General features: G+C 40.9%; 5 protein-coding genes, 3 long non-coding RNA genes and 1 other non-coding gene across 17 annotated transcripts; 4 read left to right on the top strand and 5 right to left on the bottom strand.

The window, feature by feature from the left end:
- Window positions 1–482: 482 nt before the first annotated feature.
- CATSPER3 (cation channel sperm associated 3) lies at window positions 483–32,675 on the bottom strand. 2 transcript variants are annotated; one of them, XM_023255379.2, is made up of 8 exons: window positions 32,400–32,675; window positions 30,239–30,392; window positions 10,144–10,383; window positions 4,311–4,493; window positions 3,499–3,639; window positions 3,016–3,135; window positions 1,569–1,790; window positions 483–665 (listed from the first exon to the last, which is right to left on the bottom strand). In XM_023255379.2, the coding sequence occupies exons 1-8, from the start codon at window positions 32,519–32,521 to the stop codon at window positions 645–647; spliced, it is 1,203 nt and encodes a 400-aa protein (XP_023111147.1). In that variant the 5' UTR covers window positions 32,522–32,675; the 3' UTR covers window positions 483–644. The 2 variants fall into 2 exon arrangements, with proteins under 2 accessions (XP_023111147.1, XP_003980826.3); XM_003980777.6 differs by having other exon boundaries at window positions 1,633–1,790.
- On the bottom strand, window positions 10,255–88,654 carry PCBD2 (pterin-4 alpha-carbinolamine dehydratase 2). 5 transcript variants are annotated; one of them, XM_023255388.2, is made up of 5 exons: window positions 88,526–88,654; window positions 85,429–85,560; window positions 39,842–39,937; window positions 38,486–38,628; window positions 10,255–10,383 (listed from the first exon to the last, which is right to left on the bottom strand). In XM_023255388.2, exons 1-4 carry the CDS (start codon window positions 88,607–88,609, stop codon window positions 38,533–38,535), a joined length of 408 nt encoding a protein of 135 aa, XP_023111156.2. In that variant the 5' UTR covers window positions 88,610–88,654; the 3' UTR covers window positions 10,255–10,383; window positions 38,486–38,532. The 5 variants fall into 5 exon arrangements, with proteins under 5 accessions (XP_023111156.2, XP_023111154.2, XP_044915048.1 ...); XM_023255386.2 differs by lacking the exon at window positions 10,255–10,383 and adding an exon at window positions 37,685–37,779; XM_045059113.1 differs by lacking the exon at window positions 10,255–10,383 and having other exon boundaries at window positions 38,380–38,628.
- On the top strand, window positions 32,669–35,427 carry LOC109500629. Its single transcript, XR_002158302.2, has 2 exons — window positions 32,669–32,798; window positions 34,245–35,427. It is a non-coding gene; the product is annotated as an uncharacterized LOC109500629 (long non-coding RNA).
- LOC123385882 lies at window positions 50,193–85,904 on the top strand. Its single transcript, XR_006599079.1, has 3 exons — window positions 50,193–51,177; window positions 63,018–63,235; window positions 85,822–85,904. It is a non-coding gene; the product is annotated as an uncharacterized LOC123385882 (long non-coding RNA).
- Window positions 88,655–88,955: 301 nt separating the features above from the next.
- On the top strand, window positions 88,956–92,767 carry LOC105260556. Its single transcript, XR_890311.4, has 4 exons — window positions 88,956–89,095; window positions 89,223–89,329; window positions 89,893–90,005; window positions 92,558–92,767. It is a non-coding gene; the product is annotated as an uncharacterized LOC105260556 (long non-coding RNA).
- TXNDC15 (thioredoxin domain containing 15) lies at window positions 92,610–106,934 on the bottom strand. The gene is made up of 5 exons (XM_003980886.6): window positions 106,709–106,934; window positions 100,684–101,177; window positions 98,504–98,667; window positions 95,496–95,626; window positions 92,610–93,157 (listed from the first exon to the last, which is right to left on the bottom strand). Exons 1-5 carry the CDS (start codon window positions 106,917–106,919, stop codon window positions 92,961–92,963), a joined length of 1,197 nt encoding a protein of 398 aa, XP_003980935.5. The 5' UTR covers window positions 106,920–106,934; the 3' UTR covers window positions 92,610–92,960.
- Window positions 106,935–119,621: 12,687 nt separating this feature from the next.
- On the bottom strand, window positions 119,622–130,538 carry CA1H5orf24 (chromosome A1 C5orf24 homolog). 3 transcript variants are annotated; one of them, XR_006599032.1, is made up of 3 exons: window positions 130,252–130,538; window positions 121,501–124,932; window positions 119,622–119,734 (listed from the first exon to the last, which is right to left on the bottom strand). XR_006599032.1 is itself a non-coding variant. In XM_011282156.4 (3 exons), exons 2-3 carry the CDS (start codon window positions 124,927–124,929, stop codon window positions 122,699–122,701), a joined length of 468 nt encoding a protein of 155 aa, XP_011280458.1. In that variant the 5' UTR covers window positions 124,930–124,932; window positions 130,252–130,538; the 3' UTR covers window positions 120,377–122,698. The 3 variants fall into 3 exon arrangements, 2 of the variants coding, with proteins under 2 accessions (XP_011280458.1, XP_003980825.1); XM_011282156.4 differs by lacking the exon at window positions 119,622–119,734 and having other exon boundaries at window positions 120,377–122,739; window positions 124,503–124,932; XM_003980776.5 differs by lacking the exon at window positions 119,622–119,734 and having other exon boundaries at window positions 120,377–124,932.
- Window positions 130,539–137,429: 6,891 nt separating this feature from the next.
- DDX46 (DEAD-box helicase 46) lies at window positions 137,430–208,320 on the bottom strand. 2 transcript variants are annotated; one of them, XM_006927606.5, is made up of 23 exons: window positions 208,155–208,320; window positions 203,854–204,039; window positions 200,895–201,038; window positions 195,223–195,319; window positions 193,990–194,155; window positions 192,209–192,360; window positions 191,305–191,418; window positions 190,582–190,747; window positions 189,100–189,220; window positions 188,342–188,517; window positions 187,277–187,398; window positions 184,665–184,743; window positions 182,801–182,883; window positions 174,027–174,191; window positions 173,354–173,516; window positions 158,518–158,711; window positions 155,942–156,079; window positions 155,470–155,619; window positions 150,560–150,736; window positions 148,724–148,942; window positions 148,261–148,405; window positions 140,452–140,525; window positions 137,430–139,287 (listed from the first exon to the last, which is right to left on the bottom strand). In XM_006927606.5, exons 1-23 carry the CDS (start codon window positions 208,169–208,171, stop codon window positions 139,240–139,242), a joined length of 3,096 nt encoding a protein of 1,031 aa, XP_006927668.1. In that variant the 5' UTR covers window positions 208,172–208,320; the 3' UTR covers window positions 137,430–139,239. The 2 variants fall into 2 exon arrangements, with proteins under 2 accessions (XP_006927668.1, XP_003980824.1); XM_003980775.5 differs by having other exon boundaries at window positions 150,563–150,736.
- Window positions 178,252–178,359, top strand: LOC111556980. Its single transcript, XR_002736694.1, has one exon. It is a non-coding gene; the product is annotated as a U6 spliceosomal RNA (small nuclear RNA).
- Window positions 208,321–210,507: the final 2,187 nt, after the last annotated feature.

Here is a 210,507-nt window from a genome sequence, read left to right as displayed (position 1 = left end):
GCTCTGTGCTGACAGCTCAGAGCCTGGAGCCTGCTTTGGATTCTGTGTCTCCCTCTCTCTCTACCCCTCCCCCACTCCTGCTCTGGCTCTCAAAAATAAATAAACATTAAAAAAATTTTTCTTAATATAAATAAAAAAAAAAAAAAGAGGTTCCAAGATTAGTGGTGTTACACCAGCTCAAAGGGGCCATACACACTTATGGGGCTGCCAGAGGCCCTCCCTGGTCTAGGGGTCCTGAGGTGGCTTTCCCAGGAACCCAATAAGTCCTCGCTGCTGAGGTCAAGGGAGGGGATAGCCACTGTGGCCCCTGGATGTGGCCTCTGGCCAAGGTCAAGTCTTGAGCGTCTCTCTCCCCACTCCCCAGGCCTGGCTATATCATGTTGAGGGAGGGAGTAGCCCAGGCAATCAGAATTCGTGGTCACCCACGTAGACCCAACCCCAGCAGCGGGGAAACACCAGAACCCAAAGTTGCTGCAGAGACGTCAGTTCAGAAAGCTTGTGTTTAATGGGGGGCCTGTCACGCCCTGCAGGTCACACTGGCACCTGGTGCCCACGCCCCCTACTGCTCAGTGGCCTTTTCAGAGGACTGGGACTGTTTCTTCAGCGGCAAGTCTTCAAGCATCAGGCTCAACACGTGTGCGATCTCACAGTACAGCTCCTGAAGCCTGAAAGTGGAGGCAGGGGAGAGGGGGCCTGAGCTCAGCGGGGGAGGTTCTCCATGCCACCCCAGCTCCGCCCACCACATGCCTGCACCTATGGATTCACCACCCCTGGCAGGTATGGGTTCAAGGGAGACAAGGGCTGTAGGCCGGATCAGGGCAGCTGGAATCCGGGTCTGCCGCTGTGCCTGTGGCCCCCAGAGTAAGTTATTTTAACACATGTGTCAGGCTGAGGACAACAAATCCCGGCTGTAAGTGAGGTGACCGTGTGGAGGTGACCAGACACTGCCTGGCCCACTCTTGGGCCAAAAGTGGATGTTGCCTGACCCCCTCCTTTGAGTTTCTCTAGTCCATGAATTCCTCCAGGATGCTTTTGTCGAGAAACCAACCTATTGTGTCCTTCCTTGCTCAAGAGCCCACTGTGGCTCCTCAGTGCCATGCCAGGCTCTTTCCAGCTCAGTAACAGACAGGTATAACTCCAGCTAATGCACAGAGCACAGCCCTGGGCCGGGCCAACTCAAAGCTTCGCACACTGTTGTTATAGAATCAGCCCAGTAGCCTCTGGTATGACAGGTGGGGGAAGGGGCAGAGACCTCCCCAGAGTCATAAAGAAAGGTAGCTGTCGGAACCAGGCCACAAGCCCCAGCTCCTGCCTTGCCAACCAGCACTCTTTCTTCTGACTTCTGTAAAGGGGGTCGTGAGGAGGGGCCCGAAGAGTCTAAAGGGCCAGTCAGAGCAGGCTGGGGAGGGACAGGGGAGCAGAGGCCTCTGAGCCACAGGCCCATCCACAGCCACACAAGCCCTGCGCATACATGGAGTCGTGCATTTCCCAAGAAGGGCCTCCCTGCACTCACCCTGCACATCAGCCACCGCCCCCCTGCTCTCCCAGGGCACCTGCCAGGGCCCCACCCTCGAGGAAGCCTGTGGACTAGGAAAGGCTTGGTCTCCTTGGGCCAGCGGGGCTGGGACTGACTTGCAGATCGTAGTGTCCTGGTTGTCCAGGGTGGACAAGTAGATGTCGATGAAGGGCAGACTAGTGCCAAAATCATCCAAGACCATGGGGTCAGTGTGCCGCAGGGTCTTCTTGAAGTTCTCTACCAGCTCACTGAAACTTTTGTAGTCACCTTTTTTCTACAGAGGGAAGCATAAAGAGGGCAGGGAAGAGGAAGAAGCAATACACCAAGATGCAGAGACCTGGGGATCCTGATGCTAGCCCCAGGATAAGTCTTGATCTTCTTAATCACAGGCTCACCCCCACTCCTTCCAAGCCTCAACCCGCCCTGACCAAGGTAGCCTCATGAGCCACCATCACTGATGTGAGGACAGGTGACATAGACAGGAACCAGTGAGAGCCCAAGTGCGACTCAGCGTGGTCTCACCTTGCCCTGGACAAACCTGGTCACAGTCAAGACAGGCGGATGTCTCCAGCTCAGAGGAAGGGTTGAGGAGGGATGCACTGACTGCATGGGGGAGGGAGGGCAGGGGTTCAGACCCAGCAGAGCATCCAGGACTCGGCATGATTTGTTTGGAGAGCCCAGGCTGAGAAAAGACGGCTCTCCCCCAGGCTTTCCCCATTGTATCATGCTTGACAGAAGATCTCCAGCCCATTGCGCTCATCCCGGTTCCAGTTGAGAAAAAACAGAGTTGAACAGGGCATCTGGGTGGCTCAGTCAATTAAGCATCTGACTTCAGTTCAAGTCATGATCTTGCGGTTTTTGAGTTTGAGCCCCACATCAGGCTCTGCACTGAGAGTACAGAACCTGCCTGGGATTCTCTCTCTCCCTCTCTCTCTCTCTCTCTCTGCCCGTCCCCTGCTCACACACACACTCTCTCTCAAAATAAATAAACTAAAAAAAACTAAATTAAAAAAGGAAGGAAGGAAGGAAGGAAGGAAGGAAGGAAGGAAGGAAGGAAGGAAGGAAGGAAGGAAGGAAGGAAGGAAAGGGCAGGAAGAGGGAAGGAAGGAAGGGAGGGATGGAGGGAAGGAGGGAAACTGGAGTTGAGCAGCACCTGTCAGGACCTCCACGGCCTCATCCACTGGGTACACAGGTGCCTGCCTGGCATTCAGGGGGCCTCAATAACAAAAGCACTCCGGGCAGAGGGCCTGGAAGTAGAGTTGTGCCCAGGAAGAAGGGAGGAACTATAATTACAGTACTCAACTCTCTAAGAGATCCAGAGAAATACAAAAATAGAGAGAATAAAGCCTGACTCTGGAAAATACAGGGTATAGACACCTGCCTTACCTAAGACCAGAGATGTCTGATGTGAGCTGGCCCCAGGGCACTTTGTGACCATTGCTTCAGCCCTGACTGTCCATAGACTGTTCTTTATCCACCTGCCTGGGGAGATCACCTACCTGTGTCTGCATCAGCCTGCTGACCTCTTCCTGCTGCCTCTTCACAATCACCTGCTTCTCCTCCATGAGCGTCACATGTCTCTCCGCCATCAGCTCCCGCTCAAACTTTTTAATGGAGTCCTGGAGAGGGGGAAGATGGAGGTAAGATACAGGCTGTCACTGCATACCCCCCCCCCACCCTGTCTTTCTTCTTCCCTAGTCTTACATTGCCACTAAAGTCCCTCAGCAGGAGGATACTCCATGCAGGGCCAGCCCACCGCTCAAGCGGCCATCCATGGCTGCAGTGACTCTCTGAGCCCCGGTCCTGCTGACTGCCATCCCAAGGCAGGGAAATGCAGTGGCTCAGGGGGAAGAGAGGGCCCAACTGGCCGCCTCCTCCCCGGCCCTGGAGACTTGGCCTGCAGCTCCGCCTGCCACAGCTGAGCCCTCGATCATTACAGGTGCAGCTGAGCCAACCCCCAGTCCTTACAGGTGCAGCCTCACCTCAGTGTGGATGATCATCACACCCACGAACATGCTGAGGAAGACGAAGGAGGCAAGCAAGATGAAGATGATGGTGAATGCCCGGCTGAGAGCCAAGTTCCGATTATCCAACTGTTCCTGTAGGTCTGTCCAGCCATCGACCTGCTCAGGCAAGGCAGGGCATGCCAAGTGCCAAGGCCCAATGGGACAGGCCTCCTTCTCACCCACCCTAGGGGAGCCCCAGCCCCACTGAGAATGCAGCTGGCTCTGCCTTCACATCAGCCTCTCCCCGCCAGCCCCCATCCACTCCAGCCCACATATGGTGGCCAGGGACTCAAGTGCAAGGCACCACTAGGCATAGACAGTACTGGCCAAGGGGCCACAAGGCACCCCATCCTTCCGAAACAGCCACTGGCTCTCTGCAAGGCCCTCCTCTGGAAAGACCCCAGAGTCTACACTTCTAGACTTGGGCTTTGCGGCCAATTCTGACTGGATTTGTGACAACCTAGTCCCAGAAAGCCTATGTGACGTGGGCATCATTTCTAAAGTAAACTTAATCCAAATGAGTTCTCTTTTGAGAACTCTTTGAAAGTTTTATAACGCTGTGGGACAAATGGGAATGCTTTAGGGAGTCACATGATTAGAGAGAGCAGTGGACCCCTGGCCAGGGCCCTGGCCTCTGCTTAGTCCCGGGAGGCCAGCCTTCAGCTTACCCAGCCCAGCTAAGTACCTGATCATGAGGAGGACCCCATGGAAGGCCCAGCCTGTCCACACACCCACACCCACTCCCTTCTCAAGGCCCCCACCCCCACCGCTGTTCCCAAACACAGTACCGTGGCCAAGCTGAAGAGGGTAAAGAAAGCCACAGCCAGGTTCCCCCAGTTATTCGGGTCACCCCTGTCTGGAACTCCAAACAGGCAGAAGCCCAAGATGGCGAAGATGAACATGAGGACGAAGAGTAGGATGATCACGGAGGCCACGGTGTAGGCTGTCTGCCCCACGGCGGTGATGAGTGTCTGCAAGGCAGAGGCACTGGGGCTAGGCCAGGCTGCCAGGCTGGGAGCGGCTCAGAGGACAGGCCCAGGGTGCCCGACCACAGCTGTCCCCGGCATCCAGTGCCAGGCCTGGCACATAGGAGATGCTCCATAAAGGGTTGGGGGAATGAATGAGTGAATGAACGAGCGAATGAACGAACAGGAACTGTGCCCAGACTGAGAGCTGGACCAATCCAATAGTGGTTCAACAATGCCTGGCCTCCACCCTCAGTCACCCAGGGGCAGACTGTGTGCGCTGCCTCGGGCCTGGGTGTCTGCAACGGCACCACCAACCACTTCCCTTGAACCCCGCCTGCTTCTGTGGTCATCCCAATGGGTCCCGCCCCTGCTTCTCAGTTGAGGGCTGGCCTGAATGCTCTTCCAAGCCCAGAAGGAGTTGGGGAGCTACCCTAGGGGAGGGAATGATGAAGGCTAAGAGGAACGTGGCTTCCCATTCGCCCCGAGTACTGTTCCCCAGGCAGGTCTCTGGCTTGTGACCTCAGTCTTGCCCTAGGAAGTGGGCATTTGTCTGACCTCCTACTATGTTGACCTCTCCGGGGAGCACAGTGTATGGCTCCTTACCGTTTATTCTCCACACCCTGGAGTCTTGTAGTAGTAGGAGGAATAGGAGTAGGAGTAGGAGTTCAAGGCGTGTTCACCTACCTACATGCTGCAACAGACACTGTTTTAATGCAGGTGGATGTTATCATTCATCACATTTTAAGATGAGGAAGCGCGGTCTCAAAAAAGCAAAAAGCCTTGGCTGGCATCACGCTCCAATACAGCAGCAGACCTAGGACCAACTCCCAAGCCCTGTGCCTTGTGCCACCAACTTCAACCACGAAAGCCCCCTTTCCCAAGTCAAGAAGCCGCTTACTGGCTCAACACTAGGAATGGAGGTGCCGGATAGAGCTGGGCCACAGGACAGGGAAGCGTTGGCACTTCGGGATAACTGGGGAAGCAGAAAGGCAAGGTGAGTGCCCCGGCACTGCCCTGCACGTGGACTGCTTTGACAGCTGGCTGCAGAGGGGAATGCTGCCTCTCCTTGCGGGAAGAAAGTCAGTGTTTGGGGATTAATTCCCAAAGAGGTGAGATGCAAAGAACTGGCTCCCTCCCTGCGATACAGAGACAGAACTTCCTTCCCGAGAACTACCATGAGCAAAGGGGTCAAGCCCTCATGACAAATGCTGCAACAGGACGACGCAGTGTGCAGAAGAGGCCTCCCAGGTGGCCAGGGAAGGGGCATCCGGCAGTGGGAGAATGGAAACACCACGGAAGGGGTGGAGGATGGGCTCCAGGGGGGTGTCCACTCCCAGGGCAGCCCGAGGCCCAGTGCTACCTGAGGCCAAAGCCGAACAGCCTCGAGAACGGCAGTGGAGAAGAAGCCATGCTCTCCAGAAGCCCTGACATGTGGGAATCCTGACAGCTGGCCTTGACGATGTTCTTCAAGCACAACCCAGGCGGTCCCACTTGGCCTGCAGTCCAGGGGTACAGAAATCCAATCCCAGCAGATGCTGCCCAGAAAGAACCCCACAGGCTAGAAGCTCGTTCCCAAGAAAGACCTGAGCTTCCAAAGCTACAACCTGACCCCCACAGGTGCTTGGTTTTGAATTCTCAAATTCTTTGGAGAAGCAATTCCTGGTCCCTAGTTCAGCTCTCCCGGGCCCTAGGTCGAACCACAGCCATCCTCCTGGCCCTGGGGCGTTCAGGGTACAGAGAAGAACTTGAGGCATGGCAGGGACCCAGGACCAGCCACTCTTGAGAGAGCACTTCTGTGCAGCTGCTCTGATGTGTGGAAAGTGATGAGCTTCAAGAAGCCCCAGCATCTCCCAGGTTGTTCCAATGTGGCCCTCCGGTGCCCAGCTAACAGAACCTCTCTGTGTGCAAAACAACAAGGAACTATTTCCCCATGGTACAGGTTTACTGCCATGCGGTGGATGACAGAGTGTCATTTTATTTTATTTTTTTTCAACGTTTATTTATTTTTGGGACAGAGAGAGACAGAGCATGAACGGGGGAGGGGCAGAGAGAGAGAGGGAGACACAGAATCGGAAACAGGCTCCAGGCTCTGAGCCATCAGCCCAGAGCCTGACACGGGGCTCGAACTCACGGACCGCGAGATCGTGACCTGGCTGAAGTCGGACGCTTAACCGACTGCACCACCCAGGCGCCCCCAGAGTGTCATTTTAATTAATCAGGGGATAGGAGCCAAGATGGGCCTGAGTGCTAGCTTTGGGCTCTGAGGCTAGGGCTCTGTTAGAGCCTCGTTTGGACTTCAATGAATATAAATTATCACAGAGGTGCAGGTCCCTCCCTTTGGCACCTCCAGCTCCACCTGGCCCGTGTACAGAGGCTGTGTAATCTAGAGTCACTTCTGTGCCCCTAGGGATCTGGGGTCCAACGATATCCCATAGGCCTTGGCAAGCCACAGCCAAGTGGCTTGGTGGTCCCCAGGGAACAACTTTGGGACACAAAGTTTGGCTTAATGACAGAAACCCCTGAGGTCAAATATGAGCCACATGTCCCTGCGAATATTCCATCTACATGTCCATGTGTCTCTGTTCACGTCTACAAGAACTAAAGGCTGAGCAAAGGTCTGTAGTCACCAAGCAATCCAGGGTGGGTCCTGGGACAGACCTTGGTCAGCTGGGAGGGCTCTCCTCTCTTCACTGGATCCCTGCCCTGGGAATATGGGCTGTCCCTGCCAGTCCCTAAACCTCAGGCATCTTCAGGCCTTAGCCTCTGACCAGGCTACCGTGACATTCAGCAAATAGCTCATTCCCTCAGCTTCACAAGGTGCCAGTCTGGGTCACTGTCCCTCCCCCAGACCCTTGTTGTATCTGCTTCCCTCCTCCCCATGCAGCCTTAGGCTTCCTTTCCCTCCGCCCACAGCCATCACCTCCTTCCTCACATGCCTCCCACAGATTTCTGCCACCTCCAGTCCATGGTGACCTCTCTTGTGACCTCACCTGAAAATCCTCTCCTCCACAGGACATTACTCCTCAGCAACCCTCTTGAGGAAGGCTGACTATTCCTCGCCAGCCTGATTCAGGAGACCATCCCCCGTCTTGCCCTGAGAGACCCTGTCATCATGGGCAAAGCCCCTGCTTCTAGAAAAGTCCAGCCTTCTAGCTAACTACTCACCCTCATGTCTTGGAATCTCTGCCTCCAGGCTCCACACCATCCTGCTGTCATCCTCAGAGACTTCAGGATCCCTATGGAATATCAACCATCTCCCAGACCTCTTTGTCCCTCGACTCCCTCAGTCCCAGGGACCTTGGCACCATGATTAGGCCCTTGCTCCCTTGGTACCCAACACCTACACAAACTAGACTATACTTCCAACTGTCTTTCTGATGGTTCCATCACTCTGAGGTGCCCATCAACCAGCATCCACCTCCCAAGGACCTCCAGTCTTCTTTCCTGTCCACCTGCCTTACTACCGTCCCTATCTGACACGGACTCCAATACCCAGCACCTCTGACACTCCCCTCTCCCGCTTCTAGGACACATTATAGGCTTTATCTCTAGCCTACAAACAAGGGGAGCCACTCTCCAGTTTGAAAGGAAGGTCACTGTGATTTGATGTACCCTTTAAAGATTCTCCCCAGCTGCAGGGGCATCTCCTCTCTTGGTAGTGTGGGAAGCCAGGGCAGGAGTCCTGATGAAGATGGGTGGTGATGGAGAAAAGATGATGGCTGTAGGAGTGAAAAGATGTGGACAGGTCACTAACTACGTAGGAGGCCATGTAAGAGAACTTTGAGACAGAGACGTTAATGCTGACACTCAAACTTACGACCTGGCAGTTGAATGGGGGTGGGGCGCGCCCTTCACAAAAAGACGCAATGCAGGAGGAGGAGCCAGGCTTTGGGGATGAGGGTGGGGCAGAGTGATGATTTCCAGTTTAGACAAGTTTGAGTCTGAGGAGCACGTGAGATGTCCGGGGGGGCCGTGGGTCTGAAGGTCAGAGAGAGGCGTGGGAGGGTGCAGACCCCTGAAATGTGGAAAAGATCACCAAAGAGGGTATGCAGAGTGGGAGCTGAAGAGCACTCAGGACACAGTCCCGAGAAAACAGCACCTGCGGGCGGGGTGAAGAAAGCACACATCCGAGCACTCAAGTCATGCTCAAGAGGCTGGAGGAAAACCAAGAGAAGGCGGTGACAGGGAGGCCAGTGGAACTGGTCAGTAGACTTGGTGACAAGGAAGTTGTTGGCAACCTCAGAGAGGCTAGTTCCTTTGGAGGAAAGAAGCCAGAGCACAAATGACAGGTAAGGCAGTGGGGACTAGAAATACAGATACCTCTTTCCAGGAGCCTCCCATGAAGGGAAGGAGAGGAGGACTGGCCTACGCTGTCTGGGAGGGGCACACAGGCACATGACTGCATGAGAACATGGAATGAATGGGGGGGGGGGAATCTGTGGCAGGGCTATCTTTTCAACATTCTCCTCATTTTCTCCCCCAGGCCTGGGGCTGCTGAGTGTAGAGCCCAGGTCCTAGACAGACACGCAGGCTGGGGCTGGGGGCAATGTCTCAGCAGAATAGGCCGACACACACCCTAGCTGGTCAAATGGGTCCAAAGCAGCCCCCTCCTGGAGAAGCATGGATACGGGGCACAGAGCCAGGGCGAACTTAAGGGCAGTTTGGTTCGGCTTTCTGGAGCCTTCTGAGCCAAAGAGCTGCACATGGTGCACCTAGAGCTTCCAGAACAAAGTTGTAAGATTATTCTCTTCAAGAGGCAGCAGATTTGGGGCGCCTGGGTGGCTCAGTTGGTTAAGCGTCTGACTTCGGCTCAGGTCATGATCTCTCGGTCTGTGAGTTCGAGCCCCACCTCGGGCTCTGTGCTGACAGCTCTGAGCCTGTTTCCGATTCTGTGTCTCCCTCTCTCTCTGACCCTCCCCCGTTCGTTCTCTCTCTCTCTCTCTCTCTCTCTCTCTCTCTCTCTCTCTCTCTCTCCCTCTCTCTCTCTGTCTCAAAAATAAATAAACATTAAAAAAAAAAAAAAAGAGGCAGCAGATTTTTCATTGTATGGGGAAAGCAGTGAGTGGCCAGAGCCACCAAAAAGCTGGGGACTCCTGGGAATGTAGTTCAAAGGGTTTGTGCCATAAGAAGTCAGTCCTGGGGGATCAGGTCATGACCTCACAGTTCCTGAGTTCAAGCCCTGTGTTGGGCTCTGTGCCGACGGCTCAGAGCCTGGAGCCTGCTTCTGATTCTGTGCCTCCACCTCTCTCTGCCCCTCTCCCAGTCGTTCTCTGTCTCTGTCTCTCAAAAATAAACATTAAAAAAAAAAAAAACAACTTAAAAAAAAAAAAGTCGTCAGTCCCTTTGTAGCATGGGAGAGAGGATAAGTTCAGGTGGCCACTGGAGTCAGACACACCTTTCAAATCTCATCTGTGACATCTAACTGCAGAGTGACTGTTGGCCTCAATTTCTTCATCTGCAAAATGGAACTAATAATACTTTTCCTCAATTGTTCTAAGATTAAATGAGATAATATTGGTAAAGATCTACCTGCCACACGGTAGGATTCAGTAACTGGATAATGGTAGTAGAATTATTATTTTGTCTGGGGCTGGTGGGCCGATAGGCCCTGCTGTCTACACTCCCAGGCCGAGGTGCCCCCCAGGTCACTCACCCGGATGCCACGGCTATAGGTGATAAGCTTGAGGATGCGCAGGGACTGAATGCCGTCAGCAATGTTGAGGTAGGGGTAGTGCTTGCCCTTGAATTTGCGGAGACTGTAAGGAATGAAGATAATGATGATAATGACTATATCCAGCAGGTTGTAGCCATCCTTCCAGTAGTTGATGGGGTCCACGTAGAGCTTCATGCAGAACTCAGAGCTATAGATGGACACGAAGATGAGCTCCGAGACCTGCAGGGATGCCAAGGGTTGGAGAGTCAGGCCGAGCCACAGAGCCCCGGAGTTCCACCCTCTCCCTGCCTGAGGTACTCAATTAAGTGTGTGCGTTGTCGGAGGGAGGGTACTCCTAAGTCACCCATGTGACAGAGAAACCCAAGCAGAGGCCCAGGCGCACAGTGCACACACAGTGTGCCTGATTCTCCTCTTTCTGAGTCTTCCCTCCCTGCCTAAGCCTGGGGCTAGTTTGGACCCAGGGCGCTTAAGAATGACGGACTGACTGGCAGACAGAATGACCATCTAGGCCCTGGTATTAGCAACTCGACATGTCAGGTGACCTGAACGTAAGCTTTCCCAAAGAGAAGATCCCAAGTTTTCTAGCCAACCTGAATATCCAAATTTTTAGGAACAGAGATGAAATACTCAAATATCTACTAATAGGTATCAATTAATCACACATCCCAAAATCAGTTAAGTGAACTATTTCTGAAGAACACTAAGCTTTTTTCCTCACTTATATACTTTATGAAATAATCTTATTCAAAGTCTTCTCATGCATCTATAACGCCAGGGGCTTTGATTTTACCAGGGGGGGGAAAAAAAAAACTTGAGTCAAATAACTTTTTCCTTATCATCGGTGCACTGATTCACTGAAGCAGCTTTGTTGACTAAGCATCTCCCATGAGCCAAGCAAGCACTGTTTTGGCATGGGAAAATGCAACAATGCACAAAGCAGAAAATGTCCAGGCCCCATGAAGCTTATGATCTGGTAGGGGAGATAGAAATGAACGCTCAAACAAATACATAGACAGTATAACATCAGAAAGGAGCAAACAGGAGAAAAGGAAACAGCCAAAGGGGATAGAGGGACTGGTCATGTCAGGGAGGGAGAGTCATGGCAGCCGTGTTAGAAAAGGCGGTGGTGACTGGAGGCCTTGAAATGGAGCCATCATAAAAACTGGGACAAAGTTCCCAGATGTCAAGTACAGGGGTCTTATGCCGAGAAAGGGTTTGTTCAAAGAACAGCAGAGTCAGCATGGCTAGAACAGAAAGGGGAGGCAGGCCATGTAGGGAGGGCCTTGTAGGCCTGGTAAGGGCCTTGATTTTAACCTGCACCTTGGAGGATTTTGAGCAAGGGAGTGATATGAACTGATTTACATTTTTATGAGATCTAGGTGGAAAAGAGACCAGTGGGGAGCTGGCAAGAATAAGGACCGGAAGGCGACTTCGGGAGGAGGTGACAGATAGCAGGAGAATTACTTCCCACAGTCAGCCAGCAAGAGGTGAGGTTAGACTGGACTGGATCAGGGGATGGTGTGGCATCGAAGAGAAGAGGCACAAGGAGGAAGTATTATGTACGCTGCCATCTCAGGACTCACTGCTGGAGCCCGGGGTGCACAGGAAGGCAGAAGGCAGAGAAGACTCTAGTGTTGCAGACAGAGCAACTGGGTCAGCGGGGATGCCTTTCCTGAGATGAGTTTGGGGTGAATTGAAGTGGACTAGAGAGAGTTTCTGGAGGGAAATAGAAAGGTTTTTGAGGGGCGCCTGGATGGCTCAGTCGGTTGAGCATCTGACTTTGGCTCAGGTCATGATCTCACAGTTCGTGGGTTCCAGCCCCACGCCGGGCTCTGTGCTGACAGCTCAGAGCCTGGAGCCTGCTTCGGATTCTGTGTGTGTCTCTCTCTCTGCCTCTTTCTCTCTCTTCTCTCTCTCTCAAAATTAAATAAACGTTAAAAAAAAAAAGGAAGGTTTCTGAGATTTATCACCTTTTAAATATATGTCAGATGCTGCCACTGGAAAGGGTAATTCAAGCCACAACTATCCATTTGGGTAACAATAAGGCAGCTGGTGTTTTATTTGTCCTGTATACTTATGTTTGTGGCTCCTACTTGGCAACCATTTACATACATTTTTATTTCTTAACTACTATGTAATATTTAAGATACACAAGATGATGTAAAAAAAATAACAGAATGAACAACCATGTATTACCACCCAGCTTAAGAAATAAAACATTATTACCATGCAGGCAGTCTCCTGTCCAGCCCTCAATGACCAAGTCCACTTCCCTCCCACGAAGGTAATCCGACCATAAATCCGGAACTCCTGTATTTTATACTCTTACCACATATATATCCCTAAAAGTACATGGCATCCTTCTGCATTTTTTCATATATTACACAAATAGCATAGTCACTGAAGTATTCTTTGGCAATTTGTTTTTCTCTTTTTTTTTTTTTCATTTAAAATCTATGAGATTTGTCTCTGTTGCGTTCATAAACCTAGTTTAGAGTTTTACTACTATGTAGCAATACCACTTAGGAAAATACTGTAATTTATTTATCCAATAACCCACTGGGTGATATTTGGCTTGGTGGTAATTTTTACTATTGCAAACAGCATACTGGTACAAAAAGGTAGAGTAATACTTGTACGTTTTATCATACCCATGTGTAAAGCTTCTCCCAGTCATTTATCTACGAGTAGAATTAGTCAGTGCCGGACGTCAGCATCTTCCACTTTGCTGAATAGAGAAGTGTTTTCTGAAGCTAGTGTACTGATATACCTTAATATCAGCAATGTTCCTATCGCTTCACGTGTTCACCAACACTTTGTACTGTTGAACTTCTTCATTTCTGTCAGTCTGATGAATATGCAATGGTATCTGATTTTTTTATTCTGCTTGTCATTTCTCTAATCATTAGTGAAGTCGGACATCTTTTTATATGTTTAAATTGTAAGCTGCCTATTTCTTATCTTGTGCCAAATTCTCTGCTGGATTGTTCTTTTTCTTACTGGCTTGCAAGACAATCAATTTTTCAAGTATTCTGAATCTGTACTATGTGTCACAAATATCTTCTATGCTGACGTATGTTTTCACCTTTTCAATGATCCTTTGATGAACACAAGTTTAAAATCTTAATGGAATTAGGGGTGCCTGGGTGGCGCAGTCGGTTAAGCGTCCGACTTCAGCCAGGTCACGATCTCACAGTCCGGGAGTTCGAGCCCCGCGTCAGGCTCTGGGCTGATGGCTCAGAGCCTGGAGCCTGTTTCCGATTCTGTGTCTCCCTCTCTCTCTGCCCCTCCCCCGTTCATGCTCTGTCTCTCTCTGTCCCAAAAATAAATAAAAACATTGAAAAAAAATTTTAAAAAAAATAAAATAAAATCTTAATGGAATCAAATTAATCAAAGCTGTTTTTTCATGATTTATATATTTTGCATTTTGTGAAAACTTTCCCTCCCGAGACCCTGTAAGTATACTCTCTTCTAAACATTTTATTTTATTTTTTAATTTTTTTTTTTTTAGCGTTTATTTATTTTTGAGACAGAGAGAGACAGAGCATGAATGGGGGAGGGGCAGAGAGAGAGGGAGACACAGAATCGGAAACAGGCTCCAGGCTCTGAGCTGTCAGCACAGAGCCCGACGCGGGGCTCGAACTCAGGGACCGCGAGATCGTGACCTGAGCTGAAGTCGGACGCTCAACTGACTGAGCCACCCAGGCGCCCCTCTTCTAAACATTTTAAAGTATCACTTTTCCCGGGTCTTTTTTTATTATTAAAAAATTTTTTTTGACATTTATTCATTTTTGAGAGAGACACAAAGTATGAGTGGGGGAGGGGCAGAGTGAGAGGGAGAAGTAGAACCTGAAGCAGGCTCCAGGGTCTGAGCTGAGATGGTGACCTGAGCCAAAGTCGGACACTTAACCAACTGAGCCACCCAGGCACCCCTTGTGTTGGGTCTTTAAGCCAGTTGTGTGTGCTGTGAGGTAGAGATCCAGTTATATGCTTTCTCCACATGTACAACCAATGGTCCTAGGACTGTTTCCTGCAGAATCTTCCCTGGTGCCACAGGTACCACGTCTTCACACAGGCCAGGGTCTGGTTCCAAGTGCTCTACCCTGCTGTGCTGGTCTCTACTCCTGCTTCATTACCCTGCTTTCATTACTAAAGCTCTCCAGAAAGTCCTGTTACCTGGTAAGTCAGGCCTTCTCTCTCCTTTTAACTGTCAAAACCATCTTGTTCATTTGCTTTTTGTCTTGCATTCTTTTCTTTAAATTTTAGCATCAGCTTTTGGCAACCCATAAAAAAACCCTGCCTTCTGGATTTCTCTGGAGAGAATGCATCTCTAAGAAACTGAGCCTTTCTATCCATGGTCTAATAGATCCTTCCATTTCTTTGTCTTCTTTTTTTTTTTTTAATGTTTTTTTAATTAGTTTTCTTTATTTTTGAGAGGCAGAGAGACAGAACATGAGTGGGGGAGGGGCAGAGAGAGAGGGAGACACAGAATCCAAAGCAGGCTCCAGGCTCTGAGCTGTCAGCACAGAGCCCGATGTGGCCCGAACTCATGAACTGTGAGATCATGACCTGAGCTGAAATCAGACGCTCAACCAACTGAGCCACCCAGGCGCCCCCCTTTGTCTTTTTTAACTACCTTTATATATTTAAATTGTTTTCTCCTTAAAGATCACAAAAGTCTTTTATTAGATTTGCCTCTAGTATTTTTCACATTTTCTTATTAGAAGTGCTATTTTATAGCTGATACATTCAATGTAATTGATTGTATTTATTGGTCATATATTCAACAAACTTGTTAGACTTTATAATTAACTTTGGGGCACCTGGGTGGCTTAGTCAGTTGAGTGTCCTGACTCTTGATTTTGGCTTAGGTAGTGATCCCAGGGTCGTGGGATCAAGCCCCACATCAGGGTCTGCGCTGAGCCTGGACCCTACTTAAGATTCTCTGACTCTGCACCTTGCCTGCTCAAAGTGGGCACATGCACTCTATCTCTCAAATAAACAAAATTATTAACTTTATTAAGTAGTATTAACTTTATCAACAATTTTTTCACAAAACAATTTTTTTCAGATTCTTTTGGGGTTTCTATGCAGAAATGACACATTTTTAACACCTTGAAAGAGAATACCACTAAAGTTTCATCACTGAGTGTGCATTTTGATGTAAGTTTTACATAATCGGTTTAAAAATAAGTCCTTTCACGGGACACCTGGGTGGCTCAGTCAGTTGAGTGTCTGACTTTGACTCAGGTCATGATTTCATGGTTTGTGGGTTCAAGCCCCACACCAGGCTCTGTGCTGACAGCTCAGAGCCTGGATCCTGCTTTGGATTCTGTGTCTCCCTCTGTCTCTGCACCACCACCACCCCACCACCCCACTCACACTCTGTCTCTCTCTCTCTCTAAAAAATAAATAAATGTAAAAAAATATTTAATAATTCCTTTCTATCCCTAGTTTGCTAAATTTTTATCCTAAAGGATATTCATTATGAAATTTTTTTTCTGCATCTCTCAAAATGATCTCATGGTGTGTTTTTTTTCTCCTTTAATATTTTAAGCTGGTTAATAAAATGTGTAGATTCTTCTAATACTTGCCTTCCTGAAAAAAAACAACTTGGCAATGATATATAATTTTTTTCATACATTTTGATTCAGTTTCCCAATGTTCTGTTTGGGATTTTTGTGTCCATGTTCATGTAATCGGATGTTATTTGTCTTTCTCATACTGTCCTTGTCTAGTTTGGGCACTAAGTATCCTGCAGAAATGAAATTCACAAAAGGAATTGTCTGTGGGCAGGGTAGATGTACTCATTTATCTAATCAAAACAAGCATTTTCTATGTTTGGAATTGTCTCCTCCATGAATATAAAACCATCTAGTCCAGGTGAGTTTGTAAGTTTTGGGGACAGGAAGTTTTAACTATGAATTCAATGCTTTATAGCCAGTAAAAGACATATAAGGACATATAAAGACTATTTCAGGTTTTTCCTTTTTTACTGAAAGTCAGTTTTATAATTTTTTTCTAGAAAAAAATTTCAGCTAGGTTTTTAATTTTTTGGCACAAAATTATTAGATTTCTGATATCTATGTCACCTATAATTTTCCTTTTAAAACTCTAACATAATTCAGGGCTTCTATTTACCTTGATTGTCTCCTGAATAAAGTTATTTTGTAATTGTTTTCTGAGATCTAACTTTTGGCTTTGTTGATACCTTCTATTGAATCTTCGTTTTCCATTTCCTTAATTTTTGCTCTTTACTATTTCTTTTCTACTTTCCTTCCTTTTTCTTCTCCTTTTTCCTTCTTTTTGATTTTATTTTGTTGCTTTTTTCCAACAAGTCAGCTCATTAATTTTTAAAATGGAGAAATATTTCATGTACCATAAAATTCATTATTTTACAGTATAAAATTCAGTGGGGGTGTGAGTTGTATTTATAACCTTTGTTTTTGATTATAGTAAAATATGTATAAAACATGAAAATTATAATATTTAACCACTTTTAGGTGTACAATCAATTCATTGGAATTAAGTACATTCACAGTATTGTGCAACCAGCAACACTACCATTTCCAGAACTATCTCATTCTCCCAAGCAGAAGCTCTGTAACCATTAAGCAGTAACTTTACATCCCCTCTCCCCTATGCCCTAGAAAACTCCATTCTACTTTGTCTGTCTGTATTTGCTTATTCTAGGTACAAACCATATAATAATTTGCTCTTTTATATATGGTTTATTTCACTTAGCATAATGTGTTCAAGGTTTATCCATATTGTAGCATGTATCACAATTTCATTCCTTTTTAAGGCTGCATAATATTCCATTTTACATATACACCGCACTTTCTTTATCCATTCATTGGCCAATGGACACATGACTTGATTCCACCTTTTGGCTACTGTGAACAATGCTGCTATGAGCACTGGCGTACAAGTATCTGCTTGAGTCCCTGTTTTCAATTATTTTGAGTACACACCTGGTGGTATTGCTGGATCATATGGCAATTCTATGTTTAACTTTTTGAGAAACTGTTTTCTAAAGTGGCTACATGATTTTACATTCCCACCAGCAATGCACAAGTGTTCTAACTTCTTCACATCCACATCACCAACACTTGTTATTTCCAATTTTGGAGTTTTTGTTTTTACAATAGCTATCCAGTGGGCGTGAAGTTGTTTTGATTTGCATTTTCCATTCTAATGACTATTGTCTTCGAACATCTTTTAATGTGCTTATTTGCATATCTTCTTTGGAGAAATGTCTATTCAAGTCCTTTGTGCATTTTTTTAATGTTTATTCATTTTTAAGAGAGAGAGACAGAGCACGAGCAGGGGAGGGGCAGAGAGTGAGAGAGGAAGACACAGAATCCAAAGCAGGCTCCAGGCTCTGAGCAGTCAGCACAGAGCCCAAAGCAGGGCTCAAACCCACCAACTGTGAGACAATGATCTGAGCTCAAGTCAGATGCTCAACTGACTGAGCCACCCAGGTGCCCCCCTTTGTGCATTTTTAAATTGGGTTATTTTGTTGTTATTGCTGTTGAGTTGCGGGAGTTCTTTATATAGTCTACACGTTAATCTTTTAACAGCTATATGATGTGCAATTATTTTTCCCTTTCTGTGGGCTGTCTTTTCACTTTTTCACTTTCTTGATAGTGCCCTTAGACTCACAAATGTTTTTAATTTTGGTGAAGTCTAATTTATCTACTTTTCCCTTTTATTGCCCATGTTTTTGGTGTCATACCTAAGAATCCACTGCCAAATTCAAGGTCATGACCATTTTCCCCTGTGTTTTCTTCTAAGAATTCTAGCTTTTAGATTTATGACGTTGATCCATTTTGAGTTAATTTTTGAATGTGGTGTGAGGTAGGGGTCCAACTTCACTCATTGCATGTGGATATAAAGTTGTCCCAGAATCATTTGATGAAGAAATTATTTTTGCCCTAAATGAATGGTCTTGGTACTCTTGTTGAAAATCAATTAGCCACATTATTTGGTTTTATCTCTAGGATCTCAATTGTATTCCATAGGTCTACATGTATCCTTATGCCTGTATCACACTGTTTTGACTACGATATCTCTGTAGTAAGTTTTAAAATCAAAAGTGTAAGTCCTCCAACTCTGTTCTTCATTTCCAATACCGTTTTTGCCTACTCAGGGCACTTTGCACATCCATATGAATTTGAGAATCTACTTTTCTTTTTTTTTTTAAGGCAATTAAAATTTTGATAGGGATTGCATTGAATTTGTAGATCATTCTGGAAAGTCTTTGTAACAAGTCTTAACAAGTCTTCTAATCCATGAATATGGGATGTCTTTCCATTTATGTAGGTCTTATTTCTTTCAACAATGTTCTATAATTTTCAGGACACACATCTCTCATCTCCTTGGTGAAATCTAATCCTAGGTATTTTATTATTTTGGATGTTTTTAAATTATTATTTTAGAGAGAGAAAGAAGATGTAAGCAGGGGAGGGAGAGAGAGAGAGAGAAAGAATCCTAAGCAGACTCCACACTCAGCATGGAGCCCAAGGCAGGGCTCAATCCCATGACCATGGGATCATAACCTAAGCTGAAATCAAGAGTCAGATGCTCAACGGACTGAACCACCCAAGGTGCCCCTTCACCCCTTGGATGCTTTTGTAAATGGAATTTTCTTAATTTCCTTTACAGATTGTTCACTGTTAGTATAAAAAATACATCTAATGTTCGTTGTTTATCTTGTGCCCTGCAACTGTGCTGAATTTAATAGTCCTAATAGTTGTGTGTGTGTGTGTGTGTGTGTGTGTGTGTGTGTGTATTCTTTAGGATTCTCTATACATAAGATCAAGTCACATGCAAAAAAAGATAATCTCAATTTTTCCTTTCCAATTCAAGTAATTTTTTTTGCTTAATTCCTCTGGCTAGAACTTCCAGCATAATTTTTTTAATGGTGAAAGCAGGCTCCTGATCCTGATCTTAGAAAGATTTCCAGTCTTTCACCACCGACTATGATGTTAACTGTGGATTTTTTCATAAATACCCATTATCAAGTTGAGGAATTTCCCTTCTATTTCTAGTTTGGTGTGTGTGTGTGTGTGTGTGTGTGTGTGTGTGTGTGTGTGTTTTATCATGAAAGGGTATTGGATTTTGCAAATGATTTTTCAGCAAGAATTGATGCAAACATGAATTTTTTCCTTCATTCTACTGGTGTATGACATTGATTGACTTTCATATGTTGAAGGGATTCCTAGGATAAATCTAGGAATGAATCATAGTGTATAACCCTTTTCAGTATGCTGCTTAGGGGCACCTGAGTGGCTCAGTCAGTTGGGCACCCAACTTTGGCTGAGGCCATGATCTCACCATCCATGAGATGAAGCCCCGCATAGGGCTCTGGGCAAACAGTTTGGAGCCTGGAATCTGCTTCAGCTTCTGTGTCTCCCTGTCTCTCTCTCTGCCCCTTCCCTGCTACTGTTCTCTCTCAAAAATAAAATAAAAACATAAAAAAATTTTAAGTATGATGCACAATTCAGTTTGTTAGTATCTCCATGAGGATTTTTGTATCTGCATTCATAAGGAATATTTGTCTGTAGTCTTTTCTTGTGATACTTTGGTATCAAGGTAATCCTGGCCTGATGTAATGAATTCAAAAGTGTTCCATCCTCTTCTAATTTTTGGAAGAGTTTGAGAAGGATTGGTGTTCATTTCCCTTTATTTTTATTTATTTATTTATTTATTTATTTATTTATTTATTTATTTAGAGAGAGAGAGAGAGAGAGAGAGAGAGAGAGAGAGAAAGGAGAGGGGCAGTGGAAGAGAGAATCCCAAGCAGGCTCCCTAACATGGGCCTCAATCCCATGATTCTGAGATCATGACCCAAGCCAAAATCAAGATTGGACACTCAATTGACTGAGCCACCTAGATGCCCCCATTCTTCTTTAAATGCAGCAGAAAATTAACTAGTGAAGTCATCTGGCCCTGGGCATTTCTTTGTTGGGAGATTTTGATTAGTGATTCAACCTCTTTATATATAAAACTAAAAAAATAGTTTCCTATTTGAGTTTTGTCGTATGTTTCTAGGAATTTGTTAGTTTCATCTAGGTTGTCTAATTTGTTGGTGTACAATTGTTTATAGTATTCTCCTATAACCCTTTTTATCTCTATGAGGTCGGTAGTAATGTCCCAACTTTCATTTCTATTACTAGTAATTAGAGTCTTATTTTCCTTAGTCAATCTAGCTAAAGTCAACATTTTTGTTGATCTTTTCAAAAAATGAAATTTTGGTTTTGTTGACTTTCTTTATTCTCGATTTTATCTCGTTCTAATCTTTTTAATTTCCTTCCTTCTGCTACCTTTAAGTTTGGTTTGCTCTTTTTCTAGTTCCTTAACGTCTAAAGCTAGATTATTAATACAAGATCTTTTTTCTTTCCTAATGCAGGCATCCACAGGAATGTATTTCCCTCTGAGCACGGCTTTTGCTGCATCCTGTAAGTTTTATCATGCTTTTTAAAATTGAAGTATAATTGACATACAATATTAGTTCCAGGTGTACAACAGTGATTTGACATGTATATACATTGTGAAATGCTCACCAGGGTAAGTGTAGTTACTATATGTCACCACACAAAGTTATTACAATATTATTGATTATATTTCTTACGTGTTATGTTGTGTGTTCATTTTCATTCACCTTAAAGTACTTTCTAATCTCCCTTGTGATTTCTTCTTTGACCTACTGGTCATTTAAGAGTGTTCCATATGTTTGAATTTTTTCCAGTTTTCTTGCTGTTATTGATTTCCAGTTTCATTGCATTGTTGTCAGAAAAGATACTTTGTACAATTTCAGTATTGTTAAATTTATTGCAGCTTGTTTTGTGGTCTAACATATGGTCTATCCTGGAGAATGCTCTGTATGCAGTTAAGCAAAATTATTGTATTTTCTTGATGAATTGACCCTTTTTGTCAAATATGTTGTTTCTTGTAACAGTTTTGCCTTAATGTCTACTTTATCTGATATCAGTACAGCCAACTCAGATCTCTTTTCATTTATACCTGCATGGATTATCTTTCTTCATTCTTCTACTTTCAACTTATTTGGGTTGTCTTTTTTTTTTTTTTTAACATTTATTTTTCAGAGAGATAAAGCATGAGCAGGGGAGGGGGCAGAGAGAGAGAGGGAGACACAGAATCTGAAGCAGGCTCCAGGCTCTGAGCTGTCAGCACAGAGTCCAATGTGGGGCTCAACCTCATGAGCCACAAGAAGTCCGGTGCTTAACCAACTGAGCCACTCAGACGCCCCTACTTTCAACCTATTTGTATCTTTGAATCTCAAGTTAATCTTTTGGAGATAGCATATATTTGGATTTCAAAAACCCATTCTGTCCTAATTGGAAAGCTCAACTCCTCTGCATTTAAAGTAATTACTGACAAAGAAGAAATACCTCGGCCATTCTATTTGTTTTCTATATGTCATACCTTTTTTGTTCCTTAATTCCTCCAGTACTGCTTTCTTTTGTGCTTGATTTTTTTTTTATAGTGTACCATTTTGATTCCTCTCTTATTTCTTCTTGTGTACATTTATTAAGTTATTTTCTGGTGGTCACTCTCATGATTAAATTAAGCTCTTAAACTTGTAACAATCTATTTTTAGTTAATACAACCTTAGCTTCAATAGTACATAACAATTCTGTTTCCTTACAGCCCCATCCCTCCCCCATGTTTTTGTTGTCACAAGATACATTTTTAAGTTGTTTAAATGTTTATTATTTTTGAGAGAGAGAGACAGAGTGTGAGTGGGGGAGGAGCAGAGAGGGAGGGAGGGAGACACAGAATATGAAGAGGCTCCAGGCTCTGAGCTGTCATCACAGAACCCGATGCAGGGCTCGAACTCACGAGCCATGAGATCATGACCATGAGCTGAAGTTGGATGCTTAAATGACTGAGCCACCCAGGCACCCCACAAAATACATTTTTATACATTGTGCACCCATTAACTATAACTGTTTTATGCATTTGTATTTCAAATTTTTTTTTTAACGTTTATTTATTTTTGGGACAGAGAGAGACAGAGCATGAACGGGGGAAGGGCAGAGAGAGAGGGAGACACAGAATCGGAAACAGGCTCCAGGCTCTGAGCCATCAGCCCAGAGCCCGACGCGGGGCTCGAACTCACAGACCGCGAGATCGTGACCTGGCTGAAGTCGGACGCTTAACCGACTGCGCCACCCAGGCGCCCCATGCATTTGTATTTCAAAGCATACACACACACACATACATAAGTACATTTAGTTACAAACCAAAAATACAATAATATTGGCCTTTATATTTACCTATGTAGTTACTTCTATCAGTGGATTCAAGTTACTGTCTAGTTTCATTTCCACCTAAAGAACTATCTTTAGCACTTCTTTTTTAATACCTTTTTTTAAATGTTTATTTTTGAGAGAAAGAGTGTGAGTGGGAGAGGGGCAGAGGGGACAGAAGATCTGAAGCAGGCTCCGCGCTGACAACAGTGAGCCCAATGTAGGGCTCAAACTCATGAACCATGAGATCATGACCCTAGCTGAAATCACATGCTCAACTAACTCAGTCACCCAGGCACCCCAGGGCAAACTTTAGCATTTCTTGTAGAAGAAATTCCACAAGCTTTTGTGTATCTAGAAATGTCTTAATTTCTCCTTCATTTTTTGAAAGACAGGTTTGCTGCATATTGAATTCTGGGTCAACAGTATTTTTCTCTCAGTACTTTAAATCTGTCTTGGCACTTCCTTCTGTCCTCCACAGTTTCTGGGGAGAAATCAGGTGCTAATATTATTGAGAATTCCTTGTACGTGAAAAGTTGCTTCTCTCTTGGTGCTTTCAAGATTCTTTTTGTGCTTGGCTTTTGAGACTCAATTATGTGTCTCAGTGTGGAACTCTTTGTGTTTGTCCTTGGAGTTTATAGATTCTTGGATGTATATATCCTTTATCAAATGTGGGAAGTTTTTAGCTATTATTTTTTCAAATATTCTCTTTCTCTTTCTTCTTCTGGAACTCTTAATTTATGTATGTTGATATGTTTGTGTCCCACACGTCTATTAGACTCTGTTCATTTATCTTCATTCTTTATTCTTTCTGCTCCTCAGACTAAGTTAAATAGATTTGTCTTCAAATTCAGTGATTTTTCTTCTGCCTGTTCAAATCTGCTCTGGCACCCTCCAGTGAATTTTTCAATTAATGTACTTTTCAACTCCAGAATTTGTTTGGTTCCTTCTTATAATTTCTATCTCTTTATTAATATTCTCTCTTTCTTGAAACATTGTTCCCCTGGTTACGTTTAGCTCTTTTCCCATGGTTTCTTTTAGCTCCCTGGGCATATTTTACACAGTGAACTTATTAAACTTTTTGTCTAGTAATTCCAGTGTCTGTGCTTTCTCAGGGACAGTTTCTATTCATTTCTCCTGTGTAAAAGTCATACCTGCTTAACATGGATGGAACTGGAGGGTATTATGCCAAGTGAAGTAAATCAGTCAGAAAAAATATCATATGTTTTCACTCATATGTGGAATTTGAGAAACTTAACAAAAGACCATAGGGGAAGGGAAAGAAAAATAAGTTACAGACAGGGAGGCAAACCATGAGACACTCTTAAATACAGAAAACAAACTGAGGATTGATGGGGGTGGGGGCAGGGAAAATGGGTGATGGGCATTGAGGAGGGCACTTGTTGGGATGAACACTAGATGTTGTATATAAATGATGAATCACAGGAATCTCTCCCAAAGCCAAGACTACAATGTATACACTGTATGTTAACTAACTCGACAATAAATTATTTAAAAATAAGTAAATAAATAAAGCCATACCTGCTTGTTTATTAGCATGCTTAATTTTTTTTGAAACTAGACTTTTAAAAAATTTTTTTAATGTTTATTCATTTTTTGAGAGGGAGAGAGAGAGGCAGAGCATGAGACGGGGAGGGGCAGAGAGAGAGGGAGACACAGAATCTAAAGCAGGCTCCAGACTCCCAGCTGTCAGCACAGAGTCCCACGTGGGGCTCAAACTCACGAACCAAGAGATTATGATCTGGCCAAAGTTGGATGCTTAACCAAGTGAGCCACTCGCCCCTGAAACTGTACATTTTAAATATTACAGTGTAGTAGCTCTAAAAATCAGATTCTTCCCTCTCCTCGGAATTTGTTACTTTCTGTGGATAGCAGTCATTTGTTTAGTGGCCTTTCTAAAAAGTTTTTGTAAAACTGTATTCTCTGTGGGGTGCCTGGCTGGCTCAATTGATAGGGCATGCAACTCTTGATCTCAGGGTTGTGTGTTCAAGCCCCATGTTGGGTGAAGAGATTACTTAAAAATAAAATCTTAAAAAAACACTGTATTCTTTGTCACATGTAGGTCTTTGAAGTCTCTTCCTTTAGCTAGTGTTTATTTATTTTTTTCAACGTTTATTTATTTTTGGGACAGAGAGAGACAGAGCATGAACGGGGGAGGGGCAGAGAGAGAGGGAGACACAGAATCGGAAACAGGCTCCAGGCTCTGAGCCATCAGCCCAGAGCCTGACGCGGGTCTTGAACTCACGGACCGCGAGATCGTGACCTGGCTGAAGTCAGACGCTTAACCGACTGCGCCACCCAGGCGCCCCCTTTAGCTAGTGTTTAAAGAGATATTTTCTTAAATGCCTCGAACAGAAGAAATAGAGTGAGGAAAGAGAAAAAGAGAGGAAAGGAAAGGAAAGGAGAGGAGAGGAGAGGAGAGGAGAGGAGAGGAGAGGAGAGGAGAGGAGAGGGGAGGGGAGGGGAGGGGAGGGGAGGGGAGGGGAGGGGAGGGGAGGGGAGGGGAGGGGAGGGGAGGGGAGGAAAGGGAAGAGGAAGGAGGGAGGGGGGAGGGAAGGAAGAAAGAGAAAGGCAGAGAGAGAAGGAAAGAGAGAGAGAAAGAGAGAGAGAGGAAGGAAAGAAGGAAGAAAGGAAGGAACGAGGTGACTGGTGGATCAGTTAAGTGTCCAACTTTAGCTCAGGTCATCATCCCATGGTTTGTGGGTTTGAGACCCATGTTGGGCTCTGTGCTGACAGCTTGGAGCCTGGAGCCTGCTTCAGATTCTGTGTCTCCCTCGCTCTCTCCTCCTCCCCCTTTCATATTCATTTGTTCTCTCTCTCTCAAAAATAAATAAACATTAAAATTTTTTTTAAAAGGAAGGAAGGAAAGAGAGAGAGAGGGAGGGAGAAAAAGAGAGGAAAGGAAGGAAAGAGAAGAAAGAAAAGAGAGGGGGGAGGGAAAAGAAAAAGAAACTCTCCTAGTCTTTGCAGACTAACTTTGTGTTGGAAGACCCCATCAATGCTTAGCCATTTTTCAACTCTACCTTAGCCTTCATTTCCTACTTGTGCTGATCATAGAGATCAGCCAGAGGTGAAAGCTTGGGATCTTCTCAAGTCTTTTCTAAGTATGTGTCCTGCCCTGGGCATTTATGGCTCTCTAAATCCTTCCATACACATGGGAACTTGTCAATGCCTTCATTTCCCAAAGTCTCTCTTTTCCTGGGTTTCACCATGTCCTTTGTTTACATCACCACTATCCTGATTTTCATAGTAATCACTTTCTTACATTTCTCTATAGATAGGAACCCATGTATACATCCCTGGAACTAATTCTTCAAGTTTAATTGTAAGTTTTTAAAAATTTTGATAGGTCTTTTAAGTCTTCCATTCCTTTTTCTCTTTCCTTACACTTTATTTGTTGATGAACCCAGGCAGTCTGACTGGTAGAATTTACCAGTCTGGATTTTGCTGACTGCACACTCATGGTGTACCTCAGCATTCTCCTCTGTCCTCTATTTCCCGGAAACAGGCAGCTGGATCCAAAGGCTAGATCAGATTCAGGTTTCATCTCTTTGGCAAGATTGTAGGTTCTGTTCTTTCACAGCAGGCATATAATGTCTGGCTGTCTCTCCTTTTATGACGGCAGCAGCCACTGATGCTCATGGCCTAGATCCATTACTTCACTGGGGGATGAAAATAGTGATATCCTAATTCTATCATTTCTTTTTTCATTTATTAACTGGGATACTTCTTTTTTATTGTAAACATTTTTTATTTTAATATTTTAATGTTTATTTATTTTTGAGAGAGAGACAAAACACAAGCAGGGGAGGGGCAAAGAGAGAGGGAGACACAGAATCCGAAGCAGGCTCCAGGCTCTGAGCTGTCAGCACAGAGCCTGATGTGGGGCTCAAACCCACGAACATGAGATCACAACCTGAGCTGAAGTTGGACGCTTAACCGACTGAGCCACCCAGGTGCCCCTGGGATTTTTCTGTAAAGAGAGTTTCCCCTTACTATGTAATATTACTCAGTAATATGATTTATATAAGGTTATTAATGTATGATTCTTTCTCTTAATTTAACAGTTTTTGAGATAAAGGATTAGTTCCTTATTACCCTCCAAAGTGACATTAGTGTTTTGGTATCATTGCAAACTTATAGATTGTTTGATGAGTTTCAATCCATTTTAATTATTATCCTTATTGAAGCTCAAAGTGTCCCATCTTTGTCCAGTAGGAGCCTCTTCTTCAAGTTGTTTCATGAGTCCTTTTGACATGACCCCAGTAATCTTTGATAGCTTCCTTGCTATGTGCATGACAAGATACTCCTGATCCAACTATTTCTTGCCCTAGACCTGCAGTCAATCATTTCTCTAAGAATCTCTAATCTGTTTTGTTTGTTTGTTTGTTTTAGTAAGAAATGGTCTTTCAAAATCAAATTGTGGGCACTAAGGATGCATAACAGTTTAGCGGTCAATGTTCTAGATCTTTCATGAGTAAGGACGAAATACATTAGTAATTTATACTGATGTTTCAAATTTAAATGTGAAACTACATGGTTTTTACTTAGTTTTGTCTATATGTTTCTCCTTTCTTCCATGATTATTACTGGTTCTCAAGAACACAAAGGAGGGGCGCCTGGATGGCTCAGTCAGTTAAGCATCCGACTTGGGCTCACATCATGATCTCATGGTTCGTGAGTTTGAGCCCTGTTTCAGGTTCTCTGCTGTCAGCATAGAACCTGCTTCAGATCCTCTGTCTGTCTGTCTTTCTCTCTCTCTCTCTCTGCCCCACCCCCACTCATGCTTTCTCTCTCTCAAAATAAAAAAAAAACATTAAAAAAAATGACACAGAGGACAACACAACTAAACTGTCCAATAATTACCCATCTGTTTTATCCTGTATTACACACACAACAGTCTCAAAATGACACGACTACTAGTATCTCCACTAAGCTGACTTCTAACAATGGTTTTAAATTTTTTTGCATTAACTCTCCCCAGTCCCCCCCCATTTAGTCATACTGTATCTTCCCTGCCAGAGGACAGATTCATTATATGCTGGAATCTCTCGTTAACCCACAATTATGATTATTTCTACAAACAATTATGTTTAATGCTCATCCACATCCTAATGTTGATGCATCTCTAGTCATTCTGGTTGGCTGCAACTTATTCTTCACCAGATTCCAAAGGAAGAGCTCAAGGGAACAGTATCATCCAATTGTTTTAATGATCGGTGACAGTTTCTCCATGTGCATGATACTTGGAAGTCAGTTATACAGCATCTAGAATTCTTGGTTCACATTTTCTTCCCTCAAGTATCTTAAATATATTACTCCATTTCCTTTAGCAGAAAGCATTACCAGAAAAAAAGTCTGTCAAATATTTTCTTTTCCTTATCCAATTGGGATGCTCACAATGTCCTCTACCTCTTTCCTTTAGAGTCCAATAATTTTACTAGAAAGTCCTGGGGTTTATTGTTCTCAATCCATATTCTCAAAGTGTGCTCTTTCAATATATAATTTTAATTATTTTATTTCAGGTAACTTTTCTTAATTACAGGTTTGTGTTTGGTCTGTCCCTTTGTTTTTGTTTCAAATTCAGGGACTCCTATTATATTTATGTTGGATCTTTTCTTCCCACATCTTCAGTATTCATCATTTTCTCTTGAATCCTTTTTATCTCTTCATTTCTTATAGATTTTTAAAAATCTCTTCCATTAATCTAATATTTCACTTAAGCTATTACCTATTGTGCCTAATTGCTCTTAGTTGCATCTTCAACTTTTTTTCCTTTGAAAGAGAGAAAACACACAAGCAAGCGAGAGCAGAGGAGAGGAGAGGAGAGGAGAGGAGAGGAGAATCCCAAGCAGACTCCATGCTCAGTATGGAGCCCGATGCAGGGCTTGATCTTAAACCTGTGAGATCATGACCTGAGCCAAAATCAAGAGGTTGACGCTTGCGTTTCATGGGTTTGAGCCCCGCATTGGGCTTTGTGCTGACAGCGCAGAGCCTGGAGCCTGCTTCAGATTCTGTGTCTCCCTCTCTCGCTGCCCCTCCCTGACTCGTGCTTCCTCTTTTTCTCTCAAGAATAAACATTAAAAAAAATATTAAAAAAAAAAAAAGAGTCTGACACTTAACCAACTGAGCCACCCAGGCACCCCACATCTTCATTTTTGAAATGACTTTTATTTCTAATTATTTAAAAAAAATTTTTTTTTAATGTTTACTTTTGAGAGACAGAGTGTGAACAGGGGAGGGGCAGAGAGAGAGGGAGACACAGAATCTGAAGCAGGCTCCAGGCTCTGAGCTGTCAGCACAGAGCCTGATGCAGGGCTAGAACCCACGAACCATGAGATCATATCTGAGCTGAAGTCGGACACTTAACTGACGGAGCCACCCAGATGCCCCTATTTCTAATTCTTTCCTGAGTTTTGTCACTTGGCCTCTGTTCTTTCCTATCTCATATCATTTTCTTAAACATTTACCTAGTTCTGAAATAACATGCTACAGTTCTCTGTTTTGTGGACATGTCTTTGTGGTAGGCTTCCATTATCTACAGGGGTATTATTCTCCACTTTATTCCCTTTTTTCCTTTCATAATAATTCTCTGTGGGATTTTACCTCAATCTCTTTCTAGTATACTCTTTTATACTCTTTCCTGAACTTTTTTTTTTTAATGTTTATTTTTGAGAGAGAGAGAGAGAGAGAGAGAGAAAGCACATGTGCGAGGCAGAGGAGGGGCAAAAAAAGGGAGACAGAGGATCTAAAGCAGATTCTGCACTGACAGCAGAGAGCCTGATGTGGGCCTCAAACCCACCAACCACAAGATCATGACCTGATCTGAAGTCAGATGTTTAACCAACTGAGCCACCCAGCTGCCCCTTCCTGTACTTTTAGAAGGTGTGGTTCTAACTACATGTAGCTCCCTGTTTTGTGCTGTGTTTCAAGGTGGGGTAGCTTCAGGTCATGATCTCACAATTGCATGGGTTCAAGCCCCACATTGAACTCTGTGCTGACAGTGCAGAGCCTGCTTGGGATTCTCCATTTCCCTCTCTCTCTGCTCCTCCCCCACTCACACTTTTTCTTAAAATAAATAAAAAATAAACTTAAAAAAATTTTTTAAAGATGTGGCCTTATTTAAGATTTCTTTGTTCTGTTTCCCTCCTCCAATTTTATCTGGACCTTTTCCTCCTTCATCTCTGGGCCCCTACCCTGCTCAATTTTTATTCCACTCCCAATATTTCTGCTAGGTGGGCAGGGGGTGGGAGAGTGCCGGCCCTGAAGGGAGCCCTGGATGGTCAGTCTTCAAAGTTTACAAGATCCAGACTGTTCTAGGCACTCTGAAAACTATCAAGAACTTCTTGCACTAAGCCAGTACTGGAATGAGCAATGCCCTTCCCACCATCAAGGGCTATTCTCACATCAGCCCACCATACCTTTCAGCGGATATTTATTGAATGCCCTCTGCTTTGTCTCCTTCAGAGGCTAACACTGTGCAGTTATGGCTCTTAGTAAAGATATCTTTTTAACTAGTTTGGGTTTCAATGCTTCCCGTCGGTTTTTAGCTCTGCTCTCAAATTGCTCTGCTTTCAAGAGGAAACTCAGGGAGATTAAAAAACACTGTCACCACTGCTACTGTTGCCACCTTCTTCCCCGATTTTACCGTAGATTTTTAAAGCCCTTAGAATTTTTCTATGGAAAATTTTCTTGAACAAAATGCCTCAAACATAACATTTTCAAAAATAAAACAGGTGAAACAGAAGAAAATGGATCCATTTTTGTCTGCTTACCTCACAAAGTGTGAATAAGTTGTATCTTGTATTATAATCAGTCGACAAGACCACAAAAAAGGCATTCACGGAGACGATACTAATCATAATTATCTTAAAGAGATGACTCATTATGACTCTCTTCACAAATTCCTGACATTGAGCATCTTTTCTTCTGTCAAAAAGTTGAAGCAGAGGTATGATTATCTTACAACAGAACTAGATCCCAAACATCACACATTTTTGTAGGGATGAGGGTCTGCTCTATCCTCTCTGTGAATGTAAATTTAAATATACTGGGGCACCTGGGTGGCTCAGTCGGTTAAGCGTCCGACTTCAGCTCAGGTCATGATCTCATGGTTTGTGAGTTTGAGCCCCATGTCGGGCTCTGTGCTGACAGCTCAGAACCTGGAGCCTGCTTCAGATTCTGTGTCTCCCTCTCTCTCTGCCTCTCCCCTACTTGTGCGCTCTCTCAAAAATAAATAAAATGTAAAAAATATATATATTTTTAATGTAAATACACTTTCACATTGCAACACAATGTGAGACTCCTGGCTGGCTCAGTTGGAAGAGCACTGACTCTTGATCAGGGTCATGAGTTCGAGCCCCATGTTGGGTGTCGAGATTACTTAGATAAATATTATTTAAAAATTGCAACACAACACTAACTGAATAACCACTGAAATATGTATAATGATCCCTAAATTGTTCTGTCCCCACTCAGTTATTTAGTACCTTCACTTTAGACCTCGGTGGGGGAGGGGGGGGGAGGAGGGGGGAGTTACCACTACTTCTCAAGCAAAACAAAGCATCATCTTCATTTACTCATTCAACAAATTCTTATCGAATGAGTACTACATGCCAGGCAATATAGCAGACACTGTGCATATAAGGTGAGCAAACCTCAATCCTCTCAGTCTAGTAGGAAAAACTGGTAATCCAATAATCACCCAGACAAGTACACACAAATTAATGATAAAAAAAAAAAAACTGGACACTCTAGGAAAAAACAGGCAAACACACAATCAATTTATGAAATAAATATAAATGGTAATGAACATTCAGTAGCATTACCAACCAACGGAATGCAAATTAGGTGAAACCACCATTTTCGCTTATAAAGTTGGCAAAGACTTAAACGTAACAGCATTTAATGCTGACAATAGTGTAGTGTGATGAGGCATTCTCATAAAATGCCAGGAGGAATGTAAATTGGCCAGCTCCTCTGAAAAGCCTTAGCACTGAGTGTATCCTCTGATATAAGGAACCTCCCTACCCTAAGAGAATACAATCTGGAATGAGGTGACTATGGCCAAACACGTGCATCCCAGCATTATTTATAGTAGTGAGAACTTGAAAACAATTTAAAAAGTCTAGCAAAAAAGACTAGTTAAGTACACTATGGCATATCCATCTCATGGAATATTATATAGATACTAAAATATATCTGTGCATTTTTGATGATTTGAAAAAATGATGATCCACTGTATAGCAAAAGACAAAAACAAGATACACAACTCTGTATACTCAGAATTATCTCAAATGTACAAAAATAGGTAGAAAAAACTGAGTAGGAAACATGCCAAAATGTCACTAGTATCTGCCTATGGAAAGTGAGCTTACAGGTAATTCTTTTTCTTGGTTATTTATATTTATCTGTGCTTTGCAATTTTTCTCAAAGAGTATGTATCACTTTTTCCCATTATATGTATCAAATGAATACACTCTCGTAAGAGTAAATAAATACAGAATATATATACTATTATAGTCTATAAAAACAAGATGTATGATTTCACTGTCTAATGTGAGATCAGGTCTATTATTCCCCAAAAAAATCTTCAAATTTTCTAACACAGTAGCTAATAAAAGCAAAGTAAAAATGACAAAAAGGTAAAAAGTAAAAAAGGGCAACAGAGAGTCAAATTCAGTGTACGGGTCAAATAAGAGCACAACTGAATGTTGACTTAAATAGCCAGTCATAATTTAAGGCCAAGGAAGCAAAGGGTTTGGCTAAGCCTCCACCAACCTTACCAGCCACAGAAGGCAGATTCTCAAGGGCATGCACCTTGTTTTGGGCAGCGGAGGAGCGTGTACGGGAAGAGGCTAAGAGAACATTGACACCCTGCCCCCAAACTGCCATTTGCACATTTCTTAACAAGCCAGAGAAATAAAGAATATTTACTGAAAGCTCCCGAATCTCGAATAGAATAGCTTTGAGGCATTATCCAACAGGGAGCTTGAAATGACTCTTGTGTCCTTCTGGTAATGAAACTGTTGAGGCATTTTCCCCAAAAAATTTTCCATTTTTATTCTTTGCTTTAATCATCCAACAGAAAATCTATGCTTAGAGATCTCCTTGGCATCTAGATCCCGAGAGGCCACAGAGCAGGGCCCACAAAAGGAACCCTTGCTTTATGAGGTCACTCTTGGGCATTCCAGTATAGTGGTAGTCTGCAGTTCCCTGGAGTAAAATCTTCCCCATCTGACCCACGCAGACAGCTTGTCTTCCCTGGGAGACTAAGCACCTCAGGTCAGCCAAAGGGTTATGAGTACACAGGAACTATAAAGCTCCAGGCTAAAGGTGAGAGACAGATGCTAGAGCTAAAGCAGACAAAAGCCCTTCCTTCTTCAGAAGTATCCCCATCGGATAGACAAAGTCCCTTAATGTGTTAGAAAGAGATAAGGGTCATATAAGAGGGAAAAACAAAGTTCTCTGAGTTCTAGAAGCCAATAGCATAACTCTAGGGCACAAGACTGGACTGGAGACACCAGGAATGACAGAAAAGATTTTGATGGGTTTGGGGCTAGAACACAAGAAAACGTAGAAACAGAGAAGGTTAGCCATGCCCAGCACTAGCTAATTGGGGGGATGTAATTGTGTGCATACGATCCTCCTAAACAGAGTTTAGGGGATAAGCCTGTGGGGTAGAGATACTTTATGTGCATGAGCAATAGGGTTTTTGCTCGGTTCAATTCTTGGGATTAATATATTCACCATACTTTCATACTCCTACCTAACCCCTTTGGTTTCCAAGGCAAATCTAGACAGAGTGATCTGAGGAGCCCTGTGCTGCACTAAATCCTTAGTGGCTAAATTGATCAAATTTGTGCAAATGTAAGTTCTTGATCGCTAAGAAAAGGAAGTAACTACCGCAATGCCTTTGTTGTCACAGGCATTCTAAAACAAGTGTATATGACTGTTCCTGTTAGGAAAATACTCTTAGAGGCAACCAATACACTGAACTGGGAAATAACATCTGATTTATTCAGTTTCTCCATTTAAAATCATCAACAGTGAAGCATGAAGAACCACTCTGATTAATGTCCCCAAGATTCATACTTCAGCTTCTTTCTCTACATTCTCTCCCTCAGGGATCAGCTCTTCCTATACCCCCTACGGCCTTCTTTGGTCATATGCCCCCTAAATTCTTCTGGGCTTGTGGCTGACATTCCCACAGTGGTCTCCTGGAGCAGCTGCTGGGAGACAGTCTGAAACAGTTCTCCACCTGAATCTGTTTCCACCTTCCCCCAATACATCAATGCGCCCACTCCACCTGGGGCACACAGAAGGCCCTTTGCAGGTGTGTGCTGTATGAGTATACAGATGGATGGCATCAGGGATCCTCATGCTCACTCAAGTAGCTGAGCATGGTGCAAGTCCATCCCCGGGAACCCCAAAGGTATACATACCTCCATGTCTTCCCTCTTTAAGCATCAAAGCACACTTTGGGGGAGAAATAGAGAGGAGATTAAGAATGTAGGGGCGCCTGGGTGGCGCAGTCGGTTAAGCGTCCGACTTCAGCCAGGTCACGATCTCACGGTCCGTGGGTTCGAGCCCCGCGTCGGGCTCTGGGCTGATGGCTCAGAGCCTGGAGCCTGTTTCCGATTCTGTGTCTCCCTCTCTCTCTGCCCCTCCCCCGTTCATGCTCTGTCTCTCTCTGTCCCAAAAACAAAATAAAATAAAAAAAACGTTGAAAAAAAAGAAAAAAAAAAAAGAATGTAAAGAAATCTTTCACAATGCTTGCAGGGGTGAAGAAAGTTGGCCAGCTGGAAGCAGCAGAGAAAAGGCCAGTTGTTCTTAGTATACCATATCAGCACAGCTAAGCCCATCTGAATGTGGTTTCTGAAGTCACTGATGAAGACATCTAGTCCGGGAATGGAACTCCCGGTGAAGAGAATCAGAGGCGACAAGCTCATCCAGGGTCCACTGAAATCATCCATATTTTCTCATGGACAGGTGGACAGGACGGGAACCCTGGAACAAGAAGCCAAAGGGCCACCTCTTCTACCCTTTTGGAAGCAATCCACACTTGGCCCCACTTGGGGACACAACAAGCTGAGCATGGCAGCTTGGGGACTCAAGTCTTCTGGCCAAGAGTCATTCCTTTAATCGTCCCAAGTAACTGGCACTGAAACAAAAAGTTCACATATTCTAGCTACACCCTTTTACAGCCCTTGCTGTTTTGTAGGAAATTCACAAAACTGTAAGTTACAGAGTTCAACCAGCTTATTTTTGAACATTGGATGAGAAAGCAGATAGACTTGTCCCGTACCTCTATGAGTCCTGCAATCCTTCAACACTCTAACGGGAGTCAGGTTTGTGTCCAAATACAATATACCTGCTGCTGCTTTCTGTCTAGAGCAAAAACATGAAGAATCATGCTTATTCTGTTGAGCCAAAGGTCTCCTAACTCCTACCAACACCAGAAAGTAACCATTATTTTCACGACTTTCATTAACTTCAGTTTATGAAAGGAACTGTCAAACATGCTGGCACCTGGTTTGTTATCTATGGAAGTCATACAAGGGGTCGTAGTTCATGTCTCTAACTCCTCTGGGCTCCAGAGATCACTTAGAAAGAAAATGGAGGGAAACCAAAGTTTACCGTATCAGAGAAACCACTGCCATCACACAAAGGTTTGGAACAAAAGGGAATTTGGGGGCCTCCAACTCGGACAGTGTCTTTTTAGGCTGACATGTCAGTTACTTGAAGAATGTCTGGGGATTCATTCTGTTGGAATTTACCACAATGAGTATTTCTACAGCCTTCTCATATGAGATCTCTAATTCTCTACAGTAAAGTTTGTGAGTTCCAGCGGACGCAACAACCCTTAACAAGGACCTTATGTCAAACCCTCATGTAGCTGCTAATTAGTAGATGCATTCTCGGGTCTTCACCACTGCAATTACAAGCCATATCCTGCTCCCTCCACTGTGTTAATATGTGGTGTATGTTAACAGCCAACAAGTTGAGCCCCTCAGGCTTGCATTCAAAATAAGGGGATAAGTTTCCATTCAGGGTACAGTGAAACAAGTTAAATGACACCAAAAGGAACAAATTCAGAAGGTGGGATCCTCTACAGGACACCTGACCCCACTTACACAATAAGTCAATGACATGGGGCTAACAGGGAAAGAAGGGGAGCTTGCTGGCTCTAGATTGAAAGAATAAATAGAGCAGATATGATGGGTAGACTCACATGGATCCTAATTAGAACAAAATTACTGTCCAAAGGCATTCCTGACCTTCCAGGAAATTTGATTTTGCCTGGGTACTGGCTGATATCAAGAAATTGTGGTTTAAGGGCGCCTGGGTGGCGCAGTCGGTTAAGCGTCCGACTTCAGCCAGGTCACGATCTTGCGGTCCGTGAGTTCGAGCCCCGCGTCAGGCTCTGGGCTGATGGCTCAGAGCCCGGAGCCTGTTTCCGATTCTGTGTCTCCCTCTCTCTCTGCCCCTCCCCCGTTCATGCTCTGTCTCTCTCTGTCCCAAAAATAAATAAACGTTGAAAAAAAAATTTTTTTTAAAGAAATTGTGGTTTATATTGTTCGGTATAATAGTAGCATTATGGTTTATACAAGAAAATGACCATATTTTCTAGAGATATTTATGAAGGATGTGAGGGTAAAATGACATGCTGAGACTAAGTTTCTAAGCATTTTTTCTTAATTTTTTTAATGTTTATTTTTGAGAGAGAGAGAGAGAGAGAGACAGAGTGTGAACAGAGAAAGGGCAGAGAGAGAAGAAGACAGAATCCGAAGCAGGCTCCAGGGTCCAAGCTGTCAGCACAGGGCCTGACGCGGGGCTCAAACTCATGAACCAAGAGATCATGACCTGAACTGAAGTCGGATGTTCAACTGACTGAGCCACCCAGGCATCCCTAGTTTTTAAGCTATTTTAAAGCTTTTTAGCAAAGAAGAGAGAAATGGAGAATTATATGAAGTAACTGATGTAAATTCTTGGTAACTGTTAAATCTGAGTACATAAGGGTTCAATGTACGATTCACTTTATTTTTAAATATGCTTAAATTTTTTCATGTTTAAAAATTCATGTGAAAAAACTGAAGCACTGAGCTAAAAATCTTTGATAATAAAATGTATAAAAGTTCCTCAATCTACAATATAGGAAAGACTTTACAAAAAACATAGCTTTAGGGCACCCTGCTGACTCAGTCGGTAGAGCACGTGACTCTTAATCTGAGGTTGTGAGTTTGAGCCCAATGTTGGGTGTAAAGATAACTTAAAAAATAAAATCTAAAAAAACCAACAGCTTTGCCTTTTCCTCTAAAAAACATTCTAAGAAGCAGAATCTCTCAGCAGCCACAGAACCTGGGTGGCCCTTATTTCTCTTCCTTCCCCGCACACTCCATATCCACAGGGCGAACTGACAATACCTGTCTCACCCAGGCCAAGAGACCTAGCCAAAAACTGGCTTTCCAGAGCTCAGCCTCCTTGTCCTGTTCTCATGTGGTTTCTCTGACTGGGGCCAGGGTTGGGTGAGGAGGGGAAGGTTTGCTTATCGTAGCATACTGATTTTTCTGGTCTCTGAAATGAGGTGGATTACAAAGATTATCCCTGTTAAATCCTACTACCATAATGCTTCAAGGGATGAACACATGTTCCTTGGACAGATATATATATATTCAAATGACAAATATTTATAGGCATATATATAGATATATACGTTCTTTTTTATATATAAAAAATTATATATATTATAATATACAATTATATATTAAATTATATATGTATAATAAATTATATATATATATGTATTATATATATATACTTTTTAAGCTTATTTATTTATTTTGGGGGGTGGGGAGAGAATCCCCAGTGCAGGGCTCAAACTCACAAACCGTGATCATGAGCTGAGCCAAAAACCAACAGTTGGATGATTAGGCGCCCCTATATATAAATTATTTTAATCTACATTCTAATCTGATTAATAGGTACATTCCTGAGTTCCTTCACAGAACACTATTATTGCAATTTTTAAATAATAGGTTACTTTATATTCCATTTTACTCCTGTCAGTGACACACAAAACAAACAGAGCTTATCATTAGATAAAAGCTCAGTAACTTCTAACTCAGTGGCTACAGACCCTCAGTTCAGGAGTCACAAATGGCAAATGATTTTTAAAAATGACCTTGGTTCCTCCTTCACTCAATAAGTCAAATAATGACCTGGCAAGTTGGTCACTGTGACAGTGAGTCCTTATACCGCCCCATGTTGCCAGAAGCCATGGATAAGACACTTGTCCTCTTCTTCAACTCCCTGTCTGAAAATGATAAAACACAAGAAAGCTTACCCAATTTTCGTGACTTCTGTAACCTAATTAATTACATAGGTATAATAGCAGCTAAAATCCAAATCAACTTTGGCATCATAAGAATTATTGTATGCAGTTAAAATCCTTTACCTACAGGGTTCACTGTTTTTCTACCGTACAACTACCCTCCAACACAGTGCATTGGCAAAGTCACCATAATCAGTTGGATTTCTGGGTTATAAAATGTGTGAATACCCCCCATCCCAATTTCTGGTCTTCAAGAATGCTATTTCTCCAGTGCCTGGGTGGCTCAGTAGGTTAAGCATCCCACTTCATGTCACATCATGATGTCACAGTTCATGAGTTCTAGCCCCATATGGGGCTTTGCAGTGACAGCACGGAGCCTGGAGCCTGCTTCAAATTCCATGTCTCCCTCTCTCCCTCCTCCACTTGCTCATGCGTGCGCTCTCTCTCTCTCTCTTTCTCAAAAATAAAAACAAAACAAAACAGAGAATGAATGCTATTTTTCTCTTTGACTATTATGAATATAATTACCTTGGTTGGTTTGCCTCATGTTTACAATTAGAAATAATGAAAAATACCTCAGGCTCAAGTTTAAATCATTTTGTAATTAAGCACTGATTGTACAAGACTGTGCAAAAGGTGAGCTTAAATTTACAACTTAATTTGTTCACGTAAACTGCCTTCAACATACATGACAACTAAGATGTGTACAGGGTTTGACATGCATTTTGGAAGAAATCACACAGAAGCGGCTGCTTTTTCAATAAACTTGGCCAGTTTCACATCTCTCTTGGTCAGTCCACCATAGTCATGCGAGGTTAGGGTTATCTGCACCTAAGAGACACAAAGGTAGTTTTTAAAACCTGTAGCTTGCAATTCATGGTACTCATCTTTGGTGGTTCAGAAATCAATCTATTATTCACATTCACATTTGAGAATTAGGGAGGTTAAATGATTTACAAAATATTACATTACAAATCATCACAGCATTTCCAAAACCCAGTAAACTCCAGGGACAGAGTCTGCTTCAGGCTGGGCCCAGCAGCCGCCCAGGGATAAAAAGGTCCTCTCATATGAAGGGCAATTCAGCTGCCAGCATCTCAAATCTTGTCTCTCAAAAAAAAAAAAAAAAGAGAGAGAGAGAGAGACTAAGGTTCCATTTTAACTCCCATTACTTTAATTACATGACTATTTTCAGGCCACTGAGAAAAACCAAGCTATCAAATGTAATATCTTAGCAACCACGTTCAGAAAAGCCCATTTCCAAATTAGAGAAGTGGGGTGGGGGTGGGGTGGAGGAACAGACTGTCACTTCTTGAAAAATAAATTAAAAAGCAAAAGCAAAATTATGGACAAAGAGAGGAAACTAGGAAAGAAAAGTTTATCGTGGTACCTGCATGTTCTGAATTATTCTAATAAATCCCAAGTACATCAGGAAATTTTCTCTTTTTTCAAAGAGGACTTTTAAAGAGAAAACAGAACTGCATAGAAATCTAGATGGTAAGATATTCCAAATGTCATGGCCATAAAGGCAAGGACATTTTTCGGGGGGTACCATGATTGTCCCTACTGTGGCCCCTAAAAAACTACATAAAATCTTTTTCACCTGCTCTTTGTCTTTAGAAACCCAGTTCCCACTTAGAATACAGAATTTAATAAACAGTTATTATTTAAAGCACAGTTCTTGAGCATATTTATTTCAATAAGACAAACGAGGCCCTATCTTTCTTATTTGCTACCATTTCTTTCACAAATTTATCTGCCTGGCTGATTTTCAAGTGTAATCCAGAAGCCCAACTTGGCCCAGCTCACTCCTATTAGTTTCAATAGAAGACAAGCATGAAAATAGAGCTTTGTCATTGCTCTCTTGAGCAGATATGAAAATTTGTTACTAATTTGCAATAATACCCAGGGATTCTCAGCAAAAGAATGAGAAAGAACACTTTCATAAAGCACAATGACACTTGGCTGCAGAGGATGACAAGGAAGAATGAAGTTTCCTGAACCCCATAGCTAAGGTGATCCCCAAATAAGGCAATTTAGTTACCTTGTTATACACATTGAACCATTCCGGGTGGTGATTCATCTTCTCGGCTTGCAGGGCAACTCGGGACATAAAGCCAAATGCCTGCATGAGATGGAGCTGAAACTGATTAGTGGCACTGCCCTCTACCCCGGACCTGAGACAGAGAGAGACCAGAGCAATCCAGCCAGATGAAGACAAAGCTAGGATCCTTAGGGAAGCCTGGAGAAATCAAATATGAAAGGGACTGCTTTCCAGAGAGCTGGGGAATGGTGTAGCAGGACCGTGAACTGCTGCTCAACAGTGAAAAACAATCAGGCTCAAATAAACAAACCAGGAAATTGGTCTCACCCAGTGACCTGTCTGGACTGTTTAATTGTCCTCAGGACAAGACCCTCCAAAATAGCACGGGAATAATTTCCCTTCAACCTAGTGCCCTGGATCTCACTACCTGGATCCCAATCTTATGGGTTACTTTTCCAGTGTCACCACTCCTTTTGTTTGGTGACTGGGTTGCAAACTAAGGCATCGACCCCAAGACTATGGAAAAATAACTTCCAAGTGTGTCTTAAGCAAAAGCACTGGCAGAAATGAAAAACTTCCCCATCCCATTTCCCAGAGAAGACAGAAAAGGATAAAAGACTGTTTTTTGACATCTAGAGTGAAACAGGAAAGACTGTCTTGCCTGCTGTGGGTCTTCTCGCTGTTGCCCAGCACGGCCATGAGGAACAGAAAGCGGACCTCCTCGGGGCACAGGGAGGCAGATTTGGCCACAGGCCTAAGTGCAGACCTGCAGGGCTCTGTCTTCATACCACAGGGAAAGTGCACACCTAATTGTGCTAAGTGGAAGGCAAACCTGTTCTGAGAGGACGATAAACTTTTTTTCCTTTTGCTTGTTTTCCAATTTTTATGAAGGCAATCGCTAACAATACGAGGGTCTGTCTCTCATGTGTCCAGAAAGCAGAAATACTCGGTAAGACTCTAAGGTAATGGCACATTAACTACAAATTTATAGAATTCATAGGGCAGTACCCATTGTAGCCACATAAACAAATATTCAATTTTATTACCCATATCCAGAAAATCCAATCTGATATTAGCTGAGCCATGTTTTTCAGATCACCCAACTGACAGAAGAGTGGATTTCCAAGTTAGTGATAAATACAGAAGATGCCATTTTTTTAAATATGAAACTTATGGGGCGCCTGGGTGGCGCAGTCGGTTAAGCGTCCGACTTCAGCCAGGTCACGATCTCGCGGTCCGTGAGTTCGAGCCCCGCGTCAGGCTCTGGGCTGATGGCTCAGAGCCTGGAGCCTGTTTCCGATTCTGTGTCTCCCTCTCTCTCTGCCCCTCCCCCATTCATGCTCTGTCTCTCTCTGTCCCAAAAATAAATAAACGTTGAAAAAAAAAATTAAAAAAAATAAATATGAAACTTATTGTCAAATTGGTTTCCATACAACACCCAGTGCTCATCCCAACAGGTGCCCTCCTCAGTTCCCATCACCCACCCTCCCCTCCCTCCCACCCCCCAATAACCCTCAGTTTGTTCTCAGTTTTTAAGAGTCTCTTATGTTTTGGCTCCCTCCCTCTCTAACCGTTTTCTTTTTCCTTCCCCTCCCCCATGGTCTTCTGTTAAGTTTCTCAGGATCCACATAAGAGTGAAAACATATGGTATCTGTCTTTCTCTGTATGGCTTATTTCACTTAGCGTAACACTCTCCTGTTCCATCCACGTTGCTACAAAAGGCCATATTTCATTCTTTCTCATTGCCACATAGTATTCCATTGTGTATATAAACCACAATTTCTTTATCCATTCATCAGTTGGTGGACATTTAGACTCTTTCCATAATTTGGCTATTGTTGAAAGTGCTGCTATAAACACTGGGGTACAAGTGCCCCTAGAAGATGCCATTTTTTAATCCATTCTGTGTCACTCATTATGATTCCTATCACAGAATGATTTTATTCAGGATAAAGACTCCCATTTTGATATTAAAGGCCTGAAGGTTTTACCTGTCAGGAAAAGGAAGAACATTCAAGCAAAATCCAATTAACCATGTATGGAATTATTAGTGGAAAACAATATTCACTCCCCTACCTCTTCTCATTTCATAATCTGATTCTCTAGGTTATGTGAGGGGAAGAACAAGTCAAAAGTGAAAGTCTGTTTTACTTATTCAAATACAGGGCACCTGCGTGGCTCAGTCGGTTAAGCCCTGGACTCTTGATTTCGGCTCAGGTCACAATCTCATGTTCTATGAGATCGAGCCCTGTGTCGGGCTCCGTGCTAACAGCACGGAGCCTGCTCTGGATTCTCTCTCTCCCTCTCTCTCCCTCTCTCTCTCTCTGCCCCTTCCCTGCTCACACTCTCTGTCAAAATAAATAAATAAACTGAAAAAAAATCTTATTCAAATACAGAATTAACCTGCATTAAATGATGTATAATGAGAATTTTTAGTCTGTTTGCCTATAATGCTGTACTCTTGTTTAGCTTTAAAGGGCTTCCAAAGTTAAGCACTCCCCCTGAGAGATAGTAATACAGTCATTAAAGGCAGGGGCTTTTGAACCAGAAAGTGCTGAATTTAAATTCCAACTCTACAACCTGTCACGTGAGCCTCGGTTCTCTGGTCAGTAAACTGGGGATCATAATAAAAAGCAGTATGTAGTCACCCTAATAAAAATAAGATGGGTGACATACAAGCACTCAGCACAGCTCCTGGCCCCAAGTAAGAGATCAGCAATGGCACACACTGCTACCATGCACTGCTCTGGCCAAACTGCACATGATAAACCCTACAGAATGCAACGATAAGTGAGAATCACGGTCTTGTAAATCGAAGATTCCAGTTGGTGTCTCCAGAAGAATGGCATTTTCCTTTTCCCACATGCCATAAATCCCAGACAAATAGAGAATATACTATGGAGTAATACCCTGATGCACACTGACTGAGGAAAACAGCTTAATGATAAGAAATTAGGTGGGCAAAGTCAGTTACCCAAGCTCTTAAGCCCTGTGGCCACCATTTCTTTGAACTATGTTACCCTAAAGGTCCAAAGTGACATTTAGCATCCCTTACTATTTCCAAAGAACCAAGTGGATCAAGGGGATGATTTCAACATAGTCAGCAGCGCTCCTCAAATTTTTAATTACCAGCATGCTCTCAGCATGGTAGCAAAATCTACCCTATAACAGATAGGACTTAAAGAGAATACTCATACCCTAAGAGGTGCACTAACCAAAGAAAAACCTACCATACCTACATAGGGCGTAAAAGGGGTGGAAAATAAAGGGCACTTCCAAAGATCCTCCAAATCTGTGTATTCCTCTGCTTTACATATTTCAACTGTCACCTAATATTTGCATTTAATTAAATATCACAAAGCCCAATAAACCATTTACACAGGATCTACTACTAATTCTTCCCTAGGGAGAGAACGCTTGCTTCTGCTCTGGGAGCAAGGAGACAATTTCATAATCCTTCTTCCATATAACAGAACCAAATAATCCCCCAAATATTTTTAAATCCACAAATTAAAAACATGCATAACAATACTCATTCAAATTAAAGTAAAAAGGATTTCTGCAAGGAAGTGAAATGAGTGGAGAGGAAAAAAGCAAAACCTCAAAAGGGAATTCTGATTATCTGGCATTAATAAAGAAGGAACAGGAATAAACAGCAAAATTGGCAGATGGTGAAAAGCATCTGTCCCTTCTTTCTAAGATTTCTTTTTACAGCCCTAGCTATTTGTTACCAGAATGCCAGTTGGAACCTAAAAGCCTTGAGCTAGCTAAAAGTACAGGCTTTCTAAAACCATTCCATCAAAGAAAACTGCCAGGAGCCCAAGGCAGAATAGACACCACTAACAATCCAGTGAGAAGCTTAGAGGATAGGTCTGAGAAGATGGACAAAATGAACTAGAAATTGATAAGAGTTGATAAGAATTAAAAATAAGTACAGAAGACAAAGTAGATCTAACATAAAGGTAACTTTTTTGAGTAAGACAACAACAAACACAGAAAGAAATTAGAGATATAACTCAAAAATTTTTCCAGAAATAAAAGATTTAAATCTATCGATTGTAAAAATTCAACCATTTCTACACATCCCAGTGAAGTTAGTGAATTTGAAGACTTAAAAAATCCTTTTGGCATCTAGTCAAAAGGATCAATTCATTTATACAAAGAAAAATAACCTGGCCAACTTCAAACTTCCACGTGCCAACATTTAACACAGAAATCAGAGGAGCAATGCCTATAAAGACTTAAGGAAACCAAAGTGCAAAGAATTTTATACCCAACTAAACTGTTGTTCAAATGTAATGCATCCTCTTCATCCTTTCTATGGAAATTTTTATTAAAGGATGAAATATAAGTAACTACAGATGGATGGAAAAATGGTACCAAAGGTACAGACAGTAAGCAACAAACTGACTCAGCTCTAGGAATATATTTAAAACAACTGCAGGGACTGTAGTCATGAAATGCAATGCAATGTTATTAACTATTAGAAGAGATGGAAGAAAAGGGGAAGAAATGGAAAAGGTAAATGAAAGTTTAAAAAGTCTGAAAGTTGAAAGATCCAAAGTAAGTTTAAAGCACTCAAACTAAAAATAAAATGAAACAAAACTGCATGGTGAAGGGAAAGTAGAAGAAAGTAGAAATTCAATTTTAATATTGCTCAGTGGGAATATCACTATCTAAAGAAATGCTATCTAAAGGGCTGCCTGGGTGACTCAGTCAGCTGAGCGTCCAACTTTGGCTCAGGTCATGATCTCACAGTTCATGAGTTTGAGCCCTGCATTGGGCTCCCTGCTGTCAGTGTGGAACCCAGTTCAGATCTTCTATCCCCCCTCTGCCCTTCTTCCGCTGGTTCTCTCTCTCTCAAAATAAATAAACTTAAAAATAAAATAAAATAAAATAAAATAAAATAAAATAAAATAAAATAAAATAAAATAAAATAAAATAAATGTAATCTAAAGAAATAGAGGATTAAGTATGCTGTGTAAAATTATAGGTATAATAGCGTCCACAAGAAAAACAAAAATAATAATAAAAGCATTCACAATTAGGTCAAAGAAAACACAATTCAAATGAAGCAAAGAAAACACAAATCCATCATGATTTAAATGAAGGGAGAAAAAATTATATCGGCTCTGTCATGGTTAACAAGACCAAACATCTTTCCAATCAATAAACATAAAGAGCCATAATCCAACTGAAAAGAAGAGAACATTGGGGCACCTAGCTGGCTCAGGTGGTGGAACATGCAACTCCTGATCTCAGGGTCATGAATTCGAGCTCCACATTGGGTGCAGAGACTACTGCATAATAAGTAAAAACTTAAAAAATAAAAATAAATAAAACTTAAAAAGAAAAAAGGGTTTGAATGAGTGTCCAACTCTTGATTTCGGTTCAGGTCATGATCTCACAGTCGTGGGAAAGAAGCCCTCGTTGGGCTCTGGGTTGGGCATGGAGACTGCTTAAGAATCTCTCTCTGCCCCTATCCCCTATCCAAAAAAAAAATGAAGAAGAAGAGAAAACTACATGAATCACAAAGCAAACCTCAAATGCTGGAAATAAAGACACAGGCAAACGTAAAAAAAATTTTTTTTAATGTATAAAGTGTATCTTCAATGAGGATTGAATAATTATGAATAGCTATACTACAAATAACATAGCAACAAAATCAATGAGGCAGAGGGGTGCCTGGGTGGCTCAGTCAGTTAAGTGGTCAACTTCGGCTCAGGTCATGATCTCACAGCTCAAAGGCTCATGAGTTCAAGCCCCGTGTCAGGCTCTGTGCTGACAGCTCAGAGCCTGGACCCTGCTTCGGATTCTGTGCCTCCCTCTCTCTCTGCCCCAACCCACTCGCATTCTGTCTCTCTCTCAAAAATAAATAAACATTAAAAAAAAATTTTAAATAAAATAAAATATTTACTGAATGCTCACAGAAATTGAACATATATTGGCCCACAAAGAAAATCTCAATAAATTCCAAAAAGTAGAAACAGTGCTGACGACATCCTCTGATTAAATTAAAAACAAAAGTAGCAAAAAGTACTACCTGGAAATTTTTTTAAATCCTCCTTTTAAATTCTTGATTAAAAGAAGAAATCACAACTGAAACTGAATAGAAATTAATAATGTATGCACTACATACAGGATATGTGTAAAGCAATGATCAGAATAAACATCTTTACATGCTTAAGAAAATGAAAGAGTAAAAACAAATAAATTCATAAACAAATAAATAAAAATTAATGAAGGCAGGAGAACAAGAATGACTATAAAGAGAACAGCAGATGTAAATGAACATGAAAGAAAAATGGCAGAACTAATAAATCCAAAAGCTGTAAAAATTATGTAACAGCAAATAAGATACTTCGGGGCACCTGGATGGCTCAGTCAGTTAAGCATCCAACTTCAGCTCAGGTCATGATCTCACAGTTTATGAGTTCAAGCCCCACATCAACCTCACTGCTATCAGCACAGAGCCTGCTTTGGATCTTCTGTCTCTCTCTCTCTCTGTCCCTACCCCACCCCTGCTTACTCTCAAAATAAATAAACATTTAAAATTTTTTTCAAAACATACAAAAAAGTAATTTTAAACAGATAGAAATATTTATACAAATAAATTTCGAAACATAGGTAAAATAGTTCCTTCATAAAAATTATCAAAACTGATCCCAGAAGACAAAAACATACAAACGAGAGTGACACCGAAAGTAACAGTTCCCAGTCATTTCAAAGAAAAATTCTATAAAACCTTGAAAGCAGAGTTAACCCTAATACTAACTAAATTGTTCCAGAGCATAGAAAAAGTGGAACATGTCCAAATTATTTTTATAAACTACCATAACACTGTCTCCAAATTCCCACAAAGATAGCATATAATAATAAAACTATAGATTGATCTCACATTAAGTAAAATCTTAACAAAGAAAACCTAGCAAAACACCATGAACAAATGGGATTTATTCTAAGGAATGCTCAATATAAGAAATATAATGATATATTTCACCATATTAACCAATCAAGAGAAAAATCATGACTTCTACAAATTCTGAAAAGATATTTGATAAATTCAGTATTTCTTATGTATTAAAACTCTTAATGAAATAAGAATATATGGCCTCTCTTTTTGTTGTTATCAATTGTTTTCTCTTTATAGCAAGTAATGAGTACAAAAATTGCTTTCTATTTGGAGGGTAATACAGGAACATGTAACCACAGCATCAAAATGTACATACCAAAATTGGCTACATGGGTAATCATCACTGTTTGTTCATCATAACAACAATTAGTAAGAACCCAAATTGGACCCCTCTTTAAATAAAGGAACACAGTCTCAGTCCAAAAGGTAATATTATTCTTAAAAGGGAAATAGTAGAATATTCCCATTAAAGTCAAGACGATTCCCAAGTAAAGTCAAGCCAAAAAAAAAAAAAAAAAAAAGCCTTTTTATACTAACAACAACTAATTAGAAAATATATTAGAAGAAAAGATCCCATCTAAAATGGCACCAAAAATTATCTAGGAATAAACTTAACAAGAAATGTATGAATTCTATAGGCAGAAAACTTTACACCACTACTAAAAAACAGGTAAATATTACTACATTAAATTTTTTTTCTGTATGGCAATAAAAACCAACAAACAAAATTAAAAGACAAACAGTAAGCTGTACTTGCAGTACATATTTCCTCAACATGAATAATTCCTACAAATTAATATGAAAAAGATCAACCACCCAATTTTTTTAAATGAGCCAAGGACATAACAGATAACACAAGAAATCAAATGGTTCTTAAACATAAAAACTGCTCAAAGTCATACATGATAAAAGAAGTACAAATTAATACTAAGTTTTAAGTCAAGTGTATCTCAGGAAAGTTGGTGGGGGTGGGAAACTAAGTTAAATCTATCAGTTTGGTAAAGATCAAAAAGTCTGATAATATTCTGTTGATGAAGACAGGGGAGAAAAGGCACTCATGTCTCTGGTGAACATAAACTGATATCATCACTCTGGAAGAAAATTTGACAACATTCATCAAAATTAAAAAGGCCCATGCCTTTCAGCTAGACAACTACACATCTAGAAATTAGTCCTGTAGACACACTTATACATAAATTATAAGAATGGTCACTGCTGCACAGCTTGTAAGAGTCATAGATTTGAAAAAGCCAAAGGTCCATCAGTAAAAAACTGATTAAATAGATGAGGGTACATTTACACACTGGAGTACTATGCAGCCACTGAAAAGAATCAAGTAACTATCTTCTGACATGGAAAAACCTCCAAGACATATTACTAAATGAGAAACAAATGCATAACAATAGTCTGAATTGTACAAAAAGAGAAGAAACTACATGCATTAATATCTCGGCAACCACACATGAGAAACTGGTAACAGCGAATGACAGCAGGTGAAGGGAAACTGGATGGTTGAGAATCAGGGACAGGAAAAGAGTTACTAGACCCTTGGTTGCCTTCTGAATTTGTACCACACATACACCTATTCTATTTTTAAAAGTTAGTTTGGAAAAAAAAACAAAGATGCCATGCAAATGAAGATGTCACTCTAAAGGGAGCTGAGATACTACAGGGTATGTAACATGGTTCATATTAAAATATTTTGGCTCATGTTAACTTCTTAACATAGGCCTACCTGTTTAGGTGGGTTTTTAGTGCCAATTTACAGCATAGTTTGTCTATGAGCCATGTTCTGTTGAGCCACGGACATTTCAAACAAACATATGGCCAACAAATAACATATAATGGCTGATAATAGTTTCAGTCTTTCCTCTATTGCAAATTACAAACATTTTATGAACAAGTCAATGAATGCATGATGAAGTATGACTTTTTAAGTCACTCTGCCATGTTAAGGAATGTAAGCATTACAATCACCGTAAATTAGACCAATGAAGTTTGTCATTTGGAAATCTCCAAACCATCAGCAATTAAAAGATTTTTCCGTGAACCCCAAATCAAGTATTCTTTGGGAACTTTAATTTTTCTTAAAGTTCCTTTTGTTTCATTTTATTCCATGAAAATATGAAAGACTATCAGATGCACAAAACCAAAACAAAAATCCTGTATCAATCTGTGAAATGTTTAAAAGCACCCTGAATTTAAAAAGCAGCTTCAGTCCAAATAACATGTATCATTTATTAAGTTCTAAGACTTAACTTCTAGCACACACTTACAATACAAATCTTTCATTACTCAGAGCAATTCTCTTTGATATATGTTCTTTAAATCTGCTGCCTTTTATATTCTGATTATAGACTATTTTAATTATGCACTAAAAAAGAACATATCTCCCACTAAGAAAATGAGCACCAGCGACTCCAAAGTAATTTCCCCAGTACAATCTCCATTAAGCCTCTAAATACTTCCTTTACCCATTCAATGAATTAGAACTCTATTGTTTATGAATCACCTTTACGTTTGTAGGCCTAGAACTCTTCTTTTATAAAACACAATTGCTATGGAAGGAAACGATATTTACGTCTGATTAGAAATGAAAACACTATTACATAAATCAGTTTGGGCATTTCTTCACGTCTTGAAACATGATCGGCAATTTAGTCTAATTGGTGATCAAGGAAACTATCTTGTGATCAATTAAAGTAATTACCAGATTCCGGCAATACAACCTACCTTAATTTCAGCTAGAGTCTGCACTTCTTCAACTTTAATTAAAAATAATGAAAATTATTAAGCAAAATGCATAGCAAGATCATTGCCAAGCACGCACATGTCACAGGACGGGACCTTCCCTTGGTATTGGTGACTGATCCATCACATAAACATCGCTCGGTGCACCAAGGAAAGGCGTCCTTTGCCCCAGAACATTATGTGACTCACCGTGACTTTCTCATGAAAAAGACTGTTAACTGTTCTAGCCACTGCAGGCAACAGAAGAATACCCTTGACTAGCGACATGAGAATTGTGAGGAACAGACACAACCAAAGGGGTAGTTGATCCATGCTTTTTTTCCTCCCAAGTGTCACTCTTATTTTGAGCACACTGCACAACTGGTCAAATGCAAAAACGTTAGGGTCAGAGACCTAGACTGAAATCCTAGTGCTGCTATTTACTAGCTATCTGATCTCTGAGAAAGCACTTAACATTTGAAATGAGCCTCAGTTTCTTCTTACGTAAAAATGTAATTTCTTTAACATACTTTGCAGTTTACTGGGCATTCTATCCGGCACTCAGTTAATGCTAGTGATTATTATCATCAGCAACATTTTAATATTATAGTGTCTAGAGCCCGGAGAGGAAGAATTCCTTTCTGAACCTAGTATAAGAACCACTGGAAGACCAAAGAAAGTCACCCTTGCAAGGATGAGAAAAATCAGAAACATACGGAAAACTTTCTCTGAGTGGGTAGATTTCCAGTGGAAATCTTCCAGTGGGTAGATCTTCTTCATAGAAAGATTTCCAGTGGAACCGGCACTCTGTCAGTAAGCATCTTAGCCAAGCACGTGACGCATGTCTCCCTGAAGAGCCAGACTAAAGATCTTACCTGAGGACCACCCCCTAGGCAGTCCGTATATGTGTCTGGGGATAGATACAACCCTCACCAGTCCCAGGCCGCTAATCTACCTGCCTTCTACTTGATCCACCACAGAGTGCAACATCTCCAATAACTCAAGCCAAGAATATCCCACTCTGAACTTAAAACTGGCTTCCCCGGACACTTGAGACAATGCCCACAAGCTACTGAAAGAGCAGCCTGCTCTACAACGCTGTAGGCTAAGTTAGTGCCCCTTCAGCTGGTGGTAATAAGTATACTACCCGAGAGATAGCAGGCTCACTTCCTACACATTACCTTCAAAACCTGTGCTCACAGAACCGTAACACTGCAGAGCCTTAATAAAAAAAAGAAAAGTTCTTAAGTCACCATTTTTGGCAATTACCCTAATATCCTAAACAGCCATTCAGAAAAATAAGACAGCTTTTAGCTAATTACATGGTACTACCTTCAACATATACTGTTAAATGAAGCAAGCTGCAAAATAATTTTCTTTTGCAGAACTAGGATTTATAATTACATTAGTAAATTACGACTAAATTCCCAGGGTAGGAAAACAACTCTTTGACAGAGGTCTACGGAAGAGTATCTATTCTTCTCCAGGCAGCAGAGTTTAACCAACATAAACACCTTCACCCACAATTTTACCTAAGAGCTCATTATTTCTGTTCCACTTTTAGGGAAAGTCCTCTAACTAGATAGATACCACATATCTGATGTGTGCCTAAAAAGCCTTCTGGACAAGATGATTACAAGCTGAGAAGATCTCTTCCGTAAAAGACATTACTCATTTCTAAAGTTCTCTGCACGTAAGTTTAAATTACACCTCCCCATGGGATATCCATAATAACTTCAATAAACCCATCTTGTCATGCTCATAAATAAATAAATATATATAAATAAATAAAGTTAAATAAGTAAATAAATAACATCTCCCCACATCATCATCAGCTACTAATCAGCTACTATGCGGCATACCAACAGCTCCACCTGATTAGCTGCTTCTAAAATTTCTCACAATCCTTCAGTTTTGCTCTCTTGGAATCAGCACGTTTGACCATTTGCTGTTCATCCTTTCCCCCTAAAGCAGAGGGAAACCAGGGTTTCAAAATCACCCCAAGGGGAATCCATGAGAGAAGCCGTTTACCCGGAGTTTCCCAATGTCAAATAACTTCTGATGCCTCACTGTTCACGGTGGCTGTTCATTACTGCCAGCCAGTTGCTTTGGAAAAGCCCCCTTGGAGGCTCTCTTTCCTAACCAGCTGATAATCCCTATTTGTTCACTTTCAGGAGTCTCATGAGGTAAGAGGTATTACAAAGACTACCCAAGTGTTTTGTTTTGTTTTGTTTTAGCAAATTAGAATTTATGAATTAGATTCTTAAAGAATTAGAATTGATGCCCCTTAGCATTGTCATCATTATAAAACTTACAAAAATTCAAATCTATATAGAAAAATGTCCCTAGGCTTTAACTTTATGCATCCAAACCACTAAGATATAGAGAAGATCTGGCCAAATACATTTTTAAAAATCAAATAATAGGCAAAATGGTAGCCTACTCCTTACCTTTTCTTCTTTATAATCAAATGGCTCATTTTAAGAGGTGCAACTATGTAATTCTAGTGTATATCTGACATGAAATTGTCAGATAAATTTCAAAAGAGAGAGAGAAGGCAAAAAGCTCCCACTACAACTGGAGTATATAAAATTAAACTCAAAGTCGAGATCCTTCAACAATAACCAAAAGGGTTGAAGGAAGAGACCAGGGGCTTAGAGCAGAAAGAACACCTACTCCCCCAAACGGCATGACAAGGGGTCAGGGAGGCCTCAAAAATTATTTTAAAGAAACAAAGCAGCGCCTCGTTTAGCTTAATTGTACAGAAAATACATCTTCTACAAACAGTACACATTTTGTAAAACAGGGTCTCATCTCACTGGACATCACAAAATATCTGATGGTATAAAAAGGTCTGTCACAACATCAAGTTCATACTTAGGCTTCCCTTTGCTTTGTTCTAAATGCAATCAATTCTTCTTTTAAGAGTTTTGAAGTACAGTTTTGGCAACATTTGCTAATGTTTCCTGTAAGAAAAATACATCACTCAAATACAAATATTCAAGCCTAGTCAGGGATCCTGATAATACAGCAGAGGACTTCCAGTGATAGACAGCTGCAAGGGATCACTGCAAGCAAATAGCCTGCCAGACCCACTTCGGAGAAAACAGTGTCAATCCAGAAGAAGCCTGGTGAGGAAAGAGACCATCTCTTAAGGCATCTGTATTTATTTGTTTCAAAGTGCACACATAGGTTGTGAACTTGGAAAGGTCCCTGAACCTGTCAGAGTCTTCAGGCACTGAGCTAAAGCAAACCATGAATATATTCAGAATTCATCCTCAACCTGTTATGATGAGGTTTAAGGAGTGATCTTACTATGGTGAACAGATTGAAACTAGGGACTTTCTTGTTTCTGTGTTTTAAATAGTATTACTAACGAATTAAGAATATTCTCAGGGCTTGAGACACACAGAGAGTAAAACAGACTTAGCACTTACCCTGTTTTTGGTATCAAAAGACTCAGAAGGTCTGGTGGATGGTGTCAGTTCATCCTGCAAAATTCTAATCCCAGCTTTGTCTCATTCTCTGGCCTTGAGCGAATCCTAAACCTCCCTCACCTCTCCTAGTCCCTGTGAATCAGAGGCTCTGCTACTTAACTTCACTGTGTGAGGAGGTCTCATAAAAACATGCAGAGCGCTTTGCACAGAACACATGCTACTGTGGTGCACTGAAAAGGTTCCAATCCGTTTCAATATCACACAAAGGAATTCTGAGCTGTTCTTTTTTTTTTTAATCTAGAAAATTTGCTCCGTGTGGCCAAATAAATTCAGTTGTATTCTGAATACAAATGAAAAAAATTTAAGTCTCTGTGTTAAAAATTCACAAATAAGGCTCACAATGCAGGAAACAGTACTGAACAGAAGAAACAAAAGAATAAGTGCTTACTTAGGTCAATTCTTTTTGCAATACTCCTATATAAATTACCTTGGCTTCAGCTGTTGATCAGGTTGGACTTGGGGAGTTTGGGGTTTTGCTTTTTTTTTTTTTTTTTTTTTTTTAGTAATTCCTAATAACCTGAAAGAAAGAAAAAAAATGGTTTGTTTTCCTGCATGTCCTGCATGGGAAAGTCTGTTTTCCCTCTTCAGGGCAGGCTCCCATTCTGTTCCACCAAAGAGCGGCTGCCTTCTCTGTGCACATGAGGGCTGATGGGCAGGCAGCACACAGTGAAGCTCCAAGTCTGCACCAAGACCTGCACAGCTCATTTGCAATCCCACTAGAGGAAGAGCACACAACTGGCTCTAAGACGCTGGGACAAAGAAAACATATAGATATGGATGGAATGGGAGTGCTCTGCCATTTGATGCAGCTGCTAGAGAAATCCTTCCCTTTTGTTTTTAAAAGTTTATTATTTCATACCTTATGCAAATCATACTTTATATATTAGGCAATAATATTTTAGAAATACTCAAGTCAAATTAAAGGCTTCAATAGCCTTGCCAAAAGCACTGTGATTTTCCTATAAAAAAATTATTCCAATTTGTTGATCTTACATAGGATGAAACATACTGTAACAATCTTCATAATTTATGTCCTGTTGGGACACAATGATTTAAAGTAACATAATACAGAGCCGCATCATGGCTAATCTAAACCACCTGACCAGATAAACACCAGCTTCCCTTCTCTCTTCAGCAAGGGCATTTCTGTTTATTGTCATATCATTTCCTCATTCTAGGAACATGCAGAATAAATGCAGCCAACCTCCATTTCAGTGGGAGGCTGAGCCGGCCTTTCCCATGTCAGGAGGTCTGTGCGCACACAGGTACCAGTACAATGTCAAGGGCTTACAAGACAGAAAGCAATCCAAGAATTCCACCCTCAAAATCATTTACAGTGAAGCAAATATGGATTCATCCAGTACAATCTGGACCAGGTGTGGTGTTATAAACCACAATCTTTGTGTTGTTTTTTTTTTAATGTCACCGAAGAGGTAATTCTTTCAAACAAATTATGGGACTTACTATGAGCCAAATTTTTATAAACGCTTCAATCCTGCTTCTTGCTATGTTCACAGGCACTCATGATGTGATTAACTAAACTGAAACACCCCAATTAACCAATGTCTTTTTGGGGTGAGGAATCTTGGTAGGAGAGAAAGACAAAGAGCCCCTATGGCACTAACCATGGCCATTCCTGGTGAACTCAGGCAGATTTCAAATCGTGAGGTTTCTCCAGGGTCCAGATCCCTTCAACCCTTCTCACATATGCAAACCGTACTGGGCAAAGGAAGGTTTTTAGAGGGACTTAAGGGAAGGGTTTAAAGTTTCAATCGTGAAAGAAAAAGTGCAGGAACACATGTGCATTCAGCAGATAACAAGACACTGAAAATATTTTAAAACAAAACAAAACAAAACGCCTGTCTGACCAAATTTTTATAAACTTGGTTAGGGAAGAGGAAAACAACTGTTTAGGGATGGTTTCAAATATTGCCCTCTGCTATTACTGAGAAATTTCAAAGCTTTTCATGCTCCATTGGAAACAGCTCTGCTTCACAAGCTGTTCTTGTCGGTCCTGCCAAAGAAATGGTCTGATACGCTTTATTGAAAGCTTATCGATTTGCTTACCCAGACAAATATATATATATAACTCTGTCTGCCTATAAAGACCAGTGGACAAGAGGATTCATCCAGTGAAAGCAATGAGATTATTAAAATACAGCTGGATGAGACGGGAGAGCAGAGAAGAGGCATGCACATCCCAACCCCAGCACCACTGAAGTGGACACTGCAACATCTGAACTCAGTTCCGCCAGTCCCAGCATGCGCAGAACCTGAGCCAACTTGACCAGCACCAGTTTTCACGGGCATCTGTACAGGAACGGAGACAGCAAATAGGTACATTTCTGTCACAACCTGGAGCCTTTTGACTTGTGAAATTAAACGGAAAATGCAATCTGTGAAATTAAACAGAAAGTATCCTTTTTCAGACAACAGACATTCATTAACTTGGGTTTGAATTTAACACTATGCATAGTTGTAAATTTTTAAGGTGACATGTTATAAGCCTGCAACATTACTGGCGACATTACAAGTTAGTGCTATCAAGAGTGAGTTCTGGTAAAAAATGGGTCTTTTTGCCCTCAAGTACTCATACCTTGGACTGACAGCCCACTTGCTAATTCCCGTTTTCATTACGTCTACACTGTATGTACACCTTCCCACACTTCCAGAACCACTTGAAAATCAGCTCGCATCAGTCTGAAAATCATGAGGACTCTGCTCACTATAGGTTACTCTAGGCTCATGCATGGATAGGGTTCTCTGATGAAAAAAGTCTTGGCAATGAGCTACAATGTGACTGTCCCCAAGCTCTGACTTCTCACAACCCTGAACCTTCATTTATTAATCTGTATATCAGGTTAGTAAGTGAATCTGCATACCAGAGACTTGCCCCAGCAATTATATTTTTTTGAGTTTTATTTATTTTGAGAGAGAGAGCAAGGAAGGGGCAGAGAGACAGAGAGAGAGAATCCCAAGCAGTCTCAACACAATCAGCACAGAGCCTGACGAGGGGCTCAATCTCAGGAACCATGAGATCATGACCTGAGCTGAAATCAAGAGTCAGACGCTTAACCGACTGAGCCACCCAGGTGCCCCCAACCAATTACATTTTTAGATCTATAACCTAAGGAAACTCTCACATATGTACACAAGGAGACACAAAGATGCTTGTTAAAAAACTGACAGTAATAATAAACAGTGCCAAGAACCTAAATGTCCATCAACAGGGGAATGGATAAACTTGGTTAATTTATTTAAATTTTTACTTGATTTTCAGAGGAATAGAACACCGAAAAACAACCCACTACGTGAGAAGCAGTGCAATGGATTGAAAGAGTATTAGTTGAGGAATCCAAAACCTGGGCTCTGTACCCAAACCCCAAACAAGCTACATGAACTGGCTAGGTAAAGATCCATTTGGACACAAGGAGGTGATGTGTACCAATTACAAAGCACAGCACCTTCACACACAATGTTCAATAAAAAAGAGTATCAGCTAGGGGCGCCTGAGTGGCTCAGTCGGTTAAGCATCTGACTTTGGCTCAGGTCATGATCTCATGGTTCATGAGTTCAAGCCCTGCACCAGGCTCTGGGCTGACAGCTCAGAGCCTACATCCTGTTTCAGATTCTGTGTCTTCCCCTCTCTCTCTGTCCCTTCTCCCACACTGTCTCTCCCTCTCAAAAATAAACATTTAAAAAAATCTTCTTGAAGAGTATCAGCTACTAATAATAGTACATCACCATGTAGCAGGTTCATCATTCCTACTTTACAGAGGAGAGAGAACTGAGACTCCAAAGGATCCAAGTGTGTGTTTAGGACAAATCCCTGATGTCAGGTTATACTTTTTCCATTTCTTTCCTTTACCTAAAAGCTAATTATACAAAAATAAGTTTCCTGTACTTTTTTATTTTAAAAGTTTCACTACAAGAGAAAAATTAAGCATAACAGAAAATTTAGGAAAAGAAAAAATGGGGGCACCTGGCTGGCTCAGTAGGAAGAGCATGTGACTCCTGATCTCAGGGTTGTGAGTTCAAGCCCCCACAGTGGGTATAGAGATCACTTAAAATAAATAAAATCTTTTAGAGGTACCTGGGGGGCTCAGTTGGTTAAGTGACTTCAGCTCAGATCACGATCTCATGGTCTGTGGGTTCGAGCCCCATGTCAGGCTCTGTGCTGACAGCTCAGAGCCCGAAGCCTGCTTCAGATTCTGTGTATCCCTCTCTCTGCCCCTCCCCCGCTCATGCCTCTGTCTCTCTCTCTCTCTCTCTTTCTCTCAAAAGTAAATACACATTAGAAAAAATTTTTTAATACATTTTTAAAAAAGAAAAAGGAAAAACTATTATAATTTTTTTTCCTGTGCCTTTCCCCCACATCTGATGTGATAATATTCATTTATTGTGTACCCTGAACTTTCTTAAAACATTAAAACATCCTACCCATTTTCCAGTTAGCTCCACGGTCTTCTTTACTTCTTTTTGGAAGCCACACAATCTCAGACAGAATGGGGGATCTTCTCTTTGAGAAACTATTTCATGTAAATGGTTCAAGCATGTTTGGGAGAGACATGTATACCACGTATGTCTTTTCAAGCCAGGCCTTCTGAGCGTTGAAGACTCTTTGAATTCTCTACCAATACACATTGTGGAGTTGCAGGGGCAGAACTAGAAGAGCAACTGTATAATTGGGGGACTATGGAATAAATAAGGTTTTGTTTAACTCCTTTTTTTCAATACCCAGTGAAAACATCAGATGATAAACTCCTCTTTAAGTGAGGACCCATTAAAGCAACCAATTAGCTTAATGTCTTGTGCCAAAACCATGACAACTGAACCTGTAAGAACAAACACTCCACCCACCAGACTTGAAATGACAGGGACAATGTCATCAAATCCTCCAACACGCAGGCAGTGTGCCCTGTGGAAAGATCCCCAGAGTAGGAGTCTTCTCTGGGACCCAAGTTCTTATCCTCAAATATTTCTTCCAGGCACATATGTGACTGGGGCATTCTTCCAGGCACATATGTGACTGGGGCGTGTCACCCAACCTTCACACTCAGCTCCCCTCTTTGTCCAGAAGACCATTCACTGAGGGGCTGTGAAAAGGCTCAGGATCCAAAACTGCTGTATGTACTTCTATCTTCTGTGCTTAGAGAAATGAGTACAGATCTCAAATGATCTGCATCTTAGGCTTTCAAAATTATGATACTGGTAGGCTATCATAATGAGGTAAAAATCTTCATTACCCTCTTAGTGTGCCTTATCTTCTTCAAGCACCAAGTACAAACCTGGGGGCCATGCCCACCCTGCTGTTCTGAAATGTCTTCTTCATTGAAACCTTGAGAATTATGAGCAGTTGTAAATCCGGGGTTATAATAAAACAAAAAATATGCTGAGCTGTGAATACAGAGAGTGGGCCTGGGGTCAGAAATAAATTCGGGGGTGGTTCTGAAAGACACGTACGATCCAGGGAGCCATGTTTCATGAGACCAAGAGGGCTGGAGCTGGCAGGGACCGCAGCAGTTACCTGGCCCAAATCCCTGAGGCTCAGAAAAAGCATGCATTGTAATTTTTAGTTTGAATTAATTTTCTTTACAAAAGAGATGTTCTGCTTTGACTTTAAATCCTTCTGAGCCCATGCAGAATGCTACGGAAAAGTGCCTGAATAGTCCTGAGATACAGAAAGTCCGGAGACTGAGAAGGGGAACATGTTCTTGGAGTTGAGGCCTAGCACTCCCACCGCGGGTACTTACTCCTCCCTCCCAGTCTTGACTTCCCAACCACGGAAGGAAGGGGGTAGACCAATGATGGTAGCGTTCCTCCCACTGGGTGATGTGATGACCAGAATACAGAGATAAGTGCTGTGTTCCTTGATGATTTTAAAAAAAGATTCTTCTCACAGCATGGACTTGGGGTCTCTCTAAGCCAGCAGTCATACTATTTAGGAAGTGAGGGTTTATCTTTTCATGGTAGTTAGGAAAGAATCTGGAGTTCTTTGTCTGGCATAAATGACCTATTTGGGACCTCAGAAGTGTTTCTAAAAGATCTAGTAAAACTTTAAGGTAGTTAAGCATCCAATTTATCTTTCAGTTTTATATATTGTGAGAGCAGACCCCAAGTCACAATTATCTGTCTCGGCCTCTCCCAGAAGAGCACTTTAAAACCTTCTTATGTGTTTCATCCATTGTCTTCCTTACATATACTGAAGGTTTGGGGCTTAGAGATCATGTCTACACATTGTAGATGCTGTACAGGATTTCAGTAGTCTCTGCTTTTTGGCACTGATTGAGGTAAGGCACTCTGCATTACTCTTTCTCCTGACTGCCTCAGATTTCAATGAAAACCCCCTTCAAAGATGATGAAGGTTCCTATGACTCAGCAGATGACCCACACACATCACATGGGCATACCTGGTCATAGATATAAAGTTCTAAAAATTCCAGAATCTCAGGGAAAAAAATGAGTATAAGAAAATCAATGACTAGGGGCACCTGGATGGCTCAGTCAGTTAAGCATCCAACTTTGGTTCAGGTCACGATCTCAGAATTCGTGGGTTCGAGCCCTGCATCCGGCTCTGCGCTAACAGCTCACAGCCTGGAGCCTGCTTCAGATTCTGTGTCTCCCTCTCTCTCTGCCCCTCCCCGGCTAACACGCTGTCTGTCTGTCTGTCTCTCTCTCTCTCTCTCTCTCTCTCAAAAATAAATAAACATTTAAAAAAAATTTTTTTTAAGAAAATCAATGACTATATTAACATAAGCTTGTAATAAAGTTAGAAACCCTGTCTGGCCACCATCTGTATATACTTTCTAAGAAAGCAGGGCAGAACTGACCAATGACAGCTAAAAGAGAAGTTTCTAGGTTGGTGTTTTTTCTCGAATTTCAATACTATTCAGTATTTTCTTTAAAAATACTTCCTGGGGCGCCTGGGTGGCGCAGTCGGTTAAGCGTCCGACTTCAGCCAGGTCACGATCTCGCGGTCTGTGGGTTCGAGCCCCGTGTCAGGCTCTGGGCTGATGGCTCAGAGCCTGGAGCCTGTTTCCGATTCTGTGTCTCCCTCTCTCTCTGCCCCTCCCCCGTTCATGCTCTGTCTCTCTCTGTCCCAAAAATAAATAAACGTTGAAAAAAAAATAATAAATAAAAAAATAAAAAAATAAATAAATAAATAAATAAATAAAAATAAAAAAATACTTCCTTTAAACAGTAAATATGGGCAGGCATATTTCAAATACAGTATTTTTTAAAGACGAAAAACACCATGGTAATGGGATGTAACTTAAGAAAAATCTGCTCACAACTGACAACAGAGAAAATGAAGGTTAAATTACTATAGCTAGTATTTACATTTCATTTAAGTAAAGACTTTGGCCTTTACAAGTTTAGGTAGGTTCTACTTCATTGAAAAGCTTAAAAAACTAAAGGTAAACAGATTTTTTTTGATGCAACACATTTCTTTTGCCACTTGTAATTTTATGAGTTAGTAAAAAGTTAAGTTTCATTACATCAAAACAAATGGGAAATGGTTTGGGTTTTAACACAATAATTTAAAACCTGGTAATAAATTCCTTTAATAGCATTCTAAATATATATATTAAAAGTAATTAAAATTTTTAGGGGCACCTGGGTGGCTCAGTCAGTTGAGTGTTCTACTCTTGATTTCAGCTCAGGTCATGAGGGCCCCGTGTAGGGCCCCACACTGAGCATGGAGTCTGCTTAAGATTCTCTCTCTCCCTCTCTCTGCCTCTCTCCCCCTCTTGCGTGCTCTCTCTTCCTCTCTCTTAAAAAAAAAAAAAAAAAAAAAAAAAACACTTAAAAAAAGGTAATTAAAATTTCTAAACCTAATGCTTGAATTTCAGACAGCATTCAAGCATTCCTAAATTCACACCCTACTAACTCTATCACCTCCCACTGCCCAGCACTACCTCAGCACCAGATTCCCATCTGCTTCTCACACAAAAATTAAGTCAGAGGTTCATTTCATTAAGTCAGAGGTACAAACTCCAATCCAAACTCCAGCCCTGCGCTCCCAAACTGCCCCACCCAACACACAAAACCACCACATCACCGTCTCTGCTCCAAAGGGGGGTACTTCTCGAAAGGGTGACAACACTCAACACTGAAAATCAGCTGTAAAACTCAAAGTGCCACTAATATCCACACCATGTTACAGAGGCAAAACGGTTACTCAACAAAAAAACTATTTCAGGGTATCTCAGTGCTGCCATTTCTCAGTGAGAAAATCACTTTTAAAAACTAGCCAAAGCACCATGAGAGGTGAGGCTGACAGAGCGAGAGCGAGTTTCGCCTCTGGTACCCAAGGTCAGAGGCAATAGTGATGGATTCTGAGATGTGCATTATGATAAATACTGAAAGGCTGCAACACAGTAGGCACAGAGACTACAGAACTGCAGACCAAGAAGCAAAACCTCGAACCCCCACACTCACGAAGCTAAAACGTTTCCTCGTGTGAGAAACAGAACCACCACTAACAATTTTCGGAAATAATGTTTGAGTCTTGGCTCAATTGGATAATTTTGTTCTGCACCAAAGACAATTCCATTCAAATTCCCAAAGTCTACGAGTAGATTCATTCTAATTTCAAGACCTAGTTTCCTCCCAAGCCCAATGAAATGAAAGGCAGAAACCAGCAAAAGAAAAAAAAAAAAATAACCTATATAACGTGGTTTGCCATTTTATGAAAAACAAATGAAGAATTACAGTCACATCACACTGATAAACTGAGAGGCTGCCAGTGGTTTTCAGGGCAGATGTAACATTTTAACAAATGTGATTGTTTGTGAACGAAATAATTCTGATCAAAAACTTAATTGCAGCCAAAGTGAGCCCTGGGCTGTGTCACCATAATCCATTCTGACAGGAAGCAGTGAGTGGAGATTCCTACTGTGAACGGAGCACATGTGAAAGGTCAGCTCTGGCCTGGAACTTCAAAACCGTTAACGTGTAAAACAGTGTGCATTAGAGCCCGGAACGGCTAACCACTGGATTAGCGGATGTCCGCTGTGTGGGTCTGATGTGCTTTTGGCAGGTAATGGTTAATTTGTAAATAGGCAATGTATTGTAACTTTCTTCTGTGCCTCTTCCCAACACCGTCCAGCAGAGCCCATTTTTAATTACAGACCCAGAGTATTACAATATTAGATGTACAACATGGGCTAATTACAACAAAAGTTTCTTATTTTAAAGGGCAACTTCTCTTTTAATAGTTTAGTGAAGGAAGAGTTGCATGTGTTTTAAAAAATGTTTGTTGATACAATAAATGAAAAATGGTTCATGTGAAATCTATTTGTTCATCCAATAGCAACTATATTAAAACAGCCAAAATTTGCCAAGTGAGGATTTCAACATCAGAAATATATACTTTATATATTCTCATCTGAAAAAACAATTATACAATGCTGTTTTGCACGGTTTAAAACAAAATTCTAAATAAAAATGCAGTGAGTACCAGTTTTCATGTCTCAACATGAGATGTTACTTATGAAAGAACCAAACTACATAGTGCCTTATAAGCCAATGCATGCAAAAGTGCTTTGTGCATATGTAGTGCTATAAAGTTGGCCCATTTGGCTTCCGATCAGCCATTTCCCCCGATCTAAACGACTTAAAGTAACATGGCATTAATGAGTGATAAAAGCTGGCACTGTGCACTTCAAGGATTATTTTAAGATTTAAGTCATCTCTGAGTTGAGAGGAAGTAATACCTCTCTTTGAAAATAAGGTCTTCTAAAATAAGGTTTATTTCTATTCTCAAAATCAGCCTTCTAAGGTTGTGTCTGTGGCCACTGGACATACGTAGCTCCCGGGCCCTCTGGAGGCTAAATCTAGGGAGGGATCATGCAAGTGGCTACATGGTAAGGTAGCCTCATCACCAGCCACCTCATGATGCCTATCCCCTTCAGAACATCAAGTGACACAGTTAAGAACAAAATCATACATGTGCTTCTAACTGTAATGCAAGATGGAGGAGAAAAAAGAACTGTAGGCAGCAAAATTACTTATGTTTCTGCTTTCCGTACAGGACCTGAAACCTTTAATGCATCTGGAAGATTCGGCATCTCCTGAACAGTCTGCCCCTGAAGGTATAGGCTATTCATATATGCCAATCTGCTGCTCTACACCAAGCACCATTCTGGACTCTGGGCCCTGGGACATAGTCCCTGCCCTTCCCCCACCCCACCCCCGGAACTTGGGTGTGGTAGGAGAGGACAGAAAAGCCAACCAGGAAGACCTAGTAAGGTAAGGAGGGAGAGGACGAAGCAACGGAGAAAGGCCATGTGAGAGTACGGTGCTGGGCACACCCACGTTATATTTTCACCCCTCTTTTCCAACCGACATCTGAGCAGAAACTATGATGGCAATCCAGATTCCCAAGTAGGGCACCCAGGTTACCCTAGGAGCTGAATTTATCCTAGGTATACAAATAGGAAAGAGATGCCATAATCCACCAAAAAAATACCTTACAAGGCTCCAAACTGGTCATTAGAGTATTTTTTTATACTGTCAAGTGATTAATTACACCAGGTAACACACTCAATGCGTATAATTTTAGCCTCACTCCTAATCATTTCTTCCACTCCACACAACCTTTTCAGCGTAATTATTCTTGACTATTGCTCCACTTCCTTGGTGAGGCTCGGGCTCAAAGCTTACAAAGATCCCTCCAGAAAGATGACCAGCAAAGCACAATGCTCCCCACAGAGCTCCGACCTAACATGGCATGCCAACTCAGGGTCAAGGCCCCCATACTGAGGGACTGTGTGCTGCCCTACCCGGCGTGTCAACACTTAGAACTCTCTCTCAGGAGGAAGAGGACTGCTCAGGCGATTACAATTACGTTGCTTCGTTCTTAACTGGCATTTGTTTATATGTCAAAAAACTAAGTATCCAGAAAACTGAACTTTAATTCAGTTCTGGACTGTGAGTTAAGTTTTCACAAATACAAAGAAATATGTTAGCAGTTTCTTTTTAAGGACCCACGTTCAAATGGGAGGACACTGAAGAAATTAATCATTCAATTCTTATTTGTAGGAGCAGATCCTCTGTAACTTGTAAATTATTTTGATTTACAGTGAATCATTATTATATCCATAAATGCTGGAAAGTTGGTGAACAACATGATATAATGACACCCCAAAATAATTTCAGAAGTGCAGGTGCACAAATCATAACATGTGGGAGATGACTCAAAGGATAATGGGGAATAAAATAGTTTAGGAAGGGTCACATAAAGGAGGGAAAGGGGTGAGGGCACGTACCCCAATTTTCCAAGATGTCTTTAAAACCAAACTACTCATTTATAGGCAGACTCAGTGGAGCAGTGAGGTATGGGCAGCAGAGTCAACATCTACGTTTGAATAAGCAAAGGCAAAATGCTCCATAATTTATAACAACCCAATCACATTGCTCATTCTTTTGAGGTTAAATGCTACTGACATAAGCTACACCTGAATCCAATCAGCGCAGAGACGTTGAGAAGATTCACACGAAAGGACTAAATTTGTCACAAATGGGTTGGTTTCCGATCTTAATGTAGCCAAGTTGCTTTACTCTGACCTCCATTGAACAAATCAACTTAATGGGCACTAGGAGTGCTATAAAACTTAACAATGGAGTGATTTTTAACTTTTAAAATATAGTTATGAAGCAAAATGTTGGATAGCTTCTACAATACTGGAAATCAAATTAAATCTAGATGTTTTTTAACAGTCTTGACAGATATAATCCTAGTTACCATGTAAATTTATGGTAAGCTGCTGTGATATTAGCCACAGGTGCTACTTTTAATATATGAGCCGCATCTGGCTGGGAATAGAATTTCTCAGAGGACTGAAAATGACCTCACTATCAGACAATGGAAGGGAAAAAAACAAGACCACTGTGGCATATAAAAAGCTGAAGATGTGGTCCACAACTAAATATTTCACATAAAATTCATTTTAACTCTGCAGCTATAGGTTAAAGGATATAATGCTTTCAATATTTAAGAGGCGTAGATATATTTCAACCAAATAGCCAAAAGATTAAGAATTAAGACAGTTATGAATGCCCTAGCTACATATATAATACTGGTTTTCCAACCTTTGATCAATGTCAGAAAAACGATGCACTAAGACTTGAAAAGAAAATTCTTTCATGGTTCCCAAGAACACAACATGATTAGACACCACCAAGCATACCAAACCAAGATGTAACAATTACTGATCTCTACGCAGCAGCAGCTCTCCAGCGCCTGGCGAACATCACTGGCTGTGTTTTTAAAGTCCTTTGGAGTCATTCATCATGCCCAAGAAAACATTCTCATCAGGTGAAGTTTTTAAAAACTCACTACAAGTAATTACCGTTCTGAGTTTAAAAGCCACCAATATCACCCACAGACAAATACAAGGAGAAAATGGAAGCTTCTCTCACCTCTCCAATTCAAAAATAAAAAGATGAATATGTAGAAAACATGGAATTGTTTCCTTTTAAGAAACCCTTTCTGAACCATTTGAAAGCCATCATTTGCCAGAGAACTGGCAAGTGTGGAAATGTGATAGAGGATTTACAAAGATTTAATTTCCTATGAAATAACTCTTCCTGAATTAAACAAGCCTTCTTTATCTGAAAAAAAATCTCTAAAAGAGAAACATTTCTACGAAAATATTCCCTACATCACTGCACTAAGCTGTGAGAATGGTAGCTACAAAGCCCTGAAACATAACATTTTCCTTCTGACCTTCTCAAGTAACTTGAAAGGGCTTGATTTTTTTAGCTTCAGTAGATCAACTCAATCTAGGCGATGATTTCTATTTACTTTTTTTTTAACAAGTAACTGGATCTATGCCTGATCTCCAAGGACATCAAGACCCTGAGTCTCTTTAACAAGAAGAAGCTGGTATGAATCCCTGCTACTTTTGTGACCGACTGGCAGAAGGTACATGGATCATTTAGAAAAGGTAGGCTCACTAAGCCTCATCTGTGAACAGGTTAGTTACTATAGAAAGGTATTGGTTAAATTAAATATGGCCTTTCTGTCCAGTGGAATACTACATATATCCAACCATTAAAAGTCATGAAGTGAAATATTTTACTGACAGAGAAACTGTACATGAAGAAAAAAAAGCAACTGAGCAAAATACATTTACAATATGACCGCAAATATATATACACACATACATACGTACATACTGACAAAATACACATTCACACACACTGCTTTATAAGTAGGGAGCCGGATTAGAGATATATTTTTCTTCTTTGTACTTTTTCTGCTGCTCAAATTATAAAACATAATATGCAATCAGGGAAAAAAATGTATTTATTAACAAGCTAAACACACCACACAAATATAACAGGGTGCCATCATTCCCAGAAGAGTGAGAGAGGCCTGGCTGATGTCTGTGGGGTATACAAGTAATATATAAATGCTAAATCCTTCTATTGAAAGCTTGCAAGTTTTTTTTAATGTTTATTTATTTTTGAGAGAGAGAGAGGGAGAGAGAGACAGAGAGAGTGTGAGACTGTCCCAAGCAGGCTCCACGCTGTCAGCACAGAGCCTAATATGGGGCTGAAACCCACGCACCATGAGATCATGACCTGAGCTGAAATCAGGTGTGGGAAGCTTAACCGACTGACCCACCCAGGTGCCCCTGAAAGCTTGCTGTTTAAAACAAATAAGACAATGGAAGAGACTTGCTCTCAAGCTTGCATAGCAGAATCACATTCGAAGACATTCAGAATTACAATTGCCCTTCTCTTCTACACATATGTATCCACAGCTGTATGGTAACTCAGAAAGCTGGAGTCTCTCAGTGGAGGACAAGTTTATCTTTTCTACACAGAGAAGTAAAGTTGGCAAGTAAAGTTTTTAGCTGCTCTCTGCAGACCTATCTGGAAGTGACTTCCCTCTCCAGATAGAGGTTGACTTCCAATCTGTAGTCGACTTAGGGCAAATAACTGAATGATCAAGTATTATAAATCAATGCTATCAGGGCAAGGCATAGGAAACCATATAGCAATTTACAGGTCAAAATCCAAACAGTAGTTGGCGCACCTGTGTGGCTCAGTCAGTTGAGCATCCGACTTTGGCTCAGGTCATGATCTCAGTTTGTGAGTTCGAACCCTGCGTCAGGCCCTGTGCTGACAGCTCAGAGCCTGGACCTGCTTCGGATTCTGTGTCTCCTTCTCTCTCTGCCCCTCCCCCGCTCATACTCTGTCTCTCTCACTCTCAAAAATGAGTAAATGTTTAAAAAAAAATTTTTTGGGGGGGGGGGGCGCCTGGGTGGCGCAGTCGGTTAAGCGTCCGACTTCAGCCAGGTCACGATCTCGCGGTCCGTGAGTTCGAGCCCCGCATCGGGCTCTGGGCTGATGGCTCGGAGCCTGGAGCCTGTTTCCGATTCTGTGTCTCCCTCTCTCTCTGCCCCTCCCCCGTTCATGCTCTGTCTCTCTCTGTCCCAAAAAATAAAAAAAATAAAAAATAAAAAAAAAATTTTTTAATCCAAACGGTAGCTGGTTTCCCTTTTCTCCAAAATATGCAAAGAACATGTAGCCTCATTTAGGCCCTCCAAAATAGACATTTTTTTTTCCTAAACAAAGAAAGAGACTCAATTTTGAACTTAACAGCAGAGATGGTCATTCAAAGGTCTAAAACATTCCGAAACAGAAAGTCAATCCACAGCTTGAATTATTCCGCAAACCTTCGAAATAACAGATTCAAGTGAGGTAAGAACTTTGGCCTTAGGGCAGGAGCCTGGCCCTGGAAGGATGGCCTCCTTCCTCTGTTAAGTCTGCGCAGGTTCCTTCACTTCCCTGCTTTGACCATGACCAAACTGTGTTACAACACCTAACTCTGCAAGGCTGCTGAAAAGCTTCAATGTAACAATCTACATTATCTCACAGGTCTCTAACAGAAAGCATCTACCACCTACTAGAAGCACAAATACTACTTAGTTCATAAAATTTTTTGTGACTCTCCAAACTCACAAGGACAACTGATGTTGCTACATTTCAGGCAAATCATGCAACATTAAGAGCTACCTATTCAGGGGCACCTGGGTGGCTCAGCTGGTTAAGCGTCAGACTTTGGCTCAGGTCATGATCTCGCGGTTTGGGAGTTCAAACCCGGAATTGGGCTCTGTGCTGACAGCTCAGAGCTGGGCACCTGCTTTGGAATCTGTGACTCCCTCTCTCTCTGCCCCTCTCCCACTCACGCTATCACTTTAGATGTCTCTCAAAGGATAAATAAATGTTAAAAAAAAAAAAAGTTACCTATACAAACTGAACTTAAAGCAACATTTTTCGTCTCATCAAAATTTGTGAAAATAATTCCTGGAAAATGTATCCAGTAAATTTTTAAACTTTCCTACCTATAACACCAGCAAGTTATTCTTTTTTTAAGTCATCCAAAAGTGCTAGACCGGTAATCACAGAAAAGGGAAAAACAAAACAAAAAACATATCTGGGATTAAAAGAATTGTCTTGAGGGACACCTGGGGGGCTCAGTTGGTTGAGCGTCCGACTCTTGATTTTGGCTCAGGTCATGATCCCAGCATCATGAGATCGAGCCCCACATCAGACTCTGTGCTGAGCATGGAGCTTGCTTGAGATTTTCTCTCTTTCTCCCCTTCTGCCCCTCTTCCCGATGGCACACTCTCTTAAAAAAAAAAAAAGACTGTCTTGAAACAGAAATGAGTGCCTAATCTATAGCAGGTGAACAGGCCTGTGGCAGTCTCCCAGTGTGATACTTTGTGAAAGCCTGGAAGAATTTACCAAGGGCCCTCAGGACACCAAGATTCACAGAAGACAAAGTTATGGGTAGCTGAATCTGTGGAGCCAAAATTCTAAATGCTAACCTCAGTCTCTCATTATTGGAGGCAATTTACTACAGATGCCATAAGTAGCCCATTTTTTTCTCTGATACTTCAAAAGTGCAACCTGAACACCAACACAATCTTTGCTGTTTTTCTGGGAAGTGCACCATGGCATCAGAGTTCATCCCAGCATACACAAATATTTAGTGGCCAAAAACACCAGTCACTGTTACGAACCAACTGTGTCCAAGACTAAGGAAATGAGGGAGGGGGAAAGTCCCTGGTGAGAAAGGATTTTAGGTAATAACCTGTAGGAGACAAAGAGATGAAAAATACAACTCTCTGGGGCTAAGGGCACTGCTAGGATCACCTATGGTGAACCCAATGAACGGATCTCATGTATTCCAAATACACCTAGATCTATCTAAGTTAAAAAACAAAACCAAAAACAAAACAAAACAAAAAAAAAATTAGGTAACACTGGCCTGGGTACTGTGGGAAATGTACACAAGCACAACCAGAGTCTCTGCCCTCAAGGTGCTCCTACCTTAGATGGGGAGAGACAAAGGTGAGTAGCTACATTTCTCTGCTGCATGATCTAATGTGAACTTAGTCACATGCTAATTCTGCCACTGGTTCCTTGTTAAGGTGAGCAAAACCATTTCAGTCCCAAGCCCTGGTTGCCTCATCTGTTCTAGCTCTACCGTTCATGGATTCGACAACCAAACAAGGCTGAAAGAACACCACAAACAAGATAACCCAGGGGCTGAAATCAAAGTGGAAGAACAAACAAGAGACTAACGCCTATGGCTACAAAGATCTGTATAAGGCACATGAGCTCGCCTTCCTGTCCAGGCTGGCCTGCAACCCAATATTATCCAAGCCATCCTTACTATGGTCATGGATGACATCCATGCCACTTAATACAGTGGTCATCCTTTGTATTACTTGGGAATCTCAGCAGAACTGATCCCTCTCTCCCTTTTAAACCATCATCTTCTTTAGGATTCTGTGATACAACACTGATCTGATTTTCTTCCTATTTCACTAATAATAATAAGTCTTTCTCAGTTTTCTGCCAGCTCCTCCCCTTCCCTCCAACTCCTAAAATGGACTGAGTCCTGAGCCCTCTTCTCACCTCACACCACAGTTTCTGCCTAAGTGGTCTCATCTATTACCCTGGCTTTTTTCCACACATACCTGAGACGCTCCAGTTACCCACAACCCAGACCTTTACTCTAAGTTCCTAACTCAGACATAAAACTATCTTCTTCAAGTCTCCCAGCAATTCACAATTAACAATGTTCAAACCAGAAATCTTGATCCCAGCACCCCCATCTCGTTCCCCTTCCACACTTCCCCAGCTTAATTAAGGCCACTTGTGACCACCCAGTTCCTCAGGTCCTAAATCTGGAAATCATTTTTAACACTCCCTACTCTTCTTCCTCACCACCCAACACCACCCCTCCAGAGTCACAGGATCCTGGGTTTTCTCTTTAGAAGAGCTGTGTGTGGCAGCCCTGGTTCCTGCTCATATAAGCTCCTAAATACAGCTCCAACCTCTATAGCACTCTGCTGGCCCTCTGTCACTGCCCCAGTCCACAGTCTCCTGCTGGGTCCACCTTAACAGTGAGATCTCACCTGGATGAATACACAGCCTCCTTACTATTCTCCTCCTGTCTTGTTTGCTTCCCACCCCTTTCCACTCCATCCTCTAAGTTCTCTCACTGGCCCTTTTAAGAAAAGGTCTCAATCCTTCGCCCACCTACCTACTTCCACTTCCAAAAGGAAGTCTTGCAATAGCCCTCACGCTTCCCATAATACCTCACACTCGCCCCTCTAGTCCTCTCCCCTCCATCTTTGCATACTACTATCATGGCGCATGTGCGTGTTGTTGCAGATGCTTTCAAGTGCCAGTGCCAAAAAGAGAGGCAAATGCTACCTTCTGATAAGACTGTGGTCCAAATTCATCACTCGGTTTCTCAGTGTGATGATGAAGGATAGTTATGCTGGTGATTTGAAATCAGTGATGACTACATCAATGGGAAAAGTGTGAACCTCACCAGCAGGTCAAATTTGTGAGGAGTGATCAGGCCTACAATTGATGTACAACACAAAGATCTACAAAAATGGCTGAATAACCTGCTCCCATCTCTTTGATTTCATTATACTGACAACCTCAGCCAGCATTATAGGTCATTAAGAATGAAGGGGGGGGGGGGCGCCTGGGTGGCGCAGTTGGTTAAGCGTCCGACTTCAGCCAGGTCACGATCTCGCGGTCTGTGAGTTCGAGCCCCGCGTCGGGCTCTGTGCTGACAGCTCAGAGCCTGGAGCCTGTTTCCGATTCTGTGTCTCCCTCTCTCTCTGCCCCTCCCCCGTTCATGCTCTGTCTCTCTCTGTCCCAAAATAAATAAACATTGAAAAAAAAAAATTTAAAAGAATGAAGGGGGGGGGGCGGCGCCTGGGTGACTCAGTCGGTTTAAGCGGCCGACTTCGGCTCAGGTCATGATCTCGAGGTCCGTGAGTTCCAGCCCCGAGTCAGGCTCTGTGCTGACAGCTCAGAGCCTGGAGCCTGTTTCGGATTCTGTGTCTCCCTCTCTCTGACCCTCCCCTGTTCATGCTCTGTCTCTCCCTGTCTCAAAAATAAATAAAACGTTAAAAAAAAAAAAAAAAAAAAAAAAAAAAAGAATGAAGAGGGGCGCCTGGGTGGCTCAGTGAGTTGAGCGTCCGACTTCGGCTCAGGTCATGATCTCGCAGTCTGTGAGTTCAAGCCCCACGTCGGGCTCTGTGCTGACAGCTCAGAGCCTGGGGCCTGCTTCAGATTCTGTGTCTCCCTCTCTCTCTGCCCCTCCCCCCACTCATGCTCTGTCTCTCTCTCTGTCAAAAATAAATAAACATTAAAAAAAAAAAAAGAATCAAGAAGAAAACACAGGAGGGAAAATCCTGGGATCCTTTTCCTAGGAATATAATACAAGTGTGCAAATAAAATGCCTCAATGAACAAAGGGGAAAAAAAAGAAAGAAAATGTATCAGCTTCCTTAAAGAGACCTTCCATGATGGCTGTCCTCAAACTTAATTAGGTCTTAACCTTTATTCTTCCTCATTCACATCTTTTCTCTTGGAGAGGCAGCATCCATGCTAGCAAATGTTTTGAGACTGCCTGAGGTCAAATCGTAAATTCTAGGGCTTACTACCTGTGGAGTTTAGGGAAAGTCCCTCAATCTAAACCTCAGTTTCCTCATCTGTAAAATGAGGAACACAGTCTCTACTTCACAGGGTTTTGTAAAGATTAAGTGGATACATGTAGTGTCCTTATAACATAGTGCCTGGCCCAAGGTTTAAGCATTAAGCATTAGCTACTAGGATTTTCCTCCATGACACTTACCATACTTTGCAATTATATATTCATTGCTTTGTTTATGCTCTCCCCCCACTACTATATCTAGTATGCTCCATGAAAATGGGGACAACATCTGCTCTGCTCAGCAATGCACCCCCAGTGTCTAGCATAGTGCCTAGCCTACAGTAAGTGCATAGTAATTGCTTAGGAGTGCTATGTGCACAAGTGTCAGGAAAAACTTTCTAGAAGTCGGTGAGATGTGCACAAACTGGGGTAGGATACGTGGGATGAAACAAAGGAGGGGAAGAACAGTTTAAATAAAGGTAGAAGAGAACTGAACCAAGATGCTGGGTGTCTTGGCTCCAGTTGGAGCATGGCCACTGTTTCGTGTTCCCTCCATCTGAACCTCGGTTTCCCCACTTCTTCAATGACGGGGATGACTAGGTGACCTCTCAGGTATCTTACAGTTCTAATCTCTAACAGAGGAAAGAGGCCTTCGGCAGAGAAGTAATGAGAGGTAAGTTTAGGGCCAGACTGTCAGCAGCTTTGAAAACCTGTGAGAAGATGATGTCTTGTAAGATATAACAGGAAGGAAACAGGATTTTCTGAGCAGAGACCAATTTAGTCACAACAAAGCAGCATGGAGAGCAATCAAAGCAGGAAGCACCTAGAAGTAAAAGGCTATTAGAAATCTCCTAAAGGGGACACCTGGGTGACTCAGTCAGTTGAGCATCCAACTCTTGATTTCAGCTCAGTTCATGATCTCACAGTTTGGTTTGTGAGTCGAGCTCCGTGCTGACAATGTGGACCCTACTTGGGATTCTCTCTCTCTCTCTCTCTCTCTCTCTCTCTCTCTCTCTCTCTCTCTCTCTCTCCCCCTCTCCGTCTCTCTCTCTGCCGCTATCCCACTCGTGCAGTCACTCTCTCTCTCAAAATAAACGAACTTGAAAGAAAGAAAGAAAGAAAGAGAAAAAGGAAAGAGGAAAAGAAAAGAAAAGAAAAGAAAAGAAAAGAAAAGAAAAGAAAAGAAAAGAAAAGAAAAGAAAGAAAAGAAAAGAAAAGAAAAGAAAAGAAAAGAAAATCTCCTACAGGAACTCAAGGGGGAGACCAGGTGAACCCAGAGCAGAGCACAGTCTTGGTGAATGTCAATGAGTTCTTATTAAGTAATCACTAAGATAAACTCTTCAGTTACAGGTCTAGGTGCTTGAGACAAAGGTGGTACAAGCAAGTTGGAGGAAAGAAGGTTGAGTCTGCCTCACATACTCCAAACCTGAAACAACACTGAACCCAGGGGAGACAGCACAAGGACCCACCTTTCCAATCTTCAGTCCAGCTCACTGAACCAAACTTAGGGCCCTCATTTCCCATCGCGCATTACAAATAAGATGTACCCTCTTTTCCCTGTCCTTGACCTATGCCACCAGCTAACCCTCCCTTAGCTCCTTCCCTCAAAAAACCTATCAGACCTTTGTTTGTTTGTTTTGTTACCTGTTGACCACCTTCCTCCAATTCTCTCTTCCCCTGCTCTGATAACAGGTCTGATCTCTTTTTCTGTAAGTCCTTCTGTTTTTCAGATTCCACATATAAATGAGATCATACAGTATTTGTCTTTTTCTTATTTCACTTAGTATAATGCCCTCAGGTGGTAAAATTTCCTCATTTTTTATGACTGAATAATATTCTGCTGTAATATATACTTTTTTTTTTATTTAGCTTAATTGGTTTGTCTACTTGGTTTGTCTTTTTTTTCCTTTGTTCATTTTGTTCCTTAAATTCCATGTATGAGTGAAATCATATGGTATCTCCTCTGACTTACTTCACTTAGCATTATACTCCCTAGTACCATCCATGTTGTTGTAAATGCCAAGATTATGGCTGAATAATATTCCACTGTGTGTGGGTATGGGTGTGTGTGTGTGTGTATATATACACATATATACACACACATATATACGTATGTGTATATATACATGTGTGTATATGTGTGTATATGTGTATTATGTGTATATATATGTGTGTGTATATATACACACACAACACACATATACAGACGTGTATATACCACATCTTTTTCATCCATTCATTTATGAGTGGATGCCTGGACTCCTTCTATAATTTGGCTATTTTAAATAATGCTTCAATAAACATAGGAGAGCAAAGATCCTTTCAAATTAGTGTTTCTGCATTCTTTGGGCAAATACCCAGTAATGCTATTACTGGATCATAGGGCAGTTCTATTTTTAATTTTTTGAGGAAAATCCATACTGTTTTCCACAGTGACTGCAACAGTCTGGTTCCCACCAGCAATGCAAGAAAGTTTCCCCTTCTCCATATCCTTGCCAACATGTGTTGTTTCTTGTGTTGTTGATTTTAACCATTATGATAGGTATGAGATGATATCTCATCATGGTTCTGAATTGTATTTTCCTGATGACGAGTGATGTTGAGCATCTTTTCATATGTCTGTTGGCCATCTGGATGTCTTCTTGGGAGAAATGTATGTTCATGTCTCCAGCCCATTTTTTAATTGGATTATTTGTTTTGGGGTGTTGAGATTTATAAGGTCTTTATGTATTTTGGATACTAACCCTTTTTTGGGTATATCATTTGCAAATATCTTCTCCCATTTAGTAGGTTGTCTTTTGGTTTTGGTGACTGTTTCCTCCACTGTGAAGCAGCTTTTTATTTTGATGAAATCCCAATAGTTTATCTTTGCGTTTATATGCCTTGCCTCAAGAGACATACCTAGAAAAATGTTGGGGTGCCTGGGTGGCTCAGTCGGTTAAGTGTCTGACTTCACTTCAGGCCAGGATCTTGTGGTTCATGAGTTCAAGCCCCACATCAGGCTCAGAGCCTGGAGCTTGCTTCAGATTCTGTATCTCCCTCTTTCTCTCTGTCCTTCCCCCATTCGCTCTCTGTCTCTCTCTCTCAAAAATAAACATTAAAAAAAAAAAAAAAACTGTAGAAAAATGTTGCTTCACAGCACTCTCAACAATAGCCAAATTATGGAAAGAGCCTAAATGTCCATCAACTGACGAATGGATAAAGAAACTGTGGTTTATATACACAATGGAGTACTATATGGCAATGAGAAAGAATGAAATCTGGCCCTTTGTAGCAACGTGGATGGAACTGGAGAGTGTGATGCTCAGTGAAATAAGCCATACAGAGAAAGACAGATACCATATGTTTTCACTCTTATGTGGATCCTGAGAAACTTAACAGAAACCCATTGGGCAGGGGAAGGAAAAAAAAAAAAAAGAGGTTAGAGTGGGAGAGAGCCAAAGCATAAGAGACTTATAGGCTGATAGGCTACATCAACCTATCAGACTTTTAAGGACCAACTCAAAACTCCCCTTCTCCAGGCAGCCATGCTGGAGTATGCCTCCTTCAGTTCATTAGTACTTCACATTCTAGTGCCTGATCAACATTAAGAATTTGCAACTACGTGGATGGAACTAGAAGGGATTATGCTAAGTGAAATTAGTCAGTCAGAGAAAGCAAAATATCATATGACTTCACTCATATGAGGACTTTAAGAGAACAGATGAACACAAGGGAAGGGAAGCAAAAATAATATAAAAACAGGGCGGGGGACAAAACAGAAGAGACTCTTAAATATGGAGAACAGAGGTTTGCTGGAGGGGTTGTGGGAGGGGAGATGAGCTAAATGGGTAAGGGGCATTAAGGAATCTACCCCTAATTGTTGCACTATATGCTAACTAACTTGGATGTAAATTTTTTTTTTAAATAAAATAAAATAAATAAATAATAAAAATAAAAATAAATAAGATTTAAAAAAAAAGAATTTAAGATCAGCTGTCTCACACAATTCAAATGTGCCACCTCCCCAACAACACTGGAAGGTCCTGGGCGGCTGGCTGGCTCAGTTATTAGAGCATGCAACTCTTGATCTAAGGGTTGTGAGTTTGAGCCCTACAATGGGTGGAGAGACTGCTTAAAAATAAAATCTTTAGGGGCGCCTGGGTGGCTCAGTCATTTGGGCATCTGACTTCAGCTCAGGTCATGATCTCACGGTCCATGAGTTCAAGCCCCACATCAGGCTCTGTGCTGTCAGTTCAGAGCCTGGAGCCTGCTTCGGATTCTGTGTCTCCCTCTCTCTCTGCCCCTCCCCTGCTCATGCTCTGTCTCTCTCTCTCTCAAAAATAAACAAACATAAAAAAAAATTTAAAAATACAAAATATTGGGGCGCCTGGGTGGCTCAGTTGGTTAAGCATCCAACTTCAGCTCAGGTCATGATCTCATGGTTCGTGAGTTCAAGCCCCATGTCAGGCTCTGTGCTGACAGCTCAGAGCCTGGAGCCTGCTTCTGATTCTGTGTCTCCCTCTCTCTCTGCTCCTCCCCCACTCATGCTCTGTCTCCCTCCTTCAAAAATAAATTTTAAAACATTTTTAAAAATACAAAATATAAAATAAAATCTTTAGGGGGGCAGCTAGTGGCTCAGTTGACTAAGCGTCTGACTCTTGGTTTTGGCTCAGGTGGTGTTCTCAGGGTTTCATGAGTCTGAGTCCTGCATCGGGCTCTGCTCTGACAGTGCAGAGCCTGCTTGGGATTCTCTCTCTCTCTCTCTCTCTCTCTCTCTCTCTCTCTCTCTGCCCTTCCCCTACACAACACTGTCTCTGTATCTCTCAAAATAAATAAACTTTAAAAAATTAAAAATAAAATAAAATCTTAAAAAAACACACACACAAAAAAATTGGAAGGACTTCTGGGCAGAAACGGAATCATGTACTTCTTTTACACTGTCCTTCCACGCTCAGAGTGGAGCTAGTCCCTCAGTGGTTGCCAGCTCAAGACCTGGCTACATTCACTGATCCCACCACAGGTAGGCTCTGTGGCTCTTGGTGGGAAGACCATGTGGCTCCCTACCTGACCCTGACTGGGTCTGCTCCAAGTGCCCAGTATGTGTCCACAGCCAGGGCCGCAACGGCTGAGGACAGGGCATTTCAAATCAAACTGATGAATGATATGCTAGAAGGCCACAATCCTGTCTTGCTGGTTGAGAGCATAGGAGCAAACAGATTCATTAGTGGCGTTTGCTGTTTTGATAGGATTGACTTTAACGATACAATAAATGACCTCTGATTGCTCAACAGTGATTCCTGGGTTACTCTTAAACAAGTACAGCTTTGTTTGTTTTAGCTGGTGAATAGTGCCTTTCTCAGGGAAGTGTTGTCAAACCCATTTAAAGTAGAAAGTAATCCAACAGGTAGTCCTTGGAAAAAAGATATCTCCTAGGAAAAAATAAAAGTAAAAACAAAAACAACTTTCTGTATCACAGTAGGATCTAGAAATGTTGCTGTAGGAATCAGAGATGTGAGCTGACACCCACTGTGACATGACCCAGTATGACCAAAAGCAATCCCGCCATCTCAGTCAGCTCCAGGGTCCTTCTGTGAAATTCAATGGATTAGTTAAAATGGCCCATTCCAACCTGGATCAGAAGGGCAAGGCAATATGACGGTTAATTATCTGCAAAACATGGGAGACCATGTACTGGTCTGTTTTGTTTACGAGGGTATAGGAAAAAGAGCAGAACACAAAGAGCTTCAAGCCACGGAAGAGGCCCCTCACCCACCTGTCCACACTGGTGGGCTGAATCCCTCCTGAGGGCAGAGGGCAAGTGGTCACAGCACACCCCCAGCCACAGAAACAGGAGTGTGCCATTGTATTTGCTGCTACGGAGAGCTGACTAGCTGTTAAGGCCACTCCTTCACGCACCCCCAGATCCATTTTTGAAAAAGCTGAATTTAAGTTTCTATGTCACAGCCCTAATGCACCAAAACTCTGACAGAACTCTTGCTTTGCAAACCTGAACACTGTTTTCAATGGGCTGCTATGCTCAAGAAAAACAGAAACAGAACAGAGCAAGACCAAAATACATTGAAGTTATTATTTAAGGCCTCCTTTAAATTATTTTCTGTAATTATTGAGCCAGCAGTCCATTGTTATTAATTCATATTCAACTTGTTTAAGCGGTCCCAGTAACACAGGCGGAAAACAAATGCCTCGGTAATTTCCTAACTTTTGAGTGTTATTTTCTTGTCAGTTAAATTTAAAGCAACCCATTTCTGACCACATTATACCAAGTTAATCTCATCTAAAGTGCTTCACAAACCCTAACAGCTACGCTAAGGTTTTATACTAATGAAAGCAATTTACATGAATGAAATTTATGTCAATGTATTTCATGAAAAATTTTTTATTTTATAATAATTATAGTAGTTATATGATAACATCTGTTGATATTCACAGTCTAAAGCTGGCAAAGATTTAAACCCACAACCTTTTCCATGCATCATGTACATTATCTGTGAAAAGCAATAAAAAAAAGCAATGAATGCATTAATCATACCAATATCATCTGCAAAGCATAAATCTGAAATACCTTTCACGTCAGCTCTAACTGCTTTTTATTTTTTACACACCTGATTTTACGCCATCTGTAAAAGGGCAAGACAAAGACTGCTGAGGAAATTATATTTCTTGGCTGTTTGACTTTCACAAAATACTCAGGCTAAGTTCTGTAAACAGAAGATTTACTATACGACGAAGAAAAACGATGCAGTTAAAAGTCCATTTTTATTAAAAGGCGGTATAGTGGGCACGGCATTTTCACACTGCACTGTGGTGTCACATTTGCATTTTTGACACCTGTTTTACATTTCCCCTTGTCTATTACATATGTTTTTACAAATACACATCAGGTCTAAACTTAGTTTATGAGATAAACAGCAGAAGCAAGACTCCAAATGATACCATCTTAGGCTCGAATCTCCCTACCCTGAAGACCGACCCTAGTGTCCCAGCCACCGCCTGACAACATCAGCATCATCCTGCCCCTGGCTCCCTGGAAACCCAGGAAAAACTCCAAAGCGAGCACTAACATGGAAATATCACACCGATATTTTAATTAGCTCCTCAAATGTTAGGTAAAGTTTGCTGAAATGTGTCTCTCCTCTCCATTCCAGTGGTAATGAAGGACACTTCCTCAGGTTTCTAGTCAGCTGTGGCTACAAAGCCTCTCAGTGGGCACAAGTTAAGCACAAGCTACTATGTGGGGTAAGCAGGTAGGTTTTCACTCTACCTGGCTCCCAGACACAAACATATTACCCTCTGTGTTAAAAGCAAAGGACACTCTCTAACCTACATGATGCCTCAATCTCAGGAACATCCTCCTGGGAGTGTTTCCCTACTCTCAACAGGCAGAACAAGTATCCACCTTCAAGAGTCATCAGATGTGCCATTTATATTATTGCAGTGCTGACTCAGAACTTTGATGTGCACCAGGTTCTGGCTTATGATAATGAGCAACGCAACCTGAATTAATTTGTTCACAATGAGAACTGGTAAGAGTCCTGTCCCACTGAGAACTGTTAAGATTTTCATTAAGAGTTGTCTTTGTTCTGGTATCATCAAGCTTCTGACTTCACTAAGTGTTTCAAAATGTTAACCATGAGCCTATTATCAAATTCCTCAATAAAACATTTTTATAAAGTAAGTTCAGCAACAGTAATTTTCAAGTGCTCTATGGCAAGAGCAAGCAGGCAGGAGCTCGGGGGCACAGGAAGGGGAACATTTTACAAACCCCAAACTCACATATGGTGCTTAGTGCCGCTGGATGCACGAAATGGGGTTCCCTGGCACCACCACTCTCACGGCCCAGGCCATTCAGAGGGGAGTGGCCCTCCCCACTCCCCACTCTCTTGATGGCAGCAGTCACAGAAACCAAATGTGATAAACGAGATGTCAAAGACGTGAGGCTTGGATCCTGCCTGCAAGCCGTACCTGTGACACGCCATTAGACTGAAAAGGGCCATTTTCCGTAGGTCAAACTGGCTGAGTGTCCGCCAGTTCATATGATTCGTTCTAACAAAATCAAATGCTTCGAGTGCGGGTCCGCTGGAGGAAGAAGAGACAAGGTACAGGAGCTCCTCCAGGAACGCAGGGAATCACAGTTCTTTCTCACAAAGCTCAGTTCCTTTCCCCAGTCAACTGGAAACCACTTGGATCCTCCACCTGGAATTCTCCGTTCGCTCAAAAGATACCAAACCAGGCGTCCCACTGCCACTGCTTACCTATTCCTGATACTAAGCTTCTTTCCATACTGAACAAGGGTGGGAGAACGGGGACAGCCCTCCCAGGGGGTTGTGCTGCCCAGCCAGTCCTGGAGGGCTCCACCTGCTGGCTTCTGGAGAAGCTGTTTCCTGGGTTCCAAAGGCTCACCTCCTGCACCTACTTCCACAGCTTCAAACTGTGCCTCATTTGTAAGCTACCGACTTGTCCACACACACGACAACGCCTAACAAAATTTACCTTTACGGGATACTCACACCCGCATTTCTAACTGACATTCTCTTCTTTCAACACAGTCGCCCCTGCAGTTGCCAAACACCTAAGAGTCAGTTTGTCTATCACTTAGAGGCCTCTCCCTCCTTAAGTCTACATGAACAGAAAAAAGGCAAAACGCCCTTACAAATGCTCACCCCACCCTGTGTGAGTCCAAGCACTCCAAGTATGGAAACTTCCGGCCTCACGTCCTGGCACTGCTATGCTCTGACCCCTCAAGGAGTCTCACCATGCCTGTCACGCTGACCACCAACTCTCAACACGCGGCGGCTCGGGGCGACCCACCCCAAGGAAGCACAGCAGCTATCAGCAACAGAAACCTATGGCCACGTCATCCACCGACGCAGCTAGAATCCCTTGGGTATTCTGCATTTATAGTCTCTAAATATTTGCACCTGCCTCAGCTATTAACATGAATGTGGACTACTTGGAACTGATCATATCCTAGAATAAAACTACTAAGAAAAAAAAAAAAGTTCTAATATATTTTGCTTTCTACTTATTACTATGGTAAAATCTACAATAACCCAAGCTTTGAGCAATAGGTTTTTCACCCAGGGTCACTAAAAATCTTTCTGAAACGTATGATTCATTTTCTATGGTAATAAAAGAAAAGAATTCTAAAGCAAACTGGTAACACCATTTTACACACTCTGCATAAGCAAACCATTTAAAAACTGTAACACCTAACCTAATGTAACCTTACTCCTGAAGATTTATTTAAGTAAAAAGACTATACAGAGACCTGAAAAATGTTCGTAACCTACTAAGAGGATTAAAAAGAATGTAATTTTACCTGTATGTTCAGCCAAGAGTTTTTTTTAAATATATGCTAACACTCAGTGTGGGCTGAACTGTGTTAAGGGAGAGAGGGGACCAGTTCTGAGAGCAGCTCTACCTTGCACCAAAACCGAGGGACCATGCTTGCCTGACCCCTTCCCCCAGAGCCAATCTAACACTATCATCCTCAGCTCACTCCGTTTACAGAGTTGAGGACATACGGCGAAGCCATGGGGAGGTACTGCCACTGGCAGGAGGGCACAGACCACAGCAGGCCTCCCGAACTCTCACTAAGGGCGGGGCTGCTTGAGCAAGGGAGACATCATCTCATCAAGGTGTGCCTGGGGCACATGGAAATGCCCACTCGCAACAGAATATTCTAGGCCAACATCCTCATATATCCATTTGCATCCATGGAGCACAGTATCTAGAAGATAAATTTCTAGATTAGACAATGGGTATGTGCATCTTAAAACCTTCTTAGAACATAACCAAACCTTGGCACTTCTCTGCTTGAAATCCCAGTAGCCTTCCCACACAGACTAAAATCTAAACTCCTCACCATACAGACAAGGCTCCAGTGCTCTGGCCGCTCCCTCTCCTCAGCCTCATCTCCTACCAGTCTCTCCTTTCTGCTCACTCCAGAACACTGGCTTTCTGGCACTTCCTCAGTCAGGCCAAGATCATGCCTGCTTCAGGAATTTTGTACTCACTTTTCTCTCCTTCAGGAATGCTGTTGCTTTGGCTGAGCTCCTTCACATGATTCAGGCCTCAGATGTCCCCTCCCTAAAGAGGGCCCTCCAGACCAGACCACTCCATCTTAAACAGTGCGTACACTCCTCCATCAGCCTGCATTCCAGTATCCTACTTTACGCTTCTTCATGGCACTTAGCTCTACCTGAAATGATATTATCTACTTGTGTAGATATCTTCTCCACTAGAATGGGAGCTACATGAGCTAAGAATTGTGCCTGGCACAAAGAAGATGTTTAATAAATATTTGTTGAGTTAACAAATATTACCTTTATAATAAAAATTAAGCTGATTGTTAAAATTTAACTGCATGAACAATTTCTACAATGTGAGTCAACTCTTGGCAGAGAAAGACTAGAAAAGAAGAAAACCTAGATGAGAGGAGTTACAATGGGATTTTTTTTTTAATTTACAACATCCTATTTTAGTGTTTTATGTTAATAAAAACCAGTATCTTTTCTTCCCTAAATAAAAGGTAAATGAGGATCTATCAGTGCAAGAGGGTCACCACTCTAAACATCACTTGTGAAAAAGAGAAAGGCGACTCCTGATGTCCGGGAGCCAGCCTGGCACTCACACCAAGGCGCTGGGGTTAAACGTGAACATCAACGCCAGACAAGGCCACTCTGCTACTGTGATGGGTTCAAACAAAAACAAGACCACCCTGCAAGGTTATGTGAACACAGACAAAACGTGAACACTGTCCACACCACAAAATACCAAACACCCTCCTCTCCCAGCTAATGAATGATTTCTTTCCCAGTCTCAGCTTTGGCCCCACTTTAGCCTAACTCTCCCTACTGGTAAGATGTATTCAAATACTGAAGCACAGAACTGCCCATTTCTGACAGCATCTAATCAGACTAAACCATCTTTCCAACACCATCTCCCTGAGATGCTCCACAGCTCCCTGTGGTGTGCAATCTCCCTCACTGCAACAAGAAAATAAGCCCGGCATGCTCAACGGAGCCCAAGGTGTGTCCCTGGTGATTCTGGGCTGGTGGGCACCGACAAGTGTCATGACAACAGTTGCAATTACAGGCCATTGTACATGCAGAAGTCATAAGAGACCTAGCTGGAAAACTGACCCCAGGATATAATCTCTTGTTCTCTGAATACATTCTGACATGGGCTGATTTTCCTGTCATGTGCCTCTTTCTCCCAAAAACTGAGTGAATTGGGGGGGGGGGGGGCAGTTAAATAAAATGTCCCGATGAATAATGTTACAATTAATCAAGGACACCCTGCACAGCTTCCCTTCCCTCCCATATCTGAAAGTCACCCCAAGCACAGGGTTAGAGTGTGCCGGACCACTGACTCCTGGGCAGAGCCTGAGGCAACACTACTCAAGTACTTTAAGCCACATGTTCAAGCCCAATAAATTAGCCCAGGCTTAAAGAAGTCAGGCTGTACACATGTAAGAATTTTAATAAGCCTGGAAAATGCTACCTAGAGCTTATGCACGAGCTTACTGTACCAAGGGGATTCCCTGCCACCAGCCACGGAGTGCTAAGCCCCTGACAAGAGCTGTCAAGCACATGGGGCAGCAGGGACAGGGAGTCGGCGTGGTCCAGGTTTCCTCAGGAGTTGGAGACTCAGAGCAGAAGGCTGGCAGCCAGATGGATGGAGAGCAGAAAAGGGCATGGAGCTCAGCGGAGCCAACAGCATTTACTAGGAAAACATGTCGGAGGCTTCGTTCGTGGAAATCTGGTCCTCACACACCCTTCCAGAAACCAGCAAACACTGTAATCAATGTCTGCATTTATCAAATGCCTGTTTGTACCCAGTACTGTGTCAGGTACAATAGAGAGTTATTTAAGCAAACATGGTCTCTGCCTTCTAGATGCTGACACCTAATATAAACAAAAACAATAAATCTGTCCAGAGGATTACCAAACTAACTGAACAAACATGAAATAGTCAAAAGTACTGACCTTGTATAAACGCAGTGGAGTGAAAGCTGCAGGGTAAGTCATGGGAGATGACTCTCTAAAGAGGGTGGGGCCCTAATGGAACAGTTACCTTGTTAAGGCTGAGTCTCCAAGGGGGGAAGTCAGCTTTTAAGAAAAGCTGCAAGGGCTGGCTCTTGGGCTGGGGGAAAATGAGCCATTCAGAGAAGAGGGTGCAGCTTGGGGGTTGATTTAGAGACTGAAATACACGTACAGAGAGAAAGAAAACTTGACAAGCGTCCAAGAAAAGTAGGGGAAATCAGTCAAACAGGTGTATGTTTCTCAATCGCTTTTACTCTGGCCCTCTTCTGATAAACATAAAAAACTCACACTATCTTTTTTTTTTTTTTAGCTTATTTATTTATTTAGAGAGAGGGAGCACAGAGCCAGATGCAGGGCTCAAACTCACAAACCGTGAAATCATGACCTGAGCCGAAATCAAGAGACGCTTAACCGACTGAGCCACCCAAGTGCCACCCATACTACCTTTTAATATTATTTAGAATTTGAAAGGATGGGAATGCAACCTGGTGCAGCCACTCTGGAAAACAGTATGGAGGTTCCTCAAAAAACTAAAAATAAAACTACCCTATGACCCAGCAACTGCACTACTAGGCATTTATCGACGGGATACAGGTGTGCTGTTTCGAAGGGACACATGCACCCCCGTGTTTATAGCAGCACTATCCACAACAGCCAAAGGATGGAAAGAGCCCAAATGTGCATCGATGGCTGAATGGATAAGGAAGATGTGGTATATCTATACAATGGAGTATTACTCAGCAATCAAAAAGAATGAAATCTTGCCATTTGCAACTATGTGGATGGAACTGGAAAGTATTATGCTAAGTGAAATTAGTCAAAGAAAGACAAAAATCATATGACTTCACTCACATGAGGTCTTTAAGAGACAAAACAGATGAACATAAGGGAAAGAAAACAAAAATAATATAAAAACAGGGAAGGGAACAAAACAGAAGAGACTCATAAACATGGAGAACAAAGAGAGGGTTACTGGAGGGGTTTTGGGAGAGGGGATGGGCTAAATGGGTAAGGGGCACTAAGGAATCTACTCCTGAAATCATTGTTGCACTATATGCTAACTAATTTGGGTGTAAATTTTAAAAACTTTTAAAAAATTTTTTTAAATAAAAAGAATATGAAAGGAAACTATATATCCTAATCAACACCAACACAATGGTTTCAGAATCTGATTTTCCAAATGACAAAAACAATTCCCTTCCCATACATCTGAGAATCACCTGGTTAGATGATAGCACCTGTCAACAAGGACAGAGCAACTGCCATTGAATTCTTGAGGAAGAGAGGATTTGGACCCTGGATCCACATGGGACCCCAAAACCAGTAGGATTATAAAAAAAAAAAAAAAGTCACAGCCTAAGGTGACACAAACAGACGACGGCACTAGCAAGAATATGTAATTATTACCTGATTAAAATTTTTGAAGGAGAACTCTTTGTAGATGGCATCTCTCTCATTTAATTCTGACCATCCTGCTGCTTTAAGGTCATGTATAACTTGGTTCCTCTCCTCTGCAGTCAAACAATGAACATCTGCAGCCTATGAAAAGAACACATTTAATATCTGAAATGTAGAGGTTCAGTTTAACTACAATAAACTCAAAGCTCTTTACCTTATGGAGAGATATAGGAAAGCAAATCGTAAAGGCAACAATTTGTAACCACCTTTGGCTCCTCTGTTCTAAAAAATAGACAAAAACAGGGCTAACTATATATAAAATCAGCTGTCTCCATAGAATGTTGTCTCACCACACCTTTTTGTTGCCTCAAACCTCACAATTGTGTCTCTGGTTTATTACAGATACAACCATTAACCATTAACCACTGGTCGTCTTACCAATGACCATTACGGATGGCCAGCATTCGAGGATGTGGGAAACTCGGTAAGCACATCCATGCAAGAAAACCCTGCAAGTCCATTGTCAGGTCCAGAATTAGAACTCAGGGCTCTAAACTCCAGGTCTACTGCTTTTTGGATGGTCCCATGTCACATTAGTAGCAGCCTTCACTGCTTACTCACATGGGTCTTAGCTCTCTGGGGTCACTATCCCCTTTCAGATCTGATGAAAAACTAACCTCCAGAGGGGAAAAAAATAAATGCACACTTAACACAGGATTTTGGATAATAACTTCTGGGAGTCCATAGATCCTCTGGATTATAGGTAAAAAGCCCTAGCCTAAGCAGAGTGAGTTTTTTCAGGGCACCAATAAAAAATCCCTCCAGTCTGGCCAGAGCAGTGTCCAGTTTGGTCCTACTCACCCTGGTGATGAAATTCACAGAACCAGAGTTCTGTTGGTTAACAGGCTCACACTTCCCATGCTATCTGTTTTTTCATTGAAAGAACTCTAAACATCATGGCCAGAGAAAGAAGAGAAGGACACTCTAGTGGCAAGTCAGAGGACCTTACTTCTCATTCCACCATAAATGCCTACCAATACCTCCTACCTTACCTATCTGCAGGGCTACTGATGGCTCAGGTGAGAGAGGCAATGTCACCCAGAAAGACAAAACTAATACAAGGACTCCTCATCAAATGGCAATTGGGGGCTGAGTTGAGCCCACTTTCAGAAATCCTGAAATTTTTTATCACTGACATTGATGTGATTAAGATGGCAAAGTAAACAAACTTACTTTAAGGTAACTTATTCTAGGGGCGCCTGATGGCTCAGTCGGTTAATCACCTGACTTTGGCTCAGGTCACGATCTCACAGATCATGAGTTCAAGCTTTGTGTCAGGCTCTGTGCTGACAGCTCAGAGACGGGAGCCTGCTTCAGATTCTGTCTCCCTCTCTTTCTACCCCTCCCCAACTCATACTTCGTCTCTCTCTCTCTCTCTCAAATAAATAAACATTTAAAAAATGTTTTTAAAGGTAACTTATTCTAAGAAGAGAAAAAACGGTTGCTAATGAACTAATTTTCTTGTTTCTCTTCCTTGCTAGGTCAGCTATCCTTCCCCCAACTAACAAAAGAGAAAAAAATTTTAAGCTCTTAATTAAATACAAACATTTAAAGACTTATTATGAAATCCATTTACTATTAAGAACCAAAACATCTATTTATTAGTTTTACAGTGACCCACTATAGGAGATCATGTAAAAGTCTTATTAGTCACCTAAATATGTTGTCAAGTCAGATCATAATGGAAAAAAATTAAATTTTCTGTGTCCACACTGAGTAGCTGCAAAGAAAACTATTAACCATGCTGGAGGTAATGCAGCAGTCACCTGAAGTCAGTGGAACATGCTGAGCTGTTTTTGTCCACATTCTCTGCCATGCACATCTCCAGTGAAGTCGGTGGTTTGCACTCTGCGCTCACCACAGGTGTCTGCGCAAGAAGAGGGACATGTCCAGGACTGTGAAATGGAACCACTTCATCTATAACACAGATGGTCCCCCTGGAGACACACCTTCTAGAGAACCCTTTGTGGTGGACTTAATCTTTTTTTCTGCAGGAGATGGGGAGAAGGACAGGGAAAAGCATAGGATTTGGAGAGAACACACTTGGGAGAGAACACACATAGGATTCGAGGCCTAGCTTTGTTCAGCTGGGAGATACTGAACAAATCACTTAGCTTTTCTGAATACTAGTATCCTCCTGTCTATGATGAGGGTATTACAACATCTACGTGTCGACATTTTTTAAAGACTTAAGTGGAAGAAATCTTGATTGTGAAGGCACCCAGCATAGAGCCTAGCACGCGGCAGCCACTCAAATCATGTCTGTTTATTCATTCCTCTGAACCCCACAATTTTAATCATCAGCACTTTGGGAACAGGTAAGCCTCAGCCCACACTTAGGTGTCAGCACTCAACTTGTTTTCTCACCTTAATGGTCAGGAAACAGAGTGCTTATCTTCCTCTATCATCGAGCTATTTTAAATTTCTCTGTTTAAACACCTTCAAACTGCCAAAGGGTTCTAACAAGCAAGCGAAGATGAAATGGCAAATTTAATGCAACATTCTCCCACTAGGTGGTGCTGCGTGTTAAAACTTGCCATCAAGTTAATTTACCCTAATACATTAATTTCTAACTCAAAAAAACTGACGGAACGCCGCGCGGAAGACGAAAGAGCAATAGACTTGTCACGACAAAAAAAAAAGATAATTTATTAATAATTCCTCCAAAAACATCACACCCAAACAAATGAGTTAACTCAGCGAGTTTCCGGCGAGCGCGCCCTGCCGGAGCCAGTTCCTGCTCTCAGCGAGCGCACAATCTAGCGGCACAGCGTCTTTCGTCATTTCAAGTGACTCTAAGCATCACATAGTTTTACAACTACTTTTCGTACTTTAACAAAACTCGCCCTCGGTTTTTGTTTTGTTTGTTTTGTTTGTTTTGTTTTTGTTTTCCGGACAGCAGTTTTCGTAGCCAACAACGGGATCTGTAAGCCAGGAGGAGACGATGGTGCCCCGCACCCGAACGCCTCCCCATCAAGGTCCGAGGCCTTAGGGGGTGGCCCGGGCCCGTCCCTCCGCCTCCCGCACCGCGGGCCCCGGCACTCACCTTGGCCGAGAAGCCTACCGCCCGGCCCCGCAGCATCGCGAACAGGAGTCGCAGCGGCCCCCGCGCCCCCCGCGCCGCCGCCATAGCCACGGGTCGAGGGCTGCCCGGCGCGCTGCCTGCGCGCCGTCCGCTGGCGTCCGCGGGGCCCGGCTGGGAGCCGAGGACAGTGCGGAGGGCCCTCAGCCTCCGGTCAGGCCGTCCCGCGGGGCCCCGCGCGGCCAGCCCCGGAAGGCCCCCGGGAGCTCCGAGGCCGCAGATGGCGCTGGCAGCCGACCGGCCGGTGCGGCAGGCCCCCGCAGGCCCTCGCGCTCTCAGGTCCCGCTCCGCGCCCGTCGCTTGGTGCTTGCACGGGATTCGTTTCGCTCCCGTGCGGCAGAGTGGGCCGGCTAGCTTGCGCGCCGCGTTGCATTGGGCGCTCAGGTGTGACCTCCGGATCGGCTCTTCGGCGTCCGCCCCGCTGGCCGCACACTCACGGACAGCCTGTGCCGAGCTCCCTCCTGGGCGGTGAGGCGAAGAGCCAGCGCCGGCGGCAGGACGTCGCGGGCGGGGACAGGAGGCGATGAGCTGCGGGTGGGTGCTCGGGCAACGCTCCACTTGCTGCTCGCGGAGGGCCAGGAACCATAGTGGTTCCGAACGGGGCTTGTAAGGTAGGGAGCCGAGGCTGCGAACGTAAACCCTGCTGTGTCTTTTTCCCTAGCTGCTGAGGCCTTGGCACGCTGGCTCCTCTCTGCTGGCCCACATACGACAATCTGGAAACCTGGCTCTTAGTGCTCTCTAAAAAATCGCTCATAGTAGGCACTCCAGGTATGTAGTAGATAGATTTACTAATTATTATTGGGGGGGGGGGTATTCTTTTACATAGGTATTTGCTAATATTTTCTTATTCCTTTTTCATGGCCTTTTTAAGTTTGTTTATTTTGAGACAGCACACGGGGGCGGGGCAGAGAGAGGGAGAGACAGCGAATCCCAAGCAGGGTCCGCACTGGCAGAGCCCGATGCGGGGCTCAAATTCACAAACTGAGATGATGACCTGAGCTTAAATCAAGAGTCAGACGCTTACCCAACTGAGCCACCCAGTCGCCCCAGTTGCCTTTTTTTTTTTCTTTTAATGTAATAGCACGTATCATAAAATTCACCTTTTAAAAGCGTACAATTCACTGGTTTTTAGTATATTCACTTGTACCTTTTTTTTACCAGTTTAAGCAAAGTAATCAGTTTTGCATAGGATTTAGCAATATATGAGAGTCCAATCAGTTCACCTTAGCAGTCGCTAGCAGTTATAGTTCCCAATATGGAGTTGTGGGGAAAAGACTTTTTGCCTTAAAATATGCTAAAATTAAGACTTCTTCCACAACCCACCTTTTTAGCTTTTGCCCACTTGACAAAAACTCAAGGGAGGAATCTCCAGACCCTGATCAAATACCACTGGTCTCAAGACATTCATCTAAGACACCCAGGATTCCTTTGCCTGATGTCTCAGGTGGGCAGAGACTGGGGATGGAATTGAAAGTTGCATTTTATTTCCAGTACCTAATTGGGGGAATACAATACAAGTTTGTATTCTACAAATTTGCTTATTAAAGTGAGAACTGCAAAATGAAACTGGTAGGTGTGAGGTAACAAGAGTCCTCATCATTTTCCTTCCCTAAATCCACTGTAGGAAACTGTGGCATCTCGGGTCTAGTTATGAAAAGCAGCAGTAGTAATGCCAGTAGGACCCAGAGGAAGTGATGTCTACCAGTAGTGGCTGTGAATAATCTGCCTTCTTGTGTAGGTCTCCAATTAGTAGGATTTAAGTTCTTTAGCAAAAATTGAGCACTTCCTGTATAGTGGACACTCTTGGGAAAGGCAGTCTCCTCCTCACAGTCCTTTAAGCCCTACTCAACTAAATAAGAATAGGCCTTGGGCCTAGAATACTTGCTTACCAATAGTCCTAAAGAGCCTATGTAGCCTGTTCTGGGCTTATCACCTTATGTGGGAATATCCTTCCCTGTGCCAGACTCAGTATGTAATCCTTTGTTCAGATTAAGCACTAAGTCAGATATCCCTGGGGCATGCTCCCCCACCCCGTTTCAGTATTTCACACTCCATGGGTAGGGGTGACTTGTGCTTAGGCACTAGAGTGGCACTCAGGCCTTTGGCTGCTGTGGAGGACCAAGGCACACTACTGGAGCTGATCTTGGCTGTGTCTCTTCTGTGAGTAAAAATGCTGTTCATCCAGTGCTTGTGTTGTGTTTTCCTTGGCAACCGATACTACATAGTAGGCAGAAGTGTTTGGACTTCTGTCCCTGGTGACTAGCATGATCTTTGCTGTCTTCCATGTAGTTGAATCACGGCCCTCCCCATCCCTGGCATGGGTACCAGTGCACTGTGTTCTGCTAGACAGATACTATGTTTGGCTAGGGTGGTTTAGTAACTCTTGGACCTTCCTTCCTGCCTTCTGCTTCCCTTTCCTTCAGTACCATTGCCTCCCAACTGATCTCTCTACGCTTGAACCTCCTGTCTAGGGAACAGCCCTGCTCCAATTTCCCTTCAAGGCAAACCCAGAAAGATTGTCTCAGCTAAGTACTAGAAGCAAAGCCATGGATCTTTTAGTCATCCTAAGAGCCTTTCCTCAAACTCCAGACTAGAGTAGGGCCCCCTTACATTTCAAAGGTATGAAAATACCTGTATCTTTGATAATCTCCAATCTGGCAGTGTGCCCCTAAGGAATTGAGACAATACACAACCATTAAAAAAAAAAAAAGTTAAGTAATGCTGAATCTACTCAAAGACCTATTAAGTAATCATGGTTAGGAAAACTACTTGCAACAGTGAAATATTTATTTGTTAAGCAAAACAAAATAAAAAGACCAAAGTGCTAAGTGATGGCTATACTGTAATTATAACTATGGGAAGCAAAGGGGAAAAATGAGAGGGAAATGTATTATGATGGTCCCTCAGGCCACGGCATAGAGGCAGGGCAAGGTCCCAGCCCACCAGAGGCTCCTCCAGTCAGCATGCTTAGGTTTGAAGCTGGGTCCCACCACTGGAAGCTGCCTGACCAAGAGAAGTTACTTGAGGCCTCATTTATTACCCTTATGTAAAATAAGGAAATGTAATACTAGTGTCAGTCTCCTAGAGCTCCTATACCAGTAAACAAAACAGAGTATGTAAAGCACTTAAAATAGTACCTGGAACACACATAGTAATACTCGAGTGTTAGTTGTTATAAAAGATGGAATCACTAGAAGTTCTTCTTAAATTCTTAAGTATACATACACATATATGTAAAGGTTCAAATCTCAGGTTCAACAACTTACTATGTGTGTAACCTGGGCAAGTTACTCAATCTCTTTCTATGCCTCAGTGTGTTTATTTGTAAAATGAAAATCATAATGGTACTGTTCTGAACCAGTGTCCTCTCCTGTGAGTGACCACTCCAGCCACAGCTGTCCACAATATAAAGTTATACATAAACTCCTGTCCAGTGTAACATTCTGAAAGGTGACTCAACTACGGTTCCACTTCCATAGAATGTAGGGTGCATTAGAAAATGAAATACTCTATAACACTGTAAACAGTATAAAATTATCATTTTGTAGTTAGATGTCATGTCTGAATTTAAGGGATCTTTTAGAAGGAGCTTTCCAAAACGTTGGAATAAATTGTATGTTCTCTCTTTTCTACATGTGATCTACACTAGAATAGAATCAACTTGTGGGCAAGAACAGTGTTAGATATTTCTTATGGCTCTCACTGAAACTAGCACAGTGCTAAAAACATATTAAGGTTCAGTTAATGCATGCCGGTTAGGGAATTGTGACTAAAATTTGAGTTATGCTTTAGCCTAGAACTGATAATAAATAAGCTTTAGTTAGGTAACAACATTTACTTTCTCCTAACATCTACCTTATCCAGAAACAGCTTAAAGCACTTCATATTCTTTCGGTGAAATGAGAGATCACAAACACCAAAGCAATTGACTCTTCCATTTTCCCAACAGTTACTCAGAAGGTCACACTTACCGATTCTACTTATTCTTCCTAACAGAACACTTTCCTGATTACAGACTGAGAGCAAAATTGCAAATGAAAAGAAAAACAACCTTCTTAGACATTTATTTAAGGAATCAAGAGTTTTCTAAAACTGTAACGTGTACTGTCATTCTACTCACCATACCACCTGAACACAGCTTTGCATTTCAAACTGGATTACTCTCTTAAAATATTGGATTATTAAAAACAACAATAGTGAACTCTACCAAGTATTTTTGCATTTGCTTATTGCAGTATTAATTAAAACAATTTATAATTTTTAACACATTTAACAGTTCAACAAATGCATGATTCTTTTAATCTGCCTGAAGTTGTAAGAGGACACTTCGCTGGAGAAAATGTATGAAAGTGCAGCATTAATTTCTGAAATTCCTCATCCGACTTCTTTTAGTCCATCACTACTCCGCATGCTCCTGCTCTTGTCCTGGAATGAGCCACCGGATGCTCTCAGTTCGAATGGTAGCATACATAATAAAACTAATTAAAAAGAATAAGGAAAATACAAGCAGCCAGTCCACACTTTTTATCAAAGTGCTGGGAAGAGGGCCTATTTGGTCAGCTTGAGTTACCACCACATTTTTCTTGGCTTCTATACCTGAAAGAGAAATCAGCTGTTTCAAATCAGATAGAAAGCACACCGCTATAGATCTTTCTGAAGTATTTTGCATGGCATGCAAAAAGATATGCAGTCTTAAAATAAACACTACCACTAGTATATCTGGGATGGGTTTCATTTGCCTGTTGGTATAATTTGTACCTTGCCTTTCTCCCACCACATCAAAGAAACAGGAACCCATTCAGCAGTTCAAAGCCTAAACACTCTAATGACTGAACTCCTCAGAAGGGTCTTAGTGCATTGTTAAGAGCTGTATTTTCTTTTTTGAGACCAAAATTCAACAAGTAACTGGTAAAGCTACTCTCAGGGACCTACAGAATGTTTTCACAGGTTCAGGAATGCTAAATCCAAAAAGTTGTTTTTTTTTAATTTTCTTTTTTTTAATTTTTGAAAGAGACAGAGCACAAGTGGGGGAGGGGCAGAGAGAAGGAGACACAGAATCTGAAGCAGGCTCCAGGCTCTGAGCAGTCAGCACAGAGCCCAATGCAGGGCTCGAGCCCACAAGCCGTGAGATCATGACCTGAGCCAAAGTTGGATGCTTAATTGACTGAGCCACCCAGGGGCCCCAAATTCAAAAAGCTTTTAAATAATTTACTGAAAAAATTGTTAGAACTACCCACCACTGAGATCAGTGATTACCAAAGATGCTGTGACCTCTCAATTTCACTTGTGTTCTAGGTTTTCTTAGAGCATTGAGCAAAATGGCTCCCTCTCTCCCTATCAATCTGATTGATAATCAGGGCTCTGGTACTTTAAGACCTGAATAGCTAACTATCTGATAACAAGCCTCTTACTCCTATGAGGTAACTGAGCTCTTGGTTCTTTAGTATAGATATAATTAGATGCAACTTAATATATATGGAAGGCATGATATAACTTATTTTTATTTCCAATGAATTTACTTCAGGAAGAAGTGGGATGCTCCTAATTAAGGCATTAAAGCTTCTAAGGAGCAAATGTTTCCAAAGAAGAAAATTTCTTATTATACAGTGTTCAGACTTATACAGAATAAAAAATAAGGTCATATGTTTTGGCAAATATTAAGGAATTAAAATAGCATCTGCAAATAGATGAATAAATGGAACACCACATGGCAACACAAAGGAAGAAAATACAACCACCTGCAGTGCAGTGACGCCGATGAATCCCACAAACATAATGGTGACTGAAATAAACCAGACACAAAAGAATCCATACTGGGCACCTGGGTGGCTAAGTCGGCTAAGCGTCCAACTTCAGCTCAGGTCACGATCTCACAGTTCATGAGTTCAAGCCCTACATCAGGCTCTGCAATGACTGTGCACAGAGCCTCATTCAGATCCTCCGTCTCCCTCTCTCTCTGCCCCTCCCACATTCATGCTCACTCACTCACTCCCAAAAATAAACATTAAAAACAAACAAAAAAAAAAGAATCCATACTGTATGTCTCCATTAATATAAAGTTCAGAAACAGGTAACACTAGTCCACGGCGTCAGGAGTCATGATGGCGGTTATCCTTGTGGGCAGGAGCAGCAGTGCTGGGGAGGGGCAGGTGCTGGTAATGTCCTCTGTAAATCTGAGTCCCAGTTACCCAAGGTATTCATTTTGTGAAAACTCATCACTCACAACACCAATGACTGATGCACATTTTTGTGTAAATATTATACTTAAGTGAAAAATGTATGTAAAAAGTTATCTACAGTTGTATGGTATGTGAATTCTAAATCAATAAAGCTGTTTTTTAAAAGGTATCAGTACTCATTAAAATTACCTATTCATGTTAAGCTTGCCACAATGATTGAGATTTTTTTTTTTAATTTGTTTTAATGTTTATTTATTTTTGAGAGAGAGAGACAGAGGGAGTGCAAGGAGGGGAGGAACACAGAGCGGGAGACACAGAATCAGAAGCAGGCTACAGTCTCTGAGCTGTCAGCACAGAGCCCGATGCAGGGCTCGAAACCACTGACCTGAGCTGAAGTCAGATGCTTAACTGACTGAGCTGCCCAGGTGCCTCGAGACTTTTTTTTTTAATTTATTTATTTTGAGAGAGAATGTAACAGCGGAGATGGGGGGGGGGGGGGGTGGGGGGGGGGAGGGGCAGTGGTGAAGGAAGGGGAGGGCAGAGAGAGAATCCCAAGCAGGCTCTGTACTGTTGCCGAGGGACTTGATCCCATGAATTGTGAGATCATGACCTGAGCCAAAACCAAGAGTCAGATGCTTAATCAACTGAGCCACCTGGATGCCCCTGATTGAGAGACTGTTAGCAGAACCACAACAGTTCATTAGAAAAGAAGGTTTAAAATAAAATCCCTTCTACAGCATATTATTTCTACATACCTGTCTGGTTAAAAATGAAGATTTTCAGTGTTTCCAATGTTCGGTCTGTATGATTAAATCTAGCCATTGGTTTAGCTCCTTGAAATAACAAGATGTTAGGAACAGCTACGGTGCCAAACCTGGTAGAAAGACTATGAGAGAAAGAAGTCAGTCAGAAAACCTGAATTAACAGCAGATTTTCTCACACAGTTACCTTATCAGAACGGAGAGCAATGAATGACAATGGATCAGCTTCCTGTGACCTGTAAAGGTTTCTGATATTCAAACTATATGCTTCAGCTATTTCTGACCTTTTTCCTTATGGGTTGAGGTTGGGGGCATTCCTGTTCTGCTGAGTTGCTTTCTATTACAATAAGGAACTACCCTCAACACAGTTATTCCACTTTTTTTTAAAGTTTATTGATTTATTTTGAGAGAGAGAATGAGAGAGTGAGAGAGCAAAGGAGGGGCAGAGGGAGTGGGAGAGACAGAATCCCAAACAGGCTCCACAGTGTCAGCACAGAGCCAGATGCAGGGGTCGGTCCCACGAACCATGAGATCCTGACCTGAGGTGAAATCAAGAGTCAGACACTCAACCGACTGAGCCACCCAGCTGCCCCTCCAGTATTTCTTTTTCTAGTAAACTCTACATCCAACATTGGGCTCCAACTCACAACCCCAAGATCAAAGGTCACATGCTCACATGCTCTTACTAGGAGCCAGCCAGATGCTCCTAGTTATTCCACTGTTTAAATTGCTAACTGCCAAAAGAGATCAGACTAGAAAATCCTAATTCATGGACAAAGCACACTGTGTCAATTTACTTAACGGAAGAAATTTCAAACTCTCCAGAATGCCCAGCTCTATCCCTCATACAAGAGTCAACTTATAGTAAGCAATTAGTTTGGTAAGTCTGCACAAGGGAATCTATGATCTAGCAGACACACCAGGAAGTTCCCAATTGGGGCAGGATGTAATACGATCTGAGTGGTACCATTTCACCTTTACATAATACAGAGTAGTGGTATATGCTCTGGAGTCAAAACGCTCAGGTTGAAGCCTCCGTTCCGCCACTGAACCAGCTGTGTGAACTTTAGGCAGACTGTGTAACCTCGAAGCCTCAGTTTCCCCTGTTTGTAAAATGACAGTATTGGGTAATCAGGATTTCTTCTTTTGTAAACCTGTTGTAACTTAAATATTAACATATGAGGCAGACACACGTCCCAGGCCATATAACAAGTATGCCCTAGTCTCCATGATTAAGGCGCTGTTGCAGGCGCTGAGAAGGATGCAAGAAGACGAAGGAACAAAGCAGAAGATAAAAGCTGGCAGGGAATGGGGAGTAGGCGGGTGAGACCGAAACCCGGAGCACTAAACTGCTGATGGGAGCCAGCCCTGCCAGCTTGTGGGCAGGGGAAGGCCCAAAGTCTGACACTAACCTAGACTGTCCTTCCCATCAGTCTGTCCCCTTGGGCCAGGCCATGTTCATATTTCCCTGAAGCCCTTGTGAGATCACTAACTCACTGAAATTTCTTTCTTCCTAAACAATTTGTGCAAAACATTGGCAGTTACATTACCCTCCCTGAAGCTCAGTGGAGCGCAAATTTTTACTCAAAATTTTCATTCAAGGGGCGCGTGGGTCACTCACTCGGTTAGGCATCTGACTTCAGCTCAGGTCATGATCTCACTGTTCCTGAGTTTAAGCCCTGTGTCGGGCTCTGTGCTGACAGCTCGGAGCCTGGAGCCTGCTTAAGATTCTGTCTCCCTCTCTCTCTGTCCTGCACCTGCTCGCACTCTGTCTCTGTCTCTCTCTCTGTCTCTCTCTCTCTCTCTCTCTCTCTCTCAAAAATAAACATTAAAAAAAAATTTTTTTTTTAATTTTTACTCAAAAAGTTTTACTCAACTTCATTTTTACCAACTTGACCATGTTCCAGACTTTCCAAACTGACTCACACACAATCTCCTGTGATCTGCTAAAGGGCATATGATTTTGAGGAGGTGGGGCACACTTGACAATCCATGCACAGTCACAGCACTTGGGGGAAACACATAACATCAGAACAAAGTAGTTCTTTATAACTTACCTCACTGAACATCTAAAAAAGACAAAGCCCACGGAACAATATATAACAAAAGTAAATTTCATTTTAAAGGGCTAAATTAATTCTTTGTATTAATTTATTGACTGTCCACTAAGAAACATGCATGCACGAATAAGTGTAAACAAGAGGAAAGAACAAATATCATATGACTTAACTCATATGAGGACTTTAAGACACAGAACAGATGAACACAAGGGAAGGGAAGCAAAAATAATATAAAAACATGGAGGGGGACAAAACATAAGAGACTCTTAAATATGGAGAACAAACAGAGGGGGTGCTAGAGGGGTTGTGGGAGGGGGGGATAGGCTAAATAGGTAAGGGGAATTAAAGGAATCTACTCCTGAAATCATTGTTGCACTATATGCCAACTCACTTAGATGTAAATTTAAAAAAATTTAAAAATAAGGAAAAAAATTTTTTTAATGAATAAACATTTAAAAAAAAAGAGAGAAAGGAAAGAAGAATGGGGGAGGAAAAGAAAGGAAAGAAATAACAGAAGTTAAGAAATAAATCCTTAGCCGACACAGAAATGGATGCTGAGTTGGGCTATTAGGAGTGGAAACCTAAACTGGGGTTGAGTCTCAGGAAGGTCACACTTGTGACACTAATTTTGCTAATTCAGTCTGGCCAAAACCCTAAATAATCCTCTGGCCCCTCCACTGCCATCAGACGGAGCAACCTTTAAATTCCACCATGCAGAGAACAATCCCTCCTCTTAACGGGCCTCCAGAGAGGGAGGCATCAGCTCCCTGAGAAGTCTGACAATCCTTACCACTCACCCTCTCTATCCCCCGACCCCCCCCCCCCCCCCCCCCGCTACTCCACACCTACCTGCTCTGCCTCTAACTGAACCGATGATGACCTCCAAATAACCGCAACCCTCATCTGGAAGGATGACACGTAAACTCTATTGAGGGAACATACCTACTGTGCTGAGATGCATCCAGTGCCAAAAAATGAAGAGCTGGAAATGCCCGGGGCAGAGAATTAAAATGAGGGGCCAAACTGGCAGAAAATCGGCACCACGGGGTGTAAAACAGGACTAGGGTGCAGTCACTACCGTTTGGGTTTAGAAAATCCATGAGGTCCTGTGGTAAAAGGAACAAGTGTCAAAGTCAGCAGTAAATGTGCACGTACCTTTTTCCGGACAGATGCCCGAGAAACTGTAAACACCGCTGCTTCCAAGGCGAGGAGGAGGGACACCAGCCCAAGGGAGATGTAGGGCATCCCCTTAAGAACCTTTTGGATTTTAGGGGCGCCTGGGTGGCTCAGTCAGTTAAGTGTCCGACTTCAGCTCAGGTCATGATCTTGTGGTCTGTGAGTTCAAGCATCACAAGGGGCTCTGTGCTGACAGCTCAGAGCCTGAAGCCTGCTTCAGATTCTGTCTCCTTCTCTCTCTCTGCCTCTCCCCCATTCAAGCTCTGTTTCTCTCTCTCTCTCTCTCTCAAAAATGAATTAAATGTTAAAAAAAAAAAAATTTTAAAGGGGCGCCTGGGTGGCTCAGTTGGTTGAGTGTCCGACTTCAGCTCAGGTCATGATCTCGCAGTCCATGAGTTCAAGCCCCATGTCGGGCTCTGTGCTGACAGCTCGGAGCCTGGAGCCTGCTTCGAATTCTGTGTCTCCCTCTCTCTCTGCCCCTCCCCCAATCACGCTCTGTCTGTCTGTCTCTCTCTCGTGCGCGCGCGTGCGCTGTCAAAAATAAACATTAAAAAAAATGTTTTTAGCGTTTATTTATTTTTGAGACAGAGAGAGAGAGACAGAGCATGAACGGGAGAGGGGCAGAGAGAGAGGGAGACACAGAATCGGAAGCAGGCTCCAGGCTCTGGGCCATCAGCCCAGAGCCCGACGCGGGGCTCGAACTCACGGACCGTGAGATCGTGACCTGAGCTGAAGTCGGACGCTTAACTGACTGAGCCACCCAGGCGCCCCAAAAAAATGTTTTTAAATAATAAAAAAAAGAAAAAAAATTTAAAAGAACCTTTTGGGTTTTGAACCATATGAATCCATGAAACAGTAGAAAAGTATTATGAAACGACAAATCATAAACTTTCCTGTAAGCTTTCTTGATACTACTAGAGAGCAATATTATTTTTCATAATTCAACAATTCAAATACTAAGTAGTCACAGGACACAGGCTACTGTCCCAGCCTCTGACCTGTGCCTCACACACAATCTAATGGCACGATTAAAGCACTGTCATCTCCACCATCATCTCAGCAGATCAAAGTCTGTACTAAGCAGTCAGATGAATGTATTTGGCTGGCCAAAGGCTAGTTCAATTTAAGGGTGCACCATCCCTGCTACCACCCTCACTCAGACTGCTGAAAGTGCACTCTCCTGGCCATGTGTGTGCCAAGAATCAGTCCCACAGAGCACTCAGGGGAGGCAGTGAGGCCAGGGCTGACCCCTGCACTTGGGAGGGGCTACGGATGCTCAATGTACTACACATCCTCATCTAAAATAAGCAGCCACACCTTGCAGAGCTAGGATTTCTTCTCTTACATAAGCAGACTGAACACATCCTGCTATCTGGCTTAACAATCTTACAGAAACAGTCAGTCGTTATCCCAGTGTTCTCTTTGGAATCATCCTTTATGCAACAGGCTGGAAATGCGTGGCTGGGATGGGGACAATGGTCTCAGCTCTCACTCTGGAGTAAATACTGGAGTCATATTCTTTGGAGGAAAGAAACTTTTCATTACTAGAACATGCCTCCCAGGAGTATCACTGGTCTAAACAATGCTAAATCACAATTTCAGTAGTTCAGGTATTTTTAAGTTGCCTCTAACAAAGACCTCAGGGAAGAAGAAAACTGCTAGGATTTTGATGCCAAGTGCCTATCTGTGCACTGGGATTTTCATCATGAGGCTTGGTGGTGAGGGCACCCCAAGGTGACTAGGCTTAAGCCACCTAAAAAGCATAATCAACACTAGTCATATCTCTTCCTGTCCCTACAAACATCAGAGACGCAAGTCAATTTTCACTGATGCAGCCCCGCTTACAAAAGGATAAAGACTGTGACCCTCCATTTGAAGGTTGAGAATATTAAGTCATAAAACCCACATACTGAAAAGATGAAAAGTGCTAAACCATTCTTTCTTACCTGTGACATATTTAAAATTTTCAGAGTGGAGTTCTCCAATCCAGTCACATTTCTCTCCTCACAGTTCACCTTGGGGGATTTCAGACTCTCAGTGTTATTGGAGTCCTCGGGCGGGGCTGGATCCGTGTCAGCCACTTCGGGCTCCGGGTAATACTCCTCTTCTCGGTCCGGGAAGCTCGCCCCGGCGCCATCCAGAGAGAACAGATGCTCTCGGAGACTGCAGCGTGAGTCCTCCTCCCCTCCGGCCCCGCAGGTGCCGCTGCTCAGCTCACGGCCCAGCCTGGCCTCAGCCTCAGCCTCCCCAGGGATCACGGACAGCATCACCACGTGGTCACCACCCGTGTCCAGCCCCAGCACTGCACTCGCATCTCCGGCTGATCTGTCCTGTCCCGCCTGGCCGCGGGAGGGCTGCTCCTCAGCCACCGACAGGGCCCCTGCCTGCAGAGCCGGCGCAGACTGTTCCTCCGACGGCAAGTGACTGTGTTCCTCTGCAACTAAAACGTGCCAGCATGTTCACAGTCATGTCACTTCAGAGCACATGAACCCCAAAGATTTACAGTTCTCCTGAAATAAGAAACGCTCCCCTATAGGGAAAAACGGTAACCTGTCCATGAAACTATCAGAGGACCACCCCTAGTCTCCAGATCATGAAGGTACTAATCAATGCCAAATATAAAGTGGACAAATAAATACACAGCTTCATGCAAAACCTGAAACCTGCTTTATGGATTATAAGCAAAAACATTCCAGGGCAGACATCCAATAAGGAAAATACAACACAAACACTAACAATTTCATTTGTTTGATGAGACTATCTGACAAAATAATGATGCCTTTATAGAAAATTCCACTACAGCAAAGCATCTTTGCGCACATTATAAAAGCTCTGTGAGACCGGCAGCACAAGGGTCACCATCCCCACCAAATAGGTGGACCAAGCTGAGGCACAGAGAGGTAGTGTAATGGCCAAATGCACACAAGCTAGTAAGTAGCAGAGCCAGGTCAAGGAGTTAAATGTCCTGGCTGCTCCTCCAGATTGGGCCTTACCCTCCCCTCCCCTACATGATACCTCCAGGGTTGCTGTGCCACAAGGCCTGAGAACACTGCATGGGGTGGACTCTCCAGCCAGAGCCTGCTGCCCTTGGGCTACTGCCTGTACGAGTGCCAGGAGGTGGGCTCCTCAGTGCAGGGACAGCAGCAGGGGGGAAGGAGGACTTTCCTTTCACTTTGGAGCCATTAGACAGAGAGTGGGTAAAATGCTCAGGTAAGGGAAGTCTAGGGCAGTCTTATACATCCATTGAGCAATCTCCACTCACTTCTATAACAACGACTCCCACCTTCCAGTTCCCATGAACTCAACAAGAGCTGCCAGACTCTATGCCAGGCACCGACCAGAGGAAACAAATGAGCCCAGCCACACTCAGACAAACTCATCATGTGGCTGGGAAACCACCAGCCAGGTAATGGGCTCTGCCATGCCAAAAGCATGTCCCCAAAGTGTGACTAACCAACTGGCTTCAAAGTTGGGAGGGGGTCTGGGAGCTTCCTAAAGTATGCACATTTGTAAAAGTTCTCCAAGAATATCCCCATAGAGATTTACAGATTCATTCACCAGTTTAAAAACATTCTCTGAGAATTCTGTTTCTGGATAAGATGGGGTAAAAGGGACCAGATTTACCCTCCATATTGAAAAATGTGAAACAGTTTCCCAAAAAAGGCCAAAAATGTGAAACAGTTTCAGGAGACTAGTTAGCAGGCAACGAAGGACAGGGATCACTGAGAAACAGGAAGAGAAATCGGTGAGGACAGCCCTACAAATGCTCCAGCTTACCGCCCGCCCGAGGGAGTTCCTGCCATGGCTCAGGAGGGGAAAGCAGGCAGTCCAGGAGACTCCTCAAGTTGAGGATACAGTAAGTACTGAGGGTTCAGAGAGACCAAGAAAGAGTTTGTGGGACAGAATAAGTGGAGATGGGCAAGCTGCAGAGACAGGATTCAAGACCTGGAGAGAGACCCTCCCCGCACCCCCTCAAGGACACCAGTCAACATCTGCATGTGAGTAAGCTCCCAAAGCTGGGGGGAAAAAAAACACTCAAAAGGATTAGGATCACACAGAGTTGAGAAAAGCACCTGTTCCCACCAGCTAGACTGGAAAACGTCACAATTCATGGAGAACTGGGGAGGGTACACAAAAATAGAGGGGTACAGGGGCACCTGGGTGGCTCAGTCAGTTGAGCATCTGACTTCAGCTGAGGTTATGATCTCAGGGTTCTTGAGTTCGAGCCCCACATTGGGCTTTCTGGTGTCAGCACAGAGCCTGCTTCCAATCCTCTATCTTCTCTCTCTGCCCCTTCCCTGCTTGTTCTCTCTCTCAAAAATAAATAAACATTAAAAATAAATAAAATAAAAGAGACTGCTTCTTTTAAGTTTATTTATTTATGGGGGGGGGGGTACAGAGAGAGAGGGAAAGAGAATTAAAAGAGACTGTTTCTTAACCTCAACAAGGCAATTACAGTTTGAGCGATGCAACGGTGAAAATTACTACCTTACTGGCAGAAAGGAAGATGTCTGGAGAATAAGGGTAGGGGCACCACGCCAGTGCTGCCAGGGAGCCATAACCTAGGTCAGATCCTTCACACCCTTCCAATTTTGTTCAGAAGACTCTGAACCAGCCCCAGGTTTTTCACAATGGTTTCTGAGGCAGGGAGCCACATGGGAAAGGACCAAAAACAGCCAGGGGTTCGAGGGCCAGCAACCCATTCTTTCAATAGGAAATACTGCGCTCATCTAAAAAATGGAGAAAATACCACAATACAGAAATTCACAGGGCTCCTGTGCAGATTAAACGAAAAAAGATGTATGTAGTCCCATGCATGTGGTAAGCACTCCATAAATGATGATCATCACCCGCAGTTTTGTGGGTTCAAGGCCTGTAGTGATGATGATGACTGAGGTTTACGATTCAAAGAGATGGAAAGGCACTATAACTAAGTTCTATGAATTCCTCTGCTAACTACATTCTAGAGTTCTCCCATCCCCACTCACGCCCTTCAGTCCAGGCCACCGCCATTTGTTACCTGGACAATTGCTGTAGTACCCAATTGGGCTCCATGGTTGACCCTCTCTTCCCTCTCCAGACCCTGTTCCTCACAGCAACACAAGAGGAACTGAAAGCTAAAGGCAAGTCTGATCATGTCACTAAAACCCTTTCAGTGGCTTCCCCTTGCCTGTGAATGAGTCTACAGTCCATAGCAGTGATACCCAGGCACCACGTGAAGTGGCCACTGTCCACACTCTCAACAGGCATCACCAGACATTTCTGTTCCCTGCACACTCATGATCTCCTCCACCTACTTGTCCCAAGGGCTGTTTCCCTGCCAGGAAAGCCCTCTACTCTCTCTCCTTCTGGCTAATCCGACTCATCTTTGAGGGTTTTCTTTCTGTTTTTAAATTTATTGTTTATTTTGAGAGAGACAGAGAGAGCACAAGTGAGGGAGGGGCAGAGAGAGAAGGGGAATCCCAAGCAGGCTCCCAGAGCCTGAGGTAGGCCTTGAACCCACAAAACTGCAAGATTATGACCTGAGCTGAAATTAAGAGGACACTTAACTGACTGAGCCACCCAAGCAACCCTCATCTTTCAGATCTTACCACTTACTTCACCACTTTAAGGTGAACTTCATCCTCCCAGACCCAGACCAGAGGTGTCTACCATTGCATCCAATCCACCCAATAATGCCATGGGATTCTCCCTGAAGGATTTAGCATTTTCCACTCTTGAAATTTACTTCTTTGTAGTCATTTCATGCCTGCCTTCCCCATCATACAAGAGGGCAGTCCTGTTTCTCCATCTGGCTCACCACTGTACCTCAAATGCCCAGCAGAGTATATGACATAGGATGGGTGCTCAGGAAAAATCTGCTAGTTGACTGCTTAGTGAAGACAGGCATGGGGTGCTGAAGCCAGGAGTTCATTCCTGTGCTTTGACACCTGGATAGCACTGCTACCTCTAGGTGCTAATCTGCCAGTGGTGTCCACTAAGACAAAAAAGCCTTGGATTTTCAGCCCCCTAAAAAGGACACAGCTGGTGAAAGTCCGTCTGTCCTCACCCCATTCATGGCCTGGCCATGATGACCAATGGCCCACCTTAAGGCTAGTGTTTCTTCAGGTCTGCATGCACATGACCCAGACTGCCAAGTGGGCTCCCACTGACTTTAACACTAAGTCCCCTGTGCAGACAGCACACTCAACTTGGGCAAGCTGAAATCAGTAAAGGCACCACCAACGTATGGGCTGGCTGTGAAGAAACGAAGAGCAATGGTAAGGAACTCCAAGGCCAGTAAAGCAGAGAGGGAGCAAGTTACCACCCACAGACTCTAAGAGTTCAGAAACAGAAACAGTCACAGAACCTTGAAACAGTGAGCTTAGCCTTCTAGAAGCTATGACTTTCCATGGACGGACAAAGCCAAGCCGTGATAATCCCTGGGGGAGGGAGCTGAGAGAATCAATATCCTGACCTCACTCTCCCCTCATTCCAACCCACAGAGGGGCAGGAGGCAAGAGAGCCAGTTATTATGCCATACAGGACAGCCACTCAGGCACAGCACAGGGTAGAGAAGTCTAGAGAATGATCTGAGAAACAAACAAAAGTTATCCAACACATGCTGTCCCCTCTCTGAAGCTGGTGGTTAAGTGCAGGGACAGGGAGGTGTAGTACAGAGGTGTGATCATGAGGTAGGCAGACATGGGCTTGAAACATAGTTCTTCAACTTCCGGATGTTGGAGACCTTGGCAAAAGACTTACTGATGCCGAGTCTCAGTTTCCTGATCTGTCAAATGGGGACCACAGCAACAATTGCTTCATAAGCATTTGAAAATTCAGTAAGATGATACTCATGAAGCACTAAGCACAGCACCTGCCACATAACCAGGGCTTTCATTAATAACATTTGTGTTACTATTCACTCTTCTCCCTGATACCCAGCTACCCTGCCTCCTTCCAGGACACCCCCACCCCAGGGGAAAGGAAAGACCTGCCTACTCCTGTAGTGAATTACAGGCAAGGTCAAAGGGTCTGGACTTTAATAGAACTGAGGAGCGGTGTGAGGCAGCCCTGAGGGTTAAGACCCCACTCCTGGCCCCAGCCATGCCTCCGAGGTGGCTGCCTCCCAACCTGAGAATGCCCTGAGAGCATGCCACCGCAAGCAGTGGGTTACCCTGGGAGTCTCCTGTATTTTTCTCATCTGTCCTTCATACAGCCACTTGAGCAAGAGCCACCTTCTTAGAAGAGTGATCCAGAGACACCTGGATGGCTCGAAGGGTTAAGCACACCACTCTGGACCTCAGCTCAGGTCATGATTTTGCGGTTTGTGAGATCTAGCCCCAGGTAGGGCTCCTCAATGACAGCACAAAGCCTGCTTGGGATTCTCTCTCCCTCTCCTCTGCTTGCCCCCCCCCTCAAAATAAACAAACATTAAAAAAAGTTTTCAATTAAAAAACAAACAAAAAAGCGATCCATCAGGATGCAAAGGAAAGCGTGGGCTCTGCAGGTAAATAGACAACCTCTGCCATTACCCGAACCTCCAACTCAGGCGTCTCCACCTGTAACACGGAGATACTCTTGCAGCCTATCTCCTAGGGTAGCTGAGAGGACTACCCTGAGACAAGGCACTGTTCCGCCTCCTAGGAAGGGCACCATAAATGGCGGCTATTCGTTATGATTTTTATCATTCATAATAAAAGCTAAGGCTCAGTAAACGCTAATACAGGGTCACTCCTGGCTGACTGACGCCTGCTGCTGCGGGAGCCGGAACAGGGTCCTCGCCACCCCTGACCCAGAGAACAGACCACCGGCGTGAAAGGTCACGACGATGCGGGAGTGGGCGCGCCGGCCGCCCCAGTTAGGGCCGAGGGGCGCGCCGCGGGCCCCCGCGCAGGTTTAAGAGCGTCACTTCGACAGACCTCCACCGCGCCCGGTCACTTCACCCGCAGCCGCCTGCCGCCCCCGGCCACGGCCCCAGCACGCACTCACCCTCCAGGCCGCAGGCAGGAGGCCCCAGCACCCAAAGCAGGAGCTGCCACCAGCCGAAGAGACGCATGGCGCGGGGCCGGCGGCTGGCGGGACCACCACCCAGGACGCAGGGCAACCCGCGCACCGCTACGCGCGTTGCGCTCCCAACCCCCAAGAGGCCTGGGGGAGGGGAGTCGGGAGCGCGAGCGCGAGCGCGATTCCGTGCCGCCATCTTGGCAGCTGGCAGTCGTCGCGGGCGCCATCTTGAGGTCGGGCGGCCTGCCTGTGGCTTGTAGTTCGGGGCCTGTGCGGTGGGACCTGCGGCTGTTCAAGAGCCGGACATGTCGGGTCTCTTCGAACTTTCCTGATCCCCAAGTCTTAGACGGGATTCCAACAGAAGGCCGCGGCCCTCTCGGTACGCGCGCGAGCCAATCTGGCCGCCAGCAGCACACAATACGCCCGAGTGGCTCTGCATTCCCTAAAAAGGCCCAGAAGCCTCCTCCTTTCAATGCCCCGAATCTCCTGCTTTACCCCTGCTACCCTATCTACAGTTGCCAGGTAAAATACAGGATACCCAGTTAAATCTGAATTTCACAGAAACAACGAATAGTTTTTTACTTCCTATTCTCAAATGTAACTGCGTCCTGTAATTTTATTTGCTACATCTGGTAACCCTAACCATACGTCCTGCGAACTCTGGGGCAGCGGGAAGATTTTGTTTCGGGGTTGGTTTTAACTAACCCACCTGCAGGGCAGTCTTCCCCCTCCCTAATCTACCCCCCAAGGCTGGATCCTAGAAGACGTTGGGCCACCTCTAGCCTACAGCCAGAGAGGTCCAGAAGGAAGAAGGCCTTGTTGGCGACGGGAAGTGTGCAATAAAGGGACAGGGTTCCGCATTCCAGAGCTAGGCAGGGGCAGGAGGAGCAGGGGAGCTAAGAGACAATACCCAGAGGAGTTGGAAAGAATGGCTCTCCTTGTCAGCAATTAGGAGCTAGAGCCTCCTAAAATCAATAAAGCAAGCTTTGAGCGGACAGCAGTGCTGCATTAGTGTAGAGTGCAGCTTTGAAACTGATGTTAAGAGGTTGAAAACAGAAATAGATTTCAAAGATCTTAACGTGAAACCAGTGGTAGATGAGGCAACGCTGAGAGAAACCTAGGCTTTTTAAGCCTTATGGTGAATCCCAACTCCAACATCTGTAACACTGTGTGGGTCATCAGCAAGTTACCTTACTTTTCTTAAAGTTTAGCTTCCTCCTGGGCTCATTTGGTTGAGTATCCGACTTTGGCTCAGGTCATGATCTCTCCGTTGGTGACTTCAAACCCTACAATGGGCTCTGTGCTGACAGTGCAGAGCCTGCTTGGGATTCTGTCTCCCTCTCTGTCTGCCCCTCCCCTGCTCATTCTCATTTCTCTCTCTCTCTCTCTCTCTCTCTCTCTCTCTCTCTCTCAAAATAAAAAAATATTTGGAGGAAAAAAAAATTCAGTTTCTTCATCTGTAAAACAGGATGAAATCATATAGGGTTATGTAGATTAAATGAGATGTAAAGTGATGAGCATAGTGCCTGGTGCACAGTAACCACATCAGACTGGTAGCCATTATTATTTGGATCATACAGTTCTAGTGTAATAACTATCGTCCCCTTGTTCCCTTCAAAGATTGTTAAACTAGAAAGATGCATCATCAATCTGACCGAATGATTATTCTTACTTTCTAAATAGGCCACCAGGGTTTTGCTGTAGTAAGTTCTCAAGTGCCTGTGGGTCCAGGAGGATCTGAGACAATGGACAACATGGAGGAAAGAGCCAGCAGTTCTAAAGCTGATCACTATAGTCATCATTTGGCTAAACTACCTCCTTTGCCTTGTATGTAATAGCAAACCTTTCTGGGGTTTTGTTTGTTTGTTTGTGTTTGTTTTTTAAGTAAGCTCTAGGCCCAATATGGGGCTTAAACACACCACCCAGAGATCCAAGAGTCACGTGCTCTACCGACTGAGCCAGCCAGGCACCCCAAACCTTTCCTTTAGATTATCCTCTCTCCTAGCCTTCATACCTAATTTGAAGATGCATAAAAGTCAACAGGACAGAGGATTAATAATAAAAAGGAGAGTGATTTGATTTGTCTTGATGCCCCAAAGTGGATGTCCTGTGTTTACTACTCCCTTTTTATTATGTCCTCTCCCTTCCTGTGTTTGTGCTTTGGCTGTTTGTTTGGACAGGTACACTTGCAGATGAACTGTTGTCTTCCATTAAATACTTTACGTACATCCTAATGACAACACAGTAAATACTGTCAACAGGATAGAAGGCACATTTGGCTGTCTCACCACCAGGTGGCACTTGCACTTATTGTCAGCAAGAAAGTTGCATTCACATTGGTCTTGAAAGCTCGATTTTACTTCCATTTCTGAGGAGAGATGAGTTGACATCATCCTCTTCCTCTGGCTGAAAGGAACACCATTCGGCCTGGGATTGTTCATTCGTATGAATGATAATTTGATAATAACTGAAATTGTTAATGCATAACTACACACCTGCATGCCTGGTGTTTAGTTTGTCCCTCCTGATAGGTTTGCCTAATTTTTTTTTAATCTGATGAGTCATAAAAGCACATCTCTCTCTCTCTCTCTCTCTCTCTCTCTCTCTCTCTCTCTCTCTCTCTCCGCCCCCCCATGAACAAACAAGTGTTGACTTTTTTAAGTTTATTTATTGATTTTGAGAGAGAGAGTGGGGGAGAGGCAGAGAGAGAGAGAGGGAGAGAAAAAATCCCAAGCAGACCCTGCGCTATCAGCACAGAGCCTAGCTAGGGGCTTGAAACCACAAACTGTGAGATCATGACCTGAACTGAAACCAAGCGTTGGACACTCAACCAAATGAGCCACCCAGGCCCCCCTGTTTACCTGTAGCAAAATTGTTTTCCAAAGACTGCCACAATAATATCCCTCATCTCACACCCTGTCCTACAAAGTAATTTTGCCATTGCCCCATCAATAGTAGAATCAAATTCCCCTTCTCTTGAATCTGGGCTAGGCCCCTGATTCACATGTAACGAACAGAATAGAATAGTATATGAAGTGATCCTGTATAAATTTTTTTAAAATGTTTATTTATTTTTGAAAGAGAGACAGAGATTGAGCAGGTGGGGCAGAGAGAGAGGGAGACACAGAATCCGAAACAGGCTCCAGGATCTGAGCTGTCAGCCCAGAGCCCGACACAGGTCTTGAAATCATGAACCATAAGATCATGACCTAAGCTGAAATTGGACTCTTAACTGACTGAGCCACCCAGGGGCCCCTTTTCAGACTATTTCTACTTAACAGTGTATTGAAGGTTTTAGCCAGGTAAGCAATAAAAAAAAATTAAAAGTGAATAGTTTGGAAGAAAAGAACTGTCTTTTTTCACAAATGATACGATCTTGCTTGCAGAAAATCCTATGGAAGCTACCCAAAAAACTGCCAGAACTAATAACTGAGTTTAGGAAGGTTGCAAGACACAAGATCAATAGACAAAAATGTATTTGTATATACAAGCAACAAACAATACTAAGTGAAATAAAGAAAGCAATACCATTCACAATATCATAAAAAACAATAAAATGGCTAGGAATAAATTCAACAAAAGAACTGCAAGTTCTATATATTGAAAATTATAAAACAGTGCTGAGAGAAATCAAGGAAGACCTAAATACATGTAAAAATATACCATGTTATGTATTAAAATATTGCTATGGTGCCACATCTCTCCAAATTGATCTATAGATACAATACAATCCATAACAAAATTATAGGAATTTAACATCGACAGACTTACCCTAAAGTCTGTATGGAAACACAAAAGCCAAAATAGCCAAAACAATTTTGAGGAAGAAAAACAAAGTAGGGGCACTTGGCTAGCTCAGAGGGTAGAACATGTAACTTTTTTTTTTAATTTTTCAACATTTATTTATTTTTTTTGAGAGACTGAGAGAGAGCATGAGCAGGGGAGGGGCATAGAGGGAGACAGAGAATCCGAAGCAGGCTCCAGGCTCTGAGCTCTCAGCATAGAGCTCGACATGGGGCTCAAACTCACAAACCGCAAGATCATTGACCTGAGCCGAAGTTGGATGCTCAACCGAGCCACCTAGGCGCCCCAAACATGAAACTCTCAGGGTCATAAGTCCAATCTCCATGTTGGGCACAGAGGTTACTTTAAAAAAGAAGAAGGGGAAGGAGAAGAAGGAGGAAGAGAAAGAGGAGAAGAAGAAAGAGAAGGAGGAGGGGGAGGAGGAGGAGGAGAAGAAGAAGAAGGAGAAGGAGAAGGAGAAGAAGAAGAAGAAGAAGGAGGAGGAGGAGGAGGAGGAGGAGGGGTAGGAGGAGGAGGAGGAGAAGGAGAAAGAAGAGGAGGAAATTCTATTTCAATTAACAGACATAAACAGTTAAAGAAATTTTTTACAATCATGGGACAATTAGGGCAATATTAACACTGGATACTGGATGATATTTATGAATTATTTCTTTAAAAATTTTTTTAAGTTTATTTACTTATTTTGAGAGAGAGACAGCACAAGTGGGGGAGGGACAGAGAGAGAGAGAGAGAGAGAAACCCAAGCGGGTCCGTACTATCAGCTTAGAGCCCGATGTGGGGCTCGAATTCACCAAACGTTAATAAGATCATGACCTGAGCTGAAACAGAGTCGGACACTCAACCAACTGAGCCACACAGGTGCCCCAGGAATTATTTCTTTTAAAAATGTAATAATGGTATCATGTTTATGTGTTTTAGAAGGTCTCTAGATAAACATATTGAAATATTTTAGGAGGACATGATATGATTTGGAGAATTTGCTTCAAATTCATTGGGGAGAGGCAGAGAGTTGGTGAAGATATAGATAAAAAATGTCTTTCTTAATTACTAAAATTTGATGATGGTCATATTGTCTTTATATTCTTTTTACTAAAGTGTGTATATTTGCAAAATAAACATTTTTACACAAAAATTTTAAAAAGGACTTTTTTTTGGTTTGTTTTTGTGATAGTCCTACAGCTGTTTACCCCAAAACACCATAATCAGTTTCAGTCATCAGCCATTCTGTACCTGGCTTACTAAGGATGCATTACTTTAAGTTTATTTATTTATTTTGAGAGAGAGCATGTATGCATGCAAGCAGAGGAGGGGCAGAGAGAGAGAGAATCCCAAGCAGGTTATGCATCAACAGTATAGAGCCTGACGTGGGGCTTGATCTCCCGACTGCACGATCATGATCTGAGCCAAAATCAAGAGTCAGACGCTTAACCAACTGAACCACACCCAGTCTCCCCAGGAAGCATAACGTTTTATAGTTTTTGTTTATGTTGTAGAGGAAACACAACAGCCATGTAAATAGCTCCCATCATGACATAAAAGCCAACATTAAGCCAACATCATGATATATGAATGATCTCTTGCCTGATACTCCTGAGTTTATAAAGAATAAGCATCATAACCTATTTATTTATTTATTTATTTATTTATTTATTTATTTATTTATTTATTTATTTATTTATTTATTTATTTATTTATTTATTTATTTATTTTAAGTTATCTCTACTCCCAACGTGGGGCTTGAACCCATGACTCTGAGATCCAGTCACATACTCCCAACAACCGAGTTAGCCAGGAACCCCAACCCCCATGTTTTCTTTTTGGTGAAATTCATCCCAAACCTAGCCTAAAGCTTAGGACTAGGAAGATGGGTTGTAGTTTCACTTGTTCTGAACCCAAGTGAATTAGGTATCATGAGAGATAAAGCATGTTAACATATTAGTGCAGAATGAATAAAAATTGGCATCCCACACTTTAAGTTCTACTTATTAAGACATGTTTTCTTTTTTTTATTATTTTTTTATTAAATATAATTTATTGTCAAGTTGGTTTCCATACAACATCCAGTGCTCATCCCAACAGGTGCCCTCCACAAAGCCCATCACCCACTTTCCCCTCTCCCTCAACCCCCATCAACCTCTGTTTGTTCTCAGTATTTAAGTATTTAAGAGTCTCTTATGGTTTGCCTTCCTCCTTCTCTTTTTTTCCCCCTTTCCCTCCCCCATGATCTTCTGTTAAGTTTCTCAGGATCTACATATGAGTGAAAATATATGGTATCTGCCTTTCTCTGTAAGGCATATGTTTTGTACTGTTGGTTCCTTGAGGGTAGGGACTTGTGTCCTGCTCGGTGTGTGAGCTGCCACACTGTAGAGTAGATGCTCAGTAGTTACTAAGATCTATTGAATATATTAGGCCAGTTGAAAGTCTGAGAAAATTACTAATAAAAAATGTTTTTACTTAAAATATCAAACTCTCTACGTTCAAGAGTACTTGATAAGAAATAACAAGTATTGGTGAAGGTATGGAGCAAAGGGAACCCCTGTGCACTGTTGGTGAGAATGTAAATTGGTACTGCCACTATGGAAAACAGTACAGGGGTTCCCCCCAAAATTAAAATGAGAACCACTATGTGATCCAACAATTCTACTTCTGGGTATCATCAAAATCAAATAATAACACTAACACAGAAAGATATCTGCATCCCCATGTTCACTGCAGCATTTTTTACAATAGCCAAAACATGGAAGTAACCCAAGTGTACTTGAATGGATGAACAGATAAAGACAATGTGGCACATGCAAGGGCACATGCGTGTGTGTGTGTGCGCGCGCACACACACACACACACACACACACACACACACACACACACACAGAGGAATATTATTCAGTCATAAAAAAGGAAATTCTGCCATTTGTGACAAGGTGGGTGGACCTTGAGGGCATTATGCTAAGTAAAATAAGTCAGACAGATGAAGACAAATACTGTATGATTTCACTTATACATGGAATCTAAAACAAAAAACAAAAACAAGCCCACAGGTACAGAGATTAGATTGTTAATTGCCAGAGGCAGGCAGGAGGTGGGCAAAATGGGTGAAAAGAACCAGTTACAAAAGAAATAAATCATGGTGATGTAATGTACAACATGAGGACTATAGTTAATACTATATTATATATTTGAAACTTGCTAAAAGAGATCTTAAGAGTTCTCAGCACAAGAAAAATCGTGCAACTATGTATGGTGATGGATGTGTAGAGATCATTATGCTGTACATCTGAAACTAATATAATGCTGTATGTCAGTTATACCTCAATTGAAAAAAAAAAAAAAAAAAAAGCAAGGGGCGCCTGGGTGGCTCAGTTGGTTAAGCATCAGATTTGGCTCAGGTCATGATCTCATGATCTTAGAGTTCTAGCCCGGCATCGGGTGAGCCCCTCTTCTCTCTCTGTCCCTCTCTACCCCTTGTGGAATTCTCTGTCTCTCCCTCTCTTTCTGCCCCTCACTCACTTGTGCCCTCCCCCCCCCCAAAAAAAAGGTAATAATTTTTTTAAAAGTAGCTCCTTTTTGCCTCACACCCTCCATCACCTATAAAAACAGTATTTACCTTCAACTACAAAGGAGTGGGCTATTCTAGAATAAACAACCTTTTGATATAGGCAGGGGCCATCTTAATTGGTCATACTTGGCTTGGAAACATCCCATCTAACCACCTCCTCGCCATGCACACACTCCCACGTTCCCTAGCCTAGTTAATAGTGTCACCCTCATTATCTTTTTTTTTTTAAGATTTTAGTTTTAAGTAATCCCTACATGCAATGTGGGCTCAAAATTACAACCCCAAGATCAAGAGTTGCACGTTCCACCAACTGATCCAGCCAGGCACCCCAACCCCAACTCCAACTCATAATCTTTGATACTCAATACTGACACCAAGTTTTATTAACTATGTGTCTCAGACCATAATCTGTCCTCTCTTCCCCACTGCCCAGTCCTAATCTTAGTATCTCACCCAAATGAGACTTTACCACTGGGCCTGCCTCTAATCTTGTCTCTTCCAAGCCAACCTAAACTACAAATGTTAAGTCATTCTCTTACTTAAAACCTTCTAAGGGCTCACCATTGTCCTCAAAATAGAAACGCTAATTAAAATGATTTTCTGTGCCCTTCTGTAATTGTGTCCGTTTCTTCTCCCCTTCTCAACCCTGTTCACCACCACCACTCATCATGCAATTATTTGTTGTTGAAGAATATCATGCTTTCCAGGCTTTTGTGTGTTTTGTTCTGTCTCCAATACTCTCCCCTCTTCCACACATCAATCCCTCTCATCTTTCAGGGATCAACTTAAGTATCATTTCATGGGGGGCCTGGGTGATTCAGTCAGTTAAGTGCCCAACTTCAGCTCAGGTCATGATCTCACAGTTCGTGAGTTCAAGCCATGTGTTGGAATCTGTGCTGATAGCTCAGAGCCCGGAGCCTGCTTTGGGCTCTGTGTCTCTCCCTCTCTCTGCCCTCCCCTACTTGCTCTCTCTCTCTCTCAAAAATAAATAAAACAATTTAAAAAATATCTTTTCATTTTGGGTACTCTTACAGCACCACTCAATTTACTCCAGAAATAGCATTAATCATATTGTATAATTGTCTGTTTACTTGTCTGAAATTTTCATTAGACTACAAACCAGTTGTCTAGGGCACTCAGAATAGTGTTAGACCCAAAGACAGCACTCAAATCTTTAATGAATTAGTAACAATTGTTCAAAAAGGAGGGGGGGGGCACCTAGTAATGATTTAAATTAGCTTCAAAAACAGCTTGGTTTCATGTTATCTGTAGGATTTTGCTTCTTCATTCTACTCCAATTTTAGGCCCACAACCCTTTTCTATATAGATCTGTGGTAGATACTGTTACTAAAATCCATCTGCTTCCATACCTGGACATGTCTGCCAAGCAGGAACATTTCCCAGTGCCTCTTGCAACCACAGGCAGTCATGTGACCAACTTTAGTCCAAGAACTGTGAGAAATTATACAACTTATTAAAAGGGCCTGATCTGTTTACGAATGGATTTTAATTGTAAATTCAAATTCTTTATATAGCAGCACTGTCAACAATAGCTAAATTATGGAAAGAGCCTAAATGTCCATCAACTGATGAATGGATAAAGAAGCTGTGGTTTATATATACAATGGAATACTACTTGGCAATGAGAAAGAATGAAATATGGCCTTTTGTAGCAACATGGATGGAACTGGACAGTGTTATTCTAAGTGAAATAAATCATACAGAGAAAGGCAGATACCATATACTTTCACTCTTATGTGGATCCTGAGAAACTTAACAGAAGCCCATGGGGGAGTGGAAGGCAGAAAAAAAAGTTAGAGAGGGAAGGAGGCAAACCATAAGAGACTCTTAAAAACTGAGAATAAATTGAAGGTTGATGGGGGGTGGGAGGGAGGGTAAGTGGGTGATGGACACTGAGGAGGGCACCTGTTGGGATGAGCAGCACTGGGTGTTGTATGGAAACCAATTTGACAATAAATTTCATATTTAAAAAATAAAATAAAATAAAATAAAATAAAATAAAATAAAATAAAATAGCCTGGACTTCCAAAGCCCGTCTCTCAGGCCAGCTACAATAAAGTGAGTAATTGTGGGGCAGCTGGGTGGCTCAGTCGGGTTAAGCTCCGAACTTCTGCTCAGGTCAGATCTCACCGTTTTTGAGTCTGAGCCCCGCATCGGGCTCTGTGCTGGCAGCTCAGAGCCTGGAGCCTGCTTTGGATTCTGTCTCCCTCTCTCTCTCTACCCCTCCCTTGCTTGCACTCTGTCTCTGTCTCTCTCAGAAATAAACATTAAAAAAAACCAACTGAGTAATCTTGGAAACCATGTTTTGAAAATGGCAAAAGTCACTTGGAGACCAGGTCTTTGAAAGACTGCACAAAACATTTATGTGGTGTGAAATACACTACCTTTGTTAGAGCCACTGCATTTGCGGGTCTCTATTAATAACAAACTATCATTACTGCAAGGGTGCCTGGCTGGCTCAGTTGGGAGAGCAGGACAATCTTGCTCTCAGGGTCATGATTCGGAGCCCCATGAGGAGTACAGAGATTACTTAAAATATTAAAAAAATTAAATCTTAAAAAACAACTATCATTACTCTAAGTCCTGATACACAGGGTACGGATAGGCAGATAAAATGGGAAACCTGAGATACTCATACTACATTAACTTAATTAAAAAAGTAAAGATTAAAATTTCCAGTATCAGAACAGCATTTTTATAGGGGTGCCTGGGTGGCTCAGTTGGCTAAGGTGTCAGAATCTTGGCTGGGTCAGAATCTCATGGTTCGTGGGATTGAGCCCTGTGTGGGGCTCTGAGGTGACAGTGCAGGGCCTGCTTGGGATTCTCTCTTCCTCTGCCCCTCTGCACTTGTGTGAACACTCTCCCAAAAACAAATATTAAAACATTTTTTAAAAACCCAGCATTATTATGAAACAAGAGTCATATAAGTATAGAAACTAGGAATTTTCTTTTTATCCCCCAAAGGATAACTTACTTCTTTATGAAAGAGCAAGCGAGCACGCACAAGCAGGGGAGAGCGGCAGCGGGAGACACAGAATCTCAAGCTGAGCGTGGAGCCCTATGTGGGGCTCAATCCTGGGATCGTGACCTGAGTTGAAATCCAGAGTCGGATGCCCAACCGACAGAGTCACAAAGACACCCTGAAAGTAGGTATTTTCAAAACAAAAAAATATTTTCCTTGAGGAGAAGGATTGATATATCGTTACCTGAGGCAATTTAACAATACTAGTAAGTAAAATTAATACAAAAATGAGCAGGAAGAAGATCTTGTATCTATTGAGACAAGTCACATAGAGCTACAAGGCAGCAACTGGGATGACTGCTACCCTACATACTTTTTTTATTTTTTTTTTTAAGTAGGCTCCACACCCAATGTGGGGCTTGAACTCAACAACCCAAAGAGTAAGAGTCTATGCATGCTACTCAGTTGCATAACTGAGCCAACCATGTGCCCTGACACGCAACTTCTTATCCCAAGAAAAGCTAGACCAAGGATAAAGGGATGGATGCTTGACAATGTATCACAAACCAATTTCTTAGTCACAAACCAGTTCCAGTCAGCCCAGACAAAATAGGCAAATGTACTCAAAAACATGCCAAGCTCATATGGAAATAAACATCTAACAAAAAGGACTAAAGATTTTAAGAGTAGTGAAAAAACAAATTAGAGAAAACAAACAAAAAAAGGCTCACTTTTTCTGTCACTCTCCTTGCTAAGAAGCTACTTCACAGCCCCCAGGTTCTCACAAGAGAATGGCTACTGGCATGGAGACAAAATGTATAGTTTTTCCAGAGTGACATTTATCTTAGTGCCAGTACAAAAATACCTACTACTAAAAGCAGACCCCATTAAAACTTTTTTCCAATGGTGAGGGCACCTGGGTGGCTTAGTCACTTAAGTGTCCGACTTCTGCTCGGGTCATGATCTCACAGATTGTGGGTTCGAGCTCCGCATCAGAATCTGTGCTGACAGCTCAGAGCCTGGAGCCTGCTTTGGATTCTGTGTCTCCCTCTCTGCCCCTCCCCCCTCCTCCCCTGCCTGGACTGTCTCAAAAATAAATACTAGAAAAAATTAAAAAAAAATTTTTTTTCCAATGGGGAGTAGAAGGTAGTGGTTAAGAGCCGCAGCCTTGCATGGGTTGATGCTCTCTACCACTTACTCGGTGTACAATTCTGGGTAAATTATTTAACTTCCATAGGATTCAAGTTTGTTTGTTTTTTAATTTGCTTTTAAATTAAAAAAAAAAACTTTATTTATTTTGAGAGAGAGACAGAGTGTGAGCAGGGGAGGAGCAGAGAGAGAGGGAGACACAGACCCGAAGCAGGCTCCAGGTCCTGAGCGGTCAGCACAGAGCCCAACGTGGGGCTCGAACTCACAAACTGTGAGATCATGACCTGAACCAAAGTCAGACGCTCAAACGACTGCGCCACCCAGGCGCCCGTTTTTCTTTTTAAACCAGTGAAAGGGGTATTCCAATTCCTTTGACATCATTCAATAGAACTGCAGTGATTTAATAAAAGCAGGTAAAGTGCTTATTACTTATGCCAAGTACTATAATAAAGCCATTATTGTTGTACCCTATTATATTTTTACTCCAATGGGGTTTTGTGTTTTGATTTTTAGAAAACATGTATGGTTGGCATTAATTTTGAAGCAACTATCCTTTAAGGGTGACGTTTATCACCAAAAAGGCTACGTTGTAGTGTATTCTGTTTGCCAACGGCTCACCTCTGGCATTTGTGAGTCACTTTACCTGTGCTACTTACTCTAAACACTCTTACAGAAATCAGGCATGAAAATCCACATGTACTTTACAAGATACCGGTGATGCACATTTTGAAACAGGACAGAGTGATGATGAAACCTTCATAAACCGAGAACAACGAAATCTGGGTGCTAAGAATGGAAAATGTATAGTGGCAGCAGACCTCCTTTCATTCTACTAGGACATTCTCAGCAGAACTGTAATATTTTACAATTGTTCCAAAATTCATGCTTCTATGTTGTTATACAACGATCAAATGCCAATTGATTTCTATTTTCCTAAAGGTTGTTCGCGATTCTCACACACCATTGGCAACTAACGGGATCAAATCCACAAGTGTGTTAATAATATTCAAGGTATAAATTCTGAGGGGTAAATGGAGACTTCCTTCTCTTCAATCTACAAATCTTAGTTGGCTGGCTTTTTCAACTGAAAACGACACTGATTTGCTTTCTGACAACTGACAGAAAATGAGAATTTTGACAAGTATAATTACAATGAACAAATGAGTTTTTACTGTAAAACTCTCATAAAGATCTACAGAAAACATGGTAAAGACAGTGAATAACTAAGTAATCCTTTGAGCCATTGAAATGATCCAGTACGATGGTGTAGATCTCTTTCTAGATTAGGACCAGTACACCTAATCACCAGCACACTCTCATGTAGATGTCAGAGTGCTTCAACAATGTGAGGAAAAGCACACACCAAAAAATGCTTTCAAGTATGATTTGAAGAATATCTAATACAATTCAAAAGCACAAAACAGCCATCATTTATTCAGGTTTTGAAATTCAACTTCAAATTTCATCTGTTGTTTCCTATTCCAATTTATCCTTCTAAATGAAGGGTCAGCAAATTTTCCTGTAAAGGAATAATCAGAAATATTTTAGGCTTTGTTGGCCTTATGTCATAACTACTCAGCTCCGCCACTCTATTACAAAAGCAGACTTAGACAATCTGTAAACAAACAATGGCTATTCCAGTAAAACTTTATTTACAAGAACAGGCAGTAGGCCTTAGTTTGCCAACTTGTGTTCTACATGATCTGCAGGCTTTGAAGAAACTAAAAAAGGTAATTATATGTTCAAAAAATTAGGGGAAAGTGTTTTCCTTTTATATCTCCAATATTTACAAAATATGCACATGCTGTTCTCCCTAAGGTGAACATTAAAACAACAATAAATTAGCCATGTTTAATACCTGAAATTTTTTAAACTAAAAAGATCAACAATACTCAAATGTAAATATAAGCCTTTGGTATAACTATTAGCCTGCTGTATCTTAACAATGGGAAGAAAAAGCAAAGAATATTGAGATCCATTTAGAAATCAGGATTTTAAATTACAAAAATATAAATACTTCTATTTTGAGAAAAACAAAAGCACAGAGGTAACATTTCAGAAAGCACACCTAAGAAAATATAAGATCACAGCCATGATAAAGGTGTATGATTTACCATTCTTTTACTTGATAAATACTGTGCTAATAAAGCAGTAAACGTAGTTGGTTTTAAAGTAATGACTTTATTAATAAATATACATCCATATGATGATGTAGATACGAATCATGAACACTACTCCATTCCCATACACATAATTGCACACGAGTAGCTCAAGTTCATGGACATAAAAACATACACAGTATCTATTCAGACTTTTTACAGCAGAGGACAACGTGCTTATATCAGTTAATTGGTAATTATTTTCTCTGTAATTATATGTGGAAAAAGGAAACTGTGAAACTTAAAGAATCAAAGTGGTCTGATTACTATAAATCACACACTTGATTTACTATAGCATTAAATTTTCCCAAAATTAAATACAATGTATGTGAGAGCACAGATTTATCTATTTGGGGGGAGGTGGAGGGAAAAGCAAAGGAAAGATTTAGATACATCCTAGAGTTCAGAGCATATAGTTAAGCTATAATAAAAACAAAAATATAGCATCAAAATATTTTATGTCCAAGGAAAAAAATGTTTTGAACAACTGTTGTGAATGTTTATATTATAAAGGGACCATAAAATTTTACTGCATATAGAGACAATGACTGACAGAGCAGCAGTTATTGTCAACATCCCCTGAATTCTTCTTTTAAAGCTTCTTAGAATAGAAAGTTTTTTTTTTTTTTTCTTTAGCTCATACACTGGTTTTTCTTACACTGGCTGGATCACCTTTAACCTAATAAATGGATCCAGATAACTGTTTTTTCCTCCTTAACTCAAAGAAACTCTATTACTTCAAGAAACTATTACATGTAAATTCACACAAACATCAGTTTGGAATGAATATTACTTTTATTACTTTAACAGAGATTTCCTTAAAAAGTAAATAAAAAATATCAAGAATATTTTAGTCTAAATGAACACTGATTTAAAAAATGTCCCCAAATATTAAAAACTAATCAGATGCTTATTTTCTTCCAATACATTGTGCCAGTATTTTTAAAATATCCAGTGCAAAACTCCAAAGATAGTATCAAAATCATCCCATACTAAAGATCAGTTATGCAAGGTTTATCTGTGAAAAAAATGAAAACTTCATCTGTATTAGCTGCTTATTTGTTAATATGATAATAAATAAGGCATGTTAAAATATTTTTCAAAGAAAAAAGGAAAGCAAACTTACTTGAATAGCAGATCATTTTCTGATCAACAGTTTTAATATAGAATAGTGAAACCTATTTTGTGAAGAGAGAATTATACAATATAAAATTAGCAATTTACCTTTCAAGAAACAATCACACAGTTGGAAGAAAAGGCCAGTTTTCCCCAACTGATTATATTAAAGTATAGGCAATTGTTTAACATGCTATTTCAGTGTTTATCATGACGAGACAGTGTTACAAAAGATGCACGATGTAGTCTTTATAGAGAAGTAAAAATATTGTGTATTTTAAGACTTCATTCATGTTATCACTCTATGTCCATTCTCTTCAGCATGGTACCAATAAACTGTTCACAAGGAGAAAAGGAAGTGTAATCAGGAGATGCTCACCACCATACAGCTCTAATACTCCAGGTAAACGGTTACCTGAACAGAAAAATCCAGCATTCTAAACAATGTTAACCATTCACAACTGTAGCCATTCGCCTCTTTTTTTCCTGGGACATAACTCCTGATATTAATTAACACTGTTATGAACAGAATTCCTTTAGTTGTTTTCACCATTTCATTAACATGTATACAAAATTCATTATACAATAATACACCTGCTTTATCTTCTGACACACAGCACAGCACCACTGAGAAGATGTGCTGGAGAATGGGGCAAAAGGCAGGGGAATCAACAAAGCAAAGGGCATAGAGAAAGGGAAGGGTATGTACAACAAATCAGGGATAAAAATAAACTGAAAGGGAAATGTCAAATGGACACAGTATAAAACAACATGTAACCAAATCCTTGATAGTGATATATAAGTAGAACATTTAAACAACTATTTTCAGGAACTCAAAAGAGGATTTCTAAGCAGCCAACCGCTGAACATCATCTTGAGAAAGAGCTAAATGACAGATACATATCACAAAAGTGGATAGATGAACACAGGAATAAAGATGTAAGCATTTGTGTGTGTCAGAAGGTATACTGTTCTGAGTAAATTATTAAAAAGTTTTCTATTTTAAGCTTCTGTAAGGAGAAACTCTTGTAGCAATTTAGCTGCCAGAATGTTAGAACTGATTATATAGTCATCCACTATTGTTCTCTAGGGTTTGTGCAAAGCTAAAATTGATGAGGTCACTGTCTTAGATGCCAGTGCACACAAAGTCCCCACATACAATGCAACACCTCTTACTGTAAAGAGCAGCATAAGTCCAGCTCATTGTGTCAGGCATCACTGGAACACCTGAAGGCTTGCTGCTTTTTTCCTGATAAAAAAGGTATGAAACATGACATCCATTTGCAATCAGAGTTTGCATTAACTGAGAGCAAGCCCAAACAACACAAGATGTGCCCTTTTAAAGTTGTCATTATTTTAAAAGTTTTTGGGTCCTGCAAATCTACATTATAATCTCAAAGGCATTTAAAATCACAAATACATACATTGTAACTTTAAAGTTCATTGGATTTTTTTTCCAAATCTGAAGTTTATAATAGTTTATTTTATTTAGAACAAACTCAGAATAAATAAAATGTATATTAACAAAGAATGTTACTTTCAGCAAGGGGAGAGGAGAGATTTTCTTCTATCCCTACCATACACACCTACCCAGTATTTTTTTTCTTTTCTACCTTTTTCTAAAGCAAACATTGTTGGAAAAAATTTTCTTTTGGATGAAGTGGTCTTACCGAAACCACTGTTAGACTTTTAATTAAACTAACCAACATATTTTTACACGTTTCATGCATAGATGGATTCTGACAGATTTCTTAATATTTGGGTTCTGAAAGTCAGAAAACAGCATTTTGTTTTTTACCAGTTTTAGACTCTACCTTCAATTTGTGTCCTTTGGTAGATAGAAACCTGAAACCACAGTAAGTGCTAATGCAATGGGACAATTTCTTGGTAACAAAAAAAAAAACAAAAAAAAAAAACAAAAAAAAAACTACAAAACATTTTGAATAAATGAACAACATTAATAAATGTTTTAAGTATAATGCTTTAAAACTAAATATAATGAAAGGCAAAATGTAGTGACTACGGCTACATGCACACCTTAAGAATGATTCTTTCTCTATTATATTAAATATGCTATTCTCAGAATGCATTATATTTCACCAGAAATGTAATGTGCAGTTTTTATTAAAAAGTTTAATTTTTCGGTAAATATGAATTGTTTGTAGTGTTTGGTATATATACTCTTAGGCAATTAAAAAATACACAACATATCACTGCTGGAAGGCAAACACTAAAGAATTCTTTTAGGAATAATGGTTAAATCAATCAATACCATGTAAATCAATAAAACAAAATAAATAAGTTTCTGCTGTTTAAACCTAGAACATTAAAGTAAGATTTTTAACATCTGAAGTCTGTGTAAATGCCAAAGCATACAAATATCTGTGTCCTGTCTCATGAAAAGAAATGTTACAAAAACTCACAGCCATTACCTCAAGTAATCCTGAATCATTAGTTTGCTTTGTTCCATCAGTTAAAAATACCTTAGATATTATTTTTAATATATTGTAGGCTTACTTCACGAATATGAAAAATTGTTTCAGTTGTTTAGCACATAAAACATCGATGCAGAATGGCCTAAAAGTAGTAATGACGTATGAGACACAACCATAACCATAACTCTAAAGGAAAAGCAAAAATGACAGTTAAGTATTACACTTGAACCTATATATAAACACAACGCCACTGCTCGTGCCCTGAGGGCATCTGTGAGCAACCGGCAGTTTCTGAGCAAAAGCAGGAAAACAAATCAAATGGGAAAACAAATTGGGAAAGCCCAGGCTACAAAATCATGTATGTCAAAATAAAACCAAGAAGCTTTGGGATTATTCACAACCTTCCTTCTAAACCTGGCCCTCCTTTCCTCCTTCATTCACTCATTGGGTGGCTTGACTTCACTGCTAGTTTCCTCTACCCCATGAACTGCTCTGCCGTGCATCATAGGGTAAGGAAAAGCTGCTGTGCCACAGCCATAACCAAGATCGGCAAGACGGGATAGAGCTTTAATGCTACCTGGAGGTCTCCCTGGGCTGACTTTGTATCCTGCAGCTTTAGTTGTACCCAAAGGTCTGCCTGGACTTGTCTTAAATCCAGCTGCTTTGGTGGTTCCCAGGGGTCTGCCTGTGCTGGTACGGTATCCTGCAGATTTGGTGGTTCCTGAAGGTCGGCCACGTTTACCAGATCGGTTGAGATTTTTCTTTTTCTTTAGTTCATCTTTTATCTCTAGACTTCTGCCACTTGTAGTCTGCAAGTGTGTTTCATTTAATGGGTCTTGCCTCTGACAAGCCATTGGCTTGTGGCTGACTGTGTGGCTATATTTGCTTTGCTGGGAGGAATATATGTCAAACTGATCGGCAGCTCTCATGGCATCTTCACTGAGGCAGGAAGGCTTGCCAGGCCCACAGAAAGCCGGATTACTGCTGGCAACAGGATGCATCATTTTCTAGCAAAAACAAGACAAATATGCATAAATACACATATATAAATATATACCTGTATGACAGCATTCAGTGGTATTGAAAATAGTCTGTCTTCCAAGAGCTATGCAGGCTCCCTAAAATTAGGCTGACAGGCAGGACTCCAGACCACTTATAAACAAACACACATCAGCAGATTCAAAGATAAACTTGTTTTCCTCAATTTAATCAAGGGTATGGAGATATGTCATATAAGGTAACTGAACTCTAACACTCAACTCAAATATAATACATTAGTAGCCATATGTTTCTCTGGTTAGGAAATGGAAAAATGGCAAGCAAAGAATAAATGTGTTATATTTTATTGGCTTTTTGCTTCTAGATTATGAAACCCTAAAAGGATAACAACAAACACAAGAACTTTTATTAACATGATTCTTTTTCTCATTTGCCTAACATTTTTAGAATGTCTCTTATTGGCCTTTTATTTCTCACATATACACTTCTGATCTGGCTACAATTTCCACAAGACACTTCCTCATTATAATTTATTACTGATATATAATCCTGAGTGTGTGCTACACTTTACAAAACAAAGAAATGTGTCAAGCAAAGAAAAGAATCTCTCGAGGTACTGACTCCCTTTAAACTAATCTATCCTCCCACCCCCAAAAAAGCAACCAACCAAAAAAACTAATCTATCCAAACAGGAGGCAGTACCAATATAAAAGGTGAATAAAGGTTTCCATTAGCTAAACTCAGTCAACATTTATACAACTGAGACTTATACTACAAAAATATGGGTAACAATCATAATAAAATACTTCCTATTTTGAAGGTATAGTTATCAAGACCAAAAGTTCAAAGTGTAAACACTGCTTTCTCTCTGATCATAAATATGCATGGATCTTCTTCCCTTACAAGAGCCCTGTGACTAATTAACAGTCTAATCTCTGTTTTGTCTTGAGGACATCCCTGTGATTTTTTTCTCTTTATAAAGGATAGATTATAACCACCACTGTAACAAACCAGCCCTTAACAGCCATATCATTTAGACACACAGAAAATGAGTTTATAGAGACTAAAGTATTATATTTCAATAAGGTAAGAAAATAAATCTATGGGTTCCATTCAGATTTAGAAAAAGAATCACAGGTGTATAGTAAGGTCTAGCCCCCAAGTTGTTAGATGTTAGCCTGTACCATACATGTAAAAGAGGACCAAAACTTCAGTTATGAAGGCAGAAAGAAATGGAAATCAAGTCACAGAAGTGAATTCTGTTAAATCACAAAATATCTGCTGAAAATCAACAGATAACAGAGCTACTGGGCAGCTGGCTTAAAGCCTTAACTAGAAAGGAAGAGTATCTACAGTGACAAGCTAGTTGTTTATGACAGAAGCCTTAGGGACTTGAGATCATAAATCAAGATTGAGTTAAACACAAATATAAGAAGAAACAATTCTTCACTCAATCCCAAGGATATAATCAAAAAGAGGTTATTAATCATCACCTCACCAGCTCAAATTCTAAGTTCAGGTCAGAAATAAAGGGAGATCATCAAGATGTGTTCCAAATGTAGTAATATTAGGTGAAAGTTAACAGTTTTTGCGCATTTTCTAGGTGGCAGGTGGTAAGTTTGGCACTTGGCACATCATCTGATTTAATCCTCACCACAACTCTGAGGAACATACTATTATTAGTTCTATTTTACAGAAAATGAGGAATTTTTAGCTACTTGCCAAGGTCACACATTAGGAAATGGTAAAGTCAAACAGGAATTCAGATAATCTGACATGAGAACCAACAATTTCAGCATAATACACAACTATATCCAGCTATCTCAGTAACAGCACTATCATTTGGGTCATATAGTTCTTGCGGGGGAGGAAGGTGTCCTGTGTATTTTAAGATACTTATTACAGCATCCCTGGTCTCTACCCACTAGATGTCAGTAACTATACCCTCTTCTTCCTAACAATTTGACAATCCAAAGTTTCTCCATACCGTGCCAATATTCTCTGGGGGGGGGCAAAACCCACCCCCTACCATGAGCATCACCCAGCTATATTAAAATGAAAACAGAAGACCCATTTTAAAATATTCCTGTTTAAGTTCTTATTCACCTCTTTAGCTTATACCTCTGCAAAAATCCACAAAATCTTTCTGTTAAGAACATTTACAAAGTCAAACATTTGTTTTCCAAATTGAAAAAAAAGCTAATGCTGGCAGATGTGAAGGGACTAACCGCATTCCTTTCCCCTTCAAGTTATAAACTAATTGAGAAATATAAACAGGAATTAGATAGGAATCGAAGTACTAGTTTACTGCCAATAAAGTTGGACTAGAGACCACAGGCAAATACAAAGAGAAACACAGACCTCTCAGCAGAAGATTTTAAGAGAAAAAGTGACCCCCTTTTCAATTTTATTATCCAGAAATCACCCTGCTGGAAAGAAAGCCCTAGTAAAAAAGAGGTAGAAAGGTATAACTTCTCTTACACAAGTAGCACTGCCAGTAAAGGAAGAAAATGTTTTCTTTCCTACAGTCTATTTCAATGCTTTACAGTTCATACCTTTTAAGTTCCTAATCATTAATTTACCAAAACCTTTCCTCTGGATCTTACTTCCCTTAACTTTACCTTTTCTTAATGTATCAGAACAGTCGCTATATATTAACATTCAGGATATAGAGTCTCAGTTTACATTACATTAGGCTTTCAACGGCAAGATGCTACCATATATCTTCTACTCAGATATCAATCAACATGGAAGCAAAATACACTATTTAAAAAGTAGACCTGTAGGGGCTCCTGGGTGGCTCAGTCAGTTGAGCATCCGACTGTGGCTCAGGTCATGATCTCACGATCCGTGGGTTCCAGCCCACAGTCAGGCTCTGTGCTGACAGCTCAGAGCCTGAAGCCTACTTCACATTTTGTGTCTTCCTCTCTCTCAGCCCCTCGCACACTCCCACAGTCAGTCAGTCTCTCTCTCTCTCTCTCTGTCTGTCTCTCAAAGTAAACATTAGAAAAAAATTTTTTAAACAATGTGGTCGTCTGGATGGCTCAGTCCATGAAGCATCTGACTCTTGATTTAGGCTCGGGTTGTGATCTCACAGTTTGTGGGATCCAGCCCTACACCGGACTCCACACTGTCAGTGTGCCAGCCTGCTTGGGATTTTGTCTCTCTGCCCTGACCGTGCATGCACACTCTCTCTCAAAATAAGTAAATAAAGTTAAAAAAATAAAGCATCCTTCTACAATTCCTTTAATCTTCTCGGGGAATTTAGGCATTTGGTTTGTATTATGTTAATTTACTTCTGACACAGCTCACATTTATTGAGAGCCAACTCAATGCAAAACACTATTCTAAGTGCTAGGACACAACCAGGAGTGAAGCTGTTTATCCCAATGGAAAGACAATGAGACACTGACTTAAGGAACATTTTTTTTTCATGTTTATTTATTTTTAAGAGAGAGAGAGAGAGAGAGAGAGAGAGATGTGTGCGCGCGAGCAGGGGAGGGGCAAAGAGAGAGGGAGACACAGAATCTGAAGCAGGCTCCAAGCTCTGAGCTGTCAGCACAGAGCTGATAGGGGGCCCAAACTCACCAACCTCAGATACTATGACCTGAGCCAAAGTCGGACGCTTAACTAACTGAGCCACCGAGGCTCCCCTTAAAGAACATTTCTAAAGGCAAGTCTTCTATATGTTCTGTATTTGCCATTCCTGCTACTGTCAAGAAATCAGAACAGTATTCTGCTTACTCAATAACTGATTAGGAAGTTGGACAAGAAATTTACTATGACAGTTACTGATGTAAATAGTTAAAAAGGAAAGAGTTAAAATCAATCCTTTCTACTTTTGATTTCAGCCTTTTAAGATGGGAATCAACAGCATTAGATCTTTGTGTGCATAATCATCTACACACATACACACAAAGAACATACATGTTTTTATGCAGTATTTACGTATACAGGCGTTAATTAATCCTACACTTAATAATGTCTCCTGCTTTGACTTCAGGACTTGTCACCATATTGTTCTTTCTTGTAAGGTTCTTCCCATACTATTGTACAGAGTTCAATGGAAGTATGCAGGGCATATTTCTTAAAAGAGCCAGAATGAATACATTTCTAGAAAGTTCAATACAAAGTTTGGACTGAACGAAAGCCAAGAATAACAGAATGGAATGTGTAGACTATCAAAGGTTAACTGCCTTTTAAAATGGTTCACTGAATATATGGGAGTCAACTAAGAGCTTCTATATATTTTAACTGTACCTAAATTAGAATTTTTAAAGCACACACTAAAACTTGCTATCTTTAAGTTGTTTTATCATGTTTAAACCCGAAAGTCCTTGGGTGAGCAGTTCTTTATGAAAGAATTCCTTTCCCATCTCTTGAATGTGGCAGTCATTACTGCCAACATAAAGAACTCTAACTATTTTTAGTAGCTTCACAAAGCTTTACTGAAGCTTTCTAAACATGGAGAAAAATCTTCCTTTCAAGAAATCCAAGTTCTGCTCTCTTCCAAAGATCAAACATCACATAATTCTCAGAGATCTCTTTCACGTCATTTGGGTTGTGACAATTATACAGAATCATATATGTTTTTATAATTATAAATTGAAGTCCATTTGTGACCCGCGTCACTCAGAATGTCTATTCAGCTAAAACCAAAACAAATGCCAAAGCCATGCATCCTGTCCCACGACGGAAAGTTTTGTTACTAGGACAGATCATAAATAACAGCATTCTTTGTCTTCTTTCTACCCCTTAGTTGTGCCCCACGGCGCAGTTTCCCCGGTGTCAGAATCCTTATCTGACTTGGAAGTGTTTAGAAATGTATTAGCAGTTGTGCTCAAAAGCGATTATTAATGCATTAGCGAGAACAACTTTGCAAGACACATGTCCACACTAGAGAAAGAGTCCTGAATCCTCCAATAATCAAAATTCATAGCCCGCTCTCCGTGCACTTGGGAGTTCCGCAAGCTGAAGTCCACAGGCCACTGCATCTAGATGTCTCCATCTCGAAGCCGGCCGACTTCAATTTAAAGGGGCTCAGGAAGGACCGCTAATTCCGACCTCTCAAAGAAAAGAAAAGGTGACCCCTCCCCCCTGCCGCAGGAGGCATTTCCCCCAATAATGGCTCCACGCCGAGGGACGAACAGACTACGTCCGGGGCCCCTCCTCTCGCTTCGGGCTAGGCCAGAGCCCCTCCTCAGACGTGGGTCGGAGACCCCTTCGCCGCCCAGAGCTCCCGCCCTTCTGAGCTCTTCGCCCTTCTGAGCTCCCGCCGCCCAGACTCTGCTCCGAGCCAGACTGACAAACCCCGCGCGCCCACCTACCTCAGTCGCTGGTAGCCCGGCCCCTCAGCGCGCCCAGGGGTTGCCCATCAGCTGGGAACCTCACGCCCGCGCCGCTCCCTTCCTAGCCCGCCGCCTCTGCACTACGCGAAAAGCCCAAGTGAGAGGGGCAGGCAGCTAGGGCGGTGGCGGCGAAGTGGACGCTGGCTTCCAGCTCCCGCCGCAGCCACCACTCCGGATTCTGCCCCAAACGCAGGAGGAAGAGGCCGCCACAGCCCAGTACTGCGAAGGGAGGCGTGCGCGAGCTCGCAAGAATCGCGCACGCACACGCACACGCACACGCACACGCACACGCACACGCACACGCACACGCACATCGCGAGACCCAGTCTCCCGCCGACGACCAGCACGCAGGCTCGGGAAGGGTAGCCGGCAGAGCCAGGCTGCGCTTGCGCGCCGTGGGGCCGAACAGGAGGCGGTGCTTAGGACCGCGCAGGTCTGGCTGTGGTTCAGGCCCAGAGCTGTAGATGAGCTGGAGACCCACCGGAAGGGATGCAGCTTCCTTACAGGATTTTCATCGCGATTCCAAGTAGATGTTAGAACTACTACTTGACCCCATTTCTCAGATTAAAGGACTACTAAGTGATGGGGTCATGATTTGAACCCTGCTGCCTTGTTCCAAAAAGCGTGCCTTTAATTAATGGTGGCAAAAAGATGAATGCCTAATTGTGTTAGGTGCTGTCTGAAGCATGTTACAAGGGCTCAGCTTCTGCCCTTTAGCTGCTTATGGATGGGTAGAATGAGACCACCTAACAAAATGGGGAATATTCAAATAAGATGAGTTTGGGGCCTCAGACCTAGGGCCATGTGATCATGAAAAGCATTTTGTGGGACATCCTATACTTTTAAAAAAGTTTTTTACACTCAAGACCAGAATTGCCATATTCTTGATTCCACTATCACAGGAAGGGATGGGACAAGTAGTTTGCTTTCAAAATCCTCCCCCCCCCTTTATGAAATTTCTGATAGATCAGTCCCCCCTATACGGGACAATTAGCAAAAGGGATTAATTTCCCCAGTTCTTCCTGCTGTGAATTCAGAAAGGAGAGGATCCAGAAACAAAGGCTGCTGAGAAGACATTTTATTTAGTAGTGCAAAGAGACTAGAGGTGGTGCCTTTCCTTTTGGACTATGCAACGAAGACTGTTTGAGGAGGTAATTCTCTGCACGGAATTTTACCTTGAACACAGTACTTGGCCAGGTGCTGTTGCCAGTAGGAAAGGAGGAAAATTTTCCTGGGTGAACACAGAAACTAGGAGGAAAACCAAATATAATACATAAAACAGGCAAGCCCATTCATTTTCTAGCAGGCATAGTTATGTAACAAGATTCTAAAGATTCTCATTACTTCTATAAAATACTAGAAAACAAAACTGATTATACCGGTATAATATCAGTATAATATACTGATTATATATTGCTCATATATAAAAAGGAAAATATGAAGGGTGCCTGGGTTGTTCAGTCAGTTAAACCTCTCCCACTCTTTTTTTTTTTTTTAATTTTTTAAAATGTTTATTTGTTTTTGAGAAAGAGCATGAGAGAGAGAAGTGGCCGAGAGAGAGAGGGAGACACAGAATCCAAAGCAGGCTTCAGGCTCTAAGCTGTCAGCACAGAGCCCAATGCAGGACTTGAACCACCAGCCGTGGGATCATGACCTGAGCTGAAGTCAGAGGATTAACCGACTAAGCCACCCAGGCACCCCAAACCTCCCACTCTTGATTTCAGCTCAGGTCTTGATCTCTCACCGTCAGAGTTCAACCTCCGTGTTGGGTTTTGCGCTCCGGATAAAGCCTACTTTAAAAAAAAAAAAAAATGTACACAGATTTAAGGACATATTAAGTAACTTTCCAGAAAACATTAGGCAAGTCTTCTCTACTCAAGTCCTCTTTTTTTACTTGAAGTGGAATTTCATAATGCATTGTAGCACTCCCATACCATATCATGACCATTCCAGATCCCTAATTACATTTTTGTGTGGAATGGCATTTGTACATAAAACCACTTAAAAAACAAACTTTCAGGAGGTGCCTGGGTGGCTCAGTTGGTTAAGTGTCTGACCCTCGATTTCCCCTTGGTCACCGGTCCCAGAGTCACGGGATCAAGCTTCACATGGAGTGTGGTGTGGAGCCTGCTTAAGATTCTGTCTGCCCCTCTCCCTGGATCCTACTCTCTCTTTAAAAAACAAAGAAAACAATCAAATTCTCATACAAAAAAGGTCAGATGATTTGCAGACCCAAAGGACAGATAGCTGGAATAACAGATGAAGTCATTCCTGGGTATCAATGCCTTTCTGCTACTTGTGTCCTATAGTACCTTGGGCAAGTCACTGCTCTTCTCAGAAGTTGTCATTTATGTGAAATGAAAACAATGTCCTCCTTACAGGGATAAGGAATGAAGGTAGCTAATGGGTAAAGATAGATGTGGATTTATGTTTTTGTTTTTTTAACTTTTTGTGTTTTTTAAGAGAGACAGCGAGCCAGGGAGAGAAACAGAGGGGGAGAGAGAATCTTAACCAGGCTCCACACTCAGCTTGGAGCAAGATGTAGGGCTCAATCCCACGACCCTGCAATCATATCCTAAGCTCAAATCAAGAGTCTGCCATTTAACTAAGTGAGCCACTCAGGCACCCTGATAGATGTGGATTCAAATCCCAGGTCTGCCACTTATTAGCTGTATGACTCTGAACAAGCAACTAGTCAACTCAACATGTACTTACTGAATGCAAGGTCCTGGGGATATAGGACTAATATGGTCTCTGACCTCAGGGAGTTTACATTCTGGTGAGGTAGACAAAAATACAAGCAGATAATCAAAATATGTTAACTGCTGATCTGTCATTTTGAGAATCATCTCAGAAATTATGAGGTGCCGCAGTACACACAGATAAAACATGGTCCTGAACGTAGAGGCTTTTTCAAGAGCAGAACCATTTATCATCACTTCACGTTCAAGAAAATCATACCTTTAAATGTCACACTCTTTAACTTATCTCCCAACATTTCTTCTTCAAAAGTATATACCCTTGAAATACAATTTGGACGCAACTCAACATTCTTCATTCCTTCATTCAGCCTGACGCAGGGTAGGCCACATCATATAAACCACCAACTTATAAGATTTTCGAATGATAAATGGTAGCTGTACACATACATAAGGAAAGCCATAAAAGGAGTATTTGTTTAGAGCTGGGAACTAGCTGCCTCTAGAGACCACTGAACTGGGGCAACAAGGGTTCCTAAGTACTTTCACTTAAACTGAAAGATACACATAGAAAAATGAATCTCACTTCATAGATTTTAGTTTATCAGTAGCCATGGACTGTCCTTGCTAGCTATATGGCTTACAGCAGTATTCAAAGTAATAGCAATATTGAAAGAGAGCATAAGAAAACCCACACTAATTCGCCCATGTTAGACAATAGTACTAACATTTATTGGATGCTTACCATATGCCAGGCACTATCTTTGTATGTTTTAAATGTTCTATTTAGAGAGGAGTGCCTGGGTGGCTCAGTCAGTTAAGCGTCTATCTTCTGCTCAGGTCATGATCTCAGTTTGTGGGTTTGAGCCTGGCATCGGGCTCTCTCTTGACAGCTCAGAGCCTGGGTCCTGGAGCCTGCTTCAGATTCTATGCCTCCTCTCTCTCTGCCCCTCTCCCGCACGCACGTGCACACACAAGCACGCACACACTTTCCCTTTCTAAAATAAACATTGTTTAAAAAATTTAAATGTTCTATTTCACCTCATGCTTACAACTCTAAGATAGGTATTTTCACATCCCATTTACATATGAAAAAGCAGACATTTTAAAACATTTAAGCAACCATGACCAATGGCTGTTCAAGTACCCCCAATACAGTAAATTTATGTATAATTATGTCTATGTACAGTTGTACCAATATTGTAACCAGTATATTTAAACACAATATGTCATGAAACTTTTTTTTTAAGTTTATTATTTTTCATAGAGAGCCCTAGTGGAAGAGGGGCACAGAGAGAAGAAAAGGGAGAATCCAAAACAGGCTCCACATTGTTAGCACAGAGCCCGACATGGGGCTTGATCCCACAAGACATGAGATCAAGACCCGAGCCAAAATCAAGAGTCAGATGCTCAAATGAATGAGCCACCCAGGCACCCCATGAAACAATATATTATAAAAGCTACTAAAATTTTTTTAAGAAGAAACACAAATAGCTTTAGTATTTTCTTCCTGCTTTCAAAATACATGTCCCACTTTGGAGATCGGAGTGAAAATCCAAGAGCAAAACAAAGTGAAGATTTTCAGTAGTTTTCAAACTTGAATGTGTATCACAGAATCCTACCACCCCAGACACACTTAAATAGCAGCACTAGACCCCTAAATATTTAGAACTTGTGCTCTTTTTGAAGCTCCCAGGCATTCACTCACCTGCTCTTTCATTGAGCTTTCCAAACTGGAGACTTGGGCCCTGGGCTGGCTCAGGGGATAGGGAAGACTCATTTTGCAAAAGTCTACAATACAGTTCTGGGAGTCTCAGCTCACAGAAGACTCTCTCAGGCAAAGGCAAGGAGAGAAAATGCTGACTTCAAGTATTCTGGACTTGCTGGACCCCCATAGCTGAGAGCCTGCTAGGAATTCAGAAATAAAGGCCATGGACACTTTAATATGCAAGGCTGCTAAAAAGTGCCTGGAGTTGACAAGCTGCTAAAAACCCATCTATTATTAAGTGCCAAGTTAAAATGATATGCTTTTTCTGTGGACAAAGAGCCATTTTTCCATAGTGAATCTTCACATAGTCTTTTTTCCATAATAGGCAAAATTGAAAAGAGTCTAATATTCAAAACATGGACTATCAGTTATCCACATATTAAAAATGTTTAGGAACTTCTTCCTTCTAAAACTCTAGCTTTTACAGTAGTCCTCATAATATCTCAGAGGGTAACTGAGCTCCAGTTCCCTAAAGGGGTTAAAACTTTCATTATTTTTTCTTTCACATTCACCCCCCCTCCCCCGCCAAGGTTAATGCAAAATTAGAATTTCTTTTTAAAGGATACAGCTTCAAAATCATGAAGTCCTATAACCTGAAGCCATATTTGGAAGAGAATAAGGTCAAGAAAAATAATCAAAAGTAAATTCCTCAGGGCGCCTGGCTGGCTCAGTCGGTGGAGCATGCAACTCTTGATCTAAGAACTGTGAGTTCAAGCTCCGCATTGGGTGTAGATTATTTAAAAATCAAATCTTTAAAAAAAAAAAAAAAAAAAAGGAAATTCCTTGCCAGTCATGTGATTTGATAGTATGCACTTACCTATACATCCAGCTAAGCCAGAAGGTACTTTAAAAGTGAGACCACTGATATTGTAGGGATTTTGCAAGAAAATGTTTGTTTACAATTTTTCTTCACATTTCTACCTAAATTCCTGCCTGAGGAAATTGTAAGTTGATATGGGGCAAGACAGGGAGGAGGGGAAGACCTTCAAATACCTGCAATTGGTAACACTAGAAAATCTTTACCTAGTGAGGGAACTGTACCATCTTTAGCTCTGGAGAGCTCACCTAAGAACAGAACATATGGAAAATATTAAGATGGTGATTATACTCCCAAGCTAAACGTCCAACTCCAGTGAGATTTTATTAAGGTTTTCTGATGATTTCATCACCTAAACTGAATAAAAAGCTAAGACATCCCCTCTACTCCTCCACATATATTCACTCTCTTTCTCTTTAGATTTACACATTCATCTCTTTTTTTAAGGTTTTGTTTTTTTTTTTTAATTTTATATTTGAGAGAGAAATAGGGTACAATGCAAATAGGGGAGGGTCAAAGAGACGGAGAAAGAATCTGAAGCAGGCTCCAGGCTCCGAGCTGTCAGCACAGAGCCTGATGCGGAGCTTGAACTCATGAGCAGTGAGATAACAACCAGAGCCAAAGTCTGACTAGCGCTTAACTGACTGACCCACCCAGGTGCCCCAACACACCCATCTTTTTTAAAGCTTAACTTCAGCTTTTCAATGCCAGAAGCAGAAGGCATGAGAAAATGCCAGTAGATTCCAATTCTGACATAAAACTATGTACCAAACTGTGAAGAAATGGGAGCTCCAGATTCAAATCTAAGAGGAACCGTAAGATCTCAAGGATCACACTGGGCTAAGCTACTTACAATTCTTGTCTGCTACAAGAGCTTATTAGCATACAGGAGCACCTGGGTGGCTCACCTGATCGTCCCAACTTCAGCTCAGGTCATGATCTCAGGGTTTCTGAGTTTGAGCCCCACACTGGGCTCGCTGCAGTCAGCCTGTCAGTGCAGAGCCCACTTTGGATCCTCTGTCCCCCCCCCCTCCCCCCCGGCCCCTGCACCTCCCACAGTTGCATTCTCTCAAAACTAAACAAACATTATAAAAAACCTTATTAGCATCCACCATCTATAAAGTGCTAAAAACAGTAATAATTTTACAAAACGAAGTGTAGCTTTTTACCCTAGAATTCAATTACCATTTTCCCCCTAGCTGCTAACTTAAGCATTATTTTCTCTGTCACTAAAGGACCTTAGCTGATGGTTTTATAAAGGAAAGGAGGGCACACAGGGAAAAGAGTTCACACTCAGCTAAGTTACAACTCTGGAGGCTTGGTTTTCTAGCTTGTGATTCTTCAGGCGCTGATATACTATTTAGAAGCAGATCCCATAGCTGGCTTTATGGGATTTATATGTCCCAGGTACTCAAAAGCTGGTTCTGCTCAAACAAAAACCTCCTCACATGTAGGGGTTGCCTGCCTCAAAAGAAGGATTGCAGTCTCCGGCGCACTGTGACTGCCAGCTGAACACCATTTGTACACCAACAAGGCTGGTAAGACAGGCTATATCGAACAATAAGCTTTCTAGACAGACTTGGAGAGAACTTAACCATCATTGTTTCATTCCATACTTCCATTTGGTAAAAGCGAGTGTCACTGTGGCAAAATGCCAACTGCGACATGAACTATCATTTCACCTATACCCTATGTGTCTTATGCCAAATACAAACACAATCTAAGAGTAAGAGACTTCTTCAGAAAGGTATTTTTGGATAGAACTGTGTATTTTGGGTAGTGAGTTGCTAGGTACAGAGAGTATAATACTTCTCTCACATGCCTACCAATGTAAACAAAATTAGAAAAACAGCATAAAACATCTCAGCAGAGATAATTTTAGGAAAGTGCAAGTTGAATTAACTTTATTTTATAAGGAATTTAGAAAACATGAGCAAATATTGATATTGCAGTTAAAAAAAACAAATTAGTCTATACATCATTCAAATTTTAAAAATCAAAGAGTCAGTGTGACACTAAAACTGTAATAACAGAGAAATGGGTTTCACTTCAGGACAATATACTATCAGTGGTTTGTTACAACTAGATATACAAACATAAAGGTAGTAATGCTACAACGATGTAAAACTCTGAATCTCAAAGTGATCCAGCAGCCTGAAGGGAGCACCAATTGTCACCAATGTGAGAATGCCACATATTCTATCAAAAGAAACACACTATCACTAGGTAATCAAAATAAGCAAATAAATAAACTGAGGGGAAAAAAGGAGCCCAAGATGCCTGCATTTTAGAGTAAATGGTTTATTTGATTCTCTTGTTACATGTGTTTTGTCTGTTATTTTCTTCTAAGAAAGAAAGGTAGATATGCAAGGGACCCAAGAATATTTCCCAGTTATATCTATGTTAATTTTTCAGTAAGAAAAAACTTTATATTGAAGAAATAATGATTGATACTTCTTCTCATTTTAACCAGTTAACATACTATTAAAAATGATTTGTTTTAGTATGCTTTGATTTTTTTTTCTTTTTTAAAAACTCTAAGAATATTCAGAAACTTCGCTGTCTCTTCGTTTAAGAAATATAGCTATCTATTTAATTCCTGGAATTTTTTTTTTTTTCAAGAAGTGACAACAATACAAAGTTCTAATATACCAGGAGTCTTGAAAAGAATATTGTGTGATCCAATTATAACAATTTAAATTAGAATGTTCAGGAAATATATGAGGGGTCAAAAATATAATTTATGACTTCTTGTGAACTATTCTTCACTGAGAGATGCTTAAATCTAAGTCTATGACACAGGTACCATCATGCTTGAAAATTTTTAAGGAAGAAAATTCACAACCTTTTCAACAACCTTGAAGAAAATGTGGATTAAAATTAGTAGCATGTTTATATGTACAAATGTATAAACAAACACTTTCGGGGGGAAAAGGAAACAATATTTATAGGCTACAAATCACTTTCTTTTAAGGAAGATTAAAAAAGAGTTAGTAGCTAGTCATAGAACTAGAAGCTGTGAGGAGAACTTAAAAGTGATAAATACTAAAACTCTTTGCAGTGTAAAGAAATGCAAAAAACTCTTATACTACAAATCTTTAATTTTACAAAACTGAAAAGCAGTCCAACTATTGCCCATTTATGATGACAAAAACTGAAACAAAAACTCTGAAACATTTTGTAAAAATTCTATTATAACATTCTTAAATCCAGTTCATACTGTTCCAATGAATCAAGTAAGATTTAAGCTCGGGGGGGGGGGGGGGGAGGGGGGACAAAATATTAGAGAATTTTACCTTTTCTGAGGAGATCACAATTTCATTTCAAAAGGATATGGTGAGTAGGCCCCTAGTGACTTGTGTACTTTATTACCGGTGATAGAAAGTCCAAATATTTCCATTTTTTTAAACTTCTGGAAGTTTATCCAGACTTTTAAAATATTTGTACTTAAACTTTACATTAAAGGGCATCATACTCTGAAAACAGGCCTGCTTTAGATATAGTTTGATAATTCTGGTGGTACTTACTGAAAGAAGATTTCTTTAGCAAATACTGGTTTCATGTATTTAAAAAAATCAGCAAGACAGAATTTTAAAAATCTTAATTTACAATACATTGTAAACTGCAGACAACTGCCACATGTATCACAGACCAGCACAGGTAAAAAGTTTTTTCGAAATATTTTATAAGACTTTGTATCTTCCTTTATTTGTTGGTTGGTATGAATTTTGCTACAAAAGAAAACAAAAGATACAGGGTCAGAAAGAGCAAAGGATAAAAAAAAGAAAAAGAAACAGGTCAAAAAAATTTCCTTCACAAACTTACAAAATTATCAGATATTTAGAACAGAAATTATTAATATTCTTATACTAAGGAAGAAAATAACTCTTCAATAACTAATCATTTGTCTGTGTTCACTGCTCTTTGACAACTGTTTTGAACCAACTTAATGGTGGTGGCATCAAGGTTCTTTTTCTATCACTCCTTGGTGAAATAGTCTTAAAAGCATTTGATTTAAAGGTTGTTTTCCTTCTTTCCTCTTGTTTTATGTATCTTCTACTCTTTAAACTTTTTATTCCCCTAAAGAAAGTTCTGTAAGGGGAATTTTAGAAAAGCTCTCAAAAACACATTCATAGAAAAAGGATAAAGTTTCCTGTCAAAGGGCCCTTGCCCAATGTACACGTTATAGGGAGTTTATAAGCTTCAACTGGCACTACAACACAGGGATGTGTTTGCCTCTTTTGGGAAGGTGGTCCATAAAAGGATGCCTTTTACAAGGCATAACTACTTTGGAAAATTATTTAGCAACACTTAAAGCTAAACTACACAACACTGTAAACAGCAATTCTACTCCAAGTTATATACCCAAGAGAAAAGTATACTACTATGTACAAAAGAGACATGAAAGAATGTTCACAGAAGTTATCCCTAACAACAAAAAAGTAAATAACCTCAAAGTCCAATATATAAATTGTGGGTATATTCACAAATTAAATACCACACAGCCATGAAAGGGAATGAATTACTGCTACATGCAACAACATGGATTTCCTCAAAGTAATGATGAGTGGAAAGAAATTGGATACAAAAATGTACACAGCAGTTGATCCCACTTATATAGAGTTCAAATATAGGCGCAACAAATCTATCAAGGTGAAAGTCAGAATACTGTTGTGTTTGGGGGAGAGGGATAGTGACAGGAGGAGTATGCAGGGGGCTTCTGGAATGTTGGCATTGTACTGTGTTTCTTGATCTGGATAGTGATCGTATCAATATGCTTCCTTTGTGAAAATTCATCAAACTTTATGTTTATAATTTGTGTGCTTTTTTTTCTGTATTCATGTAATAGTTCAATAAAATGTTTATTTGAACAAGTCCTTGAGGTTTTCACTCACCAGCCGGATCAGTTCTTCTTTTATAAGTCTGGTGATTTCTGCCTTTGCTTTCTGCACAGCCAGTTCATTGGCACCTGGTAATAAGTGGAAAACATTATTCATGTTACTAGAATTACACTAGATGTTTATCCATGTCATGGAGATCCAGTAGGAAATACTGTAAGTGACTTTCAGAAACATTGTACTGCTTGCCAAGATAGTCTTTCAATACCTTGGGGAAGGTCATCCAATTTATACAATGGCTGCTTATTATTCAGATCACTTTTAGAGTTTCAAATGTAACCACTGGGATCACATTGCAAGTAGTGTTAAGAGTTCTTGCTATGATTAAAAAGAGCAGAGAAGGGGCGCCTGGTGGCTCAGTTGGTTAAGCCTCCGACTTCGGCTCAGGTCATGATCTCATGGTTTACAGGTTTGAGCCCCATGTCAGGCTCTGTGCTGACAGCTCAGAGCCTGGAGCTGGCTTCGGATTCTGTGTCTCCCTCTTTCTCTGCCCCTCCCTCCTCATGCTCTGTCTCTCCTTCAAAAATAAATACCAAAAAAAAATTTTTTTAATAATAAATAAAAAAAAATAAAAAGGGCAAAGAAAAGATGATTAGCAGTTTGTCCAAAAGAGACAATTTTTTTTTTTTTTTTTTTTTTTAAAGTCAGAGGGGTGCCTGGGTGGCTCAGTCTGTTGAGCGTCCAACTTCAGCTCAGGTCATGATCTCGCAGTTCATGAGTTCAAGCCCCGTGCTGGGCTCTGTGCTGACAGCTCAGAGCCTGGAGCCTGCTTCAGATTCTGTGTTTCCCTCTCTCTACCCCTTCCCCGCTCATGCTCTGTCTCTGTCTCTCAAAAATGAATAAACGTTAGGGGCGCCTGGGTGGCTCAGTCGGTTAAGCGGCCGACTTCGGCTCAGGTCATGATCTCATGGTCCGTGAGTTCGAGCCCCGCGTCGGGCTCTGTGCTGACAGCTCAGAGCCTGGAGCCTGTTTCAGATTCTGTGTCTCCCTCTCTCTGCCTCTCCCCCGTTCATGCTCTGTCTCTCTCTCTGTCTCAAAAATAAATAAACGTAAAAAAAAAAATTTTTTTGAAAATGAATAAACGTTAAAAAAATGTTTTGTTTTTTTTTTTTAAATCAGAGAAACAAAATCTCCATGGTTTATTTATTTAACAAACACTTAATGGGCACTTACTATATTCCTTGGCGGAGGACAGGCCACATTGAAGGAGAAGTGATGACATGGATTATTTTGCAAAGGGAATCATATGGGCAATGATATAGATTAAGAAAGGCATGCTTAATTACTGAAGAGTAAGAAGTACAGTACAATTGGAAAAGAGTGTAAAAGAACACAGCAACATAGCCAAGAGGATGAGGCAATCTGGAGACACTCATTCATATAGTTACCTCAATTCAAGAAATATTAAGCAACTGCCACGTATGATATAGCCTGAGAGATACATTATATAAAGAACTCATTCATGCTCTTCATGAACTTGTAGACTATTAGAAAAACAAACTTGTAGAGACAGTACAACAGAACAAGAAGGCCGGAAATACTCTCATCAGAATGACTTCTAAATATCACTACTTACAAAAACCTTTCCCTCACTTCTCTAAGCAGAGTTAAGTGGTTAAGAGTTGAGGAGCAAATAAAGTACGAAATAGTTAACAAGATACTGAATTCAAGGAAAAACAGGTATTATCAGCAGTGACTGGATGAAATTCAATTTTGAGGATTGCTGTAGGTGAGGTGCTCATGTGACATCTTATTGCAAGTGTCAATAAGGCCAGTGGAAATATGGATGAGAAGTAAAGGAGAGACAGAGACGAGAGAGCCATCAAAGGTAGTGTTAAGGGATCTGCAGCCAAGGGACAATGCCAGGGAACAAGTAAATCTAGATAGGTAGCACAGTGCACAACGATAAAAATGAAAGAGCTGGGCCAGGGGCACCTTGGTGGTTCAGTGGGTTAAGCATCTGACTTAGGCTCAGGTCATGATCTCACGGTTTGTGAGTTCAAGCCCCACGTCGGACTCCATGCTGACAGTTTGGAGCCTGGAGCCTGTTTTGGATTCTGTGTCTCCCCTCTCTCTGTCCCTTCCCTGCTAGCACTCCCTTTCTCAAAAATAAACATTAAAAACATTTTTAATAAAAAAAAAGAGCTAGACCAAAGAAATAGATGAGAAATTAAGAACTAGGAGTGAAATATTAAAGAATACAAGGAGAACTAGGGTTGCAATGTAGAGGACTATATGTTTATCATTCTATGTAAGAAAAACAGTTTTCTGGGGTGCCTAGATGCCATAGGTTAAGCGTCCAACCCTTGATATGGGCTCAGGTTGTGATCTCATGGTGGAGGGATCAAGCCCCACATCGGGCTCTGCATTGGGCTCCAGTGCGAATGTGGAATCTGCTTGGGATTCTCTCTTCCTCTGTGCCCCTTGCCTGCTCACATGTGTGCACGCACGCACTCTTTCAAAATCAACATTAAAAAAGAAAAAAGAAAACCAAATGAGGAAACAGTTCCCTTATTAGATGGCAATGATCTTTTTTTTTTTTAAATGTTTATTTATTTTGGGGAGAGAGGTTGGGGGGGGTGGGCAGAAAGAGAGAGGGAGACAGAACATCTGAAGCAGGCTTTATGCTGAAAGCAGAGAGCCCAATGTGGGCTCAAACTCATGAATCATGAGATCATGACCTGAGTCGAACTCAGATGGCTAACCAACTGAGCCACCCAGGTGTTCCATGAAGGACCTTTTTGACCCCAGAGAGAGCACAGGGAGGAGGTCAGGCGGCTGAGGAAGAAAAGGAAGAGGAGGAAGAGAGGAGAAGAAAGAAGAAGAGGAGAAGCAAGAAGAAACAGGTTAACAACACGAAGGAAAGAGCCAGGAGTATGGCTGTGAAGTCACAGCAACATATCTCATCTAAATCCTACACCTTCACCAGCCAGCAACCACAATTTTTTTTTTTTTTTTTGAGAGACAGAGAGAGTGTGACCAGGGGAAGGGCAGAGAAAGAGGGACAATCTCAGGCAGGCTCTGCTGTTAGCGCAGAGCCCGATGTGGGGCTTCAAATCACAAACGGTGAGATCATGACCTGAGCCGAAGTTAAGAGTTGGAAACTTAACTAACTGAGCCACCCAGGTGTCCCAGCAACCACACATTTTAAAGCTGTGGGTGCTTGAAAAGAAGAGAGGTGGATGAAAGTGAACAAAAGGGTAGACTCAAGAGTGAAGCCAGACTGAAAATTACAATAAAATGAAATTCAGGAGGAATGTATGCTACTTGACATGGTTAGTGTGAAGCTTGTTGATAGTCTATGCTGTTTTAAAAAGAAAGAAAATGACACTATCACCTAAATCCAAGAAGAGTAATTTCCCTCCTTTTGTTAGAGCCTGACCATTTTGACCAGTTTAAAGTTTTCACTTACAAAGCTTCTTTAGGTAATAGGTTACACATGTTTATAAGCTGCCATGGAAAAGAGGCATTTCCTTTCATTGGTCCTAAAACAACTCTGGCTGCTTTTAAGGGATTCTCCACTAGTAAAAAGAGAGGGTCACAAAACAGGCTATAAATTATACAGGATGGCTAGGCACATAAGTCCTTCCTGTTCTCCTTCCCACTGCCTAGTGGGAGGCCTGGAACTGCTGAGCCACACAGAGCCCCCAAGGAGCCAGGCAGTATGGTCCCTCCAATTACAGAACTAGAAACAGATGACACTAGGCTCCTTCCAACACCTGTTTTCATCCTATTAGAGTTCAGTTGATTTGGCTGGAGTTTCAAAAACTAAAATATCCTTTAAAAAACTAATCATCTATGAAAATCTCAAACCTTTGGATCATTTTAATGACTAATATCGAGCTCTTAACACCACTATGGCTCTAGAATCCTAAAGATTCATTTTTGATAAGATTATTTTTTTACAGAGAAAAAGAAGCTAGGTTAGATAATAAAAATTAGATGTTACTTCCTAAGTATAAGATGACAGTGGGGGGAAATGCCTAGAACCATTCTAGGTGGATGGAAAAGTCAAGAAGAAGCTGTGGGCTTCTCACTTCACTTGGCAGTAGAGAAGGTATGTTCTGATAAAGTTACATGTGAAATGAATCTTGATATATAAATTATGCTAAACAAACATAATTACCTTTTAATTAAAAAAAATTACATAGAGGATCCTTTTTCAAAACAGTCATATGTCTGATTTACCTCTTTATAAGGCAGGCATTTAAAAGTATTGATTCTGCTTTAAATGACACCCATGATATTCAAGCTTAGAATAAAAGGCTAATTCCATGTATACCAAAAATTTTATCATCAGATTCCACTGGAGGACACTGTGTCTCCATCCCGTATGGCCTAATGAATACTGTGGTAGGAGACCCGTCCAGTTCCAAGTGCAGAAAGATGTCAGCACCCCCATATTACTAGAGAAATAAGGAAGAGTGTCACATGATTTGCAAACACACAATCACTGGCAGACCAAAAGTCTTTCAGGATACATAAAAGGATGCCATCTAAAACCTGACTTAATCGAAGTCACAATCACAAACAAAAAAATGCAATTTTTTCACCTTTGCCACAATTTATCATTAACTTTAACAAGTCCGAGGGGCGCCTGGGTGACTCAGTCGGTTAAGCATCCGACTTCGGCTCAGGTCATGATCTCATGGTTCGTGGGTTGGAGCCCTGTGCCAAGCTCTGTGCTGACAGGTCTGAGTGTGGAGTCTGGAGCCTGGTTAGGATTCTGTGTTTCCCTCTCTCTTGCTCCTCCCCCACTTGCACTCTTTCTCTTTCCTCTCTCGAAAATAAACAAACACTAAAAAAAAAAAAAATTTTTTTTTTAGTCCGATAGTGAGGGACACCTGGGTGGCTCAGTCGGTTAAAGTGTCCAACTTCGGCTCAGGTCATGATCTCAGCGTTCCTGAGTTCTAGCTCCACATCGGGCTTTCTACTGTCAGTGCAGAGCCCACTTCTGATCCTGTCTTCTCTCTCTGCCACTCCCCTGCCCTCAAAAATAAATAAACATTAAAAAAAAAAAAGTCCAAAAGTGAGAGTGCAGCAGTGAAAATGGCAGAGGCTGGAACTACAAAAGCCTGTCCTTCCACAAAAAGTGAATAAACTTGAAAAAACTTGAAATCAATTGTATCAGAACTTTGGAAACTAAGCAAAAGTTTACAGGGACCAGGCAATCCCTTACTAAAGGAAAAAAAAAAAAAAAAGATCAGCAGAATCGTGGCAATAGCACTTTTCAGTGCTTTTACTTACTCTGACCCCATCTCATACCTCTGGCCAGGAAACAATTTCTACTTAGGGTAGATGGGATACACACTGCACATGTGTTTCTGTTCCTGTGGTCTTTATGCTAAGATGCCACACAAAAATAACTGAGGTCACCAATTCAAAGGAAAGTGACTAAACAGGCACAGCACTAACTAACTTTCAGTCACATTTGTAGAATTCTTTGTTTCGGCCAGGAAAGAATCAAATCCTAATATATAAGTAAATCATCTGTACATTAAATTCAGTAAAGAACTTACTTAAAATTATAAAATCTTCACAAAATCAAAGAAATGGCAAAATATAACAAGAACTGGTGACAAACCTTATTTACAATATACTTTCAGTGGATCTAAATACCTTCCATTGATCTTTCCAACAACAAATTTGAGAGCTGAGCTATCCATTACAGTACAATACCAACCATGTATGTGGCTATTTACATTTTATATAAACCTGGCTGGCTCCGTAGGTAGAGCGTTTGACTCTTGATATCAGGGTCATTAGCTTGAGCCTCATGCTGGGCATAGAGATTACTAAAAAATTAAATTAAAAAAAAATCAAACATGAATTCCTTTAAAAGTTTTTAATAAAAATTAAGTAAAATTTACAAATTTCAGTCACACTGGCCACATTTCAAGCACTCCATACTCATCACAGAGAGTTCTATCAGACAGTACAGCTTTTTTTGTTTTTAATTTTTTTTTAATGTTTATTTATTTTTGAGACAGAGACAGAGTGTGAACAGGGGAGGGGCAGAGAGAGATGGAGACACAAAATCTGAAACAGGCTCCAGGCTCTGAGCTGTCAGCACAGAGCCCGATGCGGGGCTCAAACCCACGAACCGTGAGATCATGACCTGAGTCGAAGTCAGACCCTTAACCGACTGAGTCACCCAGGTGCCCCCAGACAGTACAGCTTTAAAGAAATCAAATAGAGAATAAGCCTGTCAATACTTGTACCATGTAATACTTGTACCATGAAGACAAGTGGCTATAGGGCTTAATCAGATGCATAACTCAGAAAATTTATTAAGTGTTTACCATGTGCTCTGAGAATAGAGCAGATGACAAAGTCATTACATTCACAGAACTCTAGTAGGGGAGACACAAACAAGTAAAAACATACGACAATTTCCATGTGAGGAGTACTGTGAATAAAAACAACAGGTAAAGAACTACAGAGGGGAGAAGTGGGATGAGGTAAGGCTTCTTCGTCAGAAGGGACATGCATGCCTCAAAGTACCAGGGTGGTGCCTGAGATTATACACCGTGCGGGAGAGCGGCTCCTCTGCAGCCATCAAAGCCATGTAAAGCACAAGGTACACAGACTTTCAGCTTACACAACACCTGGAATAAACCTCTCCACAGCTCCAACAATAGTATTCAACAAATATTTAGTTCATTAAATAGATGAAGTGGATCTGCCTTGTCTATACTTATAAGTCTGTCACAAAGATGTTCAGATTAAATATAAATGAAGGGAAACAAGTTGTCCTAGTATGCAGTGGAGTAATATATTAGAGGAAAAAATCAAAATGGAAACTATGTTTTGAACTCACTCATGAATGTATGAAATAAAGTTTAAAAGCAAATCCGACTGCTCTGAGATAATGCATTACTTACATACTTTGTGTTATGGTATTAACTGTCCTCTTCTAATTTTTTTAAAGATATGCAAAAACTTCTACAGGCATAATTTCAGAGGGAACATTTGCTTGAATAAACATTCATTAAGTAGACTAATATATGGATTTACTTTCTAACCCAAACTCTGCCCAGGAATGTTCTACTTTATTAGAAGTATGAACAGAGCAGTCCTTAAAATATTTGTTTTCTTTTAGAGTGATTTTCAAATCTGACCGAATCGTCAAAAATGAAAGAGCTCCAAACACAGATCAGTCACTTTTCTGTATGTAATGTATTTAGTGTTTTTAATGTTTATTTATTCTGAGAAAGATAGAATGTGCACGAGCAGAGAAGAGGCAGAGAGAGGAAAACAGAGGATTGGAAGCAGGCTCCATGCTGTCATTGCAGAGCCCAATGTGGGGCTCAAACTCATGATCCATGAGATCATGACCTGAGCCGAACTGAGCCAAAGTCAGAGGCTTAACAAGCCACCCAGGCACCCCTTTATGTACTGAATTTTTAAATAAAGACCTTAAATGATATATGAAACTATGTTTTCTTTTTTTTTAAATATTTTTATTAATTTATTTTGGGGAGAAAAAGAGAGAGAGACAAAGAAACAAGCTGAAGGCGGGGGGGGGGGGGGGGGGGGGGGGAATCCTAAGCAGGCTCCACATGGTTAGCACAGAGCTGGATGTTGGGCTTGAACTCACAAACCACGAAATTACAACCAAAATCAAGAAGAGCTAGACGCTTAACCGACTGAGCCACCCAGGTGCCCTGAAATTATTTTTTTCTATAGGTATTCCTTATTTTTTATCTTCTTTAGAACTGACCTAACATTCTCTCTGTGCCCTTACATCTATAATCAACTCTGACCGAACTCAAGACTGAAATTTCAAGAACCAAAGATACATACTTTCAATTGCCAAGTAAATTTTCCGCTCTCCTTCCTTAGGTTCTTTGCCAGGTGGGAAATATGTTCCTCTGATTGTAATTGCGGCTTCAGAATATTCACTAATTCTCTGCAGAGCTTCCTTAGAGGTAACTTTCCACCTAGCAGTCTAAGAAAGAAAAGGTGCGGGGAAAAATCACAACAGGATAAAAACCTGGCGTACTGACAAAGAATAGGTTGGCTAAATAATATTAAGGTCAATATTAAGATTATAATTAACTCCTTCACATCAATTCATTTAGATCCTAATGTACCTAGAATATGTTCATAAAAATAAAATTTCTACTGTTGTCGCCCTCCCTCATCAAGATAAAAAAGTAAAGTAGCTATTAAAACGTTCAAGGGTTTTAAACAAGGTATTTTTGCTCCTTAAGAAGCAAGAAATTTTACTCCGCAATTTATAAACAATGTTTAAACTGTTACTTGCCTGTGGGAAGTCATTGATCTCTAATTCTTCTTCATATCTTTTAAAAGATTCATTCTGTCCACCATCTTGCCTCTCCTCTTCTTGTTTCTCCAAAGGCACATAATTGAGCTTAGCATTGATCTTTTCAGCAAGTTGCTCTGCAATGGTTTTTGCAGACACAGTGGGAGCCAGGATGGTGCCGCCTCTGAGAATTGCATTGGTGGCCTGTTGCATCACATCCTGCAGTAAAAGAAGACCTACAGTCAAATCTCAAATGAGGGCAGAGACAAGATCTGGGATCCTACCACAAATTTTTCTCTGAAAAGCCACTAACTAATCTTTCTTTTCCTTTTCCCGTTCTCTTTTTTCTTTTCTTTTTCTTTCTTCCTTCCTTCCTTCTTCTCTCCCCTCCTTTCTTTCTTCCTTCCTTCCTTTCTCTCTCTCTCTCTCTCTCTCTCTCTCTCTCTCTCCCTTTCTTTAAGTAGGCTCTACACATAGCAAGGAGTCCAACACAGGGCTTCAATTCATGACCCCAAGATCAAGAGACGGACACGTAACCGACTGAGCCACACAGGTGTCTCCAGAAGCGTGTTTCTAATGCAGAGTTCTACTCATGTGCAATTAACAGCACATATTTATAACCAATAGTTTAATATATCTATATCCCTTATTTTCATGAAAAAAAATAAAGAACATTCAACTCTTTATTGAAAATTCTACTGGATCATAGAGAATTATGTAACTGTTGATATCAAATATAGTACAATATTCTAAAATCATTTATATATTTTGTGGCTCTTAAGATATTCTTCTAAATTAGAATCTTTGTCTACTACCACCACTGAGCTCCTTCCTGCCATCATAGCAAACCCAAAATTCAATAAATTATAGTAAGTGATTGACTTACTTTTTAATTTTATTTTGCACTTAAATCTTTTTAATTTGAACCTAATTTTACTATGTGTCTAATGTGGACAGAATTCTGTGGGTAATACATGACTCATACCTCACACTTTTCTAACAGTAAGAAGGTGTAGCTATTTGGTTTCAGCAGTAACGAGTTATTAGCAGTAAGAATTCCAGAGGATATTAGATTAGGTGCTACAACCCCTGTTTTCAGAGGAAGTACAGGCTTCAGTGTAGTAGACATTTCATGGTAACTCACTGGCTCAACAAAACAAATACAGAAACCTGAGGCTGTAAGCCTTGATCCTGGCTGCCTCACTGAGTCAGTCCACTAGCCTCCCTCTGGCTTGGTCCTCCCAACTTACAGGGTGCTACAGTCCTGAACCGATCCAGCCTGCTGGACAGAGGGCCCTGCTGATCCAAAACCTCAAAATCTTCAAAACAGTTTTATAATTAACAGACTATTCTTTGGGAATACTATGAAAATTTACTCTTAATTAAAAATTAATAATTTTTAAAAATTAATAAAAAAGCCCCCAAGAGAAAGATGGCATGTGAAATATTTAACACATTTTCCAGTTTTAAGCTCATGTTATTATGAGTTATGTAACTACGTATTTCTATTTCCAAGGAATTGTTTGTGTGCCCAACACCCCACCCAATAAAAGTGGATCAAGAAATAAAAAGTGAGTTATTTCTGTAACATTTTGGTAAGATCAATCGGAATATTACTTTAGAAAAACTATCTACAGCTAACATGCTTCAGTTAGGGCTTTCAAAATAGGCATTAAGACCTCAGTTAACCATACTAGAGGAATCATCCAAATGCAATATTTAAAGAATTCTGTATTTAGATTAATGTTAAATTCCCACTAACTCAATGTCTACGACAATCTGTTCACTGGTGCTGACATAAAAAGTACTCAGTAAAACTCGGAACAAATTACTTAATACCTGAGACTCAATGCCCAAATTCTTCTGAGCATTGATTCTAAGAGCCAGTCTCTTAGCTATTTCTAATTTCTCAGCATTTCCCGCAGTTGGAGCAGGAACACTAGATGTTCCAGGAGCAGCCATATCTTTTACTCTCTTCTTTGAATTAAACATACTTTCAATTTGTTCATCAATCTAAACAATAAAAAAGGGATTAATAAAAATTAGATTAAAAATGCAAATTCAGATATATCTACAGAAACTAATAAAGAATATTTCCATCAAATGACTAGAATAAGACAGTTGTATTTATGTTAATTCAACCACACAGATCAACAGGAAAATATATCAGCTATTTGTTAAGAGTGGCATATTTCATTTTAAAAATTCAGTTATCTATGGCAGGAAAAAAACAAACAAACAAACAAAATAGAATGGGAAAGGGAGGAGAGGGGAGGGCAGGGAAAGAAAACAGAAATACAACACTATGTGAACCAGTTAAGCAGACTCCCAAGCGGTCCAGAAAATACATCCTAGTTCAGCAAGTGAGAAACATGTGGTGTCAAGACAGAGCATCCAACAGGATGCAGCTGAGATGCTTCAAGGCTCAGGCCTTGAGGCCAAATTAAATTGCAGTGATAGGTTGGAAAAAGGGCAGTAACTCCAGGTCAGTGGGCCACTAAAAATACAGTTAATAGTTCTCAGGGAGAATAGTACATGTTCCTATGGTGGGGCTCCCAAAATCCTCCCCAAATTCTAAAATGTAAATGGTTCTGCCTTAAAAACTGGTTAACAGGGATGCCTGGGTGTCTCAGTTGGTTGAGCAACCGACTTTGGTTTAGGTCATGATCTCAAGGCTTGTGGGTTCGAGCCCAAAGTCAGGCTCTGCACTGACAGCTCGGAACCTGGAGAATGCTTCGCACTCTGTGTCTCCCTCTCTTTCTACTCCCGTTTGTGCGCTCTCTCTTTCAAAAATAAGTAAAACATTTAGGAAAAACAAAAAAACCTCTGGTTAAAAGAATCAGAAAAGAAGGTTTTATTGCTTTATTCCTTTTGAACTAAAAAACAGGAAAAAAGGAAGGTTGGTTTCCCTATCAAAGCAAGAACAATGGGTGAACACCTCAGCTCTCCAGGAGCCACATGAGTCCAACTGCCACTGTGTCATACTGAAGCTTGACATATCTACTTCATAAGCTATTTGCATTTCCTTTTAATAATGTCTTCTGCCCAACAATGACTACTGACTATGCCAACTACAGAGATTTAAATCCCTTTATATATTTAAGGTAGGCTAATAAGGCCTTATCTGGTAAAACTCAAATGGAGAGCAGAACTTGTTTAGGGTTTTAAAAATTAACTGTGTTAACTTACAAAGTTCTTTGAAATCAAAACAATCAACTTAACTTCCTTTTATAATACTTGTTATCTAACAAGGAGTTTTAGTTATCAACTAATATAAACTTAACATTCAAGTGAATATCTTATTTTTTTTTTTAATGTTTATTTTTGAGAGAGAGAAAGAGTATGAGCTGGGGAGGGGCAGAGACAGGGGGAGACACAGAATCTAAAACAGGCTCCAGGCTCCAAACCGTCAGCACAGAGCCCAACACAGGGCTTTAACTCACAAACTGTGAGATCATGACCTGAGCAAGTCGGACGCTTAACCAACTGAGACACCTAGGCACCCCAAAAGAATAAAACTTTTAAATTAAATAGGATGGGGAGCCCGGGGGGGCTCAGTCGGTTAAGCGTCCGGCTCTTGGGTTTTAGCTCAGATCATGATCTCACAGTTCATGAGTTTGAGCTCCATATCAGGCTCTGTGCTGACAGTGCAGAGCCTGCTTGGGACTCATTCTCTCTCTCTCTCTCTCTCTCTCTCTCTCTCTCTCTCTCTCTCAAAATAAATAAATAAACTTAAAAAAAAAGATACATGGCATTAAATTCCAAAACACACAAAATCAACAACGAGTACTGTGTATGATGCTAGCTTTTATTCACTTTAGTACTTTAAGTTGTTTATAAAAATTAACCAAGGAATCAATCGACATATTTCATATGAGATTAAAAAAAAAAATGTTCAAAGTATCATAAAAAAACTGAGGTGAGTTTAAAACAAGGCCATAAATTCTTCAGGTCATGATCTTGCGGTTCTTTGAGTTCGAGCCCCGAGTTGGGCTCTGTGTTGACAGCTCAGGGCCTGGATCCCGCTTCAGATTCTGTGTCTCCCTCTCTGCCCCTCCCCTATTCACACCCTTGTCTTTCTTGCTCTCAAAAATAAACACTAAAAAAAAAATAATAAAACAAGTCCATAAATTCTTTAATACTCTTCCCCTTCAAAAGGAGATGCTCTCCTTGAATGTGGGCTGGACTTAGTAACTTATTTTCAACAGACAGAATACAAGTAGTAGTGCCAGAGTAGAGCTTTACAGATTAATCATAAAAGGCCCTAAGGCTTCCTCTTTGCCATCTCAGATCACTCACTTTGGGAGAAGCCAGGGGCCATATTGTGAGGACACATAGGCAGAGTAAAGAACAGAGGTACCCTGCCAACATCACAGTGACTCTGACTTCTGAAAGAAAATGGTCCTCTGTCAGTCAAGCCTTCAAATGACTACAGCCCAGGATAATAGCATTACTGCAATCGCAATGAGACCCTAAGCCAAAACTACCAGTGTAACTGCTCCTGATTTGCTAACCCAAAGGAAATGTGAGAGAATAAATGTTGTTTGAAACTACTAGGCTGTGGATCAACTTGCTACAGCATAACCAATAAGTAACTAAAACACTGATTTAATTAAGTTTTAAGCCAGTATGGTATCCTAGAAAGAAATGGCCTAGGATTAATGAGAGATCTGGGGTCTGGTCCTTGCTGTGCTTAACAATGTGGTTGTGGGCCAAATCCTTTTTCTGGGCTTCCACTTCCTCAAATGATAAGATAAAAATGAATTCCTGATTTCTTTTTTTTTCTTTTTTCTTTTTTTTAATTTTTAACGTTTATTTATTTTTGAGACAGAGAGAGACACAGCATGAACGGGGGAGGGGCAGAGAGAGAGGGAGACACAGAATCCGAAGCAGGCTCCAGGCTCTGAGCCATCAGCCCAGAGCCCAATGCGGGGCTCGAACTCGCGGACCGCAAGATCGCGACCTGAGCCGAAGTCGGCCGCTTAACCGACTGAGCCACCCAGGGGCCCCTGAATTCCTGATTTCTGAAATTGACTGAGGTAAAGTTTAATAGAGTAAAAAAAAAAAAAAAAAAGTTCTGGGGCGCCTGGGTGGCTCAGTCGGTTAAGCGGCCGACTTCAGCTCAGGTCACGACCTCACACTCCGTGAGTTCGAGCCCCGCGTCGGGCTCTGTGCTGACCGCTCAGAGCCTGGAGCCTGTTTCAGATTCTGTGTCTCCCTCTCTCTCTGACCCTCCCCCTTTCATGCTCTGTCTCTCTCTGTCTCAAAAATAAATAAACGTTAAAAAAAAAAAATTAAAAAAAAAAAGTTCTAAGATCAAAGATCAAATATCATGGAGGATTTGTTAAACAAAGGTAAATAAGCTTCTTGACTTGAGGACTTTACACATACTTCAATATGCTAATCCTACTTAGTGGTACACACTAATATTTTCCAAAATCACTTTATAATGAAAACATCTTCTTCTAAAGCTCAAGCTCCTGGGATTTGGGTTCCAAACAATACTCTGTGAAATCCTGACCTTGCTGAGTCCTTAAGGTCCCCTTTACTCACTGGGTCACAAATAATAACATAAGCTAGGACCATGGTCTCTGAAATAAGAATGGAATGGGTCTCCTCAATTATAAAATGGGAATATTCTTGAGTATCTACCTTGTCTGGCTACTGTGAAGTAAATGAAACAATCCCTGTAAAGCACTTGACACCGTGCACAGCACTTAGTAATGCTCAAAAAATGCTATTACTGATTTTTTTAAGTTTATTTATTTATTTTAAGAGAGAGACAGAGACAGAGAGAGCTTGAGAGAGCAGGGGAGGGGCAGAGAGAGACAGAATCCCAAGCAGGTTCCACCCTGTCAGCACAGAGCCCAACACAGGGCTCGAACCTATGAACTGTGAGATCATGACCTGGGCTGAAATCAAGAGTCAGATGCTCAACTGACTGAGCCACCCAGGCGCCCTGTATTATTTTATTTTTTTAAAGTAATTTCTAAACCCAATGTGGGGACTGAACTCATGACCCCAAGATCAAGAGTCATGTATTCTCTGCCAAATGAGCCAGCCAAGCACCCTGCTAACTATTATTGTTAATGAGGATAACCTATAATGATTAAATTTTTAAAAATAAAAATATTAGCACTGATGTTGTTAAAGATGTGGGGAGCCAGGCACTCTTATACACCACCACAGCGAACGCCAAACTGGTATTCACTTTGCAGGAGGACAGTCTGAAAATGTTTCAGAACCAAATTAGATACACCCTTTGGGAGAGCAATTCCATGTACACACTCAACCTCAAAACTTAATCTAAAGAATGTACAAAATTAAATGTACAAGGACAAGCAGTGAAGTACAGTTTATGACAGTAAAGTATATTCCAAATATGAACATACAGAAACCCACATATTCAAAATTAAGAATAATGAGAATGAATTTACTAAAATGAGAAGATTTCAACATAAGACTGTTGTTGTAAAGGTGGTTATAAAGCAGTATGACCTCATTTTTATGAATATACATAATATGGGCAGGGCATATGTGAATAGAGAGAGGGAGAAAAGGAGAAAGAGAAGGAGGGAGGGAGAGAAAGGGAGAAAGGGAGAGAGGGAGAGAAAGAGTAAAGGCTGGGAAGGGCACATATCAGAAAGGTTTCCAACAACTGGCTATCTCAACAAATAAACCTGGGGTGGGGGGGAAGCAACAATGTTTCAATCAGCAAGAACGGGGCTCAGAAAAATGGCACTTACATCGACTGCAGCGTCCTCATCATCTGAATCTTGCAAACCGAGAGCTGCTTTTTGCAACTTCTTCCTCTCATTGGCCAAAGCTTGTTCTGTTTCATCAAACTTGAATCCCTTACCAGAGAACCCACTACTCTTTTTAATTATTTTCCCTTCCTTTCAAGGAAAAACAAAACAGTTAATTTCATACTAAAAAAAAAAAACTTTAATGTTTAGGAATTTAGGAGTAATTAAGTATTTTTCAAGGTAGCACATACCAATGTATCAAAAACATTTCATCTAGCATGAGAACAAAAAAAGAACTCTTCAGTATGATACAAAACATGGAGTTGAAGCAAAAGGGAGGATTTTGTTGTCATTCCTTTTCCCTCTCTAAAGAGATAAAGTTACCTTATCAAGGTTTACAAGTATAAAATATTCAAGGTTTACAACACAATAATGACCTGCATAAAGATAATGGGAATTGGAAAAAACTCACAGCTTTCTGCTGATCTTTGAAATCACTCCAAAGTTTCTCCAGATCAGAAGGCACCGCAGTTCCTGACAATTCAAGAGCTTTAATTATGTCACCAGCATAGCGAGCTTGATCTTCTGTGATAAAAGTATACGCATAACCCTAATGAATGATGAAAAAAAAGAGAACTATTAGACACTAACAAGATGACTCTTACTCAGATCACAACATAAAAGTAGAATCATCTAATAATAGATCTTCTTAAGAGTGACTTCATAGGGCACCAGGGTAGCTCAGTCGGTTAAGAGTCCGACTTCAGCTCAGGTCATGATCTCTCAGTCCATGAGTTCGAGCTCCTGTGGGGCTCTGTGTTAACAGCTCAGAGCCTGCATTCTGCTTCAGATTCTGTGTGTCTCTCTCTGCCCCTCCTCCCCTCACACACACTCTCTCTCTCAAAAATAAATAAACATCTGGGGCGCCTGGGTGGCGCAGTCGGTTAAGCGTCCGACTTCAGCCAGGTCACGATCTCACGGTCCGTGAGTTCGAGCCCCACGTCAGGCTCTGGGCTGATGGCTCGGAGCCTGGAGCCTGTTTCCGATTCTGTGTCTCCCTCTCTCTCTCTGCCCCTCCCCGTTCATGCTCTGCCTCTCTCTGTCCCAAAAATAAATAAACGTCGAAAAAAAAAAAAATTAAAAAAAAAAATAATAATAAATAAACATCTAAAAAAAAAATTAGGGGCTCCTGGGTGGCTCAGTCAGTTAAGCGTCCGACTTTAGCTCAGATCATAATTTCACAGTTCGTGAGCTCAAGTCCCAAGTCGGGATCTGTGCTGACAGCTCAGAGCCTGGAGCCTGCTTCAGATTCTGTGTCTCCCTCTCTCTCTGTTCCTCCCCTGCTCATGTTCCGTCACCCTCTCTCTCACAAATTAATAAATATTTTTTTAAAAAATTAAAAATAAAAATAAGCATACCAGAAACTCATTTCTTGATGCATAAACAGAAATTCAATTTTATATAAACGTGTAATTGCACTGTCATACACATTAATTTTAATATAATACATTATTTTTCCCCCTTTCGCTTGCATTCCCTTCCTACACTACCTACTGCACCTCTCTACCCCAACTAACTTGTATTCACTTGCTAGGACACAGCTTCCCACATATTTCTCCCTCTGCATATTGTTTAAGACCAGTAAGAGATATAAAAACATTTGTTTGTGTATGTGTAATGTGTTTTTACATACAAAAATGAAGTCAGCTATATAGCCTCCCTGGGGTTTTCTAAAGCCTAAGATTTCACATTTCCCTAGCAGCTTTTTGGTTCAAGCAAGAGAGTTGGGAGTAGAATGGCACACCACAATCAGACTGTCTTCACATACACTGTGTCCCTACCAGAAAACTTTTATGAATTGTAAAACATGGTTTAACACTGTATTTCAGGAATATCGAGTCACCACATGACCCATGGCCTGCTTTTGTGCTGTCCATGTGCTAAGAATAGTATCACATTATTTTAAGGTTTGTACGTGCACATAATTTTACACAAAGTTTCCCATAACCACAGAATAACTCAGGTTAAATCAATAAAAGCCATCACTATGTATTAGCTGTGTAAGCTGGGCAAGTAAGTTAACTTCTATGTACCTTAACTTTTCTTATCTATTAAATGGTATTACTCACCTCAAAGGGAAATTGTGAGGATGAAGTGAGATGATTTATGTAAAGCAATGAAAATTGTTCCTGGCATTCAATAAGTACTCCATAAATACATTATTATTATTATTATTATTATTATTATTGCCTCAGTATGTAGAAATGTCCAGGAATGGAAAATCAAATAGATGATCATACCATCATCAGTATTTCTTTTTCTTTTTTTTAATGTTTATTTATTTTTGAGAGGGAGGAAAGAGCACGAGTGGCAGTGGGGCAGAGACAGAGAGAGAAAGACACAGAATCTGAAAGAGGCTCCAGGCTCTGAGCTGTTAGCACAGAGCCCAACAAGAAGCCCAAACTCAGGAACAGTGAGATCATGACCTGAGCCAAAGTCAGACACCCAACCGAACGAGCCACCCAGGCGCCCCAATCACCATCAAGGTTTCCAACAACAGAATATTCTGCTTGCTGCCTTCAAAAAGAATGAGTTAGACCTATATAGTTACCAGACTATAAGTGAGTTAAAAAACCAAGAAATATACATAGTGTATGAAGCAGGACAGGGGAATAATGAGAAAAAGGGTAACAATTTCGGTAGGAGTACATTTTATAATCCCACATTTTAAAAATAGCAATGACAAATCTCAAACTATATACATGCATGTAAAAACGTATACAGAAATTTTTAAGCAAGGGAAAAAAAAAACTAAAAGACATAAATAACACTATCTGCCTAAAGAGAACAGCTAATTATCAATAACTTTAATAATACTGTGTATAGAAATGATGAACATCAACTAATCCCCATACTCTGATGATTGAAGATTTTCAAAATGTTTATGTTAACTCCTATTATCTACTCCTTATAACCCTAAACAAACAAACAAAAAAAACCTGTATTTTATTAATACAATGGAAATCAACTTTAAAAAGTTCTTTTTACTTTATTGCCTGCTCTTCCAGTCCTTCCCGCTCTGTGCACATAATCCTCATAATGGTTGGGGCAGCTGTAATTTACTACAAGAATCAGATGTTTCACATCTAAACCTCGGGCAGCAACAGAAGTGGCTACGAGAAGTTTGCAGGTCCCATTCTTGAAGTCATTTATGATGCTATCTCTGTCATATTGATCAATGCCTGCAAGTAAACAAACAAAAAATGTAAAACCACATACTGCATTTAAATTGTTCACTTCATCTGACACAGAAATAAGTTAAATGCAGAGTAAAGAATAAACACAACTTACAATGACCAAGCATCTACCAACTACAATACTGAAATAAAACACTAAAGAAATTTAATGGCCAGATCAAAAGCTACTGCTATTAACTCATTGATGAATATTCCAAATATGTTGTTTTGCCTCCTTTCTTGTGAATATGGATTATAATAGCAGAAACCCCATCTCAGATTCATTAACCTATACTTAACCTATTTATGGGGTAAAACAAGAAAAGGCAGGTACATTCAGCCTACAGTAACAGGATTCTTCAGATCTTTCTCCTTCTCCTATAGGTTATTAGAGCCTTGCTACTCAGTTTTGTCCGAGGACCAGAAGCAACATCACATGGGACGTTGTCAGAAATGCAGAATCTCAGAAAAAAAAGAGAAAGAGAGAGAGAAAGAAAAAGAGATAAAGAAAAGAAAAGAGAAGAAAAGAAAAGAGAAAAGAAGAAAGAAAAAAGAAAAGGAAAGGAAAGAAAAGCAGGCCAGATCCTACCCCAAACTACTGATTCAGATTTTGCATTTTAACAAGATAATTAGGTTACTGATTACACATTACTATTAAAGTTTGAAATGCACTGGTTAAAAAGCAGTGAACTGGGTCTCTCTTAAATATGTTTCCCAAAGAGCCTCAGGGTGAGTGATAACGGAGGGTATAAAATGCCAAAATGTTCTATTACAAAATACTCAGACGGAAAATTGATTTAATGATGGAGAACCTCTAGTAATTAGAGAAGGGAATGGGGTAAATTCTCAAACCATGAAAAACTCATTTTGGCAGCAGGAGATATTCTAAGGCTTCATATAAAATCTGAGTTTAAAATACACAGAATACTTAGTATCTAAATATATATCAATGCTAATTAATACTATTACCTAAAACTTAAACATACTCCTCAGGACACCTGCCTGGGTGGCTCAGTCAGTTAAGTGTCTGACTTCGGCTCAGGTCATGATTTCACGGTTTATGGGTTCAAGCCCCGCACTGGGCTTTGTGCTAACAGCTAAGAGCCTGGAGCCTGCTTCAGATTCCATGCCTCCCTATCTCTCTCTGCCCCTCCCCTGCTTGCACTCTGTCTCTCCCTTGCTCTCTCAGCAAAAAAAAAAAAAAAAAAAGTGTACTCTTCAATGACTGAATTAAAGAAATTATTTGGATCTAATGTCAAAATAACTAGAATCCAACACCAAACCCAAAAGTCTCTTAAGAAAAATTAATGAAGTCAATACCAATATAAATTAAATTTAAAATTAAAATGTACTAAAACTTTTACTTTAAACTGAGGTATCCTGACTACCTAACTCAGCTACACATACTTTATTCCATGAAGTGAATATAATATGCTAAACACAGTATATGGGATACCTGCCCAGCAGCAATTAACCCTCTTCCTTTTTTTTTTTTTCATGTGTATTTATATTTGAGAAACAAAGGGAAAGAGGGAGGGAGGGAGGGATGGTGTGGGAGCAGGGAAGGGGCAGAGAGAGATGACAACAGAATCTGAAGCAGGCTTCAGGCTCTGAGCTGTCAGCACAGAGCCTGATGTGGGACTTGAACTCACAAACTGTGAGATCATGACCTGAGCTGAAGTCGGATGCTTAACCAACTGAGCCACCCAAGTGCCCCAACCCTTTTCCTTTTTAACAGAACTCCAAATTTGTTCACCTATCCACCCAACATATGATCACATATATCAAACCAGAGATGAGCCTAATTCTCACTTTTAGGTGAATCAATCCCATTCACTTTCTGTGCTTAAGGCCTCCTTTGTAAAAATTAATGAGGATGAGACCCAGAGAGCTATACTTTACACAGGTCATCTCTATCAATATTCAATGTATTAGAAACTGAGAAAATTTGTGAATACTTACGAACTTGTTTAAAAATAACTTAAAAGCAATTACATATTAAAATTTAGGGGCATCTCGTAACAGAAGATAGTTGGAGTCTCATATCTTCTGCATCCCATCTGGTGCAATAGAACATGCCATGATGCCTTCAGAAAACTACACTATACACGCCACACAGAATGAAAGTAAAAAGGTAAATCACGTAGTAAGGTTATTACACAAATACTTTTGATCTCATGAACCCCTTAAAGTCTCTGAGAACCTCAAGGGTGCCAGGGCAAAACTTTAGGAATCATTAGTCATTCTGCTTGCTTACAAATGATTTAGGCATAAGCATGTGATGCAATTTTTACCAAAGAGATAAGAGAAGTACAGACAAGGGATTATGGGGGGGTGGGGGTGGGGGGAATATCCTTATTACTTATATAAAAAACACACATATCCCTCAATGTAGGAAAAGCTCTTATTGGACCAACCCTCTTGCAGACAGCAACTATAAACTCTGGGCAAAATATTGGGAGAAAAAAAAAAAAACACAAAAAACCTACCTGAAGGCACAAGAGTATGACTAAAAACAAGCAGAAACTGGAATTTTTGACATTTGGAATAATACACTAGCAGTAGTTGCAATTACAGGATTCAATTTATTTACTTTAAACTTTCTGTTTGGGGAAAAGCCTTGGGAAGCCACGGGGGACAAGTGAAACTTGAATAGAAACTGGAATTTTTGACATTTGGAATAATATACTAGCTGAGGACCAGAAAACAGAAGATGAAACAGAGTAGGCAAGCACAAACATGTGGACCCTAAACCATGCATGCATGGGACAGAATCCAAGCAACCTAGGTATGGCTAAAAGAAATTAACACTGGGGCGCCTGGGTGGCGCAGTCGGTTGGGCGGCCGACCTCAGCCAGGTCACGATCTCGCGGTCCGTGAGTTCGAGCCCCGCGTCGGGCTCTGGGCTGATGGCTCAGAGCCTGGAGCCTGTTTCCGATTCTGTGTCTCCCTCTCTCTCTGCCCCTCCCCCGTTCATGCTCTGTCTCTCTCTGTCCCCAAAAAAATAAATAAACGTTGGAAAAAAAAAAAAAAAAAAAAAAAAAAAAAAAAAAAAAAAAAAAAAAGAAATTAACACAGGGGTGCCTGGGTGGCTCAGCTGGTTAAGCATCTGACTTCAGCTCAGGTCATGAAGTCCTGGTCCCAGAGTTTGAGCCCCTCGTCAGGCTCTGTGCTGACAGCTCAGAGCCTGAAGCCTGCTTCAGATTCTGTGTCTCCCTCTCTCTTTGCCCCTTCCCCCGCTCACGCTCTGTTTCTCTCAGTCTCTCAAAAATGAATGTTAAAATTATTTTTACTAAAAAAATAAAAGAAATTAACAGATTTCAGATGTTGCCCATTAAAAGGACTGAGTTTAAAATAAGGGTCCAACCAAGTTAATGTCTTATTAAAACAAAAGTCTTAAGGAAAATATGAGAATTCAGACCCTACAATGGATTATTCATAAAGGGCAGTATACAAATCAAAATTATTAGATAAAAATATAGAAATATATAAAACAAAATAAAAAGATAATCAACAGAAACTGACAAGGTGACCAAGATGTTATGATTAATAGTCAAAGATTTTTATTTATTTATTTATTTTTGAGAGAGAGAGAGAGAGAGAGAGAGAGAGCAAGCATACACATGCACCCGTGGGAGAAAGGCAAAGAGGGAGAAAGAGAATCCAAGCATGCTCTGTGCTGTCAGCGCAGAGCCCGACATAGGGCCTGATCCTACAAAGTGTGAGATCACAACCTGAGCTGAAACTAACAGTCAGAAGCCCAACCTACTGAGCCACCCAGATGCCCTAATAGTCCAAGATTTTTAAAGCAACTGCTGTAACTGTGATCAAGGAAAAATTTTTAAATGCTCATAATGAATGGCAGGAAATCTTATGAGAGAAACAAGAAGAAAATATAAGAGAGAGCCAACTAGAAATTCTAGAACTAAAAAAAGAAAAATCTGAATTAAAAATTCACTGGATAGACTTAACAGCAAATAAAAGAGGGCAAAAAGAAATCCGTGAACTTGAAGACAGTTAAAGAAATGACCCAGTATTAATTTATAGAGGAGAAAAAAAGGTTGAAAAACAAAACTGAACAAAGGATCAAAGACATGGGAAATGGTACTAAAGGGCTGAACATACACATAATTGCAATCCCAAAGAGAGAAGAAAAATAGCTCTGGAAAAAAAAAAAATTAAGATACAAAGGTCAAGAATTTCCCAAATTTGTCCCAAATTACATCTGAAAAACATAAATTTACAGATTCTACAAGTTCAGTGAACCATGAGTACAATAAACACAAAGAAAACCATACTGATACACTAACCATATGACCCAGCAATCCCATTCCTGGTTATCTATTCTAGAAAAATTTTCACATACAACCTGTATTCAAGCACTTAATAGCAGCTCTATTCATTTTTGTCTAAAACTGGAAACAACCCAAACATCCTTCAACAGATGAAGATACACAAACCGTGGTACATCCATACAATAAATATCTTTGGGCAATAAAAAGAGATGAATTGTGCAACAACTTCAGTGGATCTGAAAATCATTATGTTGAGTGAAAAGAGTCAACTGCATAATGTATGACCTATATTTACAAATATTCTTATAAAAACACATCAGTGGTTGACGGGAGTTATAAACAGGAGGAGAGTTAACTTTTCAGTTACTTTTGTAGGTATAGGACAAGGGAGTTTTGGGGCATGATGGAACTGTTCTGTATCCCAATTATATTGTTCCCTGTGGGATGGCTGAAGCAGCAGAAAAACAAGGAACAGCCCAGGTGTCAAGAGAAATGAACTGAACGAACGGGGACAGATTTATACAAAAGAATATTAACAATAAGGGAAGAACTACTGGTAATGCAACAACGTGGAAGAATCCCAAAAACATGCCGAATGAGGCCAAGGACCACCCACCATATGACGGAACCAAGCCAATGAAGAATGGACAACCCAGCACCTAGAGCTATCAAGCTAGTAAGGGTAGAAGCTGAGAAGGAACAAGGGGGAAGGGAAGAGGCGGCGACCAGAACCTCATAAAACAAAGGCCCTTGCCTATAGTCCACAGGCATTCACTTTCGAAAGTCCCCTCTCTATAAAGAGAGCTTTCCTACTATTAAAAAAACATTTTCTGAAGCTAAAAAAAAGAAAAAAAAAGGCCGAGTAAAAGATAACTTGACACAAAAATGTTGAGAAAGTACGGTTTCATTTATCTGAAATTCTAAAAATACAACAAATATATGTTGGAAAAAAATGTAAAATGTGGTTGCCTGTGGGGATGAGAACAGGCATTAACTGGGGGGGAGTTCTGAGGTTGTATATGCATAGAGGTTTGGGTTTCACAGCTTATATATATTTGTCAAAACTCATCAAAGGGCACACTTATGATCTGTACATTTTACTACAGTTTACCTATAGTTTGTGTTTTTTTTTTTTAATTTGGGGGGACGGGGCGCCTGGGTGGCTCAGTCGGTTAGACGTCCAACTTCAGCCCAGGTCACGATCTCGTGGTCCATGAGTTCGAGCCCCACGTCAGGCTCTGGGCTGATGGCTCAGAGCATGGAGCCTGCTTCTGATTCTGTGTCTCCCTCTCTCTCTGCCGCTCCCCCATTCACGCTCTGTCTCCGTCTCAAAAATAAATAAACGTTAAAAAAAAATTTTTTTTTAATAAATAAATAAATAAATTTGGGGGGCGCTTGACTGGCTCGGTATACAATTCTTGATCTTGGGGTCTTGAGTTTGAGCCCGACGATAGGGACAGAGTTTACTTAAAAAACATAGTTATTCTAAAAAATAAAATAAAAAATTTTTGAACTAGTGTTAACCATCTGCATATTGAAGTGAAATATGCTGATGCTACAACTTTCTTTAAAACATATCAAAAAACTAAGAAATATGATGAGTAGGTAGAATAGACAGATGGCTAAAGATGTGAAAGAGAAATACAACAAAATGTTAGAAAATGTTAGTTGTAGAATCCAGTACTGGATGTTCAAGGCTCTTCACCATATGATTTTCTCAGATTTTTTCTGTGTTTACAAATTGTGGTTATAAAAATAAGAGGGGAAAAAGGCACCTAGACATATGGGAAATAGTCTTCTTCCTCTGTAATTTGTCTGATACAAAAGTGATGGTTAGGGGCACCTGGGTGGCTAAGTCGGTTAAGCGGCTAACTTTGGCTCAGGTCATGATCTCGAGGTCAGTGAGTTTAAGCCCTGTGTCGGGCTCTGTGCTGACAGCTCAGAGCCTGGAGCCTGTTTCGGATTCTGTGTCTCCCTCTCTCTGACCCTCTCCTGTTCATGCTCTGTATCTCTCTGTCTCAAAAATAAATAAACGTTAAAAAATAAATTAATTAAAAAAAAAAAGTGATGGTTAAAACTGCAGAAGGCTTTTTGGTGCCATGAAAAAAAACTACTTTAAAAACTAACTTGGGGTGCCTAGGTGGCTCAGCCAGTTAAGCACTGAACCCCTGATTTTGGCTCAGGTCATAATCTCACCGTTGGTGATAACACACCCAGCATGAGGCTCTGCACAGACAGCATGGAGTCTGTTTGGCATTCTCTCTCTCTCTCTCTCTCTCTCTCTCTCTCTCTCTCTCTCTGCCCCTCCCCCACCTCAAAATAAATAAATAAACTTAAAAAAAAAACAATTAAGTTAACATGCTCAGGATGGCAGTACAGAAAATACAATATAGTGACAGTGAGCCACTAAATGAAACAATCTGGAGTCACTTCACCATTAGATTTCATTTTTATAAAATAATAAAAATGTCTCATGATTTAAGGCAGTTGGATTAGTTTTTTGTCACTTGCAGAAAAAAGAAAAATGTAACTGATATTAATAGTACAAGTTGAAGGCCTCAACGAAACAGTCTGCCCTATAAAAAAAAGTATATGTTCTCATATACCATAATTTCTCATAAGTAGAAACCTGTGTGCTGCTTTCTAATTTCATTGTTTACCCTATTAGATGCATTGTTTTTTTTTTAACTTATTTATTTTGAGAGGGAGCATGAGCACATGCAAGTGGGGGGAGGGGCACAGTGAGAGAGGGACAGAATTCAAAGACACTTGCTCACAAGGTTCAATCCCATGAACCCATGAGATCATGACTCCAGCTGAGATCAAGAGCTGAATGCCCAACCAACTGAGCTACCCAGGTACCCAAGATGCACTGTGTTTTTAAGAAATTTTTAAATTATTCATTGTTAATGCAAAAGCTAAAAAATGGATGGCTGACAAACCAGAAACTGCAGCCACGGTTCAATGAAAGTATTTTCATATTTCTTTCATTTGTAACCTACTTTAAGGTTACTACAGGTTATGTGATAGGTCAAAAAGGAGTACTAAGAACATGTTCTCCATTTATTATGTTCATAATAATGCTGACAAACATCTAACAAAAAAGTTAAGCCACAGTAGAATGTTTTGATTGCTGTACTGAGAAAATTGTTTCAGGTTAAGACCAGGAGTGGGCAGAACATATAATCCACTCTCTTACTTCCAGCCTTTGCTCTTCCCCTTCTAGACCTGAAGACACGAAGAACTACAGGTGGCTCTATAGAAGACACAGCATGTGGGGCATCTCCAAGCATCCTTCTCACTATATCATTACACTATGTGTTAGGTATAAAATGTACATTAATTTCATATGCACATTAGGAATTTTATGATTACACCTTTTAATTCTTAAAAAGCCCTAAATAATTTCTACATTTTTATACTTATATAGCAAATTGGCTTTTATTCAGTTACACATTAAAAGAGCTTAACAACAAGACTCATAATCAAAACTTCTCCCTAGTTTTCCTTCAGAAATTTACCACACTGGAGGAGCCAGGGTAGCTCAGTTGGTTAAGTGTCCGACTTTGGCTCAGGTCATGATGTCACAGTTCATGGGTTTAAGCCCTACACTGGGCTCTGTGCTGACAGCTCAGAGCCTGGAGTCTACTTTGCATTCTGTGTCTCCCTCTCTCTCTGCTCCTCCTGCGCTCACACTCTGCCTCTCAAAAATAAACATTAAAAAAAAAAAGGTTAAAAGAAATTCAGCACATTGCTCTACTACAAAATTACTTAAAAAATGTCTAAGCTAATAAATAAATCTTACATTCACAATAAATTTTGTTTATTTGCTTTTTTTTTTTCAATGTTTTTTATTTATTTTTGGGACAGAGAGAGACAGAGCATGAACAGGGGAGGGGGAGAGAGAGAGGGAGACACAGAATCGGAAACAGGCTCCAGGCTCTGAGCCATCAGCCCAGAGCCCGACGCGGGGCTTGAACTCACGGACCGCGAGATCGCGACCTGGCTGAAGTCGAACGTTTAACCGACTGTGCCACCCAGGCGCCTCTTGTTTATTTGCTTTGAGACACAAGATTTTACATGGACACACCTGTTTTAATCAAAATATTTAAAATTAGAAAGTACTGGGACACCTGGGTGGCTTAGTTAGTTGGTCTGACTCCATTTCAGCTCAGGTCATGATCTCACAGTTCATGAGGTGGAGCTGTACGACAAGCTCTGTGCAGACAACCCAGAGCCTGCTTAGGATTCTCTTTGTCCTTCTCTCTCTGCCCCTCCCCCAATCGCTACTCACTCTCAAAATAAACATTAAAAACATTTTAATTTAACTTAAAAGTACAAAACAACAAACAGGAGAGAAAAGAAATCATCTAGGGAAAGAAAGAAAGCTGAGTCCCATGTTTCAAATGTGGAGAAAAACTAAAGTTCTACACTAGAAACTTTGTAGCTAATGGCAACCAAAACATTTTCAGGAATGATTACACTAACAGGGCCAAAATAAAACGTCTATGATAAGTCATTATTGCCTGTTTATCCTAATGATTAAAAGTAGACATGGACATGCTAGAAAGGTAAAAATGTAGAGAGAGTAAAAAGATTAGTGGCTGGGGCATCTTGGGTGGCTTAGTGGCTTAAGTGTTTGATTCTTGATCTCGTTTCAGGTCTTGATCTCAGGGCAGGGAGTTCAAGCCCTGCATCTTGGGGGAGCCTACTTAAAAAAAAAAAAAAAAAAAAAAAGATAAGCGGCAGTATAGGGATGGGGGAGGGAGGGATGAATAGGCAAACAGGATTCTTACGGTAGTATTTTCTATGACTGATATAGTATGGTACTATACTGGTGAATATGTCTTTATAAATTTGTCCAAATCCATAGACCGTATAACACCAAGAGCGAACCCTAATGTAAACCAGGGACTCTGGGTGACAATGATATGTCAATACAGGTTCAATGACTGTAACAAATGTACCTCTATGGTATGGAATATTGATAGGGGAGGAGGTTGTACTTGGGGGCAAGGGATATACGGGAACTTGGTAATTTCTGCTGTCTTGCTGTGTATCTAAAACTGCTCTAAAAAACAGTCTACTAAAAAAAGAAATGTTGGGGCACCTGGGTGGCTCAAGTCAGTTAAGTGCCATGGATCGAGAGGGTGAAGCCCTGAGTCAGGCTCTGCACTGACAGTGTGGACCTTGTTGGAATTGGATTCTCCCTCTCTAGCTCTTTGCCCCTCCCCCACTCATGCTTTTTCTCTCTCAGAATTAAAAAAAAAGTTGGGAAAAAAAAAAGATAAAGGGGTGCCTGGCTGGCTCAGTTAGTAGAGCATTCAACTCTTGATCTCTGGGTCATGAGTTCAAGCCCAACGCTGGGGATAGAGTTTACTTAAAAAAAAAAAAAAAAAAAAAAGTTTGGCATAAGATAAACATACAGATCAATGAAATTAAATAAAGAGCTCAGAAACCCTCAGATAAATAAATGGTCAATAGATTTTGACAAAGGTGCCAAGACTCTTCAATGGGAAAAGGACAGTCTTTTTACCACATGGGTCAGGGAAACTGAAAAACCACATGCAAAAGAATGCAGCTGGATCCATATCTTGCATCATATATAAAAATCACCTCAAAATGAATTACCTAAACGTAAAAGCTATAATTTTAGAACTCTGAGGAAACAAGAGGGAAAATTTTCATAACCTTGGACTTGGCAATGGTTTCTTGAATTAACAGCCAAAGAAAAGGCAAAAAAAGAAAAAATAAAATGGACTTCAAAATTTAAAACGTCTGCGCATCAAAAAACACTACCAAGAGGGTGAAAGGACAACCCAAAGAATGGGAGAAAATATATGTAAACTGTACATCTGATAAGGGATTGCTATCAAGAATATATAAAGAAATCCTACAACTCAGCAATGAAAAAAAGATGCAAATGACCTAATTAAAAATGGGCAGAAGCCTAAAATAGACAATTCTTCAAAAACAGATATACAAATACCCAATAAGCACATAAAAAGATGTTTAATCTCAGTCATTAGGGAAATGCAAATCAAAACCACAATGTCACTTCACATCTACTAGCATAGCTCTTACAAAAAAAAAATAGGAGACAAGTGCTGGCCAGGCTGTGGATAAACTGAAACCCTAATGCACTGCTGGAATTCCAAAATGGTGCAATTTTTACAAAAAGTAGTTTGCAGGTTCCATAAAAAGTTAAAAATAGCCATATGGCCATATGGCCAACAGGACTCAAACAGATACTTGTACACCAGTGGTTAAGTAGCATTACTCACAAGAGCCAAAAGGTAGGAACAACCCAAATGTCCATCAACAGGTAAATGAATAAAGGAAATGTGGTATATACATACAATGAAAAATTATTTCGCTTTTTTTAAAAAAAATTTTTTTTTTTTTAACATTTATTTATTTTTGAGACAGGGAGAGACAGAGCATGAATGGGGGAGGGTCAGAGAGAGAGGGAGACACAGAATCTGAAACAGGCTCCAGGCTCTGAGCTGTCAGCACAGAGCCCGACGCGGGGCTCGAACTCACAGAGTGCGAGATCGTGACCTGAGCCGAAGTCGGCCGCTTAACCGACTGAGCCACCCAGGCGCCCCTATTTCGCTTTTTAAAAAGGAAATTCTTCTTACCATACACAAAAACAAATTCAAAATGAATTAAAAACCTAAATGTAAGACCTGAAACCATAAAAATCCTAGAAGAGAGGACAGTTCTTTGCCTCTCGTGAGGCAAAGAAAAACAGGGGTGCCTGGCTGGCTCAATCGGTGGAAGTGCAACTTTTGACCTCAAGGTTGTGAGCTCAAGCTGCACATTTGGTCTAATTACTTAAAAGTAAAATCTTAAAAAACAAAAAACAAAGAAAAAAGCAAAACAAACAAAAATAAACTACCGGGACTACATCAGAATAGAAAGCTTCTCAAAAATAATATAAACACAGGGAGGGGTAAAAAACGTAAGAGACTCTTAAATACAGAGAACAAACAGAGGGTTGCTGGAGGGGTTGTGGGAGGGAGGATGGGCTAAATGGGTAAGGGGCTTAAGAAATCTATTCCTGATGGGGCGCCTGGGTGGCGCAGTCGGTTAAGCGTCCGACTTCAGCCAGGTCACGATCTCGCGGTCCGTGAGTTCGAGCCCCGCGTCAGGCTCTGGGCTGATGGCTCAGAGCCTGGAGCCTGTTTCAGATTCTGTGTCTCCCTCTCTCTCTGCCCCTCCCCCGTTCATGCTCTGTCTCTCTCTGTCCCAAAAATAAATAAACGTTGAAAAAAAAAATAAAAAAGAAAAATAAAAAAAAAGAAAAGAAAAGAAATCTATTCCTGAAATCATTGTTGCACCAGATGCTAACTAACCTGGATGTAAATTACAAAAAATAAAAATAAATCAATATAAATAAATAAATGTTCATTTATCCTTAAAAAAAAAAAAGCTTCTGCACAGCAAAGGAAATAATCAACAAAACTAAAGGACAACCTACTGAATGGGAGAACATATTTGCAAATGACATATCTGACAAAGGGGTAGTATCCAAAATATATAAACACCTTATAAAACTCAACACCCAAAAAAAAAATAATCCAATTAAAAACTGGGCAGAAGATGTGAACAGACATTTCTCCAAAGAAGACATCCTGATGGTCAACACACATGAAAAGATGTTCAACATCACTAATCATCAGGAAAATGCAAATCAAAACAACGAGATATCACCTCACACCTGTCAGAATGGCTAAAATCAACAACACAAGAGACGACTGTTGGCAAGGATGTGGAGCAAAAAGACCTTGTACCCACTGTTGGTGGGAATGCAAACTAGTGCAGCCACCATGGAAAAGAGTATGGAGGCTCCACAAAAAATTAAAAATAGAACTATCCAGGGACTTCTGGGCGGCTGAGTCAGTTGAGCATGTGACTCTTGATTTTGGCTCAGGTAATGATCCCATGGAATCAAGCCCCACATTAGGCTCCATGCTGAACCTAAAGCCTGTTTGAGATTCACCCTCTTCCCCACTCACGTGCTTTCGCTCTCTCTCTCTCTCTCTCTCTCAAAAATAAATAAACAAACAAATAAATAAAACGGAACTACCCTATGATCCAGTAATCCCACTACTGGGTACTTATCAAAAGAATACAAAAAAACTTACTCAAAAAAAAGGACACAAGGACATATGAACCCCTATGTTTACCGCAGCATTATTTAAATTAGCCAAATTATGGAAGCAGCCCAAGTACCCATGGACAGATGAATGGATAAAGAAGACGTCACACACACACACACACACACACACACCCACACACACCCACACACACCCACACACACCCACACACACACACACAGGAATATGATTTGGCCATCATAAAGAATGAAATCTCGCTGTTTGCAACAACATGGATGGAGCCAGAAAACATAATGCTAAGTGAAGGAAGTCAGAGAAAGACAAATACCACACGACTTCACTCATAAGTGGAATTCAAGAAACAAAACAAATGAACAAAGGGGGAAAAAAAAGATAGGCAAACCAAGAACCACACTTTTAGCTATAGAGAGCAAACAGTTACCAGAGGGGAGGTGGGTGGGTAGAACAGGGGACAGGGATTAAAGAACACACTTGGGATGAGCACTAACGTATGGAAATGTTAAATCAGGTGTTCAGTGTACACCTGAAACTAATACAGCACTTTATGTTACCTACACTGGAATTAAAATACTTTAAAAAAGAGGAAATTCTGACACATGATAAAACACGGATAAGCCTCAATAACAATTATGCTAACTGAAATAAACCAGGCACAGAAATACAAACACTGTATGATTCCACTCATGTGAAGTACCTAAAACAGGCAAATTCATAGGTACAAAAAGTAGAATACATGTTCCCAGGGGCCAGAAGGTGGGGATGGGGATGAAGTTATTATTTAACAGGTAGAGTTTCTGTTTGGAACAATGAAAAACTTCTGGAAATAGATAACGGTGTTGTTACACAGCACTGTTAATGTACTTAACACCACTGAATCACACACTTAAAATAGTTAAAATGGTAAATTTTATGTAATATATATTTCATCCCAATTAACAAAACAAAGGGGAAAACATGAGTGATTTTCAAGCATTAGGAGAGCCTGGGTGGCTCATCTGGTTAAGCGTCCAACTTCAGCTCAGGTCATGATCTCATGGTTTGTGAGTTAGAGCCCCATGTTGGTCTCTCTGCTGTCAGCACTGATGGATCCTCTGTCCACCTCTCTTTGCCCCTCACTCACTGGTTCTCTCTCTCTCTCTCAAAACAAATAAACAAACTTAAAAAAACAAAACAAAAACCAAAACATTAAAAGTTAACCAAATACATACCCTTAGAGCCCTTTTAATTGCATCCACAATGAAACTTGGTGTCACAGACTGCATATTCCAAAGATGACAGCAAAAGCATGGCTTATTCTACATGCTCTTCTGCATAGGGAATGACCCTCCTATCAAGAAGTGGAGTCTATACCTCGATCCCCTTGAATCTGGGCCAGTCATGGGACTATTTTGACCTACAGAATATGATGGAAATGAAAGTTCTGCCAATTCCCAGTATCATCCGTAACTGGCCTGACAAGTAGCCTTAACTTGCCTTCTCGCCAAGTAGTCCCACAGAGAGATCCACAAAGGGAAGGGCCAGGATCCCTGGCCAATAACCTGACTGAGCTTGGTCAAGAGCCAGTACCAACTTCCCAGCCACATTAAGTAAGGCAAATATGGAAATGGATCCCCAGTCCCAATTAAGCCATGCCAGCAGATACAGCATGAAACAGAAACTAGGTTAAGTGCTGAGCTCTAGCTAAAGCAAAGATTTATAAAGAAAATAGATGATAGCTGCCACTACATTTTGGGGTGGTTCATTACAAAGTCACAGACTGCCAGAACACATCCTTAATGAGGGTAATTCAAACTGTCTCTGTTGCACATGTTCAGGGTTCTAAGTCTTACATATATACAACAATGGAGACATCACACAGAAAATAAAAGGTTACTTTCAATTAAAGCTCTAATGTGAATCATGAAAACCTCCAGGTTGCATGGCACAATGGAAAGAATACAACACAAAACAGAGAATTTTAAGTTCTATTTCTCCTTAGCTGATTAATGGCTATAAAGTTTGGTCAAACCAATGTACTTCTTGTCTTATTTTCTTTACCTCAAAGATGGAATAATAATAATGCTTATTAGCCCCCAGAGTTCTGAATAAAAGAGGAGATAGAAGATACAAACTCTGGTTCTAAACTCAGTACACAGTAAACACACAGTACACAGTACACTGCAGTGCTTGGTCAAATTAAATACTCAACAGATACTTCAGTAAACATTACCTCCATGAAGAGACATGCAAGGATAAGATGCTCTCATTAAATCTTTCAGAAGACCATCTGCATGTTCTTGCTTATCCACAAATATAATGACAGATCCCGATTCTTGATAATGGCCGAGAAGCTCAAGTAACTTCAAGAACTTCTTTTCTTCTTCAATCACAATCTGCAAACAGCAAATCGCACCAAGTTAATGGAGTAAAACTGCAAATACATCTTGTGAACAAAAATACTCATTTTATTTGTGGCAGATGGTGAAATGACAATATCTTGCTGTATTTTAGGACCGGGCAGGAAAATATTGATTTTAATTGATAAACCAGTAAGACCAAAAACAAATCTGTAACTTTCAGAGAGGGGGCTTGTAAATGTGGGCAATCACCTGGTTCTCTCTGCCTCTTGATCTCACACCCTATTAACTAAAAAAACAAGATGTGACATTTCTATTAACAAGCCCACCTCTTCTGGTGGGACGAACTAAAAAGGGCATTTTGTAAGAGGATTTTAAACATGCAGTTCCACAGAAAAGCATATTCAAGTGCACCATATAAAATATTAATGGCTGCAGTTGTATCCTATTTAATTTTAGAAATTACCTTCCTACATCACAATGATCCCACAAGAATCACATCCTGAACATCCAGGGAACTGAGGGTTTCTTAAAGGCTGTACCCACCACTTGTTGTTCCACATCTGAGCAAACCACGCTTCTGCCTCCAACCTGCACTTCAATGGGTTTACTGAGGATTCTGCGAGCCAAAGCCTCCATAGCTCTGGGGAAAGTAGCTGAAAACATAACTGTCTGTCGATCCGGACGGACATTATCCACAATGCGCATGACCTAAGGACACAATGCAAATAAATACGGCTGAGTTTAGCCTCTAAAAGTCAATGATGTTAAAATCAAGTAGAAAGAAATTTTGAGAACATCCATTCAGTGACTTCTAAACCTGTTACCTTAGATTATAATTGATTTTACCCCATAATTTGCTCCTCTCAGTCCCCCCCCCCCCCCCGTAAGAAATGGCAACTGTAGTTATCTACATGTTTAGGCCAAAGATGGAGGAGCCATCTGTAACTACTCTCTCTCTCTTTCTCTCATCTCACACCTAATTCACCAATAAATACAGTATTCTCAGTCTTCAAACTACATCCGGGATGAAACTATTTTCCCTTGTACCACTGTTTTCCTTCACTTAGTAAACACAATTTTACTGAACTATTATGTGCCAAGCACTGCTCTATTTGGAAATATGCAATAAAAACAGACAAAAACTTGTCTCCATGGAACTTCTATTCTAAGGAGAGTGGACACATAAATATATTATGTATCAAAGGTTGAAAGAGCTACAGAAAGAGAACAATGAAGGTGAACATACTGTAGAGGGAGTAAGATACAGGCACCAATTGCCTCAGTGTCTATAGAGCCCTGGAGAAAATAAAGACTCCTAGGATTCTTGTGATGATTGGTAAAACAAGAAAAAAAGTAATAATGAGTAATATTACTGATGATGGTTTAAAGGTAGATGGTGGTGAGTGACTGGAAACTGGGAAGGGTATTCTTCCAAAGAAGACATCCAGAAGACTAACAGATACATGAAAATATGTTAAATATCACTCATCATCAGGGAAATACAAATCAAAACCATGATGAAATACCACCTCACAGGTGTCAGAATGGCTAAAATTAACTCAGGAAACAACAGTGTTGGCGAGGATGTGGAGACAGGGGAACTCTCTCGCACTGTTGGTGGGAATGCAAACTGGTGCATCCACTCTGGAGAACAGTATGGAGGTTTCTCAACAAGTTAAAAATAGAACTACCCTATAATCCAACAATTGTACCACTCCGCATTTACCTAAGGGATACAAATATACAGATTTGAAGGGGTACATACACTCTGACCTTTACAGCACCATTATCAACAATAGCAAAACTATGGAAAGAGTCCAAATGTCCATTAAATGATGAATGGATAAAGAATGTGGTAGAGGAGTGACTGGGTGGCTCAGTCAGTGATGCATCCGACTTTAGATCAGGTCATGATCTTGCAGTTTACGGGTTCAAGCCCCACGCTGGGCTCTGTACTGACAGCTCAGAGCCTGGAGCCTGCTTCCAATTTTGTGTCTCCCTCTCTCTGGCCCTCCCCCCCACTCACTCTCTGTCTCTTTCTCTCTCAAAAATAAACAAACAGTAAGAGTTTTTACAAAATAAATTTTAAGAAAGATGTGGTAGGCAAACACAAATGGTAGTGAGGATGAGGAGAAAGAGGATCTCTTTTGCACTGCTAGCAGGAATGCAAACTGATGCAGCCATTCTGGAAAACAGTATGGAGGTTCCTCAAAAAATTAAAAATAGAACTACCCTACGACCCAGCAAATTGCACTACTGGGTATTTATCTAAGGGATACAGGTGTGCTGTTTCCAAGGGGCACATGCACTCCGATGTTTATAGCAGCACCATCAACAATAGCCCAAGTATGGAAAGAGCCCAAATGTCCAACGACAGATGAACGGATAAAGAAGGTGTGGTATATCTATACAATGGAGTGTTACTCGGCAATCAAAAAGAATGGCATCTTGTCATTTGCAACTACGTGGGTGGAACTAGAGGGTATTATGCTAAGCGAAATTAGCCATTTGGAGAAAGACAAATATCATATGACTTCACTCATATGAGGACTTTAAGATACAAAACAGATGAACATAAGGGAAGGGAAACAAAAATAATATAAAAACAGGGAGAGGGACAAAAACAGAACAGACTATTAAATATGGAGAACAAACAGGATTACTGGAGGGATTATGGGAGGAGGGATGGGCTAAATGGGTAAGGGGCATTAAGGCATCTACTCCTGAAATCACTGTTGCAATATATGCTAACTAACTTGGATGTAAATTAGAAAAATAAATTTTAAAAAAGCATGAGTTTTACAGTATGTAAATTTTATTTGTCAACAAAACAAAACAAAAAGCAACAAAATGTTTCAAGATGGTAAAAGATTAATCAAGCTCAAGGAAGCTGGCAGTAAGAAAAAGTTGAGAATGAAGCTATTCTCCCTATATGGAGATGAAAGGTGGGATTCCAAAATGAAGAGAATTGATGCAAAGTCTGCTTAAGAAGCAATCAAATCCCAGGGCACCTAGGGGGTTCAGTCAGTTTAGAGTCCAACTTCAGCCCAGGTCATTTTCACAGTTTGTGGGTTTGAGCCCCACATCAGGCTGTGCTGAAGCTCAGAGTGTGGAGCTTGCTTCAGATTCTGTGTCTCCCTCTCTCTCTATTCCTCCCCCACTCGTGCTCTCTCTCTCTGTCTCTCTCTCAAAAATAAAAATTTTTTTAAAGAAGCAATCAAATCCCTCAACCTCCACCTATCTCCTACTGTCAGGCCCTTCTCTCACCCTAGCCAAAGACCCAAAGGTTTAGCTGACGCAGAATATAAAATAAGAACATGACTGGATGAGGCAAGGATAACATCCTAAGAAGAAAAGCATTAAGTAAATGCATGATGTTCAATACTGAGGCTCCCACTCTCCCTCAAGCCTCTTTCCCAACCTAGAACAAGAGACAGGCCTTTACAGTCCAGGCTGGAGACTGGCCAATATTTTTCCAGGGACGGTCTGCCCAGTCCAAGAAGTCAGGCAGAAGATAGTCCTCATCTAAATTAAAGTCCCAGCCAGATTACAACAGTGAAACTCAGGATCACTAAGTACTGCTCTGGCACAGAGAACTCTGAATTTTAAGCTGCCTTTTCTCTGTCCCTTAAATGTAAGTAGTTAACTACAGGTTCCCAGACCTCTACAGAATGTTTCTAATCTGAATGCAGAAATCAAAGCAAATAGAAAATCAACTCAGAGGACATAAATCCTACGCAGATAGAAGGCAATCTTTAAAAATGAGTCATTTAAATGAAATCTTGCCATTTGCAACAACATGGATGAACCCAGAGGGTATAATGCTAAGTGAAATAAGTCAGTCAGAGAAAGACAAATACCATATGATCTCATTTATGTATGGAATTTAAGAAGCAAATGAACAGGTGTGCCTAGGTGGCACCATTAGTTAAGAATCCAACTCTTGATCTTGGCTCAGGTCATGACCTCATGGTTCATGCGACTGAGCCCCACACTAGACTCTGTGCTAACAGCATGGAGCCTGTTTGGTATTATCTCTACCCCCCTCTCTCAAAATAAATAAACTTAAAAAAATGAATAAAGAATAAAAACAGACAAAAGGAAAAAAAAAGCATACTCTTAAATACAGAGAACAAAATGGTGGTTACCAGAGGGGAGGTGAGTGGGGATAAGTGCAACAGGTGAAGGGGATTAAGAGTACAATTATCATGATGAGCACTGAGTAATATATAGAACCGATAATAACATACACCTGAAACTAATAGCACTGTATGCTAATTATACTTGAATAAAAGTAAATTTAGAACATAAAAATAAATCACTGAAGGGGCACCGGGTGACTCAGTTGGTCAAGGGACCGACTCTTGATTTTGGCCCAGGTCATGATTTCACGACTTGTGAGTTCAAGCCCTGAACTGGGCTCTGTGCTGACAGCACGGAGCCTGCTTGGGATTCTCTGTCTCCCTCTCTTTCTGCCTCCCACACTCACATGCTCTCTGTCTCAAAAATAAATAAACATTTAAAAAAAAATCATTTAAGGGGCACCTCGGTGGTTCAGTCGGTTAAGCGTCTGACTTCAGCTCGGGTCATGATCTCGCAGTTTGTGAGTTCAAGCCTCACGCTGGGCTCCATGCTGACAGCTCAGGGCCTAGAGCCAGCTTCTGATTCTGCATCTCCCCCTCTCTCTCTGCCCCTCCACCGCTCACGCTCTTCCAAAAATAAATAAACGCTCTCAAAAATAAAGAAACATTAAAAAAAAATCATTTAAGTGCTCACTTTAGCAGCACACATACTAAAACAAATTGGAATGATACAGAGATTAGCATGTTCCTGTGCAAGGAGGAAATGCATGAAGAGTTCCATTAAAAATTTTTTTTTAATTTTTTTTTAATGTTTATTTTTGATAGAGAGAGAGAGACAGAGCATGAAAGGGGGAGGGTCAGAGAGAGGGAGACACAGAATCCGAAACAGGCATCAAAGGAGGAAAGTTTTCTTGAAAACCACAACTAACTCCCTCTCTTGCCCAAGTGCTAAGAGAAATCTTCATGAATAAGCTATAAATCCTGTGCTTCATGGAACGGTGTACTAACTATCACACATGGGAGCTTAGATTTTCCTTATGAATACCTATTACTGCTTAGAGTCGTGAAGATGCCCATAGTATGACGCTAATGATGACACACGTTTTCAGGGATGACTGGCCTGGGTTTCAATTGCCTTCTTATGCTCACTTGGCTATCACACTGGGGGCTACTGATTAAAAGCTGTTCCTGAAACTTTTCAGTATGTTCCCTCTCTCACAGTACACAGATAATTAAAGTCAGCCATGGGCTGCCAAGTACTAAGTCCTTAAACTTCTCCTTTCATACCTATAGGCTAAAACTCAATTCATCAGTCCAGCTGGTCACTAATGTTTACAAAGGTAGCCATTTCCCCCACTTTTCACTGATTTCAAGTCTTGATCACTGGCATACGCTCCTTTTGAAGAAGTTCTAAAAGTTTAGTACATTCTCTCTTATACTTCTCTTGACAACGTGCAATGCTTTCCTTTACCCTCAAGAAAATAATTTGCTACCAACTTAATGATTGATTTACTTATCAAAGTAAATATCACTATCTCAATCTTTAAGTCACAAATAGGGTCCTTGAGATGTTGATATGTATGTTGGTAAAAATTACCCTGGACTACAGGTGCCTGGGTGGATCAGTCAGGTAAGTCTCCGACTTCAGTTCAGGTCATAATCTCACAGTGCGCGGGTTGGAGCCTGCATCAGGCTCTGTGCTGACAGCTCAGATTCTGTGTCTCCCTCTCTCTCTCTCTCTGTTCCTCCCCTGCTCACTCTCTCTCTAAAAAATAAACACTACATAAAAAACAAAATAACTCTGGACTAGAGCATTATTGTGAAATAGGAATAAAACTTGGGGGTGCGGGGAGAGGTCAAAACTGTCATTATATCCCTGATTCTGTTTCCTCTAATGTAAAGGATTACATTAGACTTAAAAATAAGTTTTTGAAAAATGCTCTTTTTTTAGTACCTCTATCTCCTTAAGTAGCATCCATATTATTCAATAGGAGCTGCTTATGCACCAAACCCTTCACCAGTGGCCTGAACACAGGACTGAGAGGTGCTGAAGTATCTAATCATCAATCTAGTGACCTATTTTTTTTAATGTTTACTTATTTATTTATTTGAGAGACAGAGCATGAGTGAGGGAGGGGCAGAGAGAGAGGGAGACACAGAATCTGAAGCAGGCTCCAGGCTGAGCTGTCAGCACAGAGCCTGACGTGGGGCTCGAACTCATGAGCTGCGAGATCACGACCTGAGCTGAAGTTAGACACTCAACCAACTGAGCCACCCAGGTGCCCCCTACTTTTTTTTTTTTTTTTAAGAGAGAGAGCACAAGCGGTACAGGGAGAGAGAATCTTAAGTAAGCAGATTCCATGCCCAGTGCAGAAACCGATGTGGGTTCTTACGACTCTGAGATCATGACCTGAGCCAAAATCAAAAGTTGGATGCTTAGCTGATGGAGCCACCCAGGTGCCCCTTCAGTGACCTATTTTTTATGCCAATTTGAAGACAGCCTTCAAAGTTACGATAATCTCTCACTAAACAGTGAGCTCCTTGATGACTGAGGCAAGCATGCTGCTTTGCACTGTACAAGTGACAAATACATTTACTGTCTCACTTTACTACGTGATCGGTATTTTCAAGAAAGTAAAAACTCGGAGTAAACATCTTTAGAATCTTTAGATTTAGTGATCTTTAGATCACTTCATTTTGTACTAGTCACACGTATGAATAAATTTGTCAATTAAAACATTCCTGACTTTCTTAATAAAAATAAAAAGTAAAACATGTAAATAATCATTTGGTATTTTTTTTTGTAAATAACCATTTTTTTATAACTAATAGGAATATTACTTAACATATTTTCACAAAGTATGTATATCCAGCTCCATAATGGCTAACTAGAGCTAAAGATCAAGGTCTATATCTAATCAATTTCTTCTCTTACTCTTTAATTTTACTAAATTAAAAAAGAACCTAGAAACTGTAGAAAAATTTGTCATGGAAAACCACTTTTTAATATTCTGTTAGGGGCACTTGGGTGACTCAGTCAGTTGAGCATCGAAGTCTTGATTTCAGCTCAGTTCATGATTCCAGGGTTGTGGGATTAAACCCCATATCAGGCTCAGTGCTGAATGTGGAGCCTGCTTAAGATTCTCTCCCCCCTCCCCACCCACCACCACTCTCCCCTGCTTGTCCTCTCTCTAAAATTATAAATAAATAAATAAAACAATTCACAAAGATCTGCCCAAGTGCCTTTCAACCTGCCAACCTGTATATGCTAATGTGAAAAAGGAGACTCCTGTACGTTCTGCCAATGTCACTGTATAGCATATACATTTACTATGGATTTACACTCAGAAAAATATACATTAAGCATTATTTGATTTAGTTCCCAATTTTCATGATTTTCTTCCATACAGAATCATGTCTGGAGGCACACTGTCTGCCAACTCTGCTCTAGATAGAAGTCATTGTGCAGATGTGCACTGACTAGCACCAGCTTTGATTCAAATGGGGATGCCTTTACTTGCTTTAACATCCAAATAGTGCTCTATGGCACTGAACCTGAACCAAGCATTTTTAATCTACACAACAGCTCACAAAATAATCATTAATCTAAAATTTCTTCTTTTCAACGGTTTAGTGCTTACACATACGCTGTTACTCAGCATTTCTCCCTCACATACTTAATGTAGATGTAAGCACTAATGGCAAGAAATGACTCACACACTGCATATGATTGGGAAAAGTTATTTTGGCCTCTTTCTGGCAACACTTAATTGATTTACCAGAAAGGCCCAATCACACCACACCTACCTTAAACATTACCATAAAATCTAAGATTTCCCAGGACTGGGAAAGACATTTGAAAGGGATCTAATTCCATCTTCCATCTATTCATCAATTCCTTCTGCTCTCGTTCCTCAAATGGACCCCCTACCTCTAACCGAACACATAGACGAAAAACATATTCAGTATCTGCCCTCCTCCCACAATGTAAATTGTTTCATCTCCAAATAATGTTTATCCAGTTCTTTCTCACATATGCTTAGATTCAGCTCCCTATAGCTTCCCAACTGGGTCCCAGGTCTACTCCTCAATGATTCTTTCATGTGACAGACTTTTTTCAAACGGTTAAAGGATGCTATCAAATCCTCTACTCCAAGCTAAATGTCACTTATTCATTTAACTATTTCTCACATGGTTCGGGTGTCACCATAATCCTGTTTACTGTTATGTGCTCTTGTATATCCCATTTAGATTGTGATCCCTAAATCTAAACACAACACATACAAGTATATGACAGGTAATACATTTCTGGAGAACACATGAATAAACTGAAAAAAACCAAAGGCCACCTTAACTGTATTCCCTTTTTTTAATTTTAAAAAAATTTCAGAGAGAGAGAGTGCAAGTGGGAGAGAGGAGCAGAGGGGGAGAGAGAGAATCTTAAGCAGGCTCCATGCTCAGAGAGAGCCCAACATGGGGCCTTATCCCATGACCCGGGATCATGATCTGAGCAGAAATCAAGAGTTAGACGCTCACCAACTGAGCCACCCAGGTGTCTTTAAAGAATTTCTTAAGCAATCTCTACATCCAACGTGGAGCTCAAGCCCACAGACCAGAGATCAAGAGTCACATGCTCCACCTATTGAGAAAGCTAATACCCCATTTCTATTAATGCAGTTTATGATCAAAAATAATTTTTTTGGCATCCATAGCACATTGATAACTCACATTCCTTATCTCATTAGCAAAAATTCCTAAGACCTTAAAGTTCCTTAACATGTGTCCCTCTAAGTTTATAACACTGAAATTTTCTATCTGAGCAAACAGTGTGCATGAGGAATATTAAAATCTAAGGTAGACAAATGCTCTGGCCCTTAGTTTTTACATTTGCAGAATGTAAACAAAATGTGCTATATTGATCGTTGAGGCAATTAAAAGCATGAATTAAAAGAATTTATTTCAAAATACAATAAAAACTATAAAATAGAGAAGCTTAAGCTTCTATTATCAGCATTCCAATTCTAATTTAACCAACAATGGTTTTAGAAATACCTCCTGAACCAGTTTTATGAGGAATTCAGAGCATAATTATCTATTTGAATTCCCTATGTCCCCAACCTACTATATTACAACACAACAAAAACGTGTGAGAAGTTCAGACACCATATTAACATGTTATTCTCATGGCAGGTACAAGATTTTCTAGTATAAAACACTAAGACATGTAATGATTACCTGTGGTTCAAAACCCATGTCAAACATTCTGTCTGCTTCGTCTAAAACAACATATGTTACTCTTCGAAGATTTGTGACCCGACCTAAGATGAGGAAAAAAAATAAAGACAAAACGAAAACTAAAAATCAGTCACAATTCATTTTATGACTACCAAGAACTTTAAAAAACTGTAAAGGGAACTAAAATGCCTGACTTAACCAGAGGGGTAAGTTAGGTATCTTTAAAGAGTGAACAGAAATTTTGGTCTACAAGATCTTAATCTAATGGCAAATACTTTCTGACAATGGGTATATGAGGCCCTTTATTTTGTCAAACTCGTCTCTTGCATACCATCATAGGGCCTGAAGGACCTGTAAAATTCAGAAAACAGCCCTCTCCAAAACACATCATAAAACTAAGACTGAGATGAAGCATCGAGCCACATCAGCCATTATCTGACAGCATCACCTAGAAAAAAACATATTAGAGATTACAGCGTATGTGTGGAAAGCAAGTTCCAGTGCTAACTATTTTAGACGCAGAAAACCTCCTTTTAATATTACTTTATAAACTACTTTCATATAGTTAGAAGCTTCTACTGGGCATATCAAAATATTAATGAGAAGCTATTCAACATCATTAAGTAACTGAATTATTAAACAAAAACTTCAAATACCAAATGTATTGCATACATACATTTTTCTACACAAAGATATCATAAGTTCAATGTTATTAAATGCTCCCAATGGTTTAAACAGATGCAAGTGGTTTCTTAGGCAGTGGAAAACTAAAAACATACACAGGAAAGTTTTTCTAAAGGATTAACACAAGCCTTTCTATCAAGTGATGAATCAATCACCTGGCAAAAACATGTATAAAATAGTTATTAAATATAAACCAAAAGGACAGATAAGGGAAAAAGGTAAAATTAATCAAGATGAATTTCAGGAGACTTAATCAATGCAGCATTGAGAAAAAACAAGGGATTATTTCATCAGCATTCAACCCAAAACTTTTTGTAGGCTGTATAAGCACAATGATTTATCAAACAATTTCGTTGTCACTTCGTCAACATCATATAGAATTAGAATTAAGTATATACAGAAATTCAAGCCGAATGCTACAAGAAACATGCATTACTCACAGTTTTTAATACTTTATTATGTATATATTGAACACTGCAATGGAAACCTTTGAAAGCATTTTCTTCAAAAAATAAGAAATGAGCCAAAGTAAATGCTCTCCAATATTTAAGTACTCCATACTAACATCTGCAGCCCCCATTAGTCTTGCAAGGTTGGGAACAGCATTAAATTACCTACCTTGGATGGCTTAAGTCTCGGAAGCCCAGTTCTATAAATCTCGAAGGGCCTTTCTCCACAGAAGTTAAATAATGTCAACAGTTTAGTAACAGTTTTGATAGGGAATAATTTAACAAAGCACAACATAAGAGCTAAAAAACATGCAATATTTACAAAAGATAAAATTTCTTGAAGCTGCAATACCTTAATTTATCCAGTATTGTAATAAAACATTAGCTTCTGTGGAGGAAAAAGTCTGAAGTTTAGAATAATAAAAATTAAAAAAAGATAGCCCCCCCAACCCCATTAAAAGCAAAGCTAGACCAAAATTTGATTAAGAATCCATGTTAAGAACCAAAAACATCATATGGAGTTAGTTTCCAAATAAAATTGGAAGTAAAATTGCAGTAATATTATGAATGCTTGCAACAGTTAGCTGGTTGCAATGTAAATTTTAAGATATTACAGCTTTAAGAAGAAACATAAAAAAAAATGGTGGTTTCTTTTATCTGCTTTGATTTAACAAAAATGTATAGAATTCAAAAACGAGAAATGAGAACAACAAAAAATATCCCTGACTTACCACTGTTAGCTGCTAACATGTCAATCATTCGACCAGGTGTGCAAACAATAATTTCAGCACCTCTTTTCAGCTCAGCAATCTAATAAAAAAGATGAAATTTTAGTCTATTTATCACTAATACTTATTTAAACAGATTTGAGGGGCGCCTGGGTGGCGCAGTCGGTTAAGCGTCCGACTTCAGCCAGGTCACGATCTCGCGGTCTGTGAGTTCAAGCCCCGCGTCAGGCTCTGGGCTGATGGCTCGGAGCCTGGAGCCTGCTTCTGATTCTGTGTCTCCCTCTCTCTGACCCTCCCCCATTCGTGCTCTGTCTCTCCCTGTCCCAAAAATAAACGTTGAAAAAAAATAAACAGATTTGAAAATAATGTCCAGGGTCACCATACAGCTCCATAAGGTAACACAGTGAAGTCTGATTAGAAGACTCCAAAGCTTCCTGCTTAATTCTTTGGAATGCTGGAGCACGACAAAGGAAAAGGAAGCAGCAACATGACGACATGGTATTGTAACTTTGAACTCAATGAAAACCAGAGAATTTTACCAATTTTAATTTCACATGATCCCTTAAAAGAAAGGAGCATTAGAAAGCAGTAATTAAAGCAATTATATACACCAATGTTTTTCAAGTCGAGAATTGTTTCCATTAGAGAATCATGAGTATCCACAACCAGTATTCTCATTTTCTAATTTTATTTACCTGTTCACTTGTTATGTTTTTTTTTAACTTGATTTGATTTTTTTTGTTGTTTCTTTTGTTTTTTGAGAGAGGGAGTGAGTGAGGGGCAAAGAGGGAGAGAGAGAGAGAGAGAATCCTACGAGAAGCAGAGAGAAAGGGAAAGAGAGAGGGAGAGACAGAATCCCCCTAAGCTGACAGTGCGGAGCCCAAAGGGGGCTCGAGCTCACCAATACAGGGCTCGAACTCACGAACTGAGAAATCTTGACCTAAGCCGAAGTCTGGTGCTTCACCAAGTGAGTCACCCAGGTGCCCCTATTTTTTATTTTTTAAAGATTTATTTATTTTGAGAAAGAAAAAGTGTGGGCAGGGGGAGGGGCAGAGAGAGAAATCCCTGTGCGGTCAGCAGAGCACGATGTGGGGCTCAAACCCATGAACCCTGAGATCATGACCTGAGCAGAAACCAAGAGTCAGACACTTAACCGACTGGGCTACCCAGGTGCCTCAACAATCAGTATTTTTAAAATGAAATAGAATGGAAAAACCAGAATGTGTTAGAGATCAGTAAACTTTCATTTCACTTCTATATAAATATAACATACATGCATGTGTAAAGTTATTTTTTGTAAATGTTATTTCTTACAATAAACTGTCATCAGAACAACTGAGGCCAAGATAAGCTGAGAAAACATAAAGCATTTAACAACAGCAAATATTCCTTAAAAAGGAATGTGGTTAAATAAATTGAGATAATGCCACTTAATTTATTACATTTTTCTAGTATCAGAAGACATATTCGTTATCAAAGCCTAAGAAGTCTTTTAAGAAAAAAAGTCGACTTTAACATTGTACAACATGACCTTTCCAAAACTTATTTGATCACACAACCTGGTTTTTTTCCTTCTTCTAGTTAAAGCAAAATTATCTAATAACCATCATTTTTAAGAAGACATTTGGAAAAATGTCAAAGTAAAGAGAGTAAATGAAATTATGTTTAAATAACTCTTGCTGCAGGGCGCCTGGGTGGCTCAGTCGGTTGAAGCATCTAACTTCTGCTCAAGTCATAATCTCAAGGTTTGTGAGTTTGAGTACTGCATCAGGCTCTGTGCTGACAGCTCAGAGCCTGGAGCCTGCTTTGTATTCGGTGTCTCCCTCTCTCTCTGTCCCTCCCCTGCTCATGCTATGTCTCTCTCTCTCTCAAAAATATATAAACATTAAAAAAAAATTTTTTTTAATAAATAAATAACTCTTGCCAAAAACATTTAAAGATACCAGTGAGACAGGTATTAATGCAAAACAGTCATCACCACCTTTTAAAGATGTCACATGAATTAGAGCCAGTTGGGAAATCAGATGACCTGGTTCTGGGACAAATTAAGTCTTATTAGCCTAAACACTTTGATCAACTTACTTAACCTTTCTCGCCATTTCTTTATCTATAAAATGGAAAAAATATCTGCCTTCCTTGAGCAGAGAAAGACAAAGAGGAGTATCAGGAAAGCCAAGGTATAAAAATGACTGAAAATCTTAAAATATAAGATTAACATAATTCATCCTCACTATTATTTTTAAACCTCATCTTTTTTAAGATTTAAAAAAATTTTTTAAATGTTTATTTATTTTTGAGACAGAGAGAGACAGAGCATGAACGGGGGAGGGTCAGAGACAGAGGGAGACACAGAATCTTAAACAGGCTCCAGGCTCTGAGCTGTCAGCACAGAGCCCAAGCAGGGCTCGAACTCATGGACTGCAAGATCATGACCTGAGCCAAAGTCGGATGCTTAACCGACTGAGCCACCCAGGTGCCCCAGTGGCTAAGATTTTAAAAGCAATCATTATACAAATCACTAAAACAAATCACTTTTAGATCATTAAATAATTTAAGAATGGGAACACTGAAAGAAAAAAAAGAATGGAAAAACTGAATGCTCCTTTTATAGTTACCTGCTCACTGATTCCTGTTCCTCCATAAACACAGACCACTCTAAGTCCCAGGGTCTTTGAAAACTTCTTACATTCTTTAGTAATTTGTAAAGCCAGTTCTCGAGTTGGAGTCATGATGACAGCTGAAAAGATAAATATGTCAAAAGCCTAACCACCAAAATTCTTGAAAGGCTATCCTGTAACGTGTTATATTTAACCTCTGAAATAATGTTCAGATTTCTTAGTATAATTTTTTGTTTTTGTTTTCATTTGTTTTATGCACCTTTGAAACCCTCTTTCAAAAGGTTTGTAATAGTAGAGATTGTGGCGATTGCTAATTTTAAGTAGATTTTAAGAACATGCTACAGAAAGATAAATGAGAGTTAAATGTCTCACTCAAACATCAGGAAAATACTGGGGTGAAAAGAACGCAAATCATTCTCAACTGCAAATCACAGAGCAAAGATAATCAAGCGACTCACTGTGCTGCAGAGCCATACCGAGGCTTCCGGAAACAACCTTGGTGTGAAGGGCACAGAAAAAGTAGGAATATATTGTGCCCCGTTTCCAAGAGAGGAGCTGAGCAAATTTTCAAAACCCTACTCACACTTGCGAAACAGATCTCTGCCAAATGAATCAACAAATGAACCTGAAGACCTAATCCTGAAGGAGATGCTGGCACTATATATATAGCCTTTTAAGGCGAAAAACCAAAAATGGAAAATATATTTCCTTACAATCTTCTATGTTGAGTTTATAGATCCACTGACACTCACTAAGCACAAACCTCAATATAAATAAACAGATAGATGCACGAGGAGTCTACCTGCCGAGTCAGAGTTTAAAAATTGAGCTGTGCCAGGAGAGGCTGTTTTTGTACTTCTGAGGTGTCACTCCAGAGCTCTGAAGATTCTCACTCCACCTGCTGGTAAGGGGAAATCAGCCCCAAAGTGCCAAATTTATAAAGGAAATGTACATAAAGACATCTTTATTGTTATAACAGAACATTATAAAATATCAGGTCTTTCTGATTAACTGACAACAAAGCTGTTACCTGAATAAATAGTTTAATGAAAGGAATTGTACCTATTGGCCCCTCTCCTTCTTCTAATGACCTCTGATCCATGATGTGTCTAAACATGGGCAACAGAAAAGCAATGGTCTTTCCGCTTCCTGTCTTGGCAATACCAATCAAATCTCGTCCAGACATTATAGCAGGAATCGCCTGGGTCTGGATTGGCGTGGGTTTTTCATAGCCATGCCTTAAAAAGCAAACCAAAGAAAGACAAGGTAAGAACTGGCATCTCTGGGTCTCTCCAAGTCCCATAGCAAGGTTTTCCAAAACGCAGAACAGCTGTACAACGAATATTATTTGCCAAAAGGGAATGAAGGACTGAGGCATTCTACATCATGAATGAGCATTGAAAATATTATGTTAAGTGAAAGAAGTGAATCACAAAAGACTATGTTAGTACGATCCCACTTATAGGAAACGTCCAGAAGAGACAAATCTGTAGACACAGTAAATTGGTGGATGCCTAGGACAAAGAAGGGAGAAGAATGACTACTAAGGGATACAGGTCTCTTTTTGGGATAATGAATATGTTCTAAAATTAAATTATGGTGATGACTGCCTAACTCCATAAATATACTAAAAATCATTGAACTGTACAAAGAGTAAGGCTTATGATATGTAAATTATATCTGAAAACACTCAGCTGTTTAAGAAAAAAACAGTAAATTTTTCTATTACAGTAAAAATGTAACCAATGGAATTAATTGGGTAAAAGAGCCATTCTGAATAGGAAGACACTGAAAAATGTAGAGAATCACTAACTACTCACTTTTTGAGAGAATTTAGGATCTTCATAGAAATTCCACACTGGACCCAAGATTTAATTGGTTTGGGGCAACCTTTTCCCTTGACAGTAATGCCTTCCATTTCCAACCGAAAAACATTTACCTCTACAAAACAAAATCCAGATTAAAATCTATTAAATATTGTTTCATTAATGCCTTCTACTTTTCAATCAAGCATGGCAAAACTAAGAATCTTCAATTCTTGGGGCACCTGGGTGGCTCAGTCAGGTAAGCATCCAACTCTTGATTTCACGTCAGGTCATGATCTCACAGTTCATGAGTTCGAGCCCCGCACTGGGCTCTGTGTACTGACGGTCCAGAGCCTGCTTGGAATTCTCTCTCCCTCTCTCTCTCTGCCCCTCCTGCATACTCTCTCTCTCAAAATAAATAAAGAAACCTAAAAAAAAAATCTTCAGGGGCACCTGGGTGGCTCAGTCAGTTAAGTGTCCAACTTCACCTCAGGTCATGGTCTCACGGCTTGTGAGTTCAAGCCCCACATTAGGTTTTGTGTTGACAGATCAGAGCCTAGAGCCTGCTTCAGATTCTGTGAATGCCCTCTCCCTCTGCCCCTCCCCTACTCAAGCTCTGTCTCTCTCTCAAAAATAAGTAACATAAAAAAAGAAAAGAAGGGCACCTGGGTAGCTCAGTCGGTTAAGCATCTGACTTCAGCACAGGTCATGATCTCATGATCTCACTGTTCATGGGTTCGAACCCTGCATTGAGCTCTGTGCTGACAGCTCAGAAGCTGGAGCCTGCTTCAGATTCTGTGTCTCCCTCTCTCTCTGCCCTTCCCCTGCTCACACTCTGTCTCTCAAAATTGAAAAAAAGGTTGAAAAAGTAAAGGAGAAAAGTTTTCAAAAAAATCTTTTTTTTGTACTACTAAAGATAATTCCACACAAAATCTATAGGACACTTAATACAATTACTGCTGTGACCTAATAGGGGATTAAAAGAAATATCCCATTTCTATAATCTGTCTTTTATTATGTCTTACACTGAAACATCAATAAAAGAACAATGATTGACAGGTAATACAAACACTTGTTCTCCAAGTAAGAGTTGCCTAGATTATCCTTATTCTACCAATAATTACACAGATTCACACTGGTTCCTAACCCTCAAATCCCAGAAAGGGAAAGGCTAATAATACTTTATTTGCTAACTTCACATGAAGACTATTCTCAACCCAAAAAATCTCAACTACATGACCCAAACTAATTTTTGCTCATTTTTAAAAATACTTCCAAAACTACACTGATTCCTCACTGCTCTGAATCTTTGCAGATGAAGTTCATACTCACTAGAATGACTTCTTGCCTTCTTGTTTCTTCTCTCACTTCTCCAGGTAAGCCATGACAACTCCTCCTACTCATGCACCAACTTACAACCTACCCACATTCCTCCTAGGCAAAGCGAAGCATATCCTCCTCTGTTCAATAACCAATAAATGAATAAAAGAATTTTACCCTCTTGAGACATTTTTGCTAATTCTGGAACTTCAACATAAAAGTTTTTTCTGAACGGTTCATATTCAATTTTTCCATGATCCACTGGTTCTAGAAGCTTTCTCTGTTTTGTCTGGTAGCCTGTAAGGGCCGTCTGAAGATCAACTTCTTCCTCCTCTGAAGAATACTATAATTAAAAAAATAATAATAAGGAAAAAGCTAAATCCTTTATTATTTTCTCCTTACGGAAAACACTATTCCTAGCTTTTAAAATCCTCCTCTCCTAGAAAATATTCCTTGGCTTTTACTTTTTCACATTCTGAATTTTTCAACTTACTTTCTTTTTTCTTTGCCCTTACAGAAAGTTATAATGACAATATAAAGCTAAAATAACAAAACAATTCTAATAAGGCTTTAAAGAAGTTTTGATATAGTTCTCTCTACACAAATCTTTACAATGCGTGTTAATAGAAGAAATTTAATTCATTCTGTCACTTTATCTCTTCTCTTGCCTTATATGTCTGAGGTCAGTGATGAGGGGCAAAGGGGAAATCAACAAGTGGGCATGCAGAAAAAAGTCAAAGATGTCAAAATGTTCTACAGACTGGATATTCAGCAACAGCACTGTTGAGAAAAGCAAGAACTCCTCCTAACAGTAGTTTCTAGAACTAAAGAGCACATCTCCACCAAATAAACACTTCTAGGATAGTATAATGAACAAAGTCAAAATTAACAAAGAATTACCTCCATGGCATCCTGGTCATTTTCCATTAGCTCACCTTTCTTCTTATCAGAATCTACCACTGCTTTTTTGGTTGTCACTACAGTGACAACTTTTGTGACTGTTGGCCCAGACTTCTAAAATAAAAAAGGAATATAAAGTATGTTATAAAATTGAGAAGAAATTGTATGCAAATGAAGCACAATGATAACTGTCACAATTTATAATTCAAATGACAAAAGGAGTCTGCTTTCTCCTAATGAATTTGTTTAAATTTTAAAATGTAACATTAACTGGATTATACAATATAAAGTTTACTATATATTTTATATAATACTGTATAATGTAATTTTATATCATTTTATGTAATATATAATGTTATAGAACATATAAAAATGTAATATAATTCACTTAAAAATACTTCTAAATGGTACTTTTTACTCATTGGACAAGCCAGACACTGTTGAAAGAGCTTAGGATAAATCATTAAAACAGGTAAAGGTCACTACCATTAGACAGCTCTCATTTTACAAGAGAGAAACAATAAACACAGTAAAAACTAAATCAGATAATTTGCCAGAAGACAACAAATGCTATTAAAAAGAAGAAAAATACACTGGTAAAGGGGATCAGAGACATGAAAGCTGAAAGTGCCAATGAAGTCTGGAGAGGACCTAATGAGAGGTCAGCAGTAAGGAAAGACACTAAATACAGATGGTGGCAGTAAGAGCAACTTTTTGAAAGAACGCTTACAGCTAAAATTCCCTAGTATCTGTGGGACTGAGAAAAAGCACTAGCATTTCTGAAAGAGGGGAGGAATCAAATTTATAAACTCAGGCAAGTCAGTGGTAGGTCAATGTGACAAGAATTCGTTATCCAATTAGGAATACTGGAAAAATCTTTAAAAAATAAGAGAAAATGGTATACCTTTTCATTCCCTCCACCACCCTTCACACTTCGCATATTAAACTTTTTTACTTCCTCTTTCACTTCTTCCATGTAAGCATCTAACGGATCTAACTCCTCACCCTCCATTTCATTTCCTTCCTTTTCAGCTTCTGCAGGATCATCTTCATCATCTAAAAGAGCAGAATCACTCTTTTGTACATATGTTTCAAAAGGAAATACTTCATAATCAGAATGCCTCTCACCGTGACCTCTTCCCTCACACCCTCCTTTCCAACCAACCCAGGCACAAAGCAGTTCAAATACTCAAACTTAACAAGTTATTACACTTAGCAAGCATGCATCAATTTTACATAATGATATAAATCACATGATACATTGAAAAGAGACAGGACTAAAAACTTTCTGTTAAATAGTACATTTCTTTCAATTACCTTTTTTTTAAAATCACAAAAAAAAATCGCACATTTTCAATTCAAGATAATCTTTTTTTTCACATATCAAAGATATCATCACCCCTTAAAAATACATTCTCTTCATCTATTTAAACCACTCTGTGAAACTTTAATAGAAGATGAAAAATTCACCAGAATTTTCACGGAAAAATAGAGCAAAACTCCATTTCCCTATAAAATTTCACACTCTTCTACTTCACTAAAATCTAAAAGTAAAAATCATATACGCCAGGGAAATAGTTCCCTTGTAAGTTATGAAAAATCAGGAGGGACCTGAAAACATGCCTTTAACTTACCTTCATTACTAATATTCTTATTTGTAATAAAAAAAATTAAAGAGCTATTTACTGACTGTGCCCATAAGAACTCAACTCTCCACTCTCAAGTAAAACCAGTGAGGGGCGCCTGGGTGGCTCAGTAAGTTAAGCGTCTGACTTCGGCTCAGGGTTTGAGTTCGAGCCCTGTGTCAGGCTCTGTGCTGACCGCTGAGATTGGAGCCTGCTTCGGACTCTGTCTCCCCTCTCTCTCTGACCGTCCCCCACTCACACTCTGTCTCTCTCTCTCTCTCTCTCAAAAATAAACATTAAAAAAATTTTTTTAAATAAAAAAACAACAAAAATGAGGTAAAATCAGTGATCCTTACTGAACACTATCCTACACTTTACATTTTAACATAAATATTATTAGAGAGATTTAATATCTCAATATGAACCCAGCAATTCCACTCCTAGGTATATTAACTAAAAAACTAAAAGCAGGGATTCAAATGTATATTTGCATACCAATACTTGCAGCAGCTTTATTCACAACAGTCAAAAGGTGTAAACAACCTACATATCCAATAGACCAATAGGTAAACAAAACGCAGTATACACATACAATGGAATATCATTCAGCCATAAAAAAGGAATGAAATTTTGACACATGCTACAACATGGAAGAACCTTGAGGACATTATGTTGAGTCAAATAAGCCAGACACAAAAGGGCGGAGACCGTATGACTACATTTATGTGAGGTACTTACAAAAGGCAAATTCATAGAATAGATATTTTGGGGGATAAGTAGGTTGAGGGTAGGGCAGGATGGGGAATTAATCTTTGTGGGCACAGAGTTTCTGTTTGGGATGATGAAAACATTCTGGAAATGGCTGGTGATGATGGATGATACACAACACCATGAATGTACTTAATGCCATGGAATTGCACATTTAAAAAAAGGTTAAAATCGTACGTTTTTCCACAAGAGAAAAAATGCCTAAAAATTTCCACTATGAAGTATTATTCATATTTCTAGAATATTCTACATGAATTGTTATATAGACTATTAGTGTACCAAATGAATATACCATCATCATCTTCTAAACTCCATTTTTTCCCTTGTTTCATCTCTTCAATTTCCTTTTTCAGTTCCCCTATGTTTTCCATGGCCTTTTTACGTTGCTCCTCTCGCCATTTTTCAACTCGTTCTTTTCGCTTCCTCATTTCTTCTTCCAGCTTATTCTGATCAAAGTTCTTGGGGGGGGGGGGGGGGACAAGAGAGACAGCGAGAGAAGGAAACAAAGATTAACAACTTTATTTCAGCAATATTCCAAATAACTTTTTCAAAGTATAAAAAAGTATTTACAAACTCCTTAGTTTAGAAAAGATTTAGATCACACATCTTTTAAACATATCCACAAATACACCAGCAAAATGAATTCATAAGAAAAAGCATCTTCAACTAAGAAAGCAGACAGACTTCAAAAACCATAATCTAATCTCTTTTTCATTACAGCAAAATACACAGGAATTCACTTTCTTCCTCAACTAGAAACTAGACAAATAAACACGCAAAATTCCCTAGTTGTCAGTTATTGTCAACTTCAAATCCTCTAAACTCCTCTTAAACTGCCACCATGAAAAAGAAATTTTCTATTAGAAATTAATGAGTAAGGGAAAGCTATGTATCAACATGATTAAAAAGCTTTGGTCGTAGGGGGCACCTGGGTGACTCAGTTGGTTAAGCGTCCAACTCCTGATTTTGGCTCAGGTCATGATTTCACAGGTTCAAGAGATCCAGCCATGCCTCAGGCTCCATGCTGACAATGCAGAGAGTGTTTGGGATTCTCTACTCATTCTCTCTCTATGCCCCTCTGCCCACCCCACAAAAGAAACAAAAAACATTAAAAATATATTTAAAAACAAAAAAACAACCAGCTTTTGTGTTTAGCCTTTATGTTTAAGTTTCCTAGAAACAGCCTTTGTAAAGGCTTTATCCAGAGACACCTGGGTGGCTCAGTCAGTTAAACGACCAACTCTTGATTTCACCTCAGGTCATGGTATGGCAGTTGTGAGTTCAAGCCCGATATCAGGTTCTATACTGAAAGCTCAGGACCTGGAGCCTGCTTTGGATTCTGTTTCTCCCTTTCTCTATGCCCCTTCCTTGTTCGTGCTCTCTCTAGCTCTCAAAAATAAACATTTAAAAATGAATAAATAAACATTTTTTTTTAAAGTTCAAAATACATAGCAATAAAAAAAACAACAATCTGTGATTACAGAAACAAGCTTGATATTATACAATTATTTGTTAGTAAACATACACCAGCATCTTTTTCTTTTTCATCCTCCTTGTCATCTTTGTCTTTTTTCTTCTCTTTAGAACTTTCCCCACTATCCGTTTTCTCTTTGGACCTAGACCTACAAAAAAAAGAAAAAAAGAAACATCATCTATTTGTATTCAGAAACATTCACATTTAAAAATTTTTTTTTTAATTTTTTTTTCAACGTTTTTTATTTATTTTTGGGACAGAGAGAGACAGAGCATGAACGGGGGAGGGGCAGAGAGAGAGGGACACACAGAATCGGAAACAGGCTCCAGGCTCCGAGCCATCAGCCCAGAGCCTGACGCGGGGCTCGAACTCACGGACTGCAAGATCGTGACCTGGCTGAAGTCGGACGCTTAACCGACTGCGCCACCCAGGCGCCCCAAATTTTTTATAATTTTTATTTTTGAGAGAAACAGAGACAGAGTGTGAGCAGGGGAGGGTCAGAAAGAGAGGAAGCCACAGAATCTAAAGCAGGCTCCACGTGCTGAGCTCTCAGCACAAAGCCCGATGCGGGGCTTGAACTGACAAACTGAAACATCATGACCTGAGCTGAAGTGGGACGCTCAACTGAACTGAGCCACCCACACACCCCTTAAAATATTTGTAAAGACCTGCATTTTACTTTTTTTTTTAAAGTTTATTTATTTATTTTGAGAGAAACAGAGGCAGCATGAGTGTGGGAGGAGCAGAGAGAGAGGAAGAGAGAATCCCAAGCAGGATCCACACTGACAGCATGGAGCCTGATGCAGGGCTCAAACCCACGAACCGAACCCACGAGATCATGACCTCAGATGAAATCAAGAGTCAGATGCTTAAATGACTGAGCCACCCAGGTGCCCCGACCTGCATTTTACATTTAACTTCTGAGAGTCAATTTCACTTTCATATTACGTTAATAAACATCCTGGAAATATAACGAAAACTTAATCCTATAAGTAGCAACAAATATCATTAATTATTAAATATTTGGCAATTTGCCCAAGAAAAAGTGGACATATCACATAAAAATAATTACAAAATTTAAATAGGAGGTAAAATTTGACACACAAAGAAATATACCAAAACATTAATATTCTACAAGATAATTTGGTATGTAATAATGTTTAAAACCCCAATAGACGTGCATTTTCCCCTATGTATGATATCTTATAATGAACAAAATTTCTTATTTTAATGCAATCATTTCAGTCTACTTTTACACGCCTTATAATTGATGCTTTTAAAAGTACATTAGAGGGGCGCGTGGTGGCTCAGTCTGTTAAGCGGCCGACTTCAACTCAGGTCATGATTTCACGGTCAGTGAGTTTGAGCCCCGCGTCGGGCTCTGTGCTGACAGCTCAGAGCCTGGAGCCTGTTTCAGATTCTGTGTCTCCCTCTCTCTGACCCTCCCCTGTTCATGCTCTGTCTCTGTCTCAAAAATAAATAAACGTTAAAAAAAAAAAAAAGTAAAAAAAAAAGTACATTAGAGGGGCAGCTGGGTGGCTCAGTCAGTTGAGCATTCAACTTTGCCTAAGGTCATGCATGATCTCACAGTTTGTGCGCGTCGGGCTCTGTGCTGATATAGCACAGAGCCTGGAGCCTGCTTTGGATTCTGTGTCCCCCTCTCTCTCTGCTCCTCCCCCATTCATGTTCTGTCTCTCTGTCTCTCAAAAATAATAAAAATTAAAAAAAAAAAGATTGTTTATGCCATTGCATTTCTAATTTTTCAATCAGTTTGTCAAATACTTTTCTATCCATGTATGCTAAGAACCAGAAAAGACCCTAAATAGCAACAACAATCTTCAAAAAGAAAACCAAAGCAGGAGGCATAACAGTCCTGGACTTTAGGCTGTATTAGAAAGCTGTAATCATCAAGACAGTATGGTACTGGCACAAGAACAGACACTCAGATCAATGGAACAGAATAGAGAACCCAGAAATGGACCCACAAATGTATGGCCAACTCATCTTTGACAAAGCAGGAAAGAATATCCATTGGAATAAAGTCAGTCTCTTCAGCAAGTGGTGCTGGGAAAACTGGACAGCGACATGCAGAAAAATGAACCTGGACCACTTTCTTACACCATACACGAAAATAAACTCAAAATGAATGAAAGACCTAAATGTAAGGCAGGAAGCCATCAAAATCCTCGAGGAGAAAGCAGGCAAAACCTCTTTGACCTCGGCCTCAGCAACTTCTTACTCAACATATCTCTGGAGGCAAGGGACACAAAAGCAAACATGAACTATTGGGACCTCATCAAAATAAAAAGCTCCTACACCACAAAGGAAACAATCAGCAAGACGAAAAGGCAACCGACAGAATGGGAAAAGATACTTGCAAACAACATTATTAGATAAAGGGTTAGTATCCAAAATCCGTAAAGAACTTCTCAAACTCAACACCCAAAAAACAAATAATCGAGTGAAGAAATGGGCAAAAGACATGAATAGACACTTCTCCAAAGAAGACATCCAGATGGCCAACCGACACGTGAAAAAATGCTCAACATCACTCATCGTTAGGGAAATACAAATCAAAACCACAATGAGATACCACCTCACACCTGTCAGAATGGCTAACATCAACAACTCAGGCAACAACAGATGTTGGCGAGGATGAGGAGAAAGAGGATCTCTTTGCATTGTTGGTGGCAATGCAAGCTGATGCAGCCACTCTGGAAAACAGTATGGAGTTTGCTCAAAAAATTAAAATTAGAACTACCCTACAACCTAGCAATTGCACTACTAGGTATGTATCCAAGAGATACAGGTGTGCTGTTTCGAAGGGGCACATGCACCCCAATGTTTATAGCAGCACTATCGACAATAGCCAAAGTATGGAAAGAGCCCAGATGTCCATGGATGGATGAATGGATAAAGAAGATGTGGTATATCTATACAATGGAGTATTACTCGGCAACCAAAAAGAATGACATCTTGCCATTTGCAACTACGTGCATGGAACTAGAGGGTATTATGCTAAGCGAAATTACAGAAAGACAACTATCATATGACTTCACTCATATGAGGACTCTAGATGAACATAAGGGGCAAAAACATAAGAGACTCTTAAATATAGAGAACAAACAAAAGGTTACTAGAGGGGCTATGGGAGAGGGGATGGGCTAAATGGGTAAGGGGCATTAAGGAATCTACTCCTAAAAGCATTGTTGCACTACATGCTAATGTGGATGTAAACTAAAAAAATAAAGATTTTTTTAAAAATTTTAAGAAAACACAAAAAACACTTTTCTGAATCTACTTAAATAACTAAGAATTTTCACTTTGGCTCTTACTAATATAAAGTATTACAATGATAAATTTTCTAATGTTAAACTAATCTTCTATTTCTGGAATAAATCCAACTAAGTCATAATTATTTTTTTTTACATATGGTTGGATTTGATATAATATTTATGTTTAGAATGAGTATAGCCTATAATTTTCTCACACTGCCCTTGTCAGGTTTTAATATCTACATTCTTCTCAATACACAAAATGAATCGAGAAATGTTTCTTCTTTCTTAAGTCTCTGTTCATCAAAAGTATCATTGCAGAGTGAAAAGACAAACTACAGAGTAAGAGAATATATTTGCCATTCATAAAAATGACAGTAAACAACCATTCAGGATATTTAAAAATAACAACAAAAACTTCCTATGAATCAATTTTTAAAGAAACAACCCAACAGGAAAATAAGCAAAAAGATTTTTAACATACTTCAGAAAAGAAGAAATTCGAATGACAAGCAAACATATGAAAAGATGTTCAACCTCACGGGTAGAGAAATACAAATTAAAACCACAATGATATTGGTATAACATATCTAACCAGTTAGCAAAAATTAGAAGGACTGACAATACCAAATACTAGGAAGGGTATGAGACAACACAATTATCATAATGTTTGTGGGAGTATAATTAGTATAACCCCTCTGGAAAGCATTTGGGATCACCTAGTAAAAATGAAGGTATGTTAATTCTTTTTTTTTTTTTTTTTGAAGCTATGTTAATTCTATGGCCATGTAATTCATTCGTATATACAGACTAGGGAAACTCATGCACATGTACACTAGGAAACATACATACAAATGTTCACAGGGCACCTGGGTGGTTCAGTCAGTTGAGCATCTAACTTCAGCTCAGGTCATGATCTCACAGTCCACAAGTTCGAGCCCCAGATCGGGCTCTGTGCTGACAGCTTAGAGACTGGAGCCTGCTTCAGATTCCTTCTGTGTCTCCCTCTCTCTCCACCCCTCCCTCACTTGCTCTCTTTCTCTCTCTCTCCCCAAAATAAATGTAATAAACTTTAAAAAAAAAACATTCACAAGCAACTAAAAGTTAAAACAACCCAAACACGTACCTCAGTAAAACGGATATATAGTGGTACATTTATGCCGCAGAATAGTATTCAGCAATGAAAACGACCTACTGTTATATGTAACACAGATGAGTCTCAAACAATCACCAACACAGATACAAAAGAATATGTGATTCATTCAGGTAAAGTTAAAAAAACATACAAATCTAAACTATTCTTTTTCCAGATGCAAACACAGATGATAAATAAATAGAAAGAAGTTACTAGTACAAAAGTCAGAAATGGTTTTATCTAGGGTAGTAAAGAGCTAGGTTAGAGAACAGACATGGATGGCTTCTGGAGATACTGACAATGTTGTATTTCTAAACCTTAGTGGTGTTTACATGAGTATTGCTTTATAATTACTTAATAAACTGCATATTTATACTTCATTCACTTTTCCAAATTTATATTTTAACTTAAAATAGTCCTAATGGACATTATTATATGGACCTCAGTAAAATAAAACTAACAAAATTAATGACAGGAAAAAAATCCTCACGACTAATATGGAGAAGGTACAGAAAACAGACACAAATTCATGTATTGACTATCCTTTGACACCACTTTTACAAACAGGAAAAGAATGAACCATTGACAAGAGAAATATAAAGAATAAACATAAATGACACGGATAAAAAAGTAAACATATTATGTCTAAAAGACATAACCAATAACTCAAAATTGAATGGTACTGGCATCTTAAGGAAACATGTATATTTAACTTAACACAAGCAAAGTTCACACCCATCCTGAACAGCAATTCAGTAATACATGTCATGATTTAAAAACTGTCAAATGGGATGCTTGGGTGGCTCAGTCAGTTAACCATCTGACTCTTGATTTCAGCTCAGGTCACAATCTCAAGGTTCATGAGTTTGAGCCCCATATCAGGTCCTGAGCTGTTAGCACAGAGCCTGCTTAAGATTCTCTCTCTCCCACTCTCTCTTCCCCCCCTTCTGCTCCCGCTCTCTCTCTCTCTCTCTCTCTCAAAAATAAACGTTAAAAAAAAAGTTATCTGTCAAATCAATGTTAAAAATGTTAAAAACATACCTCAAAAGAAAACCAGAGTTCCTAGGAAGAGGTTTATATAATATATTCCTATTAAAAGTAGACATTAAAGAGAACAATGTATTGAGTGTTAAAACCAACCGAATCTAGTATTTTCCAATAATTTACAAGCTTTATAACCTATTAAAATTCAACCAATAGTTCATCATAGCAGCCAAAATCAGTGGAAAAAAAAAAAAAAGAAAGAGAGAAAAGGAATAGTGAAGAGTCAGTTCCCAACCTGCAAGACAGATACAGTCCAATGATAACATTACCTATTCTCAGCTTTCTTGCTTTTATTGCCAGGACTTGAGGATCTGGATCGCCGGCCTCGGCTTCTACTCCTGGAGCGTCTCCTGTCTCGACTTCGAGATCTTCTTCGCTCTCGACTTCGATCTCTCTCTCTACTTCTGGAACGCCTGAAAGGACACTTTCCATTCATTCTATGACCAATTAGAGATTCTTTCAGATAATGTTTCTGTGCCATGTTGAAAGAGCTTCTTAATTATTACCATTACTAAAGGCTGAGATTTCAATTAACCATCAAATCAGATATAAATAGGGAACAATTGGGGCACCTAGGTGGTTCAGTTGGTTAAGCGTCTGCCTCTTGGTTTTGGCTCAGGTCATGATCTCACAGTTGGTGAGTTCAAGCCCCACATCAGATTCTGCACTGACAGTGTGGAGCGTGCTTAGGATTCTCTCTCCCTCTCTCTCTGCCCCTCCCCAGCTCTCTCTTTCTCTCTCTCAAAATAAATAAATTTAAAAAATAAATAGGTAGATAGGGAACAAGTAGGGCGCCTAGGTAGCTCAGTTTGTTAAGAGTCTGACTCTTGGTTTGGGCTCAGGTCATGGTATCTGGATTAATGAGTTCAAGTCCCTCAATGGGCTCTGCACTGACAGCATGACAGCATGGAGCCTGCTTTCAATTCTTTCTCCCTTCCCCTCCCCTGCTGGTTCTCTCTCTCAAAATAAATAAATAAACTTTAGTAAATAAACGTGGAACAAGTAAAGCCAATTCTTACAAATGGTCAACAAAAAACTGATACTAATTCCAAAATGATATTTGTTGAAAAACAGCAAATCTGTCATAATAGCTTTTTGAAATCTACGGCCTATAGTAGAAAATCTAAAACCCAAAATCAGCCAAAACCTAAGTATAAGGATAGGCACAATGGGGCTATGGGAAGATCACAGACATGAAGAGTAGGAAACAAAAATTTCTATTCTAGAGCTGGCAGTCACATGACATATGGCAGATCAACTCTGTGGCTCAGTTTCCTTATCTATATGATATGGAGACTTTACTTACATAATCTCAAAATCCTTCTTGCTCTAAAACCTCATGATTCTTTTTTTTTATTTTAAGTTTATTTATTTTTGAAAGAGCAAGAAAAAAAAGCACAAGTCAGGGAGGGGCAGAGAGAGAGGGAGACAGAGGATCCGAAGCAGGCTCGGCACTGACAGCAGAGAGCCCTATGCAGGGTTCAAACTCATGAACTGTGAAATCATGACCCCAGCCAAAGTTGGACGCTTAACTGACAGAGCCACCCAGGTGCCCCTAAAACCTCGTGATTCACTCTCAAAAGTTAAAGACATTATCTTAAGTAATCAATTTCACTTAACACATACTTGACTGAATTATATGAAACTGTTCCTGGGACCACATAATACAAAACTGAAGAAATTGCACCATATGCATTCTAAAGGATGAATATTCTCCCTGAGTACCTTTGCTAGTTCTCCTTCTAATGTTTGGAAAAAAATAGGGTTTTTTTTCTGTGATTAGTTCATAACACCTATACAACCCTGTCTTCTTTCCTGTTTTAATAAAAAACTTATCAGAAATTTTTTTTGGTGTGGCGAAGATTTTTATTTAAAGACAATGTCTTTCACCTCTAGGAAGGTTATAGCTGCTTGATTCGTGCCTAGGAAAATGCAAGCACGTAAAATAAAAATTAGGGTGTTCTTTCGTTTAAATCTAAAATGGTTTTTAAGGGGCACCTGGGTGGCTCAGTCGGTTGAGCGTCCAACTTCGGCTCAGGTCACGATCTTGCGGTCCGTGAGTTCGAGCCCCGCGTCGGGCTCTGTGCTGACTGCTCAGAGCCTGAAGCCTGTTTCAGATTCTGTGTCTCCCTCTCTCTCTGACCCTCCCCCATTCGTGCTCTGTCTCTCTCTGTCTCAAAAATAAATAAACGTTAAAAAAAATTTTTTTTAAATAAAAATAAAAAAAATAAAAAATAAAAAATAAAAAATAAAAAATAAAATGGTTTTTAAAAATTGTGTCAAACGGGAGCGCCTGGATGGCTCAGTCAGTAGAGCAATGAACTCATGATTTTGGGTAAGTTTGAGCCCCACAATGGGTGTAGGGATTACTTAAAAATACAAATCCTTAAAATTGTTTTTTTTTTATTTAAAAAAAAAAAAAAAAGGGGTACCTGGGTGGCGCAGTCGGTTAAAGCGTCCGACTTCAGCTCAGGTCACGATCTCGCGGTCCGCGAGTTCGAGCCCCGCGTCGGGCTCTGGGCTGACAGCTCAGAGCCTGGAGCCTGCTTCCGATTCTGTGTCTCCCTCTCTCTGCCCCTCCCCCGTTCATGCTGTGTCTCTCTCTGTCTCAAAAATAAATAAATGTTAAAAAAAAAATTTTTTTTTTTTTTTTAATTTTTTTTTTTTAAAGTGACAAACAGCAAGTAGGGCTTGGGTAGCTCTGTCCTTTTTCCTTCTCCTATCAGCTTTAGTGGCTGCTCTGAACACAGTGGTCAGCATTCTTGGGACAGAATTAGAACAGAACCCCCTTGACAGCATATTACCTTATCTTTTACTGGCTTTTAAAACCTCCCTCAGGGGGCTCTGAAGGTTCTCTTTGGTTTGGTTTTGGTTTTGGTTTTTAAGTAGGCTCCACACCCAACATAAGGGTAAAACTCATAAACCAGCAATCAAGAATTGTATGCTCTACCCACTAATCCCAGCTGGGCACTGCTCACCCTTTCTTTCTTAATTTTTATTTATTTGGTTCTCTTTGGATTACAGGAAATAGAGCCAAACGTTTCCAAACTTAAAATACTGTTTGAAAGTCTTTGTTCCAGGCAAATCACTTCTTGACCTAATCAAACAAGCTGGAGTTAAAACAGAGTGCCTAAAAAGGGGCCACTAAAATCCAGTCCAAGTCACACTTTTGAAGAAGCTGAATTTAGCTGACAGAGACCAATTTATCGTGAATCTTTAAATTCTTACCTCAGGCGCTTCCGGTCTCTTGACCGAGATCTTCTTTTATCCCTGCTACGAGACCTCTCTCTCCTTCTATCTCTATCTCTGCTTCTAGACCGCCTGTCATCTCCACGTTTACTTCTTTTGTCAGGTGAGCGACTTCTAGATCGACTTCCAGAGCGCCCCCTTGATGCTGACCGCTTCCGATAATGGCTAGAAAGTAAGGTCAAGATTAAGTTTAGGAAACGCAGTTAGCTTGTATATTTTATTTAATCACATTTTCCCAATATATCTCAGCACACAAATTAAACAATGAAAGGACTTTTTTTTTAAATTTTTTTAATGTTTATTTATTTTTGACAGAGAGAGAGAGAGAGACAGAGCATGAGTGGGGAGGGGCAGAAAGAGAGGGAGACACAGAATCCGAAGCCGGTTCCAGGCTCCGAGCTGTCAGCAAAGAGCCCGACGTGGGGCTCGAACTCACAGACCGCGAGATCATGACGTGAGCCGAAGTCGGACGCTCAACCGACTGAGCCAACCAGGCGCCCCAACAATGAAAGGACTTTGTACACATAAACTCTTTTTTTTTTAAGTGTATTTATTTAAGTAATCTCCACAACCAACATGGGGCTTGAAATCACAACCCTGAGATCAAGAATCACATGCTCTTCTCACTGAGCCAGCCAGGAACCCCTACAATTCTTAAAACCAGAGGGAAGTAATGATTCCTTCATTTATAGTCCATGTAGAGAGGGAAAAAACAACTATCTTAAAAGGGAAACAAGGACAGTAAAAAGAACAGATCAAACTCCTGCCTCTGGGTCCCAAGCAACTTGCATTCTGGTAAAAAAAAAAAAAAAAAAAAAAAAAAAAAAAAAAAAACAGTTAAGTAAAGAAAAAAATAAACAATACATCACCATCACGTGGTGCTATGGAGAAAAACAGATTAGAGTAGATGAAAGAGAGGATGGGAGGTAGGAGGTTTGCTATTTTACACTAGGTGACTAGAGAAAAATGTGCTAAGAGACATTTCAGAAGTTTGAGAAAAGTAAAAAGAACCGTGTAGATATATCGGGGAGAAACTTTTCAGGCACCACAAGTGCAAAGACCCTGAAGACAAAGCTTGACTGGTGTGTCCAAGGAACAGCAAGGAAGGCAGATGGGGCTAGGGCCGAATGACCAAGAAAGAGTACCATGAAATGAGGTCAGAGATACCGTAGCGCAGCCAAACATGCACAGATTTGTAGAGCCTTATAGATCTGAGTAAGTTGAGGTTACCGGAAAATTTTAAGCACAGGAGCAACGTTACCTCAGTTTTTAAAGCATTAGTCTGGAGGTACCTGGGTGGCTCAGTTGGCTACGCATCCGACTCTTGATTTCAGCTCAGGTCATGACTTCATGATTCCTGGGTTAGAGCCCCACATCAGGCTCTGCACCAATAGCACGGAGACTGCTTAGGATGCTCTCTCCCTCTCTCTCTGCCCCTCCCCAACGAATGCATATGTGCATGCCCTCTCAAAATAAATAAACTTAAAAAAAAAAAAATTTGGCTGCTGAGGGGAGAACAAACTGAAGGAAGCCAAGTGCAGAAGCAAGGAAAACAGGTAGAATGCTATAGCAATCACCCAAGTAAGAGAGTAGTGGCATGGATCAGAATGTCAGGTTCAGAGTTGCCATAGGAAGGGTCAAAATGTAGATATCATGGAGCTAGAGCTGATTGTATTTAAGGACTAATTCAATGTCAAGTGGGACAGCAAGGGAGAAGTCACGAGTGTTGCTGAGATACTTGCGCGGACCAAGCAGAAAGACAAAGTTGCTGCGTACTAAGATAGGAAGCTTGAGGAGGAGTAGATGTGGGGGGAGAGTGGGAAATCAGGATATTAGGCATTCACATGGAGATGTAGAGGAGGTAGTTGAAAATATGAGTCCAGGGTTCACCAAGGGAGACATCAGTGTACAAAGGCTACTTAAAGCAATAAACGTGGATAAGATGGCTAGGGAATGAGTATACCTCATTATCCTTTAAGCACGTGAAATTAAATGTGTAGAAACCCAAGCTTATTTTTTAATGTTTATTTATTTTTGAGAGAGACAGACAGATAGCATGAGCAGGGGATGCTCAGAGAGAGGGGGAGACACAAAATCGTAAGTAGGCTCCAGGCTCTGAGCTGTCAGCACAGAGCCCGATGCAGGGTTCGAACCCACAGACCATTGAGATCATCATGACCTGAGCTGAAGTTGGACGCTTAACTGACTGAGCCACCCAGGTGCCCCTAGAAACTCAAACTTACTGCCTTTCCCTCCCCAAACTATTTGTCATCCCAATTTTCAGTCAGTAGGCTCAAAGTATCAATTATCTTCAATATCTCATTCTACACAACCAATAAAACACCAAATATCACCAATTTCACCTCTGTGATTCTTTTCAATTTTATCACCTCCTCAGAGTTCTGTCATGACTCCATATCAAAGTTATGTAGTTACGGCATTTTAGAAGACCTTTAGAAATCTTCTTGCTTCTACCCTCTTTTCCCTTAAATCTGTTTTACTCATTGCTGCTAAGGTAATCTTCATAAAGCAGAATTCTGACCACATTATAAACATACACACTCATTTCTTAAAATCTTCAAAGGCTCTCAATTAAAATCTTAACTTCGAAACTAAATCTACTATCCACCCACATTCTGGACCCAACTCCATTTCAGAACCTACCTCCTACCACTTTTCTTCAACCTTTCATGACACCTACATATGCAGGCAAACTGGGCTCTTCACTTATTTCTCTAACACCTGATCTTCCCATCTCTGAACCTTTCATCAGTCCCTAAACTAACCTAGAAAACAAGCCAGGGAAGAAGGCTAAAGGGCTGGAAGAGACTTAATTGTGAAGGGCCCTGAAGGCGGGCTGAAGAGTGTGACTTCATCTTGAAAGAACCAAAACAGACAAAAAGAGAGGAATGACATAATCTCACTCTGGCTGCAGTGTGAGGAATCTATTAGAAGGGCAAGATCACAGGAAAATAATCAATTTGAGGCAAGTGTAGCAGTCTGAGCACTAAATAATTAGGTCTGAATTAAGTCATAGAGAGCAGGAATGGAGAGAGGATATAGAATCGTATTGGGTTGAGACAGTTAAGAGAGAAAAATGAATCAAATAAGTACACTTGCAGGTTTCTGCTCTGGGTAGCCAAATGAACAGCCAATGCCTTCAAGAAGATTTAAAAGACGCCCCAGGAATTTTGTGCAGATGTAGAAATATTCTTTATCTTTATCCGGGTGATGTTTCCACAGTTTATGGATTTGCTAAATTTCAGCAAGCTCTACCCTTAAGCGTTGTCTATTTCCCTGAATGTTAATTATATGTCAATAAACTATTAAGGGTCAACTGGGTGGCTCAGTCAGTTAAGCCTCCAACTTCAGTTCAGGTCATCATCTCACAGTTCATGAGTTCCAGCCACGCAGTTGGGCTCTGTGCTGACAGTTCAGAGCCTGGAGCCTGCTTTGAGTTCTGTGTCTCCCTCCCTCTAGGCCCCTCCCCCACTTGCACTCTGTCTCTCAAAAAATGAATAAACATTAAACAATTTTAACAAAAAATAAACTATTATTTTTATCCCAGATAAAAAGGATCTTTTAGTAACTGCTAAATACAAAGCAAATAAATACTCATCGCTGAGATAAAAACCTCAAGGTCCCAAACCAGGTAACAATCTAAAGTTTTGAAGAGATATCCTAATTCTAGTAAGACCTCCCAATGCACAGCTTTAAAAGGACAGAAAAACACGTAACAAAGAAATATGAAATCTATCTGCAAAACAAATCTCCATGCAACAATTACCGTAGCCCACTAAAAGCCTAGTCATGTACAATGTTGTAGGTGATGTAAAAATATTGGTCTCCACGCTCCTTTCAACTGACTTGGGAAAATACCACACAAAGAACTAAAATAGGCAGCAACAGGCGCCAAGCAAACGTGGCAAATGCGAACTGCAAGAAATTCAACTGGGATCACTGCTGCCAGACCGATCACGGTGGGCTCCATGGAAATGGCGGGATGTGGTGCCCAATCACTGACGCCCTGGAGGGGTGGTCCCACTCCAGGGGATGGAACCGGCGAAGGCAGTGCTGGGAACCCCGTGGCCGTCACCGCCCCAAATACAGCCACTGCCTCGGCCGGGGTCCCCCAGCCCCTCTAGTGGCCGAGGTCAGCGCTGGCCGCACGTGGGGCCGCCCGGGGTCAGGCCTGGCCCCGCTGGCACCTCAACTCCCGCCTCTTTACCCCACTTCAAGGAAACCGCCCGCCCGCTCGCCCTCTCAGCGCGCCGCCTCACCGTGACTCCCGGCCCATGCTGCCGGCCGCGGGAAAAGCGGCACCCTTCGGGACAATGCGCAGGGTAACCGGACAAAAGAAGAGGCCGCGCCGCCCTCAGCCAGCCGAGCGAGGAGCAGCACTAAGAGACAGCAGCAGCTCCAGCGGTGGCAGCCATCCGAGAGCAGCCAACGAAAACAGGACGTGCTGGCGCCGGTGGCAGAGAGAAGGGAAAAGCGGGCCGGAAGCTGCTATCTCTCCACAGCGACTCCTTTCGGCTGGAGGCCGCACAACGCTGGCCGCGCCGCAAGACGCGTCCTTTGCCGGGTTTTCCCTGCAAGCCTCGGAAAGTTCGTGAGGTAAAGAAGTCTCCTTGGTTTTGCAGGCCCTGGGAGGGTCTTTCCTGCAAGGGCCACCGAGACGCCATAGGCATCCCCCAGTTGTCCCAGGACTTGTACTGCCGTCCCTCTTAACCTGCGCTAAGTGATGGTACAAACATCTCCATTCACAGATTCATTTATACATTCATTTGTATGTATTGTTATGCGTGCTGTATGTCCTAGATCCGAGGAGCTTACAATATAGTGGATACAGACATAACTAAAACCACAAGTAGATATAAGAAAGAGATTACAGCAAAGGAGAGGGGTTCAAAAAGAGATCCCTGAAGATGTGACCTTTGAAGTAAGATGTGAAGACTGAGGAATTAAGTTGGTGGAGAAGAGGATGAGAGCTAAAAATCTATTTGTAAGATTATAGTGGTTCTCAATATCGCCTGAGCTTGGAAGTTTTAAAAAAAAATACATGAATGGGGCACCTGGCTGGCTCACTGGGTGGAGCATGTGGCTCTTGATCTCCAGGTTGTGAGTTGGAGCCCATATTGGGCATAGAGATTACTTAAAAATAAAATCTTAAAAAAAAAAAAAAATACGTGGATGCATGAATACCATACCTAAATTCTGATTTAATTGGTCTAGAGTGCTTCTTGTGCATTTTTGAGCTTCTTTAGTGATTCTGAAGCACGCTCAAGGTTGAGAATGACTCACCTAGCTAGCATAAGCACTGTTTTAGCAGAAAGCTGTAATGCTAAAGTTGGAGAGAGGCTCTTATAGTTTACGTGCCTCTTTACTTTTCTACTTTCTTATACCTAAAGATGACAGAAAAATTCTAGATTGTGACTGTGGCTGTTGACGCATGGATGTATACATTTGTCAAAACTCATTGAACTGTAAACCTTATTTTTTATTTTATTTTGAAGTTTATTTATTTTGAGAGAGACAGAGACAGTGCCAGTGCAGGAGGAGCAGAAAGAGACAGAGAATCCCAAGCAGGCTCCACACTGCCAGTGCAGAGCCCAACAGGGGACTCAGTCCCACAAACCTGAGATCATGACTTGAGCCAAAATCAAGAGTCAGGTGCTTAACCAACTGAGCCACCCAGCCACCCTTATTTTATTTTATTTTTAAGAGAGAGCGCACACAGGGAAGGGCAGAGAGAGGAAGACAGAGGATCTGAAGCAGGGCTCCACATTGACAGCGGAGAGCTTGATGTGGGGCTCCAAGTCATGAACTGTGAGATCAGAAGCAGACACGACCGACTGAGCCACCCAAGCACCCCGGAACTGTAAACTTTAAACTTGCATATTTAGGTGCACCTGGGTGGCTCAGTCCATTAAGCATCCGACTCTTGGTTTCAGCAGGTATTCCAGCCACTCTACATTGCTTGTATGTGGGTAACAAGTGTGGGTTTAAGTCTAGGAAAAACAGAAAACCACTAGTGACTTAAACATGGAAACCCTGAGAAGGGGTCAGATCCTGGATGTATTTGAGGCAGCTCTCCAAACACTAACTGATAAAGTGGACGTGAACTGTGAGGGAAAGGAAGGCATAAAGAGGACTTTCAGGAGGTGCCTAGGTGGCTCAGTCGGTTAAGTGTCCAACTCTTGATACCGGCTCAGGTCATGATCTCACACTTGGATGGAGTCCCATGATGGGCTCTGCAAGAACATGGAACCTGCTTGGGATTCTCTCCTCCCCTCCTCTCTCAAAATAAAAATTTAAAAAAAAGAGGACTCTCGGGTTTTGAACAGAACTACTGTGGGTCGTGGTGAACTTACAGAAACAAGAAAGGCATTGAAGCAGATTTGGCAGGGGAAGGAGAGGAAATCAGTGATCTGCTACAGTAACATGTTGGAGATGCCTACTAGACATCCAGGAGGTAATGGCCACATTAGGGGATACATGAGTGTAGAGTTCAAGGGAGAAGTAGAGGTTGTCTGAGAGATAGGGGTCATAAGCATTTACTAATGGGGTATTTGAAGCCATGAAACTGGATGAGGCCATGCAGAAGTTAATGTTACAGCTGGAACAGATTTT

Source organism: Felis catus, chromosome A1 (genome assembly GCF_018350175.1).
Source record: "Felis catus isolate Fca126 chromosome A1, F.catus_Fca126_mat1.0, whole genome shotgun sequence".
In the NCBI taxonomy this organism is placed as follows: Eukaryota; Metazoa; Chordata; class Mammalia; order Carnivora; family Felidae; genus Felis; species Felis catus.
The sequence above is the reverse complement of the archived record's forward strand: the minus strand, read 5'-3'. Positions and strand labels throughout refer to the sequence as shown.

Excerpts from the sequence above, each read along its gene's own strand:
- CATSPER3 (XM_003980777.6), bottom strand. The coding sequence starts at position 32,521 with ATGGAAAATTTTTTGGGGAAAATGCCTCAACAGTTTCATTACCAGAAG. Across the intron at positions 10,384-30,238 it reads ACTTATTCACACTTTGTGAG|GTCTCGGAGCTCATCTTCGT; the intron begins GTAAGCAGACAA and ends GCATCCCTGCAG. Across the intron at positions 666-1,632 it reads CAGGACACTACGATCTGCAA|GCTTCAGGAGCTGTACTGTG; the intron begins GTCAGTCCCAGC and ends CTCCACTTTCAG.
- PCBD2 (XM_023255388.2), bottom strand. The coding sequence starts at position 88,609 with ATGGCGGCGGCGCGGGGGGCGCGGGGGCCGCTGCGACTCCTGTTCGCG. Across the intron at positions 85,561-88,525 it reads CGGTAGGCTTCTCGGCCAAG|GCTGCAGATGTTCATTGTTT; the intron begins GTGAGTGCCGGG and ends TTCTTTTCATAG. Across the intron at positions 39,938-85,428 it reads CCTTCAAAAATTTTAATCAG|CTCCATCTCATGCAGGCATT; the intron begins GTAATAATTACA and ends AATCAGTTTCAG.
- TXNDC15 (XM_003980886.6), bottom strand. The coding sequence starts at position 106,919 with ATGGCGGCACGGAATCGCGCTCGCGCTCGCGCTCCCGACTCCCCTCCC. Across the intron at positions 101,178-106,708 it reads TCCTGCCTGCGGCCTGGAGG|TTGCAGAGGAACACAGTCAC; the intron begins GTGAGTGCGTGC and ends GGCACGTTTTAG. Across the intron at positions 93,158-95,495 it reads CTTCATTTTTAACCAGACAG|GTATAGAAGCCAAGAAAAAT; the intron begins GTATGTAGAAAT and ends TTTCTCTTTCAG.
- CA1H5orf24 (XM_003980776.5), bottom strand. The coding sequence starts at position 124,929 with ATGATGCATCCTGTTGCCAGCAGTAATCCGGCTTTCTGTGGGCCTGGC.
- DDX46 (XM_006927606.5), bottom strand. Across the intron at positions 201,039-203,853 it reads AGAGACCGGAAGCGCCTGAG|GCGTTCCAGAAGTAGAGAGA; the intron begins GTAAGAATTTAA and ends GTGTCCTTTCAG. Across the intron at positions 182,884-184,664 it reads CATGTTAGCAGCTAACAGTG|GTCGGGTCACAAATCTTCGA; the intron begins GTAAGTCAGGGA and ends TCCTCATCTTAG.